Source organism: Ambystoma mexicanum, chromosome 9 (assembly GCF_040938575.1).
Source record: "Ambystoma mexicanum isolate Mex_15411 chromosome 9, UKY_AmexF1_1, whole genome shotgun sequence".
Taxonomy (NCBI): domain Eukaryota; kingdom Metazoa; phylum Chordata; class Amphibia; order Caudata; family Ambystomatidae; genus Ambystoma; species Ambystoma mexicanum.
In genome coordinates, this window is record NC_090931.1 from 57,553,941 (window position 1) to 57,842,298 (window position 288,358).

Consider the following 288,358-nt stretch of genomic DNA (forward strand, 5'->3'; position numbering starts at 1 on the left):
CTGATGCCTTACAGAATATCTGCATTCTCTGGTCTCTGCATCTCTTCTACGTGCAGCAGTTCCGCTCAGCTGTGAGGTCACCATGCATCTTTACCCTTCATCTGCCCTGCTTCTTCAGGAACCTCATTTAAATGACCAGCATATGGTCTTGTATGCAGGTACGGTTTTCTCAATGGGTGCCTTGCCTCCCACATCCTACTCTTATTGGCACTGCACAGAGTCCACGCTCTGGTCTTTACTGGTTCAGTTGTTCCACATTCGTCACATACTTTGGTTCCCACTCTATAGGTAATAGAGGCGGGGCAGATGGAGGGGGGGTATTTGGCTCCTCCTCTACAACTGCAATGTGATTCTATTTCCAAACTGTCTTTATTGCTATGGCGAAATGGGAAGCAAATGCGAGTTGCGGCGAGGGTTGTGAACCCTTGCAGTTCTGCCAGCAGCTGGAATTGAATGCCCAGGATGGGATATGCAAACGTCAGACTGATAGCACAAATAGAAAGCGCACTACAATATGTACCCAACACACAAATACGGTATTTCAGAGAGTTTCAAAATACATTTTGCAAGATTGTAAACAAATGCATGCAGAATAATGTTTTGGTTTGTCTACCACACATCTTTGTTGTGGGTCTTCCCACATGCGCACAAACATGATCGGGAAGTTGAAGACATTGCTTTCCGCGTTTGCACGGGGGCTAACATTTCACCAGTGCAAAGGATTCGCCTTCTCTGTCTCTTGCACACCTGCACCTCTAATAACATCCTGCGTTCATCCTCCTGGTGCCTATAAATACATAAAGAGCAGGAAACGCAAAAACTATTGGCATTGCCAATGCTGGTTTACTAAGCCAATGAAATGTACAGTAGCAGCGAGTCTGGGACTCCGTGCTAGAGGCAGGGCCGGGCATTAAGCCGGATTTTCCAGGATCTGGAAAAAAGGTCTCCCCTGATCTCGGATACGGGACCAGACCCTCTGGAATGTAATATTTCTGACCTGCATTACCGCCTCGCTATGACCAGGGCCGAGACACGTACCCATATGACCTCCGAGACCCCTGTGACATGGCCGACGTCCATAAAATACACCATTGCTGGACCCTTTTTGTGGGTCCAATAGAAAGTGTTGCACACTCCAATACAGAGAGATTTTTGTGTACAAAATCTCTTGCATTGTTAGTTTCGGCCCATTTGTTGCATTTTAATTCCCACCATGTGGGAGCCAACACTGATGCTACAGGGTGAGGATGGCATTTGCCGACGGATGCACACAATGGCATGCGTTACCCGTCTCCTATTGGCCATTTTGGCTGTCACTCTTTCCATGTTTTTAATGTTAAAGGACATTTGTAACGCGCACTATCGCCACCGGAGTGGTCCCCTGGCACTCTGGCGGCTATGAAAGAGGAAGGGAGGGTGAGTTAGTGGGAGGAAGCTAGAAAAGTGCAAGAAAGCAGTGATGTGCTGTTGGCGGGCTCAGCCCAGTGGGTCTGTTGGCTGGGCCTGGGGTGTTTGCGGCTGGTAGTCGTCATGTACTGTTATACGAGTCTATGTGTGTTTTTTGTTTTGTTGTTGCAGTGTAGTGAAGTGAAGTTTGTATGGTTTGTGGTTGTGTTTGGTTTGGAATTTGAGAGGTGTATGCAGAGGGGGAACATTTTAGTGGAATTAGTTAGTTCACATCTCTATCCTGAATTGATGTGTTGGGCTTTGCGTAATCTCTCCAGATGGTGTGGGTGTGCGCCTCTGTCCTGATCTGGGCCCGTCCGGCATTCAAGATCCCTTTCACATCTCTCTCCCACCTCCACCAGCCTCCCTCACAACTTCACCTGTCCTCCCTTCCCACTTATATGGCCAGTGCAGCTGCCAGTGTCCACAACTCAGTTAGTGTGGTGATTGGCATTATTCCGACAATTCCACAACACTGTGATACATAGTAGCAACTAAGGGGTAAGTGAAGATGTTGGATGGGATTGGCCTGGGCTGTTGACTCCGTCTCCCTGGGTGTAGCCTTTGTTCCACTCTACCTGGCGTCACCCGTCCAGGTGCCGTGGGTGCTTCTCAGTCGGTTCTGGGAGCTTGTCATTGTCCTTTCCGGTTTAGTCATTCCTTTTTCCTTTCTGTTTCAGTTTTCAGTTTGAGTCTGTGGTGTTTAAGAGCCAGGTTTTTAGTAATTTTCAGAATTTTAGGTGATCTTTGGTGTTTCTTATTTCTGTTGGGATGTTGTTCCAGGTTTTTGCATCTAAGTAGTAGAAGGCAGTGCCTCAAAGTTTTTTCTTAATGTATGGTTTTAGTTCCAGGCGGATTTCATTGCTTGACCTGAAGAGTCTCGTTGGCTTGTAGATTAAATTCTGCTCCTTGTCCACAGATTGCCCTGTGCGTTCTGCACATTGTTTTGAAGGTGATGCAATGTTTTTCTGGGAGCCAGTGTAGTGTTTTTAGGGCAGGGGTGATGTGGTCTCTTCTGGATAGTCTGGCTGCTGTATTTTGGATCCGTTATAGTTTCTTCAGGAGGTATTCTGGTATTCCGAGGTAGCGGCTGTTTGTATAGTCAATTCTTGACATGATGAGGGCGACGATAGGGAGTATTTTGTGAGGGAAGGAGAGGAAAGGTAGGATTCTTCTTGCCGGGTGGAGGAGGAAAAAGCATTTCTTGACTGTTGCGTTTATTTGTGGTTCTAAGGTTAGGGTGTTGTCTATCAGGACTCCCAGATTTTTTACTACCTTAGATGGTGATGGTGCAGTTCCCATTTCCGTTGGCCATGGGATGGTGGTTTTGTTCTCTTGGTCTTTGGATATGATCATGATTTCTGTCTTTCCTGGGTTGATTTTCAGGTTGTTGGCATTCTGCCAGTTGAAGACTTCTTTTAGACACTCGATTAGGGGTGAATGATTGGCTTGGGTGTCTTTGATTTTGTAGATGATTTGAGTATCATCGGCGTAGTTGTAGCATGTAATGTTGTATTTTTTGAAGATTCTGATAACTGGAGTCTGGTAGATGTTGAACTATAGTGGTGATAGTGAGGATCCTTGTGGCACTCCACAGTCGTTAACTCGTGGAGTGAATTTGAAAGGTTTGATCCATGCGGTTTCTGTTCTGTCTGCTAGGAATGATTTGGAGTAGTGCTGAGTCCGTTATGCCTACGTCTTCTAGTCTTTTGGTCAGGGTGTCATGACTAACTGTGTCAAGCGATGCGGAGAGGTCGAGCAGAATAAGGGTTGAGGGTGTGTTTGAGTCTGCGTTCGTTTTTAGGTCGTCCCAGATGGATAGTAGTGCTGTTTCTGTTCCTCTTGCGGGTCTGAAACCGACTTGAGCTTGGTCTAGCAGATGGTGTTTACTACATGTTCTTGGGTTCGTTTGTATACGTAGGTCTCCAGGAGTTTTGCCAGGTAGGGGATGTTTGAGATCGGTCTGTAGTTGGAGAGGTCTTCTATGTCGCCATTTTTGTTTTTCAGAAGTGGTTTGATATATGCTGCTTTGAAGGTGTAAGAGCAGAGCAGGGCCCTAAGGAACAGCCAAGGGCCCTGCAAGGCCCCACAACCTGCTGCAGAAAACTCACAATGATGGCAAGTGTTGAAAAGAAAGGTTTACGAGCGCTTCTAAAATCATGGTCTGGTTTATGCACACGAGCAAAGCTTCACATTTTATGCCTGTAGAACTATTTCAAGCCTGTAACAGGGAAAGAACACCCCCCCCTCCCCTGGCCCTTTTGCAGGGCTTTAGACATACTTCTAGATTTTTTTTTAACAAGCCACCCCGCCCCACCCCACTCCACCGGACACGGTATTTTTTATATAGATATCTTCCCTACACTGCTGCAGGCTCAAAGGGATGTTCAACTACATCACAGAGAAGACGTGATTTAAACCTGTCCCCAGAGACACGGGATTTCTGGTTGTTCTTGTTCTAATCGCACACACGCAATTCAAAAGGAACGTTTATTGGCGCCTGTGCAGCTGTTTCGAGGCTCTTGTGGAAGAAAGGCGCTGCAGAGAGTTGGCCATTCCTGTTTTTAAGGAGCCTTCGTTCTCCTGCAGGAACCGGGCACTTGGGACTGCACTGGGTATAGTGGCTGCGGGGCAATACCTTCTCCGGCAGAAGATGGCGCTATGATGTATCCCAAAATAGTCCAGTTAAGGATAGCTCAGGGAAGCAAGACAAAGCAGCGCAATACAGGTTCAAACCCCCTCCCCTGCTATTAAGCGCGGCATAAATGAACAATTATACATTCCAGACACCTGTTTGATGTGGATGATTGCCAAGGCATGTAACAGAAAGTATTGTTTTATGCAACATGCCACTATCATCCCGCTTCGAAGCGCTGCTCTAGTCATATCACCTCATGTAATGTTACTCGGTGTCTCCACCTCCGAGGATGGCGTGCTGAACTTGTGACTACATGCTATTCACGGATCTCCAAGGAAAGGCTTTAACCCGCTGAGCTATCTTACCACTGGATTTCACATTTTACAAAACCACCCAAAATTAGCAGTTCAGTTGCAACTTCCCCGAACCCCGGCCCAACCCCCAAAATAAGGGTCAGAACAGGAGGACCCTCCAGAAAATGAAACCAATCAATTGTAGGTGTGAGTTGGATGGCGGCACAGATCTTTTGAAATGTGGGCGCCGATTGCCCCCTGCTGGACACCTGGCGGCACTGCAGTATGAGGGCCTTCCTCTGTGCGCACTCGCTGCATACACTGCGCCAGCTGCTACCCTTGGGGTCTCGGGGTGCCGAGGCTGGTCTAGAAGTGTGCACTGGGCAGAAACTTGCGGTGTCCACACACTCGGTCAGAGGCGGAACGATACAAGGGGGAGCAGGTGGCGAGGGTCTAAGGTAGGAAAGGCGAAGGTGGGCCTCTCGTTTATTCGTATTGGCCAAGAGGTGCCACTTTAGCGTCACTTCTAAACCGAAACTATTGCATTGGAGAGCAGGCACGAGGGAGGTGAGGAGTGCAGGGACGAGGGAGGTGACCACCCCCTACCCATTGACCCCTCACCCCAAAGACATGCGTTACTCTCGGTTTATTGTAACAATAGAGTACGTAGATTCCAGGGACTTCCTATCAAAGCTCCTTATTTTGCGATTGGTCAGTATTTTTTAACTGTATAATTGTATGTATAATAACCGTGTTGTGCTTCTACAGTGCCATTTAAAGTGCCTTCACTTTGTTTACATAACATACATCATTTTTTCCTAGTAATCCTATGGCCTTTGCACCTACAACACTCCCTTATGGGATCTTTTTGAGCTAGCTCTACCACGTAACAACATCAAATGGTGTGCTGTATAGGTGCTACCAGTGTTATTTCTAACAAGTCTTCTGAGAGTGAATGGCTAAGCTGCAGTTGCAAAGGAGCTTCTGTTGTAATACAAATGTCTTACCAGTGTGTCTTCAGCCACCTGATTTATAAGGAACACAGGTGTCATCATGGAAGCCTCCAAATGCTACGCACATGGAGTTGCTGGCTGCTGCACGCCTCGTTCCCTGGATCAATGGATTCAAAAAGGTCATGTATTGTGTGTGCATATGGATGTATATAATTTGATGTATGAGAAGACATGATGCAGGTGTGTCTACCTGGGTGTTTGAGTGTATGGTGAAAGGGTGCACATGTAAATGTACAGTATGCTGGGGTGTATGGTGAAAGGGTGCACATGTAAATGTACAGTATGCTGGGGTGTATGGTGAAAGGGTGCACATGTAAATGTACAGGTGGTTGGGGGTGTGAGTGTATGGTGAAAGGGTGCACATGTTAATGTATAGGGGTGCAAGTGTGTATTAGTTGCCATGATTACCTATTGGTAATCTTTATTACTACTAGCCCTATTCTTCCTCATCCCATTACTTGTGTATGAGGCACTTTGTGTAGAGGGACATTGAGGTCCTGTCTGGCTTAGTTACCTGTAATCTTCATTACTCCTCATCGCACTCTTCCTCGTCCCAGCACTTACCTATGAGGCAAGGTGCACTGGGACGAGGAAAAGGGACGTAGAGGCAATTCTTGGCAGAGGAGCTCATTTGGGGGTTGGGGTCGGAGGGAGCAGGGATTTGTGGGGGGGTTGGGGAAATGGAGGTGTGTGATAAAGCATGATGATCATCCATGTCCAGGCTAAGCAGGCGTGATATGTGTTATTAGTGGCTAGACAAGCATTTTGGTGCAGCCAGTCTAGTCATTCCTCAGTTTGGCATGACTTTTTTTAACTAGCCATTTCTGATAAAGCACTCCTGCTAAGTGTAATTACCTGGCTGGACTGGCATTTGGGTGCTGCTAGTCTAGCCGTTTCTTACTGTGGCATTGTATATTTTTCTGGGCATCTTTCATAAAGTAACCCTGATAAGTGTAATTGCTTTGACTGGCATTTAGGTGCAACCAGTCTAGGTGTGTCTTAATGTGGCCTGGCATGAATTGGCATTTATAACGTGCCTATACACAAGTGTTTCAAGGCGCGACAAGGCAAGGGAGGGGGAACAGAGGGAAGACAGACAACGATCCTACTAGGCCAGGTGACATTGAGTTTGTGCCAGTGCATGGGAAGGGGAAGTGGGTAAGTGCAGGGGGGGGGGTCGACAGTGTAGTACATGGGATAAAGGAATAAATAACAATAAGTTAGAGTAAGGCCAGCAGGTAGCACGGGTCAGTGCAAGCATCAGGTATCAAGTGCTGGTTGTGGGACTGTAGGGATACAGAAACAGTCCCCAAGTGTGGGGGTCGCCAGGAAGGCAGTGCAATTGTGCAACTGTGCAGGGGAGGGGGACCTGGGCCTGCTTTACTGTAATGTTATTACGTGTTTAGACTGGTCTACATTGTGCAGCCAGTTTGACATGTTTTTATTGTGGCATGGCATTTCTAATAGCAAAGCATTAAATTAACTACAGCATTAATGTTCCTGTGCACTGTTGGTGACTTACACGTATTGTATTTTTGGATTGGCGTTACCTTAAAAAAAACAATTGCAAATGCGCTGGCTTTTTAGCCAATTTTTGTCAGAAACCGTTCTGTATAATGCAGTAAAACTTATATTTATATCTTTCTCCTAGCGCAGTGTGCGGCATGCCCCTGCAGAAGCACGATTGTGTGTATTGCGCAAGCGTGACAGTCTAGGCTGACCCAGAGTGTGGTGCGACCCATGATTTGTTGCCGAGCTGGGGGGGGGGAGACACAGAATGGCTCGGCAGGGGCACATTTTGTGCTACACCACTGATGTATGCCTCACCTTGCAAGTGGGACATCTCGGAGGTCGTCCTATCAGCGACAGTGATGCGTCCCCCCAGGCTGCTAAAGTAGTGACCCCAAATTACAAGCAAAGTAGCATGCAGCAGCCTGCCCTAAAACGGACATCCAGATGCAGCTGGTGCGCGGACGTGGCTGAGTGGGGCTTTGATGTATAATCAGGAGACAGAGCCTCTAGCCTGGTACACGCCGGTCACTCAAGGAAGAGAGGCAAACTGTACTCGGGGCCAGATATCAGCCTGAACTTTGACAGTGGGGGGCGATTCTGAGTCCCAGAAGAGGTAAGATCCGCTGCATCAGGTGTGCTGCACAGAGGGTAGATGTACTGGGTGTGCCAGTACAGCAATGACAGAGGATGATGCAAATCTAATCGAGTTATAGTCCCAAAAGCCAACATGCTACATTTGAGGGGAGGTAGCTTTGCAAAGAACATACAAAATGCAACAGTGTGCAGTGCGCAGCGTTAGCAGGGGACTTACCCACTGGCATGTGCTTTGATGACTGCTCTATAAATGGTTTCTGTCTGCGCGGTCAGATGCCAGCACTGCAGGGATGGTGGAAATGGCAGAACTCAAGAAACAATGGACTGCAGAGGGGAGTGTGGGGAGCCAGTTGGGTCTAGCATGCCCAGGGCATTAGGGTTGGCCATGGAGTGGGCTGAAAGAGTTCCCTCAGGAGATTAAGAATTAGGGCGGGAGACAGAGTTTAAGGCCCTCGTTAGGTGTCTGGTGGCAAGTAAAACGTGCAGCATTTTGAACCTTCCACTTAAATATGAGGGGCCGTCAGAGTGGCTAATCACTGCGTGGAGCGCATCGCCAGTACTCCAGTGTAAACGCGCGTTCTTTACTCCCCCTATGAAAGGTACTTTCCACATAAGAGCGTGGGGGGGGGGATGACCAACAGCCCCGGATCACCAAACAGCCAATGGGCCCCAATCCTTTTAGGGGCCCCGCGACAATGGATCAAAATAATATTGATTTTTATCTTGTAAGAAAGTATTAAGAAATCATTTGGAAGGGGGGCCTCAAAAATCTCGACATCTTATGGGCCTCCACAGGGTTTAATCCGGCACTGCCCCCGAAAGACTGCTCGAAGTAACCCCAAACAGAATGAAACCTTAGAAGGTACACAGTGGCGCAATGGGGAACTCTGGTGCAGCGCAATGGGGACATCACGGGGGGTGGGGGGGAGACGGCTGATCTGTGTAATAGCAATGATGGACCCTGGGGCCACATGATGGATAGAGAGGAAGGGACATGGGACACAGAGCACAGAGGGCGGCCTTGGGTTTCCAGGCGCTAGGTTTGGTTTGCGGAGCGTAAGAGTTCAGCATAGAGAAGGGGGAGGGGGAGGGACACGGGCAGTTGTGGTTAGAGGCTGTAGTGCAGAGCTCGGCATCCAGACGAGGATGGGATTGGAGTGACTGCTGGGGGTTAGGATCAGCAGAGGAGGTTGAGCAGTGATGGAAGGAGGGCATGAGAGGCGGTGTGAATGCTGCAAGATACAGTGGCCTAGAAGAGGGGAGCAATAGGGTACCATTCCAGTGAGGGGGGGCAGGGTGGAGAGCTGTGATGAGTGAGGGGAGGTATGAGCAGGGGTGGGGAAGAGCCCAGGGGGAATTGGAGCTTCTGTGCTAGTCAGAAATGGGGTCCCGATGATTGAGAGGGGGGGGACGAAAGGTAAAGGCTGATGACCCACTACTCAAGTCTTTCGGAGGCTCGGGGTGGGGGGGAAATAAGTCATTGCTCTGGCCTTGGCGCTGTTCCGAGGTGCTATACTCTGGGCTTGATATCCAGGGGTGTATATGAGGTTGATAGTTCCTCTGTGCCGCGAGGCGTACCCAGCAATGATCCGGAACAGAAGAAATAACCAAAGTATCCACCACTACTGAACTGCATGCAGGGGTGTCTATTTATAGAGACCACCCTCCCAGCTCTCTTCCGTACAGAGGGGTTACCCCTATGCCCCTTTTTCCTCCCCCACCTCACTCAGCCCTTACCCCCGGCTACGCCCAGTCCCCTCCCCATATTACCAGCCTACTCCACCATGCATTCCCTTCACCTCCCCCTTATAAGTGAGGGGGTCCCTGCTAGTCATCAAGTGGTCCATCGGTTGGACAGGCTGACCGATTTACAGGATCTGCCAGTCTATTGGCGACCAGTTCTAGCAATGAGGTCTAAGGGTCGAGCAATAGACCCGGTACCTACTTTGTGGACTAGTCCATCTCATTGGCAGGAGGAAGTTACTGTAAGCCATCCATTTTAGATTGCAGACCTACATATACTTGAAAATCTGTGGCCGTTCTGAGCTCTGAAATTGAGAAAGCACTTTCTCAAATATGGATGTCAGGGATCCGCTGCAGATTTTCAACCATGAGGTTCAAAGCGCAATGTAGTAGCAGTCCTCAAGTCAATATTAGTAATTCCTCAAGTCTCAGGGTCCCTTCCCCAAGACGGTAAATTGGCCACTTGTTCCTTAGCAGTGTACTTGGTTTTCAGAATTTAGGACTCACTGGTCTAGGCGCAGCTGTTATAGCACACGGTCCACCCATCTGAGGTCCGAGGTCACGCAACCAGGATTCCTGGACTCTGTAGTTCACCCAGGTTCTTCTGAGCTGGCCCATGTGTGCAGACTCAGATTCACTTATTCTCTTTTCACGGGCCTTTTGGCATTGGGTGCAGCTGCATGGCACTTTTTCATACCATTCACTTAGGGTGGTCTTATTTCATGGCCCCACCTTCTTGCGGTACCCTTTCACACTTGCACTCCTTTCCTCGGGTTGCTTTCAAACGGGCACTTTCCTTTTTCCTGTTTGCTTGCTTGGCCCATACAGTTTTATCCAATTCAGGGTGCAATGCACTTAATTTCGAGTTTTTACTCACTTCGGTATTTCATTGTGCATAGTTTGACTTGCTTTCAAGTTTTTATAGTTTGGTATTCAGTATACATGATTTAAGTAGCTTTCAAGGTTTCATATGGTTTGGTATTCAATATCCATGATTTAAGAAGCTTTCAAAGTTTCCCATAGTTCTGTATTCTATAGGTGTATGTGCAGCCCGCTAGGAGCGCCCCGTCACTCACTGGTCCCAGCATTCCTCTTCTGCGACTCCAGCCGCTTCTGCTTTGCTTCCCAGATGCAGACGAGCCTCGCTCGCACGCCGGCCAATGTCAGGCACACGCAGTCAACTCCGCTACCTCTGGGCGGACATGGAAGGCGTCCTTTCTCCTCGCTCATAGCTCCAGCTGCTTGTTTCCCCAATCCGGAGGCTCCCACGCCTGGGATGTCGGATGACGTCCTGGATCTGCTCCTCAGGTCCCAACACGGCTGCCTCTTTCATGTCCAGGGCCCCTGCTGGTCCCCTCCAACACAGGCCTCCCTGTTGCTCTGCATACTGCTTTCTGTCTCTCCATTTATACACCTGCTGCAACCACTTGACAGGTTGCAGGTGTGCAGTCTCAATTGGTCTTTCCTGACCATAATTAGAGGGACATGCCTGGCCCTCATAGTACTCTACGGGCATCTTCTTTGTCCCAATACTAGAGTGGTGAAATGGGCATTTGGTGTTCACTACTCAGTCGCCTCAGTACTGTCAGGGATGAAAGGTGGGGAAATGAGGGGAGCTGACTTGCAGTAGCCTAAAAAGGCTGCAGAAGGGTTAGACAGATCTTTAATAGGAAAAGGAGATACCATGTCTCTCCTATTTTATCTTTGACCCCTTTCTTCTTTCGTCTCTTTCTAATGCTTCTAGGGAGGTCATATGGGAGTATTTTCTAGATCAGTGGAGCAGGGATGGCAATACCCTATTACTACCTCTGGGATAGAGGGTCCTTTCTGAAAGCAAGATGCGGCATACCGCGTCTCGCCTGAGGTCATTTCACTCCCAATCCCCAAGGACCTTCCACTAAGGTGATCCCCCCCCCCCTCGCTTCTCCACCCCCGGGGTCGGGATCCAAGAGCACTGGCCTTTGCTTGGCCCCCTGAGAAGAGGCTCCAAGGGGCGTAGATGCGAGGACGCGCTCAGGTTTCTCACAGGCACCGCTGGCTTACTCAACTGCCCAAGATCGTATATGGTGTCCTGCGCCTTAAATGAAGCGGAATGGAGTGGAGTGGAAGCAGAGCTGCAAGACATTTGAAAATATATTAACTAGGCCAAGCGTATGAATGACAAGTCAGTGCTAAAACTTGTGTCCCATTCACCCAACAGCCTCTACTCGCATATGGCGGTGAGGGACTTTCAAGTTTGATCATCAGCCTTCCACAATACACACACACACCGCCTAGAAGAGGTGTGCTGGGGGCGGGGGATGGGGATGGGGGGTCATTGTCATTTCCCATGGATTAGCATAACAAAACCCATTCACCTCACAAACAAATCTTTAAAAGGACAGCGAGTACAGTTATCAGTCTAGCAAGTGTCAGGGCAGGATGTAATATACTGAGAAACAATCAGCTCCAGCAACATTGCAACTACATTCCAAGCCCTCTAGGTTACCAGCTGTAATTCTCTCCTCCAGGGCACTGCCCAGTACCTCAGCCATGGCAGCCCAAGCAATGGCAGCCCAAAGTAACCTTTTCAATGAAGGAGCAGCGACTGAACTAAGAGTGCATAGTATATGGCGCAATACGCCCATCTTCTACATATGCTCCTCTTTAGCCGCTCTGTGGACTGCATAAGTGCACATGTCTTTGATCTGTTGGCACACAGTGTCTTCCATGTATCCCACAAACACGTGTGGCCTACCTAGGCTTCTGGCAGAGCCTGACTTCCCAACAGGGCCTCATGGAAGCAGAACTTCTTTTAATGTGTTCTTCTTTCGCCTGCATCCGTCCTCATCTTCCTCATCACACACTTGCTACTGGTCGTAGGAGGTGTGCCGCCTTGGATTTGTATCACGCATGTTCTAGACAATAACCCATTCAAACCCATGGTCCCTTCTAATGCGTAGAATCGCCAATTAATGCAAACAATTGTACTTCATCTTTGCGATTAAGACAAATTGCACATTTTAGACTAGCTCATGTGAACATGCTGGGTGATACAGTCGTGTCCCGTTACACACAAAAGGAAATAGTATACAGATACCTCAGGCACTTCTCCATGGCCTAGAACATATCCTACAAGCAGCCCTGTGGGCAGCAGATTGACTGGATAGTCTGCTATGCACATTGCGGGGATTATGGACTATATTATTTCCACTTTTTGGGCTTCAATATAGAATTGACGATCATGAGTAAGGAGACGCTTCAGTCCAGTGGCCGCAGGACTAGAAGTCTAATCCATACACGGCCACATTCTACGATTCTGGGAAAAGTACTTCTCTTTATTCCTTTATTTCACTTATCAAATGAAATTGGGAGTACATAGAAAAAGGACACACCGTCCTCATCCCCAACCCACAGTTTCAAGCAAATCTAAAAAGACATTAGTATGTAAACATTCTGTACAACAAAATCTGCCTGGATCATGAAATGTCAAGCACATCGAGTAATATCCGACACGCGTTCCAAAAATCAAGGAGTGTATATTACGGGGATTATTAAGTGTAACGGGGGTATTTCCCACCGCAGTTCCACATCTACAAACTCCCAGACCCACACATTCCAAGAAGTAGAACATTTGAAAAGAAAATGTACAGAATAATTAAAAATTAGAACACATGAGTACCCTTTTCCACCAAAACGTCAGATTCTTTCAAAGTACATCTTTCATTAAAAATTAATTGGTCGAGAAAAGTACACGTTACAACACAAAGTAGGTAATATGTGTGCATTTATCTGCCAACAAGGTCGCCCCACAATTTACAACACTAGTACTCAACAGAAAGAACGTGTTATGATTATTGCTTCTGTGACGGGTTTGCTGCCCTCAAGATATTGGATTACAGGTACAATTGCATATATCATGTGTATGAAATCGAATTAAACTAAAAAATACAAATAAAACACTAATGCACGCCAATAACAAGAAACAAATGAAACGTGTAATGTTCTCCTACTAAGGCACATTTTGGCAATGCCAATCCATTTCATAAGGAGGAAATCTTGTTCGTCAAAGTAGCCACATATGTACACACCGAGTCTGCCACGGTATCTCCCCAGCCCGTGTAGTTAGCTAAACGCTAGAGGTCCATGCAACATCTATACATTGGATCGAGTCAACATGGCCGCCTTCTACCTGAATCGGAAATCACGAGGTTTAGCCACTTTTCCTTTAAATATTTGCATAAAGGGATTCTGACCACTGTCTGCCATAGGTGCTGGAGAGCGCTGCCAGGTTGCCATCTTGCCCTTCTCAGGGTGCAACAGGTTCTTACAAGGCCACAAAGGGGCACAAAGATCTGAGAAAAGATGCCAGAGGCCCTGCCAAACGTTTGGATTCTTCCCGTGCTGCTGGCCAGGCGCGAGTCTTTGAACGACCTGATTCTACATGCAACTCCAGACTCATTCACTGTGTTTGAAGCGCTAAAAGTAAGACTGGACCTGAACAAAGGACTGACCTCCACCTGGACCGCTGATTTATACTACACGGTCCAGCAACTCCTATCCGTTGTTCCACCCTGGACACAAACCTACAATAAACTCACCATTCACCACTCCGTCCTGATGAAGGCCCACCAAAGAATGGCTACCAATACAGCCCTTTAGGCCGAAACACAGTTGTGTCGACTTATGACCTGACGTTTCAGTGTTCAAATCCACTCACTGTTCCACTATTGTGCATCATAGCACTATGTACTGTTTTGATGTATCATAGATTACCCATGTGTGCCCTCTACGGTGTCAGGGTATGTACTTTCCATTTGAATGACTATCCAAGGCATTGACCTTGGGTGAGCTCCTCTTGCATCATTTGTTGATTGTTTTTCTGTCCAAGTTGAGCTTTCCTGTGACACTACTTATGAAGATACAGCTCTTGTTGTGATACTAATCAAAAATGTCACGTGAACAATTCTCATCATAAAAATTGTGTAAAGTCCATAACAGGATTGTGTGTGTTTTTGGGTTCCGTGACCCTGCTCATTTGTTGTATTGATTGTTGACCTAGCTGGGCAGAACAGGGTCGTAACCAGGAGCCCTATTTATTGTAACGACATCCAAAAGAGTACAATGCTTTCTGCAGTTGCCCTGAACTGAAAGGTAGCGGCTTAAGAAACGGGGGCGGGTGCCTGCTGCTCAAGTCAGAATAGGGGGTGTGTGTCTGATTAAATAAGGGGGAGGGGGTTTAGAGGATGCCAAAAAGGCCCAAATACTATTTTTAAAAAATGGTACTCTTGTGTGGATGGTCCCATTAGACGTCCACGCTGTATATTTGGTTGTTCACTTTCGAGGCGACACCGCCCTTCTCGTGTTCTAACAAAGACTTAGGGTTTCGAAAATAAGACCGCAAAATATGCAATACCGTATAAAGGCTTTATTGCTTACAATGCATCAAGAGTAGGAGAGTTTGCTTAAATTTTTACATGAATAATTAAAAAAAAAAAATAAATAAAAAAAAAAAAAAAAAAAAAAAAATCGCTCATCATAATATTCCCCCTTATCTTCAAAAGAGCGGGGTCTGCCTACTTGCACGCATCATCCATCCACATTTCTAAAAACTGACGCGCAGTACGGCAATAGCCTTCCGAATGGCATTCGCCTTATTTCTAAACATTTACCTTACCCAAAAACAAGATCCTCGTCATTAGAAAATGTAAAAATCACCATCCCAATACTACAAAATGTTTTTACTTTTTAATGGTAGCGTGGTCTTGCCTGGCACGATGTACCTATCGGAGCGCATACAGTAGTACAAAGACACTTGTAGTCTTGGAAGGATGGGCACTTTCATCACTACCCGATTGCAGCATTTGCCACTTTATGGCAGCCCCCTGCGGGTAGCACCATAGGCAGCTACAAAATCTTGCCTTGCCCTACAACCAGCTCCTAGTCCTAGACCGGGGGCGGTCATGGTGATGGATCCCCTGTATTGGGCTGGAAAAGAGCACTACAAAACAGTGAAAAAGAGGACTACAAAACAGTGAAACATGGAGACCAGTCCTTGTGCAAGCATTTGAATGTCAACTCAAAAGCCAGCTAGAAGGGGGAACACACGTTCTCATTCTCCCCATTGATCGGTTCAGTCATACAGAGGTCTACTGGCCATTTTTCCACCGGACAGGAACTTTGGTGGGCAAGGCTCAGCGTGGTCTTTGAAAGAGGTAAAAATCCACTGGCCAGCATCCTGCCTTTCAAACCATAAATAAGAGCACTCGAAACAGGCATTGTCCACATACGCCCCTACCCATCAGCAGTGCAAAACTATCCTCCCTTCGGCCCAACCTCACAACACCAAGGCTTCAGACAACACATTGATCCTGATGGACAGACACACACACCTGATTCCACAATCGGTTACCGCCAAACCTTATTACAGAGGCAATCTTAACGGTAGCCAACAACAGCTCCCGTTAATATGAACCAGTGCCAGAATCTGGGGGGTGGGGGCGACTGAATGAACTGGTGCAGTAGTGTAAGGCGGCCCTGGAGGCAGCTGTTCTACCACCCACTCCCCTCCTGCCAGTTTCATTCGGTGGTCAGCTCTCCAATGCATTAAATGAACCAGCTGAAATAGTCAACAATGAATACATAGGGCAGAAACCCGAGCACATTAAGACTTGTATTCATGAGCAACAAAATAAAATTACAACAAAAAAAACAGGATTCAATATCCCTGAAAGATTCCAGCATAAATCTGAAGGAATGAGTGTTTCAGTGCATCCTTAGGAGTGTAGAATATAGGAGCAAATAAAACAAACTTGCATTAAAAAACAATAGACATATCAGCTGTCTGGTACCGGATATGAGGTACCATTCAACATCCCAGACTGGCCCTAGTGACTAGTCCACTAAAGCAACCAAAGACACACATTTCCAATGCCCTCTTTGGAGCAAGTCTTTCTCTGGCCATGTTGTGACATGTGCAGGATGTGTGCACCAGGGATTCCCTTCTCTTCTGGTTTTTGGAGCACACCAGAACCGGCTTGCCGATACCACAGTATTGCAAGCCCCATGTGTTTTTGAAGCATCTCTTCACTCCTGAGCACAGATGTGGTTGCTTGAGCAAAATATGTTTCGGAGGGTGCACTTTCAATGCACAAGGGCACATCAGATTGCAAGAGGGTGTTGGCGAAATGACGCTACTGGCTGAAATCGAGGCAGCGCATACCACTGTCCAGCATCGAAGCACTGCTACTAAATCCATATGCATCCTTCCCAATTAGAAGGCACAATCTTAAAAAAAGGTAAGGAAAAAAGTGTCTGTTTTAAAGGCTGGGTAAAAACAGCATGCAAAGCCATAGGGCATGAAAGTTAGACATCCCAATAGCTGCCAGGCTACAGCCCAGTGTGCTGTTTGATCCAGTCCCTTAGCATGGTGACCCGTGTGTATATGCCCGGCTTGTTCCTGCGGGCACAGCCATCTCCCCAGCTAACTACTCCTGCCAGGTACATTTTGCTGCTGTTTAGGTCAACACTTGATAGAGGACCGCCAGAATCTCCCTGCAAGACAAAAAAAAACACCAGTTAGGAAACAAAGCGAATGGATAAAGAGAATGTTTGTATTGCCTTTACTACACGGTAGGTTGGCTAAAACAGGAAACGTTTCCTTGCGGCACATGGTTTGTGAAAAGACGTGCAGTTCACCGGGTAACATGAAAGGCATTCAAGCAGCCAGACAGATCTAGTCTCAATGAAGTCCAGAAGTTGACGTGTGCATATGCTGTGGTGAAAACTTGACTTCTGGGAATTCATGTTTCTATAGCTTGCTTTTGCCATTGGAGAAGATGACCAACCATTTGGCTCAACTATCCAGTATAGTAAGTTGACCTCAACCTCCATTTATTCCTATTGCTGCGATTCAACTGGGACTTACCAGAAATGATTGACTGTGGCGTGAAAATAGAGTTACCATTCCTGCAACCCACTCTGCAGGCTACACCTGCCCCATAATTATGCTTTCCACATATGCATAAACGTGACCACCTATATGCTCCCTTTAAAAAAATAGGCTTATTTGATGCAAATGATGCCCTCACCTACGCAGCAAGCAAAATTAAATGTTAACTTCCAATGATGACTAAGCTAGGAAAAGAGATGAACTCATGAAGATAGTTATCTAATGGGGTGGCCCTTTATGTGGCATAAATGTGTTTAAATAGATTAAGATGAAATTAAAATATAGATTACCTAATTGTTTTAAACAGAGAAGGGACTCACATTTCAAATGTGTATTACATTTGTTTGTCCTGCTTAAAGTAAATAACCCTATGAAGCGACAAGACCATGGCCCACTGAGATTACATTGCGCTCCCTGATGCATGACCCAGTGACTACCCAAATTTCAACATCCATTTGTAAGGCGCTGGAAAGGGAAACGTTACTTACCTTTAACAGTATTTTTGCAGCTTGTGGCTCATCAGAAGCACACATGCTTTGTGTTATCCTGACATCTAGTGGGTAGATGTGGAATATTCTTGCAGAAAAGGCTTTAAGGAAACAACCTAGCTAGCAGTGAGCATGGATTCTAAGGGTATCAGATCGCATCCCTTGAGTTACATGACCGGAAGCCCAAATATCCCTTCAATTTAATGCCAGCTTCAGATAATTTTTAATTTAAAAACATCATATCCTATATGTTGGAGGATGTTCACTGGGTATTGCCTCCTGGACCCAGAGACAGACACCTGACCTGGTTTACAGGATTTCCATCAAGCATTCCAGACACTCCAGGGGGTAGAGAGGCAGACTGGCAAAGGCCCAACCCGCTGGAGGTAAACAGTATGGTGGCGCGCAGGCTGTGGTCACACGACAGACAGTCATACAAGGACGGCACAGGGACAGGAGTTGCTGCTTACTGGGGGTCTGCTGCAGTGCCCCCACATGCCTACACAGACCCCTTTTATGAGCACGAGTCATGACCTTAAAGAGGCAACATGCCCCCAGTTAAAGGAGCGACAAACAACAGTCAGGGTGGTCAGAAGGCACAGCAAACACTAATATACAAAAAAAAATTCTCCAAAGAATATATTCTATTCTTCGAAAAGTATTATTCTTGCATGTACAAGGGAAACATCATTGCCGATACACAGAACTGTAACTGCGTAAGATCAATGTGCACAGTAAGCAAGTCATGATGTACAGACTCTAAAGCCTAATCGCTCAGATAATGGAGAGAACTGTTATGAGGGAAGTAATGCTTTGGGGGAATTTGTTGGAAAAGGAAGCCAAAGCAACAAAGGCATGCAGACAGCGGTTTGCTTTGTGGAAAAGGTGTCACCCCCATTCTCATCAGATTTGAAGGATGTAGACCCTTGTATCCAAAGAGGGGCCCCAGATGAAGAAGCCCCCCGCCCTCAGCAGCGGCTCCGAAAGGAAAGAAATATCAGAACCCATGATACAGGCCCAGTGCAGCTGAGGTGTGAAATGCGGTGGCTCAGAGTTGAGGTTCTTTAGGGACCCCTGAAGCCTTCAGCAACAGTTCAGATGGGACTAGCAGACCCCTGGGAGTTCAGTTTATGCAAGATTCGCCAACTCAGCCATGTGTCTGAGGTGGCGGTTCAGGAAGTAGTTGTCAGGGATTCGGAGTTGTGTTAGGCAACCGTCGATATGTTCAGTTCTTTCATCGTCCATGGGTTCAGGAGTAGGATTTCAGCAATTGGGGTCAGCGTTACAAGACCTCAGCAGAGAAGGCTTATTGGATACATCCTTGGGAGGACACTGGAGAGGAGTCTATGGGCTCTGGGGGTTGCTGGCAACAGAGGGCACCATGGGCCCCAGGAGCCTCCCAGATGGGGAGTGTGGATACAGGGGTGCGGGGAACGAGTGTATGGTCTGACGGTACGACCAGCATTATCAGTCAAGACAGCAGTGTTCAACATATGATGAGTGGCAAGCAGCTACTTAGAAGGTATCCTGGAGTGGTAGGTTATCAATCAAGGCCCTGTAGCTACCTTTCCTCTAGAGGATGTGTTTTTTGCATGATCAGCTGCTTACCCGGCAAGAAGTAATGCATGGTATTACACAGAGGCGTTCATCCACGTGTAAAAGGGATGCAGGGGTTTTGAAATGCAAAACAGATCATAATTACCTCTTGATGATCCCATGTGGTTATCCCACAGGAAGCAGAAATTCCAAAAGGAAGTCCTACTTACTGCAACTAGGTTCCCGCTTTTGTCGTCAATGTGGAGGCGGTTGGATTGTATGGTCTCATGGGCCACGCTGCCATGTTCTGCACATGTGGGCGGGGACAGGCAGCAATGCCTCTGGAGAGGCACACCACTGTGGGCTTAAGGAGTGCACATTCAGAGTTCCCAGGAGCAGTAGAAAAAAACACAATCGCCCTGACCAGGCATTTACTATTTAAATCATGGATCTCTAATTCCCCAATATTCTGCAATTACCAAGTGTGGTGCCATCGATTAAACTCATCACATTCTCAGGTGATACAGGAGCCAGCCACCTCTGGTTTTTCTGCGCTCTTGGAAGAGGCAAGAGAAGCAATCTGAACCCAAAAAAATAAATGACCCCAGCACAGCTTTGAAAATCTTCCTCTTGAAAACCTCAGAGACCAGAAAAAACAGCCTTTAGAAGCTGGTACTCAACAGGAGTCAACCTGAGCGAGTCATTTTACCGTCCAGATGTATAGCCGTTCAGGGGAGCCAACTTGTGAATTTCCGGGAGGGTGGCCAGTGGCAATATTTTAGGAAAGTTCCATTGAAGGTATGGGGACAATTAGTGGAGATTGCTTTTCCCCAGGCGTGCCCGAGCCCAGAACACCTCCTGCGTACTCGGTGCCCCTGCAGCCATTGGCGATTATCATATTGGCCAAGAGCATTAAAGTTCTTGCAGTCCCAAGGTGGATTGGTGAATGGCAGACCGTGGACGCTCTTCTCACGCGGATCCGAACTCTGTAGATGTATAAAGTCTGATCCAGGCATTCCTTCAACCGATGCAACAGAACCAGTCTTCTGGATCCAGCATGGAGTCAACGGAAGGGCTATTACAGGTTTCCTCTCAGGATTAGGGATTCTAGAGGCACTTGGGTGATTATATGGAATCAAACAAAATATTCAATTTAAAAAAAAAGTTTCCAGGTCCTACGTCTGATGACACAACCTAGCAAGCACGGCATGCTAGAATCAGTGCCACACTAGAGTAATTTAACCCAGATAGAGTCATGCTGCCTGTAAACCCATGGCTAGCTCGAAAAGTGGCAAAAACTATTACCTTATGTTATGAAACAAATACTTTACATTCCCTAATGGAATAGGTGTAGCTAATTGCCACATGCCAATCTCACATCCAAGCCTGCACGGTAGCCTTGTGCATGCAGAACAAAAGTGCAGAAATGAAGCGCAAATTACCTGTAAAAAATTTTAAAGACAGAAATTGTATTGGCTTGACCGCTGAGAAACTATTCTAAAAACACTTGAAAAGGCAGACAATCTTCTTCAAAAGAGAGAAATCTTATATTTCTTACCTGGCAAGCATCAATCCCGCCAGACAGGAACCCAGCGCACATCATCCGGGCCGTCAACTGGTTGTCCATGACTCTGTTGCACTCAGTTTGGTTTATTAAGCGAATCTCAGCCTTCTGCAGGACAACAGCTCCACTTCCTGTGATGAAGAGAAGGCAAAAAGAAATGACCACCTGCTTGAGGGGAACCACCAGCCTGCAAGCAACAGACTAGCTAGGATTGGTTACAGCCCCCCAAAATATTCAAACATTAAAGAAGAGATGTGTGGAGTGCTTTTCCAATACATTTAAGGGTTGGTCGTTTTTTGATTTTTCACATGCCACTGTTTGATCAGCAAACCATCACGATGAGTAGGGTGCTCATAAGGACTGGACCGGCTGCCCCCTACAACATTAGACCGAAAACGACTTGCCGATCGGTTTCGCGTGGATAGCAGATGTTACAGTTCCCCAGTTGGAAATCAAAGTACAGAAAGTTAAGCAACAAAATGGTATTTGATTTGATGTGCTTTGTGACCTCATTTAGAGATACTGTTATTTGCAAGTCCCGAGTCTCGATAGAAGCTTCTAAATCTGTAGCATTTACTGAGTGTACACAGGTCTCGTGCACACCAGAGCCGTCCTGCAGGAACAGGATGGAACTGGTTGTCTGGCTATCTGTCACGATTTAGGTGTAGACAGTAGCTGCCATTGTAATCCCCATCCTAACTCTCGCTTCGTTCATGCATTTTCGGACTCCGATTACATTTTTTCAAATCTGGGTGCATTTTCGTAGCAGCCAGCCTGATGCCCACACTGGGGAGTCTTGGGATGGTGTGCCCTTCGGCTGCATGACCTCCATGTTCTTCCCCATGCCCAATCAGGGGCAGGTTTGGGTCTATTTGACCTAAAACATTTGAACTAATCACATTTGGTCAAATTTTATATTTTTTTTTTCGGTCTAAAATGCAGGCCAGGGGGGGCTGCAACCTCCTCCCCCACTTCGCCTCAACCTAATCTATACCCTTAGCCACCCCCATATATATATTTAATTAAATTTGACCCAAAAAAAAGGTCAAATAAATTCGACCAAATGTTTAGGTCAAATGTTTTTAGGTCAATTATTTATTTTGCATTTTTCAAGCGCTCACACAGCCCGCGGGCATCGAGGCGCTGTTACAGGAATTGTTGTATAATTGTTTATTTAGAACGCGCTTAAACACCCAGAGGTTTCGAAGTGCGGACCCGGGGATCGAACCTGTGTTGCTTCGTGTCGTCTTGCTTCCAAGACGCGCACGTGGCCGTTAAGCTATCCTCCCGGGACAATTATGCTAATACCCAGAGGCACACACTCACAGGGTCCAATAACGCCAGCAGCTTTGGCATTCTAGCACTTTGCATGCCGAGGGATGCACACAGCATCAAACGTTTGGTGTGCAACCTACTAGCACGCGCATGAAAACAGTTTGCAAATTGGGCCCTGCATATCTATTATCAAAATACATTATTTATTTACATGAATTATATGCTACAAATCAGAATCCATCACAGCAAAACACTGTACTCATATTTTAAAATACAACAAATGTTTGGAACCAGATTGAAACAGCAGGGAGTACAGTTGTCACTCGGACTCACGAGAGTTTTCAACCACAGTGTGTTTTGAATATTGTGGCATTTCGACCTTGCAAGTTCATTCATCATCACGTGACTCAGCAAAGACCGAGTTCCCAGCTCACCTCCTTCCTTCAGGGCCCCCCATCCAGTCACCCAGAAAGACTTCCCTACTGGGAAGTAGTGCGTGGGGTCCGGCAAGCAGATGGGCTGGATGACGTTGGTGTACTGGACAGGGCTCTCCAGCTCCAGAACCGCAATGTCGTGGTCATAGGTGTAATCGTTGAAGGACCGGTGTGCAATAATGCGCTTGATCTTCCTCACCTCGCTGCTGCTGCGCTGTGCCTGGTCGTGCAGCCCAAGGTAGGCGGTCCACAAGGAAGGGTCGGAGTATCTAGGGGGAGAATTCAAACAGCGGGTCAATCATCGCTGCCTTCATGGCAGGCTTCTTCTCAAGCATGCATTGGGTTCAACACCCCATTATGTAGGCGAGTCAATCATTGCTGCCCTCATGGGGGGCTCCTTCTCAAGCATGCGCCCCGTTATATAGACTTGCTCCATGTTACTGGTAGATGCGACGCGTACATCCGCCATTGCTGCAGCATTTCCATTAGTCCAGTAGACCCTAGTCTATTGTGCGTTTTATGGGGGTTGGAGAGTTGTGCGTCTTATAAACGAGGACATCAAGATGTGTGCACGATGATCCGCAGAGTCCCGGACCATGCCGCGGCATACTGTGCTCCTGCCTCCAATGAGTGGATGTACAGTGGCGACAAAAGTTCTCTGCAGTGAGGAGTCCATGCATGGGTGCAGTAGGAGCAGTGGTCGAAGTGGGCGGGAGCGGTGCTCCCCTGCATTTTTTATTTTATTTTATTTTTTAAAGTGTTACTGGTCCTTTACCTTTATTTTAAAAAGAAATCGTTCCGGAATGGTTTCGTTTTAAAATAAAAGTGCAGGAAGAAGTTGAAACTTGCAAAGGCACTGAACATTCTCTTAAACATCAGGTGCGTTTGTTTGGGGGTTTGTATGGTGCGTGGCGATGGGGTTTGTGGGGAGCGGGGGCAGACCAGCAGGGAACACATTTCCACAACTTCTTTTCGTACACTTCGACCACCGAGTAGGAGTTGCGTTGCACACTGTGTCTGGCCGGTGTAGCCATGACTATTTTCAAAGGCTATAGGACAGTGGCTACCTAGGAACCTACGTGGCGGAGGTAGGACTCTGCCTGCCGCCTCCACTTGGTGCTCTAGAATTGTGGCCTAAAAATTTTAGATTCAAGGCACAAGCAGCAGCTGTGGGCAATCAAATCCTCTGAACAACACATTTTAGTGGAAACCATGACAAGCAAATCTCAGCAGCACATCAGAATCAAAGGTTAGGGCCCTTTAAAATGGAACTTTGGCCACTACAGAACAACCTCTATCAGGTGCTGACCAGCCGCAGACTGGTATCAGGGATGTTTAAAACGTCTTTGTGAGCCGTTACACCTACAAAATGTAATTCACTCAATCCCTTTGCTTTTAACTAATAGTTCAGCTTACAGCATGGACATCAGTGATGTGGTGTCTAAAAGTTCAGCTTACAACATGGACATCAGTGATGTGGTGTGAATGATGTGGGGTCTAAAAGTTCAGCTTACAGCATGGACATCAGTGATGTGGTCTCTAAAAGTTCAGCTTACAGCATGGACATCTGTGGTGTGAGTGATGTGGTGTCTAAAAGTTCAGCTTACAGCATGGACATCAGTGATGTGGTATCTAAAAGTTCAGCTTACAGCATGGACATCAGTGAGGTGGTATCTAAAAGTTCAGCTTACAGCATGGACATCAGTTATGTGGCGTTTAAAGGTTCAGCTTACAGCATGGACATCAGTGATGTGCATCAGTGATGTGGTGTCTAAAGGTTCAGTTTACAGCATGGACATCAGTGATGTGGTGTCATCTTGATTAGAGCATGTGCTGCAGCGGGCCACTGCATGGGGAAAAACTGCAGCCAGTAAAATGCATCTGTCTGCATGGCATCTGGTAAATGTGGTCCTTATCCCCAAAATGCACAATAGTCTGGGTGTATTTTGCAAACAGAAATTTGTAAAACAGGTGGAAACACTAAATGGGCAGAACAACTGTTTCTGTTTTGATATGATAAGTCATTTATAACGCGCCGGTACACAATTGTTTCTAGGCACGTCAAGACAAGGAAGGGGAGACAAAGGGAGGACAAAAATGATCTTACTAGGCCTTCTGTCATTCAGACTGTGCAAGTTTGGGTGGATGGGAGAGGAGAAGTGCCAGGGGATGGAGAGGGAAGGGTGCCATAGGCAAGTTCGAGTAAGCGCAAGGAGGTAGGGGACTCGAGGGTTGCAGATACAGTCCCCAAGTGTGTGGGAGGCCCAGATGCAGTGCGGGGGTGGGGGGCTACTGGTCATGTAGGAGCCTGGCCCCAGTTAAGGTTTCAGAGGGTAGCCAGGTAACTAGTTAGCACAGCAGACCGGTACATAAGCAGGGGAGAGAGAGAGAGAAAGCCGTGAAAAGGAAGGCCTTGAGTTGCTTCCGGGACCTTAGGTGGTCCTGCTCGAGATCTACCCCCAACTCTTTGCCTGGAGAAGCGTCTGACCCTCAGAGAGTTGAAGGTGGATGAGTGGAGGGCTCGAGAAGGAAGATGCTTAGGAAAACAAAGGTGGATGAAGTGTGGTCTGCGGCCCCAGAAAGCCTTGTGGACGATGCAAAGGGTCTTAAACTTGATCCTTGCAGCCACCGGGAGCCAGTGGAGAGATTTCAGTGTTGGAGAGATACGATCCCTGGGCTTGAGACCAAGGACAAGTCCCTCAGTCCTGTTCTGGATTAATTGCAAAGGGCAAAGAGTAGAGACACAGAGATTTAGAAAGAGGCTGTTGCAGTAGTCCAGCCCAGAGAGAACCCAGGCTCTGGAGCCAGTGAGCTTCTGGGGGGAAAGTGAGAAAAGGAAGAATACCTCTGAGGAGGAGCAGCTAGTAGTGAGACTTCAGAGATGTCTGATGTGAGGAGAGAAGGAGAGGGTGGAGTCGAAGAGGACACAAAGGTTTTTTGCCTCGCAGGCTGGGGCAGGTCGAGGGCCCAGGGAGGGCAGCTAGAGTGAAAGAGGGAAATCGAGAGCAGGGGTCTCAACCAGAAGGATCTCAGTCTTACTTGCATTAAGGAAGACATCTTTGGAGGCACACCCTTCCTGAATTGTGGATAGACCGTCAGAAATGAGTGGGAGAGGCGGCTGAGGAGAGCCTGAAGGAGAACCGAGTCATACGCATAACACTGAAAGGTAGGAGAGAAAGTAGAGATGAGGTGGCCAAGAGGTGCCAAGTAAAGGTTGAAGAGCCAGGGTGAGAGGTTGGAACCCTGGGGCACACCACATGTGGAGAGAGGTGGTAGAGAAAAAGGACCCCATTTGGAACTGGCAGGGTCGATTGGAGAGGAAGGAGGTCAACCAGGCTAGGGCCTGACCCATGATGCCCAGGTTGTCATGAAGACGATTGATCAGGATGGCTTGGTGGACTGTGTCGAAAGCAAATGATAGATCAAGGAGGATGAAGACAGAAGTAAGGCTAGCGTCAGGATTTAGAGCAGGTCTACATGGGTGTTCAGGAGAGCAGATTCCGTGCTTCTGGTTGCTCTAAAGCCAAACTGGTGGTCATTGAGACAACCAACCGATTCAGTATGGAGATTGAGCTGGGAGATGGCCAGATTTTACAGGATTTTGTCCAGGAAAGGAGTGATGGAGATCGGGAGATAGTTTTTCCCGGAAAGGAAGGATCGGCTGAGAGCTTCTTAAGGAGTGGGTGCACAAGGGAGTGCTTTCTGGGGAAGGGGAACGTTCCAGTAGTGAAAGAGCGATTACAGAAATCCGCCAAAACTGGAGCGAAGGTTTCGATGTGGTCCTTGGTGGTTCTGGAGGAGCAGGGGAGCACCTGCTTGGACGAGACTTTCTTAGATTGGACTTGTCTAAAAACATCGTCAGGAGAGAACACAGGGAAAAGGGAGAAAGGAGGAGGAAAGTCAGGCCGAGAGAGGAAGAGGAGAGAGGGGCAGGATTTCCACTATCATAAGTTAGCAAAATGGTCCGTGTTCTGCTGCAGCAACTGGAATCTATGACTTGGGAGCCACACATGTAAGCACACATAACAAGCTTTCCCCCCCTTTAAACACATCAAAACCACAGTAAATCTGCACGAACATTTAAAGGGGCAGAGGGTTCGATATCAGGACCACAGCCTGATCACCACAGAAACGGGTTTAGCACGAAGGACCCACAAGAGTGCACACAGTTTCCTTGCAGCAAAACGTACTCAAACACAATATAAAATAAATGTAAAAAGGAAACACAAAAGCAAACAATTGTTCCAATGCTGGTTGTGACAGCCCCGAGGATCCTTTCTAGAGATCACGTTCTCTGTAGCTGTGCTGCAAACGTCCATATCTCACATATACAAGTTACATAGAGACTAACCTTCGTGGGCCATCATTTTGAAAACAGTGCGCTGCCGACACAAGCCACGTTTCAGAAACCACAGAGGCCCCACAGGTGTGGCCCTCCGCTTTTGTGTGCAGGCTGACCTGCCATGGCCATTCTCCCACATCCGCATTGGTCCCTCCCACAATGCGAGTTTTCCTGCTGAAAGGGCGCATGCCGCATGCTGTTGGGAAGAGGATGGAAATATTAGTCGCTGAAAGAACGTATGACCGGAACGTGTTTGAAATGGCTAACAACACCCATCCACCCGCCCAACAATTTATTGTTTGCTTGTTAGGTGATTATACAGCAAATACATTCTGTTTCAAAGCGCCCACAGGGCAACAGGGAGGGAACATGGAATTGAAGAACAATTAAAATATACAAAAAAATACAGTGGGGTAAGGGGCGGCCGATCCTACTATGCCTTGTGTGTATTCAGAATGTGCAAGTGCAGTAAAGAAGAGGGCAGTGGGGTAGGTGCTGGGGTGTCCGTGCTCGAGGGTGCTATGCGGCCAGGAACCGCGTTGGGAGGAAAAGTGCAAGTCTCCCATGCAGAGGGTGTGCCGAGGCAAGTGCTGAAGGAAGAAAGAAGCTGGGGAGATTGGGTGTGAGCAGTCAGGGTCCCACATGATGCATAAGGATGCAAGAAACCGATCACAGCAACTGTGAGATTAGCAGAGGAGGGAAGATGGGAAGGAGGAGGAAAAGATGAAAGTCTTGAGGTGCTTCCGGAACTTAAGAAGGTCCTGCTCAATACGTAGAGCGAGGGGGAAGGCGAGGCTGCTCCATAGGAGGGATCCAGCCGAGGAAAGTGAACGACCTCCTGCTCCATTTAGCAAAAAGCTTTACACACAAGGAGTTGGTGCCAGAGGAACTCCGAGGTCTAGAAGGAGAGTATTTAGTAAGAGAGTTGCAGATAGTGTGGTCCCCGGCACCAGACAGCCGTCTGGATGATGCAGAGGGATTTGAATTTAATCCGTGCAGCAATTGGGAGCCAGTGGAGACTTTTTCGGGCAGGAGAGATGTGGTCCCTGGGCTTAAGGCCAAGGATAAGTCTTTCTGCTCTATTGTGCATTAGCTGAAGGGGTCTCAGAGTGGAAGAAGGTAGATTGAGGATGAGGCTGTTGCAATAGTCAAGCCTAGAGAGAACCGGGGCTCGTGTAACATTGAGCTTCTGGGGGGGAAGTGAGAATTCATTTGAGAAGGACGAGTTGAAAATGGGACTTCTTGGCAATGTCCCGAGTGTGAGGGAGGAAGGAGAGAGGAGTCAAAGATGACTCCAAGGTTTGTGGCTTCAGAAGAAGGAGCAGGGGAGAGCCCAAGGTGCTAGGCCAGAGGGAAGGATGGAGTAGGGGTCCCAATCAGAAGGTTCTCAGTTTTGCTGGTATTGAGGCAGAGACCGTCGGAAGTGCACCAGGTCTGGATGGCAGAAATGCAGTCAGTGATAAAGGAAGGTGAGAGTGAGTTAGCAGGAAGTCTGAAAAAGAGTGCAGTGTCATCTGCATAACACTGGAAGTTGGGGAGAAGGAGGAGAGGAGTGTCAGGTGAGAAAGAGCCAGGGGGAGAGGAGAGATCCCTGGGGGACACCACAGGTGGAGAAGGAAGTAGAAGAGGAGAAGGTGCCCAAGATGACTTGGGAAGAGCGGTCAGTTAGGAAAGAGGTCAGCCATTCCATTGCCCGATCCGAGATACCAAGGGTCTCGTGGAGCCTTTGTAGGAGGATGGAATGGTTGACTGTGTCAAAGGGAGAAGAGAGATCAAGTAGAATCAGGACAGCTGGGAGTTGGAGTCCAGGGATGCAGGCAGTTCTTAATGGGTGTTCAGAAGAGCAGTTTCCGTGCCTCTGGATGCTCAGAATTCAGATCGATGATCGTGGAGACCACCAACAAGTTCAGTGTGAGAGGTGAACTGGGGCAAGGCCAGCTTCTCCAGCAGTTTCCCCAGGAAATGGGTGATTGAAATAGGGCAGTTGTTGGATGGACAGGTAAGGCCTGCTAAAGGGTTTTTCAGGAGCGGGCGCACAAGGGAGTGCTTGTGGGAGGAGGGGAAGGAACCAGTGGCGAAAGAGTGGTTGCAGAAATCGGCGAGAGCAAGAGAGCCAAGGTTGTCCTTGATAGTTCTGGTCAAGCAGGGGGGAACCGGTTTGGAAGAAGCCTTCATAAAGCAGACAACTCTGGTAACGTCTTCAGGTGTGACAGGGGTGAAGGAGAAGGCAGAAGGGTGAAAAACGAGGGTGTTCAGGATGCTCTGAGTTTTGGTGGCAAATCGTGTGACCAGTGGGTTGCAGAGGGCCTAGGAAGGAGAAGGGGACGAGGAGAGCTGCAAATGGGTTGGCTAGTTCCATGCAGATTTTGCAAAGTTCAGCTGTGTTATTAGATGCACCAGAAACCGTGCCTGAACGTGGGCTCTTTTCTTGGCATGGATGGAGAGTCTGTATTGCCTTTGGAGCAGGCGGCAGGCCAGTTTGTTGGAGGGTGAACCGGAGGTTTGCCACTTACGTTCCGCTGCTCTGCACTTTTGTTTAAGGGCTGCAAGTTCGGAATCATACGAGTTGTTTCGCTTAGCGGGATCATGGGAGTCGTAGTCCAGATCATATGGGGAGCAACAGGTTGCTTACCCCTGTTACGGCAAGCACAACAGCTGCATCTGCCGCTACAAACCCATGAGGTTATAGTGGAATACGCACACGCACACACACACACACACACACACACACTTACAGCAGCTGGCTTCATCTGACCCGTCCGTACAGTCCGGTTCCCCATCGCATTCCGGGTTCAGCTTGTTGATGCACTGGTTGTTGCTGCACTTGTAAGTGTAACTCAAACAGTTGACGGGAACCACTGTGGCGGAAGAGAAGAAAGACGGCGGTTAAAGGTCAGATTACTGTGCGATATTCAGGTTCACGATAGTCTATGCCTGGGCTATACACCAAATAGCATCTCCCTGGCAATGCAGAGGTACCAACCTATCACCAAGGTACACTGCAGAAATCATCACCCACAGTGTTGGGTCAGAGGAAAATAAATCCGTCTATGTCACTGGTCTTAATTTTGTGGGGTTGCCCCCCCTCCCACCTCGAAGGGGACCCAGAGGATTTTTGTTGGGGGGGGGGAGGGGGGGAGTGCAAGGTTGTTGAAGATGGTGAAGTGTGATTGTGTTGAATAGAAAATGCAAGTAGTTCTGGCATATCGGGGGGCCCATAAACATGTTTACCCTCGAGGGGAGATCAGTATACCAATATTGGGAATCCTCGGCTATTACATATTGAAGTTAAATTCAAAGAATGTAGATGTGTGCGGCACTGGAAAATGTCATGTTAATGCATCCTACACAGCGCTACATTTGCCATTTCGTGGCCTCTTGGCGCTTGATAAAAAGAGTACCCTTGTGGTTTGTAAAGGAAACATTGGTAACAACCATATCAAAAACACACTTTGTTGTGTGATGAGGATTTTTTTAAATGCGCAATATTGCAGCACTGAAAGCCTTCATTAATTCCTTCATTTTGTCATTTGTTATAGTGCCTTTCGCCATAATTATGGTCCCAACATGCTTTTGGTTGAACACCCTCAGGGGGAACCAGATTCATTTTGGGCACTTAAGTTATGCGCGGGTGGCCAATGCCTTGGTATTCACCCATGTCTAAATGGTGTGTATGGGCGCAGCGGGTGAATACTAGGAGCTAAAGGGGGAATTGTGTTTAAGGAGATAGAGAGTTATGTGGGAAGCTGCAGTTCGAATTTATGCTGTTAAAAAAGTAGCTTCATTCTTATGGCAGAGGTGTTGTGGAATAGTGTTTGTGTTGTATGTGTGTGCAGGGTGTGTGGAGTGAGACTGCCTTCCGATAAGGAGCGGCGTACAAGGGGAGAAATGGGTTAGCTGTACAAACAATGTCTACATCCTGGGTTCTAACTATGCACAGGGAGCAGCGCTGCGTACCACAGGCGATCTAAATGCTGGATGAATGCAGAGACGTTTTTATGGGAGGGCAAAAGGGGCACTTGCCCAGGGCCCCCCTCCTCTGAGGGGGGCCCACAAGGCTGCCTGATATAAAGAAGTAAGATTCCTTTGTTCACCAGACTTAAATAGCACACATCTGGATATTTTATGGTATGGTGCTGAGGCTCTAAACCTATTGCCTGTCCGTTTTAGCAAGTACATTCTGCCTCGATCAATTCATCATGTAATGCTTTCTGTGGTCACCGTTTGTGTGTATAGTTGTGTGTTCCTTGCGCACAACTCCTGTAGAATTCTTTCCTTCCAGAGAGAATTATGTTGATCATGTGCAATAGTCAAATTTGAAATGCATATTGGTAAATTGAGTGCCACAATGGTTCAGAAGTTAGCTCAGTGTGTTAAGCATTCATTGCAGAGATGTGTGTGCCTATGCAAGATTAGAATAGCACATTTCTAGGTCTGAAGCATATAAACCTGCTTGCGTATGTTCTTGGTCTTGCAGCACAACAGGTGCCATTATCAGCAATGTACCTGCACCAGATAGGGGTTGCTATAAAACCGAATATAGCATCCTTATGGTTAAGGTCTAGAAATTGGTTTGTTCAGATGGGGTGTTGTGAAACCTAGGCAATCATCTCCAATGATGAGCATAAACTGTTAGTCCAAGAGATGAATAAGTATCCAAATTTAGAACCAAAGCATTCATGCTTGTATCCTGGCTTTGCCAGCAGACAATGCAGTGATCCTGGTCAAATAATCTAATATCTCGTACATTACTGTACTGCCTTCTGTGAAGTTTGTCTCCTCGCATGCTGGTGACATCGTTTAGCCCATTACATGATCTTTCTTATGTAGGCTATATGAGTGGAAGGGATGGTAGATAGAAGGGAGCGGACCAGATGGTGCAGGACTCAGGCAAGCATATTTTAAAGTCTGCTCGTTTGACACAAAAAATGCTTTGCATATTTGTAAAAGTTAAAGGTTTTTCTGCACGTTTATAAATGACAATTTCACAAGCCACTGTTTTAGAACTATGTAAAGCTTTAAAATACAAAAGACCGACCCAGATTAAATTTGTTAAATCACATCGATTGGTATGCTGGCACTTATATACTTCTCTTGATGATGGAGAGAATGAAGCTAGAATCATTCTGTGTAACACCCTTGTATAAGATTTTGTTTTTTTAAAAAAATCATGTTTGGTAATGTGATTGGAGTACTTTTCAAGTCAGTTTTATAAAATTAGATTATTTTAGTTCATGGTAAGAACTGGTAATGAAAGTGTTTAAATGCAGAAATTGCAGAGTTGGCACAAATCCCAGCTTCACCCCTTAACCAGTGTGTGTAATGCTGGGCATCTAATGTAATCTTGTATTGCCTAGCCTCCCGAAATTGCCAGTCCCTAAACCTTTCAAAATTGTCAGCCCTTCAGAATGATATCCTTCTCAGGGTATGAACTTCAAAAAAGCCTCACTTATGGTTTCACTGGATACAGTGTTGCTTTCACTATACTAGTGAGCATTGATAGATTGCACTCCACAGGCACTTGTTCCTTTGATCTCTAATGGCAACACTATTTGAAAACCATGTCCCACTTCTAATCTCAGTCTGTCTGAATACAGACACCTTCCTGGTAGCTTCTAATCTACATCGACTATCCATGCTATGGTATGTGTAGCTTTCTCCTTCCTTCCACTTGGTCTCCTCTATCCATGCTTGAGCACGTTTGAATTCTTTGAGGCAGCTAATGTGAGTACTCGGTCTATTCTGGGTTATGTGTACCTATTCTGGGTTATGTGTACCTTTTACATATAGTCCTGCATTAATATTCCTTCCTGGATTCTATTGATAAAACATCTCCTGAATCCATGCTAGAACAGAAGTAACCTCTTCGTAGACTGATAATTTTGGCCTTCAAATGGTACTTGTTTATCATTCTTATTCGAGCAAGGATGAAGAGGGTAATGGGACATAAAAGGAGTAAACATCCTTATTTGTAATGCTGTGAGGCAGCATATCAACCTATCGGTTGGGATGGCGGCAGGGGGGCGGGGCAGATTTTCTTGATCACTTAGTTCCTTTGGTTTGGTGGAGGGGGGCCCCCAAAGATGTCTGTGCCCAGGGCCCCAAAAGTGCTTAAGAGGGCCCTGAATGAATGCTTAATGCTCACCCTCCAAGAGGTTCTTAGAGTGAGCGATTGCCATCCCTAGTTCTTCTAGTGTGAAAACAAGGTCCACCATTTCATGATTGCATGCAGCAGCCTGGCCCACCATCCTGTGCTTTAGGGTCACATGCGTTGCCAACCAAGAGCGAGGAGTCCAAGGTGCCCGGCTGTCCTCCTACGGGATGATCAGCGTGATTTTCCCAAGGTGCATTTTAAGTGCGATGCATTGCCCACGCTACAAGCCATGTGAGTGCAATACCTGGCCCACAATCAGGATTCGTTCCAGGTGCAAGTTGCTGGAGTGACTCCATGTGTGCTTGGCGTCCCACAAAGAGGTTGGGTGGCAGAGCAAAGCAGTTGAAATGATAGGAGAAGCTAGTAGCTGACAGAAAGGCAGGTGGAGGAGGTGGAGTACTACAGGATGAAACGTGTGTGCAGGGAGTGGGCACAGGGAGAGGAGGGGAAATCAGGAAGTCAGGTGGATACAGGGCAGAGCCTGGTTTTGAGGGTTTTCCTGAAGGCCAGGTGATATTCTATGAGGCAGACAATGAGGGGGAGAGAGTTCCAGAAAGTGGGTGCGAGGACAAACAGACACCTCCTAGTCTAGAAAACTTAAAAGGAGGGACTACCACGAGGTGTGTGGAGCATGACCTGAGGATTCTGGTGGGGCAGTACAGAGTGAGCTTGTTTTGGGGGAATTCTGGGCCTTTCTTGTGGATTGCGCAGTGGGTAATGCACATGGCTTTGAAGGAGGCCAGTCGTCAGCATAGTTGTAACAGGTGAGATGGTGGGAACAGATGAGCTTGAGGAGGGGTGAAAGGTAGAGGTTGAAGAGAAGGGGGAGAGGGAGACTCTGTGTGTGACTGGGTGGGGGGCAGAAGAGAAAAGGATGGAGAGAGACTGTTTGGGAGTGGTCAGAGAGGAAAGAAAGGATCCATCAGAAGGCGGACTCCCTGATGCCTAAGTCAAAGAGTGTTTGTGAGGATGGAGTGGTTAATCGTGTTGGAGGCTGCTGAGAGCTGAAGGAGGATGAGAGCAGCGCAGCTCTCTGAAGCTGCTGTTCTTTTCAAGTCATCCCAGACAGACACTAGGCTGGATTCAGTTCCATGGAGGGGTCTGAAGCCATACTGGGCAGGATCAAGAAGGCAGGGGTTTGGTGAAGAGACCGAGCTGGGAGTATCACATGCGACCTAATAATTTGGCTATGAGGCGGTTGTTGGAGATGGGGCAGTAACTGGAGGGGAGGAGGGGGTCAAGATATTGTTTTTTTAGTAGTGGTTTGGCGTTAGAGGTTTTGTATGCTGCCAGGAAGATACCAGCTGTTAATGAGCAGTTCATTAGCGATTTGGCAAGAGTGCCTGCACAGGTGGAGTAGAGGATGTTTTTGAGAAGGGCCGGCGCGGCACTGGTCTGCCGGGGAACCTGAGGGCGGCTATTGGAGAGAAGCCTCGAGAACCCAGGATGCAAGATTGCAGAGAAGGAGCTGAAGAGGGTGCACCAGAGGCGGGGCTGTTGGTATAGGGGCAGAAGCGGTTTGTAGTTTATAGTGAATGTTGAGGTTCCGTTCAATGGCAATGTTGAAATATTGGTCAGAGAGGGTGTTGCACAGTGCCTGGGAGTTGGTGGGTGGAGAGGAAGAGCACAGGGGGGTCTTAGAGATTAGCTTTTGGATTTCTTTGCATCAGTTGTTGCCATTGGCGATGTGAGAGGTGTCGAAGGCAGGTTTGGCTTTCCAGATTTCTAAACTGTGGGCTCTCGTCTGTGTAGCCAGAGTGGCTTTGTTCTGGGAGGAAGGGTTGGTCCGCCATTGTCAAGCCAGGCAATGGTCCAGGGTTTTGAGGAATTTGTGGCAAAGGTAGTACCGCCTGGGGGAAGGACCTGTGCAGTGGGGCAGGGGGCTTGTGGGGGTTAAGAGTGAAAGGGCTTCTGAGAGCCATCACTCAAAAAGGTCTGGGAAGGGAGTTCCTCCTTGGAGGGGGAGATTTGGATGGGATGAGAGAAGGGCAACAGAAAGATCAGGGCAGATGCTTACCTTGTTCCAGAGTGGTATCCTGGTGGAGGCGACAGCTGGCTGGGGGCAGGGATGGAAAGGGGGTGCGGGAGTCAGGGCGGAGAAGAGGATAGAGTGATCAGTCCAGATGAGGGGAAGTTGAGGGGTGGGGAAGAGATCAGGTTGGGCGAGCTGAACATTACATCTAGGGTGTGACCTGCAATGTGGGTGGGGCCAGATTTTTTTTTTTTTTTTAAAACGTATTTTATTGGTTTTGATAGAAAAAAGAAAAAGAAAACGTGCAATACAACAAGAAATCAACATTGGTTTGAACTGGGGAGGAGACGGTGAGGGGGAAACAAGGGGGGGGGAACAAACAAATCAACAACAGTCTTCATGTTGTAGCAAACTTACAGTGGACGGGTGGGTTAGGGGCAATGACCCAAAGTTTCAGGAAGCAAGAGGGGTCAAACACAGGGGTGGTTCCACCAATGCCGGCATCCGAGCAGTGTCAATGCAGTGGTGTGGGACTTCAGGGGGGTTTGTAGTCAGCGCTGAAGCGTATGTCTCTGAGGAGGGCCTTCCATGATTCCAAAGTGCCACCTTCGGTTTCGCCACTGTTCGTGATTCCTTCCTGCCAGGCCCTGGTTTCAGCTGTTGTCCATCTCTCGAGTTCTTTGAGCCATCTCTCTTGCCTGGGGCCCGACGGCGTCTTCCAGGCCATCGCTATTGTTCTTTTAGCCAGGATACATGAGATGTCCATTAATTTAACAGCGTGCTTGGATTTGCTAGGTCTGGGGTAGGTCCCCAGGAGGCACTCGCCAGGAGTCCATTCGTATCTTGTCATTCCGGCGTCCATGCAGGTCTGTTTGGCCTTGGACCACAGTGCCATCGCCTTGGTGCAGGTCCAGAACATGTGAATCACATCTGCTTTATCATTCCCGCACCAGGGGCATGCAGGGGAGGATGTCTTATTGAAGGAGGCAACCCTATGTGGGGTCATGTATGTCCTGTAAAGAACGTTCAATTGGATCTGGCCAAACCTGGTGTTCCTGGATACTTTTTTGGGAAATATCAGCGCTCTTTCCCATTCTTTATCTGAAATCGGGGTCTCAAGGTCCGCCTCCCATTTGTGGGTGGGGCCAGATATGAGTTGGGTCAGATTGAGGGCTTCCAGGTTGTCAATGAGATGACAGGTCATGGGCTGGAGGGGGTGTCAAACCAGATATTTAGATCCCCAAGAGCAGTGAGTCGGCTGAGCTAGCAGGATGGCCGATACAGAGTCACTCAGGGAGTGTGCGGAGGTTCTGCCATAGGCCGGGGGTCTGTAAGGGAGGAGAAAGCGGACAAAGAAAGAAGGGGAGGGTTGGCATTTCACTAGCAGAGATTCACAGTCATCACTGCAGGGGTGTTTTTCGACCTGTAAGGGAGTGAGGTTTGTGGAGGACGGCTGTACCACCTGCTCTGCTGGCTCTGTTGTGGGTGATCAGGGAGTAGCCTGGGCGGGAACGCCCCGTATACGGAGGGGAGAAAGTCGCCCGAGAACCAGGCTTCCGTGATTAATTTATTGTATTTATTGTACGCTCGTTAGGCACTTATACAGGAAATAAATACTGTTCCAAAGCACCACAGAGCAACAGGGAGGGAACAGGGGATGAGAAACAATAAAAAACATAACAAATATTAAATACAGTGGGGACGGGGGGGTGAACCTACTATGCCTTGTGAGAACGTGCAAGTGCAGAAGTGAGGGGGAATGGGATAGGTGCTGGGGTGCTCATGGGTGAACAACAGATGAAGTGCAATGAAGGAAAGTGCAAGTCTCCAGGGTGGAGGGTGAGGCGAGGCAAGTGCTGAGGATAGACAGAAGCACAGGGTGGTTCGGTGTGGGAGGTTAGTGCCCAGAGGATGCATAAGGGCCCTGAACACCAAACAAGCAACTGGGAGATTAGTGGGAAAGGAGGCGGTAAAGAGGAAAGTCTTGAGGAGCTTCTGGAATTTAAGCAATTCCTACTCAAGACGATGAGGGAGGGGGAAACTGTTCCAAAGAAGGGAGACCGCTGAGGAAAGCGATCGACCTCCTGCCCTCGGTTTAGCAAAATGATTTTACACACAAAGTGCTGGTGGCAGAGGGGCACAGGGTTCTAGAAGGGGAATACTTAATAAGAGAGAGTTGCAGATAGAGCGGTCCCCGGCTCCAGACAGCCTTCTGGATGATACAGAGTGATTGAAATTTAATTTGTGAAGCAACCGGGAGCCAGTGAAGACTTTTTAGCGCAGGAGAGATGCAGTCCCTGGGTTTAAAGCCAAGGATAAGTCTCTATGCCCTATTCTAGATTAGCTGGACGGGTCGCAGAGTGGATGAAGGTAGGTTCCGGAAGAGGCGATTGCAATAGCAAGTCTAGAGAACCAGGACTCGGGTAACATTGAGCTTCTGGGGGAAGGTGAGAAAAGGGAGAATTCCTTTGATAAGGAAGAGCTGAATGTGGGACTTCTTGGCAATGTCCTGGGTGTGAGGGAGGAAGACGAGAGAGGAGTCGAAGAGGACGCCAAGATTTCTGGCTTCAGAAGGAACATGGAGAGGGCCCATGGAAGAAAGCCGGAGTGAAGGGAAGAAGTCGGAAATAGGGGTCCCAATGGGAAGGATCTCTGTTTTGCTGGCATTGAGGCAGAGATCATCGGAAGTGCACCAGGCCTGCATGGCAGAAAGGCAGTCGGGGATGATGGAAGGTGCAAGAGGGTCAGCAGGAAGTTTGAAGAAGAGTTGTGTGTCGTCAGCATAACACTGGAAGTTGGGGGGGGCGAAGGAGGAGAGCCAGCTGAGTAAGGTAGATGTTAAAGAGCCAAGGTGAAAGGATAGAGCCCTGGGGGACGCCAGAGGTGGAGAAGGAACTGATGAAAAGGATGTCAGGGGTTTTGTTAGAGAAGGTCAAAAATCATGCAATTGCTTCTGGTGACTGATCTGGTGTTGATGAGGAAGCAAGAGAGGGGGTGGCAGGGGAATGTCCTGAACAGGGGGTGTGTGATTAAGGAGAGAGAAGCTGAGGGTGCAGCTGGCGGGGCATTAGGTGAGAGGACAAGTGCATGGACAGAGATGGTCATGGGGGTATGAGTGTAGCAGAGTGGGGAGGAAAGGGGCTGCAGGGAGGGAGGAGTGCGGCTGGTGGCAGCTGTGAGTGGAAGGCATATCACACCTGAGCCAATGGGGGCTGACAGAGGTGCGTGTGGGTGAGGGTGAGGGGTGCCCGCAAAGTCCGGAGTTTTGGCCAAGGCTGTGCGGGTTTACAGGATCCACGGCTTGCTTTGCCCTCCCCTTGGCCTCAGGCCCCATGAAGCGTTCTTAATGGCTTCCATAACCAAACAGCGCACTTAAACCACAGCTGGCACCCTCAACACACCCTCTCTGAACTGTCCCAAAACCCTACATTTGCTTTAACCATTTAAGCCGACCTGGCATGGACTCCAATAGGATAGCTCATGTGGTTGATGCGATTGCTGCTAAGATCAGGGAGTGAATATTCCCTGTAGGCTGACAGAGTTAAGATGAGCGAGGGCCAACACCCGTAATGACCGCTCCATTTTAATTGTAGGTTATATGAATTTTTTTAAATATTAACATTTTTTTTTCTTAACCAGGTAGCAAGACACCATTTCCGGCATTAAAACGTGTTCTTGAAATAGATATCCTTTTGTTATCCTTGAAGACAAAAGGGGGTGCAGTCGGACATCACCCCCTTTTTCCCCCGTAGTGCCTCGAGACTGAATTTAGCTTGTAAATCCCCATAGGAAGGGTGCGCCTCTAGAATGTGTTGGAAGCAGTTTGCGCAGGGCTGCCTCTTTCGGGTGTACACGTATGGGAGTGGGCGGAGCCTATAATGATTCCTTCCGGGACACAGATAAATGACCTTCACTTTCTAAAACGCACACACGAACTCGAAAAATGAAATGGGGCAGTGCACAGGTGTTTACAACGCTTATGGGACTTCAGCTCAAGAATTCCCTTCGCAACTTGACCGCAGAATTAAAAATGTTATCAAGGAAAGGGCTCACCGTCACTAAAAGCCCCTTAATTTATAACCCCAGCACATTGGTGAGCCTGGGATCGCTAAGCCTAAACTCTCGGGCAAAGTTTAGGCTTAGCAATGCCACAGTCAGAGATGTGTGTGCAAGAACGCAGCTGTACCAGGAGGGCACCCCTGATCACTTCCATCTGCACCCCGTATTCAGATGCGAAATGGGGATTCGCTTGGGACCAAGAGATCCACCATACACCATAATCTAAGGATTTCAGAGCCAATGGAGCCCCTGCAATGGACCAGGATTAACACCTGAAATTCTGACATGAAACACATTGGCCAGCGGCATAACTTCCATTGAGGGGGTGGTCTTGACTTTGAGCCCTAGTGAAAGAGACAAGAGTGTAGATTCGAGACCTTTGTGGAATGGAAGCCCTCGTGAAAGAGATCTTTGTGGAATGGAAGCCCTCGTGAAAGAGATCTTTGTGGAATGGAAGCCCTTGTAGTCGAGACCTTTGTGGAATGGAAGCCCTCGTGATCGAGACCTTTGTGCAATGGAAGCCCTTGTGATCGAGACCTTTGTGGAATGGAAGCCCTTGTGATCGAGTCCTTTGTGGGATGGAAGCCATCGTGAAAGAGACAAGCGTGTAGAATCAAGACCCTTGTAATGGAAACAAAAGTGTGGACTGTTTATGGAAGACCAAGCAAGACCAATGGGAAACAAACAAACAAAAAGTAGACGCCAACATGACCGTTCTTACCGGGACCACAATCCGACTCATCGGTTCCATCGCCGCACTGGTTGATCTTGTCGCACTTCTGTGCCTCGGGGATGCACTTACCGTTGCCACACTTGTACGTCAGAGCCGGGCATTCTGGAATAAAAGACACTAGTCAACTGAGGACTAAGCGGCAGGTCAACCACCAGAGGAGCAAACATGTGGTTGCATTCGTCAATGAATACAACCTTAACTTCTCAATGCTTTGCTACAGGAGAGGGATGTGTGGAATGGTAGTCCTGGTGCATGGCTGGAGAGGAGGTGAAGAATCCTGATGGAGGGCAACAGATGGCGGGATGTTCCATTTCTCAACGTCCCAATGAATGCAGAGAGCTGGTGGGTGGTGTTCACCGGGCTCGCGCAGTGTATACGTGCACCCTAGGTGCAGATCTAGGCAGGCAGTTACATACATGCATGGTTGGAGGGCCACATACGGAAAAGCACCACTTAAGACCACCAAAAAGAAAAGCCATTATTGATTTTTAAAAAGTTTACAAAAGGGCATTAAAATATTCAGAAATAATCAGTAGTTAATGCAGGAGCAGCCTGGCAAGGCCAGACCTTCCCAATGACAAGACACTGGCATAGAGGGGCCCGAGACCCACCACAGGTGTTAAACACTTGGAAAGAGTGGGCACACCAGGGGCACGCCTCTGTGTGCGGACCATGTGGCGGCGCACTGCATCCACATCTCAGACCGTGCCGCAGTGCTCCCCCTCCTTGCGACACGGGAGGTTTATCAGTTTTAAGACATGCACATAAAAGGCTGTGGAGGGGGGGTAAATAAGCAGCCGGGGGTAGATTCACCGCTGCCGCCTGGCACCTCCACACACGATTACTTGGAGCCAGTCCTGGCTTTGTCCAACTCCGGGCCTCGAGGGCCGGAATCCTGACGGGTTTTCAGGATATCCCTCATTAATATTCATGAGGAAAAATGTGCATACACTTGGAATCATTGTATGCAAATGTCTCTCAAATACTAATGAGGGGTATCCTGAAAACCCTGCATGGATCCGGCGCTGGAAGCCTGGAGTTTGACAACCCTGACTGAGAATTGAAGGCTTAAAAAGGCAAAACTATACCTTCCTGCAGATCAAGCGCTTCTGCACGTGGGTAAGGATGACTCGCGAAAAGCGTCCTTTGGCACCTCTCCAGGCGGGCCACAGGCCACTGGACCGAGCCGCCACCAGGCAAGGCTTGCAATCCAGGGCGCTGCTCTCCAAGAAAGGCCCCGACCTCTCCCGACGCCACGCCACGCCAAATCCACCCACAGCCCTGCACCTTGGCTCTGCACACCCGTTTTACTTTGCAGCAGAGGCTGCTTCTGCACGGTTGCTTGCACTGGATGTTTCCAGTAATCTGCACGGTTCGGCTACCTGGCCGGGAGCGTGGCTCACTCTTTATCCAAGTCCGTTACAACTAAGGGACAGCGATGCTCCCCTCGCAGCAGTCGATTTACACGTCAAACACTTGGCTAGAGGCAGTTCATTGGCGTAACCATGGCCTCAGAGTGTTAATGTTTGGATGATCTGAAACGAGGAGTGCGTTTGCTTCCGAGAGCCCACACTAAGCTCTTCAAATCTGCCCCCCCTTCCATGACAATTAAACTGAGCAACACACAAGCCGTCTCCCCCATTTTTATGGGGTGTGCTCATTTGACACAAAAAAACAGTTTCATGTGGAACGATCTTCTTCACATCACTTGCCCGTGTCAAGCACCAACTACAAGCAGATGAGCTTTTCACACATCTTTTGCTGCGAGTCTAGGCCTTGAACGTACATTGCCAAAACCTGCGCAACCCTAAGCTCACATTACTTTTCACCCTGGTACTGTGGTCTTCCATTTAAGATCAGCAAAATAAAGCTACTCTAGTAGTTTTTTGCTTCACGTATTTCTAGAACAATTGAGATACGTCAGGTTGCTGTATTATGTGGTTGTGCACGTTCAGTCATCTCTAAAAACAGTATTATTGAAAGCCAAACACACACATTTCTACTAACTGCAGATAAGATATCTGGTCAAGCGCCTACATTTCAGACTGGTCTCAAATCGCAGCTTCACCACCTAACCAAATTGTGGGATCCTGGGCAAATCATGTTATCTCAGTGAGCCATATCTGCCGAAACTAGAAGCCCCTACTACTGATTCAGCTCACATTATATGGTTTTCGTTTTTTCTTTTAAAAAAAGCCTCACTCGTGCTAATGCTCGCTTTTCAATAATAGTTGCTGTGACCTTTCATTTATTGTACATCACAAAGTTATTTATCCCTTGGTCTAGTCGTGACACCCATGTGTGATGTCATTTCACGATTCCTTTGAGTATCAAAGAACAAGGACACACCCTGTGATGACATTGCAAGGGATTTCAAAATATACCCAAATTAACATATTTTGCCACAGAGGGCATCAGAAATCCTAGAACCAGCCCTGGCACAGCACCCTTGTACCCCCACCTCTCCTTTCCCACCACTGCTATATTTCACTTAAGAGCATATTTCTACATTGACAACACGCTTTCCTATCTCCCACCCTCCCAATCTGGCTCATCTAGCCCTTTCCAATATAATAGACTACTATCTTTCCCATCCGCCCCTCTACACTACTCACCCATCCGCCCCCTCTACACTACTCACCCATCCGCCCCCTCTACACTACTCATCCATCCGCCCCCTCTACACTACTCATCCATCCGCCCCCTCTACACTACTCACCCATCCGCCCCCTCTGCTCTACTCGACTCTACTCACCCATCTGCCCCCTCTGCTCTTCTCGACTCTACTCACCCATCCGCCCCCTCTGCTCTACTCACCCATCCCCCCCACTCTACTCACCCATCTCCGCCCCCTCTACTCACCCATCTCCGCCCCCTCTACTCACCCATCTCCGCCCCCTCTACTCACCCATCTCCGCCCCCTCTACTCACCCATCTCCGCCCCCTCTACTCACCCATCTCCGCCCCCTCTACTCACCCATCCCCCCAACTCTACTCACCCTTCCGCCCAGTCTACTCTACTCTACTCACCCATCTCCGCCCCCTCTACTCACCCATCCCCCACACTCTACTCACCCATCCCCCACACTCTACTCACCCATCCCCCCAACTCTACTCACCCTTCCGCCCACTCTACTCTACTCACCCATCCGCCCACTCTGCTCTTCTCGACTCTACTCACCCATCCGGCCCCTCTGCTCTTCTCGACTCTACTCACCCATCCGGCCCCTCTGCTCTTCTCGACTCTACTCACCCATCCGGCCCCCTCTACTCGACTCTACCCACCCATCCGGCCCCCTCTACTCGACTCTACTCACCCATCCGGCCCCTCGACTCACCCATCCGCCCCCTCAACTCACCCATCCGCCCCCCACTCTACTCACCTATCCGCCCCCTCTACTCTACTCACCCATCCGCCCCCTCTACTCTACTCACCCATCCGCCCCCTCTACTCTACTCACCCATCCGCCTACTCTACTCACCCATCCGCCCCCTCTACTCACCCATCTGCCCCCACTCTACTCACCCATCTCCCCCACTCTACTCACCCATCTCCCCCACTCTACTCACCCATCTCCGCCCCCTCTACTCACCCATCTCCGCCCCCTCTACTCACCCATCTCCGCCCCCTCTACTCTACTCACCCATCCATCCATCCCCCCACTCTACTCACCCATCTCCCCCACTTTACTCTACTCACCCATCCCCCCTCTACTCTACTCACCCATCCCCCCACTCTACTCTACTCACCCATCCGCCCCCTCCACTCTACTCACCCATCCGCCCACTCCACACTCTACTCACCACCCACTCTACTCCTCTACTCCAGGAGGATAGCTGAGGGGCAATGGTTTGGAAGCAAGACATCTCATAGCAGCACTGGTTCAAATGCCGGTCCCCCGCCTAGAGACTGTCCTTTGGTATTAAGCGCGTTATAAACATTACTTACTCACCCACTCCTGGAAGATTTCAGTTGAATCCCCACAACCTATTTTTGTGTTCCACATTCTTTCGAAAACTAGCATTTCCCCTACTCCCAAGTTCATACCCTCTCGCTCCTGTACGCATACATCAGTACCCTAAAATCGGCTTGCCTCCACCACTTGTTGCACACCGCTGTTGGCATGCCCAGTGAATTGCTCTTGAAACCCCGGGATTCAAGCCATTTCATTAACTGCTTTCAGGAAACTTGCATGGACCTTAATTCCTATAGCTCTTCATCCTGCTGCAGACTTAGAGCTCTTTATGCTTTCCCCCTCGGCTGTCACAGGGTGTGGTGAGGCCTGGGGCAAAAAATCTGGTGATTGTTTGCACTGGACCAGCGGCGGCACCGCCACAAACAGGACACATGAGAAATATCCCCTTGAGTTTTTGTTTGGAGGAACCAAAATAAGGTTTATTCCTACAACTGCGAATCAACTGCAGCAAAGTTAGATTTCTCTACTGAAGAAAGGTTTAACCTTTGTATCGTATGCATAAATATGTATTAGGATGGCATGCCGACGTGTGGTGCAAGGCGCCAGCATTAAGGATGGTCCAGCCCCTGCATGCGTATTACAACACACATCATACAAAGTGACATGTACAGTGGAGGCTGGTGAGGGAGCCCAAACCAAACAAGGGGTGCTTGAGAGGGGTTCTCACTCTCGAGAAAATGTTTGAAACATTGGGTTAAAAGGATGCATCTTACAGCACTTTCTTTAAAAAATTGGGTAGAAAGCCATACAGTTTGCAATTGTTGTATGGTAGCACATGGAAAAACCAATAGTTGCAAGTGGCCAACCATGCAAAGGAACATTTTCAAATGCATTTCATGCCGCCTTTGCCCAATACATATGCCAGTATAAAAATATGTTAATGCTGGCTGTTCGCATGCATCCTAATATATGCCAGTATTACCCTACAAGGACTCCCAGAATGTATATCCAGGTTGGCTGCACATCAGTGTTATTACTGGCTAGAGTGGTCTACATTCAATGTGGTCCAGATTAGCCATGTAGCAACATTTAAATTTGCTCTACCCTTGATGCATGGTCCTGTGCATCAGGGGTAAAGCAAAACAAGCATTTGCAATGGCAACCGTTTGGGCTTTCGTGTAGGCATGGGAAAGATACTGCTCTATTGGAATTAAATGACCAATGGCAGCAGGTGCAAAATGATTCGAAAACCTTCCCAACTAACAGCAGTTCTTGGAAAATGCCTAATACTTATGCACATGCCAGAACTCTTGGCTTTGCCATTGCTTGTTTTTAACAGGACTTCAGTAAAGGACACACATGGTACTTTTAAATAAAGTGACTGAAGACAGACCTGGTCAAGACATTTCTATTACACCAATGGTGTGTTTACAGTGTCCATTAAGTCATTCACTCTAAGAAGACTCTTGAGAAAACACTGGCATGCACTTTGATTGTAAAGTTTGACAGTAAGGCTTGTTTAAAGCTAGCCCAAAGTGCTGCCACGAAGTGGTGTCTTTTTGGGGGTTAGGGGTCAGGGACTGGGTGGGAATTGCCATAGGTATTAGCATGGCCATAGGTAGTCAATGGGGAGTAGAGGGAGGTATCCAGACAACACTTACAATCTTTGTGCCATTTCCCCCTATCTGTACTCTAATGTAGTAGTTTTGACTTATAGGTGGCACACCTAAAAGCTAAAACTAAAAAGGATGTCAGTCTATCACTTGGGTGATTAATATTGAGGATGTATATGTCTGCATGCTTGAGAGCTGCCTGCCTTAGGTTAAAAAAGCACTGCCCTATAACAAAAAAACACTTGTCTTGGCCTTAAAGTCAAAAGCACTTTGCAGTCTGAACTTAAATTTGTACTTTTCATGTGGGTATTTTAAGTCAGATGTATGCAGCGGCGTTAACTAAAAAGTACAGCTACGTAGAAATGTCACACAACAGCATAGGCTGTTGCGGCAGGACATGCGGGCTTAATTACTGGCCCTATGGTGCCCTTGAAGTGTTTTCATTTCATCAAAACAAAACTTGCTGCTGGTTGCAGTGGATAGTCATTTTTATTTTTTGTCAGAATAAACACAATCGGACTGGTCGGGCGGAAGGAGGATTTATGGTCAACAATCACTGTTCCCAAACTTTGCGAATGTGAGAACCTCACAAAACAACCTTGATGAGGCTGAAGATGTTTCTGTGCTTCTGGCAGCCGCGAGGCCTGGGGCAGATTGCCCCTCTTGCACCCCCCTTGTGACTGCCCTGTGCGTTCATACCCAATAACAGTGATGCTCACTGGGTAGATCCTGGTTGGGGGTGGAACTCTGCTCGAGGTTAGGAAACTACGTACGCTGGTGTGCTCATACTGCAGAACTAGTCTCCCCTACTTTCTCCTACTCTAAGGAGGCGCTTGCTCGCACGGGTTATCAGTCACGTGTAATGTATAGGCGAACAGCTGCTAACTTTGCTACCACCCGATTTCCAGCAAGAGTGGTATAGTGCCTGTTCAAATTTTGCCCTATTTAGGTAAATTGTAATTGGCTATTTATAACACGCTTAATACCCAGAGGTTTCTAGGCGCGGACCCAGGGATCAAACCTGTGTTGCTTCAGCGGCGTCTCGCTTCCAAGGCAAGCGTTGCCCCTGAGCCATCCTCCCGAAATCAAATTCTTTCCCTATGTATAGCATTTGTTGCCGATCTGCAAACTATTTTATTCATTATCTTTATAATTTGTACAGCACTTTCAGTTCCTGCACCTGTTTTGTAAGTTTTGCAAGATAAACATAAATATTAACAAAGCAAAAAACATTATGTACTAAATTCTGCGCCTGTATGAACGTGAAATACAAACGTAAAAGGTGTCTGTGTGAATAAACCCAGGCAATGCCATCACCACTACCAGGCACGCGCCCGCCGGAAGCAGGAAGCAGGAATGTAATGACCAAGGGAGGCGGCGCTCTGGCACTTACGGCATTCGAGTTCGTCGCTTTCGTCTCCGCAGTCATTGACGCCGTCGCACTTCCAGTAGCGCGGTTTGCAGAGCTGGCTCGCTTTGCACCGGAACTGATCCGCCGTGCAGTCTGTGGAGGGCGATCAAAGGCAGAACGATCAGTAAAAAGGCGACGTTTCCGATCCAATCAATAGGAGGTTTTTACATTGCTAAATGTTTTAAATCAATTTTATTTTTTGTAATGCACCATCACAATTTACAGCTTCCGAATGCATGTTTTAATGTCTTCATTAACTGTTAAAAATTGCCATTTTTAAAACCTCAAATAAGTTTAGACCACCAATTATTTTAGATGGCAAAGGCATGCTTCAAATCACTGCTCTTTCAGTGAGGGCCTCGGCTTTGCCTTTTGCTGAGCTATGAAACAAGCAATGCCAGAGCAAAGGGAACACTAGGTACCAGATAGCGGATTACTCTGAGTAGGCCCAGCAAATGCTCTGGACTCCCCTTCCTACAAGGGCAAGGCACCCACCATTGGATGGACGGCACCCACCATTGGATGGACTGCTCCCAGTTCCTACAAGGGCAAGGCAACCACCGTTTAATGGACCGCTCCCAGTTCCTACAAGGGCAAGGCACCTGCCGTTGCATGGACCGCTCCCAGTGCCTACAATGGCAAGGCACCCGCCGTTGCATGGACCGCTCCCAGTTCCAAGTGGCCACCAAGGACAACACTAGAGCGCTCTCCACTGGCGTATATCCAATAGGAGGAGACACCACCTGTTGACCAGCAAGGTACCACATGCAAGAACAGTCGCCAGACCATTGGGTAAAGTACGTTCCACTTTGCAAGACTGCCTAGTTCTTCACCAAAGAACCCAGATTTTCCCAGACCTAAGACCCAGAACTACAGCCCCTACTATCAGGGCAGCAAACACTCGCTGCTTTCCTGGTATCCAGTTGCCAAATCTTCACCTACCCAGAAGGCAGATCAACCATTGGACTGCTCCAGGAAGTACAAGGGGGATTAATGATGACCGGTCTTGCTGAAGGCAAATCCCGGATCAAGATCAGACACCGTCCCACACCAGCAGCATCGATTCTACCAGAATATGGAAAAGCATCGTGGACTCACTGCATCCCAATTCGTCGCTGAAGTCGCCGCAGTCGTTCCACCCATCGCACTGCAGATCTTTCTTTATGCAGCGGCCACTCTTGCAGGTGAACTGCTCAGGACAAGCTGTAGGCAAGGCGGGAAAGAAAAGTTAATGCAACATGGGTAACTCTGGGGTCCACAATGTTAACATTGGGATATGGCTCAAATATCAGAAAGATATCGGTGCAGAAGTGTTGCAGACTGCGTCAAGTTGACTTCCAACCAGGATCTGGGTTCCCAAGATGCATTGCAGCTCCTGAATTGCTAAAGCGCATATAAGCACTTTGGTGTGCATTTGTGATCACGTGTGACTGCATATCAGCACAAGATCTCCCCCCCCCCTCAATTTCCAAAGTATGCGAGGGATAACAGACAGAGGCCACGCCACCTGCTGCAGGAGACATTCCACGCATGGTCTGACTTTACAGTACTGAGGGTGCAAAATACCAGCCACCGCAAAGTACTGGCACAGCCTTGCACAGTCAGTGCCCTGGGAAACCTAAATGGGTTGAACATTGCAACTGGGCGAGGAGGGGGGTTGGTGAATATCTGAGGGGTGGGGTATTGGCTGGCTACTTCTTGCTTGAGTTTGAAAGGAAGGTCATCGAGTCATCACCGAGTTAATGATTTGCTAAATAATTAGGAATTTCTTTTAATTTTGGTTTAAAGTTTCTAGTGATTTTGTGTGTGCACGTGCTGGGGGGGGCTCAGGGGGGGTTGGGGGGGTGGATACCAAGCCCCTCCCCCTGTTACTACACATGCACACTTTGAAACAAAAACAAGTAAAAGCAAACCATAAGCAGTCTTTGTCAAGATTGAACATTTTGGGGGTAAAAAACTAACAAGGCACTTATTTAAGCAAGTATTCCCACTAGAATGTTTCCCACTGGGCTATGGTGAACTACTTCCTGCTCTTTAATAGTATGTTGAAATTAACTAAAAACTCCTGCCAGCCGCTCTTCTCTACTTGCTGGCAGCATATCCTAGCAGCCGCTCTTCTCTACTTGCTGGCAGTATATCCTAGCAGCTGCTCTTCTCTACTTGCTGGCAGCATATCCTAGCAGCCGCTCTTCTCTACTTGCTGGCAGCATATCCTAGCAGCCGCTCTTCTCTACTTGCTGGCAGCATATCCTAGCAGCCGCTCTTCTCTACTTGCTGGCAGCATATCCTAGCAGCCGCTCTTCTCTACTTGCTGACAGTATATCCTAGCAGCCGCTCTTCTCTACTTGCTGGCAGCATATCCTAGCAGCCGCTCTTCTCTACTTGCTGGCAGCATATCCTAGCAGCCGCTCTTCTCTACTTGCTGGCAGCATATCCTAGCAGCCGCTCTTCTCTACTTGCTGGCAGCATATCCTAGCAGCTGCTCTTCTCTACTTGCTGAGAGCATAGCCTAGCAGCCACTCTTCTCGCTGGCGGCAGATCCTAGCGGCCAGCCTGCTCTTTTTGCTGGCGGCAGAGCCTAGCGGCCTGTCTTCTCTTCTTGCTGGCAGCAGATCCTAGGGGCCAGTCTGCTCTTTTTTCTGGCAGCACAGGTTAGATTTGCCCAGTGCTGCTACTTCCTTTTTTTATGCACTCTTATTCTGTTAAGCATGTTTTACTGCACCCCTCACCGCTGCAGTGGCGTCCACTGTACTCTCAGTATTTGTCTGCACTGCCTGCTGTCACTTGCTCAGCACTCAATCCCAGCTTTTCCTACCGCACGTACTCTCGACTGAACCTACCAACACTTGGGAATGGTCAACTATCGGTCTAGTCTTGCTCTACTCGTCCACCCACCCTGCCTTCACTATTGGGGTGCCACAAAGTTGTTCTGTTTTACAATTGGCCCTACACCAATCGACAGGCCAAACATATATGTGGGACTCCTTCCTTTAGAGCGACCAAAGAGCCAACCAGTTGCATCTAAAGCGCTTGGAAGGTTCACCTTTCAGCGCGTTTTCATCATTACTGGGCGGGCACACCATCATAGTAGTCTCAAAGCGCGTAAAGCATGTCCCACATGGGGACAGCAGGGCCTTCGTCTGCTTAGGGTGCATTGGCTGGAAAACGATGCCATACAAACATGGTGCAGAGCATGTGAAGGCGTGGAAGCAATTATAGCAGAAGCAAACAAGAGGTGGGACCACCGGCACACCGCTGGGGGGGGGGGGTGCCATCTGCCACTACTCGCTTTTGGCTGCAACATGTGCCTCTGCTAAAGTGCAACCTATGAACCAAAAACCTAAAAGACGCAGGTGCACACAAATACTCACAACTTCTCAAAGGTGGAGAGAGGCTGCAAGAGCCTAAGTGCCTTTCTAATTTGCTGTGTTGGGGGAAGAGAAAAAGGCTACACATACAAAATGAGAAGCAAGCGTTTTGTTGTAAAACTAATCAGTCTTTGAAACGCCTCTTGAGACAGCAGGGGCCCCATAGCAAGCGGTCAGAATGTCCATGGAGGCGAAGGTCTACTGGTCTGATCTGCTCTCTTCGGAAAAAGGAGACCAGGGTTACACATGGAGTCATCCCTGCAATTCAAATTCTTTGATTCTGGACAAGTAACCATGGGCCTTTGTGGTTCTAAAAAGTGTTAGCACTTAGGCGCAGGTCACCTCTAAGTACTTCAATACATTATGGAGCTACTGGCTGGTTACACTTTTTTTTGCATTTACGGTTGTTCGGGAGCTACTGGCTGGTTACACTTGGTTTGCATTTACGGTTGTTCGGGAGCTACTGGCTGGTTACACTTGGTTTGCATTTACGGTTGTTCGGGAGCTACTGGCTGGTTACACTTGGTTTGCATTTACGGTTTTCGGGAGCTACTGGCTTGTTACACTTTGATTGCACTTACGGTTGTTTGGTTCGTAGGAGAGGTACTCCGCCAGGAACCCGGTGTCCGTGTACGATTTGTCAGAGTGGAACCGAACAGAGATTTTGCTATTGCTGCTGGACACCACAAACTGAGAACGTGTGCCGCAGTACCTGTAAACAAAACAGACTCCGGTAATAAAGCACACATACAATCACAATATCCACCAGGCAGAGTTATCACAATTGATCAAAGATGATACAACAAACAGACCACACTTGCAGGTGCTAGAACCGCATTTCAGATAGTGGCGGCAAGGCATTGAGCAATATACCCTCATGCACAATCCCAACAGTTTATGCGGCCAATCTGGAAGGGCTGCAAAATGTTCTGCACAACTTGTTATCGTTCGATCTAGACGTTATATGTTTTAATTGAATTAGCTTAGGAATTCCAATTTATTTTTTATTTTTAAGGTGTCACTAGGGGCGTGAGGGCGGCAAGACCGACCGTTGCAAGAGGACCAGGTTTCATCAGGTGCTGAGCTTGTTTGGGTCTAAGTGGCATGGATTTGGATCGGCCGGTATGAGAGCCGGTTCTGAATATACTGCGCGACTTTTCAATAACTCAGTTCAAACGGAGGCTGCGCAACAAGATCGATCATCGTCGGTGTCACGCAACCATTAAAAAAAATGGCAAACTTCTCAGGACTCTACCATGAAAACAAAGTTGTTAAAGACCCTTTTGGAAAAGGTGTGACAAATGCCATCAGTAAGAGACCCCATTTTGGGGCGGGGGGCAGATCTGGCTTGGAAATCCTTTATGTTGTGTAATACTGATTAAGACCATCTAAGGCTGCTGAGACCTTGCAACCGATGACAAATGTTCTAAGAGTTCCCGAGCAATGACGCCACTGAATGCGGCTATTACACTTTTTTTTGCACTTACGGTTGTTCGGGAGCTACTGGCTGGTTACACTTGGAACACAGCAATCGCAAAAGCACACTCGAAAACTGGAATAGTGAACTCGTTAGATCAAAACCTCCACCCAGACACTGACCTCATATCACTATGCTCACTCTACACCAACACACAATTAGAGCGCAGCTAGACACCTCAATCAATTCAGCCTAGCTGCTCACATACAAACAAAACTTCATGAACACCTCAACATTCTGATGAAACGCAGCTATACCCCACGATAATCGGACTAGCTGCCAACATAAGCGTCCTACACAGGCCTAACGCAGTCAGAATTCAGTCTTGGTGACCCTCCTCCAGACTGCACACATCAACTGATATCAAATACCACTGCACCTAATGCTAGGATGCAGCTATGATCAGACAATCGCATCAGCTGCACACAAACTATGCACCCAATCACCCTTTGACAAATTACGCTCTCGACTGACCTGGACTACAGTCCCCAAAGGCGTTCAACCTACCAGCGCTTTGAGGTCATACCAATGATATATAGAGCGTTATATAAATGGCAAATAACATAACATTGTGTTCCCCCTAGCAGAGTGCTTGGCCGCTTTCAGAGGGCCGAGTTCCAGCTCTTGGTTGGGCCAATGGGCCTTTAAAGACTAGGGATGCCATGTTGTTAATGTTGCTCCTGCCCAAGACCCTTGGACTTTCCTCAGCAGTCTGAATGTGAGATTTTAAGTGTTCCTTTAACCGAGGAAAGCTCACAGCCAGAGGGGTCCTTGTTTAGAGCGTGGTCATGGTTGATAGATTTTAACCTCACTCCACAGTTGATGCTCGACTTGGCAAGGGGTGCACAGGGCACAGCAGTCAAGACTATTTTGTCATGAAGGGATCACACTGGAGAAAGGGTACCCGGTAATGTACAGCAAGATGGATATGATGGTATATTTGTGCGAATGCACTCTTAAAATTGTTTCAGCAGAAATGGAAATACCGAGTGTGCAGGCGAGTAGCTTTTTAGGGGAGAATGGTTTATGGTACCAACTTTGACAAAAGTCACTAAATATCTAAAATAAATGCCCAAAGTTCAGACATGCAGTGTTTAGTACAGGGTTTTTCAGAACAGAGGCAAAATCCCTCTGTGATCCCACAGCATAATTCCTAAAAGAAAGCTTGCAGTTCTTGTGAAACAGAGCTATGAAAGTTTATTCCGACTGGGAATAAGTCGCAGTGGTGCTTCAGGTGCTTCACGTGCGCACACTGCTTTCCTATTGGCTAATATCATTAATCAAGATAAGCAGCAAGTCTCCAGTTGGCGTAGAAAGTAGCGGGCACAGTTTTGGTGTAGGTGTGCAGGGGGTGGGAAGCTAGCCAACAGGTCCCCAGCACAGGGACCGTGGATAGCATTACTGGATGGAACACAGAGGAACCTGGAGCTGGGGATCAGTCCAGCTAATCCCGTAAAGCTGCGATGGACAAAGCAGGCAGGGAGCCCCAGCAGTACATAATCAATGAAAAGTATACTTGGACAATTAGAGGTTGTGATGAATCCTGCAGCGTCCTCACAAGACCCCCGCGTAAAGTCTCCTCCCCGATGGCCAGGAAAGGCAAACGCTTCCTGATCCTGACCCTGGGGGGCAGTAGTAGACTGGTGGATCACCTGGGAGGAGAAGGGCCCAGGGGAACAGCAGGACTTTGTGGGATGAGACGCAGTATTTATCTGCCTTAATAATGGAATATGTAATGGCTTGTTGTCAGCAGGAACCTTTATTTTCTTAAATCGGCTTGTCAAGACTGGGTGTGAAGACCATGATAACCAGTCAGGTGTTATTAATAAGAAAACCTCTTTTAAGGTTACTGACTTTTATAGAAATATGAGCTTTTAGGAGTCCCAGAGAAATTAGGAAGGGGAATCTGTAATTGGCACCAATCTAAACCCTAAGAAATCCCATTCTTTTGTAAAGCCACACACTTCATGTTATCATTATGGGACTCCCTTGGGGGAATGTGCACGAGGAGAGTAATACACTTAGTAGTGTTAATTTCACTGTGAAAACTGAATTTGTCGTTGGGGACTTCAAGTCCCATAATTCCCAGAGCACTGGGACAGGAAGAGGACTGCAGAGGCCCATGGCTGCAGGTTGCAGTCAATTAGGAGGAATGACTCACACCTGAGGAGGACTAGGAGGCATAAAAAGCCCCCCTCAGGTGCAGGCCATGGGAGAGAGCAGTAGTAGCAGTTGGAGTCATTTTTCAACCTCCACGGGGCAGCAGGAGAAGGCAGATGTGAGTAGAGACACCGGGACCACAGCAGTGTGCGATTGTGATGCCAGTCCAGAGGGTCTCACAGGCTCCAGTTTGCAGCTGCAGAGGTTGGGCAGCGGAAGGCATACCATTTTTGCTGTCAGATGAGCACATGGGGCAGAGGAGTTCAGAGTTGCTCTGGGAGCCAGGAGAGCTCTGAAACGGACTCATGTGGGCCACAGGAAGCCACACAAAGGAGGTTGCCGGGCCACTCAGGGAAACCAAAGCAGAAGACCTGCAGGCAATGAGGCAAACGGACAGGCCCAGTGGGTTCATGGTTACATTGGACCCCTAGAGCACTCTGTAACCGCCCGCTGGTCAAGTCCAGGAAATTGAAACGCACAATTGAGATTAACAAAGTGGCATTAAAGCAGAAGAAACTTCCTTTTGAATACCGAACTAATGCAAAGCAGGTTAATAATTGTAATGTGAACCTAGCTGATTTAAGAAGGCGCAGAGGGCAAATGAAGAACTTGATGATCATACCAGAGAAGTGTAATTGTGACATTGTGGGCATAATAAGAGTCAACAACAAGAGCGGGAAATATTGATAGAAGAAAAGAGAAACCATCATTGCCAAAGCCAAAAGAGAAATAAACCTAGGCAATTGTGAAAGAACCGAATTGCCCAAGCCAAAAAAGAAGGCAGTTAAGAATTTCAGCAATGATAAAGACTGTTGCCCATGTGGAAAAGAGGTCTCAAAAGAAAATGGTTTAAACCCACAGTGCCAAAGCCAAAGAAGTGTGAAAGTGAAGCAGAAGTCTTATCAGCAGTTGTTTTATGGACAAAGGGGAAAACCAAGAATGGCAGACCGGCTGCCCATCTTGGAGAGAATATTCAGAGGGAGAGGAGCATAACCTACAGAGAGTGTGGCAAATACACAGGTGTAACAGACAGCAATAGCGTGGTTCCTGTTTACTTTAAAGAAGTGTGAAAGTGAAACCTATCAGCTGTCGATTGATGTAAAAAGGGGAGAACAAAACAAAAGAGTGGTAGACAGACCTGCCCTCAGAGAGAATATTCAGAGGGAGAGGAGCATAACCTGCAGAGAGTGTGGCAAATACACAGGTGTAACACACTGCAACAGCTGTTGGTCTTGTTTCCCTTGAAGCGTTTTTTATACTCTAGGTTGTGGAGCAAAATACATTGCTAACCTGTTTAACCTTTACCACAGAAATACTTTCAAGTAGTAGTTTATTCTGGCCTGGAAGGAAAAGACACCAGGTCAGAGAATGTAGTAGTGTTTGGATTTTTGCTGGCAGGAGAGTATACCAGTGCAGAGAACTTTGTCGTAGTAAGCCTGACAAGTGAGTGGACCAGGTGGAAGCTTGAAGTGTGGGGGGGGTGGTTAACAATCTTTAAGAAGTAGAAGAAGCTACTAAAGTGTTGTGGATAAATGCAGAATCATCCTGTCAAATTAATATCTTTGAAGCAAAGGTTGTGTGATTGTGAACTGCTGCAGAAGTATTTAATATTGTCAAGCAAACGGTTTTGTGAACTGTTGCTGAAACACCCTGACAGAGACCTTTTTGTTGAAACCAATGAATGAAGGAATTATTCTGTGCTGATGAGAAGTTGTTTCAAGATCTTTGTCACTAGTAGAAAGAGAAAACTTTGCTGAACACTTGTGAACTGTTGGTTGAATACAATCTTGGAACTTTTGTTAACAAGGCGGAACAATGCGAACCAGAACTTTGTCATGATAAAAGATTTCCTGAACTTTTGTTTGGAAGTACCGAACAAAAATTCACCCAGTTTAGAAGGATGGACCGTGTGACTTACATCACGTTGACTGTGATGTAAATTTTACTTCTGCATTGGTTACTGTTGAACTGACATATATTATCTTCTTAAATTGGAATGTGTTTAAGTGTGAGGGACAGAAACTTTTTGTTAGCGTCTTTTCTTTAGTTTATTTCAGGCAGGGAAATCCTCGTCAGGGTAGGGATAGTGAGGCGTTGATCCAAACCTTTGCGTTGATAAAATGGCACCTTTTAACAAACCATCACAAAGTTGTCCACCTCATATTTCTGACCCCTCACAAGGTCCACTACCAGAGCTTTGCAGGGGGAGCAGGGGGGGGGGGTCTCGAGTCCCAGCTGGGGTTCAATTCAAAGGAGACCCTGTGTCCTGGAGAAAGGCTGTGCCCATCAAGCCATGGGAAAGGTGCTCTGGTGCGGTTCCTCTGGAGCACGCAGGATTGTACTTTGCAGAAGCAGATTCTTTGTCTTTCTTGGGCAAGACCTTGCTCTTGATGCTTCGGGGCTTCTTCCAGCATTTGGACAGCGTTCAAAAGAGACGAGCAGAAAGAAGGTGAAGGAGAGCTTGAAGAGACTGTTTGCAGCGCTACAGCTCAGTCCCTGTCCCAGGTCAGATTAAAGGGAGAGCAAGAGTGTGCTACCCAAGTACCTTCTGGGGCTAAATCCCCGATTCCAGCCACAGATCATGAGCATAGAGGGGTTGCTGCTCCCTGGGAGGAGCTAGAGAAACAGAGAGAGAGGCATTCAACCTACTGCAGGCTCAGTCTAGGAGGGCGACCTTCGGCTGTTGGGCCACCCTCGGCTACTGGGTGAGAAGAAATTCTGTATGACAAGCTCTTGTGCAGCTGGGGGTGTCGGTGGAGAAATATCATACTGGAAATAGTCTTCCTTCTCACATAAGGCAGAGGCATGCAATATTTGGCTCTCTAGATGTTTTGGACTACAACTCCCATCAGCCCTCGTAAGCAGTCAAAGGTAAGCAATCACGGAAGCAATAGTCCAAAACATTGAGAGCCACAGGTTGCCAACTCCCAACATTCTTGCTCATAGGCATGAGGTACAATGACCTTCAAGAAGCAACATGGAAGGACACCCCAAGGTGCACGGGATGCTCTATTCCAGGACATTTTGCACTGGAACACTGGCTTCCGTTTGATCTTGGGAATAGGGCTTTGGGCTTGTACCATATGTCCTGTTGATGATTAAGGAATTGGGTGCTGATTCGTACTCCCATTCACTCATCACGTTACTCCTCCACATTCATTTCTTAGTTAATTACTACCCGATGAGCTACTAGAAAGTTCCTTCACTGCTGTGCAACCCCCTCTAAGATCACGCCGAGGACACCATGCTTAATTTTTGCTGGGCATTGTACAAGAATGACATAACCTGCTCCTCTCCACAGGTCTATCATGCTCAACCAAGAGGATCAAGAGTGTGTACCCACATAGTAGATATATCGACTATTTAAGTGACTGGGACCTTGCTTTGGGGCGCTGGTGGTCAATACTATGCGGTAGCAACCTTATCTTTGGGGGTGTTGGGGGGGTGGCTGGGCTCTTTGATACCCCATGCACTGCTTCCAGGCATTTGATCGAATAGTTGGTGACTCTGCCCAACCCCCAGAGCCTTCCCCAGTGACCCCACATAACGTGCCTTCACCACAGTACGCACAAGGTTCTGTATTCTAGAAGCCACAGAGTGGCACCTCTTACTCTGCATCATCTACAATTACAACAATTTGCAGACCACCACTTCAACCTACAACCACGGCCACCACAGACCCCACTCACCTTTGTCCATTGACCTCGACGTAATCCTTTGTGCACGAGCCGAGAGCGGTGCCCGGCTCCACCAAGTAGAAAAAGTTAAAGCGGACCTTCACGTTCTTGTTATTGGGAACCTGTGAAATTACAGAAAGAAATCAGGCTGGACCCAGACACCAACAGCTTTGTGAACGAAACTTGGCATTAGTCCAAAAATTGTGTCATTAGTATTAGTCAAACCCGCCTTGCCTTGATCCTAGTTTAGGATTACTCATGTCAACCCTTAAAATGGAAAGGCAAGTAAATGTAGCAGTGGATATAACAATCAAATAACATTTAGGTTACATAACAAATATGGGAAATTTATCTTGGAAATCTTCTACTGTTGGATGCAGCGTACGCATGACAACGTGCACATCCATTGACGCCTGTGTCGCATCTAGCATGGGAGCAGCAACACCTCTGGACTTCCAAAAGTGACTGGACAAAGGGCAGCTCTGCCTAGACTCCAGTCCAAATGCTTCCCTCGCTTAGGTTTTCATTCATGTTCTGTTGGATCAACGTATCAGAAATCCATACCCCAAACTGACCAGTCACAGTGCTTACCTTTCTTGCTTATCCACATAATTTAATGTACTAACAATTATTTGCATAAAACAGAACTGTTCCCGCTGAGCAGACAATGAAATACAAGCTGCAATCAAGGACTTAAAAAAACGTAAACAGTCCGGCCAACACAAAAAACAAAAACATAGATCTTCCATACTGAAAGAATGCGTCTTAGGTATAGGCACACGTGAAACGAGGCATGGACACAGAGCAAGTATGACGGGCATCTACCCTCATATTTTCTAACTGCCTCGCTCCAGCCGACAACAATGCACCTACTTTCCTTCCAGCTCTGTGACAAATCTAGAGAATTCATCCCTTCGCCCCAAGGGGGACACCCCACCCCCCATTGTGGGGTTAGGGGGAGGTGAGCCTGCTCCTTAATAACCTCTCTAGGAGTAGAAGAAATTGGGATCTTAATGGGAGGGACTTCCCCCCCCCCCTTAGGAGACAAGGACCCCCGTTCCTATGAGGACCTCCCTTAAGCATGTCACGTGATGGCATACATGGGACTAATTAATATACCAAATGGTTTCAAGTTCACAGACTTGACTGAAGAGAAAAATAACTTGAAGCATAATTAGGAAGAAAAGGAAATTGCCCCTTTAAATGAGGGCCTGCAATTAACTGGTATGAGTATGTTGAAGGAGGAGTCCACGCCGAACGAAAGCGAGATAGAGGACCGCATACGCAGGGAGCAGAGGCTCGCTGGATGCACAACACCGGACCGAGGTGAGACAAAGGTAGACACAGAGCCTGCAACGAGGAGGCCAGCGCCGAATGGCAGAAGGAGACGCTGGAAGCCCAGTGTGTTCGAGAAGGGAGAAACAGGGGTGATGGGAGCCCAAACCTTGGTGGTGGTGTGGCATGAGGAGTTCTAGGTGAGTAGACTACCCATCCCACTAAGCCGACACCACCAGGCACAAACCGCAACAAACGGTCCGGTTAACCGGGGAGGTACCGAGGCTTCATGAAGGAGAAAGAGAACCGCAAGAAGAGAAAGGCGATGAAACCGAACCAACCATGCAGAGGAACAAAAGAGAAGGTCAGAAGCCAATATGGGACACAGACGTTCCCACGGAGCAGAGAAGGTAACGGGGAGAACAGGAAGACTGGGGGCCAAAAGGGGCTTGTTAAGTAATCATATATACTCATCCCAGTATAAGTGACTAATACTTGAAAGAAAAGTCAATTAACTTAAACTGTATTAATGTGGGAACGAGAATCACAGAAGACCCTGAGAGGGAAACCAATAGTGCTTAGGGATCACTACTCCAGGAAAAGGGGGGACAATGCCCATTATTCAATAACGAAAGAGTGGAATATACCAAAGAGAAAGCATTGTGAACTGAAAGACAGAGAAACCTCCAGGATAAATGATATACCAACAAGACCGGGCTGGAAAGAGCTGAACAATGACTGTCTGGAGAGCAAGAGCCACACAGGAAAATATACTTTCCAAGGGTATTCAAAGCCCATTTGCTAGGATCCAAAGATTCAACCAAGGTTAATGAAAGACAGCTCTAAAAAAGGAGAAAAGCCAACAATAGCTTGAGAAAACTATGAATTGATAAAGAAAGTAGCGAGAGACTGTTTAAAAATGTCAATATCCAGAGAAAGAAAGAAGACAACTGCAAGAAGCAATCATCAGGAGAAGGGAGTCATTCTCCTGAAGGGAGTTATTCTCCTGACCTTAGTTTCTTTAGAATAATAGGAGGTTCAGTTAGGGATAGTTTTGGACAGCAAACATATTCCTTTTGGACATTCACTGTCGACTTAGTAAGTACAATAGGTAGGAGCACCCCGTAGTCATAGGAAAAGATAGGCTTTATACTTATTTAAACACAAGCTGGAAATGTCCTCGGGGGTGTTTGCGTCCTCCTCCTGACCCGCCACAAATCCAACCTAGTTCCTCCCACCCAATGAGGTGAATGAAAACCTACCCCATCTTTAAAGATGCAGTGCCCTTTTAACCCATTTCCTCGATCCATACAATGGGTCACTTGATTACTGTGAGAACCCTCAGGTTGAACAATCACGTCTTCTTGCGCTGAACCGCCGGTACATAATCACTATCTAACCATTCACGTTCTCCCGAACACCCTCCCAGCACTATGTGAGTCTTTGTGCCTGTCAAGTGGAAGTTCACTTGTACTTTTGAAGACCGAACAGCTCGCAATAACGCTCTTTCCTTCTCTTTTAGCCATGATCATGTACCCCTGCATGCAAGTTATGGCCTTTAACTGCTCCACTGTTCTATTGGCTTGTAGCCATAGTGGAGTTATATGCGTACGTTAGAATCCTAGGTATTCTGCAAATTACCAAAGTCTTGGCCACTTAAAAGGTCAGCCATCGTAGGCCATATGCTGTAAAGATTATGTCAAGTGCTAGATTTACAGGTGATGCGGCATTTCCGTATGTCTTAAATATTGGTCTCGCACCATCATACCCATGGCAGGTGGTACCGGCGTCATGTGTAGGGGCCCAGAGCAATACTTTGACCCATTTCAAGAGTTTCGTCCAGAAAGGAGTCAACCATTGGCAACCACACTTTTAGCTGTAGTAACCAGTTTATGGACACAATATTCCCCTGTGTCCCTTAAGAGCCAGAGGTATTGTGTTGCAACGCCTAGTTAAAGGAAGAACTGTCATGGCTTTTGAACAGAATGTAGGAGGGTGCACAAACTATTTGGATCTATGTTCATGGCTCAATGAGATGCACCTGAAGGATTTGATCTGCAACTCTCGAATTCAGCAACATCCATAGGCTTCACCGCTGACAGCAGCCTGTCCTTACAGAAACACCTGCCCAAGAATGCCCAAACGGCATGGCTCCAAATCTCCAATTTCCGCAAGATCAAACCCTTCATCCCGCCGCAGGACTTCCAGACCATAGTGCAGGCTCTATGGGTTTTGCATGTCGATGTGGAAAATGACCTTGTGGCACGGAATGCCCCCACAAATATCCATTTCTGTAAAGCTCTCAAAGCATGGCTTTTTCAAAAATACTGGATGAAGGACTAATCCCGATGAATGCACAGACTGACGGACAGAATGCAACTCAGAGTACTGCTACTATCAAAAAGGCTACAGCCATGCAAACTCTATACACACCCTGTCCAGCACTGCACTGCTCGAGCTATGTACATTCTTTAAACAATACAAAAAACAAAAAGATATCGTCTTTGGCTCAATGTTAAGTCGTCTTTCCATTTACCCAACGTTAGGCAATCTAGAATAACAGCCAATTTTGGGTAAGAAACCACAGCTGATCCAACATCTCATGCTGACAGCTTCAGGGTGTGCATGTTGTCCGATATAGTTGATTTAACTTAACACTCTGTGACAGAGGACCTCGTTGTAAGGGAAAGTTTTTCTAAAGTCCAACTAAGGGCTTCATAAAACCATATCTGAGGCAGTACAAGACTCCAATCTTAGTATTAGGCTGTACCACCGGAGTTCAGGGTAGCGTAGACAGAGCAGCCAGGCTTATTTTAGGAGGGAGAGAGGGCTGTAGCTTGGTACAAGGAAATGGTAGTATACATATGGTAAAAAAAAATGAAACACTATGTATTGTAAAAAAATATAAATTATTTATTTAAATACAAGTAGGCCAAGCTAAATCTTGGGTTACTAAGTACTAGAACATCTCATATAAACACAATTATAAAAACCAACTCAACACTTGTGGGTTACAACACAAAGTATAGCCTTATTTAGATCACAATAAGCAGTCAAGGTGAGTCAAACCTACAACACATTCAGAATGGAAGTTAGCTAGTCTTGGGGAGTAAAACCAGATTATTTATATTTTTATAATACAATCAGTAATTCAAGGGTAGTAGACCCTGTCAGTCATGCATTGACACTCGGTTACAGAAATCACTTAAAAAACCAACCCAGTTACAAGTATCCACTTTGTAACAGATATTACTTTGTAGAACACAGTTCAGAGCTAGTGAAGTAACTCATACTTTTTGGAGGGGCCTTAAGCTACATAATAAGTAAGAACACTCAAACTTCTGACCAGCACACACTGCTGGTATACAACTTGGATCCAGAACCCTTGGCGAATCCGGACGTAAGCTACTACTGCCCCAAACAATGTGGGAAGGCAGCACATACATCTCTGCAAGCACATTTGGCTAAAGAGGCGTCTCCCCTCCACACCGTAAGCTTCTCAACAGTACCTGTATGTCCCACGTGCAGTCAAAATCCGGCGGGTAATGTCCAGGGTAGTACGGGGATGAAATGTTGCCGTTCACCTCTTTAAAAGTGCCACCACAGATCGCTAAAAGGTGGGAAAAAACAAATCGGGTCACTGATGGTCAGTTGTGGCTATCACGCGTCAGTGGGAGATGTTGCGGAAAACGGTGAAAGACACACTGGGAAAAGGAAACAGGCAGAGCGAGACAAAGAGGACGAGAAGGAAAAAGAGGAACAGCAAGAGCGCGAGAAGGACAGAGTATGTCTCAAAGAAATCAAGTCATGTGAGAGACAGAAACGGGGAGGAAGTGGGCGAGTGGGAGCAAACGAGAGGCGCAAGAGGAAGAGAAACAGAAATGGTGAGGAAGTGGGTGAGCGGGAGCAAATGAGAGGTGCGAGAGGAAGAGTAAGAGAAACAGAAACGGAGAGTAAGTGGGTGAGTGGGAGCAAACGAGAGGCGCGAGAGGAAGAGAAACAGAAATGGTGAGGAAGTGGGTGAGTGGGAGCAAACGAGAGGCGCGAGAGGAAGAGAAACAGAAATGGTGAGGAAGTGGGTGAGCGGGAGCAAATGAGAGGTGCGAGAGGAAGAGTAAGAGAAACAGAAACGGAGAGTAAGTGGGTGAGTGGGAGCAAACGAGAGGCGCGAGAGGAAGAGAAACAGAAATGGTGAGGAAGTGGGTGAGTGGGAGCAAACGAGAGGCGCGAGAGGAAGAGAAACAGAAATGGTGAGGAAGTGGGTGAGCGGGAGCAAATGAGAGGTGCGAGAGGAAGAGTAAGAGAAACAGAAACGGAGAGTAAGTGGGTGAGTGGGAGCAAACGAGAGGCGCGAGAGGAAGAGAAACAGAAATGGTGAGGAAGTGGGTGAGTGGGAGCAAACGAGAGGCGCGAGAGGAAGAGAAACAGAAATGGTGAGGAAGTGGGTGAGCGGGAGCAAATGAGAGGTGCGAGAGGAAGAGTAAGAGAAACAGAAACGGAGAGTAAGTGGGTGAGTGGGAGCAAACGAGAGGCGCGAGAGGAAGAGAAACAGAAATGGTGAGGAAGTGGGTGAGCGGGAGCAAATGAGAGGTGCGAGAGGAAGAGTAAGAGAAACAGAAACGGAGAGTAAGTGGGTGAGTGGGAGCAAACGAGAGGCGCGAGAGGAAGAGAAACAGAAATGGTGAGGAAGTGGGTGAGTGGGAGCAAACGAGAGGCGCGAGAGGAAGAGAAACAGAAATGGTGAGGAAGTGGGTGAGCGGGAGCAAATGAGAGGTGCGAGAGGAAGAGTAAGAGAAACAGAAACGGAGAGTAAGTGGGTGAGTGGGAGCAAACGAGAGGCGCGAGAGGAAGAGAAACAGAAATGGTGAGGAAGTGGGTGAGCGGGAGCAAATGAGAGGTGCGAGAGGAAGAGAAACAGAAATGGTGAGGAAGTGGGTGAGCGGGAGCAAATGAGAGGTGCGAGAGGAAGAGTAAGAGAAACAGAAACGGAGAGTAAGTGGGTGAGTGGGAGCAAACGAGAGGCGCGAGAGGAAGAGAAACAGAAATGGTGAGGAAGTGGGTGAGTGGGAGCAAACGAGAGGCGCGAGAGGAAGAGAAACAGAAATGGTGAGGAAGTGGGTGAGCGGGAGCAAATGAGAGGTGCGAGAGGAAGAGTAAGAGAAACAGAAACGGAGAGTAAGTGGGTGAGTGGGAGCAAACGAGAGGCGCGAGAGGAAGAGAAACAGAAATGGTGAGGAAGTGGGTGAGCGGGAGCAAATGAGAGGTGCGAGAGGAAGAGTAAGAGAAACAGAAACGGAGAGTAAGTGGGTGAGTGGGAGCAAACGAGAGGCGCGAGAGGAAGAGAAACAGAAATGGTGAGGAAGTGGGTGAGTGGGAGCAAACGAGAGGCGCGAGAGGAAGAGAAACAGAAATGGTGAGGAAGTGGGTGAGCGGGAGCAAATGAGAGGTGCGAGAGGAAGAGTAAGAGAAACAGAAACGGAGAGTAAGTGGGTGAGTGGGAGCAAACGAGAGGCGCGAGAGGAAGAGAAACAGAAATGGTGAGGAAGTGGGTGAGCGGGAGCAAATGAGAGGTGCGAGAGGAAGAGTAAGAGAAACAGAAACGGAGAGTAAGTGGGTGAGTGGGAGCAAACGAGAGGCGCGAGAGGAAGAGAAACAGAAATGGTGAGGAAGTGGGTGAGTGGGAGCAAACGAGAGGCGCGAGAGGAAGAGAAACAGAAATGGAGAGGAAGTGGGTGAGCGGGAGCAAATGAGAGGCGCGAGAGGAAGACTAAGAGAAACAGAAACGGAGAGTAAGTGGGTGAGTGGGAGCAAACGAGAGGCGCGAGAGGAAGAGTAAGAGAAACAGAAATAGAGAGGAAGTGGGTGAGTGGGAGCAAACGAGAGGCGCCAGACGGAGAGTAAGAGAAACAGAAATGGAGAGGAAGTGGGTGAGTGGGAGCAAACGAGAGGCGCGAGAGGGAGAGTAAGAGAAACAGAAATGGAGAGGAAGTGGGTGAGTGGGAGCAAACGAGAGGCGCCAGAGGGAGAGTAAGAGAAACAGAAATGGAGAGGAAGTGGGCGAGCGGGAGGGGATTGAGATAGGGGAGCAGAAGATTGGGAGAGGCAGGAAGACCTTGTAAACCATATGAAGAACGTGGCGATGGAGGAGGGTCGCAAATGATGTTGGTTTCAAACCATGCAAACGCCAGGTTAAGCTGAAGAGTAAGGAGAAGACGGCCTTCCTGCAAAAGCAGAGGAAAAGGGAGGGCATTCCAAGCCGTGTGGGCCTCATCAGCCATGATGTTGATGCTAGTGGAGAAAGCTATGGAGCAGAGAAGGTGACTTATCCCAGAGAAGCCCCCCCATTTCCCCCTCTAGTCAGAATGATCAGCAGGTCCCTCATGAAGAGCCCTCAATGTCCCATTCCTTAGAGACCCTCAGGGATGTGCTGCAGTGGGGGCCGTGGGCTAGGTTGCAATTTGGGTCTTGGGTTTAGCAGTGCACGCGTTACTTAGTCAATAGGAAAAAGGATGCCAAACCAAAGTGCATCTTATGGAGACGGCGGACAGTCTTCAGTAGAGCGCATCACTCACAATATCAAACACGGAAACGGACACGGAACTAAAAATAATTAAAAAAATAACTTAAAAAATTAAACACGAAGAGGACATCGAACCGGATGGTCTTTACGTGTGCTACAGAAACTGTGGTGCAAAGAAATCACTAACTTTGCACCTTTTGACCTTTTGTAGTATTAGCAAAATGAGTATTGTGTGATAGGATGTGGGCTGTGCTGGGTGAATCTGCAGGCAATGGGCTGCCAGTTTACACATCTGAAGACAATGGGCTGCCAGTTCATTGCAGTGGTGTACACATGTGCTGGGTGAATCTGCAGGCAATGGGCTGCCAGTTCATTGCAGTGGTGTACAACTGCCAGTTCACTGCAGTGGTTTACACATCTGCAAACAATGGGCTGCCAGTTCATTGCAGTGGTGTACAAATGTGCTGGGTGAATCTGCAGGCAATAGGCTGCCAGTTCACTGCAGTGGTTTACACATCTGCAGACAATGGGCTGCCAGTTCATTGCAGTGGTGTACACATGTGCTGGGTGAATCTGCAGGCAATGGGCTGCCAGTTCATTGCAGTGGTTTACACATGTGCTGGGTGAATCTGCAGGCAATGGGCTGACAGTTCATTGCAGTGGTGCACACATGTGCTGGGTGAATCTGCAGGCAATGGGCTGCCAGTTCACCGCAGTGGTTTGCACATCTGCAGACAATGGGCTGCCAGTTCATTGCAGTGGTGTACACATGTGCTGGGTGAATCTGCAGGCAATGGGCTGCCAGCATTGCCAGTTCAAAGCAGTGGTTTACACATCTGCTGCAGTGGTTTGGTTTCTCACTGCAGTGGTTTACACATCTGCTGGGTGAATCTGCAGGCAATGGGTTGCCAGTTCACTGCAGTGGTTTATACACTTGTGCTTGGTGAATCTGCAGGCAATGGGCTGCCAGTTCACTGCAGTGGTTTACATGTGTGCTGGGTGAATCTGCAGGCAATGGGCTGCCAGTTCATTGCAGTGGTTTACACATCTGCAGGCAATGGGCTGCAAGTTCATTGCAGTGATGTACACATGTGCTGGGTGAATCTGCGGGCAATGGGCTGCCAGTTCATTGCAGTGGTTTACACATGTGCTGGGTGAATCTGCAGGCAATGGGCTGCCAGTTCATTGCAGTGGTGTACACATGTGCTGGGTGAATCTGCAGGCAATGGGCTGCCAGTTCACTGCATTGGTGTACACATGTGCTGGGTGAATCTGCAGGCAATGGGCTGCCAGTTCATTGCAGTGGTGTACACATGTGCTGGGTGAATCTGCAGGCAATGGGCTGCCAGCATTGCCAGTTCAAAGCAGTGGTTTACACATCTGCTGCAGTGGTTTGGTTTCTCACTGCAGTGGTTTACACATCTGCTGGGTGAATCTGCAGGCAATGGGCTGCCAGTTAATTGCAGTGGTGTACAGATGTGCTGGGTGATGTGAATCTGCAGGCAATGGGCTGCCAGTTCACTGCCGTGGTGTACACATGTGCTGGGTGAATCTGCAGGCAATGAGCTGTTTGCGCATGCATGCAAAGAAAAAGTATTCAACTGGAAGCAATACCCACCCCTTCTGTGCCTGGGTCAAAAGGAGCTGCAGATTAAAAGTTACATTTTCTATTAAATGAAATATTGCAATACTTTGGTGCTTGTTCTACGCTGATCTGGTGCCTGATGCCCTGTCATGCTTTCTGCTGAAGAAAGGGAGAACGAGGACTAAACAATTGCCATGTGGACACTATGTGGAGGTTGTCAAACAAGCCTATACCCTCGACCGGTGCTTATAGCCCCCGGTATTGCAAATGGGTGTATATGTCATTCACTATAACATGGGCATGCCCCCGACGTGGGGGCGGATATATTCATAACCTGTTTGCATATTGTTGTGCAACTCCTGTCTTCCAAGTGAAAAATACAGTTTAAAAAAGAAAAGAAAGGGAGAGCGACTATACTGAAGAAGACGCTCAAGAGACAACCCGAAAGTTTAAGTGGCGGAAAGAGAATTTTAAGAAAAAAAGTATGAAATAAAGGAGAGCTTGACCGAACGATTTATATTTGACTGTGTTTATATGTAGAAATATGTATGTTTAGATATGTTTCACAAGCATGTGTTTATTGTACAGCGCCCCGGCACACTGGTTTCCATGTTGCACGTAAATAGAAACTGGAAATAAGTGATAGATAAATATACATAGAGGGAAAAAAGAAAACCAGAACATGATTAGTGGTGTGAGAGTTGGAAATAAAGAGACATTGGGAAGAAGAGACTGTGGGGGTGGGATGGAGGGACATTAGTGTGAAAAGGTAAGGCAAAGGCTCATAGAAAGCAACAACAAAATACAACGAAAAGAGGCCTCCAGATTGAAAATAAACACAAGAGAAAGAAAAGTAAAGAAGATAGAAATAAGCATCAACAGGAAGAGCCGCCAAGAAAGGAGAGAAAGAAGTGAGGCGGAGAATGAGAATGAGAACCAGGGCAAGACAGAGTCAATGGACCAATGGGAAGCCATTTAGGCTCCACTTATAGACACATGGGCCCTCCAACATCAGTGTGCAAGAAATGTGTCGGAGAGCTAATGCTCGCTCCAGCTAGACTTAAATAAGGTGACAAAAATTATCGAAAAAAGCATGCACAAAACAATGATGGTCAGAAAGTGAAAAAGAGAAAGAGCGATCAAGAAGAGGAGCTTCAAAAAGTACCATAGAAAAGCTGAGCGACAGAAGTAGTACATTGAGAGGAACATTGCTAACAGAGGAGGACGTCAAGCAAAAACAAGATTAGGAAACAAAAAGAAGAGGAAAGAACCCGCAGGAAGGCGGTGCTTATAAAAAGATGTTCCTTACGCGTCTTCTTTGGAAGTTGGATGAATTCAGCCATGAAGCCAGGGTGACGGCCCACACCATTGGTGACCAGTGACACCAGCATGACGTTCTGCGACGACAGGAAGGTGAGGTTATAAGAGGAAGGGTAACTGCCACACAAACTGAAACAAAAATAAAGGATTGGTTAGGTGGGAGCTTCGAAAGGGGAACTCCTGCTGGTGTAGTTGCCTGGATTTGCCAGCAGCGATTCACCACACTTGCAGTATTTGCAGCATCACGGTCAGAGTTATGAACCATTTATTGTCTCTGTATGTTTGCATGAGACAGGGCAGTCGAGCAGATAGAAAAGGGGTGGCGTGGAGAAAACACAGAGGCTAGAATGTAAATGGTAATTTCCAACAAGAGTAGGAGGACACGAAACTCCAGAGAAATTCAGATCTTGCCAGTGGCCGCGTGCACTGTGTGGGCGGGGCTCAGGGGGTGTTGGAGACACAGAGGTACACTTCTGGGAGAAAAGACCAGGGATTCCAGCCACTGTCTCGATAACCGGAAGACCGCTAATCATTGCCCTACGCGCAAAAGTACCGGCACGGCACAGAGCACAGCACCCAGGCAAGCAAGAGTGAGGCGCGTTTGAGAAGGCCCAACATCCTAAGGAACTAATGGCCATCTCCAGACGGCTCCCTGCCCTCATGTGCTAACTCCCAGATGCTTGCTGCACATGGGTAATAATGCATCTAAGCAAGGCGCAAAAGGAAAAAATAATTGTTGTAGGGGGCTAAGAGAATGACAGTGTGAAATAGATGTTGTCTACAGAGGATAACGATAGGAATTAGCATAATTGACCTAAAACATTTGACCTAAAACATTTGATTGAATTTGTCCTTTTTCTCAGTCGAATTTAATTAAATATATATACGGGGTGGGTAAGGGTATAGATTAGGTTGAGGGGAATTGGGGGTGAGTTGCGGGGGTCTCCCCCTGCATTTTAAACCAATAAAAAGGTCAAATAAATTCGATCAAATGTCATTAGGTCAAATTTTTCGGTCAAATGGACCCAAACCTAATGATCGGAATGCAGGAAGGGGGCCAGGTTTGCCTGGTTAGGCCCTTTTCGTGCTTTCCGGTGACTTCTAAGCCTTTTTTTAATGCATTGCCAGGCCAAGTTATGATTCGCTCTATGTGACTTCAAGAGTTTACCCTCTTCACCAACCTAACCATCGAGGTCTCCACTGCCTGCATCTCGCCTTAACATGCTCAAATTCTGTGTTCCAACGCACAGTAGGCTTCCCAATTAAGCCAACTCCACATTGTAGCTCATTCAGCATCGAGAACACTGTTATTACTGTCTCTGCTGCAGTTAAAACCCTCAGTGTATACCTGGACTCGACCTTATCAACGGAAAGACAAGTTCATCTTCTGCTGCACTTACGACAAAAATCATAAATGCAGTGAAACCTCACCTGTCACCAAAAAACTGCCCCAACATTGCTAGACCCACAATTGGCGCAAAGCTGGACTACTGTAACATCCTACTCCTAGGCACTTCCGCCAGAAGCATTAAACTGCAAACTGCGCAAAACCAACGCCCTTAGAGCTGCCCTAAGTATCTCTAGGAGAGAGCACATCTCAGGCGAGAAAAGATGCCCAATGGCTCCCGATCAAAGAGCGCATAACATTCAAGGCCCTCACGATCACACACAGATGCCTCTCTCAAACCGCACCAGCCTACTTAGCAGAAAGAATACACCAGGTACCCATCCACAGACCAACACTTTACCAATACTCTCACCTACTTTCAGTCCCAGCATTCAACAGAGCCAAAGCTGGCGGCACCAGCTTTGAAGTACTAGCCCCAAAAGCTTAGAACGTCCTCCCACTCGGCCTAAGAAACAAAGACTCTCTCAGGGTTCAGAAAGGTGCTAAAAACCAAGTTATTCAACTAGACAGGTGCCAGATTATTTCCGACGCTGTTCCTCTGTAACCTCGGAACACCCCCTCAACACAGTCATTGAATTTGTACTACTGCCTCTGAAGGATCTGTCCTAAACTGCATTTAAGTGAATAAACTGTAACCGCGCCACAATGCTTCCGGGCCGTTCAGTGCTTTATAAATCGAAATAAATAAATTGCAATTACATACCCTCTACCAGCAGACACCAAACATTAGAACACAACATCTCTACAATAACTTACAAACCTCAGTGCCAGCCAATGCCCCCAAGCACCAAAAGGTACACAAGGCATCAAATCAGGACACAGACACCCAGAAACTGACTCCCACGCAGAGTCCTTGGTACTTTGGGTATATACACATCAACGCAACAGCATTGCTATCTTGAGGTTTTCTGTCGCTGCAGTTACCCAACCGACCCGCTACTCTTTCAGGTCCGTCAGAGCGCCTGGAGTCCATGCTAATAGATGAGGCAACATAAAAGTCTAAGAGTGGTGCCGAAAAAAGGGACAGGAAAGTGTAAACTATCAGTCAGCAGGAAGGCTGCAAGCTGCTACAGAAAAGTCCCGTCTGCTGAATGAGAGAGCGCAGAGACCGAGCAGGACGGGTGGAGTACACCCAGGAGGAGAGGCAGCAAGATCTAGGGGGAAAGGGATGAAAGAGAAAGCAAAAAGGAAAGAACAGAGCACATAATAATGAAAGTAGAAAGAGGATGAAGAACGATCAGAGACAGAACAGGGAGGAGTGAGAGACAAGTGGGTACCCAACCACAGAGGACAGACCGAGGCACGGCTATGAAGGTGTGGTGGGAACACATCTGCGCAAGAGGGAGGAGGGAAGACTCTAGAAGCAGTCCAGGCATCAGTACTCACCTCACGATGGCCCGAGGCTCTGCCGGGCTCAGGGAGTCGTAGATCTTTACGTAATCATTGTCCTTCACCTGGCATTGCTCCAGGTGAAAGGTCCGAAACGAGAGACTGATGACGTGGTCGATGTCTGCACGCAGGATCCACTGGCAGTTGGTATTCGGGGGGTATGGGCTATTGGGGAAGCCTGGGGTCGAGAAGGTGGTCTTGGTGCCCACCTTGGCATGCACCCCGAACTTGCAGGTATCTAAGCCAAAGAAAAACACAGCAGGCATCGAAACTCATTCAATCAATTATTTCAGGTCACCAGATGGTCCTTCTTTGTCTTAATAGCTTTGGCAAAACGTACATTCTTTTTCAAATGGCTATAAAGCTGCCCCCCCACCCATTCCCAAGACAGCAAAGGGGGTGACAAACATTTATGAGATCCGCTTTCCCTTGAGTTTAGCAGAGGGGCGGGTGAAGCGGCCCCCTCTTTACTCAGGAGGGCTCCCGTTTCCCTACATCAATGGGCAGGAAGGCTTCAGAGCCCCTCAGTGGTGCCCCCAAGTGCCTGCATTCTAGTTGCAGCCCCTTTCACTTCCTCCTGGCACAGGCCCTGGGTCTATGGACCGAGGCGCAATTGCGGAACCCTTAGCCTCGCATCTCTCGCCTGGGCCGCCTTCCGCATCTCTCGCCTGGGCCGCCTTCCGCATCTCTCGCCTGGGCCGCCTTCCGCATCTCTCGCCTGGGCCGCCTTCCGCATCCCTCGCCTGGGCCGCCTTTCGCATCCCTCGCCTGGGCCGCCTTCCGCATCCCTCGCCTGGGCCGCCTTTCGCATCTCTCGCCTGGGCCGCCTTCCGCATCCCTCGCCTGGGCCGCCTTCCGCATCCCTCGCCTGGGCCGCCTTCCGCATCCCTCGCCTGGGCCGCCTTCCGCATCCCTCGCCTGGGCCGCCTTCCGCATCCCTCGCCTGGGCCGCCTTTCGCATCCCTCGCCTGGGCCGCCTTTCGCAGCTCTCGCCTGGGCCGCCTTTCACAGCTCTAGTCTGGGCTGCCTTTTCCCATCGCTCTTCTGGGCTGCCTTTTCCCATCGCTCTTCTGGGCCACCTTTTCCCATCTCTCTTCTGGGCCACCTTTCCCATCTCTCTTCTGGGCCACCTTTCCCCATCTCTCTTCTGGGCTACCTTTCCCATCTCTCTTCTGGGCTACCTTTCCCATCTCTCTTCTGGGCCACCTTTCCCCATCTCTCTTCTGGGCTACCTTTCCCATCTCTCTTCTGGGCTACCTTTCCCGTCTCTCTTCTGGGCCGCCTTTTCCCATCGCTCTTCTGGGCTACCTTTCCCATCTCTCTTCTGGACTACCTTTCGCATCTCTCGCCTGGGCCGCCTTTCGCAGCTCTCGCCTGGGCCGCCTTTCGCAGCTCTAGTCTGGGCCGCCTTTCACAGCTCTAGTCTGGGCTGCCTTTCCCAACGCTCTTCTGAGCCGCCTTTTCCCATCGCTCTTCTGGGCCGCCTTTTCCCATCGCTCTTCTGGGCTACCTTTCCCATCTCTCTTCTGGGCTACCTTTCCCATCTCTCTTCTGGGCTACCTTTCCCATCTCTCTTCTGGGCTACCTTTGGTTTTCAAACAATCTGAACTTGGCTTCCCTGTAGTCCTACTTCTATTTCCCTGGTGGTTGTGGTTTCAGGAGAAGCAACACAAGGCTTCCATCTCAGCAGAGGGACTTCGAGTGGGGAGCAAACATATTCACAGGGAACTTACTGTCTTTCGGGTCTTTCAGCATCCTCAGGTCAACAGCTGTAGGGAAACAAAAAAAAAAGTCCAGAGTTTCAATGTTTATGCTCAAGGAAGGTACTGGCATTATGCAAGAAGTTGATTTCTGGTTCTCATGCGAGTCCGCGGTTCATGACGATTCCTAGGCTTTGCATTGCATTTAATGTGCCTCCGGCTTCTCCCATGTTCTTGTTGAAGGCCTGCTTTGCTGCCCTGTTCTTGGAACCATGAACAGGGAAGCAAAGACCTTTAGCAAGCAGAACATGGGAGAAGCCAAATGTAATCTTAAAAAACTAGGAATATTCGTGAACCGCGCACTCGCATGAGAACCAGAGATCAACTCATTGCCCTGTATTTTCCTTTCAGTTTCTCCTCCAAGTCACTCGCCATCACCTACGGTCTCCTTTTCTCCCCCTTGATCCTCCCTTTTTACCCCCTTGGCCCGCAGCCTTGGTGTTACTTTTGACTCTTCCTTAAACTTTGCCTCTCGCATCTCTCCCACTGCCCGTACCGGCCATTTCTTCATTTTTAAAATTTGAAAGGTAAGGCCCTTTCAAGCCTTGCATGTTGCTAAACTTCTCATTACTTCCCAGGCCTTCACTATTGTTCTGCTCTGGTCTTTGGCCTTCCTTCATCCCATCTTACTCCCCCACGTTCGGCCTTTAATTTGGCTTCTTTTCTCACTCTCCCCTCGCTCGTCCATTGCCGAGTCTCTTCTCCATCTCTTTCCGCCCCCATGACTCGTCTTTTCACTCTTTGTATCGTTTTTTGAGAGTTCTCATGGCGTGGCTCCCTCTTATCTTGCTGCACGTTTTCCTCTATTCACCCTCACGTTCCCTCCGCTCTCAGAATCTCCACCTTCTGCTCTCCTCGACTGCCTTGAGCCCCTTCACAGTTCTGTTCCTTCTCTCCGCTATCCCCCTAATACTGGGGCGTGCCATCGCCCAATATCCGCACTTCTCCCTCTTCATATATTTCGTTCCCACCTGAAGGCCCAATCATCTGGCCTCTATTCTTTAACCCATGCCGTGCTGTTCGTGATTGGATTCATGTCATATTTTGTATCAGTCTTGCTCTATGTTCCGCGTCTTGGCGAAGGCACTCAAAATGCAAACTCAAATTCCACGAAAATGCCTACAGTTCCGCTCAATCAGGTGCATCCTTCTAGAGCGAAGCTTCCCACACCGGACCCTCGCCAGAGCCTATACCTAGGAATGCAGACTACCTCACCAAGAAATTCCAAGCACGACCTATACAGGAGAGAACACATCACCTGGCCTTGAGAAGCCTACACCGGTTGCCATTAAAGAAAGGAATAGACTTCAAAACACTCTGCGTAGCTCACGGGGCACTGCATGAGAATGGAGCAGAATTCCTAGAGTCAAAAATCACCAATCGCTAACCAGGAAGATCACAGATCAAGACCGACTTACTTCTTGAATCAAGACAATAGGAGAAAAACAGAGTATGGAGAGATCGCGTTGCCCGTCCTCGTAACAAAAATATGAAACTCCACCCCAAAAGAAATCCGGACAGCAAAAGACCATCTAACATTGAGGAAGCTCCTAAAGACCTGGCTTTTCAAGACAGCGAGGTCGGGAAACCCCTATAACCCAAGATAGGAAAACAAAGAACAGACAACAACAATTTGGCGGCTCCAAACGGGTCCGGCGGCTCCAGCTTCCCTGTCATTGAGGCAAACTACTGGAACGCTATTCACACTGAACTAAGAACTGGCCCCTCATTACCATCCTTTTGTAAAAACCTAAAAACATGGCTTTTCACACAGGATATCATGCATCGCACGCATTACCTGTAGGAATCCTAGGGCTGCCCGTTGTCCGGTAACTCACCACTTGACTTCTTCTCTGTAACTGTTTTCGACATTTGTATTGCATTTACTGTAGCTACTGTGTAACTGTAGGTTACCACTGCACCGCATAACCAATGGACTAATGTATGAAACTAAGCATTACTTGTAACCATAACTTAAACTCAAGCACCCAGGTGCCTGAGGGTTAGGGGCGCTTTATAAATGTTATAATAAATAAATAAATAAATAAGGCTCTACTGCACATACAAAGCCCATACCAACGCCTTCCTAACATAAAACTCATTGAAACTAGCACGTAGACCAAAAGACCGCTCTTATGAAACAGCACAACAAACCTACCGGACTAACAATGATAAACCGAGCTAATCCTCTGAAATTATAATACTCTTCACCCTTAACCAGACACATCACAAAACACTAGTCTTTGCACGAATAAGGAACATGCCAATAGAAATACTTGGAGGACACTTTATAACACTTCCATTCACAGCAGAACTGCCCAAAATATCAACCAGACTAAGAGCCCCACCCTTCAAACTCATTACTCAACAAATGCTCACGAACTCGCCATCATGAAAACCAAAACTTTACACCTCTCAACCATCTGCTAAAACCGATCCACTCCCGCAACCTTAAAGTCTCCCATAGGGAAACATACTGAGACAGGGAAAACACAACAAACCACCTAGCGAACACACCTGCACTGAGGCCAGTTGCTCCTGGCCCAACTTCCACCAATAGCCGAGTAGAATGCCTCGATTTTTCCTGCTCCCCCTAACCAACCCACCCCACCTGTTCCTTCTAGGAGGTCCACGAAAGCGTCTGGAGACCATGAAAATGGAAGCGTGCGCGGCACAGATCCAAATAACAGCTTTATGGTATTCTAATCACTGTGACACAAATTCTGTCCATGTCCACTATTATGGGACTGTGAGCACCTCTGGCCCTCAGCGGCTACTAATACACAGATTATGAAAAACATGTACATAAGAAGAACGCAAAACTACAACCTCCAAGAGCGGTCAGCTATGTAACAAAAGAACAGCTACAAGTCTCAGCAAGGTATTGAGCATTCTTCCTGAAGAGTCGCAGAGGAGGCGAAACACGTGTTGAGTTTATAAAGGACACAGTGGATATTAATATTATGCAAACGCAGATACAATGAAGAAGTGGAAAGAGGCCATCGTGACGATGTGTAAACCACAAAGTACCCAGCTTCACTTTTTTATCAAAGGTTTGCAAAGATGAGTCAGTAAAAAGAACAGTTTTTAAATAATCCATGCATTGCATTTGTTAATTATGTTCAGTGCATTAGCTTTCCTTATTAGATATAAAACAGGGCGGGGAGCCCTAGCACGCATCTCCTTCTGGAAGGCACACAGCGAACCTTCCAATGAACAAAATGGCGCCTGGAATTGGTCAACCAGAAAATACACCGCTATAGAAAGAGTTTCTATGGGAAAAATACACAAGGAAAGATGAAAATCCAAGTGCATTTGAGGGACTTTACAAGACCACTTGGTAGTATTGCCAAAGTATTGCTTTGTTTCAAATGTAAGAGAAACACTTATTTACTGTATTCTCTGGGGGGCAGGGTGGGTCGGGGGGATAATGTAAAGTGGTCTTATAAAGGGAACTGCTGCTATTGGCGGCCGGGGAAGTTGGTGGGGGCAGGGGGGATCCTGAGAGAGGAGTGGCACATGCGTATCCCAGGTGTGGATACCTGTAGGCCACAAGTATAAGAGTCCTGCGAGGAGGCATGGAGTCGATAATGGAGGCACTTGAGTGTGCGTCACTCGGCACGGGAAGCATTGGAACGATCCGGCAAGGCGGCCGCTGCAAGGATTTGGGGATCCAGTGGGGTTACGGCACCAGAGAAGCGAGCAGTTGCTCCGTTAGTCTGGTGTGGATTTCTGCAGATTGCTGCCATGTGCAAGGATGGCTTGTGAGAGTCATGTGAGGTTGCAGGAGAGCTGCGAGTGGGGTAGTTGGTGGAAGGAGGAGGAGGATTGGGCTAGGGAGAGAATCTAATCAGACTACGCGCAACTAGATCTGGGAACTGGTTACTTCAAGGAGCACTGTGTGAAATTCACCAGTCAAAGAAGCGGGCTCATTTTATTTAATAAAAAAATAGCAAGAGCTTAAAGCATGAACGTACGGTATGTTTTGATGGAGTCCACAATGAGAATGTTCTTCCTAACTTTGACATCCTGCGGGATCGCCTTCAGACTGGCCATGCCTTTGTCGAAGTCCTCCTCAAGGTATTTGGGCACGCCGAACTCCACCCAGTAGTAGGCAATGACACTCCCCTCGCTGCACAAAAAAAGCAAACGGAACATGTGATCCACACGAGCCTGGGGTTATGTGATATTTACTGTAATTACATTTTTTTACATTTGTATAGTGCACAAACAGCCCTCAGACATCGTGGTGCCGTTACTTGAGGGGGACTTATTTACAGGGAGGGGGGTACAGGTTGACTATACATTTGCAGGATTTCCATTTACACATTTATACAGTTTTATGCACAGATTAAATATACATTTGCAGTTTTATATCATATGTAAGTGTGCATACGATAGTTTATTTCTATAACGCTTATACACAAGTGTTTCAAAGTGCTTCAAGGCAGGGGAGGGAGCAAGGGAAAATACAATTAACACTCTTACAAGGCCTTGAGACATTAAGAATGTAATTAACTATTGTACTAGGCCTAATGACATTTCAGATAGTGCAAGAGCTTTGACAATGATTGAAGGAAGGGAGGGGAGGGAGGAAGGAAGCAGAGGAACAGACAAATAATATCGTACTAGGTCTGATGATATTTCAGATGGTGCAAGGGAATTTGACAATAGGTGAGAGCGGGGGGGGAGAGGGGGGAGAGAAACCGACAGCGACTATCATACTAGGCCTGACGACATTTCTGATAGTGCAAGGGCATAGACAATGATTGAAGGAAGGGAAGGGGGTGGTGTGGAGAACAGACAGCTATCGTAGTAGGCCTGACTACATTTCATATAGTCCAAGGGAATTGACAATAGGTGAGGGAAGGGAGGGGGGGCTGGAGTGGATCAGACAACGACTGTCATACTAGGCCCGACATTTCTGATAGTGCAAGTGCATTGAATATGGTGAGGTGAGGGGGGAGAGGAGAGAAGGTACAAGCAAGGGAGAGGAAGAGAAGACTGAGAAAGGTGAGTGAGGTGAAAAGAAACAACGCCGGCGAAGTACAGCGTTAAGGAAACAAACGGGTGGAGTGAGCACCGCTGAGATGCAAAGGTCAATACTGAACACCTTATGTTGCAAGAGTCCAGCACGTGCATGCCAAGTTTCAAAGTCGTTGATGGGCACAACATGATTCAGGGCCACCATGATTACGCAATGATTCAAAAGTTCAGCATGAGAACGACGAGATTCAAGATGCGTGTAACTAAATTAATCAAGAAAGTTAATTCAAAGCATTAGCAACAAGGCGGTGATAGTACCTCCATAATGTGTCAATCAGACTCAGACTTCGGGCAGGGCAGGTTTGCTGAAGCAGAGGAGGAATTGCACCCGTGGAATGCCGCGAGAGGGGAAGTATGGAGTGATGGCAGTGGTTACTAAGGTGCTAGGACGGACAGAGCCAACGGGTGGACGGGGTAAGAGTGAGGTGGGAGGAGGGAGAGACCCGAGGGAGCCGCAAGAGGGCATGAGGCACGGCGCGCCAAACCAGCAGGGCAAGAGGACAGCTAGTAACTGTTATTTTGGCATACAAGCACTTACTTACAGCAGAGGGGGACAACTAAATACAAGATTCAGGCATAGAGGCACTGTTATACAGCAGAGGGGGACAGCTAAATACAAGATTCAGGCATAGAGGCACTGCCATGCAGCAGAGGGGGACAGCTAAATACAAGATTCAGGCATAGAGGCACTGCCATGCAGCAGAGGGGGACAGCTAAATACAAGATTCAGGCATAGAGGCACTACCATGCAGCAGAGGGGGACAGCTAAATACAAGAGTCAGGCATAGGCATTCAGGTTCAAGGCAACGGTACATGTGCATCAGAAAGCATAGCGCAGGACAGATAAACGAGAAGAATACTTGTTCGTTTATTTATAATGCGCGCCAGAACCAGGGGTATCGGGGCTCAACAGTTACAGAAAATGCACGGCTTAGTTTACAAAGTTACAGGTAATAGGCAGGAATGGGGCATGTGTACATGTTATAGACAGAGAGGAAAATACAAATACAAGTATATATACAGATAAACAACAGTCATGTGTCAAAAGGTACTTGGGAGAAAGTATAGATACAATACTGAGACTGAGGTGGGACAGAAAGCATAGCGGTCAGGCCTACAGGTCAGTGGATTTGAGCAAGTTGATGTAGTTGCGTCTGAAGATCAGATAAGGTAGATCCTCTCTGAGCTGGTGTGGGAGAGGGTTCCAGAGTTGAGCAGCTTTCACGGGAGAGCTACTACTGCCTACCTTAGCAAGCTTGTACCTAGGGATGGTAAGGCAGTTGGTATTACCAAGTCTCGTAGGTCTGGCGGAGGTTCTCCTATGGAATCTATCCGTGAGATAGGTTGGGCGGCATTGTTGAGTGCTTTGTGGGTGAGTGATGCAGTTTTCAAAAGGATGAGGATAGAGAGCCAGTTGTTTTGGTGTCTAGTCACAGAGATGTGTGATCTTTTGGTCACACTGAATGCAGCTCTTATGGCGTTGTTTTGGGGGATTTGTATCCTCTGTATAATAGATTTGTTTGCGCCAATGAAGAGGGTGTTGCAATAATCTAACCTGGAGAGAATTAAGGCTCTGGCCAGAATCATGCAATGGTCATTGGACGAAAAGGGTTCGCCAGTCCTAATGAGCTTACAAGTGTAGGCAGTAGCGGAGGCCATTGATTTCACTTGTTTATTGAAGGAGAGGGTAGAGTCCAGGTAAAAACCATGGGTCTTTACCTCCTTAGCCTCCTTACTGATATTCCCATTAATAGTAAAGGAAAAATACACCTGACCTAATTTCTTAAGGTTGAGGTGGGTGCCTAGGAAAAGCTCAGTCTTATCATTCAGGCATAGACTGTGAGTAGCCATCCATGCCTGGATGATGAGATGCACTCCATTCACCAACGCCAAACCCTTGTCATAATCCCCGGAAAGTGGGAGGAGAATCTGAGTATCATCTTCCTAATTAGTGTAGGTGATACCCATATAAAGTTGGGGAGACACAGGAGCCCTAGGGGACACCGCATGTGATTGGAATAGGGTCCGTCACTGCAGAAGGGGAGAAGACCCTCATGGTTCTGTCGCTGAGGAATGACTCTATCCAGGTAATGGCCTCTGTAGAGAAGTGGGCTGCAGAGTCCAGGTGGCTGCATAAGACCTTGTGGTACACCAGGTCAAATGCAGCCGATAGAAGAGGAGAGCTGCTTTACCTTTGTCTCTTAGTTCGTCAACCTGGGTTTTCAAGTCCATGAGGGCAGTTTCTGGGGCGGAAGCCTGATTGTCTTGCTCCCAAGAGTTTATGGAGTTCCAAGTATTTTTGGATTTGGGGATAAGCCACCTTATCAAGTATTTTGAGCAGAAAGGGTACCGTCGTAATGGGGCGGTAATTAATGGGAATTGATGGATCCAAGATTGGCTTCTTTAACAGTGAGAGCACCCAGGATTGCTTCAGGTTGGTGGGAATAGTACCAGATGAGAAAGAGGCATTGATAAGTTTGGATATAAAAAAGGGGCCAGATCTCTTGCGCCATCTTTTATAATATATGCTGGGCATAGGTCGCCCTGACAATTGGAAGGCTTAAGTGAGAGGATGACTTTTTCTACTTCAAGTGTGGATGTTTTGATGAAGTGGAATCTGGCAGGACGGTCAGAAGATAATTCATTAGTGGGCAAGTTTAAGATGTTAGGTTGGGATAGAGTTAAGGAAGGCTTTTTTGGCTGTTTTGTCTTGTAAGCTAGTGCCTGTTGAATACTTACCGATGCATATAGCACTATTGCCACAGGCGCAATATGATATGATATGATATGATAGTTTATTTATATAGCGCCTATACACAATGTGTTTCAAAGCGCTTCAAGGAGGGAGGGGACATAGGAAAAATACAGTTACATTCAGCAAAAGTCCTAATATGCATTAGCATTCTAGCAGGCATCAAGATCGGTCACCTTTATTCAGTTCCACAGCACATTGCATGCAAAGAAGCTTAGGCCATATGAACTACAAGCTCCCAGCAGTCAAAGCGAGGTTGGCTAGGATGATAACGCGAGTAGGTTGTCAACTGTCGAATCAGGCTGTTACATCAGCTTTCTTGGGAGGCCAGTGCCGCTGAAAGGCTGCTCGACTAGATTGAGAAGCGATTGGCAACGCTACAGCTCTTCGGGTACACTGGCCTTCAGAGAAAGCTTTGTTTTTACCAATAAACCACGTCACCGGTAGAGCAAGAGTTCAGGACTAGGGAACACAAACATGTGCGATGCTCCGGATGAAGCACGGGCGGAAAATATAAAAAGTGGTGGAAAATAAGAAGCAATTTTAGATTTTCCAGAGCAGTAGACTGCAGAACAAAGACTTCCATAGGCCGGGCACCAAAGAGGTACAGAGCAGAACAGAGCAGTAGACTGCAGAACAAAGACTTCCATAGGCCGGGCACCAAAGAGGTACAGAGCAGAACAGAGCAGTAGACTGCAGAACAAAGACTTCCACAGGCCAGGTACCAAAAGAGGTACAGAGCAGAACAGAGCAGTAGAGTACAGAACAAAGACTTCCATAGGCCAGGGACCAAAGAGGTACAGAGCAGAACAGAGCAGTAGACTGCAGAACAAAGACTTCCATAGGCCGGGCACCAAAGAGGTACAGAGCAGAACAGAGCAGTAGACTGCAGAACAAAGACTTCCATAGGCCAGGTACCAAAAGAGGTACAGAGCAGAACACAGCAGTAGACTGCAGAACAAAGACTTCCATAGGCCAGGTACCAAAAGAGGTACAGAGCAGTAGAGTACAGAACAAAGACTTCCATAGGCCAGGGACCAAAGAGGTACAGAGCAGACCAGAGCAGTAGACTGCAGAACAAAGACTTCCATAGGCCGGGCACCAAAGAGGTACAGAGCAGAACACAGCAGTAGACTGCAGAACAAAGACTTCCATAGGCCAGGTACCAAAAGAGGTACAGAGCAGTAGAGTACAGAACAAAGACTTCCATAGGCCGGGCACCAAAGAGGTACAGAGCAGTAGACTGCAGAACAAAGACTTCCATAGGCCGGGCACCAAAGAGGTACAGAGCAGAACAGAGCAGTAGACTGCAGAACAAAGACTTCCATAGGCCGGGCACCAAAGAGGTACAGAGCAGAACAGAGCAGTAGACTGCAGAACAAAGACTTCCATAGGCAAGGTACCAAAAGAGGTACAGAGCAGTAGAGTACAGAACAAAGACTTCCATAGGCCAGGGACCAAAGAGGTACAGAGCAGTAGACTGCAGAACAAAGACTTCCATAGGCCGGGCACAAAAGAGGTACAGAGCAGAACAGAGCAGTAGACTGCAGAACAAAGACTTCCATAGGCCAGGTACCAAAAGAGGTACAGAGCAGTAGACTGCAGAACAAAGACTTCCATAGGCCGGGCACCAAAGAGGTACAGAGCAGAACAGAGCAGTAGACTGCAGAACAAAGACTTCCATAGGCCAGGTACCAAAAGAGGTACAGAGCAGTAGAGTACAGAACAAAGACTTCCATAGGCCAGGGACCAAAGAGGTACAGAGCAGAACAGAGCAGTAGACTGCAGAACAAAGACTTCCATAGGCCAGGTACCAAAAGAGGTACAGAGCAGTAGACTGCAGAACAAAGACTTCCATAGGCCGGGCACCAAAGAGGTACAGAGCAGAACAGAGCAGTAGACTGCAGAACAAAGACTTCCATAGGCCAGGTACCAAAAGAGGTACAGAGCAGTAGAGTACAGAACAAAGACTTCCATAGGCCAGGGACCAAAGAGGTACAGAGCAGACCAGAGCAGTAGACTGCAGAACAAAGACTTCCATAGGCCGGGCACCAAAGAGGTACAGAGCAGAACAGAGCAGTAGACTGCAGAACAAAGACTTCCATAGGCCAGGTACCAAAAGAGGTACAGAGCAGTAGACTGCAGAACAAAGACTTCCATAGGCCGGGCACCAAAGAGGTACAGAGCAGTAGACTGCAGAACAAAGACTTCCATAGGCCAGGTACCAAAAGAGGTACAGAGCAGTAGAGTACAGAACAAAGACTTCCATAGGCCAGGGACCAAAGAGGTACAGAGCAGACCAGAGCAGTAGACTGCAGAACAGACTACCAAAGAGGTAAAAGGCAGACCAGAAACTGCAAGGCGAGGGAGTAGAAAAGTAGAGACGGAAAGGAAGAAAAAAAAGAAAAGTTTTTTTTAAAAAAAAGGTACAAATAAGAAAACACAATACCAACTAAGAGAAACTGAAGCTTGACCAAAAAGGGATGGAACAATCAATTCACCAATCAGAAAACACCACTGGCAATGCATGGTTCAAGAACCTTACACCTGGCGTCTAGTGTTCGCATCGTTCTCTGCCTGAAAAGACCAGTTTATTTGCACTTGGAGACCATGTGCTGGGTGGTGTGAAAAGCGATCCCGGGGTCTGCTCAACGACCTTGTGGGCAGTGTCCGCATGAAGGCTGGTCCGTCCCAGCAGCACGGCTCCATCATGTTGTTATATATAGATGGTCTTTCCTACCTACCTCTAGTTGGTCATCGTAATACAGAAGGCAAGAGGGCACAGACACATTTGCTATAGGACAACGCTAAGGAGGTGATCTTGTATGGAAGGAAAGTTTCCCCAGTGTGTACAATGCTACGTAGGGCCATTGGCCAAGTCTGCAGACACATACCTGAAAGCAGTAACATCCGCCTGCCGAAAGTGTGGCCATATGGCCGGGTTGCTCTGGTAGGTCATCTTGAGCTAAAACAAAAACACAGATGAGGGTTAGATATAAGAAAGGACATATCAACATAATTCACTGGGCAGCCACTTTAAAGGGATAAGTCAGGGATTTTATTTCGAAATAATCGAATCCCTGGACACGGAATCGAGGAGGATAGCTCAGGGGCAACGCGCTCACTTTGGATCACGCGATCACCGGGTTTGCGCTTAGAAACCTCTGGGTACTAAGCGCATTATAAAAAAAAAAAACTACCAACCACACAAGACATTCTATTAAAACCCTACACACTGCTGGAGGCAGGATTTACGGCAATTGGGGGCCAGAACCCCCGACAATGGCCCAATGAGAAGCGAGGGCCATTAAGGAGAGCATATAATAACTAATGGCCATGAACCTCCCATCCCAGGGAGCTAAGGTATTTGCACCCTTTGGGATTTGGAAGGTGGGGAATTATGCCAAAAAGGATAATGCCCTTTAGGAGAGCCAAAAGCCACAGGCAGCATGCCACATTGCCAGGCCATTGCCGCTGATGCCAGAAAGTAGAAATAGGGATGTTGTGATGGCATTGTCTGAGGCAGGGAAAAAGTGGAGAACGGGCAACAGGAAGAGACTGCTTGGGGAAATAGGAGCAAAAGCATGCTGCAGTGGGAGGCTGCGTACTGAGCCAGCCACTAGTGACGGCAAAGGATGGTGGCCTAAACCGGAAGGGAGCTGGTGGGGCACGGGACTTGGTGATGAGCAAAGGGACTCCGGACACCCAGGCAAAGGGGCTGCAGACACCCAAGCAAAGGGGCTGCAGACACCCAAGCAAAGGGGCTCCGGACACCCAAGCAAAGGGGCTCCGGACACCCAAGCAAAGGGGCTCCGGACACCCAAGCAAAGGGGCTCTGAACGCTTGAGTAACAGGACCGTGAATTCACTTTGGAATCCGCCATCTTGATTTGTGGAACCAATCCAAACATTGGGGCCAGGGTAGGAATGGTAGATGAGCTACATGAGTAATGGGGATCACCTCAGGATTACTGCAGAGGAGGACTTGTGCAGGGCATCCTTTGAGGTGCATGAAATGCTTTTTCTAATCTCACAGAGACCAAATTAAGGTGCTCATTCCAAACAGTTTCCTTGGGGTGAAAACAAACGCTCTTCCTAAACCGAAATCCAAATTGTTTAATCTGGTCCATTGACGGACTAAGCTCAAAAGGTACTTTCTTTATTGGCAAACTTTTGCTGAAAGTTATCCGCATTTGACTTAATTCCGAAATTTGTAAATTCTGCTTTCAGGAGGAATTATTCGCCCAGACTTTGTCTCCAGGACACAACAGAGCACTGCCCAAATCTGAAATGATTGATCTGTAAAGAGTTCCGGGAGCAAGGTGGTGGTAAAGCGTAACATTGCTTTAATCCAAAGTAAGGTAGTACTCACAACATCTTTCACTTTGTTTGCAAGGATAAGAAACTCAGGGGAGCTGGAATTCTCGTAGGCGTCCATAAATTTCACATTGGTCACCCGCAAGTACCCTGTGAAAATCTTCTCCGTCTTCACATTTCGGACTGCGAGAAAGTGTTGCAATGAGAAAGGAGAAATTACCAGCAGGAAAACAGTGCAAAATCAATCGCAAGGAAAATCTGAAACTTCCCCCACAAAGAGCAGATCTACCAAACATAGGCAGCGCTACATCTCCCAGTCAAAGGAGCAGAACTATCAAGATCTTAGGATGTTTCACATGGCACTTTATACATTTGAGAAGTCGTACACCAACATTTTCTAATCATGACAGTCATTAGCAACCGTCCACAAACGTCCTCTAATCACAACAAAATAACAAACACCCTAAGCCACCCAGATATCTTATCCGAAGACAAGAGCTCCAAACATATCATTCATTCATTATGGCCCTCTGGAAACACTCCGTCACTTGACCGATCATTGAACCCATCCAGTAACACCCAATCACAGCAGTGATCGAGATGCCTTCTCCAATCATTAGAGCCATCCAGCAACACCCATCAATCGCAGCACTGATCGAGAAGCCTCATTTATTTATTTTATTCACATTTGTTGAGCGCACAGCAGCCCATAGGCATCAGGGCGCTAGTTACATAGGCGATGTACAGTCTTAGTTACATAGTATGTAATACATAGAGAAGAAACAAAACAGTACATTCTTAGTTACAGGGAAGAAGCGGGGCAGTAGTATACGTAGCATGTGGCGGGGGTGAGCCTAACTGTCATGGTGAGGTTGGTTGAAGAGGGTGGTTTTTAAAGCTTTCCTGAATGCTAGGAGTGAGGGTTCAGCTCTAAGTGAGTTCAGGAGGGCATTCCATAGTTTAGGAGCGATGTGTGGGAAGCCAATGCCTCCTGCTCTGCTCCTTTTTATGGTGGAGGTGCAAAGATTGTTGGAGTGAGAGTCTTTTTGCGTGTGTGGAGGTCTCTCGTGCAATGGTATTGGAGGTAAGGTGGGGCGTTGTGTGAGAGGCATTTGTGAGTAAGTGTGAGGGTCTTGAAAGTGATACGTTCTTTTACTGGGAGCCAACGTGCTTCACGTCTTGCTTGGGTGATGTGTTCCCTTTTGGGTATGTTGAGGGCCTCTCTGAGGGCATTATTTTGAATAACCTGGAGCCGATTTAGGCTAGTGTTAGATGTGCCTGCAAGGAGGACGTTACAGTAATTAAGCTTAGCACCTATGGTGGCCGTGGCTATAGTAAGGCAGTTTTGTTTTGATAGATAAGGCTTAACTTGATCGATGAGTTTCGTGGTGTGTGCGGAGGCTGAGGCTATAGCATTAACCTGCCGAGTCATGGACAGTGTGGAGTCTAAGTAGACACCTAAGATTTTGACAGCCTGAGAGACCGGGATGACTGTGTTATCTATGGGGAAGTTGGCGGTCAAGCTTAGCTAGAATTTCTTTAGGTCCTATGATGATAATCTCGCTTTTATCACCATTGAGGCAGAGTCCATTCGTGGCCATCCATTCTTGAATTGCATCATATATGAGATGGATTGCCGCTGCGTCTGTGTCGTAGGAGCCTGTAAAGGCGAGGAGGACTTGCGTGTCATCGGCATAGTTTGTGTAAGCTATGCCAAGGGAGTCAAGTTTGTCAAAGAGTGGTTTAGTGAAGAGGTTGTATAGTGTGGGGGCCATACAAGAACCCGGAGGTACTCCGCAGTGTATGGTAGTGGGTGTAGCATTCGCATAACTGGAGAACACTTTCATGGCTCTGCCGTTTAAGAAAGAGGTGATCCATGTGGCTGCTCTATTTGTGAACTGGGCTGAGTTTACAAGGTGTGAGTTGAGGGTCTTGTGATCTACAAGATCAAAAGCGGTTGAGAGGTCTAGTAGAAGGAGGAGAGCCGGTTTGCCTTTGTCCACGATGGATGTAATTTGATTTTTAAGATCAAGGAGGGCGGTTTCTTTGCCATGGCCCTTACAGAATCCTGATTGTCTTCTGCCTAAAATATAGTTTTTTTCCAGAAATATTTGGATTTGATTGTGAGCTGCCTTATCTAAGATTTTTAAAAGGAAGGGTACAGTAGTGATAGGGCGGTAGTTGTTATGTGATAAGGGGTTTAGTGTTTTTTTTAGAAGCGGGCAAACCCAAGCTTCTTTAAGGTTGGCTGGGACAGACGCATTGATGAAGGCTTTGATGAGCGGTGCAAGTTCATCGGAGCATTCTTTGAGTAGGTTTGGGTGGGGGGCAGATGTCGCCTTTACACATGGAGGGTTTAAGTTGCTTGAGGATGTTGATGACCTCTATTTCTTGCGACTCCATGACATCCTGAAGGAATTCAATCATTAGAGACATCCAGTAACACCCACCATTCACAGCAGTGAGAGAAGCCTTCGCCAATCATTAGAGCCATCCTGTAACACCCACCAATCACAGCAGTGAGAGAAGCCTTTGTCAATCATTAGAGACACCCAGTAACACCCATCAATCACAGCAGTGATCAAGGAGCCTTATCCAGTCATTAGAGCCATCCTGTAACACCCATCAGCCAGCAGTGATCATGAAGCCTTGTCCAATCATTAGAGCCATCCTGTAACACCCACCAATCACAGCAGTGAGAGAAGCCTTATCCAGTCATTAGAGCCATCCAGGAACACCCATCAATTACAGCCGTTTTCGTGATCAATAAGCCTTCTCCAATCATTAGAGCTGTCCAGTAACACCCATCAATCACAGCAGTCATTGCGAAGCCTTCTACTAAATACAAGCCACTCATAAACACCAATCGATCCCAATAGCGACAGATAAGCCTTCTCAAATCATTAGATCCATCCAGAAGCACCCATTAATCACAAAAGAAATTGAGAAGCTTTCTCCAATCATTGGAGCATCCAGTAACACCCCTTAATCACAATAGTCCTTGAGAAGCCTTCTACGAAATAGGAGCCATGCAGAAACACCCATCGATCCCAAAAGCGACAGACAAGCATTCTCCAATCATTAGAGCAATCTAGAAACACCCATCAGTCACAACAGCCACCGGGAAGCCTGCTCCAATCATTAGGACCCCCCAGAAACAACCAATAGACCACAACAGCCATTGGGAAGCCTTCTCTGAACATCAGAAGCATCCAGAAACAGCCATCAATCACACTAATCAAGAACACATCCACCATTCAGAAGAGTGATGAATAAACATCCACCAATCACATCAGCTATAAAGAATTCCTTCTATAAAAACCACAAGAAAACATTGTCCAACTTCAACAGTCAGCCCAAGCATTTTCCAGTTACACCAGCCATAAAGTATCTCCATCTACTGGTAATATCCATCCACAAACCCGCTGAAACCTCAAGGAGTTGCAGAATCCTCAAACAATGCCAACTCACATTAGAAACACCCCGAATAAGAACTGCTGCTCGGAAATGTGATTTTGTCGCAATGGCATTAACCTCCAGCATTTAGAAAAGGGAAAGCGGCCACCGAAACTAGCTCTTCCATTGCAGGGAAGAGTCCAGGCAATCTGAAACTAGCACAGTGGGGACCTGGCACAGTATTACAGCCTCTGAACTAAGGAGAACATCCAGGAGTCACATTCCACAGCCTGGCCATCTCCAACAACAACAGGCATTCCAGAGTTTGGATCCCGCCCATCGTAGCAGGTAGAGGGACATCTAGAGACTGAGACGGCTCCAAAAATAGCAAGGATGCCAGAGCACATTCCATTCGAACAGTAACACAAACTGGGAGTTTGTCTATGAAATGCATTGAGTAGCCGGAATGCTGCCCAATCGGTGGATTCAGTACAGTGGAACTGAACGATAATACATGAGTCACCGTCCTCCCTGAAGAAGAGGGTGCCCTCGGTCGATTGTACCCTGCATGAGCAGCCCTTCCTTAACCAAGATCCCAAGTCAGTAAAATGAACCCACAATATTCATCATCACCACCACCACCACCATCATCATCATCATGGATCACAGACATGTGGCTGAGAGCCTTTCTTACCCTATCTCTATTTCACAACCTTGCGCGTGGAAGGTGCGATCCAAATGACTGTTAATTCTGATTTCAGCCTTAATGACTGAGGGAGAGGTCGTTATCACGGGCTATTGACTTTCTCAGACGTGATTACCCAAAGCAGAGGGTTATAAATTGGGAAAGGGTCAATATCCCAAGACCCCTCCGAGGACTAAAAGGTGATAAGTACACGGTGTGGTTCAAGTAAAAGCAAAGCTTTTGTATTGGGCGGAGAGGGGATAACACTACAAGCTACACATGTCTGGTAATTTAATGAACATGTAACATGCTGTGCACCTTTTGTGTTTCATTTCCGTTGGTTACTTTGGAAAATTCAACGGCACGTAAGCCAATTGTTCCTGAGCTGCTCGTCCGGCTGCTGCGCCTCCAATCAAAATGTTTGCAATGAGGTCTATAAAACAGATTATGGAATGCATTCTTAGCATTCCGATTGGCTGGGAGGGGGGCTAGAATGGAACCCGTTTGCACACAACTTCTTAAAGCACACACTGCAAACTGCATTTCTACTTTGCTGTTTTTTTGGGGGAGCTCGGGGGTTTACAGGACATCTCTTTTTTTAAACAAACCAATATGGAATTAAAGGTGATTTGTTTCCAGGAACCCCAACCAGGTTAACTGAAAACTAGCAACACAACATCCCCTCATAACAAAGGAAAGTTGTGATATAACAACCGTCAAGTTAACAGAGTAAAACACCAGGCCTATATTGCAAAGGATATTTGTTAATGAAAATCTTTAACATTTCACAACAATACAGCCACCTAAAGTGTACCAGGGTACTAACAGTGTTTTTTCCTCAACTCGAGAAAAAAAACGACAAAAAAAGATGGCCTCCATGAATCGGGGAGAAGGAAACTGCACGTAGTCCCCTCTACCTTTCCATGGCAGTCATTGCCACCGAGGAATGCGCCAGGAACACTAGTGCTCCCGGTGCCAGCGAGGGACTCGGGAGCGCCAGGTAAGTGGGGCAGAGGCAGGTTCGGACTGGCCTATAGGCACCAATGCTGGTGTGGGCCAGTTATTTTGGTCAATGTGGGCCGGTTTGATGAGTTACTTCGCTATGCGGCTAATAGTTTTGACCAGTGCTGCTGAATAAATATTCTTTAAAATGCACAATTTGCCTCACATTTTATCACAAAAACTCCCCTTTGGTATTATTCGAACAATGTCACAAAAGCAATGAATTGCCATTTGCAACGGTGGGCAACTTTTTCATTGGTGCCCGAGAGAATTGTATGTCACAGTCCCACCCTGGGCAGAGGGAATCTAAATATGTGAAAAAAGGGGTGTGGGGAAGGGAGGGCGATGCGGGGGACCACAGGGACCACTTACCTGGGACCCAGCGAAGTAAGATGCTGGCCTCCAGCCCCAAGGAGGTTCGGAGCAAGGGTTTTACTGTGTGGTAAAAGCCCTGCTTAGAGCATCGAGACCCTCGCCGAGTGCTAGTGGGCCATTTGTCGCCTGTACAAGGGCCTTATCATGGATTGTTGCTTATCTAGAGTGTTGTCCTTATAGCCTGCTCTGCATTACTTCAGAACCCAAATATATAGTACTCCCTGCAGTCTGGTGCCCAATTTACCAACTCACTACATGGTACATTATTTGATGTTTCACGAGGTCATTTTGCAGACATTTCTAGTGTCCAAGCTCCTTGAGACGTTCATAAATTGGCACGTCTCACTCCCCCAAAGCACTTAAATAAAAAAATGAGAACAAGAGAAGCACTCAAGGGTGCCAAAAAGGCCCAAAGAAGACCTGGAAATGTAATCTGGCAAGCAGACTATACACTCCTGTTAGTACCAAAAATGTGCACTCTGCTCTCTGCCAACAGGACAAGGCAACTGCAGCGCAGTCCGAGAATCTTATACAAAGTCTGGATCCATAAGAGGCCAGCGAAAGAGGAGTCCTTCCACACACGCTGCCATGACCATCTCCATTAAGTTCCCACCATGCCTCAAGAACCTGCACAGCTTTGCTCCCAGAGGAACCACACCCATTTAAAGGGCAATATGTCCTTCCAGTTTTTCGGTCTATAGAACATGGACGTTCGTGGGCATATGAATACAAACAGAAGGACGTTGCCTTCATGTTTTGTTGAGCATGGTTTCAACATCGCCAGGCTCACCATGACACCCTGACACCGCAGAAGGGTTAAAGCCTGAGCACTGCTGAGTCAAAGACTGTGCTCGGTGGCCTTAAACATTGTGCACAAACACACACGTCTAGGCACTTTGAGACTAGTGTGTGGCGGTGGAGCTGCAAGTGCATGAAAACAAAGGGAGGCACGAGGGCAATGAAAAAACTACACACAAAGCAGCCCATCAAAAGGGCGTTGACCTGAATACTAGACAAACATGCTCATGGGCCTGTATCTTTTCAAGAGAGTATGGGCCAAATGTACCAATGAGTTTCAATTAGCTCAGTCCTTTGCCGATCACATGCAAACTCTAATTTTGCAGCCAGTAATAACAGCAGTTTAAAAAAGCGTATTTTATTAGTATACATTGAGATAAAAACAGTAAAAAAAACACATCAGAAGACAGTCACAGAATGTCAACACGCCTATAGTTGATAAAGTGCTCCGTGCTGTGCAATATTATGTAAAGAATTAAACACATCAATCATTCACTAGCCAGACTCATTCTCTCCCATTCATGCTATTCTGAGTGCACAAACAAAACCCAACATGTTTCATTCCTTTGGGGCTGATTTATATTGACATTCTAGGAATTTCATCAGGGGGTGACTGTCTTTTTCTGTGCAATGCAGCAATATCTATAGCTTCTTTTATTCATAAGCAGACGCCATTTTCTTCACTGCACTACATAGAGCTCCAATTGCTTCTACTGCACATAAAGTACTCTATAAGTCAGTAACATGTATGGAGTTATCATCTTCTGGAATGGCGACAACAGTGATACTGCAACCTAATGGTCGCCATGGCTCGGACCCGATGCCACAATCGGATAACGACGCCTACACGATCGCCGTCTTCATTTTACTGCTTGATTAAGTCATAAAATCTTGTGCTGCTAGCATTCAGCAAGGAGCACAGCGCCGTAACTAAAGTTGCGATTTAATCCTCGAACAAGTTTTCGCACTGGGCTGAATCTCGTCTCATATCGACCCAGTGGTATGGTCCATGTTAAACCAGGTAGACACTGTACCATAATGGGGGGGAAATATGAAACATTTTGCACATTTTGTTAGGGAGTTATGTCTTGGCAAATTCGCATTTCTGTTATACAACCCCTCCCAAGTGATTTTATGAAATGGGTACCTCTGGTGTTTACGCTTATGTATGCTCTAGCTTCCCCACCCTGGCAGCCACCCACTGGAATGCTCTTCCCTTTCACTTAAGGATAGACTTGCAGCAAGCCTTCCGGAAAGCCATCAAAACCAAACTCTTTATCTAGAGTCTCATTCTCTTCATGCAAACTGTATACCTAGCCACTGTCTATATGCCTTTGCCTGTAACCTTGATTTTCTCTGTATCGCACACGGTCTATGCCTTCTGTAACTAATAGACATCTGTAACCTTAATCAAAAGTTCTTGCATATTCCTGTAACAGCGCCTCGATGCCCATGGGCTGCAAGTGCGCTTAACAAATGCAAATAAATAAATACATAAAATAAATTATGTGGGGGGTCAGAAGGATGAGCCAGACCAGGGTTCACCATGTTTTCACTGTACTTTATTCAAAATATAGAGAAAAGGCCTAACTTTTCCCAATCTAAGTGTTGCCCTACCTAACGCAACTAAACATAGGGTGCTGGTTGACAGTGGTAGTCCAAAAACAAATGTCTGTCCTCAGTCCCAAAACTACCCAATCCTGAACCTACCCCTAGCACTGACCAACTTATAGAGGAGGAGACAAATGCCCCTACCGGAGGTTCCGGCTTTGTTTTCCTTAAATGTTTGGAACCAGAAATTATGACCAGCACAACGCCAGTAATGATGCCTATAACACGAAAAGCTTTTGAGACAAGATATCCATTGCAAAAACCTTCCTTCATGTATCCTTGGAGAGCCAATGGTCCCTTAAGGAAGATCCCTAAAGACACACAAAAGACGAATGAAAGCGAAGATTGGTGACGTCACATGAAGCAAAGGCAACGTACCAAGAAGAGATGTCGAGAGAAGGTGAATAGACCGTATAGAATCTGATGACGAAGTAAAGAATCAAGTAAACTTTATGTGCAAAGTGGAGATGGCACGTGTGAAGAGCACCGAAGAAAGTGCAAACTATTTTATAACTGTACCGATGCTGTAATGCAAGACGACTAAGTAATCGTGAAGGCTGGCTATACGTAGTGAGTTGCAGGCAATGCCGCCATTATATAGAATCTGGATGTTCCACGTCAGGCTTTAGCAAACAAGGACCCCCATGAACAGAAGGGCTGTAAGTGTGGCTCACCAGAGAAAAACAGCTGACGAGCAAGGAAGAATCGCAAAGGATGCCTGGCCCAGTGTCAAGGGCCAGGGTAGCCAAGAGCTGGTTATCCATCTTCAAAAGATACAAAGAGCATGAGAAGCGGGACAAGTCCTTGTTCAGGTGCAAAGAAAAGATGCCATGTGTCAAGTTTTATTAATGTAATACCATTAAATATGAGGAAAAAGAGCTCAAGCATGGTCTTCTGTCACATGGTCTGGATAAAAATAGAAAATGGGCAAGCTACACCGAGACTTGACGATAAGAGCGTGTTCACACTCCCTTCTATTCTACAAAGCCAAGTTCAAAGACAATCTTTATGGCAGAAGACATGAGCGATGATGGATGTTGGGATAATTGGGTGGGGAGTCATGGTCAAGTCCACCCACTGACACCTGGGGTTCCAGCTTGAGTGCGGCTAGCAAGTGGAATATTCTAGAAGGGTGCAAACGTGCCAACCAATTATAGAAGGCCATGTAGCAAAGAGCCCTATAGTTTAAAGAGCCAATGAAAAGTTGTGTATTTCGTGACAGCAAAGATGACTTGCAGTAGGGGTGGGCATAGGTGTCCACTGACTATAGAGACCCAATCACAATCCTATCCCCCCCATAGAAAGTATATCTAGGTGTTCCCCTCTGTCCTATTAGTATCCCAAGTAGGTTTCCTTATTTTGCCACATAGTATGAGGTCAATGATGATGAGATTTTACTATAGTTTTGTATGAAATGCTTTGAGAGACATGCTGTGAAACGTCCATGGTTGTCCGTTGTACTCCCTCTTGACAATTGATAATTAAACAGCTATGTTTTGCCAACTTCCTGAGTCGGTCTTATTATTGGTGCAAGAGTAAATTCTGCGTCTCCATCCCTCCAATAAATTGTTACTTCCCTTAAAGGACCTAGGGGTTCAAACGAAAGACCAGGAGAATGACGCCCTTCTCCTGGGGTGGAAAGATGTCTTTCCAACGTAGTGTTCCGTTTCAATATGAAAGCTTTGAATATCGTTCTGCCATTTTCTTCACCCGTTCATTAATTTCTTACATAGCATGGTCCATATGCTATTTTGTAATCCTCTTGCCTTCCTTAAAGTGTTCCGCTTTGGGGTATTGGCCCATATCTTCTTCTGTGTCTTGTACCCATCAATGAACACTTTCTCCTTAGGTATTCATGCTTCTTCCTCTACTAGACTAATTCTTATGTTTCTGGATCTCTGTAATCCCCCCCCCCAACCCCACAAGATCTATGTGATGTACCCAAGGTTTAATTTTACCCCTCTTGCCTTCTTCACTACTACTGGGACGAGTAAGAAAAGTCCCATAGCTATCTTCACTCTTTCTAACTTTCTTTACTACTGGGATGAGTAGGAGGAGTCCTGTAGTTGGGTTCACTCTTCTTATGCCAGCTAGGGTATAGTCATGCAACACAGCCGCCCCTCTGCCCGGGTCTCCTGCTCTTCCCGTTACCTTCTTGGGTTCAGGTTTGCATCACCGGATTGGCATCTCTCCTTGGGTTTCTCTCTCGGTCTTCTCCTCCTGGTAACCATACTGCTGGTATCTGACACTTCTCTTGGTTACTTCCTTTGTTGGTACTGCTCAGGGTACAACCATCTTGATGCCTCAGTACAGAAAGGTTTTGCCTCTCAGTTTTTTGGTTGCAGCTTCCTACGAGCGTACGGGGTGCCTGTTCTGGCCAGAGCATCTAAGAAGGCTCTCTGTCCATGGGTGTTCCGCTGCCGCACTTCTTGTCACTCGGGAGGCCAACGTCTCGGTCTTTGCAGAACCCATTTGAAACTCCTGTGTCTCCCTCCATGCTTGCTCAACTACTCCCAGTTTTATGAGGTCAGCAGAGGCTTCCCCAAGTTCTGGGAATAGTCTTTTCTTTGTGTTTGAGCCAGCCTCAGCCTAACTCCATTGGGCTTCCTCGTCTCAGTGTCAGGGTACTGTTCATTCTTTCTTACTCCTTGATGTTTACTGGTCTCAGTACCAAATAGACTTTCTTCAGGGCAAGTATTGCAGTAACACATATAGGAGGATTCTGGTGTTAAATATAGATATTTCTTTCTTCGTCTCTCGTGTGAGCTAAAAAGGGAGTTCCTTCCCAGAATCAGAGTCCTTATCCCCTAGAGGGGAGTCTCTCCCTGCGAGTTCCCGCCACCCCTAGTGGCAATATTGCATAGCAGCCTCACTTCCCTAGCCTTACAAGAAGAGGTTTTCCTCAGGGGAGAAGTAATCAAATCCAATGATTCGTCACACTGTGCAGATTACTTTCTCTAGCCGGCAAGCCCATTTTGGAGCACATTCACTGTTGATGCACACCCATTTTCTCTACTTTGGCATGGTTGGCTGACGAGCCCTTCAGTGCCGATCTCTGGGTGCACTGGCGTGCACGTTATTGGCTCGCAACCTGAAAGATTCCCCCTCTGCCGCACAGTCCTGTGCGGAGGCCTTATTGCTCTATAAAGCATTGTCAAATCAACACAGCATCACAGTCAAAGCATAGTAACATAACACAACAGAACGGTGCCAGACTGTCACTGCATACAGAAAGACAGGCGCCGGCCCTTCTCGCCCATCCTGCCTTTTTGTCCCCCATCCACCTCCTCCTTCCACACAAACACATGAACTTGGCCTAAAGAAGTAGATTTGCATGCAACTATATGTCATTCTGTGTACACATTTATTTATTTATTTATTTATTTGCATTTGTTAAGCGCACTTGCAGCCCATGAGGCATCGAGGCGCTGTTACAGAGGATACACAGATTTAAGATTACATTCGGGTGCAGGAGGCTCTTAGTTACAGGTTAGCAGGCATATAGGCAGAAACAGGTTGAAGTCATACAAAGAGTCTGGTTTTGATAGCCTTGCGAAAGGCTAGGTGTGACTCGATGAGTCTGAGGTGAGGTGGCAGGGCATTCCAGTGCGTGGCTGCTAGGGTGGGGAAACTGGAGCCACCAGCACGTACTTTCCGCGAGGTAGGCCTGACAATGGTGTTGGCGTAGAAAGATCTAAGCGGTCTTGTGGCGGAGTGCCTGGTGATTCTGTTCGTCAGGTAGGGGGGGGCAAGCGCGTGAATGCTTTTGTGGGTGATGGCAAGAGTTTTAAAAACAATTCTTTCTTTAACAGGGAGCCAGTGCACTTGCCTTCTGATTTCGGAGATGTGGTCTCTCCTTGCGGTGCCGGTGGCTGCCCTTAGAGCATTGTTTTGGGCTAGCTGAAGTTTGGCGATGTTTTTGTTGGAAGTCCCGACGAGAAGGGTGTTACAGTAGTCAAGTCTTGATCCGATGATGGCCCTGGCAATCGTGAGGCTGCTTTGACGGGCCAGGAAAGGCCTGGTTGCGTTGATGACTTTGGTGTAGTAGGCTGAGGAGGCGGCGATGGCATTGAACTGTCTGTCCATCGACAGGTCGGAGTCAAGGTAGACTCCGAGTGTCTTAACATGGTTAGAGACTTTAATTGGAATATTATCAATGGTGAAAGAGGTGTACTGTTCTCCGAGATTGCCGATGGTGAAAGGTGAGCCAATAAGGAGGAGTTCGGTTTTTTCACCATTGAGGCAAAGCCAATTCTCCGCCATCCAGGATTGGATGGTAGAGTAGATAGAGGAGAGGGTGTTAGAGTCCGCTAGGTAGTCGCCTGTGAGTGGGATGAGTACCTGCGTATCGTCCGCATAATTGGTGTATGAGATACCCAGGGAGTCCAAGATGCTGAACAGTGGCCTCGTGAAGAGGTTGTAGAGAGTAGGAGCGATACAGGAGCCCTGGGGGACACCGCAGGTGAGGAGGCTGGGGGTGGCAGCAGCAACTTCAGAAAAGACTTTCATGGCCCTTTCTTTGAGAAAGGAGGTGATCCATTGGCAGGCTTTAGGGGAGAAGTTGACTTGTGTGGCTAGGTGGTGACACAGGGTATTGTGGTCGACCAGATCGAACGCAGCAGAGAGGTCAAGGAGCAGTAGAAGGGCCGGTTTGCCTGCGTCTCTGAGATCGTCCATTTGGTTTTTCAGGTCTAGGAGGGCCGTTTCAGTGCCATGGCGAGGGCGGAAGCCAGATTGTCGTAGACCGAGGAAGCGGTTGTCCTCTAGGAACTTCTGGACTTGCAGGTAAGCTGCTTTGTCCAAGATTTTGAGAAGGAACGGTACAGTCGTAATGGGCCTGTAGTTCCCCGGGACGGTAGGGTCAAGAGAAGGTTTCTTGAGAAGCGGGCGAACCCAAGCTTCCTTAAGTCCTGGTGGAACATGGCCTGATTGGAAGGATGAGTTGATAAAGGCTGTGAGGAAGGGGGCTAGGCTGGGTGCGGAATCCTTGATGAGGCTGGCTGGGCATGCATCCCCTTTACAGTTGGAGGGTTTAATGGAGTTGAGCAGGGTGATGACCTCTTGCTCTGTGATATTTTTAAATTCGAACAGCGGGGCGGACGTGGTCTTGGTGGGTGGTTTAGCATGCATGTTCACTATAATCTCGGAGAGGGCTTTTTGGTGGCCACGAATTTTACTTTGGAGAGTGTTGAGCTTCTCAAGCAGGGCAGATTGAATGCTGTTACACCATTTGTCATCTTTGATGATAGAGGAGGGGGGGCAGATGGTTTTTCGAGTTCCCTGAAGATGGTGAAAAGTTCTACATGTAAAGAAAAGCAGAGCCCTCAACTGCAGACTGTTGCTCTTGGGGGTTTGAAGGACTAATTTCTATTAGCCTGTTCCCCCTTCACCACTGTGTCCCACCAAATAGAGCTGGGTCGCACAAAAAAGTTCAGACCAGCTGTCACATACTTACTGACATAACAACCCCCTATGTGCCTGAACACTCTGCGTTGCATGGCTACTACAAGGTATTTAAACTAGCATACCTGCTAACATTTGAACAGTCACCTACATTTTAATAAATATTCACCTGAAATTTAACGCTCTTTAATTTTCATGTTTGTTGAGAGTACTGTCTGCCTTAGGGCCATTTACCCAACAGAGATTGAAGCTAGAACAGTGGCTGTAGGCACTTTATAAATATCAAGCAACATAACACTAACAGAATGAGAATGCCATCCATCTGAACAGAACTGCAATCCCTCCCAGTGAAGTGTGGGTATGTAGCAAGAGGCCTTCCTTTAACAGGAATCATATTAGAATTAAAGATATTCAAACAGCAACAATGATGGCATTCGATATTAGGCAGTCCTATACTAAAGGTTCTGCAGTAGACCGAAGCAGTGGCAGGTTCCTGGACAGCCAGTAACTTCTAATCCTCCAACAACAGGCATTCAATACCAAGGATCCCTTTTAAGAGCAGTGGTGTCCTAGAATATTAGACATTCCAGGGGCCTGATGTCTTCAATGGTAACTGATATTTACTAAGAGTGATGATTCCCATACTAAAAATGTTCAGTACCAGGGATCTCCTCCATAGTAATAATCATCAAGTAAGAGGAAAAACCAGTATGATTGTGGATATTCGGTAACCAAGAGCCTTTGGTTAGTGATGTACCTTTAGTTCCATCTAATCCTCATAATAACAGTGCACACACAATCTTGGAAAACACTCCCACAGTAAAATATTTGAGGTTTTGGGATATGTTCAGCACCATTCAACTCCCGATAAGAACGAACATTCAGAAGTAGATTGCCATAAAATTAAATGACACTAATGTGTCGTACAGTAACTAAGTGGTTTTCAGAAATATTTGAGAGTCAACATTGCTCCTACAGATAATCGGTATTGGTTTTTATGGACATATCTAATTATGCCTGTGTGCAATATGATGATTCAGCAGATAACCACTTCATAACATGGTGCATTACAAGTATATCCTGACATAATATGGCAGCATGTGATCAACCCATCAGCAACATGGCACGTGCCAGTTATAGGAATCCATTATATAGAAACTTTAATTGCACCAGGCTGTGAAATAGAAGCCTCTAATGTAAAGCCTCACCCTTCACCTAAAATAAAAATTCCCGTAAAGTGTTTCCATCCCCAATACAAATTTGGGGCTGAAAACAATGTTTAAATGCAATCTAGTGACCTCAGATTGCAAAACATACATATTCGCCATGTAGTCAGTGTTTTATACATTACGAATGCTAAGACAAATTTTGCCGTTCAACGAGGATAGATCAGTAGTTGTGGGGACTCTTCTTAACTCGCGACTGGGTTATGGTCATGCGTTGTTAAGTATACCAGCATTCCAGTTGCTAAGACTGCAAGTAGCCCAAAATGCCACAGTCAGACTCGTGTTTAGGGTGGGAAAATCTTCTCCCATCTCAGATCTCACCAGAGCACTACACTGGCTGACGGTGAGAGCGCATAGATTTTAAAATCCTTTGCCTTGTTTTCCAATGCGTGAACAAAATTGCCCCAAGGTACCTATGGCACAAAATAATGAGCTATATTCCTAGTCGTCAACTATGTTCATGTGATAAGAACCTATTGTATGTTCTTCGCTATAAATGTGCGAGCAAAGGGGATCGAAGATTTGGGGTATAAGAACAAGACTCTGGAATAAGCTCCCAGAAACCATTCGAGAGTTGAAAACACTCACGGCTTTCCGGAAGGCTGTGAAGACCCATCTGTTCTGCTAGGGAATATGTATGACTAGCCTGTGCCTTGGGCAACTTATCATTTGATCTGATACTATTTTGACAATTGCAGACAGACTTATCTATGTTATCAGCGCCCACACACAATCAAGTTCGGTAGGTGCGCGTTTATAAACGTTTTCAAAATTCAAAATAAATAAAAAATGTAGCCATACCTGGTGTGGCACACACATGCACAGGATTCCTAGATGCGACCATCAGTCACCAGCCTCCAGCACAATAGTGGTCACAGGACTGACCATCTTAGTGAGTTGGAAAGTGCATACATCCCACAGAGCTAGACTCCCAGTCAGACCGACATACGTTGAAGCATTAAAGATAAAAGGCTTACATGTGAAATGCCAAACCAGCAGAGAAATGGTGAGCGACACGAGCAGGGTCCCGATGACGACAGCCGCGATGCAGAGCTTGCTCTTCAAACCTCGCTTCTCCACCTTCTTGGCGTTCATCGCTGGTAGGAACTCTACCTCCTCCTCGAACCCGTTCATCTTCTGCGAGGAGGGAGGACACAGAAATACAAGAGTCAGGAAGAACACTTCAGAAGCAGGGGACTGGAAGGTACATGGAGTTATATATCCAACAAGAATACACTTGAAGAATGTGCTTGCCCTCCCCGGATCAGAAAATAATCCAGGGTAGCAGCAAAAACACATTTGCAGTATAGCTTGCAGAGCCAAATTTGGGACTGGGACTGAAACAAAGTGGCCTGCCTGGCTGAAGATTTTCCACACCGGTCAATCGCATTCCCAGATTTGGAGTTGCGACCAAAGAACTAAAAGGACAAACTATTATTTTAAATCCCACATTTTGGTGTTTGCACCAAAAACAAACAAATATTAACCTAACCAAGTGACCATTACATGTTAGTTCAGATGCCCAACTACTTAGCCCAGATCGGCGTGCATCTGTACTGCAATTTTTATGCAAGAGCACTTTTAAATGTTATTTTGTTTATTTTTATATTTTAAAAAAATGAGATTTGGCATTTGCTGACCCTTCTTTAACTTTGCTGCAACTGGAACTACTTCACATTTCGGGGTCGACAGGGGTCTCCCTTGTGACCTCTTTAAAAAAAAAAAAAAAAAAAAACGTGTGGCTCTTTACTTCTGGAGTGGCTGGCTTCCTTGTTCAGGCCCCTTAAAAAAATAAAGAAAAATAATAACAGGAGGGCCACAAGTCTAACACTTTACACTTTCAGCACTGACCCTAAATAAGACAGAATAGGAATACCAAATCATGCGTCTTTCTGGAATTCTATACAATAATTGCTAGACTCATTAAAGGTCTGTTTCAGGCACACTCCAGGGGGTGAGTCACTGATTTAGTCTATTCTTAAACGCCTCAACTCAGCCTTTCATCCTTCTGAGGTCACTGAGGGAGTACCAACACAGGTTGGATGATATTTGGTATATATTTTTTCTAAATAAAGCATTTAAGTGAAGGGCTATATAATTATCATTTGGTCATGGAGGTCTGCTTGCATTCACAGTAGTTTGGTAATATGGGCCTATACACACTGATCTTAACAATACATATGGCGATCCATTCTTGTATGAAATGTACATCCCACTATAGTGATATGGTAACCAGATTTTTCGTAGTGTACAATGCTATGTGATGCCACTTCCTGTTTTGTAAACAGGTGAAAGGTTGTGTTCCATCTCTTGCCGCAATATCACTTCAGGGTGGGGTCAAATGGCATCACTTCCTGTGATGTCGTCAAGGGTCGTGTGATGTCACTTCCGCTACCCATGGCATTTTGGTGAAATGACGTCCCTGCAGGACTACCTTTTTAGCAGGACTACAGTGTCACTATAAGCAGCTTTTTACTTCATAGATGGATATTTATGCATAATTATACAGTCACTCATTTAAAATGTCATAAGCGGTTAAACTTTACAATACAGTTCCAGTCAATTAGATAAATTTCTTCGTAAGCGTTTTTCTGACAGGTAAACAAATGGAAGGAACGCAAAGAAACACCAGCGATCCGATTACTAAATGTATACAGATTAAATACATTTTGGAGGTGGCACAACAAGCATTTGTGTAATTGCACTAATGTAAATGTTTAAAGATAATTAAAAAAAAAAAAACGCGTGCTTTGCCCGCGATGAAATGTACCACTCTGTAATTCTGGTCGGTAAATTCACAAATATCCTGATATTGGAGTACAAAAGGTAGACTTCCTGCCCCAATGAATGTTTTACAGGGAGTGCACAGTAGATATGAGTGAAGCTAGTAACTGCAGAACAGGTTGGTGAAGGGTCTGGGTTCATGGTCTGCCATCTCCTTTCTTCACCAAATTGTCTGAGTCTTAGGGGAAAAAACTCCCCGTTTGATTGCCCATGTGTGCAAAGATTTAGAGCGTTTCGAGCTCTTTAAAATAAACTGGATCATTCACGCGTCTTAGAGAGCAAGATTTTAAACCATCAAGTGACTTGCTTGAGGAGGTACAAAAACCTCCAAAACAAGGAGAGGGACGCAAAGGACCAGGCAATGGGAGTTTCCCCTAAATCCCACATCTTATTGATGCATCATTGCATTTAAAACGCAACCAGCCTAAATCCCCTTCGACAAGAGACACAGTGGAAGACAAAACCACAAGACTGAATGGCCAAAGAGATTAAGATAAAGGCTGACCGCATGCAAGAATTCCATCAAACAAGGCTTAAGTGGCCTTCAACGCGCCGGTCCATTCTTCCAGACCGCGGCCAAAAAACTGACAAACTCTGAACTGGGTCAGCTGAAAAATCCTAGAAAGGAAGCGTCTCAGCGTCCCCAAAAAACCCACCTCCGGCTCAACATTTACATGCAGTTATTATACCAGATAATGGAAGTGCAACATTAATCCCAGAAGTAGTAGTCCTATTATTATTATTATTATTATTATTATTATTATTATTATTATTAGGTTATAATTGAGCATGGGCCTAGCTTCTGGAAGTAACAGAGAGCTTTACATGTCATGGGGGGTGAAGTACCCGGCGAGGGAAGCAGGTTTCAAGAACTACAAGGGAAGCAGAGACCCAACAACAAGGGGAGAGGTATGGGAGCCAGCCAATTAGGCAGCAAGAGATCAAAGTAACCAGAGGAGGAAACTGGCAAGGAGCAGATCGCCCAGTCCCAGGTCAGGCAGGAAGTGGAGGGTGTGTGGACCCAGGTGTAAGGGGGGGGGGGGCATTCTTTTAAGAGTAGGGGTTTGAGCTTGTTCCTGAAATGTAGAAAGAAGCAGGCAGGGAGGAGGTTCCAAAGCATGCGCGGGTAGAGAAGGACTGTTTTATGGTTCTTTCCGCCCTGCAATGGTGGAAATTCAAGTCTGCACATGTCCCTACTTCTGGTGGGTCGTAGGCCTCCAGAGATGCAGCATGTCTCAGTGAGGAAGCTTGGGGACATCAGGGCGTCAGCCTTGTAGATGACGCAGCAGGATTTAAAGATGATGCAGGCTTGCATTGGGAGCAAGGGTCGGGCGATGTGGTCGAATTTGCAGAGTCTTTCGAGTCATGCTGCCCCATGTAGGACACATCTATGCGGAGCCAGAGCCTAAGCCGGAAGGCCTTCCAGGAGGCCATTAGCACCATCCAGGTGAGAGAGGAGCAAGGCTTGGACAGCAGATCTGAAGTTGTTTGCTGGGATGAAGGGCTGGATATTCCACATGAGACAAAGTTGGTACCAAGCTATTTGTGCCGCCCTTGCTTTGTGCTACTTGAAGGAGGTTTAGAGCCTAAGGGACTTTGTGTAGGTGGTCAGCTGTGGTGTGAAGCCCTCAAGGTGTTCCGTTTTGTATACAAGCTTTAGGAATACGGTCTTGGAAGGGCAGAGCTTCCTAATTACTCAATGACCCGCAGATGCATCTGGCTTACAGGGACTCGCTGGGGTCTGAGGCAGATCATAAACTGGCTAGAACAAACCCAAAACCAGCCATACTAACTTGGAACAAGCATTGGCAAAGCCGACAGTTTAGCTTTTGTAACAGGGCACAAGCACCCATCCTTGCACTCCCCATGCTCCGATTCTACTCCCGATCATGCTTACATTGACAACGGGTAAGGGTACAGCCGTTTCCCACTATAGGAAGGGAGAGAAGTTTTACAATAGGCCAGCCCACCCAAGACTGGAAAAGCGGGGCTGCTACACCCGCGGACTAAGAGGAAAGGGCCCCCCCTGCCCCCTGCTTGGATTCTCGCTGTTCCCTTCTGGTCTTAGATGGTCAAATACTTCCGGCTCACTCCCACCATCCATTCACAGCGTGGAGGAGGATAGGAGTCCTTATTTTTGAGGCAGCCCCCCAGGTGGCTAGGAGCATGGTTGAGCCCTGAGCGACAGCCTTTCGTGAGAGGGATGGTAGGCCTGTTTTGTTTCTTATTGCTCTTGCTACATTTGCTTCAGTTGGGATTGGGATCTTGTGTAGGCCTTCATGGAAGACCCAGTGAACAACTTTCTCTTGGTTGTGTCAACTCAACAGAGCATTTTACTAAAGGGGATGCTCTAGTTTCCAACATTGAGTAAGGAAGGGGAAGGGGCTGAGAAGGGGGGGGGGAGAGATATTTCGTGAATATTGCAATTGCTATTGGGATTAAATTCCTCATTCAGAGTTTGTTATACGGTCAATTTCTAGTTTCCCTTTTAAGACATTTTTAACAGATTGACTGCTTAAAATACCTCATGAACATCTTCACCTCCTTTGTTAGCTATTTAACATTGGATGGGGAAATGTAAAGTTGAATTTTTCGTTTGTCCTCCCCTCCCCCACACCCTCATCATTGGAAATAATCTTCATCAATAATGGCATCCATCATAAGGTGAATGCTCTAATAAGTGAAAAAGTCTTTAGAGACTTGGTTGAAAGACAATTCGAGGCACAGCTTCTTATCCGAGGCTGAAGACCTGCTACAAAATCTACTGCTCCTGCCGTGGTAAACCGGTCCTCAAACCGATGAGAACCAAAGTCTCTGCAAGAAAGATTTTGGTCCAGGCACTACCATCTAAAACACTTTAGACATTGACTCACTATACCAATTTGAAATTCTGCCAAATTTCAAAATGATTTTAAATCTGGCATCATAAGAATAGACAAAGTTGGGGGGGGGCAAGGCACATGAATTAAGCAGGATGCGTCCACTCTACCCCGGTCGGCCATAATCCACACCCATGTAGAGGGGAAGGACCAAACCCAGTAGTTTCTTATAGAGCAGGACCAGCATCTCCCCCTTCCCGGCGACTAAGGTACCCAACACCATGGAGGCAGCCGGGGTGTTGAACGCTACAGATGCAGAGAGGGTCTGCCAGTGTGGGCCACCCATGATGAACAGTTCAAAGGCAGGACTGCATAGGAGCTTGGTACCTCAGACTCCCCTAGACGCCTGTTCTGGGAGCTGGTTGTAATATGGACAGATGGAGAAATCACCCTGTGCCACAGAGAACATATCCGAGGCAGGAGAAAGGCCATCTAAATAACAAAGTGTGCACTGTCCAATGCATGCCATATCCCTCTCCCTCTATAGCACGTGCCTTTCATCTCTTGGAGTGGCCTCAAAGGAGTGCAACAGATTTTCTTAAAAACTGTTTGATGGCTCCATCTGGAGAATACACTTGAGTCCTTGCACTGCAGGAAAAACGTTCTGGAAACATTGCCTACTAAGCGCCCAAGAGACAGCACCTCAATGAAATCTAACTGAAAAAACAAACCAGCAGCAAAAATTCAAACCGCAAAAATAAGGAAAAAAAAACACACAAAAGGACAGTTTCCCCAGAGGATCAGCATCCTCACACTGGAACACCCTCAAACCATCATCAAGGGCAATAGCAAAACCACTGGAGCCTCAGAAAAAATACAGCTCTCCACTGTTAACCTTAACAATCTAACATACTAACTTAGTAATGAAGGAGGAGTGGGCCACCCCTTCTCCTGGCTCAATTTCAAACTCAACCAACAGCACACAAACTATTTATACCTCAGTAGATACACCCAAATCTCACCAAGACTGCCGCTAAACACACTCATTGAATCACTTTCCTATATTTAAGGACCTTCTAGTGGCAGGTCAATGCATCTGGCTTGGCTGTACAGACAAAAATAAATGATGCACCAGTAAAAAGGAAGTTTGAATAAAGCACAGTTCACTGCTAAGAAACTCTCTCAGAGAACACTATAAAGTTCCAGAAATCTCTAAAACATTTTTACATGATGTCAAAAGTTTGCTCAAACTCCCTTCCTGCACCTCCAGCGATGTGTGGCGGGTCAAAAGGAAGAGACAGACTAAAGTTTGCTATTTGTAGAAGCTAGTGGAAAAGTCACTGTACACGGGCTAATGTGTGTAAAAAAAAATGACATTTTCAGAGTGTAAATATATTATGTGGTTTATTTTATGTTAAAAGAAAAAAAGTTTGGGAAAGGGCCTTGCTCCTTTTACGTGGAGCGGTAGTAACCTCAAACAAAATCTCATAGAAACCGGTAACAGTTCAACATAGTACATACAGCCAATTGTTGTATCTGCTCTGCATTGTCTTGGATTCCACTTACAGTTTTGCACTCAAATATATAATGTTGATGATGTCAGAGTAATACAATTCATGTGTAGCATGATTAGAAGTCGACATGAGATCATAAAGGAAATTGTAGTCAAATAAAGTTTACAAATGCACAAGAATATTAATATAATACCAAGAAATATTACAATTAATAATTACATAATACATAAGTACATTTTAAAAAGTAATTAATTTTGTTAGAGAAATAGTGCTAATCAAATGAATTTCTGTTTCCATATTTTTTTTAATATGTATATTTTCTTAGTGTATGCAATTTGCAGTATGCTGTTAAAGTGGTATCCCTGTCTTGGGCTTTTTCTGCAGCTAATAATTGTATGTTATCATTGTTGAAAACACATTTTGTTCACCTGGAACATTAACTTGAAGTCTTATTGTTGTATGTGTAAGGCAACAGCTCCCTCTAGCAATGACAACAATCACAGCAGGCAGGACTGCTTCGGACAAACATACATCTGGCCTTTTATTATATAGTGTGATAATGAGAACAATGCATCTCTCCCTAGTCTATCAATTTCCCTACCTAACAAAGCTGTGAAGTCCAAAAGTAAAGTCTGTCCGCTGTCCAAAAATAAGCAATGCTGACCATACCACTGGCCCCTCCTCCTTGAGTGTCTTCCTCAGCCTTAATATAGCATCTTCAGATACTTCTTTCCTATCCGTTGCATTAATTCATTCAATTTACTTGGGGAACTTGTTGAACTCCCTGGCATCCCCTTCTCCTGGTTTTGCAAAATCCTCTTTTTCAGAGCTTCTTGCCTTCGAGTTTCATTTTGAAAGTCTCTCTATCTCCAATATCCATATTATCTTCTGAGAAATAGAAACAATCTTATTGTTCCAGTTCTCAGTCTTCCTCTGGTTATTTGACCCCTCACGGGGATGAGTATTTTACTGCAAGTAACAATTCTCAATCGCTTGTTCACTTGAGCTCTCACTGGAATGTGTACGTTGAACCCAGTAATAATTCTCACTCACTTGCTGTGTTACTGGGACGAGCAAGATGAGTGTTTAAATCATTATATTCATCTTGATTACTTATGTGAATATAAATATGCCACTTCTAACTTGAATCCCTCTCACTGGGACGAGGGGAGTGTCCCAAGCGTTCTACTAATTTCTCTTCATTGTTCGAATATAACTTTACCATGCATTATATTTGCCTCGCTCCCTGGGTCTTTGCTCTCTGTTACCTTCCTTATAATGGGGCTGCATGACCGGGTCAGTACCTTTCTCCTTCTGTGAACACCTTGTCAGGGCGTCTCTGGCTCTCGATCATCTTTCTTCTTTGCACATGCCCCCATGTGGCTCTGTGTATGTGGTATCTGCTCAGTTTGTGGTTGCCTCCCTCTCCCCAGCTCAGACACCACTTCTTCCTCCTGTGTACCTTTGGGCAGTCCTCCGCTGCTCTTCCCCAGCTTGGAAAGCAGCGTTTTCCTCCATGTTCTCTAGCCTCACTCCACCAGCTGGTTTGAAACTCCCAGGTCGCTCTCTCTCTCTGCCTCTCTCTCCTCCCACTCTTATTACGCTGCTCCTCCCACTCTTATGACGCTGCTCTGGAGCTTCCCCTGCGTTTTGAGCAAGTCCTCCTTTTGTGTCTCGGTCATACTCATTATGATTCCCTTGGGTTTCTTCATCCGAGTGCCAACTAGAGACTTGTCTTCACAATGCACATTAGAAGATGTATACAGACTCGTTCTATTTTCTCCTAACAAGGTTGTTATTGCTGGGTTTTTGAGGGTGTTGGGAAAGGAGTTCCTCATTCGGACGAGAGTCCTTGTCTCCATTATGAGGTGGGAAAGGCCCACCCACCCCCACAGGGAGAAGGGATGGAATTCTGCGATTCGTCACAGACGCTGGTCCTTTTCTAGAAGAAAATACTGGGTTTGGTCCTTCCTCTACATATCCCCACCCATACCATGGCACCCTTATTTCTATCACCCGACAGTATGTAAGCTTTCCAAAAACAAATAAATACATCATTACTGATTGTCGAAAAATATCAGTGAATGTGATTGGCGCGTTCATAGTACAGTAAGATCGCTCAATGACTAGCTGCTTGCTTTAGAGATCAGGGGTTCTAACTACACATTGGCTCAAACCCTAGTAGAGCCACCTAAACATCACTTCATCCTCCCAATGTCCAAAAAGTGACATCACTGAAATGGTTTAGTTAATAGCAATACTTCTTAGTGCAGCACATAGAAGCAGTAGAATTGGACTAAATCACTATATGAACACATGATATTAATTGCGCGAGGGTGCCTGATGGGTGGAGTCCTGCAAATAGGAGGTGCAGGATAGCCGAGATAACTATATGCCATTGCCAACTGGAGTAAAGAGTGGCAGTCATTGTGAAATAGTGCCTTTTGGAGTAGATTATTACCCTTGGAAGAGATTACTCTCTGAACCTATATTTCACTGGGTCACCTGCGGTTTGAAACGGGCACCACTACTGCAGGCCACTGCCCGTTGTGTGTGGCAAACGCCTGTCGGGTGTCCATGCTACATTACACTGCTTTTGAGGAGGATTTGCAACAGACCAATGGTGAGGAGTGTAAGACTTCCCATCCTCATTGAGACAGTGGGTGCCCTTTAAGTGAGTCTAAACTCTCATAACTGGTAGGGTGGCTGAGCAGTCAGGATCCACTCTCAGGAGGGTTTGGGCTGGTACCAAAGTACACTCCAGCCCAGACAGATACACAATAAAAGTACAATACACATAAATAGTACATCTATTTTACAGTATATTAAGCAAAACAGAGTGTTAAACACATTGTCAAATAAGTAATGTATGAAACATCACAATACGTAGAAGAGTGAATGGGTGAACCGAGGTTACATACTACCTTATAAACCTAGTAGTTGAGTATTGTAGGTGGCAGGGGGGGGTGCAACCAATAAGGAAGCAGACCCATGGGGGCATCTATCAGATAAATGCTTAAATTGGTACAGTACTGACCCTCCCAGTTTGACCACAAAACCCAGTAGAAGCATGTAACCACAAGGTATTTTAGGCAATGTAAAAAAAAAACGCGAACTATAGTAATTTATTATTTAATTAGAGGATATACAAATCAACGGTAGTTTTAAAAATTACATACATTGTCTCGGAAACTCCAAGACCCCAAGGGATCAAGGAAAGTATCTATGTTAGTCACTTTTAATAAGTTTTCCCATAGGACTCAACAGGACAAATCAAACTGTCCGGCTGTGACAAATCAACTTCCGGGTCACCAGTGCTGTGACGAATCAACTTCCGGGGCACCAGTGGTCCAGGGATGAATATAAGTTTCTAAACCATCAATCAGCGCCACACCTCTAGTACACCAGAAGGGATCCAAACAGATTGGAAACACAAGCAAATTATAAACCATGTCCAATTTTGGTAACATGGACGAACGGCAGGCTTATCTCGGAAGATTGTGGATCGCTGGTTAGTTGCAACCCAGCGAAAATACAATTCTTACCCAATGATAAAAATGACTGCCCAGTCAAGGTGGTATAAAAATATCTACTTCATTATTATCACGACAGACAGTTCTAGCAGACTAAGAAATATAACCCACCCTGTAAAGGAATGAAGAGAATAGACCGTTTCAAAGAAGGAAAAGGGATGCACTCCCAATACGGACAAGAGGGGAGTCAGTATGTTTAATAATCACAACAGTTTGTTAAGGATTCTTTGTTTTAACAAAAAAAGGAGAAATTGATCTTAAAACAGCTGTAGGGGCCTTACTGAAGGACGGGGGACAGAACCACATTCTACCATGTGCTGTAGGTGTTCTTGGTGTTCGACAGGGTCGAGTCGGCTTCAGGGCACTTAGCAGGCTTCTGTGGCAGAGTTCGAGACGGGAGTCAGCTGCGGGTATCAGGCGGCAAGAAGGTTCGGTGAGCGAAGATGGATGAACTACTGCAGGCTGGCCTACATGGCGGCTCAGGAATCGTCAGTGCCAATTAGTGGTTCTGAAGCACTGGTCAAGACACCACAGATGTTTAACCGACAGCAGCTTGACAACAGCAGCGTTGCCGTCAGTTGCAGATGGAATAGTTATACTGGCTTGAAAATGTCCTTTTAAGGTGGACATCGGTAGATGATCGATGAGGCACCTCTCCCAGCTTATTCAATGGGCTTCTGTTGGGCAGATGCCCCACGGTTGTGGAGTGTGTTGCAAGCAGCTGCCTTGTCCTTGGTTGTAGGTTCAGAAACCTCCTGGCACTTCCTAACCAAGAAGCTTGCTGCAGAGCCTAGCACAGACGTTTCATAAGGCACAGGACACCACAGCAGTGAGATCAGCAGGAGGACTCTCAGGAGAAACCAGCAAGGAACACAGCCAGCTCAACGGAGAAGCAAGCGTCAAGACAAGCAGCAGCAAGGTGTCCCATGGCCAAGACATTGATATTGATATTTTATTTCGATTGCGCTCATACACAAGTGTTTCAGAGCGCGACAAGGCAAGGGAAGGGGAACAGGGGAGAACAAAAACAACGATCTTACTGGGCCCAGTGACATGGAGAACGCGCAAGTGCAGGGTAGAGGGTGAGGGGGGAGAAGTGCATGGAAGGGGGAACAAAAGGAGAGTGAGGAGCGAGGAGGAAAAACAAGAATAATAATAAATTAATAAATAAAAAGGCAACAAACAATGGGAGTGCAGCCAGCAAGTGGCAAGTGCTGGGTTTATGGCAGCAGGCCGGGTAGGTCTGAAAGTGCAGGAAGAAAAGGGGAGGGCTGTAAGGGTACAGATACAGACCCCAGTGCAAGGGGTGGCCCGGAGGCAGTGCGTGAGGGTGGCAAGATGAGCAGGTACTTGGGCCCAGAGGACAGAGTGTGGCCAGGTGCATGGTGCCGAGGGAGAGTAGAATCAGCAGGGGAGAGGAGGGGAGAAGGCAGAAGCAAAGAGGAAGGTCTTGAGGTGCTTCCGGAACCGGAGATGGTTCTTCTCAAGTTTTAGATTTGCAGGGAGGCTGTTCTAGAGGGAGACCCCAGCCGAAGACAGAGATCTACCCCCAGCTTGTTTCTTTGAGAAACGACTGACCCTGAGGGAGTTTTAGGTAGAGGAGCGGAGTGCTCGAGATGGCAGGTATTTGCAGAGGGATAGCTGAAGGTATGTTGGACCCAGGCCCCAGAAAGCCTTGTGGACAATGCAGAGTGTTTTAAATGTAATCCTTGTATCCACTGGGAGCCAATGGAGCGATTTCAGAGCTGGAGAGAAACGATCCCAGGGCTTGAGGCCAAGGACAAGTCTTGCAGTCTCGTCTCAGTCTGGATAAATTGTAAAGGGCGGAGAGTAGAGGCAGGTAGATTAAGAAAGAGGCTGTTGCAATAGTCCAGCTTAGAGAGAACCAGAGCTTGGGAGACAGTGAGCTTCTGGGGGAATGAGAGGAAAGGAAGAATACCTCTGAGGAGGTGCAGTAGGAGGTTTGACTTTTTTGAAACATCAGCGATGTGGGCAGAGAAGGAGAGTGTGGAATCAAAGGTGATGCCAAGGTTCTTGGCCTCGTAGGTGGGGTTAGGGGGAGGGCCAAGAGAGGCCGGCCAGAGAGTGAGGGGAAAGGAAGGTCATGGTGTGCCAATGAGGAGGATCTCCGTCTTGCTGGCATTCAGACAAAGATGGTTGGCGGCATTGAGGCTGGAGGCAAAAGAAAATCCCACATGAGAAGTTTAGGCAGAGAAGGAAGCAGCCACTAGAGTTCCTGGGCAGCACAGCAGGGAGGAGAGCCCACCTTCAGGACCCAGGGCAGGAGGATTTACTAACCCACCCTACAGGACCCGGTCAGGAGGATTTACCAGAACAGCAGAGGGGGGGGGAGGAGACCCCTCCTTCAGGACCCAGGATAGGAGGATTTACCAGAACAGCAGGGAGGAGTGCCCACCTTTAGGGCAGGAGTATTTACCAGAACAGCAGGGAGGAAAACCCACTTTCAGGACCCAGCTCAGGAGGATTTACCAGAACAGCAGGAAGGAGAGCCCACCTACAGAACCCAGGGCAGGAGGATTTACCAGAACAGCAGGGAGGAGAGCCCACCTACAGATCCCAGGGCAGGAGGATTTACCAGAACAGCAGGGAGGAGAGCCCACCTACAAAACCCAGGGCAGGAGGATTTACCAGAACAGCAGGGAGGAGTGCCCACCTTCAAGACCCAGGTCAGGAGGATTTACCAGAACAGGGAGGAGGGCCCACCTTCAGGACCCAGGGCAGGAGGATTTACCAGAACAGCAGGGAGGAGAGCCCACCTACAAAACCCAGGGCAGGAGGATTTACCAGAACAGCATGGAGGCGTGCCCACCTTCAGGACCGATGGCAGGAGGATTTACCAGAACAGCAGGGAGGAGAGCCTACCTTCAGGACCCAGGGTAGGAGGGTTTACCAGAACAGCAGGGAGGAGAGCCCACCTTCATAACCCAAGACAGGAGGATGTACCAGAACAGCAGGGAGGAGAGCCCACCTTCATAACCCAGGGCAGGAGGGTTTACCAGAAGCAATTCGAAGTTGCAGGGGAAGAAGAGTCAAACAACGACAGCCAAATAATATAGCCATGAAGGCTGGAAGCAGCAGAGGAACAGCCCATGCAGAGACGCCACCAGCACAAGGAAGCATAGATGCAGAGGAACAGCCCATGCAGAGACGCCACCAGCACGAGGAAGCATAGATGCAGAGGAACAGCCCATGCAGAGACGCCACCAGCACGAGGAAGCATAGATGCAGAGGAAACAGCCCATGCAGAGAGACGCCACCAGCACGAGGAAGCATAGATGCAGAGGAACAGCCCATGCAGAGACGCCACCAGCACGAGGAAGCATAGATGCAGAGGAACAGCCCATGCAGAGACGCCACCAACACGAGGAAGCATAGATGCAGAGGAACAGCCCATGCAGAGACGCCACCAGCACGAGGAAGCATAGATGCAGAGGAACAGCCCATGCAGAGACCCCAACAGCACGCGGAAGCATAGATGCAGAGGAACAGCCCATGCAGAGACGTCACCAGCACGAGGAAGCATAGATGCAGAGGAACAGCCCATGCAGAGATGCCACCAGCACAAAGAAGCATAGATGCAGAGGATGACAGGCCATGCAGAGATGCCACCAGCACGAGGAAGCATAGCTGCAGAGGAACAGCCCATGCAGACATGCCACCAGCACGACGAGGAAGCATAGATGCAGAGGAACAGCCCATGCAGAGACACCACCAGCACGAGGAAGCATAGATGCAGAGGAACAGCCCATGCAGAGATGCCACCAGCACGTCAAAGCATAGATGCAGAGGAACAGCCCATGCAGAGACGCCACCAGCACGACGAGGAAGCATAGATGCAGAGGAACAGCCCATGCAGAGACACCACCAGCACGAGGAAGCATAGATGCAGAGGAACAGCCTAAACCGAGATGCCACCAGCACGAGGAAGCATAGAAACAGCGCATGCAGAGACGGCACCAGTACGAGGAAGCATAGATGCAGAGGAACAGCCCATGCAGGGACGCCACCAGCACGAGGAAGCATAGATGCAGAGGAACAGCCCATGCAGAGACGCCACCAGCACGAGGAAGCATAGATGCAGAGGAAACAGCCCATGCAGAGAGACGCCACCAGCACGAGGAAGCATAGATGCAGAGGAACAGCCCATGCAGAGACGCCACCAGCACGAGGAAGCATAGATGCAGAGGAACAGCCCATGCAGAGACGCCACCAACACGAGGAAGCATAGATGCAGAGGAACAGCCCATGCAGAGACGCCACCAGCACGAGGAAGCATAGATGCAGAGGAACAGCCCATGCAGAGATGCCACCAGCACGAGGAAGCATAGATGCAGAGGAACAGCCCATGCAGAGACGCCACCAGCACGAGGAAGCATAGATGCAGAGGAACAGCCCATGCAGAGACAACACCAGCACGAGGAAGCATAGATGCAGAGCACGACAGGCCATGCAGAGACGCCACCAGCACGAGGAAGCATAGATGCAGAGCACGACAGGCCATGGGCAAAGCCCACATGTTTGCACCAGGGTCTCGGGCAGCAGTCCATCTCCAAGCAGTCTTCAGCTGAGTTCAGGAATGGGCTAGCTCTTCCATCTAGGAGCACATTAACCCACGGGCTGGCCAAGCCACCCACCAATCCCCATCCATGTAGTTAAACAGGCACTCTGGCAATCTGAGTCAGGGCGTAGACTGGCATGTCTGACAGACCCTAAGCCAGTTTGCAGGGTCTTGGAATGAAACCGAGGATACCTTTGTGGGCGAAGCATGAGCCTCTGAACAAAAACAGCACTAGTTTGCTATGACCCATGGTCCTCCCAGGCAAAGAAAGGCCAGAAAACAGTTGCTGCGCGTGCGATTTAGAAAACTACACGAGTACCAAAATAGTTGCCATGTAGGACCATATGGCTACTTCTGCAGGAACAAGGACTACACAGCCATGGCACAGCCAAAGCCAAAGTACAGCTGCCGCAAGCCTACTCACCCCACACGCTTTCAGGGCGATGCGATACTCTGGGTGTGTAAAAAGCACCCCTGCCTTGAAACCCTATGGGTACGCAATAAAACAATACCAGTTGCATCGACGGGGGACTTCAGTACAAATCCCTCGAGGCACAGTCAGGAATCCCAAAAATGCTGCAACAAGTTTAGTAAACTCACTAAATTAGGCAAAAGAAGCACAAAATGGAATCCTGGCAAAACAACTGCATCTTGAGGTAAGAAGCATGTAGCAATGGTCACAAATAGCAGCTTCTCTACAAACAGCCAGATGTTATTTATTATCTTGGCTTTAAATGAATTTAGAACTTGGATTAATTTCACAAATGCGAGTTAATGTGATGGCACTCCCTGTGATGTCACTGGGTTTCATGGAAGCCACTTCTTGTCATGGTTTTGGTCCTAGAAAGGAATGCCCCGGACCCAATGTATCCTACTTACAGAAACCATATACAAAATCCCAGAAGCAGGCCTTTAGAAAAGGGGCAGCAGAGCGCATAGAATATTAGTAGACCAGCCGACGTTCAAGCTGGGAGTTGTGTCAATACAAGGCAGCTTGGGCTGGAAGGCTGCTTGCGGTTGGCCTCCAAGGCCTGGGTGAGTGCGGGTTCCCTCCGAGGAATGAAGATTGCTTCATAGAAAAAGCCCAGTGCCCGCCAGACAGGAGTGACAAGTATGCAGGCAGAACACCGAGTACCATCTAATCTGAGTCAGCTGCTGAGAGCCAGCCCCCAAGAGCCAGAAACCCAGGCCAGGAAGAGAGAGTATCAGCGTAAGACTATGACGCAAACAGCATGGGGTGTGGTCACGCCTGATCACCCCCTTCTATACGCCTCCACCCTCATTTCAGAGATGAGCCTGAAGGGTGGGCACACCCTGGAGGGCAGCCCACATTTGGCACTTCTTTCAGACCTAGGACACCAGCTTCAGAAATTGGATCACGCAGCCGGTTAAGTGCAAAGCGGTTACTTACCGCAAGGCAGGAAACCTTCCAGTCAGAAAAACTAGAAGTACAAGATTCCTGGCAAAGGAAAAGTGAACATGAAAACTAAACTGGTTGAACTTAGCTCAGCAAGTCAATATGGCTTTTCTGGCCAGAAGATTTGAGAGCAGCTACGCAGACGTCCTCCATTCTTTTCTTTACACCTGGGAAACTTCTCCATAACAGCTTCCTAAATGATTTAATCATTGACAGAAAGTTAATAAAAATTTACAAAGTTCTCGTCCCAGCCCCTTTCCCGACTGGATGTTTTGACGGCCTCCTAAAAGTAAACTCCTGAACTAGTGTTCAGAGCCCTAATTACTGCAGACAGGTAGTACGCCAATTAAGTTAATCATTGAAATCTATATAAATAAAAATGTAAATGTTAGTTTGTTCAAAATCTTAAATCTCTGAAAGTTCTTCACCGATTGCTTTGAAATTTTGACACATTGCATTCGAATAGGCACGTGTTTTTATATACGTACTATACATAGATGTCACACCAGTGACAGGTAAAAACATGCTTTTTCTGAAAAACAGCGCCATCTGTTGGACGTAAAAGCAACACGCTATACCAAATATTTTACGATTCCATTTCAATGTTTCCGATTTAGAGTGGTTCAAATACGTGCCGAGGAAGCAGCAGAGCGACGTGCAGCCAGACTTCAGGATGCACGGTTCTGAGCACAGCGATCGTGTTCTGCAGCTTCAGATCTGCTTCGTCAACAGAATGAACGCGAAAGGCTGAGAGTAGCTGAACGACGTCAACGAGAAACAGCAGATCAGCGTCAAACACAACTCCGTTCTCAGCAATCACGCAATTACAATCGCTTTGCATTCCGGTACAACCCAGCTGAAGATTATAGTTTGAGCCGGCATGTTCTCATCGGCACCAAGACTGAAGTGTGTCCTTATTGCAAGGCTCTGAAATTTAATGGAGAAACTAAAGGAATGTGTTGCGCCGCCAGGAAAATTAAACTGCCTCAACTTGGAGAACCACCAGAACCATTAAAAACTACCCACAAGCATTGTGAACTTAAACATATTAGAAACATGCGCTTCTCTTTTCTTTCTTTTCCATTTAACCAGCCTGAGCCACAGCAACGCATGGCCGGGTACAGCTAGTTTATAAATAAAATAATTAAAAGAAGAAAATAAGCACAGCACAAAAAAATCTTATCACCTTAATAAACAAACAACTTCACAATTTGAATCCTCTGAAACTGTGCCCAAGAACAGAGGCAATCTAGCACATGCCCCTGGCCCTCAAGAACATTGTCAACATCCGGAACTTCTATTTGTGAAGAAAAGTTGCTTTGGACTGCAATTCCCATCAGTCCCTCTGTGAGAAACCTGGAGGCGTCTCCCTAGCTAGTCCATGGGGATCTGTCATCCAGGTGGCCGGGACACAACCATCACTATTGGATCCAGTTCCTGGGGGTGGACCAGTGATGAGGATCTCCTGGATGGGGGTCCTCAGGGAGTGGGACACAGACGGGTGAGGCGCGGTATCCCCCTTCAGTCAACATCTTTTCCCCCATCCTCTCACGTAGGACATTCCAAACCAATGTCCCTCCCCCCTTTTCCACTACGAAGACTTTGCACAACACAACGGACAAACACTAGAGCCATTTACCGGACAGGTCCCAATACCAAGGTCAGGCAAACAGGCAATTGATCAGAATCCCACACCTTGACGACCCTTTCCTTTCCCCACAGGGATAAAAGGTAGAGCCAAAGAGTACAGTGCAAGAGAGGCGAACACGGCAGACAGCACGACGAGACGGCTACCACACAGCAGTTCAAGAGAAGGAGAAAGGCGGCAGGAATTTAGAGGGTGGCGAGGATAGAAGTAAACATGCCCTTTTCATCCCAGACCAGCAAAGCCTACATGGAAGAGAGCCTAAGAACACGAACAATAGCACAGGTGTCCTGAAGCAGATGTCAATAGTACACGGGGCAAGCTTATGGCGATAAGCAGGAGTGAGGGAAGCTCCCGCACCCGCGGTACTGACCTCGACTCCAGAGAAGTTCAAGCCAAGCGGTTAATCACAGCCGATGGGTCGGGAGGGGAGAACCGATAAAACCAGGCTGTGTGGAGTGAGAATCGCAAAGCAGCAAGTTGTGAAGCAAAACGATTAACTATAATTGAACTGTAAAAAGTGTGAAAGAGAGACAAGCAGCAGAGGGAAACCGAGACCACATGCGTGTCAACTCAAGAGACTCTGGGCGAGCCCCATATTGAGAAACTACAGGTGGCACAGAGACTAGAGCGCTCGCTTTGACATCCATGCAGAGCCTGCTGACGCAGGTTCGAATCACGGCAGGGCCAAACTCAGCCTTTCATCCCTCCGAGGTCGATAAATGAGCACCACACACCGTGGGTACTAATAAGCAGCGCTCAGATACCCGAGGGTTTGTAGCGCTTTATAAATGCCAAATTAAATTAAATTATATAGAAAGGCCACCCAAAGGAACACAAAGTGGTCATACGTGAGGGTTGAGCAAAAGCCCCGGACATTCAAAAGGTTTGTGAATTGTCATAAAAGTACGGTAAGTGAATCCTGCAGTGAGAGGAAAGCCGGGAAGCGAGTCCCAGGAGTCCCAGGAGGGGCAGTGTCTAGAGTCCCAAGAAACATTGTGTTTTGGAGACATCTAAAAAGACATTAAGATTTGTGGATTACAGTTGAGAAGGATCATCCCAGGAGAGGGGGAGACGGGGTGGGGAGGGGGGGGTCGTTCGTTATCACCCTAGCAAACTTTCACTTGTTAAAAGGAACTTCCATTTTTTTGTTGTTTGAGCACATCAGGCCCTGAAGGAAAGACTTTCCAAAGAAATGAGACTTGGCCATCGACGGGCCTGAGAACTGCCATTGGAACTGTTGTCTCGTGCTGGGAAAGCCCGAGACTGCACTGTGCTCATCCAACTCCACCTTACCCCGTGCTCATAACGTGGGGAAGAGACTTATCTTTTAAGAACACTTCATACTTTTCTTGAAACTGACCCCACACCCTTGTATTTAGGGCAAGGAATTGGAAATAGTTTTATTAGTATAGGCCTTTTTTTATGACACAGCACTACTAGGACAGCCTTATTTTTCATTTGATGGTCGACACTAGTCCCCATCTTAGATTTAGGTTTAGATTAGGTGTTTCTCCAACCCACCTACCATCTTTCATTGTTCAATAAACACCCTTGAACTGTGATCAGTTGTGTCCGTCTTACTCGCGGTCACCAGGAGTTCCTCACACCTGCCAGTACAGTCGACACTGAGGGATCATGGGAGTCGCAATTCAAAACATCTGGCAAGGCACAGGCTTCAAACTGCCTGATCTGTGCCACATTTATGCTTGTATTTAAATACAAATGAGATGTTCAGTCGTTTCCATGGCACTGCCATCAGGCACCAATGGCCTCTGTTCCGCCTGGATGATTAAGCCAGTCATTGTGTGCGGTCGCTATGGTGTTCCCAAGGCAACCTCTGTGCCAACCAATAAAACAAGTTGAACCCACTAAGAATCCACACCACAACCACGCAGACACACTCTGCCAGGCGCAGAAGAAAGGTCCGACCACCCGGCACCCACTCTGAAACAACGCCACTTGCTCCCTCCCAGTGGCGGCAGAAGCCTGTCCAAGTAGCTGTACAGCAACTGCCAAACCCACTTGGGCGCATCAGGGTTCGCCCACCCAAAAGCTCAGGTCTGGCCAAACCAGATCCACATTTAGACAGAAAAGGAATGGGGTCAAAACGGTCACTGTACAAGGTTCTCATGCTTGGACCCTGCTTAAGAACATGACAGATCACCACCACAGCCAAAAACACATCTCAAGCCGGCTGTGCAAGAAACCCTCCCACTACTTGCATCCACAAAGATTCATCCACCCTCCCGTTCCTCAGGGTCTGTAGGACCATCCTGCCAATCATGGATGGTCAGCGGTCACACCAACCAGATGGACAACCTCAGAAGAAGACTGCGCCATTGGAATGGCGCTTTTGGCATTGAACCCCCCAGGGGCTACCCTCCTGTCGGTAGACTGGCTACAAGGACACAGACTGCTTCTCACTACAGTTCATGGCAGGCGTCGACTGTACTGTAGGAATTCTGAGGGTTGCCCGGTAGGCCTCTGCACCCTGGGCCTCTTTTGTGTGGTGACCCCTTTTATTTTCACATTTTCTCATAGCAAGAGGGTTGAAAATGCTGAGAACATGTGTAATACGGTGCCACTTGGAAAATTAATTCCAGGGCCTTTTTTGGTTCCCAGTTCATCCCTGCTTTCATGCGTTCTTCTCTCCATCTGGTAACAATGCGATAAGACAACTCATCCAATGCTTACACAATCCTCCTTGTCTCGGGAGGATAGCCCAGGGGCAACGTGCTCGCCTTGGTAGCAAGACACAGAGCACCACAGGTTCGAACCCGGGTTTTCGCTAGAAACCTCTGGGTATTAAGCACGTTATAAAATAACCCATCATATCATATCAAGGCAGCAAACTCCTCCATTAAACTCAGAGGTTTGTGTTGGCAGCGCCAGTAAATGTGCAGCCACACAACCACAGGGTCTGGACCTCTGCCAGAAAAGCTCATGTTACTCCCATGCCCTTCTTCACACCTTCACAAAGAAAAAAGGTCCCATAGGGAACAAAGGAGCAGAGACGTATTATCGGAGAGCCCCCACTTACTGAAAGGAGAGCAGATGTGTTGTGAAGGTGAAGTAATTGGTCAGGTGGGAAGAGACCCAGAGCGGCAGAGGTCTAAACTCAGGAATTCCTCTGTTGCTCGTTGGCAGCGAGAAAGAACAAGGTCCCTCTCACCTGGTGTGAAAGGGTTTGGAGGCTGGATGGCATTGTGCCGATGAGTGGAGACCAGAAGGTTCCCAGAGCCCCATGAAACACTATCAAAAGGGAGATACCAACGAATGGGGTATGCGAGAAGGGACGCGCAGCGGCCGCCCATAGGGACGTGGTGGTGGTAGTCAGCGGTGGCATTTTGAACACTTCTCCGTCACTTAGTTATGTTCTTCAGAAGTTGCCTCAATGTGCACAAGGGTAATTTGCTATGGCTGGGTACCTCAAAGAATCATTTGTTCCTACCATCTGTCAGTCACATTCAAAGAACTGGAGGCAGCAGTGGGTGGTGAGGGGGTCACAAACTGGGCCATTCAAGGTCTTGTGTTATTTGTATCGCTGTTGCAAGTGGGCCGTTGCCTATAGCCGAGGGCCCTGGTCAAGTGCTGGTTTAGACTTTAGGCCCCTGCTCTCCACCCACCAGTGAAAGCACCTGCCACCATCAGTGGTGATGGGAATACCACAAGTTTACAATAACTCCTAATAGCCCATGGCTGTAGCTCAGAGAGGGCTCACTTTCCCCAGTTCCCTAGACAGCGGCCCACCAGTAACGAGACCCTGTGACTTTCTTTACTATCCTGGTCACAGCTCTCCATCATGGTAACACAGAGCTATGAAAAGGTGGAGGTGACGGGAGCAAGGCTTAAGCCTTCCTGCAAAGACACAATCCTGTCCCTGAGCCACCTGGATGCTTGCAGTTGGTCACATGCAGTGTGTGGACAGGTCTACAGGCCGGGAATAGCACAGGGATCCAAGAGGCTGCGGAGTGGTGAATGGGGGCTGCAGAGTGGTGAATGGGGGCTGCAGAGTGGTGAATGGGGGCCCCTGCACAGCTGAGAAGTGGGTGGTTGGTGCCTACTGCTAGAGCAAAACCAACAAGTGATTGGCTGAAGATGGCTTTGATCACAGCCCTCTCCATCATGCACGGTTTACTTTGCTAAGTAGGGTGAAACGGGGCTTGGGGTTCACCCCCGCCTCCATCAATCAACTCAAATACCCCCACCAATGGTCAGAATGTTCTCAGCCGAGTGGTGCTGAGCTACACTTTCCACCAAGGTTCTGTTGCGTCTGCCGGCAATCTTGGGCAAGGCAGCCCAAAACATTCTTCTGGCCAGATTGGACCAAACGGGGAACCACAATAAACCCTAATCCGGATGCTGGCCCTTCTGGCTGACAAAGAACAAGCAAACGTTTCCCCCGCTCGATAGATCATGTTCTAAGAAGAGCACGCCAGAGGTTCCACAGGGGTCAGTGTTACGACCATGTCCATTTATAATATTAATATCCAACTCATTCCATTGATGGAAATGCTTGAATCATTTGGCAGGTTGATCTATAGCAACACAACCGACATGGGGGTGCTAATCCCTTTGCATCCTTCCTCTACTGAACCTCCAACAAATCGACCAGTGTCCTCCAAATAGACAATTTGTTGACCAGAAAACTACTGAAACAAAGGCTCCCAAGACATCAATCAAGATCGTGGGGTTCCCAACCAGTACTAAAAGCTGGCCCGAAGTAGAAGTTCCTTGACCACCGCCAAAATAAAAGGTCATCAACTTGGCAGTGGTATTAAATGATCGCTCACCCTAGCCCCGACCGTCGTGGATGTGACCAACACAGGTGCGTTGTTTGCACTTAGCACCAGGGACAAGGATCTTCCCATCATCGACGTTGATCACTGCGTCAAGGCAGGCAGTGGTAACGTTAGAAATTGATTATGAAAATCGTCCACCGACTCCCGGTCCACCCCATGCCTTCTACCATGGAGATCCCATCTTCTTGAAAAAAACGGTGCAATACCGTGTTGCAACGGCCTCGCTTCCATCATCAGTAGAGGGACTCTTATGGGTGCCTACCTTCAAAAGGCATGCACTGGGTGTTGGGCTGCCACGAGCGATGCAAAACAATGTGCCGCTCTCAACTCCATCAGTTGGACAACCATTTGAGCTTTAGGTAGACTCTCAAGACATACCCGCGGCGCAGCGACTGTCAGATCCTGCAAAACAACATTAAAGAGCCCTCTTCTGTGCCGCAGTATTCAGAAAGCATTTTCTGAGGCACAATATTCTGGAGTGCACAGTGTGACAATAGTCTCTCACAATATGAAAACCTGTGATGCAATACCACGAGGGCGCAACATTCCTACAGGCGTCGACCATAGAGAGCAAGCCCATGGCACTGTAAGCGTTCTCAGGCAAGTCCGGGCTGCGTCTAGCGAGAGCTCGCTCGTTGACAGCGCGTAAGCGATGGTGGCACGGCATGAAGGTTATTCAGCTGAAGCAATATTTTTCAAATCTTAAAATTGCGACAAATTTCGAGATGAGAACATTTCTTAATAAGGCTAGAGCAGTGCCTCACTGAAATTAGCGCCCCAAATTACACACATTATTTGAAATGAGATAACATATAGCAACGGCAATTAAATCAGTCACTCGCCGCCTCAATTCTATACGTACACACAGCACACCATTTTGTACTCGCCAAGAGTCAAATCACTAGCCAACGGCTAGTGGAGAGTGCACATTTTGCACCCACCTCCCAATGTTGGTAGACGGAAGTTGATTCGGCACAATCACCTATATTTGGGAACCCAGATCTGGGGGATTTCTAGAATTAAAATCCAAGATCCCAAGTGGTCGAGATGGCACAAGGATGAAACACCAGGGAGTTGGAGGCCAAGGCATCGCTTATTGACATGAGGTGCCAGTCCTAACTGGAAGATATTCAAGTACCCCCCCCCTTATTTTTACATTGCTGCATATTATCGGGTTACCCAGCTCGTGTACTTGCAATATTTGATGAAACTGATTTATTTGTCACGCGCCAAAGCCCACAGGCATCAGGGCACACACCAACACAGAAGGACATGAGATATGGTTTTGCCATGAGCGAGTACGGCAAACATTTAGCATGGAAGCATTTGGAGGGTTGGGTGGTGGCCCACACCCCGCTGGGTGCTGGCTCACCCAGGTACAGACCTACAGCAAACATTGGGAAATCTGGTCTTGCTCAGGGCGCTGTAGCAACTCTGCTACGTGTACGTGAATTGGCCATGTCCTACCACTCGGTTCCCAAACCTCCCATGGAAGCACTCAGCGCTGCAGAGAGACACGTCACGTCACGTCACCTGTGGATAGGCAGGTGTTGGGGTTTCCCCTAGCCCCCCCCCCCCGAGTGGGGTGGAGAACAGCTCACCGCACGCATCTAAGACCTTCTGTCTCACAAAGCAGAAGTGAATTGTACCACAAGACGAGAAAGCACAAGTCGGCACAAGTCCCGACTCGCACCCACTCATCTCTGCGCTCTCCTACGCAAAAGGAATGCACAACAGAGCACGCCTCTCTGCTGTCAGTGGAGGTGGGTGGAGGAAAATGGGAGCAGGTTTAAGAATTTCCAATGAAAAAAGGTTCTCCGAAACCCAAAGCGAGATTGGTCTTCCTAAGCACACCCATGATCAACACCCGACACGCTATAGAGACACCTTTCTGTACATCATTAGTAAATTCTAACCCATGGAGGACCCCTGCATTGTGCAGCCTCTTGCTCGATACAGACACAGAACGTGTCATAATATGCATAAAACACAATTGCAGACCATATATTATTCAACAGAATCCAAAAATGATATTGGGTATTGTCATTTTTTAAAAAACTTTTTTATTATTTTACAACAAAACTTAACATATCCCCCATTCACAACCTAATGTTCCAATGGTGGACCCCTGGAACATGTCTCACTTTCCTGCATCCCCCTCTCTCGCCATTTCCCAAAAGCGCCCCTTTCTGTGCCTGGTGAGAAGTCTGGGTTATTGAACGTTGGGGTGAACGGTGAAGGGAATGTCATGATCCCATATTTCATTATCTATTTGCCCCCATGTTTCCGCAACGTGGCTCGTAATAGAGCTTAAGTGCATGTGCTTCGGTCTATGTTATCGCTTCAACCGCAGAACTACATCCAGGTCTTGCCTCAACACTGCGCGATCCATTGCAACCCACCGAGTCCCCCCTTCTTCTCCCTTGAACCATTCCAGTATAATGCAGAGTTGTGATGCCTCATAATACAACCAAAAGTTTGGAAGTCCCATCCCTCCTTCCCCTCTTGCGGACATTCATAACGTTCAATCAACCCTTGCCCTCCTAGAAATTATTCCGAACCGGACGTTCCTGAAATAGGTACAGCAGTTTAGGGAGCGTCACCATCTTCACGCCACCATTCTCCCCAACCACGATATCCTAGAGATCAGCCTTAATTGTTGACGGCATAGGTGGGCAGTTTGCCGTGTACCAGCCTAATAAAGTTGGCATTATTTTAATACCTAGATATTTGGTTCCATATAAATGGGGAGGATTCCTTAAGTCTCTCCACCTCCCTACCCTCTACCGTAAGGTTCAGGATTTCTGATTTACTGAAGTTGATTTTTAGGCCTGAGACTGCTCCAAACTCCGACAGAATTACCATGCTAGCCGATAAAGTTTCCCCCCGGGTTTGCTAACGTCAGGAGCATGCCATCTGCAAAGGTCACAACTCTATATCCTATACTCCCGAATGGGATCCCGTGGACTCCCTCCGCCCCCCTAATTAGTTCCAGCAGTGGTTCTAAATATATAGCGTACAGAAGGGGGACTGGAGGGGGGGTGAGGGCACCGCTGTTTTGTTCCCCTGGTCAGTGGAATACCTTCAGACATTGATCCATTAATCCAGAGGCGTGCCATTGGAGAAACAATTTGCTTGAACCATTCTCAAATATACCCCCCCAACCCAACCCCATCTTATCCATCACCTTGGACACAAAAGGCCATTCCCCCCAATCAAAGGCTTTCTCGGCGTCGAGGGATAATAGTACCGCAGAGTTGAGGACTTATTCACTTTTTCCACCAGGTGTGCCACCCTCGTTATGTTATTGAAAGTTTATCAACCCCAAATAAACCCCGCACAGGTCGGGGTGAACCAAGGTCAGCAATATTCCCACTAGTCTGTTGGCCAAGATCTTTGTGTCCATTTTTGTGTCCATGTTTATTAATGCTATTGGCCGTATGATGTGCACTTCCTCTGGTCTTTATTGGGTTTAGGAATATAGATGCGGATATCCTGCCCGTCTCCCTGAAGCTATTAAATAGCCTGGTCAGCTGTGGGACCAGCATTCCCCCAAAGGTTTTATAAAAGTTAGCCGTGTTGCCGTCTGCTCCCAGTGCTTTATTTGTGGGGGGGTGAGTGGGGGTGTTCCCTTATAATACTCTGGACCTCATCCTCCATAATCTCCTGCCCTAGTTGTTCACCTACTTCCTCTCCTACTTTGGGAAGGTGGATCCTCTCCAGGAGGTCCACCTGGGAGCTTTTGCTTTCCGATGAGTTCTGGGACGTATATGGAAGCTTATAGAAGTCAGCCAAGCACTCCTGAATCTTTTCTGTACGGGTGCGACAGAACACTTGCTCATCCATTATGGCTGTGATAATATTCTTGCCGGATGCCCCTCTGAGAAGTTGTGCAAAAAGCCCATCCGCTTTATTGGTCTTGGCATAAAATAGTACATGCAGTAGTGACCTTTCCACTTTATTTGTTCTCAAGAAATTAAGTTGGCCCATTGCCTGACTATGTTCCCTCAATGTTTTCCTAGATGGGATCCCCATGGCCTGTGCCCTACTTGACTTGACCTCTGCTTCTAATTGGGCTTCCGTGATCTTCAATTGTCTATCCCTTTGTGCCTTCACTGCTATAAGTAGCCCCTGGTTGTAGCTTTAAATGCCCCCCAAAGTACACTCTCCCCCATATCCGAGACTTTACTGAGGGTAAAGCACTCTCTAATCCTCTACTCTAGTTCCCCCTGACCACCGGGTCCCATAAAAGCTCCCTCTGAACCTTCCAACCCCACATTCGTGGTCTTCGCCCTGTCAATTGCAGATCCATTGTGACCACCTCGTGGTCAGTTATGCCTAGGGGGCCTATCGCAATACCCGAACTGCACCTAGGAGGGGGGCTGAGACCCAAACATAATCGATGCAGGAATTTTTCCTATGAATCCAGGTGAATCCTTCCCTGTTCCCCTGCACCCCCCTCCAAACGTCCCTTAAGCCAAGGGCTACAAACCTATTTCTGAGCGATGTCGAGGCCACTGCGCCTCCATACACGTACCCCCCCTTTACTCCTGTCTAGTTCCCAGGACCTAGCCATGTTGAAAATCGCCCATTAATACCACATTGCCCTGTGCGAATCCTTCTAGTACCCCTAGTAGGTTTCTCAGAACCCCCTCTTGTCCCACATTAGGGAAATAGATGTATGCCAATGTATACGTTGCCCCTGCAGATTCTCCCACTACAATATATCTGCTCTCCTTGTCCGCTCTCGAGTACTTGATTCCAAAATCAACCCCATCCCGAATGGCTAGTGCTACTCCACATTGCTTCATAGAATTAGAGGCATGATAGATGCTTAAGAAACCCTGCAGTTGTATTAATCATTAGCCTTTCCTCGAAAGATGGGGCTCCTGAATAGCCAGCACATCGGGCGTGTTTCTTAGTGAAGAACCTCAATTTTTCCCTTTTGAGAGGGGAGTTAAGTCCCCTCGTGTTGTGTGGACCACCTCAATGATTATCCCCCAAGGGTACCTCATCTCCCCATGTTCTTCTTCCAGTCTGCACGTTGATACTCCTGGGTCGCGTTCTTCAGAATGGGGAACAGGCCCCAGAAGCCAATACCTCCCACGGGTTTAGCCTTCGGTCAGTTAGTGTTCATGGTCATCACAGCTAAAGGATTAAAAGATAATCTGCCATTGGTGGTATCACAAGTCGAAATTTACACAGGATAAAATCCACCTTATGTTAACAGAACTTGGTATAGCACAGCTGTCACCCAGAGGTATCTTGGCGCTGCGAACAGGGAGGAAAAACCCTACAAGGTGGGCAAGGGGAAGCAAACAGTGTGCCAACAGGGCAGAGTGACTATTGAGGATGGAAAATAGAGCCTGCGAAACATAAAAAGCATCCGTAAGCCTCAAGGCCAGGGGAAGAGAGGTCCAAAGTCAAAGACCTGCAATGGAAAAAGCCTGTCCCCCAATAGTCGATTTCTTAATATGTGGTAACAGGAGCAGGGGGTGGCCAGCTGGGCAAAGAACTCTATTAGGAAACTACGGAGCGATCTTCTCGCAGGGGTACAAGACTGTACCATACATTATAAGGAAGTTGCAAGTCGCAGAGGATTTCCTTGAACACATGAAGGACTGAGGCCGAAACGTCATAGTGACTTAAAATATCCTTTTACACATTGTAGGTGGGGATTATTAGGTTTTTGAAATGCATGGCGAGACGGTGCTCCCCTCAAGACTTGGTCAAAAACTGATCATCCAAAATAAGTTCAATTAATCATACATTTAAATACATGAAAAATCTGTGATGGTAGTAAAAAAATGTTTAAATACAGACCACAAAAAATACTGCTTGTAAGGGTTTTAGAAACAAATAGTCTAACGGATTAAAAAATAAATGTATTCAAAAGCAAAAGCAATTTGTGGTTTAAAAGCTGTGGTAACAGACAGGTAGCAGAGCTCTCCTGCATTACCCCTCAGCAGCGATGGAAAGATCCAGATCACAATAAATGCGTCCTTATTAACCAATGGCGGCAACTGGTTACACGCAGGCGGGCCCTTAATTCAACGCTCTAGTGGAAGCTGGCATTCGGGTCTGTGCAGGGTCAGGAGGCAGCATTGTCACATCACAACTTTAACAATTTGAGTAGTGGCGCCATTTTTTTTTTCTTGCAGGCGATTAGTGATGTCGTGACTAGAATAAGAAATGTACATAGTTTAATGCAGACATTGCAGACTCCAATGCATGACATATGGGGCGGGGGGTGGGGGAGTACAGCTTCCGCCCCACCCCCTGTCCCGCCAAAATAACATAACTTGGAGCTCGTCATCTTACAGAGAAAGGCGGCCATGCAAGACTGAGGATTCTTTATAAGGTCACGGAATGCGGATGTGACTTGCAACAAGTCTCAAATGTACTGTAGGGCAGGGGAGTTGCTAGGTCTGGAAAAGACCCGGGGCTACGCTGATGTCGGAATTGTTGGGACTCGGGGCTAGCTAGTCTTTTGGCTGTAGCTCCAGTGATTCTATCCGGGGCTACAACCAAAAGATCAGGGGCTATAGCCCCTTTAGCCCCCCCTAGCGACGCCCCTGCTGTAGGGGATATTTGATACTGTATAATTTTGTCTTCAGGCAAATTTATTCAGTGTCATGTTCATTTCACAACCCAAATTACCTCAAATTATTTGCACACGAAACGCAAATTGTTTTTTTTACAGAAGGGGTTTAAGGACCGTGGAATCCCACTCCCCCATTTTAATAGAAAATTGTATAGGAAATTCCAAATTTATGGCAACATTTGTCCATTTTACTACTTCAGAAAGCAGCTTCGCCCACCTGTAGTGAGGAGTGTGACAAATCTAGCAATGTCGTCACCCCTTCCCTGGGGGGAACCTCCCCTCATTTGGCCAGTGTGAGAAACCAGAGGGGGTCTCACCAGCTAGTCCCCAGGGATCTAGCATCCAGGTGGCCAGGACACAGCCATCGCAATAGGATCCAGTTCCTGGGGGTGGACCTGTGCAGGAGTATCACCTGGGTAAGGGGTCTTCAGGGAGTGGCACACCAGATGGTAAGATGTGGTATCCCTCGCCCCTGTAACACCTATACGCCATCCTACCAGGTAGGATATGTGTGAACTTTATTCCCCCCCCCCCCCTTCAGAAACACTTCCACACAGACAACCCGCTGTAGGATAAAAAAGACTAGCACCCGAGCAGTGGACCCGACATGTCCCGCTACTATGGTCAGGCGTAGTCAGGCAATTACTGACATATGACTTCCATTAAACTTCCCCACACGGATAAAAGGCAGAGCATGAGAGCCCAATCTGAGCGAGGCAAAGGACACGAAGGAGCAGCAGTTTCAAGAAGGCAGTTGAACGAGGGGAGAAAGACGGCAAACCAAGAAAGGTTCGCAAGGAGGGAAATACCCTTGACCTTTCCGACAGGAAACCATTACTTTCAAAACCCTTGTAGATTAGAAAACGTAAGGCCAGGAAACCAGGCTAAATAAAATCCTACATTGTGTGTCAGAGATTGCAGAGGCTGTCTTGCGTAGCTTACCAAGTCGGGGATGAGCAGCAGCTGCTGTGGTATCAACCTTGGCTCCAAGAACAAAGTAACGTCAGAGAGATCAACACAGGCAATGAGTCGGGGAGGCCGATGCAAGACCGGTATGCGTTGAAATCAAGGTTGCAAACAGTAATATATGTATAATGAGCACAGGAATGAACATTGTTAGACGCTTGTGATGAAAGACGCAAGTAAAGCTAAACTGCTGATGAAGGTTTGAACTTTAAGGAAAGATACAATACCAGTGACAGAGTGGTCCGACACCACGTGGGTGCTCAATCAAAGGTCTCTGTAAAGGTATCCAGCCAAGAGGTGGCAGGAACGAAAGTAAGAAAATTGTGTGAAGTGAATCGAAGTGGTCCTGCGACAGTTAAGCAAAACCTGTAACAGTTAAGCAAAACCCATTGCACATCCGAAGTGTTCGATTTTTGATATCAGGAGGAAAAAGTAGAAAGTGAGATTGCCTGATCCGAGCCCAAACAAGGGAGACTAAACCTGAATATTGTGCTAAAAGGATACGAGCCCAAACAAGGGAGATCCATGGTCCAAGCCCAAACGAGGGATTTCAATTGTTAATGTTGTAAAAAGGGGTCCAAGCCTGAAGGAGAGAGACCCATGACGAATAAGAACTTGTACATGTGAAAGCCCTGATGAGAAAAGAATTTTGGTGCTCTTTTCTTTGCAACTGGCCCCCTGCAGTAAGAGACTGTAATCTTTGGCAAAAGGCCCAGATACCTCTGCTTTGAACTGTAGTCTTGTGGCAGTGAAGCCAGAGTGTGTGCAAAGCTTGAATGTGCCACCTTGCCCCATGCTGAAAACGTGAGGAAGGAAGCAAACTGCTCAACTGTCCCGACATATTTTTTGAACACTTTTCTTTTTGCATACACCATTATCTGGCACCATTTAGAAGTAAGGATTGGCAATAGGTTTATTAGTATAGGCCCTTTTTTTTGACAGACTAGACAAGGACTGTGTTATTTTTATTTGATGGTCATAGCTTGCTCCCATCTTTAGATGGGCGTTCAACCAGCCCATTGAAGTTTAATAAACACCCTTGAACTATGATCACTTGTGTCTGTCTTCACTGTTTGATACCATGCCTTCCTTACAGCAGGGAAAGGCAGAAGATACCCGACTGACCCTTATGGGAAGGAAGTCGACTCGCTAGGTAGAACCTGGAATCCCCCTTCTTCCTTCAAGCTTGATAACTCCACCTTAATACCCCAATACTCCATGGAATGTTGTCAAATAGAATATCCTATCGGGGATAATAGGTTCTGTTGCAAAAGCCTTTTAACCAACCCACTTGTTCCAAATGAATATTCAACTTTTACTGACATTGACTTTTTTCTATTTAAAGCAGAACACAGACAAAGAAGAGGACTGGAGAGGTGAGGTTGCTGGAGCCGGCGCGCAACAGATGCATTCTAGTTGTTGTGAGCATGTGATGGGTGCCGGGACATTCCAATACAAAACATCTGAAGCTAACTGGAGACTCAATTCTAACACGTATTGGGACCTGAAAGCAAGGAAGCCACACGCTGGAGCAGAGAAGCCGCTCAGGACGCCGTTGTGTAAAGTCGAGCAGACAAAGATTTGCTGAGCTGGTGTCGTGGACAGCAGGAGCTGCTCCATGAAGAAGGCGGTAGAACATAACCAAGACGCTCTCACAGCTTGCAAGTAAGCAGCAGCGAGAACGGAGAGATGCAAGGTACGCCGAAGTTGCCAACAGACTGATCTGCCCAGAGAGGGAGATTGGGTTACCGGGGCGCTTCATGGCAGATGCTGCGTACCGTTCACAAGTCGAGTGAGCCCAAACAAGGGAGCTAGAAAGGTGAGCAAAGAAAGTAAAACAGTGGAAAAGGGTTTTTTTAACCCAACCTGCAAAGAATATATTTAAGTGGCTGAAAGCAAAGGTGATTGCAGATGAAAGATGCAAATCTAGACCTGTACCCCAATACTGAGCAAGGTAAGAAAGTCCTGGCAGGAGAGTAAACCAGGGAATGAAGAAAGCTCAGGGGTAGACACCCCCGTCTTTGAATTGTGAGATTTTTAACATGAATTTGAAACAGCCGAGACAGCACAGGGGCAGAACCCAGACAACCTCCCCCCAGCCCCCTGTTTCCGCCTGAATGTCATTTGTGAACTGCAAAAAGCTTCACACAGCAGAGGGGCAGAAACCCCCCTCCTCTTGACCCGTGGAATTATAAATGTGGAACAGTAAAAACCTTGAAGGGAAGAATCCTACCTCTTCAGATTATAAAAGGAAATGGCCCAAAAGGGATCGAAAGAAAGACTGAATCTGGAGCTACTGAAATGTGTAACTGGAGGAAACTTAGGGGAAGAGCTGTTCCCTTCCCCGAGTCTATGGAACACAAGTAGTGCTGAAAAGACACATACAGCTTGGGGAAGGGAACCCCCTTTTTCCTTGCAGAACTTTACCGATTTCCTAGTTCCTCACTTTAAGAACTTTGTATTTGGAACTTGGGAAAGAGGCTGCGGGTGCCCAGCCAAAAGACATTCCCCGCTTCCCGTTCTATTGAGTTCAGTGTGTGAGGGTCAACTTGGGGTTTTGGACACAGGACAGAGATCTCTTATTTACTTGGACATTCTGATTTGTCGTTTGAGGCAGGGAAACCCCTCCCAAAGATAGGGCTAGATAGGATTTCCCCAGCCCCCGCTTTTCTTTTGTCAAAGGTCTTTAGCCAACACCAACATGCCACTGTGTCCAAGTCTTACTCTCGATTCCTTGCAGGAGTTACTCATGCCAGCTGGTGCAGTGGGCCCCCCACACCCCAGTGCTCCCTTTGTTGAAGCGTGCTTGGAAACCACACCTCCAGGTCCCAGGGTGGGATAGGTCTCCCCCTCCCCACACCCCGTCAAGACATTGATTGACGTTTATCTCCCTTTCTTAATGTGAAGTGCTTGGTAACTAACTCCAGGCAATGCACATTTCCAGGATGCAGCAAGGTCTGTTTTTTTTCTTTACCTTTACTTTACCTTTTAGGTGTTGCACATTTGGAAACTAACACTACTGTTCCCAGGGTCAAGAGGAAGCCTTCTCTTTCTCACAGAGATTTAACTTTTTCTTTGACTGCAAGTGGTTCCATGGCTGGCATTCTCACTACTTTGACACTGCTGGGTCTCACATGATCCCTGGGATGTCGCTAACCAAATGGGCCCGTCCAACGTTCTAACACTGCGGCAGCTCGGTCTCCGTGGGGAGTGCGGTCCTTTTCTCTTCCTCCTCCACGGGTTCTCTCTCGCCGCTTCTGCTTACAAATTTGGGGTCTGATATCAAGCAGCAAGTCTTTTCTAGTCTCTCCAGAGGCCTTGTCGAACAACACCTGGGGTCTTTATTGCAGGTTTATGGTTCACAAGCCCCCTTGATGACTTGCCGTGTACACCACCTGTCAGCGTCCATCTTCTGATTGATTGATTGATACTTTATTTCTATCACGCTCGTACACAAGTGTTTCAGAGCGCGACAAGGCAAGGGAGGGGAACAGGGGAGAACAAAACAGCGATCTTACTAGGCCCAGTGACATTGAGCACGCGCAAGTGCATGGGAGAGGGGGAGGGGAAAAGTGCATGGAAGGGGGAGAGGTGGAAAGTGCGAAGCAGAGGAGAAACAGATAAATAACAATAAATAAATAATAAAGGCAACAAACAGTGGTAATGCAGCCAGCAATTTGCAAGTGCTAGGTTTAAGGCAGCAGACAGGGTAGGTCCGATAAGTGCAGGAAGAAAAAGGGGGGGCTGTATGGATACAGATACAGACCCCAGTGCAAGGGGTGGCCCGGAGGCACTGCAGGAGGGTGGAAGGATGAGCAGGTACCTGGGCCCAAAAGACAGAGGGTGGCCAGGTGCACGGTGCCAAGAGAGAACAGATCAGCAGGGGAGAGGAGGAGCAAAGGCAGAAGAAAAGAGGAAGGTCTTGAGGTGCTTCCGGAACCAGAGGAGGTTCTCCTCAAGTTTTAGAGTGGCAGGGAGGCTGTTCCAGAGGGAAGCCCCAGCCGAAGACAGAGATCTACCCCCAGCTCGTTTCTTAGAAAAACGACTGACCCTGAGTGAGTTTGAGGTAGAGGAGCGAAGAGCTCGAGAGGGGAGGTATTTGCAGAGGGATAGCTGAAGGTATTTTGGACCTGGCCCCAGAAAGCCTTGTGGACAATGCAGAGGGTTTTGAATTTAATCCTTGCATCCACTGGGAGCCAGTGGAGAGATTTCAAAGCTGGAGAGATTCGATCCCAGGGCTTGAGGCCAAGGACAAGTCTTGCAGTCCTGTTCTGGATTAGTTGCAGAGGGCGGAGAGTAGAGGCAGGTAGATTTAGATAGAGGCTGTTACAATAGTCCAAGCTAGAGAGAACCAGAGCTTTGGAGACCATGAGCTTCTGGGGGAAGGAGAGGAAAGGCAGAGTACCTCTGAGGAGGTGCAGTAGGAAGTTTGACTTTTTAGACACATCAGAGATGTGGGCGGAGAAGGAAAGGGTGGAGTCAAAGATGACCCCAAGGTTTTTAGCCTCGCAGGTGGGGGTAGGAGGAGGGCCAAGGGAGGCCGACCAGAGAGTGAGGGGAAAGGATGGTGAAAGTGTGCCGATGAGGAGGATCTCCCTCTTGCTGGCATTCAGACAAAGATCATTGGCGGCACACCAATCTTGAATGGCAGTTATGCAATAAGAGATGAGAGAGGGAGAGGAGGTGGCAGAGGGCAGCCTGAAAATGAGTTGAGTGTCGTCAGCGTAGCACTGGAAATTTGAGCAGAACATGACAATGCAGTGGGCGAGAGTTGCCAGGTATTGGTTGAAAAGCCAGGGTGAGAGGTTAGACCCCTGGGGAACACCACAGGTAGAGGGTAAGATAAATGAAAGGAAGGACCCAAGTTGGACCTGGGAGGGTCGATCTGAGAGGAAAGAGGTCAGCCAAGCCAGAGCCTGATCAGTGATACCCAGGTTTTCACGTAGATGGTTGAGCAGGATGGTATGGTTGACCGTGTCGAAGGCAGAAGAGAGATCGAGGACGATGAGGACAGAGGGAATGTTAGAGTCAAGGTTGGTGAGCAGATCTTCACGGATGTTTAGGAGAGCAGTTTCCATGCTTCTGGCAGCTCTGAAGCAAGACTGGTGGTCATGGAGACAGCCAACAGAATTCTGACCTCGCAGGATCTCCTCTCTGGTCCGACAGCAGCTTCGCTCTCACGACCGCCTAAAAAAATATTACCTTTATCAAACAGCACTGCAAACAGCCAGTAAAAGTTAGATTAGTTAACAAGTTGGTAGGATGGATGAACTGACAGGTTGTGACAGGTTTTTATTATCTGAGGGGTGCAGGACAGGAGGGTTGATTGAAAGCCGGAGACAGTGTCCACCGAGGTGGCAGCACTTCATGTGTAGGGGAGGGGAGGGGAACATGTCTGGGGTGATGCTTGGAGGGAGGGCAACTGGTGGAGGTGAGAATTGGACAAGAGCAATATACGGTCAATGTGCGTAGTGTTGCGAGCGAACAAATCATGTTTTGGGAGCACTCAATGCTTATTATGGCATCAGATTAATTTCCCCTGCAAAACAAATCCTGCATCTGGCGACCGTGGAGGGTAACTAGTTAATTTAAAAAATTGCCTGTAAATCATGGAGAGCTTTAAGGACAAGAATTGATCTTCAAAAAGGCACCATTTGGTCACTTTTCCCCAAACAAATAAATTATAGAAAGGATAGGCTATGCTTGCTCTGCTCTCTTGCTCAACAACTCAATTCCTGCGAGCTTGGTGAATTGCACCGCCAGTTTGCGGGACTATTCTTCCACTAAAACACTGAAGACGGCTGAAAACATTGCAAGTTCACCTCCAGATTCGCTGCACAGCCCAAAGGTTTGACAAGTCTGTTCATTCGCCGCACACACGCCAGCATATTTCACCTGCTCAGATCTGAGACAAGAACCTGGGGGAAGGAGGGAGGAAACAGAAGGAAATTAGGGCCAAGTTTCTCCCACTGTCCAGTCGTGAAATCCAGAGCATACGTACTAGACGAAATTGGTGGAATCCATCTCCAACCTGGGCAGGAACCTGCAGGTCTCTCTGTAAACCTAGACAAGCAGGCAGGGTCGAATTGGGCCATAAAATTGGCTTGGGTGTCAATGTAAAAGTGGCCCACAGTTGCAAATGGCAATTCAATCCTTCTGTGCCAGACTGAGTAGTACCCAAGGGGTCGATTTTTGATCAAATCTGATGCAAATTGTCCTGTTAAAGAATATGTATTCAGTAACACTGGTCTGGATTTCTGAACTCGGACCTGGTGGGCAGAGGTTCAGAAGGCCAGCCTAGAGTCTTGGAACATGGTAACCTTCTGGACAAACCAGACCAATCAAGATAGCGTTGGGGGCGGTCAAGACTAGGTCTCAGGAGAGGTGAGGGTGATTGAAAGTCCACAATGAGCGCGCACACAGCAAACAACGCTCTATACATTTTATAAATACAAATACAACACCACAAATTACTCTCCGTCAGGTGTATATATCAAAAATACATACACATTTATTAAAGGCCTTTTAACTCAAACACAAAGTGAAACCATACCAATATTAACAAAACACTAACTATGAAACATATATACAGTAACTCTTAGCCTAAAGTACTATTCATCAAGTAGAGATCTACAACCTCCAACAGAAAGGGGTCCTACAGAGAAAATATGCTTTAGGCAGTCCTTTAACAACTCAAACCCTAACTAATAGGCAGCCCAGTCCCTACGAAGTATGGAGCCATGTGCTTAAAAGTGCATTCAGTACCGGAGCACTTGATTGGGCCGTTAAGTTCAAAACGGGTCTCTTCAAGGGGCTGTAGTAGCTCAGGAAGGTGGGTGAGGTGAAGAATAAGGTCCCATTATTCAAGGAGGGTCTCCACAAGAGGGCAGAGCTATTTCCAAGAATCGGAAATAGGTTGGTAGCACAAGCTACCTTGACAAAGGACAGTGGCGCTTGGGGGACACTCGTGCGTAAAAGTCTAAGGATGTGCCAGGGGCCACCGGTAAGGGTTGCAAGTACTTACTGACTCTCGGCGCACTCCGGACAAAACTTCACCAGTCAAGTCCAGTCGGTCGCAGATTTGAATCCCGCAGTTGCGCATCTCTCCGGCTTTCAGAGGCTGCGTTCAGGGACCTCAGTCCATGGTGGGACAGTGGCGATTTCTCTGCTACTGTTGAAGGGATAGGGCCAGTTCCACTGCAGCTCGTCTTAGGGCATAGGGGGGCACAGCAGCAATGCACCCACAAAGCTAGTCACCACAGCAGGGCGACACGGGTACCGCGTAGGCTGGGGTTCAGGCAGACTCTCGTAATTCCAGACCTAGGAATGCTATGTGAATGAAACTCAGCAGAAGAGTGCCTTCTACCAAGAGCTTGCAGTTCCCAAAGTCTCAGGCCAAAACTCGAGACGGTGGCAGTGATTCCAAGGCAAAGGTCCCGTACGAGCTGGTCATTTCACTGGGTGATCCAGGAACACTCTCGAGCAGGCTTGTTTGCGGGTTAAGCAGGAGGTGCCGAGAGTAGTTAGTCCCACTACTCCAACGGGTTGAAGCGCCCTTGCAGGCCTTCTGTGATCAATGAGAAACAGGGGCGCTGATGGGACAACAGCAGGGTCAGGGTGCCAAACCTTCCAGCGGGCCACGATCGGTTCCACGGTTCTGCTTCTTCGGTTCAGGATACTTGGCTCCTTTACCAAGTTCGGTGTGAACTCAGAAGATTGACCTGGAATAGGTTTAGCGTGACTTCTCTTATCAAGAATCTTCTTTGCGGCAAAACGAAGAGAAACCAATAGGAGATCTACTCACATTCAACCATCCCAGATGTGGACCAATCACAGACCACGGTGGTCCCAGTCATCCCCAGCACACCAGACATCCAGGCACCCAGGATGTGTATTGGAACAAGACAGCTCAAGCCCACATCCTGTGCGCACACGCACACAAGGCATGCAGACGGCCGCAAAAGGTTCAGTTTGCGCGGGGGTCTGCATGACCAAATAAGGAATTTCACGGATCTACTTGGCCTGGGGAAGGCAAACGGACAAAATGGCCAAAGGACAGAACAAAGAACCTCGTGGCATGGCCATTTTAGGCACTGCCCACTGTCCTGGGCCAAATGCAGTATATGCGGTTTGGACCATAGAAAAGAGTCCAAAATGCTTTAAAAGTAACTGCTGCTGCCCGTGCCGTCCTGGGCACACTTGTACATTCACCGAAAATCCTTCAAGGGCGTCTAGGGCCTCAAAAATAAATGAGAGACCCCAGCACGCTGTACTGGAGGGTACATTGTGCACTGATAAAATGTTGCTAAGCAAAGTCAAATCCTAAAAATTAAAGTGTGGGGGGGGGGGGCTCATCAACAAACGCAATGAATGGGATGTGAAGTCACCAGAAATTAGCATCAAGCTGAAATATGCACATTTCATTACATTGGCTTTGCATAACCTGCCAAATCGCATAGGACGAATGGCATTTGCCTTTCATAAAATCAACACACACAAAACCAAGAGAGGATATTTTCTTCTAATAGTGTTTTTGAAAACGTTAAAAATGTGTGCATGTTTTAAACTCCAAGAACCAATATAAAAAATGTCCCTGGGACTTGCAGTACCGAAATGGGACATTTCACCTTTAGTTGTTCGTTGTTGGTTATTTTTCATCATGGTATCTAGTGCAGAGGTGAAGTGCCTGGCCTGCAAACCTGACAACTGCGCTGAGATCCCCGAGGTTGGCTTTAATTCATAAATTCAAGAGGACATTCAATGTTTCTCTTTTACCTTGGGGGGGGGGGGAAGTGGGTGGACTCTGTCCCCCAGCGTGTACCCTCGACTTGAGCCCTGTTGCTAAGAACTAGCAATAAAGTGAAAGACTAAGGGAAAGAAAGTCTGACAGTACTGACAGTCTGAAGGGCATGTTAAGTTTCCCCATAACAAAATGAGCAAAAGCCCAGCAGAGTACTGCAGAAGGCTGGGCTCCACTGGCAAAAATCAGGCTAGGATGGTCAGGCAAAAGGTTGAGGGGTTAACAACTGGAGGGAATATTGCACATAAATTGAAATCTTTCCTAACATAAACTACTAGCCGCATAGTGAAGTAAGTCAAACTGGCCCACATTGGCCAAAAAAAGTGGCCCACTTTGACCAAAGAAAACTGGCCCACACCAGCCTTTCGCGTTTTTAGTTCGGCCATGGGCCTATTGGCCTATAGGCCAGTCCGACTCTGAAAGGAGGCTCAAAAATTGGCGGCACACAGACCCAGACTTCTCTCTGAACTGGCAGAATCCGGCTCAAGCAGATGTTTTAACTGCGCTAATTTGGCTCTCGGCCTGTGGGTCAGACAACGAGCCAAGGAGGTATTCTTCTGCTAGAATTCCCACACACCCCAAAACTTTGCATCTTCTATAAGGTGATGCAACCTTTCTCCAACCTTCTCCTTTCCAGAGCCCCAAAAACAGAAAGCGCCGATTTGAGTGATGCAAATCATGGAGAGAAAAATCATAGATCTGGACAATATCTCCTTAGCTACCACTCCTTGAGAAACTTTATTTAAAGTGAGCAATCGGTCTCAGACGTATTTCCGATACTATCCGGCAAATTTCCGATACTATCCGGCAAATTTAAACTCCTTAGAAATACGTTCAGTGGATTAGCAATTCTGCCAAGTCAACACAACAAAGCTACATGAAAAGAGGTTGCAGAATAAAATGGACTCTTATGAAGGTCTTTCTAGGCCCAGAGTATCACAGTCCATCAATTCTTTCCGTTATCAAGCATCTTAGAATATAGTAAGCATGGAAGAGGGATGCAGGCGAGAACCAACCAGAGCGAGCAAGAGAAAATGCATTGGTCAAGAACAGGTCAGGGTTGAATAGGACTACACATGTGTGCAGACGCAGGAGCCAAGACAAAGGGTATACTCTCCATAAATGCATTTTCTGCATCGAGACTGCCGAATGTCACACCTGTACACATCTTCCACACAAATGTGTAGATTCCTCATTTTAGAAGTGGAAATGATCGAACTCCGCAATTGCCACCAGTGGACACGAAGAAATCACGCACAAGACCATGGATCGTAATACACATAGGAACGGGATCTAGAACTAGTTCCCAGGTATGCGGCAAACATTGATCTGGGGCTACCTCTAGGAAACGAGACGCAAGTGAACTAACTTCCACGCGTGGTGAAAACGATGACATTTTATGTATTACAAGGTTAGTTACACCTTTATACAAAATCCCAAACACACAAGTTAATATCACATAGGTTAACGTGTAGGTCGTCAGTTTGCCCGAGGATCCAGAAGTAGCTCCTGCAGCAGTTGGTGTCAAGCCAACAAGGCTCTTCCAGGCTATGTCTAGTAGCCAAGATCTCCCAGAGTATTTTGTCCAGGAAGAGATTGTATTCTACAAATAACAGTTTTAACACATTATTCAAAAAAGGAACCAAACTTATCCAACTACAAACACTAAGAATATTCCAAAGCTCAACTTTCCAGGAGGCAATCAGAATAACCAAAATAAGCTCAAAACAAGGTTCTCCACTAGCACGGCAACACAGAGAGAGCCAATCAAATTCTTCTACAAGAGATCACCACCCGTCAGAGCTCCAGACTGCAACACACTGGCAGCAGGAGTGGAGCATGAACAGCCAAGACTATTTTGGGTTTAGACTTTAAACTGTGAACACGATATGGAATTCTTAGGCGTATGTGGCAAGCTTCCAATGGTGATATAGGGGCACGGAGGCAGTGCGGATGTAGGTGCAGTCGGTGGTGGAGGGCAATGTTGATGGAAGAGCAGAGCGGATTAGAGGGTAATGTGTTGAGCTGGGCCTGCTTCTAGCTGTTCATTAAGGGGGAGCAGGAACCTACACATAAGAAAATCAAATCATGAGGCTTGGAGAACACCGGGTACAGATCATACGTTGCGACACCAGTATTAAGAAGGGAGAAAACGGCCGGATCATTTTATTTTAAAAACAGATTGATCATCTTTTATACATACTAAAGCATAGGCAAAAAAAAGTGTGGGAAAGGAATGCAAGCCCTACAAAGAGTTATGTTGAAAGAAAGGTGTGTGCATCAACGTCATTGATTACGCACGGCTGCACCACCTCCAACCCCATAATCATGCTTCGCTGTGGGGGTCAATTGCAGAAGAACCAGACGCGAACAATGAAAGTAGTGTATTTACTTTCTTTAGTACAAGGCCATCTATGAAAGCTTTAGGAATAAGGCTCTTCAATAGCCTTCAATGCCCTTCACGCGCTTGATAAGTGCTCAGGGGCCAAGTGGCAACTCTACATCCCTTCATCGGCCTGGACTCTCCCAGGTTGCTCTAAACCCTCTGAGTTTCTGATCAGCATGCGGCTGCTTAGTGGCTTCCCCTTAATCTCTAGGTCTAGTATGCACACTCTCTCAGAGGCTGATCCATAATCTCTGGGTTCCTTATCAGCATGCAGTCTCTCAGAGGCTTCTCCATAGCCTCTGGGTTCCTGATCAACATGCACACTCTCTCAGAGGCTGATCCATAATCTCTGGGTTCCTTATCAGCATGCAGTCTCTCAGAGGCTTCTCCATAGCCTCTGGGTTCCTGATCAACATGCACACTCTCTCAGAGGCTGATCCATAATCTCTGGGTTCCTTCTCAGCATGCAGTCTCTCAGAGGCTTCTCCATAGCCTCTGGGTTCCTTATCAGCACGCAGTCTCTCAGAGGCATCTCTCTAACCTCTAGGTTCCTTGTCAGCATGCAAGTCACCTAGCAACAGCCCCTGGACCTCTGGGTCCAGCATGCATGGCTCTCGAGAGACTTCTCCAAAACTTGAGGTTTCTTGTCAGGATTCCCAGCATCTCAATGGCCTGACTTCAACCTCTAAGTCAGTGGTTTTCCAACTTTCTGCCGAGTCCCCACCTGCCCCCAGCTGACAATGTTGGTGAGACCCAAACAATACTACAATTGCTTGTATGCACTATTAAAAGCAGTCGGGTTCCTCTCTTCCGAGTCTTGTGCTGCAGCTGAACATGCTCTGACCACCCCCCCATCCCCAAAGTTTGTCTATCAGAAGTCACAGCTTCTCCAAGGTTCATGCTTCGCTGCTGCGAAGTGTCGATTCTCTGGCCTTTCAGGATTTGCCGTCAGTGGTGGTTGGCCCACTCCCCCTCCCCGTCCCCCCCAGACCCGCCCACCAGCCACCTCTTGCAAAATAGCATCTTGGAAGGTTAAGTAGTCAGAAGCAGACACCCCATTGGTTTGGTGATAGTACACAAAGTAAGAGGCTCGCCCCATACACCCTCTCTGCCTTGGCAACCAGGGCAGGTCCCCCACATTTGTGTATCACAGGATTATTCCTTCTCTGGCTCAGATTGTTTGAAGTATATTCTACCGCTTCTGGCATCCCAGAACTCGCTTTGTTTGTGTGCCTACGGTTAGTCCCTGCTTCCATGGCCCTCTATCACACGACAGTGTCTGTGGTCATCTCTTGGCGTTGCAGCGATCCTCAAAACTGATGTCAACACCCGAGTGTGTGGAGATTAACCATCCTTTCACTCTTGGATCTAGTAAATAGGAGTAATTCGTCACATGTCTAACACTCCGAGGATACCATTGGCCATTATTCTGCCTTGGCAAGAGCAAAGGTTAAACCAGCTTGATGTGGGAACTCTTGCACGTAAACTCTACCCCCAATCTCAACAGCTAAACACTATCATGCAATTTACACACACACAAACACAAACTTTCTCACACGCACACACACACCCGTAAACGCATAACTATATCAGAATGCGAAGTGGTGTTAGTTAAATGGTCAGGACTGATAAACAACCCTCACCTAACTCGGGCAGACTTTCGCTAAGTGTGTGATTGGCAGAAAGTCTATAAAAGTCCTCCCTTCCCCCAGTCGCATTCCTGCGTACTGTGTTCAAAGAGTTCAAAACCATGTTCAGTGGCAAGGCGTAAAACCGGACGCTCCAGATTCCAGGGACTAGTAGCTATGGGTGGGGACTGGGAGGCCTTGTTACAGCAGGGCGGCATCATGGCCGCCAGCGCCTCTATGGAACCACAGACACGTACACCCGGAAGTGGTGGTTTCTGGTCTGTCCATTGGAGAACTTCAGTGAAGTAACTTTGCTGAAAATGTTAGGGGGGGGACGGGGGGGAGTGACATCTAAATGAAAGGTGATCCTGCCCAAATGAGTGGGGAAAAAAATGGTCTGTTACAAAGATTGTGGGGAGCAAACATCCTTGTGCCCTCCTAAAATGGCGCCCATGCATAGCTCATCCCGGAGGTGACGGGCTGCGGCTGCACCAACACGGGGGCCGGTGGCAGGCTTGGAAGGTTCTTTCTTCAATGGAGGGAATGGTCCCAGTTTCAGGCAGGGAGAACTATCACTACCTTGTCCTTCAAGGTGCACTAGTGGCGAGTGATTACTCAACTGCTTCAATGCCCCTCCCGAAGCCTCGGAGGCCTTTAGCAAGAAGGTGGAAAAAGAACAGCATTTTCAAAGAGCCATTTGGCGGAGCCCTGCTCAAAAGCCACACATGTGGCATAATGTTTCCTGGTGAACTCTAACATGTTGCAACTGGCCTTCCTCATGGGAGACACTCACCCCGGTTTAGAGGTGTGTAGACTAGGAATGGAAATGAAACGGGTGCTTGCCTCACCCCGATTTAGGGATGGCAATGTTTACTTGGTTGTTGGAAACGTGATTAAACCTTTGAATACACATATACATGTTATTGTATTGCTCTTATCAGTAGCCTGGTGGTCAGATAAGCTCAGGGAAAAGGTTGCTGCTCAGAGCAAGTCACAAGTCACGAGGCTGAGTCCCCTCAGGTTATCTCTGTCTAGAGGCGGAGAAACCAAATACCACTATTTGGTTAATGGCAATACTGTTTATTTACAGTGTGATATACTGCGGGCGGGGGAGTAAAGGTGGTATCAAGTGCTATACATTATGCTAACAGGCCTCATGACCATTGTAGAAGGTTCAGAGCGCACAGGCTTTTCTATAGAGTGGCGTAACCGGCATTTAGGTCTTCTCTGCTGGAAGAAGGACTGAGTGAGCAGAGATAGGAGGATGGGATAGCGGGAAATGGACACTACAGACCAAAGGGAGGGAAGAAGCAGCGGGGAAAGAATGTTTTGCGATAGCATGGGTGCACGTCAGTCCTGTTACGTCGGCCATGGTTCTGCAAAATGGAGGCGGCGGACATGTCCTCAAGTGTTGCGATAATGAGGTTGTGTTTCCGAGGCAGACCTGGAGGATTGCACGTTTGGACACAATGTAACATTCGATACATGAGGGGCTCGCGTGTGTGCAACCGCCGAAAGCTTGGCGGTTTACTTGCCTGGGCGTTTCTACTTGGCACCCAAGGACAGACTCCAGAATTTGTATTCTGTGCATGCCCACGGCAAGAGTAGCACAGTCGCTGGGCTTCCTGGGAGCTCGAGGCCTGCTAGGAGCTTTATGGGGATGGTCTTAATGGTGTGGGAAGGATTCCTCGTGATAGGAGCCAGCCTCTATAACCCAGCCTGGTCTATTCTTCTCAACCTGGTGTGCAGTTACCATGTCAGCTTATAAGAAATACGCCATGAGCCAGTCCTGCAATACAGAAGGTGAATGCACACACTATTTAGCTTTATTCAATAGACTTCAACCTTTCTGCAGATCACTGAATGCAAAGGTATGCGGCTGGTTTCACTCACCACATCAAACAATAATGATTCCCAGTGGGGGAAATGGAAAACCTTTGAAGGGGTCCATCACAAGGACTGGGGTGGGAGCGGAGGAGGGGGCAGAGTTCCGAGGAGGTGGAGTTCAGAGGGGGCGGAGCTGGCCGTTGAACTCCGATCAAAGGAAATGTTCAACATAATAGTTTACAAATGGTGCCATTTCTTTCATGCTGCTTCTTCTCCATACTATATATCAATTCCACTTTAAAACCACTTCCATGGCAGTGGTGCACACAAAATGTGTCATCATTACCACTTGACAATCGCTTTGGGGTCCCATCATATGACGAGGTGTGACAGCAAGGGCTCCTTGCACACATACATAAATGACCTAACACGCAACGATGCTTCCATCGCCTCTCTGCTTACCAAAACCAGAGTGAGGCCATCTAACTTCTGTGGTGCACCACTGACGAGTGCCACAGAGAGGAAAGGCACAGATGAGGATTATTTGGACTGTCCAAAGAAATAACCTCTAGACAAGTGTTGCCTGCCACCAAAAGAGATGGGAGCCTCATTAATGTACCCCCGAGCCTTGATTGGAGGGGGGAGCAGGACAAATCTGATATTGCGAGCGGGGGGACACTAGAGGATCCCATAGAATGTTGCAAAGGCAGCTCAGCATGTTAGGAGACTATTGCTGAGATGTTATACGTTCAAGTAAATTATACAGCTTTTTTCCTATTCCTGCTGCAACCAATGCTATAAAATATGTGTAGATGTTTTGAGGACGAGTATGGCTCGCTCACGTTACCCAGTGTGGGAACTTGTGCACCAACCCCCCTCCCCACCCCATCCCCCAATAGTGAAAATCAAAATCTGACACCCATGTATACGCACAGTGAGCGAACATATCTTAAAAGACACATATTAATTTACTTCTGATGACCTTTCCCCTTACAAGGAGTCCAAAAGGCAAAAGAGCATTTGGCATTAAAAAATTAAACAAAAACACACACAGCCCCAGACGCTGTCCCCACTCCCACATGTGCATTTCCCTTGTGCCCTGAAAAGCAGCACATGGCCACAATCAGGGAAAAATAACCGCTCCAGTCTCCAGGATTGCAGGGACTCTCGACACATGACATCCTGGGCAAATAGCCACAACTCACTTGCACTCATCCTCTCCCCTCCTCCCCCCGTTTGGCTTCCAACAATACTCTGCAAAAGACGGCTTGAAAAGTACACAGACCACAGTAAAATACGCACACAAATATAGAAATACGAGGATTTATCTGTGTACCTTACTGTAGTTTGTGTACTTTTCAAGCCATCTTCTATAAATTTGGAAATATGTGAGCAGGGAATCAGGCTGTGCAAACGGGCGTGGGGCAGGCATCCTGACCAATGAACGAGAACGCAGAAAGGGAAAGCAGTGTCTGCGCAGAGCATATACCTTGACAACATGTATTCTGACATCCCAAGACTACAAATACCAGAATCCATTTGGGAAAGGCAAGGATCATAGAGCCCCCAGCTTGACAGGCTCTGTAATGTAATCTGTTCTGTGTGCACAGTGCGCGCGCACAGAGGAGATTACATTACCAAGACCGCGAAGCTGGGGGCTCGGGGAACGTTGCGTTTTCCAAATGGATTCTGCTCTGTGTGCACAATGCACTTCCTGCTCAGATTGCCCTGGGGTCTGTATCTGTACCCATACAGCCCCCCTTTTCTTCCTGCACTTATCAGACCGACCCTGTCTGCTGCCTTAAACCTAGCACTTGCAAATTGCTGTCTGCATTACCACTGTTTGTTGCTTTTATTATTTATTGTTATTTATCCGTTTCTCCTCTGCTTCGCACTTTCCACCTCTCCCCCCTTCCATGCACTTTTCCCCTCCCCCTCGCACTTGTACGTTCTCAATGTCACTGGGCCTAGTAAGATCGCTGTTTTGTTCTCCCCTGTTCCCCTCCCTTGCCTTGTCGCGCTCTGAAACACTTGCGTACAAGCGCGATAGAAATAAAATATCTATCAATCAATTAGATCACAGAGGCGAGCCCCCAGAAGGATGATGGTGGCGGTTCTCTCCACGAGAGAGGCGGCTCTTCGAGGTGGTGCGGGCTAGGACTAACGGCAGTCCCCGCCATCCTTAAGAAGCCCTTTGGCCTTGGCTCCTCCTGTGACATACGTAGGGGAGGGGGCGAAGCCAGGAGAGCGCTCATGGCGCCAATGTGCTGTGTACGGCTCTGCCCTCCACCCCACTCCATACCGTAGAGTGGCACGCGCTTTGGTTTGTTGTGTGGGTTGTTTGCCAGGGCTGAGGCAAAGGCAAGCCAGATCCGGAGATCCAACTAGACATCGGATGCCCGATCTTGGATCTGAAGAGAGCCAGCCCATTGGCCAGTGCTGCAATACTCCAAGCCATGGTTTCTCATTAGGTGGCCCGCCAGACGTTTTGGAGTAAAACTCCCATGATCCTTAGTCTGCAGATTAGGGATCATGGGAGTTGAAGTCTCAAGGTCCAACCATGCAGCCTAAGCTATCTCGACGACCTAATTCTGGCTGGCTTGTTGCAGCCAACATCTGGTCTGTAGGGTATCTAGTCAATCTAAACCCATTCCATCTAATACCATTCCATCAAAATGTTTCCATCTAAAAAATGTACATCTAATGCATGTTTTTGAGGGCTAAAGGGTTCGTTTTTATTCAGGTGCATTTTAAAGGGTAAAAAATTGGGTTTTGGGGTTGGGCGAAAAAAAAAATGCATTAGATGGACATTTTTTAGATGGAAACATTTCGATGGAATGGCATTAGATACAATGGTTTTAGATGACATGGCCATAAACCGGTCTGTAGTAATGTACCAAAAATGAAAATGAGTTACTGGGTGGGTAGTTTTGTTTCAAAACACGCTGATTCTTTCATTGAAGTAGGACCTGGAAATAAATTAATAAATAGCAGTTATGCATTGACATGTATTCCCGCTCTAAAGAAGGACTTCCCCTCTAGTTAAAATAGCTGCGGTTAGCATTCCAATGCCAGCTCTGAAGTTGCCTTTAAGTGACCCAGGCGCAATGCAAGCAACGGACATGACCTGCTCCCTTCTTCCCTCTGCCGCTTCCTTTGCAGTGCTTTGATATAGCAATCCAGCGGCAGAGGCACTATACAATCAACTGACGGCATGCAACACATACATTCTCAGGCTCCTCCTTTGAAAGTGTATGCATTATTAGACTTTTACAGCACTTTGTCCAAAGCACTTCATATATCAAAATGAACAGTACAATAAGGCCACAGTGCGCTGACAAAGACAACACATTAAGAGAACCCACAGCGCAGGCCATGATTGAATGCTATGCCAGTACTAGGACAAATCAACTTCTGGGGCACCAGTGGTCCAGGGGTGAATATCGTTTTTTTAAACCATCAATCAGCCCCACACATCTCTAGTACGCCAGAAGGGATCCGAACAGATTGGATACACAAGCAAATAAACCCTAAAGCCCAATTTTGGTAACGGCGACGGAACGGCAGGCTTATCTCCGAAAGGTTGTGTATCAATGGTTAGGTGCAACACAGCGAAAATACAATTACCCAATGTCCAGTCAAGGTTGTATACAAAGATCTACCACATTTATATCACAACAGACAGTTCTAGCAACACTATGAAATACAACCCACCCTGTAAAGGTATGCAGAGGACATACCAGTTTCAAAGAATGAAAAGTGTTGCACTCTGGATGCTGACAGGGGAGCGTCAGTATGGTTAAAAATCATAACAGTTTAAGGTTACTTGGCTTCAGCACAAAGGGAGCAATGGATCTTAATATGACTCTATGGGCCTTCAGGGGAAGGAACAGGGGGGCAGAACCAAAATGTGCCTTGTGCTGTAGGTCTTCTTGGTGCTCGATCGGATCGAGTCAGCTTCAGGGCGCTTTGCAGGCTTCTTCGACAGAGTTCAAGATGGGAGTCAGCTGTGGGTATAAGACAAAGACGGTTCAGCGAGCAAAGCTGGACGCACAGCTGCAGGCTGGTCTACACGGCGGCTTTTGGTCAGCAATCGTCTCAGTACTGGTCGGCACTTCTGAAGCACTGGCCAAGACGTCTCAGCTGTCTTGAAGCGACTGCAGCTTGACAACAGTCAGTGGGGCAGTCAGTTGCAGCTCGAGGAAATCTACTTGCTCGAAAATGTCCTTTAAGGCGGATGTCGGTAGATGCGCATGGTGGCACTTCTCCCAGCTTCTTCAATGGGCTTATGTTATCCTGTAAAACAGACGGCCAAAGCGGAGGAATGTGTTGCAGGTAGCGGCCTTGTCATTGGTTGTTGGGTCAGAGACCTTCTGGCACTTCCCACCTAGGAGGCTTGCTGCAGAGTCTAGCAGGGCACGCTGCGTGCTGGCTGGCCACTGGTTCTGGAGCTGCTGGGGTGTCCTGTGGATTCAGAATCTCCCTCTGTTCCATGGGAGATGTTTTGGGGAGAGATCTTGCTTTCAACATCCTGGGCTTCCTTCACTGGTGGAAGATGTGAGACCAGTGATAGTGTCCTGAAAAAAGTAGTGGAATTACGGTGTCGGCGGGGAGAGGGGAAGTGGAAGCATAGTGCAACATGTGTCCAGGTGATGCAGCTGGGGCATTGCAATAGTCTAAGTAACTAGTAACTAAGGCTCCTATTACAACGTTACACTTGCACAGGGACATGAATGGACACATCCTCTATAGAGAATGGTGTATATGGTCATAAAAAGTAGAGGAATGGTAAACAGAAACAAATAAAAGTAGTGGAACACTGTTCCCAACCACTCCCGCTCACTTAGATCACTGCGTAAGGTAGACTGGTTCCAATGAGAGGTTATTCCCTCTGCTTCTGGTGAAGCCCTCAGATCATCTACCAAAAGAGGGGCTCAGCCCTCTTTTAAAGCCAAATGGACCACAGAGATTGGTGATATGATATGGCATTTATAACGCGCCTATACACAAGTGTTTAAGCCTACCTTAATGAACCCTCACCAACAATCTCCTGTATGTGGGAGGCCATAACCAGAGTGGTTTGCAACATAAAAGGTAAAAGGGTGAAAACATGTAATACTAAGTCCCACCCATCTTCCTGTCTGTTGGGGATCAAAGGGTCTCTCTGGTTAATGTAGCTCTCTATGGTTCATGATTAAAGCGGCAGGTCTCCCTTGAAGCTGTGGCAAGACCATACTTTCTGGCTCCTGCAAACCACATACTCGTGCCTTATGAAATGAGGTCCCCCAGCAGGGTGGACTACTGTAAACACGCAGTCCCAGACATGACATTTCACTGTCATCAATACTGAGAGGCGGGAGCTGGCTTCAGGTTGACACAGTTGCATATGAAAAGGTTGTTGGGGTTTCCCGTATCCTTTGTTAACCTCTGCAGCCAGCCCCATGTGGACCTGTCTGAAGTACATTCTATTCATTTGTTACTCACTGCCACCAGCTGCAGGGCTGAACAAATAAAAGGGTGGATCCATGGGGCCTTTGTTAGTCATTCAGGCTGGCCATGGCAGGGGGGAAGGTTTGGCCCTCCCCCTTCTGAGATGACAGTGTACTCCTGGCTGTCATATCCCAACTAAATAGGACAGGGGGGCAGTGCCTGTAGGCTTGGTCCACCAGAGTACACAGGTCTAGGTGTAAATCGTGCGGTGAGCATAGGAAAATGTTTGAGAATTAGCCCCACACATTTTCCATAAGACAATTTACCATCATTCAATTTCATTTAAAAAGCCCAGGCAAGCGAGCGCACAGCCACTGTGTGGATGGTCGAATTCCTCACAAGCACATTAATCATCAAACCCCGAAAAAAAAAAAAAAAAAAAAAAAAAAACGACCTACCATCCTTTCTAAAAGTTATAGTTGGTGGAAAAACGGACCTGAAAAAGAAGAGCGTTTTGGAGACAACCGTACAAAAGAGTGGATAGGATAGAGGACAAAGCGAGGGGACATACAGGAAACCAAGCAAAGACTCCTCATCAGGGCTACAAAGTTACGAGATCAGAAAGAGGTTGCACAACCAAGCAAAGGATACCTTAAAGAGAATGCTGGAAGGTCTCGTACTGCGCACGCACCCAGCACATATAATATATCATTTAACATGGAACGTGGTGCATGAAATATGCATGTATGGTATGCAGGGGAGCCGACTTAGGAATTTCCCGGGGGCGGCCCAAATACAGGAAGTGACATCAGTGGCAGTTATAGGACCTTAAATTTGCATGTAGTCGCCAATTTGGTGCAACGGTGCGCGGGGGGTGGAGTCGCGCGCAGCGCAGAACAGTGGACACATTGGCTAGCATGTACTGCATATACTAAAGTCAAGTAAGAAGGAGATGTAAGCCTTCGAGTTGCATTCCAGTAGGCCAACACTGCCCTTACTCCACCCCTCCATAATCATCCAGGTTGTAGTAGCCCTCAAAAGGCAGAGCAACACAACTAGGATGGGAGAACGAAATGCCGTCCCAACCTGTGAGTGCGTCAAACGTCAGAGCAAAGACTGTGCGGGTGCCTCCTACCTTAGAGCACAATCTCACTAATTTGGTGCAAATCTCACAAGTGGGAGCATGGGAATCCCCGGTGTGTGTGTGTGGGCTGCAGACCCCGGATCACATGCTCGCTTCTTCAGTGTGAAACTCTGGCCAAGGCTCTTTGGGCAAGCATGCAGGATGGGTCTCACACCTATAAACAGTGTGATATATTGAGTGGCCACCTCAGTCCTTGGAGCATACTATACCCGTTGCTGGTAATCTCACAACTGAATGTACAGTTTCATTCTTGGTCATTTTAGTGACCCCATGTATATTAATAGAATCAGTCTCGAATGTGAGAAGACAATTATATTTCTGTTAAAACACTCTGAATTCTCACTCCAGTTTTCTCGATCTATAGATCCATACCATATTCATTCAATGTGTGTGCAGGGGTGATAACTTGTGTCTGAGACAGCTCATTTTTTCATTCAGGAAAGATATAGGGGTAACAATCCCCTTTATGTGGGATCATGCTCATTTTGCCCCATGGCCCCTCCAGAAGGAGTGAGCAGGTTTTAAGACCCTGCCGATTCTGCTATCCGACAGGCTCGAGCCTTCTATCCCTTGCCCCATCACAGCTCCCAACATCCTGAGCGGCAGCTTATGGACAGCAGGCAGCTCCGGACATGCCTGTTGCCAACTGAATGTAGACAGATCTACTATTGAGACACTGGGAGAGTGCCATGAACCCACATTGGTGGTGAAGAAGGACTCAACATACAGAACACAATGGTATAGTGTCGCAGTCCTGCTGGGAAATGACAATTCTGAGCATGTGAGCAGTAGGCTGGATCAGTGCCGCCCCATAAACGGTGTAGAAGCCTCTGTGAGAAGTGGCAGTACTGTCCCAACGGTGAGAAGTGTAGTATTTTCACATTAACTATGCTTAAGAAATGTGGGTTATTGAATAGTGCTGCTACATTCTGAGTAATTCCATCCCTTTAAATATATGAGCTCTTGTATAACCACGACAGTGTTGAGTTATTCCGATGATGACAGACTTAGTTCTGGTTCTATATCATTAAATGTACTTCAGATCTTTAGAGTATCGAAGGATAGCTCAGGGGAAACGTGCTCGCCTTGGAAGCAAGACGACAGAGCAACACAGGTTTGATCCCTCGATCCGCGCAACACAGGTTCGCTCCCTTCGGTCCGCGCTTAGAAACCTCTGGGTAGTACACACATTATAAATAACCAATTAAAATAAAAACAAATACATCTGTTGAGAAGTGCTGGGGTCTTGTCAATAAGAGTGTAGCAGCTCAACTGGGAAGTGCTGATGTTGTCCCCTCAAAAGTATAGCAGCCCCACTAAGATGAACTAGCATTGCCTCAACAAAAGCATAGTATTATCGCCGAGAGGATTCAACAGTTATAGAAGCCGTTACAGCAGTACTATCCCATCAAGAGTATAGTGAGCTAACTGAGGAGTACCAGCATTGCCCCATTTCTACTATGGCAGCTCTACTAGAAAGTGCTGGCTCATACGCCTCCGCTCCCCGCCCGTAGCATTCACCCTCACCACGTGCACACTCAGACATGCAAACAGTGTCATTTACCCTCTCCCTGCCCACTCCCTCGCTTTGCATCCGTATCTCCATTTCTAAAAATCCTTCTGGGTTGGGTGTACCTCTACATCTGTTCACCCCTCTTGCCAAGAGGGGTGCACAGATGTACAAATACACCAAACCCAAAACGATTTTTTGAAATTGAGGGACAGACTTGTTTTGCATCTGTGCCTCCATTTCTAAAAATAGTTTTGGGTTGGGTGTACCGCTACCAAAGCAAGAGCCTCTTGCTTTGCATCTGTCCCACAATTTCTAAACATCGTTTTCCCCGGGCCGCCAGAGAGAGACACAGTATGGATGGAACAAAGGGCCATCCATACTGCGTTTCGTCTCTCCGGCCTGCGGGGGCTCAGCCCCGACTTCATTCTGCCGGGGGGCGCAGCCCCCCCCTACTCTGCGCCCCTGATGGCATGGTACTGCTTGGTGTGCAAATGCTTGCCAAACGTGGATGCAAAATATCATTGCCCTTTTCTGCGGGAGGCTGCACTACGAATTGGACAAGTACTTCCTCGCTGCCCCTTGGGTTGGGCGCCACATATTAGACGCCTTAGCACAATACGGCGGCCATTGGACCTTCAGGCTTGTCCCAAGGACAGGGAATGGCAGGTTACTACTGGCTTCCAAAAGGGTTGATCATTCGCTGGAGGGAATCCAAGCATCCCATCCAATTATGCCAAGGAGGGCCTTGCACAATTCATTCACGTTCCAGACTCACTGGAGCAGTGTGCACGCCCGCAGTCACACTTACTGGAGCAGTGTGCACACCCACAGTCGCACTCACTGGAGCAGTGTGCACACCCACAGTCGCACTCACTGGAGCAGTGTGCACACCCACAGTCGCACTCACTGGAGCAGTGTGCACACCCGCAGTGACACTTACTGGAGCAGCGTGCACACCCGCAGTCGCACTCACTGGAGCAGCGTGCACACCCACAGTCGCACTCACTGAAGCAGTGTGCACACCCACAGTTGCACTCACTGAAGCAGTGTGCACACCCGCAGTCGCACTTACTGGAGCAGTGTGCACACCCGCAGTCGCACTCACTGGAGCAGTGTGCACACCTGCACTCACTAGAGTAGTGTGCACCCCTGCAGACGCACTTACTGGATCAGTGGGCACACCCGCAGATGCACTTACTGGCACAGTGTCCACCCCTGCAGTCACACTTACTGGAGCAGTGTGACTCCCGCAGACGCACATACTGGAGCAGTGTGCACTCCCGCAGACGCACATACTGGAGCAGTGTGCGCTCCCGCAGTCGCACATACTGGAGCAGTGTGCCCACCTGCAGTCGCACTTACTGGAGCAGTGTGAACCAAGGGTGCCAAGTACACGGATGCTCCGAGCACCCACTGGCAGAATGAAATTGGGGCTGAGCCTCCCCCCGCAAGTCTGTCTCTCAATTTCTAAAAATCTTTTTTGGGTTGGATGTATTTGTACATCTGTGCACCCCTCTTGCATTGCATCTGCGAAGGGAGGTGGCGGGGAGAGGGCAAATGAGACTGTTTGCATGTCTCATGAGTGGGTACGTGGTGAGGGTGAATGCTATGCTATGGGCGGGGAACTGAGGCGTTGAGGGAGGTAACTCCCCTGAATGCTAAGGAAGGTAACAGCGTTTGAGTGTGGGATGAGATGGCATCACCTTCTTGGGGGGGGGGGGGGGCGGTTAGCGGTGTGGGGGGGGCAGTAGAATGTGATAATTCGGCCTTTTGAAGACCACACAAATCAGTCTTTTATATATTTGTTCTTCAAAATGCAGAATTGTCACATAGAACCCAGTATGGACCCTGTCATTCTGTTGACCTTGTTCAGTGTAATAGCATTCAATGGGACAGTACTTGCAGGGCCTAATGGTGCAGAGCTAATGGGCTTCTATATTTTTTAAGAGACAGTAACAGCACTTCTCAGCAGGGCTGTGTAATCTATTTTCTACTAGAGCTGCCATATTTGAAATGGGGCAATGCTTTTGCTCCTCAGTTAACTTGCTAAACAGGGCTTCTATAATTGTAATACTATGCTTTTGTTGAGGCAATGCTAGTTCATCTTAGTGGGGCTGCTATACCTTTGATGGGACTACATCAGCACTTCTCAGTTGAGCTGCTACACTCTTATTGACAAGGCCCCAGCACTTCTCAGCAGATTTATTTATTTTCATTTTAATTGGTTATTTATAATGCATGTAATAATACCCAGAGGTTTCTAAGCGCGGACCGAGGGATCGAACCTGTGTTGCACGGACCGAGGGATCGAACCTGTGTTTCTCCATGTCGTCTTGCTTCCAAGGCGAGCATGTTGCCCCTGAGCTATCCTCCCGAAACTCTGAAGATCTGAAGTACATTTAATGATACAGAACCAGAACTATTGAGAAAGTCTAACATTATCATCAGAATAACTCAACACTTGTGGTTATACAAGAGCCAATATATTTAAAGGGATTGAATTACTCAGAATATAGCAGCACTATTCAATAACGCAAAGTGTGTAAGCATAGTTAATGTGAAAATACTACACTTCTCACCGTTGGGACAGTACTGCCACTTCTCACAGAGGCTTCTACACCTTTTATGGGGCAGCACTGATCCAGTCTACTGGACAGCTTCACTTTTAATGGCACTTCTCAATAGGGCTGCTATACTTCAATAGGAAATAACCAACACTACCACGCAGGGAATTGCATACGCTTGATGCCACCGAAGAAACACTTCCACCCACCACAGCTGCTTTATTTTTAATGGCACAGTGCGTGTACTTCTCAGCTACTGTGCTTTACATTTAAACAGACCCAGTTGTCATTTCTCAGCAGGACTGCAACACTATACCATTGTGTTCTGTATGATGAGTGCTTCTTCACCACCAATGTGGGTTCATGGCTCTCTCCCAGTGTCTAAATAGTAGATCTGGCTACATTCAATTGGCAACAGGCATGTCCGGAGCTGCCTGCTGTCCATAAGCTGCCGCTCAGGATGTTGGAAGCCATGATGGGGCAAGGGATAGCAGGCTCGAACCTGTAGGATAGCAGAATCAGCAGGGTCTTAAAACCTGCTCACTCATTCTGGAGTGAGGGGCCATGGAGCAAAATGAGCCTGATCCCACATACAGGGGGTTGTTACCCCCTTTATCTCTCCTGAATGAAAAAATGAGCTCTCAGACACAAGTTATCACCCCTGCACACACATTGAATGAATATGGTATAGATCGAGAAAACTGGAGTGAGAATTCAGAGCGTGTTAACAGAAATATAATTGTCTTCCCAGATGGGAGACTGTCTCCATTAACATACATGGGGACATTTCTCTTTAAATCTGCCCCCAGAGCCACTCTATATTTACTTTCTCTTTATCTCTGCTCCCTAGCACTCCTCTATATTTACTTTCTCTTTCACTGAGATGACCAAGAGTGAAACTGTACGTTCAGTTGTGAGATTACCAGCAGCGGGTGATACTATGCTCCAAGGAGTGAGGTGCCCACTCAATATATCACACTGTTTATAGGTGTGAGACCCATCCTGAATGCTTGCCCAAAGAGCCTTGGCCAGAGTTTCACACTGAAGAAGTGAGCATGTGTTCTGAGGTCTGCAGCCCACTCTCACACGCATGGGATTCCCATGCACCCACTTGCGAGATTTGCACCAAATTAGTGAGATTGTGCTCCAAGGTAGGAGGCACACGCACAGTCTTTGCTCTGAGGTGTGACACACTCACAGGATGGGATAGCATTTCGTTCTCCCATCCTAGTTGTGTTGCTCTGCCTTTTGAGGGCTACTGCAACCTGGATGATTTTAGAAGGGTGGAGAAGGGGCAGTGTTGGCCTACTGGAATGCAACTGGAAGGCTTAAAACCTTCTTACTTGACTTTAGTATATGTAGTACATGCTAGCCAATGTTTCCACTACTCTGCGCCCTCACCCTCGCACCAAGTTGGCGACTACATGCAAATGCGGTCATATAACTGCTGGTGATGTCACTTCCTATATTTGGGCACCCCCCGGGAAATTCATAAGTCGGCTCCCCTGGTGTGCACCCCTGCAGTCACAAACATGACCCGGCTTCATTTTATCCACTATCGGAAATCCCTCCCTACTCATTGTTTCCCCTTTTTTCCCCCGCTATACCCCCACTTTTCTGTTTCTCACAGACTCCAGTCTGAACACCCCTGAAGGGAGATTCAATGCACTGCTGCTCGCAGAAGTCCGGACTCTCGGAGCTGAACACAGGGGCAAATTGTCACCGCGTAAAAACGTAACAGAACACACTGATGTTACTGATGCTACACACGCACTACAGGTACATTACATAGTTGACAACATGACCTATGACAATCGGTAGCTGCTTATCCAGTCCTGATTTTTTCCTTCCATTCTGGGATTTGTAGTCTGAGTTTTATAATGGGAAATGTGGAACTACAAGTCCCAGAATTCAAAGAAAAAAAACAGGAGTGGATAAGCACCTACAAATTGGAATGGGTCATGCTGGCAGCTATGCGGGTAGTACAAAGAAGCCATGAAATCCTGAGAATACGAGCCAGAGACCATCCCCTTCCCCTAACAAATCCCGAGAAGGCATCCACTGGGGGGCAGGTGCGAGGGGCATTCTAAACGGTCGCCCCTTCAATCTGGATCACACGTGTCTGCCCTAAGTTAGCCCTCTTACACCAGAAAAAAACGGATATCTTTCCAAAGCCATCCACCACAAATCTGGTGTTTTAAGGGAAAACCGATTTCGGGGCGCAAGCCCTAAAACAGATGAAAGAATTACCTGGAAATAAAGGGGGCATTTTTTAGGAAATTAGGAGCCTTTAATGTCTTACCATCTACCCCACAGATATGTGACTTTGAATGTACCAGCAGTGTCCAAACTACGCAAGGAGGCACATCTCGGGGAGAAAGACGCTCTCGGTTACCCCTCTGCCACTGTTACCACCCCCCGCCATTCCCTTGTCAGAGGGGCTCTCGTATATGCTCTCGTCAAGCGCTGTTAGGGCTGGGGCGGAGTCAGCCATATATCAGGAGCGATAGAATAGAAACAAGGGTTGGGGCCGGTGATCGCTATTCCACTCATCATATTTCTCATGACGGATAAGCCTCGGAGCCCTAGAAACCCCATCAGGGGCACCTGCCTTTAGGTAAAGAGCCAGGCATCCATATAGACCAATCCACCGGGGTGCAGGAATAAAATCAGGGGGGAAAAGTCTGGGGAATAAATGAAATATTGCAGCTAAAAGGTGTAACCATTACACCATTTAAGGGGAGCTAGGGTTGGGAGGTTATTATCTGGAGAGAATGGGGCAACATGCCCCCACCAAGCAGGACACACAATGGCCACAGTGCAAAGTCATGGCATCTACCTGTGCCAAGAAGAGGCAGGCCTGGATCCACCAATTCGCTGGCTGTCCGAATATTGACATGGTCAGATCCGGCCTCCACACTCAACCAAACCCCACATATTGGTAAATTGAAGTGTGGCGAGGAGGGGTGCTTAGTGGCTACAATGTCGGCTGTGCAGCTAGGGGATTAGAGATTAAAAGTTCCATTCTTGGTTGCACAACTTGGTGAAACTGGGCAATCCTGGTGAATCGCCATCTTATATCACCTCGCTTCACCATCTCCATAAAGTGTGACCTATTGGTCCGGGTCCAAAACCAGGAGATCAGACATCAAGGCTTAAAAATCAATATCCTTTGCCTCTGGCCACCTCCCCATCCCTTACATGTATCATCCTGTTCAAGTCCAGCTCCCAGAATATCCAACACTGTGGCAGGCTCCCTGGGGAGAAGCCAGCACCCCACTCCATTATCCTTGTAGTAAATTTACTTTCATAGAAGTGTGCATACAACTACGGGGGCAAATATTTTTCTCAAAGTAGTGTGTTTTATCACAAAACAAAATTGCATACTGTTCACAAAAAGGTATAAAAACCTGTCAAGCAAGGATCCCTTCCCCCCCTCCCAAATTCAGTTAACTGAAAGGTTTTCATTGCAAGGGCTAATATTGGAGTCCGATGCCGACATCCATACAGACTGACACATCTAGGGGAGGGAGACCCAGGTCTGCTCCGTGTATAGAATGTGCAAGAACCCGTCATCCAAAACTGCATGCGTTCTCCATTAAGAAAAAATCCTTACTTCTTCAGAATAAGAAACACATTTGAACATCTGCACTCAAATACATTACATGTGAATTAATCTTCCGCATATTCATGACGGCCATCCCAGAATCCAGAAAGCAAATTTACTATTTGGTGGATCACCAAGCAGATCCCTACATCAGTCTCAGGGGGCAACCATTGATGCATTGGGGGTCGCGGATACTCACAGAATGCAGAGCAGCGCGATCATAGGATGTGTGTTTCATCAACGGAGATCCGAATCAATTTACATTTGAAATCCCTCAGACAATTTCCTACCCTATTACTCATGTGCAGGGATTCACCAAGAGTTTCTACCAAAACCTGACCTTGGCTGCGGGGAAGGAAGTTATGTCATGTCTGCTGAGAAACCAACAGCATCCTTCACATGACTCAGATTTGCAGGCGGGCCATGTCACTCTTCGAGTTTCACACAAAGATCGAACAAGTCCTTTGTGAAGGAGGGGCCGAGGTGTGCGTAGGTGCCTGTAAATTCTTGCTGACGCCTGGTCTTGGCGTGCAGCAAATATTGCCCACGCATGCCACCAACCTGGGTTTAGGAAATCATTCCTGGCAGGTGTGCCAAATTCCAGAGTGGAATAGTCCTACGGATCTCACATAAGTTATTCAATATCTGGCCAGAGTCCAAGAGAAAGGAACCTAGATACGCAGTCGATTCCGCAAGAGGGATCTACAAGTGCTGTCTAGCGCAGCGCGCATCAAGTGTTGGCTGTGTGTGAACGTCAAACATGTCAGCAGCTTCAGATGTTCATTTAATTATTCACGGGGGTTTTATAAGGTGAGAGTAGCGATGCGTTGTCGGGTTTAGTAGCAACGGGGAGGAAGGGGAAGGTTCAGGTTCTAACAGCCATTGGAAACATTTAGATAAGTGCAAGGCCAGGAACAGGGCGAAGGGCGTACCGAGAAACAAGATAAAATACGATGTAAACCGAGGTGTAGGGAACAGGGAAGTGCAATGAATGTCCACCTACAGAAATAAGCGCATACGGAAAATTAGGACATTATCGGCAGGATGAGGTTATCTGCAAGGCCAGGAAAAAGACAGATCCCCAGTCGAGGGATCTAATCCAAACGTTTTTTGCCTCCGGCATAAGTGCAGGCGATTCCCCACAGGTCTGATAGTAACAGGTCGTTTATTCCAGAGGGCACTCCGGAGTTAGGTGGCACTACAGTGCCAACTAGAAAGCCGAAACTATTGCATTAGAGAACAGATGGGGAGACAAAGCTTGTAGGTGCCGTTTTGTTATTTGTCCATGGCCATGCTAATCCCAAAGGCCATTCTTGCCCCTTCCCTGCCCAAAGCACCTCCTGCTGGGATCTCTGAGCTAGCTTTATCAAGTGAGGATATCGAACTTTGCACTCCGAATGCCTCCTACGGTTTTCTCAAAGCAGTCTGCTGAGAGTTAATGACTTAATTCCGAGTTAACGCGCTACTGGTGTGATAAAAAGCTCTTAACCATGTCTGCCTTCAGCCACTCGATTTAAAAGTACTGTGTGTCCTTCAATGGAGTCCTGTTAAAAACAAAAATTGGCAAAGTCAACCATTTTTGCTGGTGTATAAATTAGGTATTTGCCAGGTACTGCTACTAGATGCCCAGGAACTGTGGGGGCATGGAATGAGGCGTCTGACCAAACAGAGTATAGGAATTGCTAAAAAAAAAAAAAAAAAAAAAAAAAAAAAAAACTAAAAAAAATCTTTTATTAACAACCAAAAAACCTATCTATCCCCAAGTAGAGGTGGTTTCCCTACCTCAAACAAACTAAAACTCGGGCAGTCAGGAAGTCCATGTTGTCCAAATCAAATGTTTACCGTCCTAGTGCAAACTCCTATTCGATCCCTTCCACTTATCCAAACTCCTATTCTATCCCTTCACTTATCCAAACTCCTATTCTATCCCTTCACTTATCCAAACTCCTATTCTATCCCTTCACTTATCCAAACTCCTATTCTATCCCTTCACTTATCCAAACTCCTATTCTATCCCTTCACTTATCCAAACTCCTATTCTATCCCTTCCACTTATCCAAACTCCTATTCTATCCCTTCACTTATCCAAACTCCTATTCTATCCCTTCCACTTATCCAAACTCCTATTCTATCCCTTCCACTTATCCAAACTCCTATTCTATTATATGATATGATATATGATATATGATGATAGTTTATTTATGTAGCGCCTATACACAATGTGTTTCAAAGCGCTTCAAGGAGGGAGGGGACATAGGAAAATACAGTTACATTCAGCAAAAGTCCTTGAAACAATACAGAATGTGAAAATAACTATCATAATAGGCCTGTCGACATTTCTGATAGTGCAAGTGCATAGAACAAGTAAGGCAAGGGGTGATGGAAAGGAAGGAAAACAGAGCAAGCAGTAACATTACTAAGTCTGACGACAATTTACGCAGTGCAGGTGGTAACAAGAGGCGGGGTGGGTGGGGGGGCAAGTGGACGGAGGGGGGAAGGAGAACAAGACACGCTACTGAGCAAAACGTCAGTGACAAATTGAAAAGTAGGGGAGGGGGGAGGGGGAGAACAAAAAGGGGGGGACAGACAAGCTGCTATCAAGAGTCACGGAACAGATGATAGGAGTAAGTGCTAGGAGGCGGAAGTCTAAGAGGGGGAGAAAAGGAGGGGGGAGTAGGAGGGAAGTTGAAGAGGACAGAAATGAGGAGGGGGTGGAGCGCAGAGCAAGAGGGGGGGCAAGCAGGGTGAGGGCACACAGATACTCACGGGGGGGCAAACAGAATCTCAGGGGGGCAAACAGACACTCACGGGGGGCAGGGGGGGCACACAGATACTCACGGGGGGCAGGGGGGCACAGATACTCACAGGGGGCAGGAGGGGGGCACACAGATACTCACGGGGGGTAAGGGAGGCACACAGATACTCACGGGGGCAGGGGGGCACATAGATACTCACGGGGGGCAGGTGGGGGGCACACAATACTTACGGGGGGCAGGGGGGCAGGAGGGGCACATAGATACTCACGGGGCAGGAGGGGGCACACAGATACTCACGGGGGGCAGGGGGGCAGGAGGGGCACATAGATACTCACAGGGGGCAGGAGGGGGGCACACATACTCACGGGGGGCAGGAGGGGGCACACAGATACTCAGGGGGGCAGGAGGGGGGCAAACAGATACTCACGGGGGGCAGGAGGGGGGCACACATACTCACGGGGGCAGGGGGGCACACAGATACTCACGGGGGCAGGAGGGGCACATAGATACTCACGGGGGGCAGGAGGGGGGCACAGATACTCACGGGGCAGGAGGGGCACATAGATACTCACGGGGGGCAGGAGGGGGGCACACAGATACTCACGGGGGGGCAGGAGGGGGGCACACAGATACTCACGGGGGCAGGGGGCAGGAGGGGCACAGATACTCACGGGGGGCAGGAGGGAGGGGCACAGATACTCACGGGGGCAGGAGGGGCAGGAGGGGGGCACACAGATACTCACGGGGGCAGGAGGGGGGCACACAGTTACTCAGGGGGGGCAGGAGGGGGGCACACAGATACTCACGGGGGGCGGGGGGGCAGGAGGGGCACATAGATACTCACGGGGGCAGGAGGGGGGCACACAGATACTCACAGGGGCAGGAGGGGCACATAGATACTCACAGGGGGCAGGAGGGGGGCACAGATACTCACACGGGGGGCAGGGGGGGCAGGAGGGGCACATAGATACTCACGGGGGGCAGGGGGCACACAGATACTCACGGAGGGCAGGGGGGCAGGAGGGGCACATAGATACTCACGTGGGGTAGGAGGGGGGCACACATACTCACAGGGGGCAGGAGGGGCACAGAGATACTCACGGGGGGTAGACAAACACTCACATGGGGCCGGCGATCCGGCGTACCTCGGTGGACAGCGGTAGACAGGGCCTTAGGATCGGGCCTTTGGGGGCCCTTCACTTATCCAAACTCCTATTCTATCCCTTCACTTATCCAAACTCCTATTCTATCCCTTCCACTTATCCAAACTCCTATTCTATCCCTTCACTTATCCAAACTCCTATTCTATCCCTTCCACTTATCCAAACTCCTATTCTATCCCTTCACTTATCCAAACTCCTATTCTATCCCTTCACTTATCCAAACTCCTATTCTATCCCTTCACTTATCCAAACTCCTATTCTATCCCTTCCACTTATCCAAACTCCTATTCTATCCCTTCACTTATCCAAACTCCTATTCTATCCCTTCCACTTATCCAAACTCCTATTCTATCCCTTCCACTTATCCAAACTCCTATTCTATCCCTTCACTTATCCAAACTCCTATTCTATCCCTTCACTTATCCAAACTCCTATTCTATCCCTTCACTTATCCAAACTCCTATTCTATCCCTTCCACTTATCCAAACTCCTATTCTATCCCTTCACTTATCCAAACTCCTATTCTATCCCTTCACTTATCCAAACTCCTATTCGATCCCTTCACTTATCCAAACTCCTATTCTATCCCTTCGCTTATCCAAACTCCTATTCTATCCCTTCACTTATCCAAACTCCTATTCTATCCCTTCCACTTATCCAAACTCCTATTCTATCCCTTCCGCTTAAACATGAATTCTACTCTAATGAAATGTCCTTCTACAGCCTTCTCCGAGCTTGTTCTACGTTCTTTGTAAGCTCCTTCGGGCTATCTTAATTCTAACTTCTTCACCAGTTCTTGTAGTTCCTCCAAGGCTTCTTTCGCTGTATGGTCGCTTTATTTTCTCTGCCTTCTTCACCTTGCCCAATTGGGACGAGGAAGAGACTGTCACTTGCTCTTTGGTCTTTCGTAGCCTGTGTTTCTTAGCACAGGGTTGAAACAAAGAATTCTCTCCAACCTTAATTTCAAGAAGACATGTCCCGTTAGTTGCAAATGGGACTGACTCTTGGCGAGCATCGGTGTACGAAAACAGAAAGAATTCGAAAGACATATGTTCCTCTAGTTTGAAAGGGGACTGACTCTTGGCAGGATCTGGTGTTGATGAAAACAAAAAAGCAGACAATCTCTTGCGTATAGTAGCGTCATAAAAGGTATCCTCTGGCTCACAGGAACGTGTCCAGCAGACTGACAGTTTGAGGCTGCACAGCAGGAGGATACCGTTCTCGCCACGGACGCTCCTGAAGAACCCTGGGCCCGGGAGTTGGTCTTCCCGAAGAAAATTTGCAATGGATCTGCATCTTCCATCAGCCCAGGGTTCAAAGTAGGTCTCCTTAGTATTTTCCCTTACATAGTCACTTGGAGCTGTTCCATGCGCTTTACATTTCTTTACTTCTTCTGTTGGGGGGCCTTGGCTATCATCAGTTCGGACATTCGGTGCAAACCCGACCAAACATCCATCCCAGTCAGTGTACTGCACACCCTACTGGATATTTCGCGTGTAGTCACCTATGCGGCTCTGCGGTAGGACAGTGCTGGAAGTTTTGCCACCGTTCTCAGATGACAGTCCACGCACCACAGGTTGCGCCATCACCACACATTCGCTCTACTGATTTTGCGTCTCGATCTATTATCAAGACACAATCGATGCGTCCCACACTCAGTATTTTCCACTTCACTGAACCTCTTCTCAATAGTTTCGCCTTTGTCTCACCCGGTCTCCCTCTCCCGATCTGGTAGGGCAGTGGAGCGGTTTCGCCTCTCCTCAGTCTCTCGCTCGCCCTCTTTTTCTTCTCCTACTATTACAGACACCCTGCCGACTTCAAAGACATCTACTCCACTTTCTACTGCTACCGCTGATGCCCTGTCAACTTCCCAACATGCTTGTGTGTTCTGACGAACCACACCCTGCATGCCACTCTCCTTCTCAGGACTATCTCATCCCCTTCTTCAGTTTCTCCTTCGAAATCTCCTCCGGTCTCCCGTTCATTCGCTCTCCGGATTCAGAATTGCCTCTCTTTCCAGCTTCGGAGCAGAATCAGAACTCGATCCAAGTCCTTCTTTACTGTTGGGTTTAAATGGCAGGGACGGCCACAGCACAAGGATCAGTTTGATTAACAGCTGGTTGTGTACTCTTTCTACTTGATGGTAGCGTACTGGCAATCTTCGTCCCTGGTCTCATCATAGCGGGATTGTCTGAAAGTTTACAATAACCCATGGTTTCAGACTGTTTCCTAGATGGTGAAGGTTTTGGTGTTGGCGCTACCCTACGGGGTCGGGAGTTAAAGGGGCCATCCTGGACTCACATCCTTGTCCCCAGGAATGCAAGTCCTTTCTAGGAGGTCCACCCACGTATTACCACCACTAGGAGGACTATTAGCGGGTGCACCTGCCTAGCCCAATGGAAGGGGGCTCCCCTCTGGGGAGAAGTGACGCCATCTGAAGGATCGCCGTCAGAGGCGTTGCTAGAGGGGGTCGGGGGGCTGAGGGGGCTATAGCCCCGGGTCTTTTGGTTGTAGCCCTGGATAGAAGCTCAGGGGTTACAACCAAAAAGGCTAGCTATCCCGAGTCCTGACAGTCCCAAAATTAGCGTAGTCCCGGATCTTTTCCAGACCTAGCAACACCATCGACGCAGTACTCCATTTTGCACCCGCTACCATTAATAGGCAGTTAACACCACGACAGCAGTGTCTGGCAAGTGCCTTGCCACGCTTACACAAAAGCCCACACTGTTAGCATTGCAATGCTCGGTATCCACCTCTAACCACCAGATGTTTTTATTTGAAGTTTTGTAATATGCCAAACTGCAGTACAAGCAGCTTGTGAAGACGGGTGTGGGGGGGAGAAAAGGGGAACCCCTCATGCTCACAATGACTAGAAAATGCACTGCAAAGCTTCCTATTACAAGTACATAAAAAGGAAAACAAAAAAAAAAAAGAATACAACAGGGTAGGCTGAGCCAACCTCTCCCACCAAAAAGTGACAATTATAACAATGGCTCAGAGAGAAGTCCTAAAGGCCGGTTAAAGATGCCAGGTGTGAGGTAGTCTCCACCTCCACTCTGCTCCCTCTCGTGCAGGTATTCCAGGTTGTGGGCCCCACAACAGCCAGGGTACGATTCCTTTTGATGCTGGGGGTGGAGAGAAAGTTGAGGTTTCTTCAGGGTAGTTCAAGTTCGCTTTATGGTAAGAACACTGGTGTAGTCCGGGTTCCCGAGAGGCTGGACTTCACAGAGTGCACGTGAGCCTAGGGTAGGGGGTGTGTGCAACGTCATCAAGTCCTGCTCGCGTGAGGCGGGCCCATCCATGAACTAGTAAAGGCCTCTACAAAACACATGTCAACCAACTGCCCCATACCATGGAGTCAAAACGCAAAGAAGTGTTCCTACTGTACTTTCAAGACAGGGAACACATCTCCACGATCAGAAGACAGGCACACTGGCTACCTAGAAAGGGTCGTCTTCAAAACACTAGCCCTAACCCACAAATGTATTCACGGCCTCACCCCCAGATACCTTACGCAAAGGATCTCCAGACAAACAGCCTCCAGACCTGCAAGAACTGCATATGCTAACTGCATCACAGTACCTCACTCACACAGAGTGCGTGCTGGAGGATCTAGTTTCCCAACTATGGCCGCCACTCTTTGGAACAAACTCCCAGACCAGATTAGATCTATCGAGTCCCATGCCGCCTTCCGCAAGGCCCTAAAAACAAGGCTCTTAGTCTAAAGAGCCTATTTTTCCTCCTGTATAATGTTTCTGCTACTGCTATAACTTGAAATCGACACACACTGTATTGTAGAACATTGCACCCAGCAATTCAACTGTATAAATAACTGTATGTTGTTAAGCTTCACACATTGGGCCGCTTATTGTAACCCACAAGCAAGCCTCCTTAAGTATACTTATAGCGCCTCGTTGCCTAGGAGGGCTGCAGTGCGCTTTACAAATCCAAAAATAAATAAAAATAAAAATAAAATAAAGACACACTGCAAAGGAAACTGGGTGCTAGGAGCACCCGACTGTAGTCCCTGTTTGGCAAGGGGATTCAGACAAAACAGCTTAAGATGCTCCAAAAGAGAGCAGACTTTTCATGTCTGCAAGCAGATATTAACTAAGCCCCTTAAAAAAAAAGAAATTAAAAAAAGTGGTTCACTTTGCAATTGAATTTGTTGTCTTGAAAGATGAGATCGTTAACAGGACTTTGGGGGATGGGGGGCTGAGCCACAACGCACTATTGCAATGCAAATCACCCACACTCACACTTCGTAGGAAGAATTGTCAGTGTCAAAAGTGTGAATTCCATCAGTGCATGAACTGCCTGAGATGAAAGAGGCAACTCTTAGCATCTCCGCCGCACGCACACTACTTTTCGGTGAAGGTATGATAAAACATAGCTCCCAAAAATGATCAACGCGTTCTGGAGTTTCTAGTGCACGCCATTGTGCATGTGTGTACATGCTATAAACGTAGGACTACATGTACCAGGATGGGAACATAAAACAGGACTGGTTTAGGACTTTGAATGTGACATGGTAATACTCGAGGTCTGCAAACGAGCCCATGCTTGTGCTACTTTTCAGTTTGCAGAACCCAGACCCTGCATGATCGTTCCCAGCTTGTAGATCTTGCTTCCATGTAGAATGTCCATAAGATTTGTAAATATAAAGAGGTATAGACGCCCTTTCAGTAGTTGGCCTATTAAAGCCTCCTGCGCGAGCCCAAGCACGGATGATTCGTGGCTGCAACTGGGCACAGTTTGTAGGTCTTCCTTCAGGACTTTCCTTTGTATTCGCTATCCCATGTGGGAAAGAGCTGGTGGTGAAACTGTGGTGCACACGTGTACATTACAGAACGGACAGCGAACATTCACAGAAGCGAAACACTGCACATATCGGGGTCTCTCTCTCTCCCTCTCTCCCTCTCCTTCTCTTTCTTTCTCTCTCTCTCTCTCTCTCTCTTTCTCTCTCTCCTCTCCCCCCCCCCCCCCAGTAACAATACCCAATCTCCAGAGGAAATAAAATGGCCGCCATCATAGAAAAAAGGACTTAGCCCCTGTTCCATGTCCATGGTGTGCAGGCAGGAGAAGCGCCGTGACTTGAGTACAACAATCGGGTTCAGTGTGGGGGGTGGGGGGGGGGAGAATGAGGGTGGGGGGTGATAGTTGTGGGTCAGGTGCCTGCTAATTTTATGGGGGGGGTGAAGAGGGGGAGTGAAGGGACATGGGGAGGCAACAGGGAGAGGCTCCTGTTGCACCCCCGACAATCAAGATGGCGCTACACAGGGAAGGGCTGGAAAGAGCAGGCGTTGCACACTGTATTCTCGCCCGCTCTTCCAGCCACCCGATTGCCTGAGCGCCCTTTCCCGGGTGTGAATGTGTAGGAAGGCTAAGTGTTGTAGTAGTCTGCTGATAGCTCATCCTGTGGTTCCCTAGGGCCTCCTGATCTCAAGAGCCTGGAAGGACAGTCTTTGTTATCTTCTGTCTGAGGCAGGCCAGGTTCTTGCTCCAACACGCCGCATAGACAATGCAAAGCACTTCTGCATTGATGCACTCAATGACTGAGCCAGTGAAAGTTCAAGTGAGCAGGTGGAATGGGGTCCCAAGGTTTGGCACCTAGAATTAGCGTGGCCGTTTCAGTCAGTATAGTTTGAAGTTGTTGGGCGAGATCTTTCAGGCGCCAGCAGGAGACAATAAAAATAATCCAGGCTTGGGAGGGGCATAGCACGTCACCGGGAATATTCAGGAGGAATGCAGCAGGGAGCATCTTGGAACGTGGAGATGAAAACGAGATCTGTGGTACACATTTTTAAGCGATTATCAAAAACTACTCCTAGGTTCTTTGCCGATGGTGGGGAGGGAGGGTAAGCGCCAGGGGGCTGGTGGGAAAGCGGAGGGGAAGAGACGAAAGGCATCGACTTACCAAGGTAGAGGATTTCAGTCTTCTGGCAGAGGCACTTGCCAATCATGCAGCCTGGGATCTGATGGAACCAGGGAGAACTGCACTTCACCCACTTGGGCATGAAAGAAGTCACAGGGAGGGGTAAGGGAGGAATAAGGAGATCTGCTGGGGTTGGCAATGCACATTAAAGAGCCATGGTGAAGGGAGCAAGCGTGGAGTGTGCAGAACAGAACAGGATATGCCAAGAGGGAGCCTCGTAGCAGCCAAGGAGTGTGGCACTGCAGAAACAGCCAGGAGAATGTGAGTGGAGGGGGTACTCGTGTCCTGTGGCCGCAGGATTTCATCTCACTCATGCAGAGCATGGATGGGCGTTTCCGTCCCTCTGGCACGCCTAAAGCCAAACGGACAGGCAGGAGCTTGTGCACTCGAGGAGCCGAGTCAGTGCCCAATTAACGATTTCACCAATAAAGTGGTGTTGGCCATCGTGAGGTAATCCACTGGGATCGTTGTTTGACCGTAAGCAGAAACACGTGTGCTCTTGAAGGCGTAAGGGAAGACGTAAGGTGGGGAGCAACGGTGCTGATGGCCTTGAATGTTTTGGTAGAGAAATGATGCACGTTCCCAGACTCCTCTGTATTTTTGACCAACAACAAAAAGGAGGCGATGGAGACCCTCAATAAACCGAGAGGCCGGAGGAGCACCTTCTAAAGGCAGTTTGAGGTCATTGCCTCCAGACCGTCTGAGGTCCGGCCTTCAATCACGCAAAAGTGATATGGCTCCACTTCAAAAACCTCCATGCCCAGGGACGGTAGAGAAGACGTCTTTTTAATGACAATGTTGCGGTCTACCAAAATTGCTGAAGCGCCAAGAAGTGCACCAAAATCATTCAGCAACAACGCTTGAGTTTTAAGGACCATCCAATAGTGCTTATGATCTATAGACCAGGTGCCAGCAATCCGATGCTCTGCTGATATTTTGGAATACAACTCCCATGACCGCTCACCATGGACTAGGCTGTCTAGAGCTGATGGGAGTTGCAGTCTAAAACATCTGTAGAGCCAGAGGTTCCTACTATAGAAGAACCGCATGGTTAAGAGCCATGAACTTCTATTAAAGAGACATCGGCTGACAGGTTCACAGGAGATGATGCACATGTATGGGCGGTGGGCTTTCCTGCAAGTTAATGCCAGCAGAAATTCAGGCTTGTAGCCAGAATGTGCAAGGCTCTTCCCAACAGCCCCAGGATGCACCTCACTGGTCCAATGAGTCATTGGTCTGTGTGCATCACAAGCCACCGTCAGCACGCACACACCACTAATTTAGCTGAAAGATAATATTTATGCATCAGCGGCACCTAGCAGTCAAATTATTCAACGCTGTTTACGTAATTGCCAGGGTTTCTAGTCAGAGCTTGGTGTGATATAAGAAGAGGAACAGGAATTACATTATGAAGTAATATGGGATTGTCCCAATAAGCAGCATCATCATTTGGCACTACCCTCAATTCAGGTGCCGCGCCTCCGGATGAATATAGAAGATTGTACTAGAATATGTGGTGCAGTAAATCCATGGCTACCTCCGGGAGTGAGCTCCAGTCCCATGTAGGGAAGGGAGGACCATCTGTCACCGTGGTTGGTGATATCTTCGTCCGACAGTGTAGATTCCGAGATCTCCCCCTCCCCCGACTCCTCACCTTCTTCTTCTTTCCAAGAACCCTTCTTTTCCTTTCTTCGTGATTGCACCTATTTTTTATGTAGATAGGGACTACCCTGGGAGGAAGCCACCGTGCCCCCCAAGAAGGGAGACCAAGGGGCCCCTCGCCCGGGAACGACCAGGAGGGGGGGGAAAAAGCCCTTAGGCACAATAAAACCCAGTGCAATCGCCGGGTGCTTAGGAGGAGTGGAACCAGGAATCCTTGTAGGGTGAGTGCTAGTATGAAGTGTCTGGAGGCAACACGTCGAAGAGAACCTCCAAAGACACAGGTAGTCCAGTAAGCGGTCCGAGAAACTGGTACACGGGAGGCTAGAGGCGAGGTAGCAAAACGGTAAGCAAAGGCAGTCCGGGGAAAACAGGCAGGAGTCTGGTACACGGGAAGGACACAGCAAACTGATCCGAGTGGAAGGCGATAGCAAATCCAATGGACAAAGCAGGGAACTGGTACACGGAAGAGACGGAGCAGAGTGAAACAGTCAAGAGGAAGGAGGGAGGTAAGTGAAGATGGGAAGGACGGATGGTAAGCAAATAGGAAGGAGGGCAGATGAGGCGGGCGAGAGAAGCAAAGCAAAGGGAGCGGAAGAAGGGCAGGCAGAAAGAGCAAAGGAACCAAGTATGAGCAGAAAGGGGGCCGGACTGGGCACGAGGACCCAACCGGCGGAAAACGAGTAACTAAGGTAGAGGGTAACAGCGAGCAAGCAACACAGGCTAACGGAACGAAACCGGAAGCATTGCGACGCGTCCGTGACCCGGAAGTGGTGGTTTAAAACACCGGGCCGCGGAGCGCTCAACCAATGGTAACAGAAGGAAAAGTGAAACCAGGAAATAAGGGGCGTGGCAGAAAGCCGCTAGCGGACGGGACTAAGTTCTGCGTCGCCAGCGGCTCCATAGACGCCAGGAACTCGGCGGCATGACACCATCAGTGCAGTGCAGCAAATCCATGGCTGACTCCGGGAGTGAGCTTCAGTCCCATGTAGGGAAGGGAGGACCATCAGTCCAGTGCAGCAAATCCATGGCTGGCTCCTGGAGTGAGCTTCAGACCCATGTAGAGAAGGACGGACCATCAGTGCGGTGCAGCAAATCCATGTCTGGCTCCGAGAGGGAGCTTCAGTCCCATGTAGGGAAGGGAGGACCATCAGTGCGGTGCAGCAAATACATGGCTGGCTCCGGGAGTGAGCTTCAGTCCCAAGTAGCTATGGACGGACCATCAGTGTGGTGCAGCAAATCCATTGCTGGCTCCTGGAGTGAGCTTCAGTCACATGGAGCTAAGGACGGACCATCAGTGCGGTGCAGCAAATACATGGCTGGCTCTGGGAGTGACCTGCAGTCCCATGTAGCCAAGGACGCACCATCAGTGCAGTGCAGCAAATCCATGGCTGGTTCGGGAAGTGAGCTGCAGTCCCACAAAGCGAAGGATGGACCATCAGTGTGGTGGAGCAAATCCAAGGCTGGCTCAGAGAGTGAGCTACAGTCCCATGTGGGGAAGGACGGACCATCAGTGTGTTGCAGCAAATCCATGGCTGGCTCCGGGAGTGAGCTTCAGTCCCATATAGGGAAGGACGGACCATCAGTGTGGTGCAGCAAATCCATGGCTGTCTCCGAGAGGGAGCTTCATTCCCATGTAGCAAAGGACGGACTATCAGTGTGGTGCAGCAAATACATGGCTGGCTCCGAGAGGGAGCTTCATTCCCATGTAGCTAAGGACAGACCATCAGTGCAGTGCAGCAAATCCACGGCTGGCTCCGGGAGAGATCTGCATTCCCATGGAGCTAAGGACGGACCATCAGTGTGGTGGAGCAAATCCACGGCTGGCTCCGGGAGTGAGCTTCAGTCCCAAATAGGGAAGGATGGACCATCAGTGTGTTGCAGCAAATCCATGGCTGGCTCCGGGAGTGAGTTTCAGTCCCAAATAGGGAAGGATGGACCATCAGTGTCGTGCAGCAAATCCTTGACTGGCTCCGGGAGTGAGCTTCAGTCCCTCGTAGCGAAGGACGAACCATCAGTGTGGTGCAGCAAATCCATGGCTGGCCCCGGGAGTGAGCTTCAGTCACATGGAGCTAAGGACAGACCATCAGTGCGGTGCAGCAAATCCATGGCTGGCTCCGGGAGTGAGCTGCAGTCCCATGTGGGGAAGGATGGACCATCAGTGTTGTGCAGCAAATCCATGGCTGGCACCTGGAGTGAGCTTCAGTCACATGGAGCTAAGGACAGACCATCAGTGCGGTGCAGCAAATCCATGGCTGGCTCCGGGAGTGAGCTTCAGTCCCACGTAGGGAAGGGAGGACCATCAGTGTGGTGCAGCAAATCCATGGCTGGCTCTGGGAGTGAGCTGCAGTCCCATGTAGCTAAGGACGGACCATCAGTGCAGTGCAGCAAATCCATGGCTGGCTCGGGAGTGAGCTTCAGATCCATGTAGCGAAGGACGGACCATCAGTGTGGTGCAGCAAATCCATGGCTGGCTCTGGGAGTGAGCTGCAGTCCCATGTAGCTAAGGACGGACCATCAGTGCAGTGCAGCAAATCCATGGCTGGCCCCGGGAGTGAGCTTCAGTCAAATGGAGCTAAGGACGGACCATCAGTGTGGTGCAGCAAATCCATGTATGGCTCTGGGAGTGAGCTGCAGTCCCATGTGGGGAAGGATGGACCATCAGTGTTGTGCAGCAAATCCATGGCTGGCTCCGGGAGTGAGCTTCAGTCCCACGTAGGGAAGGGAGGACCATCAGTGTGGTGCAGCAAATCCATGGCTGGCTTTGGGAGTGAGCTGCAGTCCCATGTAGCTAAGGACGGACCATCAGTGCAGTGCAGCAAATCCATGGCTGGCTCCGGGAGTGAGCTTCAGATCCATGTAGCGAAGGACGGACCATCAGTGTGGTGCAGCAAATCCATGTCTGGCTCAGAGAGTGAGCTTCAGTCACATGGAGCGAAGGACAGACCATCACTGTGGTGCAGCAAATCCATGGCTGGCTACTGGAGTGAGCTTCAGTCCCATGTAGGGAAGGGAGGACCATCAGTGCAGTGCAGCAAATCCATGGCTGGCTACTGGAGTGAGCTTCATCCCATGTAGCGAAGGACGGACCATCAGCGACTTGACCGGGAAAGTAGACATGGATGGAGTTTTCTATTCATTTTGCTGCAGCAAGTCCTCCCCGTCCCCCGCCCAGCCCCCATTTGCCTCCACGACTCACAAATGCTTCCTGACCATCTAGTTCCTTAAAAAGGTGTGCACTTTTATACTTCAAAATAGAAAAATAAATAAACAGCTCTAAATGAAAAAAGCGTGTACAATTCTTAAATCCTCGGTTTATGAAACAGCCACCCTGTACCCCTTTTTGAATGATAAAAGCTGCCCGAGAAAAGGCCAACTCAAAACTCGTCCCCCCCATTGGGATTAAGAAGAGAACTGGGAAGGTTAAAATGGCTTCTTTTTAATCTCTCAAAATCTACTTAAGAGTCTTTATTGCGATCTCACCGTGGGCTAAAATGTTACATTTAAAAAGTGTGGGTACGTCGTCTCAGCTTGATTTATCAAGTTCCGCCCGACCTGAAGAAGAAAGGGACGAGACGCAATTTACCGGAACAGTCCGTCACACAAAAAGTATAGTTTGCAACACTTCTACACTTCTGCAGTAGAGCGGATCCCAAGACTGACAGCAAATCGATGGATGGACCGAAGGTGTATCCAACGAGAGACCGTAACACAAGGTGAGTGGAAAAATAAACTAGGGAATACGAGAGGCAAAGTGGCAGTAACGGGCAGGAAAGAGCCAGAGGAAGGGAGAATGGGAGGCGGCAAGGAGAAAAAAAAAGAGATGGAGTGAGCCGGGCAAAGGGAGAAGAGAAGGGAAACAGAAGGCAAGGAAGGCGCGGAAGGAGCGGGGCAGGTAAGCCAAGAGGGAAGAAGGACAGAAGGGCTCAGCAGAGCCAAGAGGAAATGATACGGCAGCATAAAACCCAAAGCACAGAGTGAAGGGGTTGAAACGCGCCGAGCGCCGGTCCCGAATGGACATAACTCGGAGTGGCGGTGGCCATGTTGGAAAAGAACTAGACCACGGGGCACGGTCAGGGAAAGAACGTGACGGATCAACAATGGCGTCTCAATAGAAGTCTCTTTCCTTGCCTTCTGTTTCCCTTCTCTTCTCCCGTTGCCCGGCTCACTCAATCTCTTTTTCCCCTTGCTGCCTCCCGTTCTCCCTTCCTCTGGCTCTTTCCTACCCGTTAATGCCACTCTGCCTCTCGTATTCCCTGGTTTATTTTTCCACTCACCTTGTGTTACGGTCTCTCGTTGGATACACCTTCGTTCCATCCATCGATTTGCTGTCAGTCTTGGGATCCGCTCTACTGCAGACATCTACTGGATCTCTCCTTCCATCCACGGCGAAGACTCCCTGGGGTTTTTTGTGCCATGCCGGCTTTTTCCGCTTTTTTGCCTATTCCGGCAGCCTCGCCACTGGAGTACTGATTAAGAAGTGTTCACGGTGGCGAGCACCCGGGGTAGGCCATATCTGCATGACAAAAAAGACTATCGCCGAAGACGCAAGACCACCACAAGCTCCGCCGACACAGGTGAGGAGTCGGGGGAGGCGCTTTCCGACGTTAAGCTTGATAGTTTGAAACGCCAAGATCCTCCTATCCTCAGCATGGCCACTTTAGAACAATTACAAGAAGTGGCAGCTGCTGTACAGGCCCCGACTTTGGAAGTGCAGAATCTCAAGACCGAATTTAACAACTTCCGTCTGCAGGCAATCGGAAGAGAGACTCCCCCACCTGAATTACCGCCTATGCCCCTTTCTGTGGGCAAATATGATGGAGCACCCAAGAGATTGAAGGAATTCCTGGATGCATGTTCCGTGCATTTCACCTTTCGTCCTCATACCCAGAAAATAGAATTTAGGCATTGTATTTTGATGAACTGCTACCCATTATGCCCTGCCTCTGAACTACCTAGCACTAGTCGCATAATCCCCCTGTCATTTCTGTCACATACCAGCCGCACACACCAGCTGCACACACACACACACACACACACACACACCCACACACACACACAGCCACTCTCCACGATCAGGATGCCCAAGAGTGCACCCCCCAATCATAGCATAGTTTCACTTTCCCGCACTCTCCCTGCCACACTCCGCTCAGCCAGCCTAACAGCCATCCTTATAGCCCTCACTATAATGGCCTCTACGCCTCCGCACATATTCCCAGCACACCTCATCCAGCGCCCGGCACTAAATACACATGCCGCAGCACCAGACTATAACATCACACAGTCTCGGCAACCTAGCCTAGCCACCAGACTCCGCAATCTCAGAAATCAATCACTTCCTAGGTATTTACCCTGCTCACCCACACCCATCACGACTAGAAACACCAGATTAGGCACCCGCACTGCACCACTACCCCATACTAAGATGAGCATAGGCACTGCCCCTCTCCCCCCACCACCCCAACATGCCTCTACACTACTTCACATTAAGCTCCTCACTACCACACACCACAAGCACACTCCACCCCATACTAGTACAAACAAAAACAACACCCACCTCTTAAATGTGCACTACTGAATGTACGCTCCCTACCTGCACATGCCCTCAAGATAAATGATCTACTATCCACACTTAATCTGGACTTACTTTGTATCACCGAATCCTGGCTCAATGATGCCTCCTGCCCAGCCATCGCACTAGCCCTACCCACAGGCTACACCATCCTTAGGCAAGATAGATGTGATAAGATTGGAGGGGGAGTCGCCCTCATCCACAAAGACTCACTATCCATTAGATTAGCAGACCATAGTATATCAGCATTACCACCCCATGTACTATCAGCCAAGCTTACGCTCTCCCCCAATAATCTAATCAACATCCACATCCTATACAGACCTCCTGGACTCCAAGCTGACTTCCAAGAACACCTCTCACATCGACTCAGCAACAACATTAAAAAGTCCTCCAAAATCCTTAGGATACAACGATCCTAAGGATAAATCCGCTGCAACCCTAGCTAAAGAACTTGCAGACTTAGGTTTCTCCCAAGGAGTCCTCACCCCCACTCACTCCTAAGGCCGCACCCTTGACTGGTCCATGGATCACAACTGTGCATCCAACATTACCTCAAACACCAACCTTCTGTGGACGGACCACACATGCATCGGATTCCTCATCACCACCAACCCTAAACCTAAGACTCTCGCCCACGCACCACCTGCCACAATAAGAAGTTCTAAAAACACTCAACCCAGACAACTTGCGTCCCCACCTTAAAAGCCCCTGCCTAGCACCACCTTTCTCTCAGAACCCAAATATACTATCAGCTATCTTCAATGATACTCTCACCAATGCCATAAACTCTATAACCTCACTTGAAAGCAAGAAGGAAAAAAAATAATTTCACTGCAACTCTTGGTTCTCGGAAGAACTCCAAACCCTCCGAGCTCAAAAGCGCCAGTCGCTAAAAAATTGGCAAACGGATCCGAGTGATCTAAATAATAGCCTCTTCAAACGAATAGCCCTCCAATATAAAAAAGCCATTTTAGCAGCAAAATCCAACTCCTTTAATGATAGGATCTCAAAGGCCAACCCCCAAGCTAAAGAACTATTCGCAATCTTTAATGAATTAGTCACTCCTCCGGCTACCGTTGACGAGATAACTTAAGACAAAGCCTGGTGTGCCAGCATTCAGTCCGCCATGCTCAACCAAATAAAACTCCTCCAGAACAAAATACAAAACCACTGCAAAGCCCTCCCAAACCAAAAAACCAACTGCCCTACACAAGACAAGCATAGTAATCTCAATCACGCTCAATTCTCCTTCAGAAACGTCAGTGAACCTGAGGTCCTTAATCTCATCAAAAACCTCAAACCATCCCTCTGCAAAGCAGACATTTGCCCTCCCAAAATCATCAAGGAATGCGCCAATGACCTAGCACCCCTGATTACTGCCTTCATTAACGCATCTTTCCAAACAGGAATTGTCCCAAACAATCTCAAGGAAGCCTGGGTGCGGCCACTTCTAAAAAAAGGCCACACTTGAACCAGCGCAACCCAACAACTACAGACCAATAACGATAGTCCCGTTCCTCCTAAAAATCCTGGACAAAGCAGCTCACACCCAGAGCCAATCATACATAGAAGCTAACTCCATACTAAGCAAAAGACAATCTGGTTCCTGTGTCGGGCATGGAACAGAATCCGCCTTATTAGACCTAAAAAAACAAATCTCACCCATCATGGACAAAGGCAAACCTGCCTTGCTCCCCCTCCATGATCTATCAGCTGCTTTTGACCTGGTAGATCACCAAACACTCACCACCCACCTCACCCGTGCAGCCCATTTCTCTAATCAAGCGACATCCTGGATCACTTCCTTCCTTGAAGGAAGAGCCATGAAGGTCTACTCTGACATAGCTAACGCAGATCCTACAACTATAAACTGCGGTGTCCCCCAAGGATCTTGTACAGCCCCCACCCTCTATAACCTCTTCACAAAACCCCTCTTCGACCTACTTGACTCCATGGGTGTTGCATATACAAACTATGCAGACGACACAAGTACTTTTACCCCTATCTGGACTCTATCACCAAGACGCCACGGCCCTTCACAAAATCTATGCCACTATCCAAGCTTGGATGGCAATCAATGGCCTCTGTCTTAACGGGGAGAAGACTGAAATTCTCATCCTGGGCCAGTCAAACACATTATCTAAACTAAGCCCCCAATACAACAACTTCAACATAGACAACTCAACCATCTCCGTATCATCCTCTGTCAAGACTCTAGGTGTTCACATTGATGCAAATCTATCGATGACCAAACAAGTCAGAGTCATAGCCTCTGCATCTGCGTTCAGCACCAAACTCATCAATGCCATTAAACCCTACTTATCCACCCCCAACCGCTTGGCCATAGCTAGAGCAACTATAAGAGCCAAACTCGATTACTGCAACGCCCTTCTAGCTGGCACCTCCGCCAAAAATATTCACAGACTGCAAACCACACAAAACAATGCCCTCAGAGCCGCCATGAGCATCCCTAGAAGAGACCATATATCCCACGCCAGACGTGAAGCCCGGTGGCTCCAGGTCAAAGACCGTATTACTCTGAAAATCCTCACCATCACTCACAGGTGCATCAACAAAACCGCTCCAGCATACCTATCTGAAGCAATATCAAGGACCACATCCACTCGCCCCACCAGAGCTCAGTACACCAACCAGCTACACATACCACGCATAAAGAGAGCCACAGCGGGAGATCTAGGCTTCTCCTATATTGCACCAAAACTCTGGAACTCACTCCCTGCCACCCTTAGAGCTGAAACTTCCATCTCTGTCTTCCGCAACAACCTCAAGGCCACTCTCCTCAACTAGCAAGTGGAGGACTGCCTCCTCCACTTCTGCCATGTATATTGGAATATAACACAAATGTAATATAACTATATTGTAACCTGTATATATACTGCTAATGACCATGTAACTATATTGCAACCTGTATATATATTGCTAATGACCATGTAACTAAGTAACTAAGCTTTCTACTGTAAGAAGTGTCACGATGTCCTCAGGCTGTTGTGCGATACATAAATACGAATAAAACGAAAACAAAACAAATACCTACACTACTGGCCATGCCCGGGTCGGTTTTTTAATTTCAAATCGATCCAGCAATGCTTTAGCATGGGCCACACCCTTGGTTACTCGGAATGACCCTGTCTTACAGGATTGTAACGCCTTTCTTACCTTGATGAAACAGACTTTTGAATGCCCTGAGATCAGTTATAGCGCCTGTGAAGACCTTTTGGATGATCAACAGGGGACGTTGGATCTGCTCTCATACATCACCCAGTTTAAACGTTTGGCTACGGAGGCGGACTGGCCTTAACATGCCCAGTTCGCCATCTTCCGACACGGTCTGCGAGAAGATCTGAAAGACGAACTGGCCTGCATTCCTCGTCCATCCACTCTTTCTGACTTATTTTCAGCAGCCTTACAGATTGATTTCCGCATGGGGGAAAGACGGTCAGAGAGAAAGAAAGGGAAGGCCTTTTCTTTTTCAGCTCCCACTGTGACTCCTACCCCCTCCAGTCCTAAACCTCCCAAAGATGAGCCAATGCAAATCGGCACTACAAGAGAACCACTCACACCAGAGGAGCGAAGAAGAAGGGATGGAGGTCTCTGTCTCTACTGTGGTTCTTCGGCTCACCTTCTGAGGGACTGCCCAGATGTACCCCCGAGACGGTCGGGAACAAACGGCCTCGGACCTAGAAGGGACGGGTATCTGAGGTTTGTTGAAGAGTCCCTATGTCTCAGCAACCGTAACCAGACCTGAAGAGAGAGAAGACACACGCCTCATGGTTGTAGCCTTACAGATTCAGCTGAAGGACAAACGCATCGACTCGTTAGCCTCGACTGACTGTGGTGCTGCCGGCAATTTCATGGACACGTTATGGGCCGAAAAGATTGGTATTCAGCGACTGGAAAAGAAGGAAGATCAAAAAGTGGAAGGTGTGGACAGAACTCCTCTTAGTTCTGAGCCAGTTACTCATACCACTACTTCTTTACAAGTTGACATCATGCAACATTCTGAAGAACTCGTGTTTGACATCATCAGAGCGGCTCATTTTGCCATCATCCTGGATATTTCGTGGCTACGAAAGCACAACCCTTCTATCGATTGGTCCAACAATGTTTTGGATTTCCCGTCTTCACACTGCAAACAGTATTGTTTGCCTGAGCCAAGACATCAAGAGGTCACTACTATGACTGGTCTCTCCTCCCTCACCATACATTGCTTACCCCCTGAGATGAAGGAGTTTCAATCGGTTTTTGCCGACCACAAGATCTTGGAATTACCTCCTCATCGTCCAGAAGACTGTTCCATCGACCTAGTCCCCAATGCTTTGGTTCCTTTCAGCAGAATGTTCTCTTTGTCCTCAGTGGAGAAAGATGCCCATCGTAGTTATTTGGACATTCACCTAGAGAATGGTCTTAGTCGGCCTTCTCGATCTCCAGCTGGGGCCTCACTATTCTGCGTTCCTATACGGGACGCCCACGAGTTAAGACCATGTATCGACTACCGAGGACTCAACAAGGTCACCATCAGGAATCCCTACCCCATGCCCCTCATCACTGACATCCTTGAAGCCGTGCATGGGGCTGCAGTTTTTTTCCAAACTTGACCTAAGGAGTGCCTACCACCTGCTTAGAATAAGAGAGGGAGACGAATGGAAAATGCCTTTCCGTACCCCTTTCGGCGAATTTCGAGTATAGAGTTATGCCGTTTGGGTTGGTCAACGCTCCCGCCATCTTTCAGCGCTTTATGGATTGTCTGTTTTCCGACCTGCTATTCCATTCAGTTATCGTCTATCTAGACGATATCCTGGTTTTCTCAGCCTCCAATAGCGATCATTCGAACCACCTCTGAGCTGTACTTACACGCCTGAAAAATAGCAAATTGTTGCTGAAACCCGAAAAATGCTCATTTGCTGTTTACTACCTGGGGTTCATCCTTTCAAGGGATGGCATTATGATGGACCCACGCAAAGTGGAGGCTGTCATAAACTGGCCAAATCCTATTTCAGTGAAGGACATTGAGATTTTTGGGGTTTGCTAACTTTTATCGAAAGTTTATACCCCACTTTTCTGAAGTCATGTTACCATTGACGGGACTGCTGAAGAAACGTAGTGGTCCGTTCTATTGGTCCAACAAGGCTAATAAAGCTTTTACGTCTTAAGATGTTCACAACGGCCCCCATTCTCCGTCAACCTGACCCGACAAAGAAGTTTATCATCGAATCCGATGCCTCCGCCAGAGCTATTGGGGCCGTGCTGTTACAAGAATTCGAAGGCAAGGAAGGCGCGGAAGAAGCGGGGCAGGTAAGCCAAGAGGGAAAAAGGACAGAAGGGCTCAGCAGAGCCAAGAGGAAATGATATGGCAGTGTAAAACCCAAAGCACAGAGTGAAGGGGTTGAAACGCACCGAGTGCCAGTCCCGAATGGAGATAAGTCGGACTGGCGGTGGCCATGTTGGAAAAGAACTAGACCGCGGGGCACGGTCAGGGAAAGAACGTGACGGATCAACAATGGCGTCTCAATAGAAGTCTATTCCATAATCACCAAGACCGGTAAGTTGTGACAAATATACAGAATGTCACACACAGGACTCCTGACCTCTGCCTTCTTCAAGGTCAGATAAAGGATAGGCTTGTCTGAGATCAGGTTGTATCTTGCGTCCTAGAGAAAGCGGCCACCTCATTTTAAGAAGCACCTCGGAAGGCCAGCGTGAATGCGTTGCTCAGCTGCGCCGCCCAGTTGGAGGGCATTGCAAATGCTTTTAGAATTCAAATCTCTAATCAGCGCAAAGTCTGAGGCCTCCATCTTGATTTGGAACTAAAAGATCGGGGAAGTGTCAGCATGTGACCGAGGACTTATCTGTCTCGGGGAGGACATCGATTTTACAGGGGGGACTGAACCGCCCCATGTTGTAGATCTCTCAGGCAGTTAATCCCCTGGGGTAACAGCGCTCAACATAATCTAATTACTGCGACTCCCATGGAGGCTTGCAGGGAAGTGGGTGGTGGCGCGGATGGATAGCGAGGAGAAGGAGGTAGCCATGACTGAGGTCTATGCTTGCCAGTCGAGGGGAGTATCACGTTTATCAAAGGACCCCAGAATGATGGAACACAGAATGAAAGGCATGTGTGTCGTGTTGCACACGTAGTACCGGATGGCTGCGTCCCAGCCGTTGGGTGGATCAAGGGCAGGAAGCCATTTCTCCGGTCAAGTTATACAGAACAAGAGCCAAGATGGTCTCAAGACGAACAAGTGCACTTGACATTGGTTTACAAAGGAACTCATTGCGTGGGGTCGCCATTACACTTCTCGGTCAGTGGTCGTTCCATATGAACCTCTGGGCCTGGTGCGGCCCCTGCTCCTAAAACCATCGGGATTCGGAGCGACCGAGCTGGTTGTCAGAGATGTAGGATTTAAAACTTAAGAAAGGACCACTTTCATTATTTTTTCCAACTTTTGCATATATTATCCTCCCCCGAGTTCTCCTTGTCCTTTGCCAAAAGGGGGTGGGCTTTACAAGCTGTAAGGAGAGCCATGGTGTTGAAGGCAGGTCAATTCTCTATTCTGGGAGTCTTAACCTGCAAGAATCCAGAATGAGTTAGTATTCACAGGAGCAGTGCGGCGGTGCCCCTGATCACCAGGGCACAGTTGTGAAGCAGCGATCCACTGTGTCACTGGGTTTATATAGCCTGTCGGAGATGGGCCACGTGTGGTGGGTGTAGCAGCAGATGGTGGCCACCATAAAGTGCCCCCCCCCCCCTTCCTGCCTCTTCTCATGTGCGATTGTAGTTCCTGGGCAGCAGGCATTAACCGTGTAGATGTGTGGGGGCAGGGGGTCCGGTGGGTGTAAGTGGCACAAATTACAAGTGGAACAAACTTTACATTCTCCACCCAGGTCCGATAGCTCAAAGAGTTAAACAGTTGCTGCTGAGATAAACGTGCAACTCATGGGTTCGCATCTCAGCAGGACAGGCGCAACCTTTCATCCTCGCAAGGTCGAACAAGCATTGGCAATGCCACCAGTTTGGGCTTTTGTGTAGGCAATAGAAAAAGTGCTTGCCGTTGTGGCATTAACTGGCCATTGGTGCGAGTATCTGGGCATTCACTAGCAGTCCCTGGCAAATGCCCAATACGTATACACAAGCCAACACTGTGGCTTTGCCAATTCGTGTGTTTAACAGGACTTCAGTTAAGGACACAAATAGTACTTTTCAACCGAGTGGCTGGCGGCAGACCTGGTTCAGACATTTTTATGACACTGGTAGTCGGTTTACGGCTCCAATTAAATTATAAACTCTCAGTAGACAGCTTTGAGGAAACACTTGCAAGCACTTGGAGTGCACATTTTGATGGTAAGGTTGGATTAAAGTGAGCTCATCGAGTTCCCATGTGGAGGCGTGTTGGGCGGGAGGGTCAGGAACTGGGTGGGAATGGCCATAGGGATTAGCAAGGCCATGGGCAGTCAATGGGTGGGCAAATAACCAAATAACACCTAAACGCTCTGTGTCCCTGCTCATATGCCATTTCTCATTAGCGGCACCGTAATGCAATAGTTTCGGCTTGTAGGTGGCATTCCATACTAAAAATGCAGTAGTGTTCAAAAGTAGCTAAAAATAAAGCACCCGTTGGGTGCAGAGGTCACGAGGCATTATCAGGGGTCAGGGCGTGGTAATGACGCACGGGAGGTCATGACAAATTGGCAGGGGGTCAAGCTATTCTACTGAGGTCATGTCGGGGGTCAATGTCCGACTCTGCAAAAGAGGGGCAGAGGTCATGGGTGTCGGAGGTTAATGTAAGGTTCACAACTACTGTCCTCCTGCGACCACTGGAAAGGGGCAGTCACATTAAAATGGGCTCACAGACAGCAAGTAGGTCCCACAAAATGATCTCCGGACAGAGACTGGCTGGCCCCACCAGCCCCCCAGTCCCCTTCCCCGACATAAAATGAGCACATACACGCAAAACACCTCTTGCCAAGGCGAAGGGTCATGAGTCGCCCAATAGCTGAAAGGTCAGGCTGTGTTACTGAGTTCATGAGCACGCGGTGAGAACTCAAGCTGGCTACTAACGTGCAGACTTCCCAGAGGCGGGTCAAACATCACACTTTCTGCGAGGATGAATAGTGACTGGTTGCGACGCGTGCAGTGGCCAATAGCGCGCACCCGCTACCGACTGCAATCCACCAAAGGCCTTCACTGCAGTGACCCCAGAACTCTGCAGCCGGACCCCTGCACCAGCAGGACGCTTGGGCCAACCACATCTTCCACTGGCACTGGATGTTGGCCAGCGACTCCCACCCATCGGCCACTGCCCATTCATGGCACTGGCCCCAAGTTTCTATAAACTCATCTTGGCAGCTACTACCCAAGAAGCTCGCATTGAAATGCCGCACTTCCCAGAGTCTCGCCGGGGCAGCGCGCCCTTCGCCAGTTCCCAGTCACACCCCCAAATCTCCAGGACCCCCTTACCTTCAGGAAAACTCATAAACGCTAGCCTTTCCCTCCCCCTTGGGATGGGAGGTCAGCATCAGAGTACAGGGGTGGGTGGGCACCTCTCTCCATCACCGCGCGGGACCATCTTCTCAGCAAAAGTCGGCGGACTAGCGAGGCCACCCCCTACAGGCTGGATAGCAGGGGGCGGGATAGCGAGGCCACCCTCTACAGGCTGGATAGCAGGGGGCGGGAAAGCGAGGCCACCCTCTACAGGCGGGATAGCGAGGCCACCCTCTACAGGCGGGATAGCAAAGCCACTCTACGCCACTCTCTACAGGCCTGGATAGCGAGGCCACCCTCTACAGGCCTGGATAGCGAGGCCACCCTCTACAGGCCTAGATAGCGAGGCCACCATCTACAGGCCTAGATAGCGAGGCCACACTCTACAGGCGGGATAGCAAAGCCACTCTACGCCACTCTCTACAGGCCTGGATAGCGAGGCCACTCTCTACAGGCCTGGATAGCGAGACCACCCTCTACAGGCCTAGATAGCGAGGCCACCCTCTACAGGCCTAGATAGCGAGGCCACCCTCTACAGGCCTAGATAGCGAGGCCACCCTCTACAGGCCTAGATAGCGAGGCCACCCTCTACAGGCCTAGATAGCGAGGCTACCCTCTACAGGCCTAGATAGCGAGGCCACTCTCTACAGGCCGGATAGCGAGGCCACTCTCTACAGGCCGGATAGCGAGGCCAGCATCAGTGTACGCAGAGGGGGGGGGGGGGGGGGGGAGAGACACCTCTATCCATCGCCACGCGAGATGATCGTCTCTGCAAAAGTCAGTGCACTCTACCAGCGGGACAGGGAGGCTTCATCGCAGGAGATTCGGTCGAAGCCAAATCTGTTCGGCCGAATTTGCTTGGAAATATATCTAGGGGGTGGCTAAGGGTAATAATTAAGGTGGATAAAGGAGGGGGATGCAGTGGTCTCCACGTCCCATATGTTTGTGGCAAAATACATTAAAAGGAAACAAAATTGATGGATTTAAATTCAATGAAATGACATAGAAGCTAGAATGAGTGCAGACACCTGCTGGAAGCCCACACAGCACACAATCACTGGAAACTGCTGCAAACCCTGCCATGATCTGGGGAGGTGCAAAAGAGCGCAGGGCTTGGCATCCCATCTCATCAGAGCTCCTAAACGGACATTTGGGCGTGCGGTGCTGAGGTTTCGGCGGAATCTCTTACCCGCCACGAGAGATAGCGGCCATCTTTGGAAAAGGTCAGAGTGTGATAATATGTTACGTGGTTATTGTGGGAGAGTCGCTGATTGTACTGTGCATCTCTGGGCGACCAGCGTAGAAGCTGCGTAAGAAATGCGTAAAGGATTGGAGACTTCCTCCTGGCGAATCTTTGTGGGAACAGACGTCGAACTTCACCACTCTGGTGCATTGTGAAAAGCACTACTGCAATTTTTAATCAAAATTAAATTCATTTAGAGAGATTAATATTTCGCTTTATGAGTAGCAGCAATGAAATCCCTTGCTGGGTCCATCAACTTTGTATCCTAGTGAGTTAGTTGATTTTGTGGAAATATGCAATATTTATTATATGATGGGAGGTTTTAATTGGATTAGACTTTATGTGGTGAGGTTTTTCAATTGTGTACTGTGTGTTGTGCGGTTTTATATGGTTTATATGTTTTGCGATGAGAGATTTGAAATGTGTGTATGTGTAGCGCCATGACGCTAGAAGAAACTGATTGAAGGTGTAATGTTAAACCAAGTACACATTAATAATAATATTACAGCTGGACGCCATAAAGCACCTCTCCAAGTCCACCGCACCCTGCAACACCACCCGCAGATGCAAGCGAGCACCACCACGAGCAGAGCAGAGCAATCAGGAGAACCACTGCCACACCGGACACACATCTACACAACGCCTTGCACCAACCCTCGCCTTGCAGGAACACGTGGCGGGCGGGACCGACTGCGCACGTTTCTACACGTCTCCATCTTTCACCGACACGAGTGAGCAAGCACAAGAACACAGGACACAATTAGAGCCACTGCCCGGCCCCCACGCACGACACCAAACTACAGCCACGCACCCTTCCATCCAAGGACGCAAGCTGGACGCCCCCTACAGCTCTGCAGGGATGCCACAGTGCTGCGAGGGTCTCTACATAGATGCCAATCAAAGCTATACAAAATAAATACATCTGGAAGAAGTGCACGTCTGCATAATGCACCAGCATGATGCACAGAGCACACCCTTATCCCCGTGCTCTGAAAGCCTGGAAGGTGTCCCCCGCTCTAGTATGCTCACGTGTGACGTTCGGGGGCGTTGCTCCATGGAGTGCGACATCGCACATGACTAAATTATCTTTTTATACAATAAGAATCAGTATTCTTTCCAGATTCTATTTCTTTGCCTCCCCGGTTGATAGGTAGTGCGGGTTCATTTTGCGTATTTGCGCTAGCACGCACTGCAGCGAGAGAGAGTTGTGCCTTTATGAAGTAGTCTCACTTTTATACCGTCACCTTGCTGTAGATCATGTGCTTGGATGACCCTTCCGGCATTCTGTCTTCTTTCTCGCATTATCGCAACACTTGGTTTTGCATCTTCACGATCCGGTCTCGCCGCTTTAGTCTTCATTCCCATCCGTGATGGCGATAGACAAGCGTTTGCTCGTCTTTTCCACATCAAACAGAAAGGCGATAATCCCATCACAGCGTCGGGAGTGGTCCCATGGCCTGCTGCCCTTCTAAACTTCTTTGCAGGTTAGTCCACTTCTGTGCGTGGCTCATATTATGGCGTCGGTGCATTTGTTCATTCTTTCAACTGGACCATTTCCTTGCGGGTGATAGAATGTGAATTTCGTGTGCTGGGTATCGTTCTGTCCAAGAAATGTTTTCATCTCCTCTGAAGGAAACCAAACCCAGTTACTTGTCAACAAGTATTCGGGGTTTCTTTGCTCATGAAAGCCTTTTTAAAAAACGATGCGGACCGACTTACGATCGCTCTCATGAAAGTTATCACAATCTACAGGTACTGTGATCTACATTGTGTTTTTTGGCATGTGATCTATTGGTCCATTAACATGCACTCCTACTTGTGTCCAAACCTGACTCTCTCTCTAGTGGAGGCCACCGATATGTCTCCCCTTATTTTCCTTTTGATTAAGGTGATGCCAGAGTGGCGTTCATGTCCTAACAGCATTAATCTCACCCTTGCAGCAGTTGGTAGAATCGTTACAACATTCCTTTAACTCAATCTTTCGTGGAGCTGCATTTGAGAATACTTTTCAGTAGCCTTGCAGTTCAGCTCTCAAAGCCACTCTTCCCTCATAAACTCTGCCTCTTTTTGAAGAGTGCCACCCCTGCCAAAACGTTCATGTCACTCTTCTAACGCAACTGTCCATCTGACTTGCCCACTTTCGGAGCTCTTCCAAGTGTGGGATGCTGGACGCCCACAATACTCATCCGGGTGCCATACCCTGGTTATTCTGATGGGAGGGGGGGGGGTCGGGGGAGAGAGGCATTGGGGAGAGATTGAGTAAGAGGGCGGGCACAAGGCCCGATGAAAGCTAAAGAAGTGAAGCAACGTAACTAAAAGGGAGAATCAGTGGTGTTGGGGGTTTAACTACTGTAGGCCAGTGCCTGTATGTGTGGGCGTGCGGGGTGGTGGGGTAGCCATGTTTTAAGGGCCTTCCTGAAAGAGAGGCAGTCGTTTATGAGACGGGGGTGAGGGGAAGGGAGTTCCAGAGGGTGGGTGCTAGGATGGAGAAGGAGGAGTCTCCTAGTGTGATTAAATTGAAAGGGCGGTGGGGAGGGGGCAAACACCAGGCAGGGGTCTGACCTTCTGAATCCGCGGTTCTCGTCAGGTCCTCCCAGATCAAGACATGGGAGGATTTTGTTCCACGGAGGGGTCTGAATTCTGTGGGCGGGTCTAGCAGGCCGGGGGATACTGCGGAGAGGAAGTGCTGGAAGATTCCCTCTGGTTCTGGTGCCCTTTTCATTAGTATCTGCAGTTGTTCCTCGAGCAGGGACTGGCAAGTGACTGGCATTGCCCCTTCTTGGGCTTTGAATCTGCATTTAGCATGTGGGCGCTCCCAAAGGGCTCTGCTCGCTTCTCTAGTAGGTTCTCCACTGTATATCTTCAGCTTCACTTGTTCCTCCCGGTTAAGGCCCTGACAGTGCATTTCCTTCCCTCCTAATTACCAGTCTTTGAACTCAGTACTTACTCTTCATGTGTTCTAGGAGTTGGGCTTTTGCCCCTTAGCCACCAGGTTTGGATGTTATTTACTGTATCCTTCAGTACCTCTGAGATATGATAGCGAAATGCAACCGATCGGTCCGTTAATGACAATTGATAGCCAAACTGCACTAGTTTTGAACTGAGGTATCCATTATTCAGGAGAATGTCCGAGCAGCCGACAAAGCCCTTTGCTGCCTTCCACTCGCTTTGTGGAACTGTTTAATGGAACAGATGGAGTGGATCGAACAGGTGAAGTGGATCGAACTGATAGACCACGAATAGACCAGTTGGAACAAACCAAATGGATGGAGTGGATAGAACGGAGGGAGTGATTAGAACGGAGGGAGTGCATGGAACGGACGGAGTGCATGGAACGGATGCAGCGGATGGAACCGATGAAGTGAGTAAAACACATGGAACAGATCAAATAAATAAAAAGGATGGAACAGAGAACACACTAAACAGATGGGAAAGATGAAATGGATCAGCAGATTGGATGGAGTAGTTTATGTAGATTAAGGATCGAATGAATGGAAAGACTAGTAAACTAATTGATGAATCAGACAAAACTGAATGAACGGACAGAGTGAATAAAACAAACAGATACAATAGACAATACAGATGAGCACCCAATCTGAAGTGCCTTACTGAAATACCACCATATCACACCACCACGCTTACTCTCTCCTATACACCACGACTCAACTAGAACACAGCAATACCATGACACATTCAGTATAGCCGTTCTCATACTAACACCCGCCATATACTCCTCATCATCCTAATTAAACACAGCTAGCTGAGCACACACGCTAGCTTAAGTGTCTCCTGAAGCCTAATGCAGCCAGAAATCAATCTGGGTGTCCACCCTCCAGAATGAACACATATTCCTGACCTCTGATTCCAAACCACCACACCTACCGCTAAAAAGCAGCTACCATACAAGTACCACATCAGCTGCACACATATCTGGTGCACCCGCGCACCTTATGACGCACACTCTCTCTCTCTCTCTACTGACTTGAACTGCGGTTGCCGAGGAGGTTCATCCTACCAGTGCTTTGAGATCATACCAATGATACATAAGGCGCTATATAAATGCAAAATAACATAACATAACCAAGCTTCAGAGAGACTCCAAGAGGTGGGAGAAACTGCAGAAAGGTTTCAGGTTGCCTTTCCAGGCCCCCCCCCACCCAGTCAGGGGAGCTGACTTATGAATTGCCCGGGGGGCCCAAATACAGGAAGTGACATCACTGGCAGTTTTGGGACCGCAAATTTGCATGCGTCGCCAACTTGATGCAACGGCGCACGGGGGCGGACTAGCGCGCAGCACAGAATAGTGGAAACATTGGCTAGCATGTACTGCATATACTGAAGTCAGGTAAGAGGGAGATTTAATCCTTCGAGTTGCATTCCAGTAGGCCATCACTGCCCTTACTCCACTCCTCTATAATCATCGAGGTTGTAGTGGCCCTCAAAAGGCAGAGCAACACAACTAGGATGGGAGAATGAAATGCAGTCCCATCCTGTGAGTGTGTCACACCTCAGAGCAAAGACTGTGCGGGTGCCTCCTACCTTGGAGCACAATCTCACTAATTTGGTGCAAATCTCGCAAGTGGGAGCATGGGAATCCCCTGTGTGTGTGTGGGCTGCAGATCCCGGATCACATGCTCACTTCTTCAGTGTAAAACTCTGGCCAAGGCTCTTTGGGCAAGCATTCAGGATGGGTCTCACACCTTTAAACAGTGTGATATATTGAGTGGGCCCCTCACTCATTGGAGCACAGTATACCCGTTGCTGGTAATCTCACAACTGAACGTCATCTCAGTGACCCCATGTATATTAATGGAGTCAGTCTCCCATCTGGGAAGACAATTATATTTCTGTCAAAACACTGAATTCTCACTCCAGTTTTCTCAATCTATAGATCTATACCATAGATCTATACCATAGTCATTCAATGTGTGTGCAGGGGTGATAACTTGTGTCTGAGAGCTCATTCTTTCATTCAGGAGAGATAAAGGGTTAACAACCCCTGTATGTGGGATCAGGCTCATTTTGCCCCATGGTCCCTCTAGAAGGAGTGAGCAGGTTTTATGACCCTGCTGATTCTGCTATCCTACAGGTACGAGCCTTCTATCCCTTGCCCCATCACGGCTTCCAACATCCTGAGCAGCAGCTTATGGACAGCAGGCAGCTCCGGACATGCCTGTTGCCAACTGAATGTAGACAGATCTACTATTTAGACACTGGGAGAGTGCCATGAACCCACATTGGTGGTGAAGAAGTACTCAACATACAGAACACAATGGTATAGTGTTGCAGTCCTGCTGAGAAATGACAATTCTGAGCATGTGAGCAGTAGGCTAGATCAGTGCTGCCCCATAAAAGGTGTAGAAGCCTCTGAGAGAAGTGGCAGTACTGTCCCAATGGTGAGAAGTGTAGTATTTTCACATTACCTATGCTTAAGAACTTTGGGTTATTGAATAGTGCTGCCACATTCTGAGTAATTCCATCCCTTTAAATATATGAGCTCTTGTATAACCACGAAAGTTTTGAGTTATTGTGATGATGACAGACTTAGTTCTGGTTCTGTATCATAAAAATGTACTTCAGATCTTTAGAGTATTGGAAGGATAGCTCAGGGGCAACGTGCTCGCCTTCGAAGCAAGACGACACAGAGCAACACAGGTTTGCTCCCTCGGTCCGCGCTTAGAAACTTCTGGGTAGTACACGCATTATAAATAGCCAATTAAAAGAAAAAGAAATAAATACATCTGTTGAGAAGTGCTGGGACCTTGCCAATAAGAGTGTAGCAGCTCAACTGAGAAGTGCTGATGTTGTCCCATCAAAAGTATAGCAGCCCCACTAAGATGAACTAGCATTGCCTCAACAAAAAGCATAGTATTACCGCTGAGAAGATTCAACAATTAAAGAAGCCATTACAGCAGTACTATCCCATCAAGAGTATAGCGAGCTAACTGAGAAGTACCTTGCATTGCCCCATTTCAAATATGGCAGCTCTATTAGAAAGTGCTGGCTCATATGCCTCCTCTCCCCGCCCATTGCATTCACCCTCACCACGTGCACACTCAGAGACGTGCAAACAGTCTCATTTGCCCTCTACCTGCCCCTGCTCCCTGCCCCATCCCTCGCTTTGCATCTGTGCCTCCATTTCTAAAAACCGTTTTCGGTTGGGTGTACCTTACACCTGTGCACCACTCTTTCCAAGAGGGGTACACAGATGTACAAATACACCCAACCCAAAACGATTTTTAGAAATTACGAGACAGACTTGTTTTGCATCTCTGCCTCCATTTCTAAAAATCGTTTTGGGTTGGGTGTACCGCTACATGGAGAAGTATACCCAACCCAACCCAAAACGATGTTTAGAAATTGAGGGACGGGTGCAAAGCAAGAGCCTCTTGCTTTGCACCCGTCCCTCAATTTCTAAACCGTCTTCCCCGGACCGCCAGAGAGAGACACAGTATGGATGAACAAAGGGCCATCCCTACTGGTCTCTTCTCTGCAGCCCGGTGGGGGCTCAGCCCCGACTTCAGTCTGCCGCGGGGGGGTGGGCACAGCCCCGCGTACTCGGCGCCCCCGCCCCCGGTACCTCTATTAGGACATATTAACTTCAGATTGTTTAAGGTGCACCTATGCAACAGGAGGAGCTGCCCCCCCTTCCAGTTCCTTTTCTAGCTGTGGCAGGGCCAAGGTCTTGCCGAACCTCGTTTCGTCCCCCCCCCCCGCCTCCCCCAAAGCCAGACACGTTTACCAGAAGGCGTGGGCAAAGTCGGCCAGGATGCCCATGTGGCTAGGGTTATCTTACGAAAAAAGGAAAAATAAATGAAAAATGCCGATTCTTGCGACGCCCCGCCCGTGCCCCGAGGGAGCAGCGAGAGTCCTCGGGACTGGCCTGAAGGCCGAGCAGGAAATCTGAAAATGCGCCAAAGGCGAGTGCACACCTAGGAGTCCGGGATAGCGCTCCGCGGACTTCGCCATGTTCAACTGTGTGATTCGACCAGTGAGACCAGCCATCCAGAAGCACGAGATTTAAAGTCTCTTTTTATTCAGCTGTCGGATTTGTTGGACACAGCCCCGCGAAAAAGAATCGCCTCTAGGCGCTTTGAATATGTGTACTTGGGACTGCCCAGTTATTAGTGTGGACAGTAGGTTTTACGATTCATTTCTACAATAAAAAGGTTGTAACTCACAGGTTTATTGACTTTGGAGGATTTCCAAGCTGCGAGGGGCCTCTTCAGGGGACGGGTTGGGGGGCGGCGGGGGGTGAATTATATTAATTGCAGACCAACACAGAGAAGGGAAAACTACAGTGGGGGCTTTTGAGCCCCCAGTGGGTGGCCAAGGTCAAAGACTGAGCTGCAGGATGTGCCCCCAGGGCTTCCTATGCCCCCATTCACACCCGGATCCAGGGGGTCCCCACTCAACTCCTGGGGAGGGTGGGGTTATGTAGATGGCCCTGCCGCACTCCCCCCCCCCCACAGAGAAGAAGCGCCGCCCCTCTATAGACATGCGAACATCCCAATGGATGGGACATTGGCACTAACTGCGCCACCCTCCCCCATGTTCTGGATTGCCTCGAGCCTCTCTGGGGGAGAAACCGCCGAGGCACTATTCGGTCTCCGGCTCAGTCTTGCGACCAGGTCAGGATGTTGGCACGCGCATGAATAAAAGGGAAGTAGCAACAAAAACGCGCACTCTCGGGTCCACCTTCAGAATAGGGCTTCCGCAAATGCCCACATATTACCATATCTCAAATATCCACACAAAAGCGTGTCACACAACTAACTACACGCTGGCTAGACACTGCTCCAGACTGTACACATCAATGCTGGCTGTGCCGACTCAAAACAATGATTCACAAAAATCCGTTCTCACGTGCACTCACACACAAGGTTACGCAACCACACGTAGTAGTGCCACGAGCGTGCAGCTTCAAAGCGCTGCACAATCAAATCATTGCTGTTCATTGGGTGACAGAATGCGTGTAACGGGATTCTGCTGTACACTACCAAATAACGTAATCTTAGGTCACCTCGCACCCTGCGCGCCTAGCTGGTTGGGCACCATTTAGTCTCCAGCTCATTCTTGGTTATGAACATGTGCTGGCTCTCAGCCAGCCACTAACATGGCTTTTCTCTGCCACGCACACGCGACAGTCCAACTGAGCACCCAGGCCTCGGCCAAGGGCGGGGCCACAGGACAAGCGCAGCAGCGCTACGAGGCCAGACCTCAGGCAGGGGTGTGCGCTATACCAACGCGGATTAACTTTGCATAGGTTCTGATGCATCTATACATCCATAGGGGGAGCAGAGAAGGTGCAGCAGGGGAACAAGGGACGTCATTTCACCAAAATGCCAGGGGTAGTGGAAGTAACATTACAGGACCCGTGACCTCTGATGACATCACAGGAAGTGATGTCATTTGACTCCGCCCCAAAGTGACATCACAGGAAGCGGTGGCCCACGCCCCCTGACAATAAGGGAGTGGCATCACATAGTATTGTGCCCAAGGACAGTTTGAAAAATATGGTTATGATTTCACTGTAATGTGATATACATTTCATACAAGAATGGAGCACCTTGTGTATCAATATGAGTGTGTGTGTATAGGCCCATATTACCAAATCACTGTGAATGCAAGCAGACCTCCATGGCCGAATGATAATGATGTGTTATTATATAGCACTTAAGCACTTGATAATGAACAAATATACACACAATATCACCCTACCTGTGTTGGTACTCATTTATCCACCTCAACAGGATGAAAGGCTGAGTTGGCCTGCAGATCACACACACATCGCAGCAGCAAGCATTCAATCCACTGAGCTATTTTACTGGCTATATCCATCTTGCAGCTTTGCAGTACGCACCGTCTATAAAGGCAGAATCCCAGATTGTTTATTAACCCTGAATATTAAAGTTGCCCTTGAAGACATCCTAAAAGTGTCCCGAGCAGACCACTTCCTACTGTGTTTCAGCGCATCGAGCACTAAAGCCCCAGATTCTCCTTCGCCACCAGCCATTAGTATTTTGGGGAGAAATTCACGTAAGCTCACACCAGAGAACCTGACCCCAGTCCTCAATAAACTAGATCCCTTTCCTACCACTCCTGCTTGAAAAGCGATATAGACGATGTAGGCCCACGGAAGTCTAAACTACCCAGACCTAAATGAAGCAACTCCTGGTTCAATGACAAACGGATTGCACTCAGAAGAAACAAAAGCGCGCTAGAACACCCAACTAGAAAAAACCCTTTCAACGAGTCCAAAACAGAGCTCGATGTAATCGCTCAAAAATATAAACGTGCAGTTATTACCCACAAAGCCGTTACCTTGAACTCACGCATTACCAATGCAGCCTCCAACAGTAAAGAACGGTTCTCAATCCTTAGAGAATTGGAAACACCCATCCCTCCCCCTAGCCCAGCTAGCGCTAGTAAGGCTGGTGTACCAATATACAGAATGCCCTAGCCGCTAAAATCAAGTCCCTCCAAGACTACTGGTGCACACTGCTGAGACCACCCCGATTGTCCCGACTAACAACAAAGAATCATTATCCCAGATCAGCGTCACCCCATCACCCAAGACAATGCTTACACAAAACGTCACTGCATTAGATGCCACTGGAGGAATCTATACTAACTTTGAGGATAATACACAGATACTCACCCTAATCACTGGTAATCAAGATCACTCTGGAGTGGGATACACATATCCCGCTCCCACTCACTCTGGAGTGAGTTATATATATATATAACCCGCTCCCACTCACTCTGGAGTGGGATACACATATCCCGCTCACTCTGGAGTGGGATACACATATCCTGCTCCCACTCACTCTGGAGTGAGTTATATATGGGATACACATATCCTGCTCCCACTCACTCTGGAGTGGGATACACATATCCTGCTCCCACTCACTCTGGAGTGAGATATATATAACCCGCTCCCACTCACTCTGGAGTGGGATACACATATCCTGCTCCCACTCACTCTGGAGTGAGTTATATATATATAACCCGCTCCCACTCACTCTGGAGTGGGATACACATATCCTGCTCCCACTCACTCTGGAGTGGGATACACATATCCCGCTCACTCTGGAGTGGGATACACATATCCTGCTCCCACTCACTCTGGAGTGAGTTATATATATAACCCGCTCCCACTCACTCTGGAGTGGGATACACATATCCCGCTCCCACTCTGGAGTGAGTTATATATATAACCCGCTCCCACTCACTCTGGAGTGGGATACACATATCCCGCTCCCACTCACTCTGGAGTGAGTTATATATATAACCCGCTCCCACTCACTCTGGAGTGGGATACACATATCCCGCTCCCACTCACTCTGGAGTGAGTTATATATATATATAACCCGCTCCCACTCACTCTGGAGTGGGATACACATATCCCGCTCCCACTAACTCTGGAGTGAGTTATATATATCCCATATATCCTGCTCCCACTCACTCTGGAGTGAGTTATATATATAACCCGCTCCCACTCACTCTGGAGTGGGATACACATAACCCGCCCCCACTCACTCTGGAGTGTGTTATACATATCCCGCTCCCACTCACTCTGGAGTGTGTTCTATATATGCTGCTTAATTGGATTCCCTCATTTTATTTTAGTATCTGAAAGAATGCATAGTTGGCCAAAATGCCCCCCACCCACCACTGCGCGCATAAACCTGCATTTTTTGTCGGCGCGTCATACAGGTGGCCCAGAATGTTCACTTGAACCGGAATGACATTAAGTGACCCCACCACTGCCCGGGCGATGCAGGGGGTCATTTTATAGTTTGCCCCCTCGGGTTAATGGCACCTTTGTAAGGCACCCGTTTCTTGTATGTTTTGTTTGTGTTGTCCCTGATGAACCCCCCACTTTTTCCCACCCCCATACACTGGGTCACCACTTGCTCTGATCTTGGTGCTATTGTGCAGGCGCCCTTCGTGGGAACGCCTCCGCCGTCTGCAAATGCGCTCTTGCAAGTCATTTCTGACCGAAATCGACACCCATGTTCTTCACATAATAATATGGCAGCTGAGAGACAATCCCCCCCCCCCGCGCAGCGATATTCTTTGCTACACAACAGCTATGCAGGCTGCTCCCGTGGGGCTTGCGGCTCCCTGCCGCTACAGAAAGTGGGGGTAAACACCAGCCACCCCCAGGTTTCTGGTTGCAATCATCTCGGAGAAGCGAAAGGCGGAGCCACTTCAAACACGCTCACACCTGTGCGGCAGGGTTCTTAACCCACCGAGATGCCCAACTAGCGTCAACTGCCAATGCTTGGTTTCAGCTGACAACGGGGCTTTCTTCACGCGCCCTGGCGAGGAAGTGTGGCTCAGCGGCAACGTGTGTCTTGAAAGCAAGAACAGCGCAACACTCCGCGCTTAGAAGCCACTCGCTGGTATTACGCGCTTTATAAAAGAACCAGTATAATGCTCGTGTGACGCCCCTGCAAATCCTGCAGCATTTTGGGGGGGGGGCTGGGGCGCAGAATTGTATACACTCCAATGTGGTGCGAGTGAGGGATGGGGGAGGGTTGGGTAGGGCATTGTTGAGAGAGATTGTCTCACGGCTGGGGGCGTTTGCATAAGAATGAAACCCTTAAGGGCACCCGCCCTTACCCTTCATGCATTTAAAGGATCGAGGGGTGGGGGCCCTGGAAAGACATACCGGCCCTCCCCAATATATGTAAATATATTGGGACGGGCGATGAAGGGGGCACGCAGCCGGCAGCAAGGAACATTAAAAAGCACTATATTAACTTTTGGACCCTGCTAATGAGGGTCACGTGATACTGAAAGGGAAGTGGGATCACGTGAGCACCGCCCTTATATTACTTTAGTGCCGCCAAAAACAAGGAGAAGCCATGTCCTGTCGAGGAAGAGCGTCGGTGCCCCCCGCCGCCATGGGCACAAAGGGACGGGTACCCGGTACACTGTGGCAGCAGAGCGCCAGGGCATCGCCTGCAGACTTCTGAGCACTGCATGGCAGGGCACAAGGGAGCGCTGCGATACCCCTCCTACCCGTTCAGGCGCACCTAGATATGTGCACAGAGACCCTTCCAATTGGGCAGGTGGGCACTTACCTCGGTCTTCGGATTATACATCAGGCCGGCATCAAAGGACTTCATCTGGTTGGTTGTGGGGTCACTGCACCGACGGTGTCCCGGTGGGGGCGATGACAGAAACGCGGCTCCGGGCGCTGTAGGTCCTTACCCTGGCACCGGAGGATAAAAGGAGGAGCGGCTCCTGCAATCCCCCCGGCAGCACACGTTCTTCTCAGCGGGGCAAAGTGAGATTTAGGAGGGGGGCTTCCGTGATGTTAAAAAAAAAAAAAACAACGAAGCTGCTCTGGGGTAAAAGCACGAAGGTGCGGCGCAGCCTGGAAAAGGTTATGGGGGAGCGTGGGGGGCAGAGGGGAACTGGGGCAGATCCTTGTGGGGTGCGCGTCCTCCCAGGCCAGCCCGTCTCTTCTCTCTCTCGCACTTCCTGATCGTGTCCCGAGCGACCGATACTGAGGAAACGGGTGAAAGGAGGAGCCACCCCGGCCAAACCTGGGGGCAGCTCTGCCGGAAGGCCTTCTGCTGGGGAGAGGGAGGGGTCCGCGGTTCCTCTCCGGGGGAATCTCTCGTCTCCAGGCCCTCCTGAACACCAGGCAGTCTCAAGGTGTGTCCCTCTCCCTCCCTGCTGCCAGTGCTGTTCACACGAGATCTCAGCATGGCCCCTCCCCCTGTGACCTGGGCAGGTAAGGAGGGAGGGGGAGGGAAGATGGAAACTCACCAGCTCAGGGAGGGAAAGAGCGAGTGTTCATCTCCTCCACCAAAACGCCAGCAGCGCCCGAGAGTGGCACTGACGCCTCCACACACTGCGGGTGACTGGGGCCTCCACACACTGCGGGTGACTGGGGAGAGAGTGGCACTGAGGCCTCCACACACTGCGGGTGACTGGGACGAGAGTGGCACTGCGGGTGACTGGGGAGAGAGTGGCACTGACGCCTCAACACACTGCGGGTGACTGGGAAGACTCTACACACTGCGGGGTATTGGAGAGGGAATAGCACAGAAACCAAAAAAAGTGATGGCTGGAAGGTTTTGAATGAATCGGAACCACAGGCATTGCTCTGGGCAACCTTCCACACCACCGTTTTTTAGCCTGTCTGTGCCATTGCAAAAGGTGTCCAGCCATATGCAAGTCAGGTACTGCCACCAAGGGGAGGCATCCACACACAGCGGGGGAACTGGGGAGACTCCACACACTGCAGGTGATTGGGGAGAGACTGTCACTGATGCCTCCACACACTGCGGGGGAACTGGGACGAGAGAAGAACCGAGGCCTCCACATACTACAGGTGACTGCTGAGAGTAGCACTGGGGCCTCCACACACTGCGGGGAACTGGGGAGACCCCACACACTGCGGGTGATGGGGCAGAGAGTGGCACTGCGGGGGACGGGAGAGTGACTGGCACTGGGGCCTCCACACACTGCGGGTGACTGGGGAGAGAGTGGCACTGCGGGTGACTGGGGAGCGAGTGGCACTGAGGCCTCCACACACTGCGGGTGACTGGGGAGAGATTGGCACTGAGGCCTCCACACACTGGTGACTGGGACGAGAGTGGCACTGCGGGTGACTGGGGAGAGAGTGGCACTGACGCCTCAACACACTGCGGGTGACTGGGAAGTCTCTACACACTGCGGGGTATTGGAGAGGGAATAGCACAGAAACCAACAAAGTGATGGCTGGAAGGTTTTGAATGAATCGGAACCACAGGCATTGCTCTGGGCAACCTTCCACACCACCGTTTTTTAGCCTGTCTGTGCCATTGCAAAAGGTGTCCAGCCATATGCAAGTCAGGTACTGCCACCAAGGGGAGGCATCCACACACAGCGGGGGAACTGGGGAGACTCCACACACTGCAGGTGATTGGGGAGAGACTGTCACTGATGCCTCCACACACTGCGGGGGAACTGGGACGAGAGAAGAACCGAGGCCTCCACATACTACAGGTGACTGCTGAGAGTAGCACTGGGGCCTCCACACACTGCGGGGAACTGGGGAGACCCCACACACTGCGGGTGATGGGGCAGAGAGTGGCACTGCGGGGGACGGGAGAGTGACTGGCACTGGGGCCTCCACACACAGCGGGGGAACTGGGGAGACTCCACACACTGCGGATGATGGGGCAGAGAGTGGCACTGCGGGGGACGGGAGAGAGACTGGCACTGTGGCCTCCACACACTGCGGGGGAACTGGGGAGACTCCACCCACTGCAGGTGATTGGGGAGAGACTGTCACTGATGCCTCCACACACTGCGGGGGAACTGGGACGAGAGAAGAACCGAGGCCTCCACATACTACAGGTGACTGCTGAGAGTAGCACTGGGGCCTCCACACACTGCGGGGAACTGGGGAGACCCCACACACTGCGGGTGATGGGGCAGAGAGTGGCACTGCGGGGGACGGGAGAGTGACTGGCACTGGGGCCTCCACACACAGCGGGGGAACTGGGGAGACTCCACACACTGCGGATGATGGGGCAGAGAGTGGCACTGCGGGGGACGGGAGAGAGACTGGCACTGTGGCCTCCACACACTGCGGGGGAACTGGGGAGACTCCACCCACTGCAGGTGATTGGGGAGAGACTGTCACTGATGCCTCCACACACTGCGGGGGAACTGGGACGAGAGAAGAACCGAGGCCTCCACATACTACAGGTGGCTGCTGAGAATAGCACTGGCGCCTCCACACACTGCGGGGAACTGGGGAGACCCCACACACTGCGGGTGATGGGGGAGAGACTGGCACTGCGGGTGACTGCAGAGAGAAGCACTGGGGCCTATACACTGCGGGGAACTGGGGAGACCCCACACACTACGGGTGACTGGGGAGAGACTGGCACCGAGACCTCCAAACACTGCAGGAGAACTGGGGAGACACCACACACTGCGGGTGATGGGGACAGACTGGCACTGCGGGTGACTGCAGAGAGTAGCACTGGGGCCTATACACTGCGGGGAAATGGGGAGACCCCACACACTACGGGTGACTGGGGAGAGACTGGCACTGAGACCTCCAAACACTGCAGGAGAACTGGGGAGACCCACACACTGCAGGTGATGGCGGAGATACTGGCACTGCGGGTGACTGCAGAGAGTAGCACTGGGGCCTATACACTGCGGGGAACTGGGGAGACCCCACACACTGCGGGTGATGAGGAGAGACTGGCACTGCAGGTGACTGTAGGGAGAGTAGCAGTGCAGGTGACTGGGGAGAGACTGGCCATATGTACTGGCCATCATTCCCACCTAGAATCGTAGGGGAAGACCTCAGAAACTACAAGCAAACAACAAATGGTAAAAAAAAAAAATGGTGGCCCTTTTGTGGATTACTGAGGCTGATTTAACAGCATGCGCGTATTAAGTGTGAAAAACTTAAGGGTTTTTCCCTTCCCACTCCCGGGAAATCTTCGAAACAGGTGGCCAGGGGAGGGCCATCGCTTTTGGATCCCGATCCTCGGGGAGGACTAGCGAGGTAGGATCTCCTGGGTGGAGGGTCCCTCGGGATTGGGGAGGCATGGTATCCCCAGTGCTTTAAGTGGGGTAAGAAATTGAGGGGGGGGCTCGTTTGGGGGTGTGGCTTCCATTGTGGGCGTGGCCTAAAAGTGCACAAATCATAGTAAGGTGCGCAAACAAATATATACATGTATTTGAGCATTTATATGTTTGTATGCGTACTAGTATGGTTTGTGTATTTTTCAAGCCTTCTTTTATATACATAACAATGTTACATATTTCTATGTTTGTAAAAGGTGGCTTGTAAGTGCACAAATCATAGTAAGTTACGCACACTTGTGTGCTTACCTTACTATGGTTTGTGTACTTTTCAAGCTGCCTTTTATAAACATAGACATTTGTAACATAGGTCTATGTTTATAAAAGACGCCTTGAAACATAGGCATCTTTTATAAAGAGTTGAGGACGGACAAAACCCAAGGTTGCTTTGTCCATCGACAAAGCTTTATAAAAGTTGCCTTGAATTGTGTAGGATTCAAGGAGTCTGTTATAAACATAGAAATATTTCTATGTTTATAAAAGATGGCTTAAACGTACACAGTTGAAGGCATCTTTTATAAAGCCTTGCCAAAGGAGAAAGGTGCCTCGGGCTCTGTGATCTCTGCTCTGAGCAGAGATCACAGAGCCCGAGGCGTCTTTCACCCTCTGCGAACCCACGGGCTCCGTGATCTAATCTGCATATTAGATCATGGAGCCGCGGGTTCGCTGAGGGTCAATGACCTAGCGAGGGAAAACTAAGGGACTCTAGCTTCCTCTGATGGCCCCTCAGATGAGGGGTCATCAGAGAAAGTTACAGAGACTGACAGAAGTGCCAGCCAGTCACAGCAACGCTGTGCCTGGCTGGCACTTTTGTCAGTTTGCCTGACGTTAAAGTGGCGGGCGCATCTCCCGTTGCGGCTGCGGCGGGATAATGCATCCTGCCATGGCGTGGTGGGGTCGGGGGGCCCCGGCTCAGCCCCACTTTTTGGAGGCTGCCGGGGCCTGGGTAGCCCCCCTTTCAAATAACCTAACTGATAACCCCTCAGTCTACTTTCAGCCAAATCCCTGGTTTCCCCAGAACTCTCACTGCTTCTCCCATCCTAATAACATCACGTCGGAACACCTACACTCAAAAGGACTTTTCTCTTTCTATGACTGTCCCTCTAATGAGGACAGGCAAAGTCAGGTACTTAACTATGATCGCAAACACCTGAATCCAATTGAGAACCAAACTAAGTATAAAAGGTGGAACCCAGATTCACAGAGAGTACAGAAAGCCAGGAAGGCAAAGGTGAATTTGAGAAGGAGAGCAGGCTAGATGGGCGAGCAGCTGAGCAGAGGTCAACCAGGCTTGAGAGAACGGGATGCTGAGACGCTACAAGGCTGCAGGCTAAAGCAGGAGAAAGCATGCAGAGGAAGCTGTGTCTCCAAGAAGCCGAAAGGGTTTATCAAAGGAATCCGAGAAGCTGGTTAATCTCTCCAAACATTGTGCTAAGAGATTGCTTGTTTTCGTGGGACAGCGAAGCCACCCAGGAAGGTCTGAAGGGCAGGAGGGGAGAGACCCTGACCTCGGATAACGGAATCGGGAAGGACGCATTGTTAAAGAACAGCCAGTGAGTTCAAAGTGATGAGAGAGCATGGTTTATAACGCACATTATTACCAAGTTGGAAGCAAGGTTACGCATAAGAAGTGAGACATGTTGCAAGAAAGCTTTGATTGTTTTGAACTGTGATGAAACAAAGCAACAGAGTGGTCCTCTGGAATACCGCATTGTCGAAAGTCTCTGTGAAATGCAAAAGTTAAACAAAGTATTGCGGAGGTGAAAAGCGAGTTGAATAACGTTAATGAAAGTGAAAGCCGATAGGTAAGGCTACAGAAGAGAATATTAAGTGAAGCAAAATCCCAATGGGGATCGGATGAAACAGAACTGAGTGATTAAATGAATTGACAAGAAAGTGGAACTTGTCAGGGTGCTAAGGAACACATTTGAGATGGAGACAAGGAAATAGAACTTGTCGTGGTGCTAGACGGCATGCTTGAGGAAAGACTAACAGAGTATAAGGAATACGATAACCAGAATGCAACAGTGTCAGAGTGGTCAGGCATGGGAATAAGTACAGCTGTGGCGTTTAGAAAGTCTTCAACATAAACCGCAGGAAGATCAGGTAAGGGAACCCTGTGAATCAAGATGATGAAATATTGTAATGTACAATACAAAAGAGTTGAAAGTAACAAGTAAAGAGGGTCTATGCTCTGTTGAGGAAAGCCGAAAAGATCCACCCAGGAACATTGTGAAAGTAGAACTGTGTTATGCTAGAAAGCATTGAGTCAGGCGAAGGAAACCTGAGAAAGAGAACATTGTTAAAGCACAACTGTGTGTTATACTTGAGCATTGAATCAGGCGAGGGAAGACTGAGAGAAGTACATGAATTGTGGCGAATAAGAAAACTATTGAACTGCATTTTTGTGAACTGTTTGGAATAAACTGAACTTCTGGAGATACCGAGTGACTTAAGCTTAGGGAAGGGAGTTGAGAAGAAACTCCATGACCATTCTGATATTCTTTTGAGACACTTTTATATATTTTATCCAATACCCTACACATTGTTAAGTTAGAACATGAGGGCAAGTATAGGTTTGACACAGACTGATTCTTTACTTTTGACAGACAGACTTTTGGACTATTCTTTCTTCTTTATTTTAATGGTCGAGTCTACTCCCATTTAGAAGTAGGGCGAGCTAGGCATTCTTCAAACCCCATTTTTATAAATAAAGGTTTTCAAAACGTTTATCGGCTGAGAAGTGGGCCGCTGAGGAGAGGTGTTGGCAGAAGATATTGTGGTTGACCAAGTCAAAGGCTGCTGAGAGGTCAAGTAGGAGGAGGATGGCCATATTGCCCTTGTCTTTAATTTTGTCCATTTGGATTTTTAGGTCCAGGAGGGCGGATTCTGTTCCGTGGTCAGGCCGGAAGCCTGATTGATGGATGCCTAGGAGTTTGTAGGTTTCAAGATGGTTTGGGATTTGCAGATAAGCTGCTCTGTAGAGTATTTTGCGGAGGAAAGGTACAGTTGTGATGGGGCGGTAGTTGGTGGGGATGTAGGCGTCTAGTGTGGGCTTCTTGAGAAGGGCGGGGAGTACTCAGGCTTCTTTTAGGTTCTCTGGGACATTGCTGTTGAGAACGAATTGTTAATTAGCGTTGTGATGAAGGGTGCAAGCTCTTCAGCACAATCCTCGATGAGGGTGGGGGGACACATGTCTCCTTGGCATTTTGAAGGTTTCAGTCCTTTGATGATCTTGGGAGTTTCAATGGTTGTGATGGAGGGAATTAAAACTGGGGGATGGAGAGGGGCGGGGGTATGCTTATCTAGTGGCTGGTCAAGTGTCGGAGTTTATTTTTGTTTGGGGTAGGGAAATTGTCGAGGACTGCATTTTGGATGTTCTTGCATCTGCTGAGATCTTTGGCGGGGTCATCAGTTGATGAGGCTGGTGTTTCGAGCTTGCACAAGATTGTGAAGAGCTCTCTATTGACAGGGCCAGCTTCTTCAATTTTCCTGTGATATGTGGCGCTTTTAGTTTGCAGAATAGCTTGTTTGCAATCTTTGGAAAGGGCTGTGAAGTGTTTGTTCTCGTCTGAGGGTATTTTTATCCAGGCAGTCTCTGTTGCTCTTTTGGAGGAGCCTAGGGTTTTGAGACTTGCGGGTATACCATGAGTTAATGTGGGCACTTGGTTTGGGCTTGCGGATGCCCAGGGGTGCTACTGTGTTGATGGCTTTGAGGACAGTTTAGTTGTATAGCTCTACCAGGGTGGTAGAGTCTGTGTATGTGTGTGATTGAGCTGTCAGAGGTCGCAGTGGGGGGGGGGGGGGCGGCTATGTTGGCTGGAGATATGTTTCATGAGTTTTTTGAGAGGGGGGCTGGTTGGGATGAGACCTCAGAGTGAGATGTCTTGGTAATCTTGAAGGTGATAACATTGTGGAAGGACCAGGGGCAAGGAACATTGGTAAGAATGCTGGTGTTGCAATTGAGGTCTGCTATCCAATCTAGCATGCAGCCTTTATCGTGGGTGGGGCTGGAGATCAGGCGGGGGAAGCCTAGGGATTCAATGGTGTTGGCTAGGGTGTGTGCATGGGAATCAGCTGGGCCATTTAGGCCTGAGTTGATGTCTCCTAGGAAGATGATTGGGATGAACGAGGGCTTAGTGTTGGTAGAGAGGAGTTGTGCAATGTCTTCCTCGAAGGAGAGCAGCAGCCCTTGGGTCTGTGGGTTAAGTGATTATAAGGGTGGCTGGAGCCGATGTATATGTCTTTTTGTTTGCAATCTTCCGCCCATCTATAGATATTTCTATTTAGTGATTATCTTTTGGACATACTCAATCAGCCATGAATCAAAGGCCCTGAAGAAGCTATAGTCTTTCATCTTAGGCAGAGCAAAACGTGTGTAACACAGGAGTTCAACATAGTTTTTTTGTAATGACTCAAAGATAGTTTATTAATGGTATTTCTTATGTCATTTAAGGATTAAATTCTCTTTAGGAAGGCAGAATAAATCTCACTCTTTTGTAAACTTATGTCAATTTTTACTTGTAGATACAGCGCACTTCTCAAAGAAAATCGAATTTCGATGCAGAATAAGATTCGGATGATGAATAAAGACTACGAGCAGTTGATACCCATAGAAATGTTATATATTTGCATTACTGCACAACCAAACAGGTGGCTTGTTTGTTCCACTTAGGTGTCATTGCTGCTAAAGGAGACTTGATCTTATTAAGGAGACTTGACTTGATTAAGTCAATTAAGAAATCGGCGCATTCTACCTCGCCATTAGCTGCTGCCCGGTTTTATTTTTTAGCCTGGGGTTTAGGAAGTCTTGAAGTTCCACTGAGCATGTTTTGCCAATGGCCAAGTAAAACATTTTAGGAAGGATACTCAGGAAAAAGGGTTTACAGTCTAAGTAGAGATACACTCTCATTAAACCACCCTAAGGTTTACCAAGGGAGTGGGGGAGAACAAACCATAGTAACAAGCTCACCGCCCACAGCCAGGAAAAGGTAGTGAAGGAGCAGACTTCAAACCCATGCAATCCTAAAGGGCAGACGGGGGCAGAGTGGCAAGTACACTCGTGCCCCAAACTCAGATTCCTGGAAATGCCACCGCTCAGGAATTAAAAGAATCACGGGGGCCACTTATTTACACAGGAGGTCACATCAGGCCCGGCTCTAGGAATTTTCACCTGGGTGGGCCAGGGTTGTGATCAGGGGCCCCGAATTCCATTGGGTGTGAGTCTAGGAGTAGTGGTACCCTCAACAAAGTGCTGCAGTTGATCCAAATTTCCCAGATCTGTGATACAGCAAAAAATGTCTGCCCAGATAAACTGTACATAGCGAAAGAGAAGTAAGGAAATAGTGTTGCAACATCAATCTACCGATGTTCCCTTCCCATCTGCTCTCCCCTTTCTGTTATATCTGATCCTCCTTCACCTTTCACCGTCCAGTCACCTTCCTTCAGCTGCCCTAACCACGTTCCCATGTACCTCCCCTCCCACCTATTCACAACAGCATGCCATTTGTGGGCTGGCTTGGGAGAATTTAGGGTGATGATGATTATTCCTCCTCCCCCTCCTCATCCTCCTCCTTCCCATCAATGGTTCATGTCCAAAATTACATTTTAAACACAAAATGTTATTTTTGTTGCATTTTTGCAGCACATTTTAATTGAGTTGAGAGTGCAAGGGAGTGCTAGGGCTGTAAGGGCTTCATCAGGAGGCAGACAGTGCTGGTTGAGGTGTTTGTGGCCTCCTTGTATCGCTCCTGGTGGGGCGGGCCCCTGTACATCATTGTCTGGTGCATGCTGTTTGAATACCTAAAATAATACTACATTTTATAAAGATTACTTAAAAATCAGAATTCTCATGTTTGCACTTTTTTGCAAAAGGGGCCATTCATTAATTTTAATTGTTTCCACCAAGTGATGGACAAGTAAAGAGTAAAACACAGGCGAAAAATCCCCTTTGCTCTTTACTTTACAACTACGTGTCTGGGGAAAGTGTAAAGCACTTCCACAATTAACGATTGTGGGAGCCATCCACAAGGTATTCCTTTGGACTCTGCCCGCTATTATTCCAGGTGTAAAAGTCAGACAGGTCCTATAGTAATCTATTGGTTTTCTGCCAACGTAAAAATACATGCTGGTGGAATACCAATCTGATTTTGTCAAGGAGTTCCCCCTTCTCACCTGAGTTCGATCTTTGCTGGATTTCTTGATCGATGCCTTCTTGCATACTGCTCGAGTCTTGAATAAGGCTGCACGAGTCTCTTCCGACTCCAGCGTGCGTTCAAGTACCGGGATGCAGAGGTCCAGGAATCCAGGAAATAACAGGGTGAGCAACTAGCACACGAGTCCAGGAATCAAGAAACGAAGGAAAGGGACTAGAATTGGGTTAGAGTGGAAGAAGAAAGGGAAAAAATACCGCGAGCAACGGAGCACACGTCTGGTCGCTACTTTGTAATAGCATTGAGATGCGCGGGGGCGTGGCATATTTATGGAATGTACTACGTCCGCCGTGAAGGCTGGTGCGAGGCGTGTCACGTGATACGGCCATGTTGGGAGAAACAATGAACGCAAGCCCCGCCGTGACAAGGACTAGGAAGTCCAGAAGAGGCACGTTCTGTGGCTCATGACAGCATGCCTCCTCCGAAAACCTGTTCCACCAGGTTTACCCTGGTGTATAAGGTGAAATCTTCTGAGTAGTCGAGGGGTCTTGAGATTAGAAAGTGGTTCCCAGGTTCTTTCACTAGGAGGAGATCCTTTCCATTCAACCAGGTATTGACGCTGACCCCGTTTATACCTGGAGTCACATATTCCAGATACTTCATATTCCAATTGGTTATCGACCAGTAGAGGAGGAGGTCGGTAGGATTTCCGGGAGGATTGGTGGTAGGGGTTTAATAAGGACGTGTGGAATACTGGGTGAATTTTCTTCCAAGAGTCTGGTAGACTAATCCGGTATGAAACCGGGTTGATAATTTCCTTGATGGGAAATGGACCATAGTACCAAGGGACCAACTTGTTTGGCCGTAGATGCCTGGGTAGTAATTTCGAGGACAACCAGACTTGATCACCGATTGCATAAGAAGGACCTGGTCTCCTCTTTAAATCCGCATACCTCTTAGTGTTCTGGCCTTCTCTACATTTTCTTTGGCCTCTTGGTGTACGTTGATGAGGGTTTCAATCCAGGAGTCGACAGTAGATACTGGTGTAGGATGAGGGAGAACAGGGGGTAGAACTGATGGAAGCAAACCTTGGCTACAATAAAAGGGGCTGGTCTTAATTGCTGAATGGTCAGAATTGTTGTAGGCAAATTCAGCCACGGGTATCAGGAGCGACCAGTCATCCTGAACCTTGGTGGCGAACCATCGAAGATACTGTTCCAGGGTCTGATTAGCACGTTCTGTGGCCCGGTTGGTCTGGGGATGATAACCAGATGAGAGGGTGCGTTGGATTCCGAAAATGCGACAGAGATGTTTCCAGAATTGAGAGACGTACTGAGGCCCTCGATCAGATATGATCTTGGAAGGGAGTCCATGTAAACAAAATGTGTCCCAGGAAGATTCCAGCAAGTTCGGACGAGGATGGTAACTTACACAGAGGTGTAAAATGAGCCATATGAGTGAACATATCTATGGTAACCATGATGTTCGTGTACCCTCGGGAAGGTGGTAATTCCACGATGAAGTCTGTAGCTATGAATTCCCATGGCCTTGTTGGCAGCGATGGTTGCATTAGAAGACCCGCCAGTCTCTTGTTATCATGTTTGTTTTGACTGCAGACAGCACAAGCTTTGATGTACTGCTGTACGTCGTTATTCATTCCAGGCCACCAAAACTGTCTTTGTATAAGACGGAGGGTGTTTGTTATGCCACGATGTCCGGAGTGAAGGGTATCATGACAGAGGTTTATCATTCTTTGTTGTAATTTCTGTGTAGGAATGACCAGGGCATTGTCCTTGAATAAATATCCTTCCTTGACTCTTAGATTCCATGGGTTTTTTCTTTAAAATATCCTTCCAGAGGTCAGAGGATTGGGTTTGTACTCTAATTTCTTCCAGGAGGTTGCCTGTTTGAGCTACAAAGATCATGTGGGGAAACACCTTAGGATAGGCCTTGTCTTCAGTAGTTACATAGTCAGGACGTCGAGATAAGGCGTCAGCAATCATGTTTTGTGATCCGGGAACATGAGTGATTTGGAATTGGTATTGGGCAAAGAAGTAGGCCCAACGCGCCTGACGACTGTTCCTGCACTCCAATGATTGTAGAATTTGAAGATTCCGATGGTCCGTGCGGACCTGAACTGGATATCTAGCAACCAGAAATAGATGTCGCCATTCAGTGAAGGCCTGGCAGATGGCTAACAGTTCCTTTTCCAGGACGGAATAGTGTGTCTCACTGGGAGTCAGGGTTCGTGAGAGGTAAGCAATGGGGTGTTCCAGTTTATCCTCAAGTTCCTGTTTCAAGACCGCTCCTATGGCGTAGTTAGAGGCATGCGTTTCCACTAGGAATGGACGATTTATGTCTGGTTGGGCCAGGATGGGGGCTTGCGTGACCTCTGTCTTCAATTGTTGGAATGCTTTGTCTTGCGGTGTAGACCAGATAAAGGGAGTGTCTTTCTTCAAGAGAACAACAATAGGCTGGACGATCTCAGAAAAGGAAGAAATGAACTTCCGGTAGAAGTTGGCAAGCCCCAGGAAGGATTGAACTTGTTTCACGGAGGTGGGAGCAGGCCATGCCAGTATGGCCTTTACCTTTGAAGGGTCCATACCAATTCCTTCTGGGCTAAGGATGAATCCCAGGTAGTGAACAGACGTAACGTGAAACAAGCATTTTTCGGGTTTGGCTAAAAGTTTGTGGTCATGGAGTCGTTGCAGTACTGCCTTTACATACTCTTCATGCATTAGAGGATCCTTGGAAAAGATCAATATGTCATCCAGATAGACAATGACAAAAAGGAATGACATGTCAGAAAACACCCTGTCCATAAAACGTTGAAAAACCGCGGGGGCATTAGCTAGTCCAAAGAGCATGACTAGATATTCATAGTGACCAAAGGGTGTTCTAAAGGCTGTTTTCCATTCGTCTCCTTCCCGGACACGGATCAAATGATAGGCACCCCGGAGATCCAACTTCGTGAATGGTACGACGCCTCTCACAGCTTCCAGGATATCCGAGATCAGGGGTAGTGGGTACTGATCTTTGAGGGTGCATTGATTTAAGCCACGATAGTCGAGGCAAGGTCTGAGTTCCTTGGTGTCCTTCTTGGGAACAAAGAACAATGAAGCACCCGCTGGAGATTTTGAAGGTCTTATGGTGCCGTTTTCAAGGTTGGTATCCAGGTATTCTCTGAGGGCCTTTTTCTGAGGTTCAGAAAGAATGAACATTCTGCCAAAAGGAATCACTGCTGAGGGATCTGTATCTATGGCACAGTCTTCAGGTCTGTGAGGGGGTAAGGCCTGGACCATGGCAGTTGAAAATACATCAGCATATCCCTGATAGGCCTCTGGGGCTGACTTGTATGATATTAGAAACCATGAGTGGTGTTTTGAGGTCTCTTGGTGGTTCTTTAAGGGGTGTCAAGGAGGGATCCAGGATTAGACAGTGGGACATACAAAACTCTGAGCCTAGGAATAGTGATCCTGCTGTCCAATTGATATACGGATTGTGCTTCTGTAACCAGGGCATACCCAATACCATGGGGTAATGGGCTGACTTAATGATGTCGAATGTAATCCACTCTTGGTGATGGTTTATGGAAAGTTGGATCTCTTTTGTCTGCAGGCTTATGGGTCCTGAAGAGAGGGGTCTTCCGTCGATTGCTTCCACCGGCTGCATGGTGCTTCGTGTCTCGTACGGAATACGATGACTAATAACCCTGTCTTGATCAATGAAAATTCCCATAGCTCTGCAGTGCACCAAGGCCAGAATGGGATAGGTCTTATTCTTGGAAGGCGACAGGAAGGCTTGTAGTATCACCAAATTGTTTTGTCCAGGAGAGTTCAAGGATGGAATTGATGGGGAGCAAACATCTCTCTCCCGAAGCTCTGCTCCATCTAGGATCGGGAGCTGGTGTTTCCCGAACACTGAGGAGGGGCCAGAGGACACTCCCTAACCAAGTGTTTGTCTGAGGCACAATACATGCACAACCCTGTATGAATCCTTCTCATTCTTTCTTGCGGGGATATAGGTCCATGGAAGGCTCCTATCTGCATGGGTTCGGGTTCAGAGATTGAGCCTAGGTTTGTATCCGCCTTGGTGGTACTCTCAAAGGACGGCTTCGGAGGATTATCTTTGGATTTCTTCTTCTCTGCCTTTCTTTCCTGGACACGAAAATCTATTTGCATGGCAAGGTCCATTAGTGCCTGGAATGAGTTTGGGCGAGCCACTGTGGCCAACTCATCCTTAATCTCCTCATTCAGTCCTCTCCTGAAAAGGGTAAAACTCGCCTCCGGGGACCAATCAGCTTCGTTGACTAACTGCTTGAATCGGGTAACATAGGTGAGCATATCCTGGGATCCTTGCTGGAAGTCTAACCGGCGTTCCTGGGCACTATAGACCTGTTCTGGACTGTCAAACATGGTCTTAAGGGCTTGTATGAAGCCATCATAGTCATCTAGAAGAACATCGCTGGAATTAACGAGAGGCGTGGCCCAGGTTAAGGCGTTTCCTGAAAGGTGGGAAATTATGAAGCCCACTTTAGCCCTGGGAGTTGAAAAGTAGTAGGGCTTCAAAGTAAAGTGAACCAAACATGAATCCAGGAATCCTCGAAGAGTTTTTGGTGAGCCATCATATTTGTCCACTATACCGCCCAGCAATACACTTTCTTTTGTGGCAGTATCGCGGGATAGAACTAGTTGTTTGAGAGTGGCGTTTTCTGCCTTTAGATTCTGCACCTCGGTTGATAGCTCTTGCATGCCACGCATCAGGTCCTGGACGGCCGCTTCCATGTCCATATCGAGTCCGGTCGGTTGGCGTTTCAAACTGTCAAGGAGTTCCCCCCCTTCTCACCTGAGTTCCATCTTTGCTGGATTTCTTGATCAATGCCTTCTTGCGTACTGCTCGAGTCTTGAATAAGGCTGCACAAGTCTCTTCCGACTCCAGCGTGCGTTCAAGTACCGGGATGCAGAGGTCCAGGAATCCAGGAAATAACAGGGCGAGCAACTAGCACACGAGTCCAGGAATCAAGAAAGGAAGGAAAGGGACTAGAATTGGGTTAGAGTGGAAGAAGCAAGGGAAACAATACCACGAGCAACGGAGCACACATCTGGTCGCTATTTGCAATAGCATTGAGACGCGCGGGGGCGTGGCATATTTATGGAACGTACTACGTCTGCCGTGAAGGCTGGTGCGAGGCGTGTCACGTGATATGGCCATGTTGGGAGAAACAATGAATGCAAGCCCCACCGTGACAAGGACCAGGAAGTCCAGAAGAGGCACGTTCTGTGGCTCATGACAGCTTTGGTAGGGGGACCTTGTTAGGTCCGATCTGCTCTCCAACTTCACCTGTCAAAACATACAAAATCCTGCAGCTCATAAAAAGTGGAGCTATATGCATTTAGCGCCACTTCTTCCACTCTGATTGACCCGGAAAAAGATCCCCTATGACTAACTTTATTTTCCCCATCCTGAATAGAAGCCTACAAGCTCCAGCATAGCAATTAATGAGCATTTACAAAAAATCTTATACAGACACAAAGGGAAATTAAATGAATGACAAGTTTATTGTTTCACAGAGCTTGTTCTGTATCCCCTTACTTACCAATCACCCAACAATCACACTTAAATAGCTTCTTAAAAACCTATACCATTTTTTATAAAGTTCCACAGCAATGGTCACTGCCTTTTTTATCTTTTCCCATCTCTGATCTCTTCCTGTTGTAAATAATATGTCTCTAAGACACGTTAAAAATATAAGATCTCACTGGGTGGGCCTGATCAGATCTGGCTGTTTGTATTTGAGGGGAGAGAGTAGAGCAGGGGGGGGGGGGCAGTGGCATTTGTCCCTTGTCCAAATGTTAAATCCACCTCAGATTGCACTCTTTAGAAAATAGTTAAATACTGCTTTTCGTTATAAAAGATGTACACCTTTTATACTTTGCCCGCAACATTATAGAACACGCTCTTCTTTTTTGTTATTTTACAAATGTTCATGTTTCATTTCCGGCAGCACTAAAGGTAATTGGCTAATGGCTTGTCCCCTTCTCTAATCGCACAGACATACTACAGAATTATGGCATGGAATGTTGCGAAGAGCAATGGTAGGGGAAATGTTTAATTCAAAGCCTTGCATATATCACTTTTTGATTTTATTGCACTCTCCCCTACAGAATTACATTTGTGTTACTACTAGCCTTATCTTTAACTTATACTCAAGTAGTTAATGCAGCAGAATATATATTTTGAATTTGTAAAGGCCCCCATTCAGTTGACGCACCTTCTGCAGAAATCTGTGTTCAAGCAACTTTGCCTGTCATTTATTGCATGATATCGTGAACCATTTTATTAAGCGTGATGTGAAAAAACACTACATTCCCACAAAAAATAAACATACTTTAAATTACAGAAACCAACATTGTGATTTTAGGTTTGAGAAAATAGTTGTAGGCAGCCTGCTTGAATAAGTGTCACTTATAGGTGTTGTTGGGTGTCCTGACCCACGTTTGAGCTATCATGCGGCAACATTTGGTGCTGTGGGCTTAGAAAATCCAAGATGACCAAAAAGCCCAAATGTGCGCCAGAATCCAGGAGAACCACGCAGTTTGTGCGCACACCAAAATGGTTACCTAACTTGCCACCCACCAGTGTAAAGAAAGATCCTTGATAACAAAATCCACTGTTACTGATGTCAAAAAGTTGCTGAAATCGTGGCTCAACGGACCACTTTAAAGATTCAACCCTTTTGTGGGGTTCCACATAACCATTTTACTGTAAGGAGCCCCATCAAAACAATGTTAAGCAAGGATTATTTACTACCATGTAAGAACCATTCCTGTTTGGAATGGCTTAATCCAAGAAAGATCCCAAAAATGGATGCAGTACCAACAAAATCCTCAAGGCGGCGCTAGCGGTCTAAACGCTGACAGGAGAACTGAGTGCAGTTGCTGACAAAGGAATTTGACTCAGCTGACTTCAAAGGCCGCATTTTAATAAAAAAATAGCCACCTGCTGTTCCCAGAGGCCAGAAGCCTGGGAAACCCTCTCACCTCAAGAGATTCACACCACAGCCCAGGATATCACATGGTCATAATAACCAAATGCAAAGTGACCCCCTGGTCTGCTGACCTCAGCCTCCTGGAGACCACACAATAGGCTCTTGCACTTGAATCGAATATGTTGATTTTGACTGTTTCCTGTCAACAAAGACCTGCCGGCCAGGAGACACGTGATCACTGACCCACCCAAGTCTTGGAGGCGGACTCCAACACTCTGAGAACTGAATTGAAAGCAAAATATATATTTTAATATATTTTACGGAAACACTGATAACTCTTTGTAATCAAATGACAGGAATGTATAACTTTGAGAGCCTTAATTTAAAAAATGTACCTTCGATTCAAGCCCAAACTCCAATTTGTGTGATGTTCTGGGGCAAAACCCCACTATTTATTGACACCCCATACTCTGTGTTTAAACTAGAGATATGGGAATTTACTGGAGTAGGTATGGACAGCCTGTGTATATGTGTATAACTTTTTAATGAAGAACCAAGGTTGCATAACCCACTAAAATCGAAAATAAGTTGCCATTTTTGAATGCAAGCCCTCAGGAAGAGCAGAGTTTGAACAGAGTATACCTCATGTGATATGTGCATGTAATTTTAAACAACTGTGTATCTGTGCAATATGTATTTGAATCAAATATAGATTTGTGGGCAAACTGACCAGGGGAGGATCCTCTGACCCATAAAACCTACAGCATCACTCTGACTCACATTTCCTTCCCCCAATCATGGGAGAGGGGAGAATTGGGCCAATGACAAGTAGAAAGGGGCAGGCTTAGCTAGGCCCAGGCACACACCCACTTTCAAAACGCATAAAAAGAGTCTGCTGGGACAGGTAGAGACATTCAAATCCAGTTGCTGCAACGCGCTCTGCCGGACCACACAACATCTAGAAGAGATCAGATCCAATAGTTAGACTTTAAAACTCCAAAGAACTTGATTCAGAACTCAAATCAAAGGCCTAAACCCACAAACTGAGGACTCTTCTCAGCAGGCCTCAGCATCCAGCAAGCCTAACAGCGGTAGCAGCATCCAGGAGCCGTGCAGATCAGCGCTGTGTCCAGAGAAAGCTGTGCAGAAAGATCCAGGAGCTGTGCAGAGACGCTGTACCCAAAGACCAGACTGTGCCAGAACCGGTGCCAGACAGAACCAGAGACCACATCGCTGTGAAGTGCTGTGCGCAGAGACCGTCCGGGGCAAAACCAGAACCGAAGCCATCTTGACCCGATCCGTGAGACCTAGACCTTCCAAATACATTGTGAGTACAGCTCGGACGGTGTGAAACCAAATCTCTTAGTTTCCAGTGATCTAATTCAATCTATTTAATCTAAGTAGAACTGCCTCCTAACTGTCACTTGTCAATTCTGAAGCTGCATAGCTGTCACTTGTCATTTTCAAAAGCTGTCATCTGTCATTTCAAAAGCTGTCACCTGTCAATTTGAGTTACTTTAAATTCAAAAAACGACCTTTACAAAATCGCTCATATCTTTAGAACCGTTTGGGCTAGAAACTTGCCGTAATCGCGATTCACCCATTCGCGAATTTTGCCGCGATCCGCTTTTGGTTAAAAATCCAGCCATGTGTGAAAACAGCAGCTTCCTTGCTTTCCTTTGCCAAAAATTCGTTTAACCTGCTAGTTACTCCTAGATCATTGCTAAAGTGAGCCCGAACTCATCCCAAGTATATTTCACTCACCCTGAACCTCCTAAGGGGAATTAAAAGCATTTTCAGCATATTTCTCACTGCATTGTCGCCATATTCAAAGCATTTTGCCTGCGTTTCAAAACTCCTATCTGTTGTATAAGCTGCTGGGGGGGAATTGAACTGAATTCTATTTGATTGCATTCCTAAGAACTGTGTGCTCTCATCTTCATCTCCGTACATTGCATAAAGGGGGGGGTGAATTGTCCAAGAAAGTGATTACATTGTCTTTTGCTGAAATCCTATCAAGTTATTTTCTGTACTGCATTTTCATTCCACATTGCATCTATTTGAAACCATAAAAGTATTGTTGCTATCTTATCCATCCTATAACCACTCATCATTGATTATAAAGAAGTGTGCTAGTGCTAGACTATCCATTATTGATTACTGCTCAGATTAAGTGTGATATTAATTATTAATTATTATAAAGTGTGATATATATATATTGTTTAATTTCTCAAATAAACCTTTTAAACTTGCAAAACAGAACTACTTCTTGGCTCAGTGGGGTCAGGGGGATTCTAGGAGAGGGGTGTTATATAGGGGTAGTCATCCAGAACTCATGAACTGGACATAAAGATATATCAATAAGGGTTTCCATTCAGTATCCCAGACTAGGCATTGACTTAGCTGTAGTGTTGAATTGAAGCCTCTAACAGTGTGACTGGCCCTCCATCTCCCTGGTCAGTTGTACCTTTTTGGCTGTGGGTCATAAATCATTGTCTAGGGTTAGAAAAACAATCCTGTCCAGGCCTCCTGAAATTCAGCCACTCAGAATGATGTCTCTGAGGTTACTGCTTAATGTTTAGAGTGACATCCACCCCCACTCCCTCGTTACCAGTGGTGTATAACACCACTGACATGGCCTCCTTTCTAAGGGGGGGCAGAGGCTGGCTCTGGGGGGGCCTGGATCCCCTGCTGGAGAGGGGCCCGGGTCACATGTGCAGTGGCTGACGTAGGTGGCTAGGTTGCAGTTCCAGCAAAATGGGCCTGGGACAGCAACCATTGACTCCCACAAGGATATACCTCCAGGACACAGCAGGCAAAGTGAAGCAGCAAACAAACTGCCTTTAGGGAATCAGCATGCTCCTCTTGAGGTGGCAGCAGGAAACCCAGCTCCAGGAAGAGCCCCCAATCCATTAGCATAGAGCTGCCTATTTAGCTTACAGGATTTAGCATATATTCTGCTTATAGCTCAGGAATACCAAGTTTCAACTTCAGATGCCATCCATTGCAGCAAGAAAGCCTGATAGGTGAATGGACAGCCCGCAGGATGGGCCAGGACACTTCTGAAGTCAGCCGGCAAGAAGCCGGTGCAGGACACAGGAATATTTTATCAAGGGGAGGAAGACACGGATGTCGTTCTTTTCTGGTGTGCAGGAGATTATGCAGAGGATCCCCAGTGATTGGCTTTGGTAATGCTGGATGCTTCAACTGCAGTCCTCAGTGCTGGTGCTCATCTTTGGATTCTTGGCTTCAGTGGGCAAACTCTACAATGGCTTCAGAACCTCTGCCATCATCCAAAATTCAGGGTGGGTTGACCACAGACTTCAAAGAGAAAGTGCCTGCACCATTCAAACTGGCAGTGGATGTTCAGTCATGGAAAGCCTGCCATCCTGCATCTTCCCAGAAACAGACATCCATAAAGAAACGGGGATTAGCACAAAACAATCCCCGTTTCAAGCAGTTCGTCAATTCTTTGTGGGACGTCTGAACAGGACCCTGTGAAAGTTCATGCTCTTATTGTGAGGTTTCCAGTCTGGAAAGGCAGGAAGATGGCCAAAAGCGATGGCAGCCATTTTGAGAATATGGTCCTTAAAATGGCATTACGCAGAAACCTTTTTTTTTTTCTTTAAAGATGGTGTTTAATAGTTAGAGAGATTTGCACAGCCAGCTGGTGAGGGCAATGTAACCCTATAACCCAACAATAGGACAGTGACACCCCAAAAGAAAGACCAGAGTCTCCAATGGTAGCTGTAGCAGGGCAGTCGGGTTTAACTTCAGGAGGGGAGAAGTTAACAAGAAAGTACAATCAATGCCAATAGACAACACAAAAGAGTACACCACAGTAGTATAATTGAAATGCTACGCTTATTACAAGATCTCACAAAATTATCTGCTACGAAAAAATAATCACTCATAGGACCCAAAACACACAGCAGAACATATTGTAGATATGAAAACAGGAAATGGCCTGTTAAGGCTTTATTCACTCTTGACCTGTAGTCAACTTTGGAACAAATAATAAACCAGCATGCCAGTGCCCAATAACTTTGTAAATACTGTGATAGTGAATTTTGGATTTCAATTATTTGCAAGGACAGATTTCACTGTTAAAGGCAATGGGGTAGATTACATTTTCTTTCAGGCACCGATTGACCGCTCAGAAGGACAAGGCTGTGAACAAAAGAATGGTATACCTTATCTAAAAGATAGGCCCAGAATGTGTTGGGTCCATTTATTTCCGTGGAATACCACAGGCCACAGAATGTGCATTAAAATCACATGAGTTATGTTTCAAGGCCAAAACACCTGTGATATGTTATCAATATAAGTACCAAGAGCCTGGGTCCCAAATCATTATCCCAACTCCTGAAGCTTAAAAATATTTCTTAACATGTCTTAATTAGATACCATGTGTCAAGAACATGTGTTTCCAATTTAAATGTTATTTGTACTTAATTATATATTTACTGTGTATTTAGAGTACAAAATGAGGTACATTTTAAAAGCCATTAGATCCATATGCGATACCCTGAGCCCCAAATACTAAACACAGAAAAAGTAAATTAGACGTGTGTAGCATCGAAAAACTGTATAAACATTTAAATTACTATATTTACAGAGGATTAATTTTACCAAAATATTATGGTGGAGTCATACAGGAATGAACATAAAACATGTATTTTTTTCTACCATACATATATTTCACTCTGAATCCTTGCATTTGCCATTTGAAGTGACCTTTCCGGAGTCTTATGATTCAAAGGGAGTTACAAATTATTAAAAAGGAGAATTTGAAACACTTTGCAGATTTATTTCCAGGCCTACCCAGCTCAGGAATTCCCAACAACAAAACACAAACTACACATACAAAGGCCTTGGTAGTCGGTTCTGAAGATTATACAATAAATCCCCTGCCCGATCACTAATGGACTTGGGATCTCAGCTTCAAAGGGCTTCTCATAATTTATTAAAGTCCAGGCCTCCCATAAGAAATCTCCATTAGCCTTTGTCAAGGGAAAGGTTATTGAATTCTATACACTGCAAAAAGATATTGGGCCTCATCACAAGTCTGGCGTTAACCGTGCCGGTAAAACTGGCAGGTTGACGCTGATATTGCAAATTTTACTGTCACCTGACTTTCCATTAACACCGGGGTATTCCAACCCCAGCCGCCGGAAAGTCAGGCACCAGTAATTCTGTAAATCCCCATTCCCATGGAGTCATATAGGACTCCATGGGAATGGGGACCACAGAAGCATCGGCACTGTTAATAATGGTGCCCGTGCTTCTGTGAAACACTGCGGGCGGGTGCCGTTCTGCCCGGCAGGTCTGACCCTGGTGGCCGGGACGGCACCCGCCCACAGCATCGTAGTGGGCCGGTCCGGAAACAATGGTGCCGGTATCCTTACCGGCACTGTTGTTTCTAGACCAGCACACTCATGAGGCCCATTCTGCCTTAACAAACATTAATAGCCTGAATAAGGAGAATGTAGGGGATGCACTGCCACCTGCAGGGAAAAGGTAGAAAATCCATACAATAATTAATTGCTGCATCGCTATGCAAGCTCAAATCGACATGAAAATAAATTACAGTGAGGTAGGTTTTAAGATGGCATATTTTAAACAATTAAGGTCCGAACATTTCTTCAATAACAGTTTACAACAGGACAAAGGAATATTATGATTACGTAATATGGGGCAAAGGACATTGAGGATTTTGGGAATTAACTTGAGATGGGAGAGCAGAGCAGACATCATTTGAAGGACTAACCCCATACATATTGGAGAACAGCCCACAGAGCAAAGAATGCTGAGTCTATGTTTGGGAAGAGGGTCTGTTGATGGAAAGATCACAGGTTGACCAGAGTACAAAAAGGAGAAACCACACTCAAAAAGTAAATCAAACCCCAAACGGTCCAATTAGCTGCCACTTTATTGGAGATTTACCCTTTGTGGCAAGTCACAAAGAGGAGACTGACAAGGAGGCACAATTTTCAAGAGTGTTATTCTCTCTTCTATGTCAAATAAACCTAACCTTTCCCCAAGTCTGTGATACAAAATCCTACTCCAGTGAAGGTTAAAAGGTGTGCTTGTCAGGGTGCCAAAATATATGATATGATATTTTATTTATATCGTGCTCATACATAGGTGTTTCAGAGCGTGACCAGGAAAAGGGAGGGGGACAGGGGAGAGAAACAAACGCAACGATCTTATTAGGCCCAGTGACATTAAGAACGCGCAAGTGCATGGGGAAGGGAAAAGGGGGGGGGAGTGCATGGAAGGAGGGAGAAATTGGAAAGTGCAGAGCATAAGAGAGGACATGACAAATAATAAGTAAATAAATAAATACAGTGATCCAGAACAGTGGTAATGCAACCTGTGAGGGTCAAGTGCAAGGTTAGTCAGATAGGGAGTATCTGATCAGTGCAAAGAGTGGGCGGGCTGTATGGGTACAGATACAGGCCCCAGTGCAAGGGGTGGCCAGGGAGCAGTGCAGGAGGGTGGCAGGGTGAGTAGGTACCATGGGCCCGATGGGCAGAGGGTGGCCAGGTGCAGCATTGCTGAGAGAGAAAGCAGATCAGCAGGGGAGAAGAGGGGCAAAGGCAGAGGCGAAGACGAAGGTCTTGAGGAGCTTCTGGAACCGTAGATGGTTCTCCTCAAGTTTCAAGGTGGCAGGTAGGCAGTTCCAGAGGGAGGCCCCCACAGAAGACAAAGCTCTACCACCAGCTCGTTTCTTTGAAAAAACGACTGACCCTGAGGGAGTTGGAGATAGAGGAGCGAAGGGCTCTAGATGGGAGTTATTTACGGAGGGATAGTTGAAGGTATTTAGGACCCAGAAAGCCTTGTGGATAATGCAAAGGGTTTTAAATGTAATCAGATTTAATTAGATGGTGAAACATAAAATGAAGTCCTCTGTCCAGAAATTCTATTTCTATTCTAACCTACTTTCTCTCCCTAGTAAAATAAAATACATTCAAAAAACAACACTGAGACATAGTTTGGGCCTTGCCCAAGGGAAAGGGATGGCTGCTTCCTTATGACCACCAACCTTGTGATTCTTTATCACAGGCCCTTGCCTACGTTCACAGTCCAATACCATATAGTTTGTGAATGGCTGGATTTCTGTTCCGGGTTCCAGCTGGGTTTCCTGTAAAATTTGTGTGCCTCACAGTAGTTTTGCCTTTGGTGGGAGACTATTGCATTTCTCAGTATCTTGGGTTTACACCAGGCATCTAGCCCTGTTTTTCCCTTAGCCACAATTCGTTCAGGGAGCTGGAACTAAACCTTTCCACGATGGACAACCTCCTCAAAATTGATTGGAGAAAGGCAGTGGTGCGGTAGCGTGGAATATTGAGAGAGATTCTAAACTGCCTTTCATCCAGGACTTTGACTAGAGAGGTTGCAGTAACTTTAGCTCCAAGTCGGAAGATGTTGAAAAACAGAAGATTAGAGCTGCAAGATGGTAATGAAAGGAAAGAGACAAACTAAGCAACAGAGAAGAGATTATGAAATTGTGAAGGAACTATTTGTAGTCATCAATGATATGGTCCTGAATGATATGCATACCATACATGTCTTTGTGATGCATGCATTTGCTTAGATTCACATGATTTGCATAGGCCGACATCTAGTGGTAAGTGCAGAGAATTGCATGATTTTTTGGAAAGTTCAAAAAGGGACGGCGACTGGGCGTTACGGAGGTCACTCCGATTGTTTTGTTTCTGACCTGAGGGAGCATGAAGTGTATGCGCAAGTACAGGAAGTAAATAAAGGTGTAAGTTATCTATGTACCTTCAACTGCAAGAGGGGAGTCTCCTCTTCAGTGTGTATCCAAACAGTATTGTTGTGTGAATTGTACTCCAAGTAGCTGTTTTGCAAATAACATCTAATGGCACATTTGCAATGAAAGCTAGAGTAGCCCTTGTGCTCTGGGTGTGAAAGCCAAGGTCCTCTTGGACAGAGAATAACATAATTGGAGGCATTTGACAATCCATCTTGAAACAGCTTCTATTCCTGCAGCTATGGAAACAAATAACGGATGTTTTCCTAATTGGTTTGGTCTTGTCTAGTTAGTACATCACAGCTCTCCCAACATCTACTGTATGGAGATTTTTCTCTGCTGAAGTAGATTGGTGTTGGAAGAAAGCTGGAAGTTCTATAGACTGGTTGACATGGATCATAAAGATACATTTAGGAGAAAAGTGTGGATGTGGTCGTAAAACCACTTTATCTTGGTGAAATTGTTAAGTCATCAATGCTATGACACTGTATATATATTTACTTTTAACATAGAAAGTAAGATTTAAATGTACATAGTCTATCATTGCAACCCATATCCATGTAGTTAATATTGGTCTGTTTTCAGGAATATTTAAGTTTGAGCTGGCGGAGGGCCTGTATCAAATGTGCGTCCTCTGCACATTGTGCAAGGCTGCAGAGGCACGAGAGCACGGAACTACAGGTTGTAGCTGTGTAAGATTGCAAGGCGGTTTTGGGTATAGAGGAACACACAGTCGCGAGCGAAAACGAACCATCTTGGTTTTGCACACGAGCTGGACTACTAGAGCAGTGAACCCTGGAGCGTGAGGTGTGTGCGGCGTAGTAAGGTCGCATTCCGCCTAAGAGAATTGCAGCCTTAGCAACAGGAAGTGCGAGGAAGTGCAGTGATTTTTTTTAAAAACAAAACAAAAACACAGTAAAACGGAGTGCGTGGGAGTGTGGTGTTACCATTGCAAGGAGGAGAGCGCGGTGTCATTTAAAACAGTTGACAAGTTCAGGGAGGCATCTGAAGAAAAAAGGAGAGCGTTATAGAACAATACTCAAGAACAATGTAAATAGGTTAAGGTCACGAAGGAGAGCTAATACTAGCTCATGTGTGGCACATTGTAAGTAAAAGACGACAATCATTCTAGAGGTTTGAAAGAAAAGCAGGAAGTCAAGATTACTTAGCTTCAAGACCCAAAGATTTTGCCTTCCACCTCTCTGGGGAGGCAACCAGATAAAAGGGAACCAGACAACAGGCAATGCAGTTTTAACTTCGGAGCCAACGGAAGGAAGTCACACTAAACAATGTTTCCTGTGCTTGTTTGAGTCAGAGTCTACAGAACATCAAGGACAGCAGGCTGAGATCTGGTTGTTTGTTACCCACTTCCCTTTTCACCCCCTGAATTGTCAAGTCTGCCGTTACTATTCAGGAGCCACAGATAAGACCGTTCTGAAAGGGTTAGTTGGGATCACCTTAACCTCTGCAGGACTGGTGAGCTGGGACCTTATGGGATGAAACGCACACGTTGATATTCCTGCCCGGGTTGAGATGGAGTCTGAGAAAGAGTTAACCTTGACTTCCTTAGGGAGGTTTTGGGAGAACCAGGGGAAGAGTAAAAGGCTTTTCCTTCTTAGCACCAAGTTAGAGGAACTGAGTCTTCAGGTAACTGAATCAAAGAACCTGGTAGGGGGATCTACTTCAGGACGTAATCTAGCCTTAGAACCTCATGAGTTACCCAGAGGCAGCTGCTGGGTTAACAGGCAAGGACAAATCTGGGAATGGAGTAGTTAGCCTGCCTCATAGATTAGGAATACTGTATTTATCTAGCCTATTGGCTCCACCAGAACGCTTCGGAGGGGAACAGCAGAAATTCAAGACCTTTGTGATGCAATGTGTACTGCATTTCTTGTGCAGACTAGAATCATTTACAACGGAGGGGTCAAAGGTGGCATATATCTTATTTATCTGGAGATGCCACTGCTTGGTCAGCTCCTGTGGTAGCTAGGGGAGGTCCAGTATGGCAAAATTTGCTCAATTCAAAACTGAATTTGGGAAGATGTTTGACCAGCGCATGCCGACACAGTATTACCATCATTGGTTGTTTCCAATTGCACTCGCACCCCCATTTGTATCTGACTGTGCATTCCTGTATATTAAGCTTGTAATTCTAATCTTACTATGTATTTTATGCCCTGTAACTGCTTTTGTTCTTGTCTTTATACAAATGTTTGTGTTACATGTAACCATAAGTAACCTGTAGTGCGCCCAGATGCCTTCAGGTTTGGAGCGCTATACAAATAAATAAACAAACCGTATGGTAAATCTGGTCGAATTCAGCCAGTACCATTTCATCGGTTGGAAACGACCAATTTGGGCAATCACTACCAAACATGGAGCAGGGGTTGCGGGGTGTCACCGCTCCCCGTGTTTGGTAGTGATGGCCTTTGGAGATAGAAGGGGTGTCCCCCGCTTCCAGAGATCTGGAGACTGGGGGGGGGGGGGGAATCAGACCCTGCGGCGTCAGATCCTACCCACGTAGGAGGGATGGATCTGAAGCAGCAGGGTCAGAAACAAAGCAGACTGCGAAAAGGTAAGTAGGGGGTGGTTGTGGGGGGTGTCTATGGTGGTGGGTGAGGGGTTTGAGTGTTTCAGTGGATTTGACCACAGTCAATTCGGCCACAAACAATTGTGCCACAGCCAAACCGTATACAACCGCTGTCACAGTGTGTTGATTGAAAATGGGTTGAAAAGAGGCAAAAATAGGGGCCTGGTCCCTTATGTAACTCCGTTTTGGGCATTGGTTTTAGAAAGCTTCTTTGTTTTATAGGGGATTAAGGAAATAACGTAATGATGACACATCAGTGATTGTGGACAGACCTATGGCTAGTGAAGGGTTAATTAACCTGGTAATGCAGATAGATGCTCGACTGAGGGAAAGAAAGTCTGAACATCAAAGAAATCTTCTGGAAGGAAGGATACGGTGTGGGGCAGGAGTGAGACCTAAAGCAGAGTCAGTGGAAGGAGAAATGAATGAGGACTTCTATTTAGGGGCTTTCTTATGAACCCAGCATCCACCGAACACACCCACCCTGACCACAGCCTAGGGTCGGTCCTAGCATCACATGACAACCAACATTATATATGCATTAACTTGCCATGCAAGACACTTACAGAGAAAGCAGTCTACACTGAGCAGGTCTGATTACTACATGACAACCCACACTGGAAGAGGATTGTTCTTCAGAACCATTAATCCATCTACCATTCAGGTATCGACTAAGATAGAATTTCAAGTCTAACTGGCATCTAGATGTAATGTGCACAGGACACTCCAGATACGGGCCATCGGGCACAAAGGAGCAACTCCTGGCAGGATTCAGTAGAAATAGACGAGGGATGTTACCTCAAAGTACTCTGTATGCTTTGGAAAAAGGGATGTGACAAAGGAAAAAATATAAGTGACAATTGTCACCATCTAGAACACCTGGTCGATTCAACATCGACTGTGGTGCTATATTTTAGAGTGAACAGTGAAGCATGGCTCACAATGAAGAATAGAATGTTTTCCTACTTATTGAGATGTATCGTCATTATGTGGTCCAGCTTGTATATAAGAACTACAGCACTAAAGTATAACTGGCTATTGAGATGTACCTGGTTAGCCAAAACTAAGTAGAGTGTGAGCATGGGTGGCCCCTGCCCCTCCACACACCTCTTTATCTCGCAAAATGGACTATACAGATAGATGTGTATTTGACAACTTGAATTCAATCACAGTGTAGGCACAGCTGTCCCCTGGGACACACGTAAACACATACATCTGCTTAGCACCTACAACGGCCTCTGTAGACAGAGACGCAAGCTACAGTATAAACGCGCGGTGACGTCATTTGTTTACATGTGACGTCACCGCGCGGACACGTCTCAAGCCCAGTCCTCACTTCAGTGGGCTCGTCAGACGCACCGGCGACGCCAGTTCCACAGAAACTCGCACACGGAAGAAAGACCGAAATCTAGAGGTAAACGGCGAAAGTGACTTTTATATTTGATATAATGCCCGAAGTCAACTGCTGTGTAGAGGGATCCCTAGACTCTTTGAATTGCCGTGTTAGTAATACAGAGAAGGAGCCTAGCCATTCTCACATTCCTTTTCTATAACAGACAGCCAGAACTTCACTGATATTGAGAACGCTGCCGAGCTACAAGAACAGAGCACTGGACACGGGGAGGCGGGAAGACAAGGGAAGTTACGTGTAAGGGGGGCAGGGTCGGGGAGTTGGAGAGGCCTAACCCACAACATAACTCTGGCGACAAAGGTGGGAATGTACTGCAGCCGACACGGCACGTGAGACTGCAGAGGGAGCTCGAGCAGTCACCTGGAGGCGCCACTCATCACTGCGCACGTGGGTGTGCTTCACGGGCGCGGAAGTGCCAGGAGGGGCTGCTTCACTCGCTCGCCCCAGAAGAGGGCAGAAAGTAGACCCGGGCCGCGGTGGTGAGTGTGAACACATGCCAAAAGTAACGGCGTGCCCACCCCGGGCCGCAGCGGCGAGTTGGGTCACCTGCAACCAATAACAGCGATTTGGGCCCTGAGCAGTGCCGGAGACTCATGACAAGCACGGTCGGCAGCGGGCAAGGCCCACGAAAGCGGAAACGCCCAGGGCCACAAGGCCCCAGCTTTCCTGATAGGTACAGCGGATGATGCTCGTGCCAATAAGGCAGCCATCCTCAATTGCTGGTGGCCTGCAGGGGTTTGCAGGCCCGGAACACGTCTCTACACAAAGTGTATGGTGCTCGTGCCGGAAAGGCGGCCATCCTCATAAACCAGCAGAATACAAGGGCGGGCAGGCCCAGAACACATTTTGTATCCTCACAGTGGTAACGCAGAAATAGCCAGTGAGGTGGACATCCCACAGATAAGGATGCTAAGAGTGCAAAAATAAAAAAAAATGTCTAAACATGAAGACAACCAAGGTACACAGGACCAAGGGCAAGGACCACTCGCACAAGGTCTGCAGACACAAGATCAGGCCTCTTACAGACTGCCCGACATGCTGACAGCCCAGATGCCTGGCGCCTTTGACATCACAGACACCAGCAACATGAGCCCCAGGTGGGCCCGATGGATACGCGATTTTGACTTATATATGGGGGCCACAGTGCCATTGGGGACACGCGTCAAATATGCCTCCTGAAACTTGCGGTGGGTTCCGCCACGCACGACATAATCAATGAGATGCCACTGGACTCCATCCAGGACCTGAAAGACACCTTCGCTGCCTACTTCACCCCTCATACAAACGTAGACTATGAGCGCCATCTTTTTCATAGCACCAAACAAACCACAGGTGAAACAATGGATGTCTATGTAATGCTGCTACGCACCAAAATGAAACATTGTGACTCTGCCAACTATTCCAACACCGAGGCACTACGATCGCAAATCATCGCAGGGTGTGAGTCACAAACGTTTATGCAGAAAACTGCTGCAGAAGGCATGTACACTAGACGATATACTAGCATTGGACCGGGCTGAGAGGGCCTTCGATTCTCAGGTAGAGAGCTTTAACAACCGCACGCCAGCTGAAAACATACACAGACTCCAGCTGGAGAGGAGGTCTGAGGAGCTATTCTACTATAAATGTGGGTTTGAATACCCCCATGACGGCGCCTGCCCAGCCATCGGACAACGTTGTGCCACATGCGGGGAAGAAGGTCACTTCCAATCTGTATGCAGACTATTCCGGGAAAAAGGGAGGGACAGAGCCAGGGAAATGCCACCCCGATCGAAGGTGAGGATCAACCCCCTGCCAGCAACCCTTCCCGGTGCCACCTCACAAAGGCCTTCCAAGTCAGCCAAACCTGGACCGAAGAGAAAGAGACTTGGGAGAAGACAGGTCAGGCAGGGAGAGAAGAGAACGGAGAAGCTATGTCATGCGATTGAGGCCTAAGCACAGATCAAGGCGCACTGTACGCTACCTAGTAGAACAATCACCGTCCGACACAGACCCCAGTTCATCAGGGAGTGACCAAAGGAAGAAAGCATACGTATATGCTCGAGGCAATCCCACCGCCACAGCGCACAGTCCCACCCTTATCATTAAATTTACCCTCAGGAACAACGGACATACACACACAAAAGGTTGTACCCTGGATTGGATTGCAGACAGCAACTGCCTGTCCTCCATTACAAATACCGAATCATGTGTGTGGACAGATCATAACCTGATCTCATTCACCATCTAAGATACTCCTCAAACCAATTCGGCTAGACCCATGGCCCGACCTGCCCTAACTAGGAATAGGAAAAACATTACTTTCCCCAACCTCCTGCCCCTGCTACAACCTATCACCAACCCTGTGAACCTACCCTCCAATCCTACGGATCTGGTTGACCCATACCATAATACCATTAACTCGGCTATTGACTCCATTGCACCACTTAAACTCAGTAAAGAGAAACCTACAGCTCACTTAAACTTGTGGTTTACTCCTAGCCTAAAAGCCTTGCGCACGGAGAAAAGACACACTGAGGCCAGATGGAAAAATAACCCGACAGAACAGAACAAGCTCCTTCTCACCTCCCTGACCGACAAGTATAAAAAAGCAATCGTTCAAACAAAAAAAGAAACCTTTAACAATAGAATAAAATAAGACAGCTCAAGCACCACAGAAATCTTCTCTAGCCTAAGGGAATTGGAAACCCTGGTCACTTCCAGGGACTCCTGCATCAAAAATAAATCCTGGTGCCCAGACATCCAAAACGCCCTATGCAATAAAATAATCTTGCTCCAAGAAATAATGAATGCCAAAAAAACCACCTTACACAAAATTGCCTTACACACTCAAGCCATATTGCAAGAAACTACTCTAAACAAACCAGACCCAGTCACCAATTCAAATTCAAATCCATCTCTACCACCAAGGCTGAAAAGATAATTTCCTCCCTCAAACCATCTAAATGCCTAGGAGACACATGTCCAGCACTGATTAATAAAGAAGCTGCTAAAAATCTGTCTCCTTTCATCTCCACATTTATCAACTCTTCCTTCAAAACAAACATGCTCAGTACCCACCAATCTCAAAGATGTCTGGGTTCTACCACTAATAGAAAAACCTAACTTAGGCCCCAACACTCCTACCAACTATAGGCCTATCACAACCATACCCTTTCTTCTCAAAATCCTTGATAAAGCGGCCTATCTCCAGATTCAAGATTATCTTGAGATCAATAACCTACTGGGCACTTGCCAATCAGGTTTCAGGTCGAGACATGGGACTGAGACAGCCCTCATTGACCTGAAGAATCAACTAGACGACCGGAGCTGCCATCCTTCTCCTGTTGGACTTTGTTGACCATAATGTCCTGTGCAATCACCTTAAAACAGCCGCCCATTTTTCCAAGGAAGCCGCCACTTGGTTGTGCTCATTCCTGGATAACCGATCCATGCAAGTCGTCTCACCCTCATCAGACCCAGTACCTATTACTTTTTTTACACATTTTTTGTATTTGTTTGTATTTGGTTTGCAAAAAGAGAAACATTTTACAAACAGAATATTTACACATAAAAGTAAACACGTTTAAAGAAAAGAAGAAAAAAACCTAAATTAAAATCATACTTCAAGTTTTCCTTCCTAGTCACAATGTACCTATTACATGTGGAGTACCACAGGGCTCCTGCGTCTCCCCTACCCTGTACAATATATTTACAAAGCCCCTCTTCGACATACTTGACAATCTGGGTGTCTCATACACCAACTATGCTGACGACTCCCAGATTCTCATCCCCAACCTAGGAGACTATGACAAAGATGTAACTATGATTAACAAAATCTATCGGATTATATAAAACATGGATGGCCATCCACGGATTATGCCTCAACGATGAAAAGACAGCTTCTAATTATTGGGTCCCCTAAAAGACTGTCTAAACTCTCTACCCAATACAACTCCATCCTCATTGATGATATCAAGATCAAAGTCTCTAAGGAGGTCAAGACTCTAGGCTTCTACCTGGACTCGGCCCTCAACCTCAATAAACAAATCAACACCACAGCGTCTGCTACCAATTATACGTGTAAATTGATTCATGCATGCAAACCATTCCTGTCCACGGTAAGCTGTATTACAATTGCAAGGGCCTTAATACCTCTCCACAGTGGACTACTGCAATGCCTTATATCTAGGCACCAGCAAACGCAACACCACTAAACTACAGACAATCCAAAACAATGCCCCAAGTGCGGCACTAGGCATACCGAAAACTCAGCATATATCACACGTTAGACGCAACACCAATTGGCTTTCCATAAATTACAGAATTAAGTTAAAATCACTCACCTCACTTACAAATGTCTGTCCAACAAGGCTCCGACATACCTCACTGATAGGTCGTGTTGAGGTGTGTTTGGTAAATCTATCAGAACAGCACAATCTAACAGCCTTAGAATACCCAAGTTCAAACCTACGAAAACAGGAGGGGCCAGCTTTCCAGTCCTAGCAGCGCAATTATGTAACTCCATTCCTGATTAAGAGCCATATCTCCATTCCATTGCTTTAAGACTAACGTCAAGAAGTGGCTGCACTCTCTAGACCGATGACCCCTGGATCTGCCTCCGGGTACTCTTTTCTACAGACTTTACCTTAATAAGAAATAATAACTGAGGAAGCTACCTATTGTACATATGTATATTGATGCCACCTTTTCCTCGACCACCCGCCCACTAAGAACCGCCCAGTCCCACTGCCTAGCCATCCCTAGATTTAAACTGCAAAAAGCAGGGGGTTCAAGCTTCCCGGTCCTAGCGTCCAAGCTTTGGAATTCCCTCCCTGTTACAATTAGAGCGGAAGAGTCTTTTCACACTTTCAAAGCCAACCCCAGATCCTGGCTCCTCAACCAGTCCTAAGACAGCGCCTCTGCCTTTACCTGCTCTTACCCTCTGAATGTTTTTTTATTGTGAATACATTGTTTTTGTCCATATCCTGAAATGTCATGTCTCTGTAAACATTTGCACTGCTTTGCCTGTATCTATGCGTCTCTGTATCTCTGCAACTACAAATTGCGCCCTGATGCCTCCGGGCCTGTGGGTGCGCGTTACAAATAAATAAAATACAAATACAAAATACAAAGTATGCATCTGTACTTTTGTTGTACTGTCATATGTAACTATGTAACCTGCACTGCGCCCAGATGCCTACCAGCCTCATGCGCACTATAAATGAATGAACAATTACAATTACAATCAGACGTGACTATGGTAGTGGTGTTATCGCAGAGGCATCCTGCCACTGGACAATTTCATCCTGTGGCTTTCTTTTCAAAGTCATTCACGTCAGCTGCGAAGAATTATACAATATCAAACAAAGCTTTTATCGATCAAGGCAGCATTTGAAGATTGGAGGCATTACTTGCTGGGAGCTAGACAGAAGATGAGGGTTAACAAATCATAGCAATTTGACCTTCTTGCATTGAGCTAAGACCGTTACCCAGAGACAGCTCTAGTGGTCCATGTTTTTTGCTGAATATGACTATCACCTTCAAACCTGGGCATCAAAATGACAAAGCAGATACTTTATGTAGAGGTCTACTCGGTAGCCAGAAAACAAATCCTCTAGACCCAGTTCCCTTTCTGGATGAAAACAATTTCATAGTGGGATAAGTGGAGAAGACAACAGACATTTGTGCTCAGATTGGTCAGCAAATAACTCTGGAGTAAATGCAGGATTGGGCCAGAGGGATCCTAGCAGACATATAAAGGAGGGTCTGCATTATTTGGATACCAAACATACTTACCTGCAGAAGATCAGAGAGAAGAGGTTTTGAAACAGTGTCAGGACTCTTTTTGCTGGTTATCGGAAGATTAGAGTTATTACAATGAACATTCTGGTGGAAAGGAATGCAGGTTGAAGTGCTGAATTTTGTCAATACTTGCAAGATTTGTGCACATTTGAAGACTGAGAATAAAAAACCAGTGGGCCTAGTGATTCCTTTACCAATTCCACCTTGCCTTGGCACACTGTGTCCATGGACTTAATTGCAGGTCTTCTGCAAGAGAAGGGTTGCACAACCATAATGTTGATTGTGGCTGTTTTAAGCAAGGCGGGCCATTTTATACCAATTAAGAGACCTGCTACTGCCTCTTCTTTAGCTCAAGCCTTTTTACAAAATATAGTTTGGCTCCACAGATTGGCTAGTTAAGTGATCTCAGATAGGGAACACAATTGTTTTACAAGTTGTGGCAAGCCTTCTGTAAAATACTGGGAATTGAAGTTAGATTGACCATGAGCTACCATCCCAAAGCAAATGGGCAGAAGGAAAGGATTAACCAAGAACTGGAAACATATTTACTGTGTTTATTTAAGATCAGGTGAAGGTTGGGTGGATTTGGTGTGGTTGGCTAAATTCAGTTATAACCATCCCCCCGCACCCTGTAGGACTCCACTTGCATGTCACCCTCTTTTCTTAATTAAGGGCTCCACCTTTGTTTTCTACAAGAGGCGATTTTGGATGAAGTTCAGGTTGCAGATGTTGAAAGTAGACTCAAAATCATGGGGAAGAATTGGCAAAAAGCAGTTGAGGCCTTGCAACACAGCAACGTGGGGTTTGCCGACTGGCACCAAGCTATAAGGTAGGAGATTCAGTTTGGTGATCCACAAGAAATAGCACAATAAAGGGAAAGAATACATTTAGTCGACAGTTTATTGACCGTTTTGAGGTTGAAGAGGTTAAGTCTCCAGTCACAGTTAAGCTGAAGGTGCCAGGTAGAACCAATTTTTCATGTAAATCTTTTAAAACCATGTGTTAAGGAAACTATTGCAGGGAACTCCAGGCCCTGTTTTCACCAAGGGTCTGGGGAATGAATATGAAGTACTCGCTATCCTGGGTTCCAGAGTTGTTGAGATAAATTGCAATATTTGGTGGATTGGAAGGGCTACAGGCCCAAAGAAGGATCATGGCAATTAACAAAGGATGGCGCCCATGCCTGCTCGCTGGTTGGTGGGAAGATTCCATCATCTGAATTCTGAAAAACCAGGACACTACGGGGGAAGCTCTCAGGGTCCAACAGGGCAGGTAAACCAAGAGAAGGGCAAGAGTGGGGGGTGCTTTGTGCAGAAAAGATTGATGGTTATATGCGATGGGAGTTACAGGATCATTCCTTAATCATGATTCCTTCAGGAAGCTGGAACTACCCCTTCCCAAAATGGACAGCTTCCTCAAAATTGATTGGATAAAAGGCAGTGCAGAGGTAGCGTGGAATTTTGAGGAAGATTCTAAACTGCCTTTCATCTAGGACTTTAAATAGAGGTTGCAGTAACTTTAGCTCCACGTCAGAAGTATGCTCTAGCACCTTGAAGCATTTTATCTGCTAGATGGAATTACAATAATAGATCGCAGACCAAATAACTGGACAGACTCAAAGAATATGGGAAGGTACTACTTTATTATCAGTTTAATAAAGCAGGGTCATCTGGCAGGCATCGAATTGATGTTTGCACACTCACACAGTGACTTGATTACATGGAGGTCTTCTACCCCAATATACGTCATTTATGACGTACTTCTATGTAGCAAAATACAAAACCTATCGAAGGGAGGGACTGGTTAAGGGACCATATCTACTTATAAAATATCTAATTATTAGTGCTTCCTTGGCTAACCCTTGTCTGTAGGGTATGCCTGGAACTACCTCTAAATGCATACAGTACTGATTTTGATGGACAAAACATCAGGTGATGGGCTCTTGCAACATTGCACGTTAGGTTGTCCTCCAACACCAACACCACTGATAGGTTGGCATACTACTTTTGGCTCCTTAGGAGCACGTACATGAATCGAAAACGTAGGTGTTTGAATCCCATCTGACTACTCCCCATTTTCCCAATTAGACCATCATTGGTCATCAGTAGGCCATCAGCTCAATCTTTCGTTTGTAGATAATGTTGCTGCTCACTGGTCTGGAACATTCAATGCAGTGTGAGCACACCACTATCTTAGCTGAAAGTTCTAATGAATAGTCTTTTTTCGACTTCTGGGGCACGTGTGCGTGGACCAGGAATTGTGTATTTCAACCTTCCATTTACTGCTATTTGATTTAATTATGCAAGGTGCTGTTGCATCTCTAGCGACTTGCTTACTCTCATATGAACTTTACACTTTTATTGACCAGCAGTTTGGCTCTCACAGATGCTTTCATCTTCCTTCATCTAAGAAGATTGCCTCACATTCAGAGCTTATCCATGTACTCCCTTTTTACTCTGCACTTATACTTCAAAAATAGAATCTTTGCTTGGGGCTAATCTTGGCTCATCATCTGGTCTGCTTACAGGGCTGTCTTTTCATGCCTTCTAATTCTTAAAGCTTTGGCTTGTTTCTGAGGTAGCTTGGTTACATTCAATGTGAACCGCCGTCCATTTTCCTAATATGGCCACCTTGCCTTTGTCATATATTCCTCTAGAACATGCTTCTATACATTGTCTTTTCTACCTTGCGTTACTGCGCATTTACAGTTATTGGTCAATAAGTAACTTCATTTCTTTTTCGATTAAGGATCACTTCAACTTTAGATTCATGTTACTCTTAGTACTTGACTTACTTCATCAATATTTTCATATTGTTTCAACATAGTTTCATATATCTTCTTCATGACATCACTTTGTCCTTGTCAGATTTCATTTACGTCCATCTATAATATTCATCGATGCATTCTGACATTTTGGCAAGCGACATCCTTCCATGTAGCATTCTTCCATGCGACATTCTTCCACACTTTCAGTGCGAGGGTACATTCTGTATCGCTGTCTGAGTGCATAACGCATCTCATACACTCGAGTGAGAACGATACAGAGGGTCCCATCCATAGCTCTTCAAAGACGGTTCCATTATGACGGTGACAAGGGGGCAGGCACTGGCAGGATAGTTCCTACCTGCTCCTCTACATTCCCCCTCTGCTGGAATTTTAGACCAAATTCTCTTCTTCCATGGCGCTTATCTCCTCGTCATCCTTTATCAGCATTTTTTCTTCATTTGGCTTCTTTTTTGGGATCCAAATCTTTGTCACCCCCCTCAGGTGTCCTACATTCTTTGTGTTCATCCACACTTCAAATTATGTGGCAGTACTCTCCTGATGGTGAGCAGAATATCCAGTTTTCCTGCAGGTGCAAGAGTGCTTTTCTTTATATTCTCGCAGGTACTGGCTTCATTTTGCATCTGCTCACCCACTCCAGCGTCAATATCAATTATTCTCTTCATCCCAGTAGCTTTCTTGGCTGTCTTCTTGCATTGTCCCACAATGATCTTATGAGACAGAATCCTAGCAACACGAACACTAGTATTGCTGTAATTCTTTTGAAAGCATTTGCTAGCCAAGATGGAATCCATGAGAACAGAGATGTAAACCAATCATCTTTAATTTCATCTACTTCATCCACCACCTTTGTGTGCAACATTGACAACATAGTTATTGCTTCTGTCAGAGTTCCATTCTCATTATCATGGGTATAAATGTTCAGCAGGAAGGCCGGGTCTTTGTGCACACGCCACCTTACATTGCTGTAATTAAGTCCAGAACATACCTGTTCAGGATGGTCATAAGCCCGATAGCCCTAATTTCTTCACGAATCTCATTAAATCCTTTTAGTGTCTAATCTAATTATTTAGCAGCAGCTCCCATCTTGTAATCTGCAACCACTTGCCATTTGTTGCAGCCTGGAGTCCTGGCATCAATATAGATGCAAGTACTGCTGTTTGGCTAAACAGTTTATGTTCGTCCGGAATGTCATAATATGCATCTTCTGAGTTTGCTGAAAAATAAGTCTCTCTTTTCACAATAGAGATTGAACGATCTTTTCTTTAGCAAGTGTGTGTCCATGTTTTGGAAAATGTATAGTCTGCAAGTCACTTTGGGGTACTACCAAGGCTGGTATACTTATTAGTACCAATGAGCACACTCCTCCCCACATTGGCAGTAACTTCATATATGCTCTAGATCCACAGGCCCAATATTGATCCATTAGTAGTGCTGCTCCTTCCTTCATGCCTGGAACATCAAAAATTCACCACACTTGAGATTCTTTCCTACTTTCCCTGTGCCATTGTTTCTGAAACGTAAGGAGGCATCTTTCAGAGGTACTACTTGCAGGGGGGCCCCCCTCATCATCGACCCATGCCAGCAATCTTGCACTCTTAGGCTACTGGTCTTTACATCTTTTTCTACATTAATCACGACTTCTTCCCATTGTCCGGTAAATACTAATTTTTGTTGCACACCATCAAACCTTCAGCCCATCCTTCAGAAATAAGTGCTGTTGCCTTTATATATAGTTGGCCTTTTTCCCAGCATTCTTGTCTTTCCTCCACAGTCTTGTCTTCAAATGTCAGCATCTTATTTTCATCTGCTCCATTTATTCCAGGCTGTTCATATTTTATTTCCTGCTTTTCTCTTGACTTTATATCTTATGCATAATTGTCTTCTCTTGACGATGTTGCTTTAGTCACCCACACTATGGATGCTGTCCTGCCTTAAAATTGTCCTCTGGTTGAACAAAATGCAAGGTACATCAGGCAATGTTCCCTTTTCACTGAAACTTCTGTAGCTATGAATATTTTAGATGTTCAGCTAAAATTTAAATTACTTTAAAAAAGGGTGGTTGTGTTGTCTATTCCTTGATTTGTTTGCATTAAGAAACCAACCTGGTTTGGATCAACATTTGACTCGTCATGAGTTGGTGACTGGATGTTGGTTGAATGAGAACCCCATTGACTCCTCCAACTAGTATAAGAACTGATGACGGTGTAAGGAGGGCATTAGGTGATGAGATGCATGATTATTTAACAACAATGATTGCAAGTGTTTCTTTCATGTCTCAGCAGATCAGAAACCGATGGGAGGGGTAAAAAAAGAAGCAATAGCAACAATCAATCCCATGAAATGCAAGATCTGCTCAAACTGTATCCCGGAGACCAGGTGTTAGTGCGCAAATTCATATGCACCTAGTGTACATCAGACGAAAATGTGGGCTTTATACCCACCAAAATTACTATCTGCTCAAAAAGTTCATTTACAAAGTGCAGTCCATTGTCAGACCACAAAACTTGGCACCCACCCCTCCCCCCCACCTGGGGAACATCTTGCGTACCCACAACTTGGCAGCTCACAAGGCATCAGGGTGTGTGCATGGCCCTGCCTCGATCCATCTAGAAAAAAGACATACTTCATCCAGCATATATCAACAGCCGTTACATATCTGTAGCATATTTACATAATCTATATGTAAATGCTGAAATGGGCTATTCGGTCTAGGGATTGCTCCTTTTACAGCTCACAAAGTGTGTCCTGCAGTACACCTCTGTCACACAATGAACTCTGTCACATGTTCCAGGAGATTGGGGTGAGAACCATTCTTCTGCAATTGTTGCACCTAGACTCTCTTGAGTCGTGTGTACTGGTAAGTGAAGCTGCTCCAGCGCTACTCTCAATAATGCTAAAGGCATTGCTGGCTTACCAGTACAATCCTGCCTCAATTGGGGATAAAGAACACCCCCACGTGCTCCATAAATCCTGTTCTTGTGGAGCTTGACCGTGTATTTCAATGAACTGGACAATAGACAACATGTTAAAGCCCTCCTTTACCAACATACAATGTCCTGTCTAAACTGAATATGGATGGGTAATGGGCTGCTTTTTTGCCTTTGTCTGCAGCTTTGTTTCCGTGGGAAATTAAATCTGCTCGTTTAGAATGTGCTGAGCATTGTACGAATGCTAGGGTTAATGGACAACTCAATGCTTTTACAAACCTTTCCAATAGGACCCAATGTTGCACTCGAGAACATGACAAACCTGCATGCATGGTTGATATAGGCATGGTCACATAGGCAGAGTCAGAGTACATGGTCACTTCCTCATCGTCAAAGATGAGCGCCACTAATTCTGCAGCCTGTGCCAAGTAACTCAAAGGCAATCACATGCTTGTTACAACCTCAAATCCACCTTCTCTATTCAGCTTTACTACTGCTGGTCCAGCATGCCTTTCCCCAGTCAATTTTTTAAGAACCATCAATTAAAAAATCCCCCATGCCTCCTCCCAATAGCATTTTCTCTAACTTGGGGGATTTCATTATAATTCTCAATATACGTTGTACAATCATGTACATAGTCATTCTCTCCTACTGGGTCTGCTATAAATGTGGTTGGGGTCAATGTTTTAGATCTAACAATTTTAACAGCAGGGTTAGAAATGATTACCCCGTACCCAGATGCTCTTTGTGCAGTCCGTTTAATTTTCGGTTTTTCTAAAAGTGCAAATAATGCATGCTCTAGAAATAACATTACTGAGCACCCCATCGCTATACTTGAAGTTTTTCAATTGCAAATGCAGCATCAGTTAAAGATTGCACACAGGGAAAGTGTCCCTTCATTACTGGATATAAAATCCCACTATAATATGCCAATGGTTTAGGTCCATGTCCTAATGTCTTCTGTGTAAGAACTGCTGTCATGACTTCTCCATTTGAATGGGAGAATAAATAAAATTCTTCATTATAATTTGGGATCCCCAACACAGGGGCTGGATCAATTGTTTTTTCAATTCCTCAAATGCTTCAGTCACTTCATCTGTCCATGTTATTGTACTCTTATCTATTTGTGCTTCTTTAAGTCCTTTAAAAAGTGGTTGAATGTATGTACTGTAATCTGAAAACCTAGGCCCTGCAGTAATTGCATCAACCTAGAAATTGCTGCACTTCCCTAACTTTTCTCGGGACTACAGTTTTCATAATTGCCTCTGCTCTTTCAGGTGTCACTTATTCCCCCTCGTGAGAGATTAACTGTCCTATATACAAGAAGTATTCTTAACAGTATTGCAATTTCTACTTGTCTACCTTGTACCCTTTCTCAAGAGTATAGTCATGAGTTTAACAGAGTCATCTCTGCACCTTTCCTCTGTCTCACTACACACCAAAATGTCAATTACTGCACTTTCGAGTTGGACATTACTCAAGTCCATCTGGAGAGCTCTTTTAAAAATTGAAGGGGACTCACAATACCCTTGAGGCAAACAAGTGTGTTTCAAGCAGATCGTTATATACGAAAAAGTCAAATCGTGAGTCTTTGTCAAAGGGAATCGAGAAAAATGAATTTATTTTAAATCGACAAGAGTAAATATTTTGCTGCAGACAGAATTTTACACATCGTCGCAGGATTTGGAACTAAAGGAAACTCTGCTTCAACTATATTGTTTAAAGGGCGAAGGTCCTGGATAAATCTCCACCAAACCCTCCTTTTGATTTTTGGCAGGGTACACAGCTGTGTTATATGATGAATCTGATGGCACGAATATGCCTGGCTTCGCTAAAGCAGAGACTGTCTCAAATATACCTTCATGTGCCTCTCTAGACATGGGGTATTGTTTTCCTCATGGTAAGAGCGCCTTGTTTTAATTAATTTTAACTGCCTCCTATTCCCTTTAAGAGACCTACATCATATGGGCTTTTGGTCCACAAAATGTATGGCAATTTCTATAAGTCTTCCTGAAAAAATGTCAGTCTGTTTACCAATGACATTTTCTGCAGCATTTCTATATTCTTCACCTTAATCCAATAAGTGATACTTATGGAAAAAAAACACTAGTTCATCATCAGTATGGTCATCCCGAAACTGTTCTTTGTCGGTAAAATCTGTGAACCTGTATCCTTCACTGAGGACTATCACTGTTCTCCATCCCCTGCCTTCATCGTCTGTCTCATGGAGCATCACCTTTTCTTCTCTGACTACTGCGGCTTCTAATGGAATGATCTGCCCTTCCTCATCGTCCATTGGAATTTCTGGACTAAACAAATATGTATCAGGTATTCTCATTATGTTACCTTCCAACCAAGATAATAAAATAGTCACTCCATACAAAAATACTTATGATTTAAAAGGTACTCCTCATAATGCCTTCTGGCCTGTAAAGGCGAATATAAACTCTCTCACATTCATATAGTGTATGCCTGCAGTAGAACACAGTATCCCTTCATCAGTAAAATATATCGTCATGTTAAGCTTAGTCATTAAATCACATCCTAGTATATTAACTGGTGTCCTCCTAGAGTAAAATAATGGCATTGACATGTTCTCCTATAGAAATTGGCAATTTGTCTGTAAAAGGAACTAAATTTGTCGCCCTGTGCATTCATGGCAGTATCTGACAATGGGTATTTTCCCTTGCGTACACACGAACGAGTAGCTCCAGTGTCTACTAAAAATGAAAATGTCTTGCCTTCTATCGTCACCTTTCCTCTTGGGGGGTCTGGTGTCACTGATAGTACTGAACACATCAAGTCACTCTGTGGACTGTCCTATTGTGGATATAAATTCATCCCTGTACCTGTGGAAGTATTTCCTCCTATCACAGTCGCACTCCCATTTTAGGTGTGGGTGCCCGCTGCATTCCTGAAGTCATGTTCCATTGTGGTACCATAGCCTGTTGTATCTGTTTGCTGCGGTTGTGCTTTTTGTGTTTGCATGGGTGCTTACTGTGGTTGCCCTTGCAGTAATTGCGCTTGCAGCAGTGTTGGCTGCATTTGCTGAAGTTGCGGCACAAATGTCTGAGCGTATGTGTGTTCTTGAGTATAATAGTCCTATGATTCTGCATTATATTGTGGTGTATAACCCATCCCCCCCTTCTTGGAGTTTGCCAGTTCTGTTGCATGCTCCCTCTGCTTCTGCATGTTCTAACTATAAGTCCCATTTTTCAACAATTCCAACATTGCTGTGGCTGTCCGCCATTAAATCCTCCTCTTCCCTGAAAGTTTTGAAATCCACCTGGTCATATTACGCTAAACCCATCCCCTCTTCCTCTTGGCCAAAAATTGTACCCACTCTGATATGCGGCATATCCAGTGTTGTTTTGCTGCCCCGACTATCTCCTGCGTCACTGTAAAGAAACTCACTGGAGGGGGGTGTCTGTACTCCTGCTCTCTATATGGTAGAGGAGAGGCACAGAGGACCCCAGCCAAGATTCTCTATTGTCGGTAGCAATGGACAAGCAATCAAGGCCTAGCTTCTCAGGAGGTGATGCAGGCTGGTTCTTAAGTACAGTGTAGTCCCCAAGCACCCACAAAGGAATGTCCACACACTGTATTAGTTAAAACACAGTCTTTATATAAATAAGGTTCAATGTTATATACACTATCACGATAATACACTTTGGGCTCCAACAATTCTAAAATGGTAAATATATACAGTTCTAGGTGGTACCACGATTACTCCGATTCCATTCAAATGCATCAACTGTACTCAGTTCAAATAACATACGAATCAACAAAGCAAAATGATATCAACCATGCACTTGGGAAGAAGACAAGTTGGTTAAACAATTGGCAGAATACTGAGTCCCTACCAACCAGACAGGTCTGTATGAGGATTCCCCCCACCTGGGCAACCTGTAAATGAAGATGCACTACAAGCCCAGTCCATATATTGTCTATTAGAGTCTTCTCTTCTTCTATAGTTCTGCAACCCAATGTACCTTGTGTTGTAGAGTTCTTAGTCTGGGAATAGACGGGCCCTTCTTGAGTGCACTCCCTTTCATGCGGGAGCCACGGGTCGTCGAAATTCTGAGATGAAGAAAAGGTGAACGTTGTCATTGGGGCAGCAGCTTCAGTCCTTGCTGTGCTCGTTGACGAGTGATCAAAAAACGTCCTGCAACAGGGAAGGCGTGCGGTGCACCTCGATGACGATGGTTCATTGCAGCAAAGAGTTAGTGAAGAGCTTTGGCCCAGCAAGGGCGTGGAGTCATCGGCGTCTGCGAACAGGACATGACCACGGCTGGCTTCAGTAGCTTCGTCAGCATCTGAGGTCTTCAGGTGGCGTGAAACCTACCGGCAGATTCTCCTCAGTCGTCAGCGACCTCGACTTTCTCCGGCAGGACGAAAGCGGTCAACGATGATGAACAAGGGAGTCCTTGGATCAAATGTTCTTAGGCAAATGGGAGCACAGCGGCTCCAGTCGGCGACGGCAGCCATCGACGGTGGACAGCTGTCCAGTGCTTTTCTTCGTTCTCCTCGGTGGTCCCCTTCACCAGTCAGCAGCCTTTCATACCGGTTTTCGGGCAGAGCTTTCTCAGTCATTGGGCCTCATTACGACCTCGGCGTTAGCCATGCCGCTACTGGCGGCATGGCTGCCGCCGAAATCGCGTCCGGGTTCCCAGAATGAGGAATTACCGGGCCATTCTGAATTTGGAGGACCCGGTAATTCCTCCCTGCAAGGACCCAGACCTTCCCCATTCCCATTTCAACCCCCATAGGGCTGAATGGGAGAGGGAGCAAACAACGGCCCGATTACGAGTGGCCCGTTGTTTGCTCCCTCTTCCCCTCGCGGGACCCGGTAAGCACGCCTGGTTTTACCTGGCGTGCTAACCGTGTCCCACGAGGGGACTTCGTAATGCGGCGGAACGGGTTTAACGGGTCCGCATCCTTTTGCGGCACCCGTTAACCCGTTCCGCCAGGGTCGTAATGAGGCCCATTGTGTCAAACACCAGATGCTAGACACCCATAACACAGAATGCACATTCGTCACACACTCCATTCACCCAGGTCCCACCCCATAGGCGTACCCACAACATACGGTCATTGGGAAGGCTCCCGCCAGTCTGGTCAGCACTTCCCCCACACTACCCTATATGGAACTTCCACCCAACAGCCAGTCAGGGGGAAGGGACAGAGTCAGGGCTTCCCAAGACTTCGGGAAAACCAAGGTAACAGGCGATGGATGGCAAGAGGCCATAGGGGCCCTCTTGTCTCCATCAGGATTCCAATGTCAGGGCCTGGGCATCCCAAAATGGAGGACGCTCAGGGTACCTGTTAATTCAGCATGGAGCTGCCACCAGCCCGTACCTTGCTCTGTGGGCCACACACAGTTGCCCAAAAACATACACTAGGAGTACAGGGTCGTACTCCCACCCATGGGTGCCATAAGGGTATCCCAAGGTTATGTTCACCAAACCAGATACAGGAAGAGCCACACCGCCAGGAGTGCCACATGAACTCCTGCGTGGAAAACAAGTCAGAACATACATGATGAAGCAATAAAGGACAAGGATTCAGAGGCCCTGTCCCTCTGATGCATTTCCAGCATCACAGTCAACCCTCCTTCAATACCGCTCCCTCAATGACCATCTTGGACACTTTCATCTGAAGTAACTTTGCTTCCTCCTGCTTTCAGTTCTCAGCTTCCTTATTATTCTGTAGCATTAATCGGCAGTGATGCATGATTGTCAATTGTAAAATGGCAGAGGGGCTCCAAACGGAGTTGGAAGCGGCCTCATTCTGAGTATTGTGAGCACTGTGAGAGAGGTGCGGCTTGACTTCTGAACTAGGTGCTACATGATACTGAGGTTTTTTCCTCTAACCATCTGATCCGAGACCCGACATTCGAGTCCTGAGAGTAGAGCCGTTGCGGCCAGTGCGAAGCAGGAAGCGAAGGCTCAGTTGTGAAATTGCTGTGACGGTGTGGTGTGGTTTGCTTAGTACGAGAAGTAAGGACACTACTTGTATGGTGAAGCGCGGGCAACCGAGACGCCCACAGCAACACATCTTAGAGCCTCAGTACTTAGCCCTGAGCCAGGAGAACCTAATAAGTGCAGCACAGCGGACACAGCCTGCGCTGACGGCTGACTGCATATTAAACACTTTATGAGCTTTGAGCTCAACAAGCCATTGTACAGAGTTAGGGCATTGAACTTTGAGCCAGGAGCTCAGAGTTTTGGTATTTACTCCCAAGCCCAGAGCCTCACCAAGCACCATATTGCGCAGGGAGTGTGTCTAACAGCTCTCGCCAACAGCAAATTACCTCATACCCAACATTGAATAAGGGTTCCACTCAGTCTTTGTGTATTGAGCGCTGACCCCGGACCTTAATAAGTCCTGTAACAAGTGCTGTACAGAACAGGGACCTTTCAAACTAATGTCAGTATACATCTCGGGGACTGTGGGTGAGTAGCCTTTGACCCGAGACGTATCGCCAGTAAAGGGAATCCTGTGGTTAACCCCCGAAAGGAGGTGAAACCAAAGAAAGAAAAAAAGGCGATAAAGCACAAGACAAGCTATTCAAAATAACCTAAAATATCGAAAGTATACAATCTCTGGAGCGCTCCTCAGGACCCTGGCTCTGATTTTAAATTCCATTATGCCAGTGCCCTCAGCCATAACATCAATCCTGCAGAGAAATGCACCTTTAAACGCCACAAGTCAGGGGGAGGGGGTGTTTCTATTCACCCTCAGTGTTTACCCTACAGATCACTAACTCCCAACAAGTTTGGGGCTATCTGGTTTGTCGGTTCTTCAAAGGCACGAAGAAGGTGAATCTACCCCTCTAAATCATACCATCCAAGACCTACTTCCAGGCAACTTAAATTACACTCTAAGAACGACAACAATGAAAAATGCAATAGGAAGCCTTTTTCCAGCGATCCTTATAGACTCATTAGAAGGTCCTTGACCAACTTCCATAGAGATCCATGTCAGATCCTTACACTCTGGTGGTCAAATAGAATCTGCCACAAATACCATCGATGTCCTGGATGAAGAAATGTTAGAGGCAGAAAATCGGGTCCCGGCTGAGTCTCCCTATGAACTCAATGCAATATCAGCAACGCGGGAAAACGATTAAGACCAAAGGACCCGACCCCAAAGTCATCTCAGAGAGAGGGAAGTCCTCTGGACAAGGGTAATCCAGTGGAACTCAAGAAAACGCTAGGACTCACTCTTCCCACAATAATGGCTCTCAATTTTGTATTGAGTTACCTGGTGAAAGTTTTTGAAAACCTCAAACTAGAAGTACAGCAGCAGTCTGGTATACTCCTAGAAATCATGAAGGAACTGGAAATTAACAAGATAACCATGGTCGCAATGAAATCAGCTCTGAATGACTTTTGCAGAGATTCTTAGAGAATTGCGGTCTGTATGCATGGTTCAGTCGTCAAAAATTGTCCTTTTAACTGAACTGTGTGTGGGGGTGAAGGAGCTAAGGTCCCTTTCCTCAAGATCTGATCACCCGCCTCAAGGAGGTCGTAGGACCACTCTCTTCACCGAAGGACACCAACCCAGCGAATGAGATGGACGATTCTTCTCCTCTCAGCCTTGGTAATGGAGGGGTTTCTTCATCTGGCACAAGTGGCCGAGACCGAACCCCCCTGTAAAAACGTTGATGCGGTGCCTATAATAAATGTCTCTTCAGTATTGGAGGAAGTAGTGCAGCCCAATAATAAAAATAAATCAAATTGAAGGACCAAAAAGCGGAGGAAAAACATGAACAAGGTTCCAACTGAAACTCCAGCCACAGAAGCCAATAAACAATTTAAGCAAAAAAAAGAAAAGTCGCACAACAGATCCCAATCGCTTTATCAGAAACCTGAAAGGGGACTGGTGTCTGCTCAAGTGATAGAGTGATCCAAACCTTCAAATAATGTAAAAGAAAAAAGGGGAAACAACCCTAAAGCTCAGAAACAAACAGGGGTGGATCCCCCTGTAGTGGTGGGAAAAGTAAAAATCACAGTGGGGATTCAAACCGAGCCCATTGTACCCAAGAGGAAAAACTGCTCCCATCTTCCTAAAAGATGCACAAAAAAGCAAATTGGGAGGTAGAACGTTGAAGCTTGCACCAATCTTTCTTAAATCCGGCCAAAAATCTGGTCTTAAAAATCTGGGCAAGTCTGATTCGGTTGGTTTAGAAAAATTAGAATTTGAGGTAGCGGGACCAAAGCAACTAGGTGGAGCTGCCGTACAATCGCTTCAATCTCAACAGAGCACTGGACTCCTAAACAATAGGCCCCGTCTCAATGGTCCTGCCCTGAACTCCTGCCTATAGAGTAAAGTTCCTGACCAGCTGCAACAAAGCGTAATCTATCCAGAACAAGTCTCCGGGTTGAGAATCTATTTGTCAAGGAGAACTTCAAATGAGATTGGTAAATTACCCCTGAATTGTTCAACAATCCTATCGGAAATGAAGCTCATTTCATCTTTGAGGTTCTTCTCTTCGTCCAATATCGAACTAGTGAGCTTCCCCCATAGCTCCAACACAAATATAGCTGAATTGGTATTAAAATCAACACTGGGTCAAGAGTCCATCATGGGGGCGAAAGAGGCCTGGGATCAGAGGGGCCTGTTGGTCTCCAAAGTTTGCCCCCGGATGGAAGAATTACAGCCGGTGACAATTTTTCGTCAAGTTCTGTGTACTGTACCATCTAGCAAAATCAGAAATGCCCCCTCTGCTATAAACATGTGGGACATGGTCCCAGAGACAATTTCACAAGTCTTCCTTAAGATGGGCCTTCCTCAACAGAGGATCGAGTAGCTCACAGATGAACTTACCCTCCTGGAACACCAGGGGCTACTCTTCCTTCTCACAAGACCCCAAAAGAAGCCGGATGGTTCAGAAGGCAGACCTGATCTTTTTTGAGGAAACATGGTTGACCTCTGTATTAGGAATTGATGGGTTTTCCACATTGCAGCAACTGGCTCTTGGTTCGGGGGTGGGGGGAGGGGGCGCAGACCGGTGGGTGGATTACTCATTGCCTATAAAAATTATGTTTTCTGTACCTCTAAATTGCTTTCTAGTGAAAACAGGGTATTCTGGTGGTGGGAGTTGAGAGGAATGACCCCATGGCTGCCATCTCTCTTTTCCTCAGATGAAATAATAATAGAGGGGGACTTTAATTCCCAATTTGTTACAACAGAAAATCTGATTTTGGGGAAAACTAAATTTAAAAGAAGTAATGGTGAGGTCTGGATAAATTTCATGAGGGAGTGGGACCTATCGATGCTCAATGGAAATGTTGAGGGGGATATCCTGATTGCCCCAACCTGGCATTCGGGTGGCTCCTTCTCAACGATTGATTATTTCTTTGTGACTCGAAAATCCTTGACAGCTGTCTCAAAATCTAAATTGCCAAGGGGGATATAGACGACCATGATATGTTGAAAGTGACCTTGGGTACTGATTCAGTTCACGCACCACTCCTCTATACCCAGGAATTATCCCTCAATTCTACAGGCAATCGATTTAGGAAGTTCGATAGAGGGGGTCAAACTCTTAACAATAACCTGAACGAATTAGTCAAACGACTGATTATCAACTTTCAGAATGTTGTGAGCCAGATAGTTTCCTCCCCTTCCTATGGGATCTGAGTCCCTTAAATAATCTTACTCAAAAATAACATCAGGCACAAACATTCTTTTGATGCGCAAATTTAGTAAAAAAGGAGGCTTAAGCGACAAGAAACAGCGTGTTTGAAAAAGGGAGCACTTGACAAAAAAGCCTTCGAGGATCAACTTAGAAGCCTGAATAATGCAAATAGAAACTGGATTCGATCACAGAGGCATATGATATTCCAGCAAGATGGTGAAAAAATGCTTAGTACATTGTGCCTAAGAAATTCTAGGAATTTCTGGGCTCTAATGGGGTCCATGAATAACCAATCCACTAACAACCAGGAAGCCATAATACAGGAACAGGTATGGATCAACCCTTTTTCTGAGGTCTATGGACCTTCAAAACGATGGTCCCTAATACAGTAGTGACCTGTAAGTGGTCTCTTGCCACTTTCTGTGAGGATATTGAAAATCTGATTAAAAAATCTTCTACCTCCAGGGCAGTTGGACCCAATGGATTGAGCAATACAATCTTAAAAATAACCCCAGTTATTTGGGCAAGGGTGCCAAAAATCACTCTTCCATAACATAGTGCTCACAATGAAAATACCGGAGTCCTGGAGATAGTCTGTTGTAATTCCGATTATAAAAGGGGGACAGACTAGCAGCATCAAATTATCGTCCCATTTCTCTCTTAGATGCAGACAGTAAAATGTTTGCGGGTCTGATATTGGGAGAGATGGAGATCCGGGCCAAATCCAAAGGTATCATATCTAAACAGCAAACAGGTTTTGGAAGGGGCCCCATCTACATCTTTGAATGGGCTGGTCCTAAGCGGCATCAGTGCCTAATCCCTAGTGAAGGGTGGTATTCCTCTTTTTGGAGCATGGATAGACTTATCACAGACATTCGATACTATTAATAGAAATCTACAGAAAAAATTGAATGCCTGGGTGTCCCTCCCAATCTGTTGTCAATTTTGATTGAACTTCATCAGAATTCAACAATGCGAGTCAGGACCTCTAGATCGGGCTCGCTGTCAGGCCCCATTAAGATTGAAAGAGGAGTGCACCAAGGCTGCCTGCTTGCACCTCTCCTCTTCATTCTTTTCATGCCAGACCTGTGTTATGGCTGCAAGAGATAGGACTCATTACCCCAAAAATCGGAAACACCAAAATAAACTGGTTGGCCTATGCCGGTGATGTAGTGGTATTAGACCACTCTCAAATCGGGCTGCAACATCTATTGTCTGCATTGGCGGACTATGCTAAATAAAATGACTTAAAAATCAACCCCAAAAAATCTAAGGTGGTAATTCTTAAACATCCAAATAAGGTAATTAAGCCTTATACCTGGGACTGGGTGAATCGGCCAATTGACATAGTTACTGAGGTAACTTATTTGGGGATGGTCATTAAAGCTTTTCTGACCATAAACCATCTCCTCCTAATCATTGACAACAAGGTTCTCAACCTGGGGTCACAAATGAAAAGGATCATCTCAAATTCTGTACATTTTCCATCCGGCCTTTAGTGAGGTTCTATATAGGAAAAGTGGTCCCCGTAATTCTATTTGGCTTAGATTCCAATCCACTATCTGTGAACATAGATTGGGACAATATTGAGGCCAAGCTTTGGGGAAAAAAAACTGAATTAGCCCAACTGTGTTCCCATCGCAGGCCTAAGGTTTGAACTTGGACTAATCTCCCTCACGGCCTGGATCGAGTGGAAATGGATATCCATGTTTAGGTTAATTCTAGAACCACCAACGGGCTCCCTTTATGAGAATGCGGCATTATTAATGCGAAGAGCCGATAATGTCTTCCTTAATAATCTCAGCTCCAATTGCTATGACATTTTGACCCACTCAGATTGCAAAACTGATCTCCTTATCGGAAACCCACAGATAAAAATACTCTGTTTAAATACACCAGCTTCCATCCCATAGCATCAAGGGAAAATTTACCGATTGGCCAATTCCTTAGAATTAGAAGGAATTGTTCCAATATGACCGACTACATCAAGGAAGGTAAAGACCTTAAAGAACGTCTGAAATAAACGAGGATATCCAAAGAAAATTATCCATTCAGCTTTCAAAAGGGCCCACCAAGCCAAGAGAGAGCTGTTTCCACCCCGAACCAAAAACCCAAGAAGAGAAAATCACATGTGTTACCACTTTCAGCCCTATCAGCTATAGATTAAGGAAAGGCGTAAAGAAAAATTGGCACATCTTACTAACTGACAATTTTAACCCTGTTCCACCTCGCTTTACCTTCAAACGTCAAAAGAATTACAAAGACATGCTAGTCCATACATACCCAAAAAAACAAGAAATAGCTAGACAAACCACACTTTGGCGTTTGCCACCTGTCACTGGCCACTTCAACTGTGGTCAGTGTTCAGTATGCTCTTTGACTCAAAACCTGAAATCAATCGAAGTTAACGACAAAATTTGAGAATTTCGTAATGTTTCTAATTGCACAACTCCCTGGGTAATTTATGGCATTAAGTGCCCCTGTAATCTATTGTACATTGGTTTGTGATCCAAATAATTCCCTCTACAGCAAGAGGTGGCAATAGAGAAATTATGCTCAGCAAATGTGAACAACGCTGGATTTATAATCTCAATACCACTAAAGATGGGTTAAACTCTTCGGTAGAATGGAATACACTTGTGGCTTAAATCCTGTATCATAATAAAAGAGCTGCCCTAGCTTTTCTCCCACTGTTCACCCCCTTTTGTTCCAAAAGCCCCGTTTTGAAAAATGAGTGCGAAAAAATCTTTGGACTATTTCTTGGTTTGTCGCTGCCTATTTCCGATAACTAGTATTATATGCCCAAAAAGCAAGCATGATTTCTAGCTAGTAATTTGTGCCAAAATATCAGAAGATCATGCAAAGATACAGACAAAATAGCAATAACACTCTTTGTACCATGCAGAACCTGACGATAACGGACCAGAGTGCCCGTCCCATCAGAGAAATAAGTGCTGTGCGCTTGGGTAATCAGACACGTGAAGTACTAAGGACTGGCCATAATCAAGAAATAAATAGTTTCACCTTTGCACATAAGAAGTAAGCAATAGCTTTTGTAGTTTGTTGGTTTTTTGAGACTGGCATTGACAATCGGCTCACAAGTATAGAGTAAGCAATACTGAAATACAAAATTAGTATTATTCCTGCAGAGCAGACATCACTTATGCCTCGATCCAAAGAAAGAAACCAAGCAAGGGTTGATCAAGGTGGGTGGTTCTATCTAGCTCAGGGCCCATATTTGGGTGTTTGCACTGCCGAACTGCGCCTTGTTACTAAGGTTACCAAGGACATTGCTGCCAATAATATTATCATTAACCTATGCTAACAATTATATCTTCTCTCTGCATTGAACTTTGTGAAGTCACGTGCTGTGATCATATAAAGCAGCGCATGCTTCACGTGAAATCTGCATTGAGTTTCGTTTGGTTTAGCTCAAACTGTTTGATTAACTGTGCATGTGATTAGTGTCAGGGGCTTGCCACAACATACTCCTCACCTAGTGCAGTAAAAATACTTCCCTCAGCCCATTTAGGCCATTTTGAAAATTACAGGACTACAAGTCCCAGAAGCACCAGCACCCTTTATCTAGATACGTCAGGCGCTTCAGCGCCGGCGCTTCTAGTGACAAGCCGGTCTTGCGCCGGTCCTCTCCATCGGCCCAGAACCCTGGTCTTTTTTCCCCCCAAGCCTCACCCACAGCATACAGTAAGAATGGGCATTAAAGCTATGGGCAATCTGTAGGTCTAACTTCATGCCATGCAGCGTTTGGAGGCAATCCAACAACACGCAATGCTGGTCATGGAGCGGGGTAGGACCCAGCCTCTGAAAACCTTACAATGTTCGCTACTAAAATGCGAACCCTCTCAAAAACAGGCACCTAAATATAAGGTAAACAAGATTATCAAAACTACACCAAACACAAACCTAAGGGTATGTCTGCTAAACATGCGCTCCTTAAATCAACACGCCCAAAGCGTACAGGATTTTATTCAGGAGGAAAATATTGACATGTGTCTCACTGAAACATGGTTGCAAGAACCGAATGGCCCTACCTGCAACACCACGGTCCCAACAGGTTACACCACACTAATAGAGATACAGGAAAAGGAGGTGGGGTAGCAATGATAATCCAGGCCTCGCTTCTTATGTTTCCATCGACCTTGACATCCCAAGGCTGCGAAATTTTACATCTGAAACACTGCCCCACTGACACAAATTGCCTCAATTTCACCCTTATCTAGAGACCTCCATCCATCTCGTCAGAGTTCATTGAGGAACTCACGGGACTACTCAACCTGCTCAAAAGCCCCAACACATCTTCGCTGGTCCTAGGTGACCTCAATCTTTGGCAGGGTGACATTAAAGACAAAAAGGCGTTCGCTCTAGAGAAGGCTCTAACTGACCTTGATTTTCAAGTTAAAAACTCTGAACCTACAATGGACAATGGTCACCAGCTAGACTGGATCAGTACGAACAATCTAGAGACCAAAAACTATGGGACTACTCCATGCATTTGGTCCGACCATTACAAAATAACCTTTACTCTGACCATGCCCACTCCACTTAAGAAAAGTCCCAATGAACCCAAAAAAATGACATGTAGGAAGTTAAAAAAAATGGAAAGAGCACACCTTGCGTCCTGTACCAATAACATCCTAGCTGATCTCAAAGACTAAGATTCCTGTGAAACAATTATACATAAATATGAACAACATACTTCACATCTTATTGACAAGATAGCCCCTATCCGCCCTAAACTAGTCATTCCAACCGTCAGAAATGGTACACTCCGGATCTAGCAGCCCAAAAAAAGGAAAAAAAAAGACAGCTTGAAACTAGATGGCTGAATAATCCTAACACTAGCAATAAGAATAGCTGGAATGAAATTGAGAGGTCATACAAAAGGAACCTTGTAGAAGAAAAAAAAAGAACTACTTCAACACTCAAATCCAGAACGCTGATAATGCCTCAGCTAAACTGTTCGAGATACTCAAATCCTTTGATAAGCCTGACTCGCTGACCCTGGTATTTGATCCATCCCAAACAGAATGTGAAAACATTCAAGCTGCTTTCAGCAAGAAGATCACTACAGCCAGAGAAGTTATAGCGAGCGCCTACTTAACAAAATCAAGTACCAACAACCTCACATGAGTAAGTCGTTCGACCATCTGGACAAATTCCGCTTTCAAGAGATCACGACTGCCGACATGATCAATACCCGGGCATCAATGAAATCCTCATCATGCGCAGAAAATATTCTCCCTCCTAAAACCATACTCGACAACACTGATATATTTGCACCTTTGTTTACAAAAATGGTTAATGCCTCTTTCAGAGATCAAATGGTACCTAAGAATATAAAAAAGGTGACAATCACCCCACTAGTCAAAAAGCCCAACCTAGACCAACGGGAGCCAGGGAACCTAAGACCCATAACTAATTTCAACTTCATCTTAATAATAATGGACAAAATTGTCACTGCACAACTGCAGGCATATGTTGAGACCAATAGTACATTACACCACCAGCAATTGGGCTTCTGTGCTGCCCACAGCACAGAAACGGCGATGCTGGATTTGCAGACAAAAATACTGAGTATCATTGAAAGGGGCAATACTGGTCTGCTTATCCTGCTAGACCCGAGTCCTGCTCTCGACTTAGTAGACCATCAGCTTCTACGAGAAGCACTAGAGAAAATTGCCAACTGCTCTAGGGAAGCCATAAGTTGGCTTACATCATTCTTAGCTGATTGAATCTCTAGAGTACACTGGGGCGATAAATTCTCTAGTGAGTCCAACATTTTCTGTGTTGTTCCCCAGGGAGCTAGTCTCTCCCCAATACTTTTCAACTTATACCTATGCCTCCTGTGTGAAGCCTTAAACAACATAAAGGCCTTTTTTACTAACTATGCCGAGGACACGCAGCTGGTAGTAGAACTGAGTGGAGACTACATGAAAGACAACAAAATGGTGAATAAACTTTTCAATACCATCGAACAATGGCTGGATCACAACAGGATGTGTTTGAATGGGGAAAAGACTGAGCTGATGGTTTTTGGGTTGAATCAAGCCAGGGCCAAACTACCATCCAGCTACGAGTCTTTCACATGAAAAGAGTCCGACATCCAAGTAGTGACTAGTGTCAAAACCCTGGGCATGACACTGGAGGCTTCTCAAAACTCGGATGCTCAAGCCTCTTATGTGAGTAAAAATTGTGCTTACTACTTGAGATTACTAAAAGCCATCAGACCTGTACTCAACTAATCTAACTGCGCTACCATAGCCAGAGCGACCATTCTTTCTAGACTGGACTATGGCAATGCCCTATTATTGGGTGCAAGTAAACAATGTCTAACTAAACTCAGCACATTCAGAATCATGCTGTGAGTATAATCAAGCAAAAGAAAAAAATCAGATCAGTGAGGCAAGGAAGGAACTAGATTGGCTAAAGGTTGAAGACCGTGTAATGTTCAAATCAATGACACTCACACACAAGTGACTATATGGTAAAGCACCAGCTTACCTTAAGGCTAAGATTGTGGGCTACACTCCAACCCGCTCCCTTAGATCTGAGGCCAATGGCCTCATTTCAATTAACCTCCACAGAAAAGCAAACGGTTTGGGCAGAGCCTTTCCAAACCGACCCGCTCTCCACTGGAACAAACTGCTGCAGAGCCTGAGTTGAATCTAACCTCCTGAGATTGCAAAAGCAATTGAAAACCTTTTTATTTAAAATGAACTAAACAACCATGAGTAGTACCTGTTTCTACCGGTTCTTAACGTGTCAAGCGTCTCGTGCTCTGTTTTGTCCAGTCTGTACACTCTATGTTTGTGACCGTCTTCATGTGGCTCCCTGATGCCTGCAGGCTTTCGCGCCTTACAAGCAAATAAATAAACCAAGGTACACAATACCGAACAGGGAAAAGTGATGAGAAAAAACCCAGAAGATATTGTTTACGAGTAAGCAATAGTTGGAGTACCAAATCATAGGCCTTTATTTCGCTTAAACACTGTTCTCCTTCTACCGATCAGTGGAGTAGCTATTGAAATAAGTTTATAACTACTTTTGTTGATACAGAGGTCAATAGGATCTATATATATATATATATATATGTATGTATAGAGAAACTTCCCGACCTGTTATATAAAGAGATAAGGCAGAACTAGAAATTAAGTAATCATTTTCTGTTTTAGGAATAAGAAAGGCGTATCGAATGCCAGAGCCGAGTAAAACTGTGGCTGCTCAGGGACAGAGAGTATCCCACTGTCAAAATCACATCCCTTTGGACAATTATGGCCCAGAAGGAACAGAATTGCTCATACCGTTTGTTGATGTAAGTGAAGGTTTGGTGGCGCTTATCTGAGTTAATGTCTGTCATAGAACTACGTGATTGTGTCAACACTGGTTAGTAAAGTATGTAAAATACAGCAGAGGACCTATGAAAATTGGCAAATAGTTTGAGATGTACTAATGCTAAGAATATTATACTAAAGAAGAATAAGCTAACAATAAGCTAACAAATACGAGCCAACCACTTTATATAATTTTTGTTTTTAAAAAATTTTAGAATCTGAAAAAAGTTATGGGGTACAAGACAGCATTTCTACCGATTTGAAGAAATCAGTCCGTCCTGAAGAAGGTCTTTGAACTGATGTTGGAAGCGACACCAGAGAGTTTATAATGTAATTGTAATGGCCGAAACATGTTGACAATCTGAAAAGACTGAATTATTAAGAGTCCATGTTAATTGAGTAAAACTGACCCTTGTATGAATGATTTTTTAATGATTGTATGGAATTCATCCCTTTTCCTTTAGTTTTAATGAGTTAATAAATTGAAAACTGTCGCACTTGATAAGATTTGTGTCTGGTTCTAAGATGTGTATATACATCGTAAATAAGTGTATACACTATGGATTCACATGCTAATTGGGTAACCTGCTAACCATGTAAAAGCGCCACCAAACCTACCTGCAACCGGTATAGAGAGTGGTAATCAATTTCTCACCTTTTTATATAGAAAATGCATCCACGGGGTACATGCAGGGACCAGATAGGAATTTCCTCTAAGAGGGACCTGCCGACCAAATAGTCTTTACACGTGACTCTGCGTGCCTGCCATGCCTCGCTCACCATTTTCCTATGGTAACAGGAACCCGTATACATTCAGATCAGCAGCAAAGCCGTTCTATACTAGATGGAGACTCTTTAACAACCTCCCAGCAAAACAGCGTTGTATCTCAGCACCTAGGATCACGTGATAACGTTAGTTACAACATCAGTCACGTGACTTCTGAAAGTATATAGGTGCTTTCCTCTTATCGCTCGCTGCTTCTGATTGTTACTACTTTGTTTCTTTCCTGACTAGCAGTGAAGTATCCTGACTTTGATTGCATTTGTTTCTATATCCGGAGTCTTGTCTTCAAGGCTGTTCATCTTTGCTAGACTCGTATTCCGAGTCAGTTCCTTTTTTCAAGCACGGTTCACAAGGCGGACCTGCTTCATGTGTTAGTTCCCTGGCGTGGAAGTTCTTCGGCATTCCAGGGAAACCATCTACGATGAAACAACACGGGAGGATTCCTGTTCCTGCTAGAAGTCAGGTGAATGCTTTCCTTAGCGGTTGCTCACTGCCGCATCGCTGGAGACGCTGAATTAGAATTAATTCACTGTTTTTTTCTGAGTCGAGCATAACTTCCTAGTTACGGGAGTTGGGCTTCTTTGAATTTTTGGTCCTGCAAACTTCATTACTTTACGATATTATTTGTTAGCAACTACAGAGAGGAGAACTGTTCCAATTGTTGTGCACACATATTAGTACAACACCCCAGAGGGGATTATTTGCTTTCCGGTTTCATTGAAAGGGTGGATTGAGTACTACATTCCAGAGAGAAGAACTTTTCTTTATGAACACTTACGAAGATGTCAAGATTATGTTGCGTTATCCTTTGTGCACAGAACTAGAGGACACTATCCAGAGTGCACCTACCCGACGCTGGTTCGCCCCTCGTTCCATTCAAGATTAGTTTCCTACTAACTTTCCCTTTTCCTTGTGTCCTAATGGTGGATTACTACCTGGATTACTGTGCTGAACCCTTGCTCTTCATCAAATGACTCCTAATAAGGTTAGTGGGGAAACTAGTGAGATAAGAATAGGGGCAGCTCTATTAGATATATACTTACCTTGTTGTTTCTATTACACAGATTGGAGAGTGTTCGGTTATTCGCCCTTTCAATTGATTCCTCGCTCTGGCCGTGTTTCTTCTATCGGGCAGTGGGCGTAATCAATGGAAAGGGTTCTTCCTTGAGGACTCATCAGTGAAGTTTAGGAAGAAAGACTTCAGCAGGATCAATATTGTATCCTTTTATGGTATATCCTTTGTTGGTATAATTACAAGTTTGTCTACTGTCAAGATTTCAAGGTCGGCATGTCAGTGCCGCTCTCCACAGGAAAAACTGCGGTTTTCTGGCTAATGGCAGGAGCAGCCGACTGGGGGTCTGGATCTGGCCTAGGTCAACTAGACTAACCATCCACACCACTGCCAAATGTGCTCTAGCACCGTGAAGTCTTTTGTGCTAGATGGAATTACAATAATAGATTTTAGATCAAATAAACCGGACAGACCCAAGGAATATGGGAAGGTACTACTTTATTCTCAGTTTAATAAAGCAGGGTCATCTGGCAGACATCGGACTGATGTTTGCACTCACACAGTAACTTGATTTCCTGGAGGTCTTATGCCCCAATCCAAGCCATCTATGATCTCATTCTACGTGGCAAAATACAAAACCTATTGAAGGGAGGGATTAGTTAAGGGAACATATCTACTTATAAAAATATATAGGTATTGGTGCTTCATTGGCTACCCCTTGTCTGTAGGGCATGCCTTCAACTACCTCTAACTGCAAACAGTACAGATTATGATGGACAAAATATCAGGGGATTGGCTCTTGAAACATTGTATGTTAGGTTGTCCGCCCATCCCACTGATTGCTCGGCATACTATCCCAACCTTGGACTTTTGGCTCCTTAGCAGTATGTACGTGAAACAAAACCTAGGTGTTTGAATCCCATCATACTACTCCCCATTTTCCCCAATTAGACCATCATCGGTTGTCAGTAGGCCATCAGCCAACTTTCATTTGTAGTTGACCTTGTTGCTGGTCACTGGTCTGGAACATTCAAGGGAGTGTGAGCACACCACCTTCTTAGATTAAAGCTCTAATGAATAGTCTTTGTTTTCAACTTCTGGGTCACATGTAAGTGGACCACGAATGTGTCCATTTTAGCGTTCCATGTACTGCCATTTGATTTAATTATGCAAGGTGCTGTTGCTGCTCTTGGCCTCAAGAGACTTGCTCACTCTCTCTTATAGGAAGTGTATATACTTAACCAGCAGTTTGGCCTTCAGATATTTTCGTCTTCAGTCATCTAAGAAGTATGTTGCACGTTCAGAGCTTATCCATGTACTCCCTTTGTGCTCTGAACTTATCCTTTAAAAATTGAATCTTCGCTCTGTGCCAATCGACTCATCGTCGGGTCACTTACAGGGCTGTCCTTTCACACCTTCTGATTCTTACAGCTTTGAGGTAGCTTGGTTACATTCAACGTGGACCGCTGTCCATTTTCCTAATATGGCCGTCCTTGCCATGTTATAGGACATGCATTACTTACCGTAATAGCCTTTCTGATGATTGTATCTGCTTAGATTCGCATGCTGTGCATATATAGTTTGACATCTAGTGCTAATCGCAGAGTATTGCATCTTGTCTTTCGAGAATCGAAAGGGGACGTCGACATGGGAATGCTTGTAACACTATCCCTAACATGATGTGTAGTATACCCAAAATCCCTCACGTATCGAGGTCCCTCTGGTTGTGTTCTTTCTGCCGCAAGGGGCCTTAGGACTATCGCGAGTACAGATAGAAAGTAGTAAGATGTCTATGTTCCTTCTACTCCAAGTGGGGAGGAAGGGTGGGCGCATGTGAATCTAAGCAGATACAATCATCAGAAAGGCTATTACAGTAAGTAATGCATTGTCTTCTGATGCTTGTGAATCTACTTAGAATCACATGCTTTGCATAGAATAACAAGCAGTACCCAGAGTTGGAGGTGGGATATGAGAAGGAACAGTAGTAAAGAGATGTCTTAGTACCACTTGTCCCACCTGAGAGTCTATCTAGGCAGTAGTGTTTTCTAAAGGTGTGTACAGAACCTCAGGTTGCCGCTTTGCAAATGGACTTCAGGAGCATTTGCAATTAATGCTATGGAAGCCCCAGTGCCTCAAGTAGAGTGTGCTCTAGGCTTGAAGGGCAGATCTTTTGGCAAGAGTGTAGCACAGTGCGATGCAACTTACAATCCACTGTGAGATGGCCGATTTAGAGACAGGGTCCCCCTTCTCTACCAGCTGCCACTGAAACAAAAAATTGCTTTGTTTTTCTTAGTGGTTTAGTTCTTTCCACTAAATATAGGACTGTCCTGTGCACATCAGTGAGTGGAGGCTTTTTTCTGCCACGTTAGGGGGGGGGGTGTTCTAGAAGAATGTGGGCAGTTCCATTGATTGGTTCATATGGAACTTAGATATGAATTTAGGTGCCAACCGTGGGTGGGTGCGCAGAACCACCTTGACTTTTGATTCTCGAAAGACAAGATGCAACACTCCGCAATACCACTAGATGTCGGACTATATGCACAGCATGTGATTCGAAGCAGATTCACAAGTATCATAAATTCCTCTACAGAAAGCTTCTATACGTTGTCTTTCTAGCTTGTGTTACTGCGTATTTAGTTAGATTCAGTCTCACTTAAACTTCAGATTCGTGTTAGCCTTGGTACTTCAATACTTACTGTTTTCATATCACTTCAGCATAGGTTAATATATCTTTTTGAGATCACTTGGCCTTGTCAGATTTCATTTAAAATCAAAAATATGCATTGCTGCATTCTGACACCTTAGCAGGCGACATTCTTCCACGTGGCATCCTTCCACGTGGCATCCTTCCACACATTCAGTGCAAGGGTACATTCTGTATGGCTGAGTGCAGAACGCCTCTCATACACTCCATGCGGTATAGGAATGATACAGGGGGTCCCATCTATTGCTCTTCTATGACTGTTCCAATATGATGGAGGCGAGGGGGCAGGGACTGGCAGGATAGCGCCTACCTGCTCCTCTACAGAAGAGGAGCAAAAGAGACGGAAATTGGAGCTGGACAATTTTAAGGAAGAGAAAGAGACCAGCTAAGCATCAGAGAAGTGACATTGTGAAGGAACTATTTAAAGTCATCAATGCTATGAACCAGCATACAGGTTTACTTGTAACATAGAAAGTAGGACTTAAATGTGCATGGTCTATCCATGCAGCCCATATAGTTAATGTTGAAGAGACTATTTAGGAATATTTCAGTTGAGCCGACGAGTGCCTGGAGTCGAGAAGGCACTAAACTACAGGTTATGCCTGTAAATGATGGCAAGGCTGTTCCAGGCATCGGTAACACCATGGTCAAACTGACAGTTTCGGTTGTTCATGCGATGCGAGCCAGATTACTAGAGGAGCGAACCCTCCAGTAGTGGCACGCGCAGCCAGCATAGGAAGGTTGCACTCAACCTAAAGGTTGCATCTTCAGCAGGGCAAAGTGCATGGCAGCACAGACATTTTTAAAGGAGAAGGAAAAAAAACAGTTAAGCTGAGAGTGTGGGTGCATGGTATTACCCTTGCAAGGCAGACAGCACGGGGTTATTTAAAATTGGTGACAAGTGCAGGGAGACATCCGAAGAAAACACAAACGAGAGCGTTATATAAGGACACTCAAGAACAATGTAAATAGGCTAAGGTCACAAAGGAGAGCCAATACTAGCTCATGTGTGGCACATTCTAAGTAAAAGACGACAATCATTCTAGAAGATTGAAAGAAAAGTAGGCAGTCACAATTACTTGGCTTCAAGCCACAAAGATTCTGCCTTGCCCTCTCAGGAGGAGGCAACCAGGTAAAAGTGGGTTGGAGGGGGAGGAGGAAAGAGAATGCAGTTCTACTTAGGACCCAAAGGAAGTCACTCACACTAAACAAGGTTTCTTGTGCTGGTTTGTAATCCAAAGCAGAGTCAATGTGCACAGTACATAAAGGGCAGCAAGCAGAGATATGGTAGTTTGTTTTGTTATCCACTTCCTCTTTCCTCCCCAGGATATTCAAGTCTGCTGTTGATATTCAGGAGCCGCAGAAGAAGGTTCTGAAGGGGTTAGTGGGGCACATCTTCAACCTCTGCAGGAGTGGTAAACTGGGACTTTATACTTCACCTCAGGGTTTCTCCATCGCCCTCCCCACTTTGGGGCTTCTGTTTCTTCCCCACACCGGGGCTTCCTTCTCTAGCGTTGGGACTGCCTTCCGTTCCTCGGTAGCCACTGCATACATGTGCAAGTTGAGCAGAGCTCCCTGGCAGGACTATGTAGGCAGACTACCCCTTGTCTCCCTGCAGGTACTTGCATGACTCAACTGGACTCCACAGCAGTGGGCTGCTCTTCCAGATTCCTGCTTGCTCCATGCTGGAGTTTGTGGGTGGCTCCCTCTCTGGGCTCTGCCTTGGCCCATAGAGGTGATCTGTTCCCACTTGGGCTGCCCTCTGGTTGTTCGCCTGCCAGGTTGTGTTGCAGTCTCCCAGTACAGACCTCCAAACGCAACAGCACGTCTGGTGATCCGTCTCCGAGGGTCTCACCTTCCAATGGGCACTGCAATGCAATGCAATTAAAAGCCACAGGCTATGCAGAAACTCCTTCCCAAATGGCTCTTCTCCTTGCGTGCCTCGAGGAGGCTGTTTTTCCTCTGTTCTGTTGTCTTACATGAGGATGGCATGTACCTTCGGTCAAAGACGCTGTTAAAGGTTTCACACACCTTAATCTTGTTTGCGCGTCTAATACCAGAGACTAGTGTCTAAGCGCAGGAACGGGATTCAAATCTGTGTAGCCTTGCTTCCAAGACAAACATGTTGCCCCCGATCTATCCTCCTTGCCACTTTAGCCCCCACATACCCCATAAAGGTATTTGGGAGGTAGGTAGGGTTGCCCAAGCCCTGCTAGACACCCATGTTGAGCAAGCATGTGGGTGGGTGCTGAGGTTTTATTTAGTTGGTTATTTAACACGTGTTAAGACTAGCCGGTGGCCAGTGGTGATTCAAAGGGTTGGAGGATGTTTTGTTATCAAGGCGAGATGTCGGGTGCTAGAGGGGCTCTTATTCCTTTTCTTTCACCATTATAGCAAGTGCAGGTTTCCCAGGCCAAGATGGTGGAGTAGAGGGCTGGTCTGATTGGGTGGGCGAATGGACAGAAGTGCCTCATCCATAGAAAATTCTTAGGTTGTATTTAACTTAAGCTCCTTAACTAAAACCCAATTCAGGTCCAGAGGTTTACCAGCAGAAGAAAAGGAAGAAGATTGAGCAATCAGAAGGCTACAGGTGGGAGCGCAGCAATTTGAGGGACAAAGTTGTGCTTTGCATAAAAAAGACTGAAGTTGTAAATAGTTGCAGCAGCAGCGTTCAGAGAGACTGTTCATATTCACTTCATGTGAAAAAGACAAGTAGCCGCAGTCAGCAGAGTTGGGATTACCTTATAAAGAGTGTTAAGAGATACGAAGGCTCGAGCGTCAAGTAAAAGGTAGTACTGGGCACACGTGAACGTTCAGCGCGAGTTGGAAGCAGAGCATGTTTCAAGGTTAAGTACGGAGCAGGGAATAGCCGAGTTAGTCAACTACACACCCGGAGCAGGGAATAGCCGAGTTAGTCAACTACACACCGCATGAGTTTAGGATTCTATCTTCAGTCCGCTGCGGTTTCCAAGGAAGTGTCTTTTTGCTCATCCCTTGTACATTCTGCATGAAAGGAATCTATTGCTCATCCCATTGCGGCGAGATGTCCTCCTTGTCTTTCCTCCGACAACAGAGGAAGGAACCATGGGATGACAGACTCCATTTTGCCCAATTAAATTCCATAGTAGAGGGCCGCCTTGCCAAAGGCCAAATCTTGCCCATGGATAGAATCCAGGGAGTAGTGTTTTACAAAAGTATGGACAGAGGCCCATATGGCTGCTTCACAAATGTTACAAATGGGAACACCCCTCTGCAGGGCAGTAGAGGCAGCCACACCCCTAGTAGAATGGGTCCATAAGCCTACCGGAGGGTCCTTACCCGCCAAGCAGTAACATTCAGAAATTGTCACAATAATCCATCTAGACAAAGTCTGTTTAGTAAGAGCTTGTCCCAAACTCCTTCCAGCATATCCTACAAAGAGCTGATCGTCCACTCTGACCCAGGACATGCGCGAGATGTAGAAACTTAAAGATCTCCTAGGATCCAACCTATGGAGCCTCTCCTCTTCCTTACCAGGATGCGGAGGAGGATAGAACGCCGGAAGAATGACCCTGTGGCTTAAATGAAATTCCAACACAACTTTCGGAAGAAAAGAAGGATGAACCCCAAGGACAACCCTGTCCTTATGGAACACTGAAGGGTGGCTTAACGGAAAGTGCCTGCAACTCACCCACTCTGTGAGCGGAAGTAACCGCAACAAAAAATACAGTTTAAGGTCAACAGTCTCAAAGGGCAAGAATGTAAAGGCTGAAACAGAGCTCCCATGAGGAATTTTAGAACCAGGTTCAAATCCCAACCAGGCACCTGGAAAGGAAACTGTGGGAACACATTAGTGAGCCCTTTCAGAAACTGAGAAATCAAAGGAATTTTAAAATAACACTCTTCAGACGAGCGCTTAAATATTGACAGCGCCACCAGGTAATGTTTAATGGTACCCACTTGCAGGCCCTTGTGGGCTAACGAAAGCAAAAAAGACAGAACCACAGGAATGGCACATGAAAGGGATCCACATTCTTAACCCACACCAGTCGCAGAACTTTCTCCAATGGCAACGGTACAAGGACTTTGTTGCAGGCCTTCTGGCTGAAAGCGACACCTCCATCACGTCTCCAGGGAGGACCCAATCCTTATACCTCAACCTTTCAGAAGCCAAGCATGAAGGTTGAGGGACTTGACCTCTGGATGGAGAACCTGACCCCCCCCCCCCCATGAGAGCAGATCGTCTTGGTAGGGAAGACGGCATGGAGGGCAGAGGGAAGGACAAATCTACAGATGCCCCTCATTCATAAGGGGGCAGGAAGACCTCAACCTTGGGCACTGATGGATAACACCAATTTGCTTAAAATCGCTTACCCCCCCCCCCCACTCTCTGGGGGGGGGGCGGAAAATTGATATATGCCTTTGAGAATAACACCACAGGGGCCACATTAGTAATAGGGGCTGTCAAGAGCTTGCTGGTATCTGCAGTGGATGATCAAGCAGACGGGGTGTGAGTGAAGGTGGGGTTCCCGCGAGTAACAAGGGACTGTGACCGGCATGATGGAGCATCATTTATTAATGTGAGAGCGCAGATGTGGGATGCACTGCGGAGAACCTTCCCCGCTGTACACACTGTGATACAATGCACAATGGGGGGACGAGGAGGATGCTGCACAGAACATATTTCGGGTGCAGGATATGTGGAGGGCAGGGACGGGCACAGCCTGTGATCAGGCAACCTCCCTTTTTTACTTTCTTATCAAGAGAGGCCTTCCAAAGGAGGTAAAGAAGGCCCTTGATAAAACTGCTGGGAGAGAAGCCAAAGGATGGCCAGAAATACAAAGCATTATAGTACATCATTGTAGGAGAATCAAAGAAAGGGGTTGCACAGAGGTGATTGGCAGACAAAGCCAAACTCGTACAAAATAAGCTGGTGAAGGTTGCAGCAGTAACAGCCGCACTACCCCCAAAAAGGCAGGGAAACGAGGAGGGGGCCGACAGTGCTGCAGGCTACAATGGCAGCCACATGGGCAGTAAACAGTCAGGAACAATGGGCTGAAGAAGAGCAGTACGGAGGGCCCCAGTAACAAGGAAGGCCTAGAAAAGGAAGAGGTGGGTACAGAGGACACAGAGTGGGGTGCAGAGAACAAAGGCCCAGAGGTCGACGACAAGGAATATGCTGGTCATGTGCAAGGTGGGGCCATTTTGCTAGGGAATGTCGTGCCCGTCCGATGGTGTATTACCAGAACCCACAAAGGTTTAATAATGAATAGCAATTTGGCCATCCCCACCCAGGGAGTCCCATTGGGAGGTTATGGACAAAAGGAACAGACTGACACCCGCTTCACATAAGGGCCCAGAGCACCAACACAGGGGAAAACAACAATTAATGCGTCAAAGTCAAATGGGGAACACTCACAATAATCCTTTCGCCACTACCACAAATGGTGCACCAGAGTCATTTCAGGGAACAGCTATGGTTGGGGAAAATATTTTATTTTCCAGGAACGAACACACACCCAGATTAGGACAGCCCACAAAGAGCACTTGCATGTCCAGTCCTATCAACTTCCCCACGTTCAGACGAGGAACCACTGGTGGGGGTGGAGATAGGTGACAGACAGTTCATCTTCATGGTGGACTCAGGAGCAGAAAAAAATTGTACCTAATGGAAGGCCGATTTCCGCTGTCTGGCAAGAATTTGGAAATGCAGGGATTTTCTGGGGCTGTGGTTACGGTTCCTTACACTACTATTGTACCACGAAGACTCGCCGGTAAAATTGCTGGGGAGAGATCTTAGTAAGCTTAATATGACAATTTCCTTTACTGAGAGGGGTATAGTATGCTCCATCCCAGGAATATGCCCACTCTGGGCAATGCTGTTGATTAACACAATAGCAAATGAAGTAGCTATCCAAGGGATGCCCACTAATGCAGACATGTTTGTGTATGGGATACAGGTCCTAGCCAGAGTGGTGCCCGAAATAACACAAAAGGAATGGAGAGTGCCCTCTGGCTTTGTTTTCCACCCTGTAGCTGTCCCTGAAAAACTACCAGGTACCATCCTCATTAGATCTGCAAGGAGTACAAGTATCAGCTGGACGTATTGTGGCAATAGGGCTGGACATGCACGGATGTGAGTGGTGACCAGTACTGTACATAGACCCAAACATAGTGCTGCGCGATCTGACAGACAAAGAGCTATTCACTGACTATGACAGTGATTGGGAGATAATGGAAATATGCATGCCATGTGATAGAATGATCCAAAACAGGCTTTTGGCGTAACAAACCCCCTCATGGCCATTGTCAGTGCACCAGCATCATTCTTTTATGAGGATATACAGCAGGTACCCACAAATGTATAGACCAACTACCACGATGTGGGGCTCTTGCAAGAGGTGACACCAGTAAAAATTAAACTTAAACCCAGTGCAGTGCTACCCTGGCTGAGACAATACCCCCCCCCGTCAAGAGAAGCAGAGGAGGGAATAAAAGAATCGATACATAAACTGTAACAACAGGGTAACATTGTGCCATCAAACTCCCCTTGCAATACAGCAATTTATCCTATTAAGAAAGCAAAGGGAGGGGCTTGGAGGATGGTGCATGATTTACACCCACTTGATGTCATACAGAAGGCGTTTCCCCTTGTCCCGAATCCTGCATCCATTTTGTGCAGCATCCCAAAGAAAGCCGCACATTTCAGTGGTAGACTTGAACAATGCTTTTTTTCCTTGGTACCACTCGATCCAAGATCACAATATTGGACTGCATTTGCCCGGAGAGAGGAGGCAGGGGGGCGGGAGAGGAAGAGATATGACCATTGCAGATTGCAACAGGGATACTGTGAAAGCCAAGCATTTTCAACAGAATATTGCATGAAGATCAATATTGATGTTAAAAGCACAGTGATACAATACGTAGAAGACCCTTTGATTTGCAGTGAGAATGAGGAACAGTGCAGAGCAGACTAACATTAATGAATTTGCTGGCGCACAAAGTGAACAGAGGGAAGTTGCAGTACTACCTAGCAGCGGTACTGTATCTGGGACAACTGATATCAAAAGATGGCAAAAGAATAAGGGCAGCATCAGTACATACAGCAGCTAGGCCTCACACAGTGAAGGACATGCAAACATTTCTCAGCATATATAATTCTTGCCGAGCATGGATACTCTATTATGCAGCATATACCAGGCCCCTACTACAAGCACTGATGAAGGCACAGAAGGATAGCACAGCTATCACATGGACACCAGACATGCACACAGCCTTTACAACACTAAAATAACTTATCTCTACAGCTCCCGTTCTAGTAACCACAGATTATGAATGGGAATTCTTCCTGTTTTCAGACTTCATTGGGACACTCATGACAGCTGTCCTAACACAGAAGACATCCTTAGGGCACAAGCCATTGGCCTATTACAGTGGCAACCTTGTGTAACGCTCACTTAATTCCCACAGAGGCGCAGGTCTGGCTTCGAGTGCTGATGCTTCTTCAATGGTGAAGCGCAGGACTCTGAAGATGGACAGGAAGGGCCCTCTACTCTGGCTTCTCCGGCTTGCAGGAATATTCCCCTGTGCGTGAAAAGGGAGTATTACCTACTGTCTGAGTTATGCTCAAGCCTCCCACTCTCTTCCAACCCTCCACGATACCCTTCCACGATTCCCCGTGAAGTCTCACCCTAGGGTCAGGAAGGATGAGCTCTCCATCCTGCTTCTGATGCGGGGGCGCGTTGAAACCCAGTTACTTCACTGGATTGAGGATTGATGGGAGTTCAGGTAAGCTTGACTATTCAGGTAAGGCTATGTAAAAGTTCAGTTGCAAGTTCTAAAGTCCAAGCTTAATAATAATGTTCATTGTCTTTTTGCAGCAAGCGCTAATGCTTATGTCTTTTTTCCCCTTAGGGGCCGGGGTTCGGAATGCCGGAGATATGGCGCCGACCCGAAGTGAAACGTGCAGTTCCAGTTAATGGCAGGTTAGTTCTGGATAAGCGCTCGGGAGCTGTCTTTGCATATGCTCATTCAATGTCTTTGTCTTTTTTCCCCATAGGGGCCGGGGGCCGGGGTCCGGAAAATGCCTGGAAGCGGCAAGACCCGAAATGAAATGGGAATGACCCAACAGGTAAGTCTTATTCCCTTCCTTCTCTCACCTCTTATTCTTGTCTTTTTCTATAGGCTATGGGAAGTGGCTGTGTATCCGGATGATCGCTGCTGAAGATGGAGGAACCCAGGAAAGGTGAGTGAAATGCAGCGCTGCAGCGATCGTAACGAAATGCTTTTAAAAATAATGTCTTCCCTTTCAGGATCGTCGGTGATGTCTCTGTGGTGCAGATTTAGCTGGTAAGGTCTCTTATCTCCCTTTGCAGGTGACCCTGGATGCTGACAGGCGTGGCTGAGGTCCAGATGCAGGAGCTGACCCGGTGAGCGTCCAGCTGCGAGGAGCAGAACAACGCGAAGCGTGAGTTGCAGATCGGGTGTGGTTTAAATAGCTTTGGAAGAAGTTCCAAAAGTGTATCCTTCCTCCGATCAGGTATGTATCCTTCCCCGACCACACCCGGGTGGAAAGTAATCCCACAGGTAAAGTAGTTCCATTCAGGCCTCAAGAGGGCCTGGATGTGGCAGCATGGTCTGCATCAGGTAAGTGCACATTAAAACACTTGAACACATGTCTAGCTTTATGAGCCTGGCGCCTAAGGCGCCAGGACAGGGGTCCAACATGAGCCTGGCGCCTAAGGCGCCAGGACCGCGTTCAAAGCGCCCCAGCTTGGGCCCGCTGGCACTCCCCTGGGGGAAATGATGCCTGCCTCTGGGGTTGCTGGGTCGGACCTGGCTCCTTGGAGGTAGGCATCATGACACCTTGACTCTGTGATGCAAGGAAACTTTGCGTGTGAACAAGCTCTTGCAGCAGCCACCTTTGCGATTGACAAAAGCGCCACCATAGTAATGTGTCACAGTTTGTTGAACATTCCTTGTTTGCCATTCTGGAACAGTCTAAAGCTACACTTAGGACACAGAGCAACAGATTACAAAATACTTTCTAGCTCTAACATTTACATAGTGCGCTGCAAAACTGTAAATCCAGCCACAAGACATGCAAAAATCATGATTGTGCCACATACCAGGGGGAAGGAGATGACATTCCTAAAGCAAGTGAGAACACCTTAGAGGAGGGCGCAGTGTACTTTGTGGATGGGTCAGCATCCATTTGCCCGGAAACAGGTGAAAAACATGTGGGTGCAGCAGTAGTAAGATTGGAGGAAGGGGAGTATGAGATGGTACAAAAATGTCTACCAATGCATTATTCAACACAAGCAGCAGAGCTTGTAGCACTAATTGAAGCACTGCACGCAGCAAAAGGATGTGCAGTAACGATTTACTCAGATTCAGCATATGTAACCACAACGGTACATGCTGGATTGTCCAGGTGGAGGAGAAGAGGTTGCAGAAGGGCAGACTGGTCCCCAGTACAACATGCATAACTTTTAAATGAACTGATAGAAGCTCTAGAAGAACCATCAGTAGTGGCTTTGGTAAAATGTCAAGCCCATACCAATAACAGTGATGTAATCTCACTGGGAAACATGGCAGCAGATGTCACAGCAAAGCAAGCAGCATACTACCAAACATCCCAAACAGTATTTGCTAAAAGGTAACACGCAGGAAGAAAAGGAAGGTGGATACAATCCGCTGCCCATCACACAAATAATTGAGCTACAGAAAAGGGCCACAATAGAGGAACAAGAGATGTGGTCTAAGAGGGGTTGTTCATAGTCACACACTGATGTCCTTTACCAACAAGAAACAGGAAAGGTAGCAATGCCTGTATAATTATTACAGCTTGCATTCCAACAACTACATTTTCCAAGCGCACACAACAAAACACATAGCTGCTGACATCCAGGAAGACTGGTTTGTATCAAATCTTCAAGAGCACCTTGCCAAAATGACAATTGAATGTGTAACGTGTCGGACATACAACTCTGGGATGACCTCCTGACACTGGGAGGGACACTGCCCCACCCCATCAGACCTTTCTGTGAACTGCACATCGACTATGCAGACATGGGAGAAAGGTGCAGTGAGCCAGATACCCAATAGTGGTGGTCTGCCCCTCTTCACGCTGGGTGGAAGCAGGACCCTGTGCACACCCAGATGCGAAATGCGCAGCAATATTTTTGGTGTGGGGAAGTGTTCCCACGATGGGGCATTTGTGAGGTCATATGTTCCGATAATGCGACACTTTAACAACCTCTTTAAAGAAGTAACATCACTGCTAGGTATAAAACACAAACTATGTTCCATTTACCACCTGCAAGCAAACGGCTTGGTTGAGAAAATAAACTGCCTCCTTAAAAGCAGATTGTCAAAAAGAATGTGTATTGCCTGCCATTCGCATTATTTCAATTATGAACACAACTAAGCACGGACCACCACTTGTCCCCGTATGAAATAGTAACAGTAAGGCACATACAAATCCCGCTATCCCCAATGAGAAGAGCATCAGATGCTCATCAGACTGCCATAATCCTAGGGGAGGAATTTAAGGAGTACTAAACACAGCTTACATGGGCAGTGAGGAGCATAGCTAAGCAAGTGGCCCACCCTTTGAAACTTATAAAAAATGGGATACCCATGTAAATAAAAGAATAATAAAGCATCAGATGCTCATCAGACTTCCATAATCCTAGGGGAGGAATTTAAGGAGTACTAAACACAGCTTACATGGGCAGTGAGGAGCATAGCTAAGCAAGTGGCCCGCCCTTTGAAAGTTATAAAAAATGGGATACCCATGTAAATAAAAGAATAATAAATTATAAAATTGGACGATGTGTTATGTTCTCTCTCTATGAAATATGTTTTTTTATAACTGAAGAAAGCACTTAACCCATTGTATTCCACCCTGTAGCTACAAACATGGGAGAAACGAGGGGCCTCAATGACAGCGCGACTGATAGTTACCAGTAAGGGCAATGTTAGCGCCACTAGAGCTTATTCGTACGAATGTGGCATTTATTTTACAGCCATTGTATTTTCAACAATATTATTATGTTTAGGACTTTATTGGAGCGTTTCTTATTTAAGAGGCAATAAGAGAAGGGTGTGGGGTAAAAATGGTACAATAGGAAACAATTAATAATGGATGAAATTGATGTGGGCCCACAATATCTCCACAAATCTAACCTCACTGCACAAAAAATAAAAAACAAATAAAAATAAAAAATAGCACAAAAAAGCTCCTCAGTCGGAGTCCTCAACAATGAACAGTGATGAGAATGTATTGTATGTTTATAATGGAGACCAACCAAATTGATGCATTAATGCGGTCATATGCTCACCCACAGAAAACTTTTGAACCTACCTCAAATGACGATTACATGCACTTTTGGTCTCAAACACCCACCCCACGTACCCACCCTACCACACAGTATTGGCAACATAATTATGATGAAAACGAAAAGATTCATTTAGGCATTTTCCTATCCGTTATCAAAGAATCATTTTTTTTTTAATTTCTTTATTGGGTTTTCAACAAATAGTAACAAACAAAGGATCACTGATTGGTCAATGCAGTATGCATAATTCAAGAACATAATATAACGTTCCCAACCCTCCCGCCCCTCCCGCCGAGACCTTAGATACGTCTACAGTATTCGTCTGGACCTCGGGCCGGGACTGTGCGTACTGACCGAGGCGCTGTCTTGAGCCACTGGGTGGAGCAATGGCACTGTTAACGCCACCCAACGGAGTAGTTCTTCACTGGAATCCAGCCTCTGTACCTGAATCGCTGTCTCCCAGGCCGTGGTCTCAGCGGCTATCCATCTTTTGAGGTCACCCCACCAAAGGGCCTCACTTAGGCCTCCGGCGCTTTTCCATCCCATGGCTATGCGTCTTTTCGCCGTTATGTATATCAAGTCTATGAGTTTATTTAGGGGCTTATTCTTACTGTTTCGCTTGTAACTTCCCAGAATGCAGGCTGCTGGCTCGTGAATTTCCTCTTCGATCTCCGCGTTTGCTACCCTCTCTTTCACCTGGGACCAGAACCTCTGGACCGTCGGACAGCCCCAGAACATGTGGGTCACTTCCACCCTCAGCTGGTTGCATTTGGGGCATGTCTGGGTTGTGGCTCCTTTGAACCTCGATATGGCGTCAGGTGTAAGGTAGGCCCTGTTGGTAATGTACAGCTGGATGCGTTGGAGACGGGCATTTCTAGAGATTTTTTATGGTAATGGGTTATTCTCTCCCATGCTTTGTCCTCAAATTCAAGGCCCAATTCCCTCTCCCACCTCTCTTTGCATTTAAGTTCACTCTTGGTCGTGCCCTGCAGTAGGGCTTTGTATAGTCTGGAGGTTGCATGGCCCCCCTCAGCAGTGTCCAGCATTGACTCAATAATATCGTTCTCAATTACTTCGTCGGTGGCCTCCGGCCATCTGTTCATGGCCTGTCTTACTGCTCTGTGGAGCAAAAACTGGCCTGTGGACTCACTGAGGTCAGTTAATGTCATGAGCACCTGTTCGTAAGTGAGGTCTCCTAATACTGCCACCCCATAGGGTTCCCACTGGGTGCGTGTTTCTGTGTGTCCCCATGAGAGCTTAGCCATGACTGCCGCGATGGGGATCTGCGGGGAATACAGGTCTGTCGCCCCCACTGTTTTACAGGCCCGCTTCCAGAGCTGGGTTCCAAGCCTGACCAGGTACGGGTAATGTCTAAGAGCTCCCTTCTCAACCCATAGTAAGTCTCGGAGTAACAGTCGAGGCAGAGCTGGTTGGAGAAGTCGGGCGTCTGAGGTAGTTTCATCTGCCATCCATTGTGTCACATGCCTCAGTTGGCTAGCCAAGTAATATAGTTCCAAATTAGGGACCTTCAAACCCCCCTCTCATAGGGTCTAGGGAGAATGTCCAGCGCCACCCTGTGCCTACCTCCATGCCAAAGGAATCCCCTACAGAGTTTGTCGATGTCTCTGAAAAAGGAGCGGGGGATGTTAAAGGGGACGTTGGAAAAGCAATGCAGTAAACAGGGGAGTGCCACCATTTTGAGGAGACCCGCCCGCCCCGCTACCGAGAGTGGGAGCTTGGCCCAAAAATCCATGGACTTTGCAAGGGCATCTTTAGCCCTAACCGTATTAAGAATGTGTTTTTGGTGCTAGGGTTACATGTGTTCGTAACACCCATGTATCTAAAGGATGTCACCTGCCATTGAAGGTAGAGAGGGGGCAGGGCTCTGTGCTCCTCACTATACAGTGCAGCAAGGGGGTAGAGACAAGACTTGTCTTTGTTGATCTGAATACCCATGCGTTTATGGAAACAATCTAAAGTCTCTAAAATGTAGGGCAGGAGGTGCTCGGGATTGTGCAGGTACAGCAGCACGTGATCTGCGTACATAGAGACGAGGTGTGTCTCCCCGTCTAGTTCGATGCCTCCGTCTCCATACTCCTGCCGGAGATATGCAGCTACAGGCTCCGTGGCAATAATATATAGCATAGGTGACAGTGGGCATCCCTGCCGTGTGCCTCTGTAAAGGGGCCATTTCTCTGAATATGTCTTATTGGTGCGCACTCTGACAGCGAGATTGGTGTAGACCAATTGGGTCCATTTAAGGAAGGCGGGTACGATCCCCATCCTAACCATGGTGGCATAGAACCATTCCCATCTCACCGAATCGAAGGCCTTGTTGGTGTCTAGTGACGCCACAGCATATTTCTGAGGCCCTCATTCGGTGCTGTATATGATGTGGTGTAACCTGCGCAAGTTTTCGGTGATAGAGCGCCCTGGCACGTAGCCAGTTTGGTCCTGGTGAATCAGCAGGGGGATCACTCTACGTAATCTATTTGCAAGGAGTGCAGTCAGTATTTTGTCATCTACATTTAACATAGATAGTGGTCTATATGACCCACAGTCCGTCCAATCTTTTCCAGGCTTCAGCAAGGGGATTATTATGGCTTCTCTCATAGAGTCAGGGAGGATACCGCGTTCGTAAGCCTCGTTGTATACTTGCGCTAGCAGTGGGGCAAGGGTCTCCTCATATGACTTATAGAATTCCCGGGTAGGCCATCCATGCCCGGCGCTATCCCAGATGGTAAGGATCTAATTATTGCTTTTGCCTCGTCACCGGTGATTGCGTCGTCTAGAGCTTCAGCCATTTGTGAATCTATTTTGGGTAGCTCTATGCTATCCAGGACATCCTCAATCTCGGTGTCAGTGGGGGGCAGGGTCTTGGAGTATAGGTCACGATAGAACTCGGAGAAGACCGAGTTAATCTCTGCCTGGGTGTGCGCTGTAGTGCCATCAGGTCTGAGTATGTGGCAAATGGGAGTCCTAGGGGTTTCCCTCTTGTAAAGCCAAGCTAAAAGTTTACCGGGTTCATCTCCCAGCGTGTGCGTTCTTTCAGTGTGCTTAGCATAACTTAGTTTCCCCAAGGTTTCCCAGTGCGACAGGCAGGTTTGTCGCAGTTTGGTTATTTCCTGTAGAAGTTCTAGAATCGAATCTGCCCTGCTCTCCAGCTCCGCCAACTCTTTTTCCGCACCTACCAAGGAATTCCTGATGGACCTCTGGGCGCACCCCACCGCAGCTATCATCTCTCCCCTCATGACTAACTTATATGCCTCCCACGCAGTACTGACACATTCTACACTGTCCAGGTTGTTTTGCCAGTATTCATCGGTACTGTCTTATGTGTTCGCGAAAGGCTGCATCGAGCAGGGCTTCGGCCCTAAGTCTCCACGTGGGAATTGGGGGTCTGGGCGGGTATACCTCCCAAGTGGCCAACATGGGGGAGTGGTCTGACAGCACCCTTGGCAAATACTGTGCATCGCAAAACGTGGCTTGCTGCCCCAGACTGTCTAGAATATAGTCCAGCCTAGTGTGGACGTTGTGTGGCGGAGAAGGAGTATTCTCTTCACTCAGGGCCTGTTCTCTCCACAGATCACATAGTGACAGCTGGCTTATTAATTTAGACAATATTTTGGCTGGGGGGGGATGAGCGGGTGTGCTTGGCATCAGACCTGTCTTTCAGGGGATCTAGGGTGCAATTGTGGTCTCCCCCCCCAAATCATATTGCAGTTTACGTAAGGGCTCAGTCGAGAAAACAGGGAGTGGAAGAAAGCGGTGGCATCATGATTAGGAGCATAAGTGCTAACCAGGCATAGTTCCCTCCTTTCCATGGTACCTTGCACAAGTGCCATCCTGCCCTCGTCGTCCGTCTTGGTGCTCACTACTCTGAATGGGATGGTCGGGTCGATCCATATCAGGACCCCTCTTGCATAAGAGGAGTAAGAGGAGTAGGAGGATCCGATCAGGGTCCCTCGCCATGTCTTGGCTAGCGCCTTCAGTTTTTCCTCCGTTAGGTGGGTCTCCTGGAGCATAGCAATTCCAACCTTGCATCGTCGTAAATATGCGTGTATCCGGCGTTGTTTCACAAAGCTGTTCATGCCTCTGACGTTCCACGTCATTACTTTTATTCTTTCAGCCATAGGCGTCGTGGTGTCCGTTGCTCCTCCTCGGCCGAGGTCCTGTTAATGGTGTATCTGTCTCGGTGTTTTTTGATCAAATTTCCCAACTTTGGTGCCAACTCTCCATTTCTCCCTCCCTTTTAACAAACTTCCCAAACGTAGAACTGGTCCAGCGAGGTGACCCTCGTTATGACTGTCCCGTTCCCGCGCCTTAGGACCAGACATGGTCTTCGGGTGCCCTACGGGCGAGTAAAAGTACCCTGAAAAGAAAACTCCTGGGAGTTGGGGGAGCTCTTGCTTCGGCGTTCCGTATAGTAGGATCATATCAGCCGCTCTTTAGGCTGGGTCCTTCTGCTGATCCGCAGTTGTATTAAGTAAAGTTCTCCTGCAGTTTTTTGGAAGGTGGTTCAATGCAGCTTCCGCCTTTTGTCTTCGATGTCAGGTAGTTGCTGTCATCCATCCAGTCCCGTGCCTGTTCCGGGGTGTCAAACAGGAGGGCCCTGTTGTTGTGTATCACCTTTAGCCTTGAGGGGTATAGAAGCATGTATCGCAATCCTGCTGCTTTCAATCTGGCCTTCGTATGTATGAACTGAGCTCTGTTCATTTGTACTTGGAAGGTGTAAATCGGGATAAAATCGCAATCTTGGCAGTTCCTCTTGATCTGGCCACCTGATCGTGAATACGCCAAAATGACCTCTCGGTCCCTGTAGTTCAGTACTTTCGCTATCATAGGCTTAGGTGGACCGCCTGGTGGTGGTTTCTTAGCAAGTGACCTACGAGCCCTCTCTATGGAGAAGCCCTGCGACAGCTATTCCGCGCCGATCTCCTGCAGCAGGAGGTTCTCCACGTAGTTGGTGGGGTCCGGGCCTTCAGTGCCCTCCGGCAGGCCGAGAAGCCGGATGTTGTTGCGGCGGGCCCTCCCTTCTGCCTCCTCCGCTCTGTCCTCCAAATTCTTGACTCTCTGCTGGAGGCCATCCACGTCATGTAGGAGTTGGGTTTTTGCTTCCGTATTTTCGCGTACCTGGGTCTCCAGCGCTTTGGTCCTACCAGCCAAGGAGCGGACATCCTGGCGTAGGAGGCCCAGATCTGTGGCCACGGCGTCTATTTTGTTCACCATTGTTGCTTGGAATGACTTAATGGCCTCCAGGAGTTGGGTATTGCTGGGTTCGGCTACCACTACAGTGGGGCCAGTTTCCATCTCAACAGATGCCGTGCCAGAGGCCTCAGGGTTGGGGAGTCTATTGGCTGTGAAAGCGTCTATGGTGGTCTGGAACTGCTTGGACCTAGCCCCCTTCCCTGTCGATTTGTCCAGGCGAGACATTCCCCTGGTTCCGGCGCTGTCTGTGGGCTTCGGCGCTGAGGGCAGTTTCGGCGATGTGTGCTTTACTTGTGGCCTCGGATGTGGTTTGCGGCTTCGAGGTGTGGAGGCCTGTGTTGTGCGTGGTCTGCTACCAGAGGCTGCTTAATGCAGCAGGGGGCTAGATTACAAGGTCCCGCTTGATTGCCGACACGTGACTTGGTGGGAGGCTCACACAGAGGGCCCCAGGCCAGTGCTCAGCAGCACCGTGCGTTCAGATTGAAGGAGCCGCAACCCCCCGCTGCTCACTACCCCCACTCCACGAGTGGACTGTAGATTCGCCAGGGCCTCCGGCAGGGAGGGGGGCCAGGGACCCCTCCAGAAGGGCAACCCGTCTCACAGCTAGAGATCCAGTCGGGTCTGTTGTGGTTCGTGTTTCAGGGTATCCGGCCAGCTCTCATGTGCCCCCGCTTTTCCCCTGGTTCGTTGGGGTTTTGGGGGTGCGCAGGCAGCACTCGCAGTGTGGTCCCAGCAGGGCAGGTGGTGTCCTCTGCTCACCGGGAGTGGGGCGGGGCAGCGGGCCGTCTGCACTAAGCTCCATGTGCAGTCCCCCCGATCGAGCCCCTCCGCTCTGCTCTCACCGCTTCTGGCGGGTCCGGTCTGGTCTTCGCGGCTCCCTGCAGCCAGGCCGGTGGTTTCCTCCTATTGTCCACAGCCCCTAGAGTGTCTCGGCGGCCCATGCAACGCTGCCGATGCCCTGTTCGGCAGCTGCGCCACCAAATCGCTCTTCCACTTCCTCTCATGAGCGATTGTGCAGGTTTGTAGTTTCGCTGTCTGTTGGGCTGGCGCTGGCGCTGGGCTCCCCGGGCTCAGTGTGTGAGAGCCGCCATCTTGGCTTCTTGCCGAACAATTATTCGCGGGCAGCAAAACAAGTCTTTCGGGCTTACACCCTCGTATGAGGAGAGTCCTGGAGCTTCACGCTGGCGTCTGCAGCAATCGTGGTGCCTTGCAGGGTCTGTTTAAAGTTTCAGAGCCGTAGGAAACCGCTTATAACTGGCACATCTAGCGGAGCTCGCTGAAGTGGCGTCCTCTCTACATGGCGGTTAGCCACGCCCCCGTTATCAAAGAATTATGAAGCTACGCAATGGTCTGGGGGGGCGGGGAGGGAGTAACAGAAGAAAAAGTGAAGCGGAACGGAACAGATATGACGTATACCATGGCCTAGGGTTGATACAGAAGACCCTTGTCACCCAGATCAATCTAACAAATAGTACTCTGATATGAGCACCACGGGTAAACAATTAACAAATGAAAGTTGCTATGTGTGTTCCTCGATACCTCATGCATCAGGAACATCTAAGGTTCAACTACCCAGAAAACCCCCATAGCAGATGCCCAGTGTCTCATTCATCTTGCACTTTGTAGTATTCGAAGTACCTTCCAGGCACACAGTGTAATGTTAGAACGGCTCCAGAACGAGAAGACCTGTCACAGCAAGCGTCAAGGAGTACTTTGCATAAAGGAACAGTTTTCCGTCATAAAGGGGACAATGTTCACAGAAAACAAATGCCAAGAGGAAACAGTGATGTGTAAAGCAGAAGCACTACGAGGACTGTCAGAAAGAAAATTTCAATGGGTGGAAAAAACATGCCCTCAAACATGGTCCCAGCACATTGCCAAACTAACATGGGTAACAGATCGAAAAGCCGATCAAGATCCAACGCGAAGTGCAATACAAACTTTGTTTCCACAAAAAAGGAAAGGTGCCCATGGGCTCCAACAAACATTGCAAAAAAACACTCATCCTCCCTGACATGAAAAGAGGAACAGCTGCTTTAATGGACAAGTATTGGGTATTTGGCAAAAAGGCGTACTTGCACCACCCACCATCATGGAGCGGTACTTTTGCCTTGGCTACGCTGCATTCGGCCCCAATGGCAATTCCAGAGAGCCACGTTCAGGGGGAGAGGGTGCCCACCAGTCATGCAAAATAAGGGCATCAAACTACATTTCTAAAGACTCTTAGCACAGATACCAGACCAGTTTAAGCTGTTCAGAGATATTTTTTGCATAACTCATACCAAGCATCCAGGCACGAGCAAACATCAAATGGCTGCAAATTGTGAGGTGGAAGCTGATCCAGCTAGCAAACGACACTGAAGAAGGGTTCAATGTCATCAAGGTAGAACTCAGAGCCATGCGGTTGATGATGCAAAACCTTTATTTCTTGGACCCCCCCTCACAGCAATGGAAGGCAGCATTAGCCGAAACATCAGGAGTGCATGTTGCACATTCATGCCTTCTGCAGATGCTGACAACGGAACATTATCACATGTACTAGCTGCAGTACATGATCTCGGAGAAAGTATGAAGGAAGGTGGCGTGCAGCCAAGTGACTGGTTCAACAGTTTTTGATTGGGAACCATCCTGGTTCGGGACTGTAATGAAGCTATTGATCCCCATTATAGTATTTTTGCTGCTGATTTTGTGTTTGCCAGGTAGGGGTTTCGATGCTGTGCAAAATCTATGCCTAGTAGTGCAACGATGATGGCAACAGTGGGCAGCCCAACAACAGTGCCTCATGATGTGAAAGATGCCCAAGTGCAAACAAGGGATAACCAGGAGCCCAAATACTGCATGGCAGCAGTATACAACACAGGGGACAGGGTGGGCAACTTGTGGCACACAACCATCAAGGAACCCCACGAATTGGAATGGTATAAGGAAGTGTGGGTGGACCTAGCTGGGGATGGTGGGTGGTATATGGGATACATTACTCACCATAATCGTATTTCTGATGCTTGTATCTGCTTAGATTCACATGCTGTGCATAGGCCTACATCTAGTGGAAGCTGTGGATTATTACAGTTTGTTTTTCAAAACTCAAAAAGGGGCTTCGAACTAGGGCGTGCCAGTAATACCATCCCTAGTGTGACGTCCACTGTACCCATGGCCCCTCACGCATGTAAGACCCTCAGATTGGATTTTTTTGACATGAGGTAGCATGAGGAGTAACGAGTACAGAGTATCCAAGCAGATATATAAGACTACAAGCATCCATCCGCCTTCTCTGAGGGGAGGAAGGGCGGGCGCATGTGAATCTAAGCATATACAAGCATCAGAAATACGATTACGGTGAGTAATATATCCCTTCTGAGGCTTGTGGAATCTGCTTAGATCACATGCTGTGCATAGATTAGTGAGAAGTGTTAGGAGGTGGGAAGTGAGAAGGGTCATGAGCGAACAAATGTCTTAGAACCGCTTGTCCCACTTGAGTATCTGCCTTGGAATGAGTGTCAATGCAGTAGTGCTGAGTAAAGGTGTGAATAGAGCTCCATGTAGCTGCTTTGCAAATGGTGTCAAGGGGTACATTTGCAATGAAAGCCAGAGCAGCCCAGTACCTCTTGTAGAGTGGGCCCTTGGCGTAAAAGGAAGTGTTTTTTCTGAAAGGGAGTAACACAGCTGAATACATTTGACTATCCATTTAGAGATGGCACCTTTAGAGACGCAATCTCCTTCTCTGCCTGTAGCTACGGAGACAAACAGTTGATCTGTCTTTCCTAGCGGTCTGGTCCGGTCTAATGTGTGTAGTTTCACCTCAGTAGAGCTCTTGGGTTCTTGGAAGAAGGCCGGTAGCTCAATGGACTGGTTAACATTGAATTTAGAAACAAACTTAAGTGAGAACCTAGGGTGAGTCCGTAGAACCAGTTTATCCTTATGGACAGTAAAGAAAGGATCCTGCACTGACGGCCTGAATTTCACTGACCCTTCTTATGGATTTAATGGCTACTAAGAAGGCAGTTTTATAAGTCAAGTGTTTGAGGCTAGCTTTATGCATGGGTTCAAAGGGGGGGGTACCATGAGTTTACCAAGCACTACATTAAGGTCCCACCCTGGTGGTGGGTTAGAAATTGGAGGGTGGAGTCTCTTCACCCCTTCCATAAAGGCTTTGACAACAGGCAACTTCCACCAGGACACCTTGTTATGGGAGGTGGTGTAGGCTGACAGCGCCGCCAGGTGTACCTTGAGTGAATTAAATACCAACCCTGCGTCCAGTAAGTGGAGCATGTAGGTAACAATATTGGAAGGAGTGTAATCAACTGGGTTGATTTGTTTATTCTGGCACCAAATGACAAATCTTTTCCACATCAAAATAACAATGCCTTGCGTTAGGTTTTCTTGATTCTTTTAAGATATCCATACATCTCTGGGGTAAAAAGTGAGATACCCAAACTCTAGGACTTCAGGAGCCGTGCTGCCAAGTTCGAGTTCGGTTGAGGATGTACTGTGTCATTCATGCTGGGAGAGTAGGCTGTACCAGCACGGGAGTCTGATGAGGTCGCACACCACCAGTCTGCGTAGGTGTGGGATCCATGGTCGTCTCGCCCCACATAGGAGCAACTAGGATGAGCGTCATCGATTCCCTGTGTATCTTGTTGACCACCTTCCTCATCAGAGGGGTTGGTGGAAAAGCATAGGCAAACATCCCTGACCAGTTCATCAATAGCATGTTCCCCTTGGAGCCTGGCTGGGGGAACCTGGATGCGAATTCTGGGCATTGTCTGTTTTCGCTTCTGGCGAATAGGTCTATAGTGGGGAAACCGCACTGAGAGAAGAGATCTTCTACGACTTTTATGTAGACGCAATTTGTGTTCTTCTGGGAGTGGGATCTCTGCTCAAAGCGTCCACTAGTGAATTGAGATCCCCTGGAACATGTTGAGACGACAGGTAAATGTTCCGTCTGAGTGCCCATATCCAAATTTTCGGGGCAAGCCTGCACAGATTTGGCAAACGAGTGCCCCCTTTGTTTGTTTATGAAAAACACAGCCGTCGTGCTGTCTGTTAGGATCTGCACTGACAGGTTGGATAGGTGGGGTTCGAACGCCCGAAGCGCTCTGAAGACTGCCAGAAGTTCTAGCAGGTTGATGTCATGCTGAGCCACTGTGTGAGACCAGAGACCCTGAGCTGTGTGGTAATGGAGGTGTGCTCTCCACCCTGACAGGGACGCGTCTATTGCGTCAACGGCCTGTATTTCTGGGTCGTAAAAGGGTTTCCACTTTGAAAGATTCTCTCTTGTCCACCAGAGAAGACTCTGTACTAGTGTTGGTGAAACGACCACTAGATCATCCCACTGACCACTTGCCTGAGACCACTGTTTCGCCAACCATTCCTGCATGAGGAGGCACGCGCGGGGAACCAGGTAGATGCACAATGCCATCCTGCCTAGCAAACACATCGCTTTGCGCACCCTTATCTGGCGACTGGACTGATAGAGGAATTTGCAGTAACAGATTCGGAATTCTTTCCTCGGATGGAAAAGCCAACCCCTCGGAACTGTTTGGAGGTGCTTGACACTAGGCTTGATTTTTTTCTCGTTGATTGAGAAGCCCAATTGGAGGAGGTGGTCAATTGTTCTTTGAATGTTTGATCTGCAAATTACAGGGGTTTCCCCTGTAATGAGCCAGTCGTCCAGGTAAGGGTACACTGGGATTGCCTCCCTGCATAGGTGAGCCACCACCATCGCCAGTACCTTGGTGAATACCCTTGGAGCCGAGGCTATTCCGAATGGCAGCACCTTGAACTGGTAGTGCTGGCTGTCTACTTAGAAGCGCAAGAATCTTCTGTGCACTGGGAGCATGGAAATATGAAAATAAGCATCTTTCATATCCAATGTTGCCATGTAATCTCTTTTTAGAAGGGGGATTACTTCCTGGAGTGTAGTCATGTGAAATATTTGTGGCTTGACATACTTGTTTGCAGGGCGTAAGTCTAATACTGGGCGCATCATATCTTTTTTGGCACAAGGAAGCCCCCTACTGGGGATGCATGGGAAGGGATGCGGAGCGAAACATCACTGTTCGTTGAGCGGCGTAGTTCCTCTACGTGGGCTGCCTCTCTCCCTACCATGGCGCCTCTTTTGACCTCTGGCGAAACCCTGGGTAGCTTGTTGGTTGCCACCACACGATGTTCCTTGGTTCTGAAAGTAATGGGACCCTCTCTGGGAATTTTGGCCGCAAGAGCGACGAAAATTATTATTTCCCCGCTGGTTTGTAGGTTTGTTAGCTGGCCAAGGGACTTTAAGGTGTCGTATTCGTCCTTAGCCATCTTTAGCGCTTCCTCTAATGCTTTTCCAAACAGGATGTTTGGTTCCACCGAACCAAATCCACCGTCAATGAGGGTGGCTTGGCTCTCGGGTTTAAACCCCGACTGCCTCAGCCAAGCGAGTCTTTTGATTACTGTGCTTTCTGCTATCAGCCTGCCTGCATTGTCTGCTGCATCGAAGTACACCTTGAGAATGCATCCGGACACTGATCTTCCTTCCAACGCAATCTGGGCCAACTGGCTCTTTAGAGGTTCTGGTGCGGAGGCAATGAGGGCAGCTACCTGTATTGGTGGCAGTTGTAGCTTGCCAGCAAAGTGGTGGTATTGGCAATATGTGCTTGGTATGCCGAAGTGGATGCCACCTTCCTTCCTAGCCCATATATTATCTTTCTCTCCTTGTCCGGGATAGCTTCCGAAGATGCTAGTGGTGTTCCCGCCCTCTTCCTGGTGGTTGTAACCACTAATGAGTCGGGTTGTAGCTGACCCCTTATGTAAAGTGGGTCAGAGGGAGCGGCATTGAATAACCTTTCTATTCGTGGGTTAACTGCCCGGGTAAGATTAAGGGTGAGCAGAGAAGGATTGATTCTGCGTTGAATAGACTTTAGAATGCGGATATCCTGGGCAATGGATCTTTCATCCCCTAGAATTTCCATAATAAATCCACCCCGACCTGGTCGTCTAGTATTTGTACTTCTGAATCCTCACCATACTGCTGGTAAGGTTCAACACTGAACGGGTCTGAAATCAGCCCCTGAACTGGCGTCTCATACAGATTCTCTAAGTAGGAGGTTGAGGGTCTTTGGATCCCGAAGGGGCAGAGGTAGCAGGGGTATTGTGATGGCTCTGGAAGTAATTAGGGTATTTTTTCGTAACAATCTACAAAAAAAAACAAGACATTCTCCTCATTACTCTGTCGATGTCTTCCAAGTTCCATTCTTTGCAACTGGGAATTACCCTTTCCTGCTGTGGTTCCTCCTCTAATCCCATATCCTGGGTAGTGGGAGGGACAATCTTTGGCCTAGTGACAGGGTCAGGGGCCTTGGACTTTTCTAAAGACTTGTGGTGTTTCTCCTTCTGAACCTGGTGTTCAGAGGCTTTCTATGTTGTTTTTCCCCCTTCCCATGTGTAATGTTTTCCTGACCTCTTGGATTTTCCTGAATCTTTCGACACCTGGTGTCGAGAATCGGAGGAGGGATCACGAGATTCGGGAGTCTTGGTAGTGGGGTGTGGAATCTCAGAAGCAGACATCGAACAAGCTACCGAAGTACCCGTCAAACGTACTGCCTGGGGGTAGAGGTTGGATTACTCTTCCGACAACCATACCTCTGACTTTAGTGTGGCACTCTTAGCAATCGTGGATGGTTGCTGTGTGTCATGGGGCGACCGTGACCTGGAACACCTAGGGGACACCGATTCAGATGACCGCTCTCTATGTGCCTTTTTATTCCGATCACTCGACACACATGTCGAATCTCGGGAGGGAGTAGTGTGTTTAGTGGAAGAGGTGTGGGTAGCGCTCTTGCCACCGGGTGTTGTCCCCAAAACTGACCCAGCAGTCAGTCCTCCGAGGTCAGGGGCTTGTGCTTGGGTGCCTGCCGACGCCCCTGTCCCCTTGCCGTCCCAAACAGCGTCATTGCTGCCATCGCTGAAGGAACCCACTGCATCCGTTGGCCTTGAGTTGCCTGGCGTAGTGGGCCCACGCTTGGTGGAGCGGTCCTTAAGTGTCTTGGCTTTGAAGAGCTTACAAGCTCTTCAATTTACCTCGGGTGGTCCCTTGGAAGACACAGGTTACAGGTGTTAGGTTTATCTACCGAGGGGAATTTACGGTTGAACTTCAGGCAACATTTAAGTGTAGTTCTCTCCATATGTCAATATCTGGCAGCGGGCGGGTATATGTAGGAAAACAAGTGTGTGAGTATGTCCACCCCCCACTCTCCCTACTTGCAGGGCCGAGGCCAGCGGCCTTCCAAGGCCCAAAGTCTGCCGAATAGTCTCGACGGCTGTTCTTCCTTGGTCTCAAGTACCGGCGTCTATCTTCGATGTGGGGTTTGAGAACAGGGATTTTTTGATAATTCTATGATAAATGGCTAAAAGCCAGGGAACTCCGCAACTATGCTTCCGACAAGTATGGCAGAAAAAAACAATCCGAGGGTCCTACATGTGTGAGGGATCATGGGTACAGTGGACGTCACACTAGGGATAGTATTACTGGCACGCCTTAGTTCGATGTCCCTTTGAGTTTCAAAAAACAAACTAATACTCTGCAGCTTCCACTAGATGTCAGCCTATGCACAGCATGTGATCTAAGCAGATTCCACAAGCCTCAGAAGAACAAGTTACTCTCTAACCTGGTAACATTCTTTCGATGGGATGGTCCGACAACGTATTCCATATCTATGACAGTAATCACCACAGCTGTGCTGCTTCGGAAAATCTTCGGCGTCTGCGTCAATGACGTCGATACACTGCCCTCGAGGACCTCCTCCGATGGCATTGGATGTTATAAGTAGGACACACGTAGCCTCAGTTGTAGTTTTTTCCCAGAATGCGTGCCACCAGTCTTCTGCCAGTCTGACACACACCCTTGAGGAAACGTAAGCTGCAATTGCATAAGAAATTCTGTAGCGGGGAAGGTAGGGAGGGAGTGATATGGAATATGTCGTCGGACCATCCCATTGAAAGAACGTTACCAGGTAAATGAGTAACTTGTTCTTCGAGGGGATTGGGTCCTCCTACGTATTCCATATCTATGACAGACTCCCAAAGCAGTACCAATGCAAGGAGGTGGGAAAAGAATTTAGAAAACAGAAATGTAGCATGCCCAATCAAATTGCGGAGTAAAGGACTGTCTTGCCAAAGGCCAGATCCTGCCCCCAGATGGAATCGAGGGAATAGTGACGTACAAAAGTATGTACCGAAGCCCAGGTGGCTGCATCACAGATTGCGAATAGGAACACCCCTCTGCAGGGCAGTAGAGGCAGCCATACCTCTGGTAGAATGGGCCCGTAAGCTGACCAGTGGGTCCTTAGCCGCCAAGCGGTAACACTCAGATAGCCAAAATAATCCAGCGAGACAAAGTCTGTTTCGTCACTGCCTGTCCCAAACACTTTCCAGCGTAACCAATAAAGAGCTGATCGTCCACTCTGACCCGGGACATGTGTGAAATATAAAAGCTTAACGCTCTTCTAGGATCAAGCCTATGGAGCCTCTCCTCTTCCTTAACAGGATGTGGAGGAGGATACAATGCCGGAAGAACAACCTTCTGGCCTAAATGAAATTCCGACACCACCTTCGGAAGAAAGGAAGGACGAACTCCAAGGACAACCCTGTCCTTATGAAACACAGTGAAGGGTGGCTTAACTGAAAGTGCCTGTAACTCACTCAGCGAGTGGAAGTGACCGCAACTAAAAATATTTTTCAGAGTTAACGGTCTCAAAGGGCATGAATGCAAAGGCTCAAATGGAGCACCCATCAGAAACTTGAGAACAAGGTTCAAATCCCAACTGGGGAGGGAACACATTAGTGAGCCCTTTCAGAAACTGAGAAATCAAAGGAATTTTAAAACAACACTTCAGACAAGCGCTTAAATATGGACTGCGCCACCAGGTAACCTTTAATGGTACCCACTTGAAGGCCCCTGTGGGCCAAAGAAAGGAAAAAAAGACAGAATCATGGCAATTTCACATGCAAAAAGATCCACATTCTCAACCCTACACCAGTCGCAGAACTTTCTCCAACGGCAACGGTACAGGGACTTTGTTGCGGGCCTTCTGGCCAAAAGCAACACCTCCATCACATCTTCAGAGAGGTCCCAATCCTTATACCTCAACCTTTCAGAAACCAAGCGTAAAGGTTGAGGGACCTGACCTCTGGATGGAGAACCTAAACCCCCCCCCTTCCATGAGAGCAGATCGTCTCGTTAGGGAAGACGACGTGGAGGGCAGATGGACAAGTCGAGAAGGTCCGGGTACCACGTCCTCCGGGCCAACGCAGGAGCAATGAGGATCATCCAGGAACCGAACCTCCGCAGTACTTACTGGATGACTGGGACTGGAGGAAAGGCGTACAGCAGTGGGAATGACCACTCCACCACGAACACTTCTCCTAAGGCTCCGTTTGGAGGAAATTCCCGCGAGCAGAACCTCTCGCACTTCCGGTTGGCACTGGAGGCGAAGAGATCCACTTGAGGCGTCCCCCAAAGGGCGAAGATCTCCAGGAGAATCTCCTGCGCCAACTCCCACTCGTGAGAGATCGCGCTCTGCCTGCTCAGAGCATCCGCCATCTCGTTTTCATCTCCTGCTAGATGAACTGCCGAGAACGAAACTTCCTGCTGGATTGCCCAGAACCAGAGCTGCATCGCCTCCCTGCACAGAGGAAGTGACCCTGCACCCCCCCCTTTTTGTTGAAGCAGTGCATGGCCACCGTGTTGTCTGTCAGGAGCAGGACATTCTTTCCTCGCAGTGTTGGCAGAAAAGCCTTCAGGGCTAGCCTGACGGCCCTCAGCTCCAACAGATTGATATGGAGTCTGGACTCCGGAGACCAACGACCGCTGACTCAACTCGTTGGCATGAGCCCCCCATCCCGTGAGGGATGAGTGTCACGATAGTCACCTCCGGCCAGGGCAGCCAAAATGGAGCCCCCCCCCTCATCAGATTGCCTTCGTCGGCCCACCACAGAAGGTCCTGGGCGACCGAAGACGGCACGTGAACAGGGTCCGACATCCTGCCAGAGGACTGAGACCACTGGAGCTTGAGTGCCCTTTGCAAAGATATCATCCGCAACCTGGCCTCTGGCACCAGAAGAATGCAGGATGCCATGAGGCCGAGCAGTCTCAAGAACTCGAACGCTGGGAGAGTCTGGGCAAGTTGAAACTTGTGCACCATCTGCTGCATGTGAGGAGCCCTCACCTGGGGAGGAAAACCCTGCCCCAGGGACATGTCGAGCACTGCTCCGATGTACTGGAGCCTCTGAGATGGTGTCAAATGGGACTTCTTTAAGTTGAGGGAGAAGCCCAGCTTGTAGAGGGAGTGGCAGGTGACCGACAGATGATCCAGGACTTGCTCGGGAGAGCGCGCCCTCATCAACCAATCATCAAGGTAGGGGTAGACGTGAATCCCACCCCCCTTTCCTGAGGTGCGCTGCCACCACTACCATGAGCTTGGTGAAGTCCCTCGGGGCGGAGGTCAAGCCAAACGGCAGGACCCGAAACTGAAAGTGCGAGTCGCCTACCGCAAACCTCAGGTACTGCTTTGGATGGATCGGCACATGAAAATAAGAGTCCTTGAGGTCGAGAGACACCAACCAGTCCTGAAGTTGAAGGGTCTGGAGGACTTGAGAGTAACCATCTTGAACTTGTCCTTCCTGAGGAGTTTGTTCAAACCGCGCAAGTCCATGATGGGTCCCAATCCCCAGTCTTTCTTGGAAATCAAAAAATAAGGGGAATACCATCCCTTGTTCCTCTCTGCTACATGCACCAGTTCTATGGCGCCTTTCTCCAGCAGGGATTGAATTTCCTGCGCAAGGAGCGGATCCGGACTCTTCAAAGAGAGATTCTGCAGTGGATTGTCTTGAGGCCTCTGCCGGAAAGGAAGATCGTAGCCGTGGCATATGATCTCCAGAACCCACACATCTGAAGTAATGGCGCACCACTCTGCAAGATGCTGCGCCAGCCTTCCCCCAAACGGCCAACCATGGGACATGGCCTCATGACTGAGCTGAAGCGGCTGCAGCGTTGCCTGAGGGCAAAGAGGCAACAGCCCGAGCGGCCTTGGCACCTCGAGTACCTTGTTTTCCACCTCTGGCACTCCTACGGTGGCCGCTTTGACTGGCAGCTCCTCTCGCTTTACCAAAGGATGAGTAATAACGAGAGGAACCTCCCCTCCATTGCTGTCCCCTTGGACGAAAAGGCAGAGGTTGTCGAACCGCCGCACCCAACGACTTCGCTGCAGCTTTTGAGGTCTGCAACCTCTCAAGGCTCTCGTCAGCCTTGCTGCCAAAAAGATGTTCCCCGTCAAACTGCATGTTGAGAAGCCGGGCCTGCACATCAGGAGCAAACCCTGACTTCCGCAACCACGCAAACCTGCGTATCACAGTGCACGCCGCCATGGACCGGCTGACGCAATCTGCCATGTCCAAACCCGACTGAACGGCCTCACACATGGCATCCTTGCCATCCTGAACCATGGCAAGGAAACCATCCCATTCGTCCCCTTCGGGAATATGTTCAGCCGCCAAGGAAACAGTTCCACAGAGTGTGCATGAAACGAGACAAGGCACATATGGAGTTGGCCACCTGAAGCGACATACCCCCCTGCAGAAAACACTTTCTTCGCCCAGCCCTCAAAACGCTTGTCGTCCCCATCAGGAGGGATGGTAGCC

The 288,358-nt window shown here is 47.5% G+C and overlaps 1 protein-coding gene across 1 annotated transcript; it reads right to left on the bottom strand.

Moving 5' to 3' along the window:
• Positions 1 to 15,872: 15,872 nt before the first annotated feature.
• Positions 15,873 to 198,204, bottom strand: ST14 (ST14 transmembrane serine protease matriptase). The gene is made up of 19 exons (XM_069614136.1): positions 197,708 to 198,204; positions 100,194 to 100,353; positions 84,776 to 84,903; positions 83,299 to 83,369; positions 76,584 to 76,738; positions 72,580 to 72,615; positions 70,844 to 71,084; positions 68,039 to 68,178; positions 62,134 to 62,234; positions 57,362 to 57,471; positions 50,617 to 50,747; positions 47,766 to 47,870; positions 46,650 to 46,760; positions 39,715 to 39,828; positions 29,544 to 29,666; positions 26,818 to 27,004; positions 22,467 to 22,735; positions 20,752 to 20,888; positions 15,873 to 16,772 (listed from the first exon to the last, which is right to left on the bottom strand). Exons 1-19 carry the CDS (start codon positions 197,750 to 197,752, stop codon positions 16,608 to 16,610), a joined length of 2,529 nt encoding a protein of 842 aa, XP_069470237.1. The 5' UTR covers positions 197,753 to 198,204; the 3' UTR covers positions 15,873 to 16,607.
• Between the last annotated feature and the right edge of the window lie 90,154 nt (positions 198,205 to 288,358).

What these genes read in the sequence shown, in the direction of transcription:
- ST14 (XM_069614136.1), bottom strand. Translation starts at nt 197,752, where the DNA reads ATGAAGTCCTTTGATGCCGGCCTGATGTATAATCCGAAGACCGAG. An exon ending in GCTGGTTTGGCATTTCACAT is followed by an intron (nt 84,904 to 100,193) that starts GTAAGCCTTTTA and finishes ACTTTCTCGCAG; the next exon opens with TCCGAAATGTGAAGACGGAG. An exon ending in CTCCTACGAACCAAACAACC is followed by an intron (nt 47,871 to 50,616) that starts GTAAGTGCAATC and finishes CCTTGCCTACAG; the next exon opens with CTTGTCCTGAGCAGTTCACC.